Source organism: Oncorhynchus mykiss, chromosome 25, assembly GCF_057628025.1.
Source record: "Oncorhynchus mykiss isolate SJ-2025 chromosome 25, ASM5762802v1, whole genome shotgun sequence".
NCBI lineage: Eukaryota > Metazoa > Chordata > Actinopteri > Salmoniformes > Salmonidae > Oncorhynchus > Oncorhynchus mykiss.
In genome coordinates, this window is record NC_143046.1 from 83,302,054 (window position 1) to 83,573,665 (window position 271,612).

The 271,612-nt window shown below is 42.8% G+C and overlaps 6 protein-coding genes, 1 long non-coding RNA gene and 1 other non-coding gene across 10 annotated transcripts; 4 read left to right on the plus strand and 4 right to left on the minus strand.

The window, feature by feature from the left end:
* Positions 1–8,394: 8,394 nt before the first annotated feature.
* hivep2b (HIVEP zinc finger 2b) lies at positions 8,395–26,484 on the plus strand. Its single transcript, XM_021585354.3, has 7 exons — positions 8,395–8,635; positions 15,825–19,956; positions 20,184–20,377; positions 20,856–21,031; positions 21,250–21,348; positions 21,490–22,355; positions 22,595–26,484. The coding sequence occupies exons 2-7, from the start codon at positions 15,940–15,942 to the stop codon at positions 23,096–23,098; spliced, it is 5,856 nt and encodes a 1,951-aa protein (XP_021441029.3). The 5' UTR covers positions 8,395–8,635; positions 15,825–15,939; the 3' UTR covers positions 23,099–26,484.
* Positions 26,485–29,770: 3,286 nt separating this feature from the next.
* On the plus strand, positions 29,771–48,972 carry txlnbb (taxilin beta b). Its single transcript, XM_036962906.2, has 10 exons — positions 29,771–31,670; positions 33,362–33,602; positions 37,450–37,541; positions 40,311–40,481; positions 42,501–42,695; positions 44,844–44,963; positions 45,212–45,286; positions 45,432–45,524; positions 47,851–47,946; positions 48,242–48,972. The coding sequence occupies exons 2-10, from the start codon at positions 33,371–33,373 to the stop codon at positions 48,869–48,871; spliced, it is 1,704 nt and encodes a 567-aa protein (XP_036818801.1). The 5' UTR covers positions 29,771–31,670; positions 33,362–33,370; the 3' UTR covers positions 48,872–48,972.
* A 7,863-nt stretch (positions 48,973–56,835) lies between these two features.
* Positions 56,836–87,100, plus strand: slc22a3 (solute carrier family 22 member 3). The gene is made up of 18 exons (XM_090219332.1): positions 56,836–58,671; positions 62,257–62,360; positions 62,658–62,812; positions 64,258–64,426; positions 64,753–64,870; positions 65,212–65,327; positions 66,041–66,255; positions 68,134–68,242; positions 74,421–74,533; positions 74,846–75,307; positions 81,211–81,323; positions 82,970–83,152; positions 85,063–85,122; positions 85,322–85,475; positions 85,780–85,854; positions 86,072–86,325; positions 86,576–86,989; positions 87,074–87,100. The coding sequence occupies exons 1-18, from the start codon at positions 58,240–58,242 to the stop codon at positions 87,098–87,100; spliced, it is 3,273 nt and encodes a 1,090-aa protein (XP_090075458.1). The 5' UTR covers positions 56,836–58,239.
* A 1,317-nt stretch (positions 87,101–88,417) lies between these two features.
* Positions 88,418–90,336, minus strand: dusp23b (dual specificity phosphatase 23b). The gene is given in 3 exon segments (NM_001165212.2): positions 88,418–89,156; positions 89,383–89,664; positions 90,216–90,336. Coding segments are annotated over 2 exon segments (456 nt in total). The 5' UTR covers positions 89,653–89,664; positions 90,216–90,336; the 3' UTR covers positions 88,418–88,970.
* Positions 90,337–92,065: 1,729 nt separating this feature from the next.
* On the minus strand, positions 92,066–96,432 carry LOC110505883 (uncharacterized). 2 transcript variants are annotated; one of them, XR_016492063.1, is made up of 4 exons: positions 96,306–96,432; positions 93,278–93,419; positions 92,396–92,481; positions 92,066–92,201 (listed from the first exon to the last, which is right to left on the minus strand). It is a non-coding gene; the product is annotated as an uncharacterized LOC110505883 (long non-coding RNA). The 2 variants fall into 2 exon arrangements; XR_002470899.3 differs by having other exon boundaries at positions 96,301–96,412.
* Positions 96,433–96,512: 80 nt separating this feature from the next.
* trnal-cag (transfer RNA leucine (anticodon CAG)) lies at positions 96,513–96,595 on the plus strand. Its single transcript has one exon. It is a non-coding gene; the product is annotated as a tRNA-Leu (tRNA).
* Positions 96,596–98,342: 1,747 nt separating this feature from the next.
* Positions 98,343–130,067, minus strand: LOC118944226 (guanine nucleotide-binding protein G(I)/G(S)/G(O) subunit gamma-2). Its single transcript, XM_036962553.2, has 3 exons — positions 129,971–130,067; positions 106,017–106,138; positions 98,343–99,453 (listed from the first exon to the last, which is right to left on the minus strand). Exons 2-3 carry the CDS (start codon positions 106,101–106,103, stop codon positions 99,325–99,327), a joined length of 216 nt encoding a protein of 71 aa, XP_036818448.1. The 5' UTR covers positions 106,104–106,138; positions 129,971–130,067; the 3' UTR covers positions 98,343–99,324.
* Positions 130,068–157,625: 27,558 nt separating this feature from the next.
* LOC110505884 (FERM domain-containing protein 6) lies at positions 157,626–210,131 on the minus strand. 2 transcript variants are annotated; one of them, XM_036962645.2, is made up of 14 exons: positions 209,590–210,131; positions 179,705–180,002; positions 179,272–179,362; positions 176,553–176,632; positions 174,644–174,720; positions 174,029–174,215; positions 172,247–172,402; positions 172,101–172,166; positions 171,927–171,995; positions 166,934–167,108; positions 166,184–166,495; positions 164,170–164,307; positions 163,820–163,911; positions 157,626–161,191 (listed from the first exon to the last, which is right to left on the minus strand). In XM_036962645.2, exons 2-14 carry the CDS (start codon positions 179,804–179,806, stop codon positions 160,895–160,897), a joined length of 1,842 nt encoding a protein of 613 aa, XP_036818540.1. In that variant the 5' UTR covers positions 179,807–180,002; positions 209,590–210,131; the 3' UTR covers positions 157,626–160,894. The 2 variants fall into 2 exon arrangements, with proteins under 2 accessions (XP_036818540.1, XP_090077439.1); XM_090221313.1 differs by having other exon boundaries at positions 164,119–164,307.
* Positions 210,132–271,612: the final 61,481 nt, after the last annotated feature.

Consider the following 271,612-nt stretch of genomic DNA (forward strand, 5'->3'; position numbering starts at 1 on the left):
TTTATATTTCAATAGCACACCCGATTATTTATATATTCTAAACAAACATTAGAAACCTTCGTATTTGTTACCAGTCAGTGTGAGCATTGCAACATGTCTGTCTAACTCTATCTGTAAATGCAGGCGCTTGTGCCTTGTGGAGAGATGGGAGGTTCTCTGAATTGTTCCGCAAATGTTCCATGACGTGAAAATAGGGGGTTCGCAAGGGGTGTCTCATGTTCTATCCATCCCATTTCTCGGGATAGGATAGCCCAGTTCCACATAATAATGCACATTACTAATGTAGTTTAGACTGGTAATATATGTTCTTTATCTCTTATCACCAGGGTGAGGGAAGGGAGAGAAGGTTGACATTTTGTTCCAGGCAGGATGCCAATACAGTAAAACAAGCCACCTTGGAATATGAGGTGCAATTTCATGTGATCTTCTCTGATCAAGCCATATCTTGGAAGAGGACATTAATACTCACTCTGAGAAAAAAAATGTTTATTTGGGCATGTCTCTGTTGAAGCACCGTTATGGTTCTATATAGAAGCCACAAAGAACCCTTTTAGAAGCCTTTTTATCCAGAGAAGGTTCCAAAGAACCGTTTAGAAGCCTTTTTATCCAGAGAAGGTTCCAAAGAACCGTTTAGAAGCCTTTTTATCCAGAGAAGGTTCCAAAGAACCGTTTAGAAGCCTTTTTATCCAGAGAAGGTTCCAAAGAAACGTTTAGAAGCCTTTTTATCCAGAGAAGGTTCCAAAGAACCGTTTAGAAGCCTTTTTATCCAGAGAAGGTTCCAAAGAACCGTTTAGAAGCCTTTTTATCCAGAGACGGTTCCAAAGAACCGTTTAGAAGCCTTTTTATCCAGAGATGGTTCCAAAGAACCGTTTAGAAGCCTTTTTATCCAGAGACGGTTCCAAAGAACCGTTTAGAAGCCTTTTTATCCAGAGACGGTTCCAAAGAACCGTTTAGAAGCCCTCTTGGATGAAAAGGGTTACATGTACCTGTACCTGGAGAATCTATCCTGAGTGCCAGGCTGATAGCGCTCTCTTGCCAACTCCTACGGGCGTGACACAACAGGCAACAGAGCACAAACAACCTGGCACCCAGGCTAGGAAAATCAAGAATCAAGAGTCAAGATGAAGAACCTTAACAGAGATGAACATTTGTTGCCATGGGAACTCTGAAGAATGATCCCAGATCCTTGTAAGAATCACATTGGTAATAACCTAGTGCTGAACATGGCTGAATACAATGACCTCAGATTCGCCTTTATGTCCAGTTTTCATAATAATCAGTTTAATTTGAAATAGATGTTAAAAGTCAATATGTAACACTTGATGTATGTTATGATGTTATGATGTCTGATGTATGTTATGATGTCTGATGTATGTTATGATGTCTGATGTATGTTATGATGTTATGATGTCTGATGTATGTTATGATGTTATGATGTCTGATGTATGTTATGATGTTATGATGTCTGATGTATGTTATGGTGTCTGATGTATGTTATGATGTCTGATGTCAAATCAAATCAAAGTTTATTTGTCATGTGCGCCAAATACTTATAGGCTCTAACTAATAGTGCGAAAGAAAAAGGTGTGTGTGTGTGTGTGTGTGTGTGTGTGTGTGTGTGTGTGTGTGTGTGTGTGTGTGTGTGTGTGTGTGTGTGAGTAAAGAAATAAAACAACAGTAAAAATACATTTGAAAATAACAGTAGCAAGGCTATATACAGACACCGGTTAGTCAGACTGATTGAGGTAGTATGTACATGAATGTATAGTTAAAGTGACTATGCATATATGATAAACAGAGAGTAGCAGCAGCGTAAAAGAGGGGTTGGGGAGGGCACACAATACAAATAGTCTGGGTAACCATTTGGTTACCTGTTCAGGAGTCTTATGGGTTGAGGGTAAAAACTGTTGAGAAGCCTTTTTTGTCCTAGACTTGGCACTCCGGTACCGCTTGCCATGCGGTAGTAGAGAGACCAGTCTATGACTGGGGTGGCTGGGGTCTTTGACAATGTTCAGGGCCTTCCTCTGACACTGCCTGGTGTAGAGGTCCTGGATGGCAGGCAGCTTTGCCCCAGTGATGTACTGGGCCGTATGCACTACCCTCTGAAGTGCCTTGCGATCGGAGGCTGAACAATTGCAACGGGTCAGGATGCTCTCGATGTTGCAGCTGTAGAACCTTTTGAGGATCTCAGGACCCATGCCAAATCTTTTTAGTTTCCTGAGGGGGAATAGGCTTTGTCGTGCCCTCTTCATGACTGTCTTGGTGTGTTTGGACCATTCTAGTTTGTTGGTGATGTGGACACCATGAAATTTGAAGCTCTCAACCTGCTCCACTACAGCCCCATCAATGAGAATGGGGACGTGCTTAGTGCTCCTTTTCCTGTAGTCCACAATCATCTCCTTAGTCTTGGCTACGTTGAGGGATATGTTATTGTTCCGTTTAAAAATAATAATAATAATTTTACCCCATTTTCGTGGTATCCAATTAGTTACTATCTTGTCTCATCGCTACATTTCCCGTATGAGCTTGGGAGAGACAAAGGTCGAAAGCCATACATCCTCCGAAACACAACCCAACCAAGCCGCACTGCTTCTTAACACAGCACGCATCCAACCCGGAAGCGAGCCGCACCAATGTGTCGGAGGAAACACAGTGCACCTGGCGAACTGGCTAGCGTGCACTGTGCCCGGCCCGCCACAGGAGTCGCTAGTGAGCGATGAGACAAGGATATCCCTACTGGTCAAACCCTCCCTAACCCGGATGACGCTAGGCCAATTGTGCGTTGCCCCACGGACCTCCCGGTCGTGGCCGGCTGCGACAGAGCCTGGGCGCGAACCCAGAGTCTCTGGGGCCACAGTCCTAGACCACTGCGCCACCCGGGAGGCCCCAATATGTTGTTATTCTGACACCACCCAGCCAGGTCTCTGACCTCCTCCCTATAGGCTGTCTCGTCGTTGTCAGTGATCAGGCCTACCACTGTTGTGTCGTCTGCAAACTTAATGATGGTGTTGGAGTCGTGCCTGGCCATGCAGTCGTGGGTGAACAGGGAGTATAGGAGGGAACTGAGCACGTACCCCTGGGGAGCTCCAGTGTTGAGGATCAGCGTGGCAGATGTGTTGCTACCTACCCTCACCACCTGGGGGCGGCCCGTCAGGAAGTCCAGGATCCAGTTGCAGAGGGAGTTGTTTTAGTCCCAGGATCCTTAGCTTAGTGATGAGCTTTGAGGGTACTATGGTGTTGAACGCTGAGTTGTAGTCAATGAATATCATTCTCACATAATTGTTCCTTTTGTCCAGGTGAGAAAGGGCAGTGTTGAGTGCAATATAGATGGCATCATCTGTGGATCTGTTTGGGCGGGATGCAAATTGGAGTGGGTCTAGGGTTTCTGGGATAATGGTGTTGATGTGAGCCATTACCAGCCTTTCAAAGCACTTCATGGCTACGGACGTGAGTGCTACGGGTCTGTTGTCATTTAGGCCGGTTGCCTTTGTGTTCTTGGGCACAGGGACTATGGTGGTCTGCTTGAAGCATGTTGGTATTACAGACTCAATCAGGGACATGTTGAAAATGTCAGTGAAGATACCTGCCAGTTGGTCAGCACATGCCCGGAGCACACGTCCTGGTAATCCATCTGGCCCCGCAGCCTTGTGAATGTTGACCTGTTTAAAGGTCTTACTCACATTGGCTACGGAGAGCGTGATCACACAGTCGTCCGGAACAGCTGATGCTCTCATGCATGCCTCAGTGTTGCTTACCTCGAAGCGAGCATAGAAGTGATTTAGCTCGTCTGGTAGGCTCGTGTCACTGTGCAGCTCGCGGCTGTGCTTCCCTTTGTAGTCTGTAATAGTTTGCAAGCCCTGCCACATCCGACGAGCGTCAGTGCCTGTGTAGTATGATTCAATCTCAGCCCTGTATAGACGTTTTGCCTGTTTGATGGTTCATTGCAGGGCATAGAGGGATTTCTTGTAAGCTTCCGGGTTAGACTCCCGCAGCTTGAAAGCGGCAGCTCTACCCTTTAGCTCAGTGCGAATGTTGCCTGTAATCCATGACTTCTGGTTGGGGTATGTGCGTACAGTCACTGTGGGGACGACGTCCTCAATGAACTTATGATGTCTGATGTTATGATGTCTGATGTATGTTACGATGTCTGATGTTATGATGTTATGATGTCTGATGTATGTTATGATGTTATGATGCCTGTTGTATGTTATGATGTCTGATGTATGTTATGATATTATGTTGCCTGATGTATGTTATGGTGTTTGATGTATGTTATGATGTTATGATGCCTGATGTATGTTATGGTGTTTGATGTATGTTATGATGTCTGATGTATGTTATGATGTTATGATGAATGTTATGATGTCTGATGTATGTTATGCTGTAATGTTGTCTGATGTATGTTATGGTGTCTGATGTATGTTGTAATGTTATGTTGTCTGATGTATGTTATGATGTCTGATGTATGTTATGATGTATGTTATGATAGATTGCTGTTATTACAACACAGAGGGGTTGTTTCATTCATAAATGAGAATCCCCCTTCTCTCTGTCTGTCTGTCTGTCTCTCTCTCTCCCTCCCCTACCCCCCCCCCTCTCTCGCTTTCTCTCTCTCATTCCCATCTGTTCTAGTAATAATATCATAAGAGCCTCACTGCTACAGGGTGGTGCTGTACAGCATGTTGTGGTATTCAATCACATGTACATTTGTTTAGGATTTGATCCAGTCAGCAGAGCTGTGTGAGAGAGTGTGGGTGGGTGTGGATGTGAGGGGGCGGGTGTGTGAACGTGTGGATGTGAGGGGGTGGGTGTGTGAGTGTGTGGGTTTGTGAACATGTGGGAGGGGTCTGTGTGCGGGGGTGTGAGGGTGTGGTGTGTGTGTGTGTGTGTGTGTGTGTGTGTGTGTGTGTGTGTGTGTGAGTGTCTCTGAGTGTGTGTGAGAGTGTGTGTGTGTGTGGTGTGTGTGCGCACAGAGCACAGCTCAGATACTGGGAATGCCAAGCAGTGTGTGTGGAACATCCAGGGGGACAGAACATGGCTACATCCCAAATGGCACCCCATTCCCTACTATGGGCCCTGGTCAAAGGTAGTGCACTATATAGGGAGCAGGGTGTAATTTGGGACAGAGCCTTATATTTATAGACTGACGACTTGACCTTCACTGCACACTGAGTATCAGCCATTTTAGTGCCAGTCCTCCAGATAGTGAATACAGACAGGCTGCATAATGAATCTCAGCTGCAATGGAGTGCATATATTTAGCCTTTATTATATTTATTATTATTAAAAGTATTATTACTATAATTATTACTATATTTATTGTTGTTATTATTATTATTGCTAGTATTGTTACTGTATGTATTATTATTAATATTATTATTATTATTATTGTTACTAAAAGTAGTATTACTATAATTATTACTATATTTATTATATTATTATTGTTGTTATTATTATTATTATTATTGTTACTAAAAGTAGTATTACTATAATTATTACTATATTTATCATATTATTATTGTTGTTATTATTATTATTATTATTATTAAAGGTAGTATTACTATAATTATTACTATATTTATCATATTATTATTGTTATTATTATTATTATTACTATTAAAAGTAGTATTACTATAATTATTACTATATTTATCATATTATTATTGTTGTTATTATTATTATTATTACTATATTTATTGTTGTTATTATTATTATTACCAGTATTATTACTGTATGTGTACTTGTTGTTATTATTATTGCTAGTATTGTTACTATATGTGTTATTGTTATTGTTATTACTGTTATTAGTACTATTTATTACTATTCTTAGTAGTAGTATTTTTATACTATTATTATCATCCACATATGTAGTAGTAATAGACTTAATAAGAAGTCCCATATCTATCAGAGCTTTTTCTGTGTGGCATTTTGATTCATTACATGTAGGTAACATGTTAGTGGTTTTGTAACGATGTAAAGAGGAAGTGACTATGTTAAGAGGAAATGACTACCGTTAAGAGGAAGTGACTACCGTTAAGAGGAAGTGACTACTGTTAAGAGGAGGAGTTTTGTGGCTGTGTTAAGAGGAAGTGGTTTTGTGGCTGTGTTAAGGAGAAGTGTTTTTTGGGCTGTGTTAAGAGGAAGTGACTATGTTAAGAGGAAGTGGTTTTGTGGCTGTGTTAAGAGGAAGTGACTATGTTAAGAGGAAGTGACTTCCGTTAAGAGGAAGTGACTGTTAAGAGGAAGTGATTTTGTGGCTGTGTTAAGAGGAAGTGAAACACAAACATATCTGGACAGAATTTTAAAGCTAGATTTCTATATCCATTTATGGACTTATAAATGTAATGACATTTATATGATTTTGAAAGAATATAAGCTTAGTTCAACTGTCATACCATGTCTGAACCCAAAATATAAGCTTGTTTTACTCCAATGTTAGTAAAAAATGTAAACAAACACTGTATTGCCTCAAAACATGGTTAATTAAGACTATAATTTTGATATAATTGATGGTAATGCCTTGCATCCATAGCTCTGTCTATGAATTTGACTGTGTTAATGGGTGACCCTCTGTTATTGTTTCAATTAAGGATTCTAGCTTTAAAGTTTATTACAATGTATATAAATAAGGCAATGTGTTTTATTTTCATATAGTTGTTACATAAACTGAGTAAGCAAACATTTGTTGCGCTGTGTAGGTTTTATATTACAAATAAGCCTCTCCTAAAATGTCCTTAACTGCAGTACATAGCTGGTGCAAACCCCCTACCAAGGACTCCTATTCATAGCAGCATCCAGTTGTTCTCACCCAATAGCACCTACTGAAACTGAAGAGGAGGGTTAAGGCAGGTCAGGTATTTATAGTTGTGATAATTGTATTGTATTAAAAGGGCAAAGATTCACACAAATGACAGAGGTGCACATTGCATCCATACAATTAAGTAACACATGATGATTTTGATGAGAAATACTTTGGTGATGTGAATACTGTAGTACAAGTAGATCAAATTAATTTTAAATGAGAACATACAACAGTCTTTAAATGCCAAAATAAATAATCGGAATTATGACGGAATTATGTGTTTATTTGGCGTCACCTTACAAACTGCCTGCTGCACGTCTATATAATAAGATAGTTTACTCTCCAAATTTGCTTTGGGAAATGTTCACCACATCATTGGTCCACTTCTGAATTCACACAGTTGAACCACCTGGGTTGGGTTTCCCAAAGTGTTGTAGCAATGAGATTATATTAATTCCATTGAAACTAAATGGACGAAAGACGCTCTTAGTTCTACGATGCTTTTGGGAACCCAGGTCAGGAAGAGAGAGAGAGAGAGAGAGAGAGAGAGCGAGAGAGAGAGAGAGAGAGAGAGCATGTCTTAGAAGCTAACCAGACTGTGGAGTAGTGTAGACTATAGTGATGACATCACATTTAAACACCTCATGATTTGTTCCTCTTTGTATGGCGAGGAAAAATGTCTTTGTAGTTGTCAGTGATCATAGTGACATGTTGCCCATCTCCAAGAGGTGTACAAAGTAAGTGTCTGCTGTGTTTTGGCCCACTGAGAGAGTTTAAATCCCCAAATAGCAAACCCGGGTTTCATCCCAGTCCCTCAGTGTATGTGGGTCATCCCAGGTTATCAGACTCCAGTATAATCATGGATCCCAGACCTGCTAAAAGCCATTTTGATGTATAGAGAACCCAGTCTACCCACACTGTGTAGTTGAATATTCTATTACTTTTGTATTTTACCCGTTTTTTCAATTACGATCTTGTTTCATCATTACAACTCCCCGACAGGCTCCGGAGAGGTAAAGGTCAAGTCATGCGTCCTCCAAAGCATGACCTGCCAAACCACACTTCTTAACACCTGCCCTCCTTAACCCAGAAGCCAGCCACACCAATGTGTCAGAGGAAACACTGTTCAACTGACTACTGAAGTTAGCCTGCAGGTGCCCGGTCCACCACAAGGAGTCACTAGAGCACGATGAGCCAAGTAAAGCCCACCTGGCCAACCTCTCCCCGCCCTATGGAACTCCCGGTCACGGCCCGTTGTGACACAGCCTGGGATCAAACCCGGGTCTGTAGTGACGCCTCAAGCACTGCAGTGCCTTAGACCCCCGCGCCACACGGGAGGTCCTGAATATTCTATTATATTCTACTATTCTAAAGTTGAAGTTGTCTGCTGTGTTTTGAACCTCTAGCTTAGATGTGGCTGTCTGTTGTGTGCCAACCATTGGTAAAAGCAGAGTATTGACAACAGTGTTTTCCCCCCACACCGAGACTGTGTATCTGTCTGCTGTGTTGGAGAAAGTGTCCTAAACCGTGGGCTGTTGTGTAATCCCTCACTGGGCCCCTTGCTATTTCTGTGCCTGGGTCCCGCGTCACGCTTGGGTATTTTCTCTGGTGACTAGCTCACATCAATAGATCTCCTAATGTACGCTCAGTCAGCCAGCATCAGCGGCTGCAACGTCTGATTGATACGATTTTACCCTCGCTAAATCTGATCATAATTGCTTATGCTATTACTATAGCCCAGGGATGTGGAGAATGGACAGCTGTAATTTGCAATATGAGGAATGTGACATGTGACTGGCGATGTGGGACAAGAAGAGAGTATACTAATGTCAGGTTTGTTTGAGGATTATATTCGACATCTGCATGTCCGTCTGTCTGCTGCTTGTGGAGAGACTATTTGAAAAACAGTAGGATAGAAAACATCTTACATCGGTGTTAATTCTGCATGTTGTGTTCTGTGCATGCTGTCATGCAATGGGCTTTCTGCCTCAGTGTCCCCGACTCGATGTGTTTTCCTTATAAAATGTATGGATGAGGGGCTAGTGTTAGACTCCTCTGTGTAGCTGAACGTGATGCAGTGGCATTGTAATGACGTTTTCCATAACCTATGTACAGTATGCTTCCCATTGTCTCCATGCAACATGCTTCAGCAGTGTTGCTGTACTATGTCTTATGAGCGTGTAAATGTATAAGCATACGGTATCTTGAATATAAAGAAACCTTCTAAGAGTCAACCCCCTCCTCTCAACCACTCAAGCACAAGTGCATGCTCAATCACACACATGCAAGCAGCACATTCACATGCCAATAGCCAACCCACAAACATTCAAAAAACACACTGATTTACCACCCAACTGCCAATCCACAAACAACCCAAAACACACTGATTTACCACCCAACTGCCAACCCACAATAATTTCAAAACACACTGATTTACCACCCAACTGCCTCCTATAGTAGTACTCACTTGCCATATTCCTGTGAACTTTTTGGATATACCATGAATTATATATACTAGTGTACATACACGACCATTGGCTTTACCTACACAAGAAATTGATTGTTTCCTAAAAGAGAGGTCTGTTGGGAAGTGTAGTCTATATCTGCTGAAGGAACTAGTAAATATGACTTGGCAGAGGTGGGGAAGTGTAGTCTATATCTGCTGAAGGAACTAGTAAATATGACTTGGCAGAGGTTGGGAAGTGTAGTCTATCTGCTGAAGGAACTAGTAAATATGACTTAGCAGAGGTGGGGAAGTGTAGTCTATATCTGCTGAAGGAACTAGTAAATATGACTTGGCAGAGGTTGGGAAGTGTAGTCTATATCTGCTGAAGGAACTAGTAAATATGACTTAGCAGAGGTGGGGAAGTGTAGTCTATATCTGCTGAAGGAACTAGTAAATATGACTTGGCAGGGGTTGGGAAGTTAGTCTATCTGCTGAAGGAACTAGTAAATATGACTTAGCAGAGGTTGGGAAGTGTAGTCTATATCTGCTGAGGGAACTAGTAAATATGACTTAGCAGAGGTGGGGAAGTGTAGTCTATATCTGCTGAAGGAACTAGTAAATATGACTTAACAGAGGTTGGGAAGTGTAGTCTATATCTGCTGAAGGAACTAGTAAATATGACTTAGCAGAGGTGGGGAAGTGTAGTCTATATCTGCTGAAGGAAGTAGTAAATATGACTTGGCAGAGGTTGGGAAGTGTAGTCTATATCTGCTGAAGGAACTAGTAAATATGACTTAGCAGAGGTGGGGAAGTGTAGTCTATATCTGCTGAAGAAACTAGTAAATATGACTTGGCAGAGGTTGGGAAGTTAGTCTATCTGCTGAAGGAACTAGTAAATATGACTTAGCAGAGGTTGGGAAGTGTAGTCTATATCTGCTGAAGGAACTAGTAAATATGACTTAGCAGAGGTTGGGAAGTGTAGCCTGCATACAGTACAGGCTGTGTCCTTCCCTCTCTATATCTGTAGTGTAGTTCAGAAGAGAGGTATGTATTGTTTCAGTGAGGCAGGCTTATCTCCCTGACACCCTGCACTCGTAGTTCCCTCCTCTTATTGCTTTAGGATGGAAACATACCTAGCTATGAGGTCAGAATGACCTTGAGGAGAGAGAGAGATCCCCTGTCCCCTCCTGCTCAAGGCTTTAAATGTTGTCACCTCTGCCCTTGTAGAATGTATCAAGAAGTCACCTTTTACAGTATACAGTATATACTGTATTCTCCACTTTGGTCTGTCTGTCTAGGAGAGGAATACAAACCCTATCAGATAGCTGTAGTGTTTAGCCCTGTGTCAAGTGGGAGGACAAAGTACTTCCCATTTAAATATTATTTGGACATTCTTGCAGTAGAAGCGTAGCCTCTTTGATTTAATGTATTTTATCTCTGCATCTTAAGAGTCACCTTGGATTTGTATCATCTCTCCGGTCTGTTTGACAAATGTGTGTGTGTGTGTGTGTGTGTGTGTGTGTGTGTGTGTGTGTGTGTGTGTGTGTGTGTGTGTGTGTGTGTGTGTGTGTGTGTGTATGTGTGTGTGTGTGTGTGTAACAAAGAGAGAAGGAGCAGTAGGATGTAACAGTCTAACAAGGAGAGAAATCCCTGGATGTAACAAATAGTGAAAGAGAGAGCAGTAGGGTGGAACAGAAAGAGAGAGCAGTAGGGTGGAACAGAAAGAGAGAGCAGTAGAGTGGAACAGAAAGAGAGAGCAGTAGAGTGGAACAGAAAGAGAGAGCAGTAGGGTGGAACAGAAAGAGAGAGCAGCAGGGTGGAACAGAAAGAGAGCAGTAGGGTGGAACAGAAAGAGAGAGCAGTAGAGTGGAACAGTAAGAGAGCAGTAGGGTGGAACAGAAAGAGAGAGCAGTAGGGTGGAACAGAAAGAGAGAGCAGTAGGGTGGAACAGAAAGAGAGAGCAGTAGGGTGGAACAGAAAGAGAGAGCAGTAGAGTGGAACAGTAAGAGAGCAGTAGGGTGGAACAGAAAGAGAGAGCAGTAGGGTGGAACAGAAAGAGAGAGCAGTAGGGTGGAACAGAAAGAGAGAGCAGTAGGGTGGAACAGAAAGAGAGAGCAGTAGAGTGGAACAGAAAGAGAGAGAGCAGTAGGGTGGAACAGAAAGAGAGAGAGCAGTGGGGTGGAACAGAAAGAGAGCAGTAGGGTGGAACAGAAAGAGAGAGCAGTAGAGTGGAACAGAAAGAGAGCAGTAGGGTGGAACAGAAAGAGAACAGTAGGGTGGAACAGAAAGAGAGAGCAGTAGGGTGGAACAGAAAGAGAGAGCAGTAGGGTGGAACAGAAAGAGAGCAGTAGGGTGGAACAGAAAGAGAGAGCAGTAGAGTGGAACAGAAAGAGAGAGCAGTAGAGTGGAACAGAAAGAGAGAGCAGTAGAGTGGAACAGAAAGAGAGAGCAGTAGAGTGGAACAGAAAGAGAGAGAGCAGTAGGGTGGAATAGAAAGAGAGAGCAGTAGGGTGGAACAGAAAGAGAGAGCAGTAGGGTGGAACAGAAAGAGAGAGCAGCAGGGTGGAACAGAAAGAGAGCAGTAGGGTGGAACAGAAAGAGAGAGCAGTAGAGTGGAACAGTAAGAGAGCAGTAGGGTGGAACAGAAAGAGAGAGCATTAGGGTGGAACAGAAAGAGAGAGCAGTAGGGTGGAACAGAAAGAGAGAGCAGTAGGGTGGAACAGAAAGAGAGAGCAGTAGAGTGGAACAGAAAAAGAGAGAGCAGTAGGGTGGAACAGAAAGAGAGAGAGCAGTAGGGTGGAACAGAAAGAGAGCAGTAGGGTGGAACAGAAAGAGAGAGCAGTAGAGTGGAACAGAAAGAGAGCAGTAGGGTGGAACAGAAAGAGAGCAGTAGGGTGGAACAGAAAGAGAGAGCAGTAGGGTGGAACAGAAAGAGAGAGCAGTCGGGTGGAACAGAAAGAGAGCAGTAGGGTGGAACAGAAAGAGAGAGCAGTAGAGTGGAACAGAAAGAGAGAGCAGTAGAGTGGAACAGAAAGAGAGAGTAGTAGGGTGGAACAGAAAGAGAGAGCAGTAGAGTGGAACAGAAAGAGAGAGAGCAGTAGGGTGGAATAGAAAGAGAGAGCAGTAGGGTGGAACAGAAAGAGAGAGCAGTAGGGTGGAACAGAAAGAGAGAGCAGCAGGGTGGAACAGAAAGAGAGCAGTAGGGTGGAACAGAAAGAGAGAGCAGTAGAGTGGAACAGTAAGAGAGCAGTAGGGTGGAACAGAAAGAGAGAGCAGTAGGGTGGAACAGAAAGAGAGAGCAGTAGGGTGGAACAGAAAGAGAGAGCAGTAGGGTGGAACAGAAAGAGAGAGCAGTAGAGTGGAACAGAAAGAGAGAGAGCAGTAAGGTGGAACAGAAAGAGAGAGAGCAGTAGGGTGGAACAGAAAGAGAGAGCAGTAGAGTGGAACAGAAAGAGAGCAGTAGGGTGGAACAGAAAGAGAGCAGTAGGGTGGAACAGAAAGAGAGAGCAGTAGGGTGGAACAGAAAGAGAGAGCAGTAGAGTGGAACAGAAAGAGAGAGAGCAGTAGAGTGGAACAGAAAGAGAGAGCAGTAGGGTGGAACAGAAAGAGAGAGCAGTAGGGTGGAACAGAAAGAGAGAGCAGTAGAGTGGAACAGAAAGAGAGAGCAGTAGAGTGGAACAGAAAGAGAGAGCAGTAGGGTGGAACAGAAAGAGAGAGCAGTAGGGTGGAACAGAAAGAGAGAGCAGTAGGGTGGAACAGAAAGAGAGACCAGTAGAGTGGAACAGAAAGAGAGAGCAGTAGAGTGGAACAGAAAGAGAGCAGTAGAGTGGAACAGAAAGAGAGAGCAGTAGAGTGGAACAGAAAGAGAGAGCAGGAGGGTGGAACAGAAAGAGAGAGCAGTAGGGTGGAACAGAAAGAGAGAGCAGTAGAGTGGAACAGAAAGAGAGAGCAGTAGAGTGGAACAGAAAGAGAGAGAGCAGTAGGGTGGAACAGAAAGAGAGAGCAGTAGGGTGGAACAGAAAGAGAGAGCAGGAGGGTGGAACAGAAAGAGAGAGCAGTAGGGTGGAACAGAAAGAGAGAGCAGTAGAGTGGAACAGAAAGAGAGAGCAGTAGAGTGGAACAGAAAGAGAGAGAGCAGTAGGGTGGAACAGAAAGAGAGAGCAGTAGGGTGGAACAGAAAGAGAGAGCAGTAGGGTGGAACAGAAAGAGAGAGAGCAGTAGGGTGGAACAGAAAGAGAGCAGTAGGGTGGAACAGAAAGAGAGCAGTAGGGTGGAACAGAAAGAGAGAGCAGTAGGGTAGAACAGAAAGAGAGAGCAGTAGGGTGGAACAGAAAGAGAGCAGTAGGGTGGAACAGAAAGAGAGAGCAGTAGGGTAGAACAGAAAGAGAGAGCAGTAGGGTGGAACAGAAAGAGAGCAGTAGGGTGGAACAGAAAGAGAGAGCAGTAGGGTGGAACAGAAAGAGAAAACGTAGCTCATAGGCTGTCCTAATTAAGAGTAGCTCAGAGGGTTTGAACCAGATAATCTTACATAACCTCGTTAAAGAGCACACAGCCTTTGATACTGAGAAGATGAGAATGATGTTCCCTCTGAGACCCAGCATACCATGAAGCCCCACAATGTAGAGCTGACGTATAGAACAAGATGACATACCCTGGTCCACAGTCTAGAACAAGATTACATACCCTGGTCCACGATCTAGAGCTGACGTATAGAACAAGATTACATACCCTGGTCTACAGTATAGAACAAGATTACATACCCTGGTCCATGATCTAGAGCTGATGTATAGAACAAGATGACATACCCTGGTCCACAGTCTAGAACAAGATTACATACCCTGGTCCACGATCTAGAGCTGACGTATAGAACAAGATTACATACCCTGGTCTACAGTATAGAACAAGATTACATACCCTGGTCCATGATCTAGAGCTGATGTATAGAACAAGATTACATACCCTGGTCTACAGTATAGAACAAGATCACATACCCTGGTCCACGGTACAGAACAAGATTACATACCCTGGTCCACGGTACAGAACAAGATTACATACCCTGGTCCACGGTATAGAACAAGATTACATACCCTAGTCCACGATCTAGAGCTGAGGTATAGAACAAGATTACATACCCTGGTCCACGGTACAGAACAAGATTACATACCCTGGTCCACGGTATAGAACAAGATTACATACCCTGGTCCACGGTACAGAACAAGATTACATACCCTGGTCCACGGTACAGAACAAGATTACATACCCTGGTCCACAGTATAGAACAATATTACATACCCTGGTCCACGGTACAGAACAAGATTACATACCCCGGTCCACGGTATCGAATAAGATTACATACCCTGGTCCACGGTACAGAACAAGATTACATACCCTGGTCCATGGTACAGAACAAGATTACATACCCTGGTCCACGGTATAGAACAAGATTACATACCCTGGTCCACGGTACAGAACACGATTACATACCCTGGTCCACGGTACAGAACAAGTTTACATACCCTGGTCCACAGTATAGAACAAGATTACATACCCTGGTCCACGGTACAGAACAAGATTACATACCCTGGTCCACGGTATAGAACAAGATTACATACCCTGGTCCACGGTACAGAACACGATTACATACCCTGGTCCACGGTACAGAACAAGATTACATACCCTTAGTCCACGGTACAGAACAAGATTACATACCCTGGTCCACGGTACAGAACAAGATTACATACCCTGGTCCACGGTATAGAACAAGATTACATACCCTGGTCCAAGGTGTAGAGCTGAGATTTAGGACAAGATTACATACCCTGGTCCACGGTATAGAACAAGATTACATACCCTGCCCCAAGGTGTAGAGCTGAGATTTAAGACAAGATTACATACCCTGCTATGGAGCTATAGGGTTCATCCAAAATGGCACTCTATTCCCTTTATAATGCACTACTTTTGACCAGAGCCCTATGGGTAGTGCACTATATAGGGGATAGTGTGCCATTTGGGGTGCAGACATAGTGTAATGGAGCAGAAACACAGGTAGTCCCATAATGTGGAGCTGAGGTATAGGATGAGATAATAAACAGTACACATATCAAGTGTCTTTGATGAGTTTAGCGTCCAGGTAAACATACACACTGTCATTGTAGTGCACTGGCCAGGGGTTAGATGAGGTACAGGTATTTGAGAGAGTCTAGTAAAAGAGCATGGTTATTCTTTCATTTCCTGCCATGATCACTGGTCATTATGCACCAAGTTTAGTTGAAGGAGGAACTATTTTGGAAAATGATTTTTTGTCTGTGAGGTTATAAAGGTCCCTAAGTGGTGATATGATCTGTTTTATGTTTCTTGTTGGGAGAAACAGGAAGGGGGAAACAGGAAGGGGGTTGCACGTTAACTACAGTATTTTTGTAAGTAAGTAGTTGTGCTATTTTTGCGTCTACTGGTATTTGGTAGGGACAATGCATGTGTGTCCTTAATGTAATACTGTGAACTATGTAATGTAATGTAATATTGTGAAGTATTGTAATTTCACAAAAAAATAATTATTCTGTTTCTTTTTTTTTCCAGATGACCCTTTCCTGCAACCAGTTTACATCTGTGAATATTACTACTACAGTAACATAACAGACTTTATCATCTGTAGGAAATCAACCCTGAAGAGGAAGGTGACATTGGAATCGTCATGGAGTCACTAGAAACTACTGCAGAGGTGAAAAGCTCTAAAGAGGCTCTGAATAAGACAGTTCCCCAGAGAAAGTCAGCAGCACCAGAACCTATGACTGCCCAAACTAAAATACCCCCCTCGGCTGATTCGGAAGGGGAGGGGTGGCATCTATGCCCAGAACCTGAGGAGGACCAGAGTAGAACCACATATTGTTCAACAGATATGTCTGACTCAGGGAAACTCAGACAATTAGAAGGGAAATCACTACGCCAATTACAGGATCAACCCTGCAGTCATCCTCATTACAATGTATTAACCTCATATCCACCACAGGAGAGACAGACAGTTCCCTTTGCTAGACAGAAAACAGCAGATCACTTGCTTTCTGCACTGCCACTTGTCAGCTGTGGAGGGCCCTCTCCTCAGAGGAGCTCCCCCAGTTTACCCGTGTCTCTCCAACACTGTTCCCAGTCAGGAATAGAGGAACTATCCAAGGAGGTGTGTAGTAAGATGGAGCAGAAGCAGCAACAGAGACCTGGGAAGTATGTTTGTGATTATTGTGGGAGGGCATGTGCCAAACCCAGCGTACTTAAGAAGCATATTCGCTCACATACTGGGGAGAGACCCTACCCCTGCGTGCCCTGTGGTTTCTCCTTCAAAACCAAGAGCAATTTATACAAACACAGAAAATCTCATGCTCACTCGGTCAAAGCTGGGACAGTGCCCTTTTCAGAACTGGGTTCTTACAATGTCAACATGGAGGACCGGGGATCTTTAGAAGGAGAAGGAGAGTTCTACTCTGATGCTGAGCAGAGCTCGGACACGGACGAAGATGATTCATCGCTCTTGGACACTGTTTCAGTGGAGGAACCAGATAGCACCACTGCTGTTAAAGTACTGAATCTCATTGCCCAGAAACAGGGAGTTACATTAGCATCAACATTATCTGAGGACGGTTCACCCAGGCTCTTGGAGATCAATGATGCTCCAGCTGTTTCTCAGGTCAGCCATGCAATCCAATCCAGCGCCATCAAGCAGAGGCTGGCACTCCGGCTCTCAGAGAAAAGGAGCAGTGACACTGACACATCTCTCTCCCTGCCTAGCCAGGGAAGCAAAGGCAGCACAGACTCAGGCTACTTCTCACGCTCTGAGAGTGCTGAACACCAAACAGGTGGTCCTCCCAACACAAACGCCAAGTCCTATCAAGAGATAATGTTTGGAAAGTGTTACAAGCCGAACCCGAAACAACAGGCCATAACTGTTGTGACTTGCAGGACAGACTTAATGAGTGATCGTAAGACATCGGAGCGAGGTGTTTCCCGCGTATTCACACAAGAAAAGGAATCAATGGTTGAATCGATCAGAATAAACACACATTCATTTACAAGGGAGGACATTAAGGAGGCTCAACTAGAGCTCTCTGATTCTGGACAGCTGGTCCGGAGCAACTCGATGCCCACGTCCTCGGTGGCATGTCAGGACATGTCACAAGGCCTGCGAGGCAGCCACTCCTTTGATGAAAGGGCGTCCCCTGGAGGCATTAGGAGACTTACGAGACAGGCTGCCTTTGAACACTCTGCACACGATGGACCTCCTGACCACTACGGAAACATCTCTGATATTTCCAACCTTGGAGTGGAGATGGACAGTTTCATCATCCAACAAAAGCAAGCGATGGAATATGCGACGAGGAAACGGCGAAAGGAAAAGTGTGTTGCGGAGGAGGAGGATGTAGGAGGCCAGTATCACACGGACTATGACCACTCTGAAGAGATGAGGGACTATGATTCAAAGCAAACCTCGCAAGGTGCTCTAACCACTACATCCTCAGTGAAAGGACATGCCCAAAGCGTTCACACACAGGATAGAACACAACGTGATAGACTGGAAAGGGAAATGTGGGAAAAGAGAGAGAGAGAAGAGAGAAGATCTTTAGGTAACGTCATCTCTGTGATTCAACACACTAACTCCCTTACCAGGTCTCTCTCTGAACAGTCAGATTCTTACAACTACCAGAGACGGGATAAGCCGTCCTCAATGGACGTGGTGGAGCAAAGCGAAACTAGAGAGATGCACAAAAAGACTGAGATCTTTGCACACCAGTTGAGTGACAGTAGATTATTAGATAAGTCGTATCAAATGACACCTAAGCTAGTCCGTCAGTCTAACATACCGGTCCCAGAGATCAGGGTGACTGTAGAACCAGACAGTCCAGAGAAAGAGAAAGCAGCTGAGGTGAAACAGGTGAAGGCGAAGGAGCCCGATAGACATATAGAGGAGTTCCAATGGCCTCAGAGGAGTGAAACCCTGTCTCAGTTCCCCCCAGAGAAACTCCCTCCGAAGAAGAAGAGACTGCGCTTAGCTGACTTGGAGCACTCCTCTGGCGAGTCTAGCTTCGAGTCGGCTTGTACGAGCCTCTCCCGGAGCCCCAGTCAAGACAGCAACCTATCCTACTGCTCCAGCTTCTCGTTTGACCGAGAGGAGAAAGAGAGAGAGGTTATCCCCAAGCCAGCTTCCCCGGCGGCTAGACAGGATGAGTTTGGCAAAGCATTGGAGTTCTTAGCGGTGCCAGGAAGCGGCTACTCCCTCTCTGTCCTGAACCAACGTCAACAACATGAAATGAGACGTACCTCTTCAGAACAGGCACCGTGCCACTCCCAGTGCAGAGAGCTCCCAGAGGTCCGCAGCGTATCGTTTGACTACGGCAGTCTCTCTCCAACGGCCAAAGTTAGACATGCGGAACTCAGCGCCAGCTACTCGGAGCCCAGACGGAGTAACTTGGTAAGACAGGAGTCCTTGAATGTTAACCTTGAATTTGCACATCCAGTCCTTCCGCTAAATATTCTTCCTCAGTACCTCAGCAGTGCCCTGTCGTTCTCATCCACCGCTCTGCACTCTCAGTGTCTGCCAATGTTCTCCCCTCAGCCGTCACACTCTGGTCTCCTAGTTCCTGTTAGAATCCAGACTCACGTGCCATCTTATGGTAGCATCACATACACCACTGTGTCCCAAATTGTAGATGATCCGTTCGAAAGCGTTAACTCCACCAGAACCTCTTTACTCACTTCTCACTTCGCAAATTTAGCCACGAATTTGGATACATCTAATATATTATTAGGACACCCTCGAGGACTGTTGACCAGCCCAGTCCAGGTTCACGTTCTAGATCTGCCCCCAGCTAAGCTGAAGACAGGCATCCCTCTCTCCCTGACCTCCAGGACGATCTCCACCACCAACTGTGGGTCCAGTGGTGGATCCAACAAACGCATGTTGTCTCCGGCCAGCAGCTTGGACCTGTTCATGGAGGTCAAACAGCAGAAACGCGTCAAAGAGGAGAAAATGTACGGTGAGATAGTGGAGGAGTTGGGTGCTGTGGAATTAGGGAATTATAATGTGACTGAAGAGAACAAGCACAGTTTAAAGTCAGAGTTTCAAAGTGACACCAACCAGGGAGCATCACTGTCAGGCTTTCCTTCAAAATCCTCTTTGTCTGCCTCATCATCGCTTCATTCTCATAACGAGCCAGCAAGTGGAAGCTTCATCTCACTTCAGCAACAAGGGTCAGAAAGTCCTGATTCCCCTATGGATAACTCCCCAACAGAAGCAAGCCTACATCCACATGCTCTGCTTTCTCTAAAGGATTTCAATGAGTCTGGCATGGACAACAAGACACAGATGGAGGTGCTGGTGCAGCTAGTCAAAGGTCAGGGCATCCTCATCTCTGACGGGGAAAACACCAAACGGATATCTCAATTTCCAAGTCTCCTCACAATGACAGCTGTGAGTTGGTGCTATCTGAACTACACCAAGCCAAACAGCACTCACAGCAGCTCTCCCCTGTCCTCTGTGTACGCTACGTGGTGCATCAGTTCCCATAACCCCAACCCTCCTAACCTCAACACCAGTGCCACCTTGGCTCTGCTCCGCTCCAAACAGACGACTAACACATGGGTGTACACCATGGCTGCCATGTACCAACCTGGGACTGGGAAGGTGGTCTCCTCCTCACTCTTATGGAGGCAGAGGCTCGGGCTGGTGAGAACATTGATCGTTCATTATTTCATTATTCATTATTCCATAAACGTCTATATTGAATGTTTCCAATCCTGGAATCAAGTTACATTATAAATGCATAATCTAATTGTAACCATATTATACATTTTCTTCTATACCTAAACTGCATGTTCACGGAATGTTTAATGTTTCACAGAATTGTTTTTATTTATTCTTTTTATTAACGTTTATTTATCTGTCTCATTTAGCTACAGAGCAAACCGGAGCTCAAAGAGCTGCAAGGGAGCTCCTATGGGAGGAAAGTGAAGGATGCCAGCTGCAGGGTAAAAGCCGGGAAGGAGGACTGGAAAGAGAGGGAGGTCTCCTCGAAACAAACAGCAGTGCCAACACCAACACCAACACCAACTCCAACACCAACCCGGATAAAAATATTTGAAGGAGGGTCTGTTATGATAATATCACATCAATCAATAAGTGCTATAATATTACTTTGAATGTTAGTTTGTAATGTGGACATGTTTTATAAAGGGGTTATGCCTGGTGGTACAAATTATTTTTTTAAACTTTATTTAACCTGGTAGTCCCATTGAAATCAGAAGACCTCTTTAAAAGAGATCCCTGGAATTAGATTGAATAGCTGTTTTCACTTACCTTGCATGTCTATAGCTACGTATAATATAAAACACGTCATTCCATGGAGGGCCAAGTGTCTGCAGGTTTTTGCTCCTCCTTTGTACTTGATTGATCAATTCTGGTCATTGAGTCCAATTTTTGACCTAGACAACCAGGTGATGGGAGTTCCTAACTGATCAAATTGAAAGGAAACGACAAAAACCAGTATACACTCAGCCCTCCGTGGAATGAGTTTGACACCACCCTGATATAGAACATCGCATTAAGGATGGTTTTCCTCCCCTCAGGTTCAAGTCCAATGAGGACTATGTGTACGTGAGGGGCCGAGGCCGAGGGAAGTATATCTGTGAGGAGTGTGGCATCCGTTGTAAGAAACCCAGCATGCTGAAGAAACACATACGCACCCACACTGACGTCCGGCCCTATGTCTGCAGGGTCTGCAACTTCGCTTTCAAAACTAAAGGTGGGATTCCCTCCTTCTTTCAGACGAATGAGACGAGAGATTAACTTTGTGACGACTGCTGATTTTAAAAAGGGATTCATCAAATCAACTAGATTGAATGATGATTGCATTGATGACAACAGTAACATTTATTCCCCCCCCCCCAAAAAAAGTACAATTGAATGATAATGATAAAAAGATAATCAGCTAAATGAATCTTTAACATGTTTGACTCACAGGAAACCTGACCAAGCATATGAAGTCAAAGGCTCACATGAAGAAGTGTCTTGAGCTTGGTGTGTCAGTCACAGTGGATGATACAGAGACACTGGAATCTGGTAAGATATTGACCAATGACCAGGGAGTTATTCAGATATTTAAAACTGATTGTGTAACCCATGGTAACTGTACCACAGAAAGAATGACAGAAACAAGTGATGTATCCTTTGTCTTTACTTGTGTTCTTTCAAACAATGCAGATGACATCCAGCAAGACTTGAAGACTGGGGTCTTGAGCGCAGCCAAACACCAGTTCTCAGATGCAGATGACTCCGATGGCATGGATGAAGAGATCGACGATATTGACGAAGATGACGATGACGAGGACGACTACGACGGTGACTCTACTCCCAAGATCCTTTCCCGGAGCACCAGCCCTCAGCCCTGTGGCGTAGCCTCTCTGTCGGTCACAGCTGCCACTGTCATCCAGGGTGTGTCGTCAGACGTCCATGGCTGTCCCCTCAGTTCCTTCCATCCCCTCCCCAGCTGCCTCTCAACCTACACCCTGCCTAGCGTCGATATCCACCCCCATCCCACCTCCACCCTGTCAGGCATCGATGTCCACCCCCATCCCCATCCCCCCTCCACTGTCAGGAGGACAGGGCCAGACCGGAGGACTGTCTTGGCCTCCAGCCTGGACAAGGAAGACTGTAGCCTGGCCATGCTGTCTCCTGACCAGGGCTGTCTGTTCTTTGACCCCTACCCCACCTGTCTGCTGTCCCCCGGCTGGGAGTCCCCTCTGAAGGAACCGCCTAACTCCCGCCTCGGCTACCCCTCAACCCGGAGAGACCTCTCCCCCCGGGGACGCTCCTCACCTCGATGGGACACCTCCCCGCTGAGGCCAAGCTCCCCCAACCTCACCCCCATCCAGCACCTCTTCCCGGCCTGTATGGAGAGGCCCCTGTCCCCAGGTGGAGTGGACCTGGCTGGGAGGAGACAGAGGGTGGTGCTCAGGGCTGTGTCTCCACGTAGAGGGGGCTCACAACATAGAGACTCTGGGGATAAAACCAGGCAGCAAGCCAAGGCTGAACTGGTCCAGCAGGGAGAAACCATTGAAATGGATATGGTATGTAATATAGTTGTTTACAGTATGTTTTCATTGACTAGTATATGTTTAGATTGACTGGTATGTGCTTCATTTCAACTCAGTGTTCTTGATGTCAAACCTTTATTAATCACAGTGGGTTTTTTTCACCAATGGTGTCCATGAATTTTTTTCTTGATTGTCATTTCAAACTTGTTTTTTTTTAGAAAGAAACTGTAGATACGTGTCTTCTGATTGTCACTATAACTTGTTATGTTTAGGATCAGAGGAGAAGCGTGCCTCCCTGCCTGCCTGGGTCCACCTGCTCCAGTTGTCCCCGGCAGAACCTCTTCAGCCACCTCCCCCTACACTCTCAGCAGCAGGCTGGGACTCTCCTACCCATGGTGCCTATCGGAGGGATCCAGGTACTGCGCTCTCTGCCCTCCTGCAGCTCTGACCGGACCCATCTGTCAGCCCTATCCCCTCAAAAGACTGAGCTCCACCAGGACAGCACTAAGGAGGGATCTGTTCGTCTGGCAGCCCTCGGTGCAGAGGACTCAGGAGCCCAGCAGCAGGGGAGGGAGAGGGGGATGGAGAGGGAGATGGAGAGGGAGACCGGGATGGAGAGGGAGAGGCTGTCCCCCCTCCAGACACCCCGGGACTCTGAGGAGGAGAACCCCCCTGTCTCTGTCCTCATGGTCAGGAACCCTAAGCAGGAAGAGGTTCTTCAGACCTGCACCAAGGCCATCGCCTCCCTCAGGATCACCTCCGAAGAGCATCTATAGACTGGGGTTGCATCCCAAATAGCACCCTATTCCCTATATAAAGTACTACTGTTGACCAGAAGGCTCTCGTCACAAGTAATGCACTATATAAGGAATAGTGTACCATTTGGGCCTTTCCTCATATGGGACGTTCTTTGGTGCTTCCTCCAGGAGCAGCTGAGCCCCCCCATCCAACGTCCAGTCCTCAGCTAGCATGGTTCTAGATCAATTAGCGATGTCTTGACAACTGCTATGGTCACGCCAACTTCTCTGGTCACATATGAGTTGGCAAGACAGCACAAATAGATATGGAACCAGGCTATGTCCACAGTTCCTCTCAACCTCATTCCACTAGACAGGCAGGCAGACAGACAGACAGACAGACAGACAGACAGACAGACAGACAGACAGACAGACAGACAGACAGACAGGCAGACAGGCAGGCAGGCAGGCAGGCAGACAGACAGACAGACAGACAGACAGACAGACAGACAGACAGACAGACAGACCCCATTGGTTGGGTGTTGGGGGATTCTTGTCTCAGTTTCAGTTACTTCAGGTTTCTTCATGTTAGTAATGCAACGTTCATGTGTCTTAACATTCCCCTCCCCTCACCATACGATGATCTATATCTGAGAGGAAAACAAACCTTTAAAAACAAGAGACTTTATACTCTCTATGAATTTTTTTGAACTTTTAGGTCAGTGGAGTTCCTCGCAGCAAAGGATAAGCAAGAGGACGGTTGAAGTAGTGGACACAGGTGCAATATATGGGATTTAAAGATAATGCTTCTACGTTAATTATGCTTGCATACACTTGCACACAAACAGAATCATTTATATTTATTATACCCCATAACCCAATCTTAACACATTTATTCATATAAATGCATATGTGTACTATTTTCAAAATAGGCTTGTTGTTTAAATTGTATTCATATCGAGTGATTAGTTAAGAATTTGATTCTTGGAGAGAAATTGGAAAGGAAATAACGGGGAAAGTATCTAATATATATATATATAATATGAAAGTATTTGAAAACGGAATCTGACCAAATTTAGTGTAGACTTGCTTTTTGTCCAGTTTGGTGCTTTTGATTGAAAAGCAAAGATCTGTGCCTTTTCTTTGCTTTCTACATAATGTTTTAAATAATCGTATTAAGCGAGGAAAAAGAGAATATCACGTTTAAGGAACTTTGAATCAGAATTGTCTGGCGTGACAGTGTTATTATCAACAAAGAAATTGCACAAAAAAAAAAATTTGCTTTTACTTTGTGGAATTAAATTGCTGTTTTTCTAGCTACATTTTATGTAAAATATATCTATTTGACATATTTGTTATGTTGCAGATTCTCAATGTTGTGTTTTTAGCTTTTTGAACAAACGCATGAGTTTTTGCTATTGCACAAATAGAGAAGTGCATACGTTTACTGTAAGATGTCTTTATATATTAGAAAAGTATGCTTTTATTGCTGATGGTAAATATTTGTCTACTATTTATATGCTGTATATGATCTCCACTTATGCAACAGTGTGTCTCACTGACCCATGCTCATGAGATGCTTGTGAGAGGCTTGTGAGAGGCTTGTGAGATGCTCATGAAGTCACGTCCATGCATTATAACTTATGGCTTTAAGCAATCGTTGTTCGTTATTCTGGCCTTTGAACCTTTTTGTGAATTTAAATAAGCACTTTCATCCTAACTTTTATATCTGACTGAGATGGTTATTAAGGAGAAATAAAAAAACAATCATGTGTTCTAGTGTCACTTCAAACATTCCACTACTATGAAGTGATTGTTATCTGTGTGCACGTACAGGGCACATAAGTTTAACTCCTCTTTAATTTCAAGTGTGAATTCATTTTACTTTACATTTTAATTTTTGGTAAAGAAGATGGGGTGGGTTCAGTAGTTTGTAACGACCTGTACCGACGTACCTTGAAATTCACATTTCCTTTACGTCCAATTTTAAACCATTTTTTTCCAGTGTTGAATTCACATGACTTTTTATGAGAATTGTAGGTACAGAGATAAACGACTGAGATGATCTTTTCAGAGGTAAAAAATAAATAAATAATGGCTGCATTTCCAATATGGAAGTTAACAGGAATGATGGCAAATTGACATTTTGACATTTACAGGTTCACCGTTGAGGCATGAGTTAGTGGACTGATTTGAAACACACAACTCGACATGTTTACATTACAAGCACGGTGTTATAATCAACTTTACCTCTCACAAGAATGTCTGGGGTAGCTATCGCTGGACCCACTCGATGTACATGCTGTCTGGTATGTAGCATATAGCTACAGGGTGATGTTATGTGTGTATACAGAGAGGACGGTTGAAGTAGAAAGTCTTGCAACCAATAGATATGACTTCCTGTTGGATTTCCTTTGACTGCAGATTATCAGTTTGTATCATCTCTCCTGCTACTGAACTACACTGAGTACACCAAACATCAGGAACACCTTCCTAATATTAAGTTGCACCCCCCCTTTTGTCCTCAGAACAGCCTCAATAGTCAGGGCATGGACTCTACGAGGTGGTGAAAGCGTTCCACAGGGATGCTGGCCCATGTTGACTCCAATGCTTCCCACGGTTGTGTCAAGTTGGCTGGATGTCCTTTGGGTGGTGGACCCTTCTTGATGCACACAGGAAACTGTTGAGTGTGAAAAACTCAGCAGCTTTGCAGTTCTTGACACGAACCAGTACACCTGGCACTTACTACAATACCCCTGTTCAAAGGCGCTTAAATATTTTGTCTTCCCCATTCACCCTCTGAATGACACACATACACAATCCGTGTCACAATTGTCTCAAGGCTTAAACATCCTTCTTTCACCTGTCTCCTCCCCTTCATCTACACTGATTGAAGTGGATTTAACAAGTGACATCAATAAGGGATCATAGCTTTCACCTGGATTCACCTGGTCAGACAATGTGATGGAAAGAGCAGGTGTTCTTAATGTTTTGTTTACTCAGTGTGTTTGCGGTTGCAGAGTATCGTCTGTGTTTTATTCCACTATGTCATATCTATTGAACTCTGCTTCTCGTGTTTATTAAAGTCTGTGTTAAATCACAGATCCTTTACCCATCACATATCGAAGCAGAAGCTCCGTGGCTAATTACATTGACATTTTAGTCATTTAGCAGAGGCTCTTATCGGTGCAACTTACAGTTAGGGCATTCATCTCAAGGTACCTAGATGAGCGGCAGGGTAGCCTAGAGGTTAGAGCGTTGGACTAGTAACCGGAAGGTTGCAAGTTCAAACCCCCGAGCTGACAAGGTACAAATCTGTTGTTCTACCCCTGAACAGGCAGTTAACTAGGCTGTCATTGAAAATAAGAATTTGTTCTTAACTGACTTGCCTGGTTAAATAAAGATGAAAGAAACATGGCAGATAATTCCCTTGTTTAGTTATTCACACAGAGAAAGTTCTTTCTCTATTTCTGTCTTAATGAAATTAATTTTAAATGGCTTTTAAATGAATATACTTCGTTCTCAATCATTTATGAATGTGAACGTACTGCAGATTATTTTGAACCGAGTATTAATAACATTATCAGTAATGTGTCTCCTTAAAGCTTTACCTTTGTGCTGGTCGATAATGAATGTCCAAAACCATCTACATAATCTATAGCATAATCTACAGTTGTTTAGGATTAGAGCGAGCCCAGTGAGGTTTCAGATTATATCACTCCTCTGGCAGGGAGAACTATAGAATAGAGTGATAGATAGATTCATGTTTCATATTCTACTGACATCCTCTGGTGAGGAATAGTCACTACAGACAGCGCTTACTCTGACAAAGGGGCGGACTTGCACCTAAATACAATCATTTCTAATCCAGCCACTGTTACTAAACACAATTATCAATTATACAATGGATTTCGTGTGTATATTGGTCATAAAATGTCTCAGCTCTCTATGAATTCTGTTGCTGGTTGCTGCAGAGTGAGTAAAACATGGTTGCTGGTTGCTGCAGAGTGAGTAAAACATGGTTGCTGGTTGCTGCAGAGTGAGTAAAACATGGTTGCTGGTTGCTACAGAGTGAGTAAAACATGGTTGCTGCAGAGTGAGTAAAACATGGTTGCTGGTTGCTGCAGAGTGAGTAAAACATGGTTGCTGCAGAGTGAGTAAAACATGGTTGCTGGTTGCGGCAGAGTGAGTAAATGATGGTTGCTGGTTGCTACAGAGTGAGTAAATGATGGTTGTTGGTTGCTACAGAGTGAGTAAAGCATGGTTGCTGGTTGCTACAGAGTGAGTAAAACATGGTTGCTGGTTGCTGCAGAGTGAGTAAAACATGGTTGCTGGTTGCTACAGAGTGAGTAAATGATGGTTGCTGGTTGCTACAGAGTGAGTAAAGCATGGTTGCTGGTTGCTACAGAGTGAGTAAAACATGGTTGCTGGTTGCTGCAGAGTGAGTAAAACATGGTTGCTGGTTGCTACAGAGTGAGTAAATGATGGTTTTTGGTTGCTACAGAGTGAGTAAAGCATGGTTGCTGGTTGCTACAGAGTGAGTAAAACATGGTTGCTGGTTGCTGCAGAGTGAGTAAAACATGGTTGCTGGTTGCTACAGAGTGAGTAAATGATGGTTGCTGGTTGCTACAGAGTGAGTAAAACATGGTTGCTGGTTGCTACAGAGTGGGTAAAACATGGTTGCTGGTTGCTACAGAGTGAGTAAACGATGGTTGCTGGTTGCTGGTTGCTACAGAGTGAGTAAAACATGGTTGCTGGTTGCTACAGAGTGAGTAAACGATGGTTGCTGGTTGCTACAGAGTGAGTAAAACATGGTTGCTGGTTGCTACAGAGTGAGTAAAACATGGTTGCTGGTTGCTGCAGAGTGAGTAAAACATGGTTGCTGGTTGCTACAGAGTGAGTTAAACATGGTTGCTGGTTGCTGCAGAGTGAGTAAAACATGGTTGCTGGTTGCTACAGAGTGAGTAAAACATGGTTGCCGGTTGCTGCAGAGTGAGTAAAACATGGTTGCTGGTTGCTACAGAGTGAGTAAAACATGGTTGCTGCAGAGTGAGTAAAACATGGTTGCTGGTTGCTACAGAGTGAGTAAACAATGGTTGCTGGTTGCTGGTTGCTGCAGAGTGAGTAAAACATGGTTGCTGGTTGCTGGTTGCTACAGAGTGAGTAAAACATGGTTGCTGGTTGCTGCAGAGTGAGTAAAACAGGATTGCTGGTTGTCTCATGTATAGAGCTAAATTGTACTGTTGCAAAGTCCTTAAAGTGTCTTGGTCAATATCAACCTCACTCTTGTCTTTAGGTCATTACAATCTTGGAAGCATACGTTTGTGTGGTTTCATTGTGGGACGTCCTCATCAAGGAAAGACATTTATACGTTCCTCTGTCTCTCTCTCTACTGGTGTCAGTATGTTCCTCTGTCTCTCTCTCTACTGGGGTCAGTATGTTCCTCTGTCTCTCTCTCTACTGGTGTCAGTATGTTCCCCTCGCTCTCTCTCTCTACTGGTGTCAGTATGTTCCCTCTCTCTCTCTCTCTCTCTCTCTCTCTCTCTCTCTCTCTCTCTCTCTCTCTCTCTCTCCTGGTGTCAGTATGTTCCTCTGCCTCTCTCTCTACTGGTGTCAGTATGTTCCCCTGTCTCTCTCTATTGGTGTCAGTATGTTCCTCTGTCTCTCTCTCTATTGGTGTCAGTATGTTCTCCTCTCTCTCTCTACTGGTGTCAGTATGTTCCCCCTCTCTCTCTCTCTCTCTCTCTCTCTCTCTCTCTCTATTGGTGTCAGTATGTTCCTCTGTCTCTCTCTCTACTGGTGTCAGTATGTTCTCCTCTCTCTCTCTACTGGTGTCAGTATGTTCCCCCCCCCCTCTCTCTCTCTCTATTGGTGTCAGTATGTTCCCCTGTCTCTCTCTCTATTGGTGACAGTATGTTCCCCTGTCTCTCTTTCTCTATTGGTGTCAGTATGTTCCCCTGTCTCTCTCTCTATTGCTGTCAGTGTGTTCCCCTGTCCCTCTCTCTGTGTTGGTGTCAGTATGTTCCCCTGTCCCTCTCTCTGTGTTGGTGTCAGTATGTGTCCCTGTCCTTCTCTCTGTGTTGGTGTCAGTATGTTCCCCTGTCCCTCTCTCTGTGTTGGTGTCAGTTGTGTCCCTGTCTCTCTCTCTGTGTTGGTGTCAGTTGTGTCCCTGTCCCTCTCTGTGTTCGTGTCAGTTGTGTCCCTGTCCCTCTCTCTCTGTTGGTGTCAGTATGTTCCATTGTCCCTCTCTCTGTGTTGGTGTCAGTATGTTCCATTGTCCCTCTCTCTGTGTTGGTGTCAGTATGTTCCATTGTCCCTCTCTCTGTGTTAGTGTCAGTATGTTCCATTGTCCCTCTCTCTGTGTTGGTGTCAGTTATGTCCCTGTCTCTTTGTGTTGGTGTCAGTTGTGTCCCTGTCCCCCTCTGTGTTGGTGTCAGTATGTTCCCCTGTCTCTGTGTTGGTGTCAGTATGTTCCCCTGTCTCTCTGTGTTGGTGTCAGTATGTTCCGCTGTCTCTCTGTGTTGGTGTCAGTTGCGTCCCTGTCCCTCTGTGTTGGTGTCAGTATGTTCCCCTGTCCCTCTCTCTGTGTTGGTGTCAGTTGTGTCCCTGTCCCCCTCTGTGTTGGTGTCAGTATGTTCCCCTGTCTCTCTGTGTTGGTGTCAGTTATGTCCCTGTCTCTTTGTGTTGGTGTCAGTTGTGTCCCTGTTCCTGTCTCTCTGCGTTGGTGTCAGTTTTGTCCCTGTCACTCTCTCTGTGTTGGTGTCAGTTGTGTCCCTGTCTCTCTCTCTGTGTTGGTGTCAGTATGTTCCACTGTCTCTCTCTCTGTGTTGGTGTCAGTTGTGTCCCTGTCCCTCTCTGTGTTGGTGTCAGTTGTGTCCCTGTCCCCCTCTCTGTGTTGGTGTCAGTATGTTCCCCTGTCCCTCTCTCTGTGTTGGTGTCAGTTGTGTCCCTGTCCCTCTCTCTCTGTTGGTGTCAGTATGTTCCCCTGTCCCTCTCTCTGTGTTGGTGTCAGTTTTGTCCCTGTCCCTCTCTATGTTGGTGTCAGTATGTTCCCCTGTCCCTCTCTCTGTGTTGGTGTCAGTAAGTTCCCCTGTCTTTCTGTGTTCGTGTCAGTTGCGTCCCTGTCCCTCTGTGTTGGTGTCAGTATGTTCCTCTGTCCCTCTCTCTGTGTTGGTGTCAGTTGTGTCCTTGTCCTTCTCTGTGTTGGTGTCAGTTATGTCCCTGTCCTTCTCTCTGTGTTGGTGTCAGTTGTGTCCCTGTCCCTCTCTGTGTTGGTGTCAGTATGTCCCCCTGTCCCTCTCTCTGTGTTGGTGTCAGTTGTGTCCCTGTCCCTCTCTCTGTGTTCGTGTCAGTTGCGTCCCTGTCCCTATGTGTTGGTGTCAGTATGTTCCCCTGTCCCTGTCTCTGTGTTAGTGTCTGTTGTGTCCTTGTCCCTCTCTGTGTTGGTGTCAGTTGTGTCCCTGTCCTTCTCTCTGTGTTGGTGTCAGTTGTGTCCCTGTCCTTCTCTCTGTGTTGGTGTCAGTTATGTCCCTGTCTCTTTGTGTTGGTGTCAGTTGTGTCCCTGTTCCTGTCTCTCTGCGTTGGTGTCAGTTTTGTCCCTGTCACTCTCTCTGTGTTGGTGTCAGTTGTGTCCCTGTCTCTCTCTCTGTGTTGGTGTCAGTATGTTCCACTGTCTCTCTCTCTGTGTTGGTGTCAGTTGTGTCCCTGTCCCTCTCTGTGTTGGTGTCAGTTGTGTCCCTGTCCCCCTCTCTGTGTTGGTGTCAGTATGTTCCCCTGTCCCTCTCTCTGTGTTGGTGTCAGTTGTGTCCCTGTCCCTCTCTCTCTGTTGGTGTCAGTATGTTCCCCTGTCCCTCTCTCTGTGTTGGTGTCAGTTTTGTCCCTGTCCCTCTCTATGTTGGTGTCAGTATGTTCCCCTGTCCCTCTCTCTGTGTTGGTGTCAGTAAGTTCCCCTGTCTTTCTGTGTTCGTGTCAGTTGCGTCCCTGTCCCTCTGTGTTGGTGTCAGTATGTTCCTCTGTCCCTCTCTCTGTGTTGGTGTCAGTTGTGTCCTTGTCCCTCTCTGTGTTGGTGTCAGTTATGTCCCTGTCCTTCTCTCTGTGTTGGTGTCAGTTGTGTCCCTGTCCCTCTCTGTGTTGGTGTCAGTATGTCCCCCTGTCCCTCTCTCTGTGTTGGTGTCAGTTGTGTCCCTGTCCCTCTCTCTGTGTTCGTGTCAGTTGCGTCCCTGTCCCTATGTGTTGGTGTCAGTATGTTCCCCTGTCCCTCTCTCTGTGTTAGTGTCAGTTGTGTCCTTGTCCCTCTCTGTGTTGGTGTCAGTTGTGTCCCTGTCCTTCTCTCTGTGTTGGTGTCAGTTGTGTCCCTGTCCTTCTCTCTGTGTTGGTGTCAGTTGTGTCCTTGTCCCTCTCTGTGTTTGTGTCAGTATGTTCCCCTGTCCCTCTCTCTGTGTTGGTGTCAGTTGTGTCCCTGGGGTTTATTTTGAGGTCTTTTCACAGCTGTTCTATATGTGGGCCAGACCCCCCCCCCCCCCTCTCTCTCTCGCTCTTTTCCTCCTTCTCATTTCTCCTTGTCTTTCTCATATACCCAGGACCTTCTGGTAAGACCTTCCAGGACCTTCCGGTAAGAATCATTTCAATATCTCGTATGCGTTTTGTGTTTTGGGTGGGATGTAGACAGAACTATTTTCATGGGTGTTCCTGTGGCATTGTGGGGATTTGTTTGAAAGTATTTTGGATAAGCTATTTGTATTTTTTGGAATGGGTAACAGATTCGTCATATTTGTGAAGTAGTGTACAGTTTGTGTTGCGGTGGACCACTTGTTCTTTGACATTTTTACGTGAACTTGTCAATTACAATATAGGCCTACTGTTGTATCAAATTAGTGTTCGGTTCCAAAAGTCATTGGTGGAATGGATTAGGCAGGCTGCTTGGAGGGCGATGTCCAATCACACTGCTCTATCTGAAAGATTCATTAGAAATACACACACATGCAAAAGAGTCCCATTTTTAGACAGGAAGCTGTGGAATATAGGATTACAATAAAAATAGATGTGTTACTTCTTCTGGGCAAAATGCAACTGCAACTCTGCTGTGTACTCACTGTTCTGGGTATTAGTTTCATCAATCCATATACTACTACAATTTACACCAACTAAAGTGAGGTTTTGAAATAAATAAATAACATGACCATATTAAGAAGTTCCTAAAATAGCATGTGTGCCCAGAACAGGTGGCAAGTGCTCTGACAACTCAGCTCTGCCTGTGAAAGCACTGAGCAGCGGGAAGTGGAGAATGAGTAGAGGCTTTGCACCCAGGCAGCAGACTAATTATATGCACATAAACAGGCCACAGTCAAGCTCTACCACCAGACTTCAGTTGATATATTATAAGTTGTGAATCTGATTGACTATGTCATTTAGGGTCATTAAATAGATACACATCAAGAGAAAACAGATTTAATAATATTGGAAATGATGTTAAAGCTATTCTGTTGAAGTTTGGATTGACCTTGGCTTGAATGTTTTCCCCTTATGCAGTAGTATAATAGTAGAAGTATATTAGTATACACTGAGTGGACAAAACATTAGGAACACGTGCTCTTTCCACGACGTAGACTGACCAGGTGAATTCAGGTGAAAGCTATGATCCCTTATTGATGTCACTTGTTAAACCCACTTCAAATCAGTGTAGATGAAGGGGAGGAGACAGGTGAAATAAGGATTTTTAAGCCTTGAGACAATTGAGACATGGATTATGTACGTGAGTCATTCAGAGGGTGAATGGGGAAGACAAAATATTTAAGTGCCTTTGAACAGGGGTATTGTAGTGGGTGCCAGGTGCACCGATTTGAGTGTGTCAAGAACTGCAACGCTGCTGCGTTTTTCACGCTCAACAGTTTCCAGTGTGTATCGATAATGGTCCTCCACCTAAAGGACATCCAGCCGACTAGACTCAAATGTGGGGAGCATTGGAGTCAACATGGGCCAGCATCCCTGTGGAACACTTTCAACAACTTGTAGAGTCCATGCCCAACTATTTAAGGCTGTTCTGAGGGCAAAAGGAGAGTGTAACTCAATATTAGGAAGGTGTTCCTAATGTTTTGTACACTCAGCGTATTTTATTGCTTTTATTACCCGAGCATGAGGAACCAATCGGGGGATTTGCATTGTGAGTTTGTGTAATAGCGCATAGTCTCTAGGTCTTGTCTCCTTAATGACCATCCTTCATAGAAACATTGAACTAGAATATAACCACATTAGTTTTAGTCATTCTAATTATATGCTGTATCATTCTCTCTCTCTCGTTGCTAGTCTATCAGAATGGAGACTTGTCAGGTGAGTGGCCAGGGGGAGCCAGCCCAGGGTCAGGGTCAGGTGGACTTGACAGAGGACCTGAGCAAGCAGCTAGAGGACATCATCAGTACCTACCAGGAGGCCAGCGAGGAGCCCACGGAGCAGGAGGAGGTGGAAGAGGAGGCGCTGAAGGAGCAGGTCACTAAGAAGAGCTCTGCCAAGGACCAGAAACTAGAGAAGAAGATGCTGAAAAGCCTTGGTGGGTTATTTTCTTCTTCTTCTTTGGTTCTATTCAGCTTCAATAGTTCTAGTGTTACAGTGTGTCAATAGTTCCAGTGTTACAGTGTATCAATAGTTACAGTGTTACAGTGTATCAATAGTTCTAGTGTTACAGTGTATCAATAGTTCTAGTGTTACAGTGTATCAATAGTTCTAGTGTTACAGTGTATCAATAGTTCTAGTGTTACAGTGTATCAATAGTTCTAGTGTTACAGTGTGTCAATAGTTCTAGTGTTACAGTGTATCAATAGTTACAGTGTTACAGTGTATCAATAGTTATAGTGTTACAGTGTGTCAATAGTTCCAGTGTTACAGTGTATCAATAGTTACAGTGTTACAGTGTATCAATAGTTCTAGTGTTACAGTGTATCAATAGTTCTAGTGTTACAGTGTGTCAATAGTTCTAGTGTTACAGTGTATCAATAGTTCTAGTGTTACAGTGTATCAATAGTTCTAGTGTTACAGTGTGTCAATAGTTCTAGTGTTACAGTGTATCAATAGTTACAGTGTTACAGTGTATCAATAGTTACAGTGTTACAGTGTGTCAATAGTTCCAGTGTTACAGTGTATCAATAGTTACAGTGTTACAGTGTATCAATAGTTCTAGTGTTACAGTGTATCAATAGTTCTAGTGTTACAGTGTATCAATAGTTACAGTGTTACAGTGTGTCAATAGTTACAGTGTTACAGTGTATCAATAGTTACAGTGTTACAGTGTATCAATAGTTCTAGTGTTACAGTGTATCAATAGTTCTAGTGTTACAGTGTATCAATAGTTCTAGTGTTACAGTGTATCAATAGTTCTAGTGTTACAGTGTATCAATAGTTCTAGTGTTACAGTGTATCAATAGTTACAGTGTTACAGTGTGTCAATAGTTACAGTGTTACAGTGTATCAATAGTTACAGTGTTACAGTGTATCAATAGTTCTAGTGTTACAGTGTGTCAATAGTTCTAGTGTTACAGTGTATCAATAGTTCTAGTGTTACAGTGTATCAATAGTTCTAGTGTTACAGTGTATCAATAGTTACAGTGTTACAGTGTATCAATAGTTACAGTGTTACAGTGTATCAATAGTTCTAGTGTTACAGTGTGTCAATAGTTACAGTGTTACAGTGTATCAATAGTTCTAGTGTTACAGTGTATCAATAGTTCTAGTGTTACAGTGTGTCAATAGTTCCAGTGTTACAGTGTATCAATAGTTCCAGTGTTCCAGTGTATCAATAGTTACAGTGTTACAGTGTATCAATAGTTCTAGTGTTACAGTGTATCAATAGTTCTAGTGTTACAGTGTATCAATAGTTCTAGTGTTACAGTGTATCAATAGTTCTAGTGTTACAGTGTGTCAATAGTTCTAGTGTTACAGTGTATCAATAGTTACAGTGTTACAGTGTATCAATAGTTACAGTGTTACAGTGTGTCAATAGTTCCAGTGTTACAGTGTATCAATAGTTACAGTGTTACAGTGTATCAATAGTTCTAGTGTTACAGTGTATCAATAGTTCTAGTGTTACAGTGTATCAATAGTTACAGTGTTACAGTGTGTCAATAGTTACAGTGTTACAGTGTATCAATAGTTACAGTGTTACAGTGTATCAATAGTTCTAGTGTTACAGTGTATCAATAGTTCTAGTGTTACAGTGTATCAATAGTTCTAGTGTTACAGTGTATCAATAGTTCTAGTGTTACAGTGTATCAATAGTTCTAGTGTTACAGTGTATCAATAGTTACAGTGTTACAGTGTGTCAATAGTTACAGTGTTACAGTGTATCAATAGTTACAGTGTTACAGTGTATCAATAGTTCTAGTGTTACAGTGTGTCAATAGTTCTAGTGTTACAGTGTATCAATAGTTCTAGTGTTACAGTGTATCAATAGTTCTAGTGTTACAGTGTTTCAATAGTTACAGTGTTACAGTGTATCAATAGTTACAGTGTTACAGTGTATCAATAGTTCTAGTGTTACAGTGTGTCAATAGTTACAGTGTTACAGTGTATCAATAGTTCTAGTGTTACAGTGTATCAATAGTTCTAGTGTTACAGTGTGTCAATAGTTCCAGTGTTACAGTGTATCAATAGTTCCAGTGTTCCAGTGTATCAATAGTTACAGTGTTACAGTGTATCAATAGTTCTAGTGTTACAGTGTATCAATAGTTCTAGTGTTACAGTGTATCAATAGTTCTAGTGTTACAGTGTATCAATAGTTCTAGTGTTACAGTGTATCAATAGTTACAGTGTTACAGTGTGTCAATAGTTCTAGTGTTACAGTGTATCAATAGTTACAGTGTTACAGTGTGTCAATAGTTCTAGTGTTACAGTGTATCAATAGTTACAGTGTTACAGTGTATCAATAGTTCTAGTGTTACAGTGTGTCAATAGTTCTAGTGTTACAGTGTATCAATAGTTACAGTGTTACAGTGTGTCAATAGTTCTAGTGTTACAGTGTATCAATAGTTACAGTGTTACAGTGTATCAATAGTTCTAGTGTTACAGTGTGTCAATAGTTCTAGTGTTACAGTGTATCAATAGTTACAGTGTTACAGTGTGTCAATAGTTCTAGTGTTACAGTGTATCAATAGTTACAGTGTTACAGTGTGTCAATAGTTCTAGTGTTACAGTGTATCAATAGTTACAGTGTTACAGTGTATCAATAGTTCTAGTGTTACAGTGTATCAATAGTTACAGTGTTACAGTGTATCAATAGTTACAGTGTTACAGTGTATCAATAGTTACAGTGTTACAGTGTATCAATAGTTACAGTGTTACAGTGTATCAATAGTTCTAGTGTTACAGTGTATCAATAGTTACAGTGTTACAGTGTATCAATAGTTACAGTGTTACAGTGTATCAATAGTTACAGTGTTACAGTGTATCAATAGTTACAGTGTTACAGTGTATCAATAGTTCTAGTGTTGCAGTATCAATAGTTCTAGTGTTACAGTGTATCAATAGTTCTAGTGTTACAGTGTATCAATAGTTACAGTGTTACAGTGTATCAATAGTTACAGTGTTACAGTGTATCAATAGTTACAGTGTTACAGTGTATCAATAGTTACAGTGTTACAGTGTATCAATAGTTCTAGTGTTACAGTGTATCAATAGTTCTAGTGTTACAGTGTATCAATAGTTCTAGTGTTGCAGTATCAATAGTTCTAGTGTTGCAGTATCAATAGTTCTAGTGTTGCAGTATCAATAGTTCTAGTGTTGCAGTATCAATAGTTCTAGTGTTGCAGTATCAATAGTTCTAGTGTTACAGTGTATCAATAGTTCTAGTGTTACAGTGTATCAATGGTTCTAGTGTTACAGTGTATCAATAGTTCCAGTGTTACAGTGTATCAATAGTTCTAGTGTTACAGTGTATCAATAGTTCCAGTGTTACAGTGTATCAATAGTTCTAGTGTTACAGTGTATCAATAGTTCTAGTGTTACAGTGTATCAATAGTTACAGTGTTACAGTGTATCAATAGTTCCAGTGTTACAGTGTATCAATAGTTCTAGTGTTACAGTGTATCAATAGTTCTAGTGTTGCAGTATCAATAGTTCTAGTGTTGCAGTATCAATAGTTCTAGTGTTACAGTGTATCAATAGTTCTAGTGTTACAGTGTATCAATGGTTCTAGTGTTACAGTGTATCAATAGTTCCAGTGTTACAGTGTATCAATAGTTCTAGTGTTACAGTGTATCAATAGTTCCAGTGTTACAGTGTATCAATAGTTCTAGTGTTACAGTGTATCAATAGTTCCAGTGTTACAGTGTATCAATAGTTCTAGTGTTACAGTGTATCAATAGTTTTTGTGTTATTAACTGTACTATAACATGATCTCTGTTCAGGTAAAGAGGCCATGCTATTGATGCAGAGTTTGAACAAGCTCGGCACTCCAGAGCAGAAACTGGAGGCCATCATCAAGAAACATGCTGAGCTGGTGAGCGGGGCATGCTGATCCATGAGGTAGTGTTGATCCATGCTTCAGAGTTAGTGCTGATGGAAAAAGTACCCAATTGTCATACTTGGGTAAAAGTAAAGACATCTTAATAGAAAATGACTCAAGTAAAAGTGAAAGTTACCCAGTAAAATACTACTTGAGTAAAAGTCTAAAAGTATTTGTTTTTAAATATACTTAAGTAGCAAAAGTAAAAGTAAAAGTATAAATAATTTCAAGTTCCTTGTATTAAGCAAACCAGACGGCATCATTTTCTTGTTGTTTTTTAATCTTGGAGCACCGATCCCTTTAGTGGGATCATTTTCATCAACATCCGGTGAATTGCAGAGCGCCAAAATAAAATTAAATAACTAAAAATATTTAATTTTCATGAAATCACAAGTGCAATGTACCAAAACACAGCTTAGCTTGTTGTTAATCCACCTGGCGTGTCAGATTTCAAAAAAGCTTTACGGTGAAAGCAAACCATGTGATTATGTGAGGACAGCTCTCAGCAGACAAAACATTACAAACAGCTAGCAGCAAAGTAGATTGGTCACGAAAGTCAGAAAAGCAATAAAAATAATTGCTTACCTTTGATGATCTTTGTATGTTTGCACTCACGAGACTCCCAGTCACACAATAAATGTTTGTTTTGTTCCATAAAGATTCTCTTTATATCCAAAAAGCCTGAAACTATGTCTAAAGACTGTTCACACCCTGTGTGAAGGGGTGTGGCAGTTTGAGAGAGAGGGAGAGGGAGAGGGAGAGAGAGAGGGGGAGAGGGAGAGAGAGAGAGAGAGATGGAGAGAGGGAGAGAGAGAGAGAGAGCTATGATCCTTCCCACAGGGCACGTCATGACAGCGGAGAGAAATGTTTGTAGTTTTTAGTGTGATATCTGAGTGAGACTGACTAATAAAATCAATCCAGGCCCCCCGGGTGGTAATTCAACCGGGATTACCAAATTAAGATAGCTTGCCGCTAGACTAACGTACTGATCTAAAATATGTTAGCTGACATGGGCTAATTGAGTGACTATCAGTGACTGACATAACAAGAGAGAACTGCTGATGCACAACAACATTTCGAAATTGCACCTTGTGTATTCTACTATTATATTTCGCAACATTAAACAGAGACCCCGACTGATTCCAAATAAATATAACATTTAATCCGAGGGTTTTCAAAAGGTGGGCCATCTCTGGTCTAGACGTACAGTGGATTCAGAAAGTATTCAGACCACTTGACCTTTTTCACATTTTGTTATGTTACAGATTTATTGTAAAATGGATTAAATAGTTTTTTCCCCTCATCAATCTACACACAATACACCATAATGACAAAGTGAAAACAGGTTTTTAGACATTTTTGCATGAAAATAAACGAAATATCACATTTACATGAGTATTCAGTCCCGTTACTCAGTACTTTGTTGAAGCACCTTTGGCAGCAATTACAGCCTCGAGTCTTCTTGGGTATGAAGCTACAAGCTCAGCAAACCTGTATTTGGGGAGTTTCTGCCATTCTTCTCTGTAGATCCTCTAAAGCTCTGTCAGGTTGGATGGGGAGCGTCACTGTACAGCGTCACAGGGTTGTTGTCCTGTTGGAAGCTGAACCTTCGCCCCAGTCTGAGGTCCTGAGCGCTCTGGAGCAGGTTTTCATCAAGTATCTCTTTGCTCCATTCATCCTTCCATCAATCCTGACTAGTCTCCCAGTCCCTGCCTCTGAAAAACATCCCCACAGCATGATGCTGCTACCACCATGCTTCACTGTAGGGATGGTGCCAGGTTTCCTCAAGACATGACGCTTGGCACTCAAGCCGAAGAGTTCAATCTTGGTTTCATCAGACCAGAGAATCTTGTTTCTCATGGTCTGAGAGTCCTTTAGGTACCTTTTGGCAAACTCCAAGCAGGCTATTGTGTGCCTTTTACTGAGGAGTGGCTTCCATCTGGCCACTCTACCCTAAATGCCTGATTGGTGGAGTGCTGCAGAGATGGTTGTCCTTCTGGAAGGTTCTCCCATCTCCACAGAGGAACTCTAGAGCTCTGACAGAGTGACGGTCAGACTCTTCGTCACCTCACTGACCAAAGCCCTTCTCCCCAGATTGCTCAGTTTGGCCGGGCGGCCAGCTCTAGGAAGAGTCTTGGTGGTTCCAAACTTCTTCCATTTAAGAATGATGGAGGCCACTGTGTTTTTGAGGACCTTTAATGCTGCAGAAATGTTTTGATACCCTTCCCCAGATCTGTGCCTTGACACAATCTTGACTCGGAGCTCTACGGACAATTCATCTGAACTCATGGCCTGGTTTTTGCTCTGACATGCATTTTCAACTGTGGGATATTATATAGACAGATGTGTGCCTTTCCAAATTATCTTTCCAAATCATGTCCAATCAATTGAATTTACCAAAGGTGGATTCTAATCAAGTTGCAGAAACATCTCAAGGATGATCAATGGAAACAGGATGCACCTGAGCTCAATTTAGATTTTTTTTAGCAAAGGGTCTGAATACTGATGTAAAAAAGGTATTTCTGTTTTTTACTTGCAAAAAAATCATTTTTTTTCTCTCGCTTTGTCATTATGGGGAATTGTGTAGATTGATGAGAAAAAAAATCTGTAACGTAACAAAATGTGGAAAAAGTTAAGGGGTCTGAATACTTTCAGAATGCACTTTATACTACATAGATTTGTTTTGTTTGTGAAGAGGAAAAATGATGTATGTGTGTGGGTTTGTGTTTCTGTGTCTTTATTTGTGTGTGTGTGTGTGTGTAGCTGGATGAGCACCGGGGTGACCAGAAGCAGCTGAAGTTTCTGCAGAAGAAGCTTCTCCAGGTGATGAAAGAGAAGGACCAGCTCCAGAGTGAACACAGCAGGGCTGTTCTGGCCCGCAGCAAGTTGGAGTCCCTGTGTAGGGAGCTGCAGAGACACAACAAGACCCTCAAGGTGAGCCTCTCATTGTAGCATGATTTACACTACATGACACTACACTACAAAAGTATGTGGACACCTGCTCGTCGAACATCTCATTCCAAAATCATGGGCATTAAAATGGAGTTGGTCCTCCCTTTGCTGCCATAACAGCCTCCACTCTTCTGGGAAGGCTTTCCACTAGATGTTGAAACTGTCACGACTTCCTCCGAAGTCGGCTCCTCTCCTTGTTCGTTCGTCGTCACCGGCTTTCTAGCCATCGCCGCTGCATTGTTCATTTATCCATTTGTTTTGTCTTGTTTTGCACACCTGGTTTACATTCTCTAATCACACTGCATGTATTTATTCCTCTGCCCCCCCCCCCCCCATGTCTTTGTGTGAAATTGTTTGTGTGTTAAGTGTTTTGTAACGCGCCAGGTTGGCGTGCGTTATTTCCGTGTATTTTCACGAAGCTTGTTTGAATTGTTAAACATTTACGATTTGTGACTGTTTTTGTGCGCTTTACACTTTGCCTTGTTGGCTGGAGGTTTTTGAAGCAGCTGCGCCCGTCTGTAATCTTTCTCCTGCCAAAATAAAGTGTGCGCCTGTTCCTGCACCTGACTTCACCACAAGTACGCACACGCCTGACAGGAACATTGCTGCTGGGACTTTCTTCCATTCAGCCACAAGAAAATGAGTGAGGTTGGGCACTGATGTTGGGCGATATGGCCTGGCTCGCAGTTCCAATTCATCCCAAATTTGTTCGATAAGGTTGAGGTGGGGGCTCTGTGCAGGCCAGTCAAGTTCTTCCACACCGATCTCAACAAACCATTTCTGTATGGACCTCGCTTTGTGCACGGGGGAATTGTTATGCTGAAACAGGAAAAGGCCTTTGCCAAACTGTTGCCACAAAGTTGCAAGCACAGAATCGTCTAGAATGTCATTGTTTGCTGTAGTGTTAAGATTTCCCTTCACTGGAACTAAGGGGCCTACCCCAAACCATGAAAAACAGCCACAGACCATTATTCTCCTGGCATCTGCCAAGCCCAGATTCGTCCGTCGGACTGCCAGATTGTGAAGCGTGATTCATCAATCTAGAGAACCCGTTTCCACTGCTCCAGAGTCCAATGGCGGTGAGCTTTACACCACTCCAGCCGACGCTTGGCATTGAGCATGGTGATCTTAGGCTTGTGTGCGGCTGCTCGGCCATGGAAACCTATTTCATGAAGCTCCCGACAAACAGTTCTTGTGTTGATGTTGCTTCCAGAGGCAGTTTGGAATACGGTCGGGAGTGTTGCAATCGAGGACAGACGATTTTTAGGTGATACGTGCTTCAGTACTCGGCGGTCCCGTTCTGTGAGCTTGTGTGGCCTACCAATTCGCGGCTTAGCCGTTGTTGCTCCTACACGTTTCCACGTCACAATAACAGGACTTACACTTGCAGGGCATAAATTTGAGTGACTGACTTGATGGAAAGGTGGAATCCTATGACGGTGCCACGTTGAAAGTCATTGAGCTCTTCAGTAAGGCCATTCTACTGCCAATGTTTGTCTATGGAGATTGTATGGCTGTGTGCTTGATTTTATACACCTGTCAACAACAGGTGTGTCTGAAATAGCCAAATCCACTAACTCCACTATCCACTGACTAGTACCGCCAACCAGAATTGCATCAAATACTACTTTGAAATAACTGAACTGCTATTGATTTACTTTGCCCTTTAAAATGGAACCAATGGATTAGCCTTGAATGTTCAAACATCAAGCTAAATCAAAGTGTATCTCAAATACTTTTACATATTTATTTGATCCGGGTCTGATGCAACAACTAGTGGCCCTCACTAAGTTAAAATGTTATGGCAGGTGTATGGTTAGTATGTAAATACACTGTCTGTGTATTCACTCCTTACACGAGTTTGTCTGGGAGTCCAACTGGCATACTTTTCCCTATGTAATGCACTACTTTTGACCAGAAAGTAGTGCAATACATAGGGAATAAGGTGCCATTGGGGACAAACCCTAATGGTGCATCATCTTGTATTCTGTGATTGTTCAGGAGGAGACCCTCCAGAGGTGTAGGGAGGACGACCTGAAGAGGAAGGACATCACCACTCACTTCCAGAGCACGCTGACGGACATCCAGGTCCAGATCGAGGAGCACAGTACCCGCAACACCAAGCTGTGTCAGGAGAACAGTGACCTGGCAGAGAAACTCAAGAGCCTCATCTCCCAGTACGACGCAAGAGAGGCGGTACGGAGCCCTGTTACAAACGTTCTGGATATTGTAGTGCAGTTTAAACTGAATGTGTTTACTTACAGTACCAGTAAAATGTTTGCACACAGCTACTCATTCAGTGTTATACATAGTAGAATAATAGTGAAGAAATCAAAACTATGAAATAACACATGTGGAATCATGTAGTAACCAAAAAAGTGTTAAACAAATCCAAATATATTTTCTATTTGAGATTCTTCAAAGTAGCCATCCTTTGCCTTGAAAACAGCTTTGCACACTCTTGGCATTCTCTCAACCAGCTTCATGGGGAATGCATTTCAACTGTCTTGAAGGAGTTCCCACATATGCTGAGCACTTGTTGGCTGCTTTTCCTTCATTCTGTGGTCCAACTTATCCCAAACCATCTCAATTGGGTTGAGGTCGCATGATTGTGGAGGCCAGATTATCTGATGCAGCGCTCCATCACTCTCCTTGGTCAAATAGCCCCTACACAGCCTGGAGGTGGGTTTTGGGTCATTGTCCTGTTGAAAAACAAATGATAGTCCCACTAAGTGCAAACCAGATGGAATGGTGTATCGCTGTAGAATGCTGTGGTAGCCATGATGGTTAAGTGTGCCTTGAATTCTAAATAAATCACTGACAGTGTCACCAGCAAAACACCCCCACACATCACACCTCCCCTCCATGCTTCACGGTGGGAAACACACATGCAGAGATCATCTGTTCACAAAGGAATTCTAAATAAATCACTGACAGTGTCACCAGCAAAACACCCCCACACATCACACCTCCCCTCCATGCTTCACGGTGGGAAACACACATGCAGAGATCATCTGTTCACCTACTCACAAAGTCACCTCACAAAGACATCATCTCACAAAGACATGGTGGTTGGAACCAAAAATCTCAAATTTGGACTCATCAGACCAAAGGACAGATTTCCACCTGTCTAATGTCCATTGCTTGTGTTTCTTGGCCCAAGCAAGTCTATTATTCTTATTGGTGTCCTTTAGTAGTGGTTTCTTTGCAGCAATTCAACCACGAAGGCCTGATTCAAGCAGGCTTCTCTGAACAGTTGATGTTGAGATGTGACTGTTACTTGAACTCTGAAGCATTTATTTGGGCTGCAATTTCTGAGTCTGGTAACTCTAATGAACTTATCCTCTGCAGCAGAGGTAACTCTGGGTCTTCCTTTCCTGTGGCGGTCCTCATTAGAGCCAGTTTCATCATAGCGCTTGACGATTTTTGCGACTGCACTTGAAGAAACTTTCAAAGTTCTTTACATTTTCTGCATTGACTGACCTTCATGTCTTCAAGTAATGATGGACTGTCGTTTCTCTTTGCTTTTACCAAATAGGGCTATCTTCTGTATATCACCCCTACCTTGTCACAACACAACTGATTGGCTCAATGCATTAGGAAGGAAAGAAATTCCACAAATTAACTTAAAAAGGCACACCTGTTAATTGAAATGCATTCCAGGTGACTACCTCATGAAGCTGGTTGAGAGAATGCCAAGAATGTACAAAGCTGTCATCAAGGCAAATGGTGGCTACTTTGAAGAATCTCATATTATTCTACAATGTAGAAAAATAGTTTTAAAAAAAACCTTGTAAGTAAGTGTTTGGCCAAACTTTTGACTGGTACTGTCTATTAACACACAATCACACATGTATTTTAAATAGTGTTTTTCATTACAATGATAATCTCAAAGATGCTTTAAAATAAATCAAATGTTACAATGTTAGTATTAAATTGTACACAACTTTTGTGTATTTTTCTAACATCCATCACACACACTTCACATCACACACATTTCACACACTTATAATCAATCCAATACTCAACTGAGATAGAAACCCATCATGATTGAACACAACAGGCCCATGCAACAATAGGGGTCACTGTGTGACAATATAAGCTTGCTCCTCCTTGAGTCAAGGCCATGCTCAGTGGTTCATTTGTCTCATTTCTCATTATTGTTAGTGTCTGATGAGCTTGGCTCGGGTTATGGGATGTCAAAGTTCACATTTCAAGCAAAAATATTACCACTAGGAATACACCAATGATACAAACCAGCCATTGCCACTCTTTTCCTGTGGAAACGCTGTGTAGTGTTTGTCTCAGTGAAAGTGGCCCAATCTACCTGTTGTTACCTCACAGAACCTGGAAAAGGTGTTTAAACATAGAGACCTGCAGCAGAAGCTGTTGGAAACTAAACTTGAACAGGCAAACATGATCATTGCAGAGGGAGAGGAGAAGCACAAGCGAGAGAAAGACCACGTAAGTTAGCATCTTGCAGCACTTGACTGACTTAATAGATTTTTACACAATTTAAAAATATTTTATTTTCAGGTCATATTGACTATGAGAAGAGTTTCATCACATACAGTGTATTCATATGCTGTCTATTATTGAAGATCAGTGCATGGAATAAGCTACACACATTAAAAAACATAATGGAAAAATGTTATTCAGTGACAAGGCAAAGAATTCACAACTGATATATTTTCATTTTACATTTTTTGAAGTTGATAAATAAGGCTGCACGGTCGCAGGTGAAGGTGCAGATTCTGAAAGAACAAGAGGAAGGGATGCAGGCCCAGGTAAATGGAGACGGTTTCTTTATCTCTGTCTTTCTTCCCTCTCTCTCTCTCTCCCCTCTTTCTCTCTCTGTCTGTCTCCCCTACCCTCTCTCTCTCTCTTTTACATACTGCTGCACACACTTAACTTTCTCATTTCTCCCTCCAGATTTCCATGTACTCCGAAAAGTTTGATGAAATCCAGGGGACGGTGTCAAAGAGCAATGGAGTGTACGCCAGCTTCAGACAGGACATGGAGAAGGTAGCCAAATGCTTACTCTCAGTATATCTCCTATAGTGATGACCTTATGTATAATCTTATGAGACCAATGGTGTTGCCATGGCACAAATACATTCCATTTATTTATACCATGGCATTGTTGAATACTAATATCTGATTGGCTCTAAGGGCATTCTAGAGCTTGCATTATTGAAGTGACAATGTCCGAGAAGCTGGTGTTTGGAGGATATTGGTATGGGTGTTGTTAGAGCAAACCGTGCCAATACATCTTCCAAACACCGGCTTTGAGGGCATTATCACTTTCATACAACGGGTTACCAACATATTCAAATAATAATTGACGTATTTTCATTAAAAACGTTATTTTTATGAATTTATTCATACTATTTCATCCAAAAGATATAGTCCCGACTCACAAATGTAGGGTTGTTACCAAAGCCGGCTGGTCGTTCGTTCTATTGGTACGGTTGCCAGAGACACGACCCAGTCGTTCAGTCTTTTTGTTCTGTATCTATGGACGGGACCCAGTCGTTGGTTCTAAATGTTACATTGCCATACTGGCTGGCGACGTTCTCATCCCTTGTTTGCTAGCTACTTACAGTCACGTAAAAAAGTACAGCCAGAAAAAACGCTAAGTAGCTGCATTTGCATTTGTTTAAGCTGTTTTCTAGTGACATTTATTTGGGTACATCCATAACAATGACCTAATGAGGTGCGATTTCGGCTGGCATAGAAAATCTGCAAACTTGTCTTGTTCAGGGGAGCTAGCCAACAACACAGCTAACACAATCACTTCGAACTGAAGCTGGAAAGACTGCAAACTAGCTGCACTTGGTTTTGATGATGCCAGCTGATTCATGATTTTGACTGGCTGAGAAACGCTGCCTGCCTGTGTGTCTCATCCAGACACGTTCATTACTATGGGACAGCTGGAGATCGAATTTGAATATTGAAACAATGTTGCAAAGGTCGGAGAGACAGAAAACAAGGTTTAAACAAATTTCCGCTGTTGAACGCTAAATGTTAGTCTAAAAGAAATGTGAGATAATGTCTAGATGCCTTTTGTAGTGCAGATCAAGTTTATAATTTCCCTGGCTGGGCTGATGAGACAGTGGATTGTAAATAGACATTTTAACGTCATAGATTTAGCCGGTGGTAACTTGTGGAATAGACACCGGCTGGAATGTGTTTTCTTAATTAAAAGAATATCCAATTGGTAGTTACAGTCTTGTGCCATCGCTGCAACTCCCCTACGGACTCGGGAGAGGCGACGGTCGAGAGCCACGAGAGCCTCCGAAACATGACCCTGCCAAGCCGCACTGCTTCTTGACACACTGCTCGCTAAACCCGGAAGCCAGCCTGCACCAATGTGTTGGAGGATACACCGTACAACTGTTGTTGACCGAAGTCAGCATGCACTGCACCAGGCTCACCATAAGGAGTCACTAGAGCGCAATGGGACAAGGACATCCTGGCAGGCCAAACCCTCCCCTAAGCCGGATGACGCTGGGCCAATTGTGCGCCGCCTCATGGGTCTCCCGGTCACAGCCGGCTGCAACACAGCCTGGGATCGAATCTGGGTCTGTATATGTCAGACCCAGAGGCTGGAAAGCAGTTTTAACCATACAGCATTCAGGATTAGAACCATGGGTATAATACCCATTATGAACCGGGTGGTTTGAGCCATGAATGCTGATTGGCTGATAGCGTGGTATATCAGACAGTATACCACGGGTATGACAAAGCATTTATTTTTACTTCTCTAAATAGGTTGGTAACCATTTTATAATAGCAATAAGACACCTCATGGCTTTGTGGTATATGGTCAATATACCCCCCCCCCCCCCCCCCGTGCCTTATTTCTTAAATAAAGCACGGTAGATGCATGGTAGGTGGCTATAGTTCATTCTTACATGTTCTTTGTTTGAGCTGCTTTTGAAAGCAAAAGTCAAATTGAAAACATTATTGGCATTGTCAAATTCGATATTCATAATAGCAAGCTAGGACAGATGGTTTGGTTAGCTAAACTAGCAGCTGACAGTTACTGTCGTATCTAGTAAACTTGTGAGCTATTTCAGTAGATGTTTAACAGATTTCTACGTGCAAATGAACAAATTTCTAGCGGCAAATGTGTTCAATTATAGCCATTGTATAACAGCGATAATCAACTCTGGGCTCTATGCGTTCTCTGGAAAATAATGCAACTCCGTGGAAGGTTGGTTGAACTCTGCAAGCGTGTCGTGGAACATACCTTCCACGGAGTTCATTATTTTCCGTAGAGCGCATAGCCCCTTGTTGATTATCCCTTACTTTTAAATTGAACTGTCTTTTTTTTGTTGTCTTGTAGATGTCCAAGAAGATGAGGAAGCTGGAGAAAGAGTCTATCCAATGGAAAAGCCGTTTCGAGGGCTGCAACAAAGCTCTTATCGACATGCTCACAGACGTAAGACACCATACGCGTTTCATCCATTACCCAGTGTGCTTTTATGTTCCCCCTCTATCAAAGACATGAAAGACAAACAAGCAACAAAGACTTAAATATGACTGTAGATCTTCTTTGACTCATGGTGGAGATCGTGTTTGCGTACCAAATGGCACCCTATTCCCTCGTGCAGTGCACTACTCTTGACCATAGCCCTATTTGCTATAGACACCACATAGGGAATAGAAGGACATTTGGGATGATGGCTGTGATTTATCTTGACGAATCTCACCCTATATCTTTTTACCCCATTCAGAAAACTTTGAAGGAGAAGGAGTTTGAGCTGTTCACCTTGAAGACTCAGAAGCTGGAGAAACTGTGCCGGGCACTGCAGGAGGAGAGGAACAGTCTCTCTCATAAGCTCCAGGAAGCCAATCCAGCGGCTGCCACCAGTGTAGTGGAGACAAAAGAGAAGGAGAATCCAGGGGTACCTGCTACTGAAAAGCCCAGTGAGACACCCTCTGAAAAGCCGAGGGCTACTGAACCCCCTGCTCCTGAAACCCCTGCTCCTATAGAGACCCCCGCAGTCGTAACCCCTGTTCTTATAGAGACCCCCGCAGTCGTAACTCCTGCTACTGAAAATCCCGCTCCTGCAACCCCCCTGACCAGAGAGCTGGCTGACCTGAAGGCCCAGAAGGCCCGTCTACAGGAGATTCAAATGTCCTTCACCCTTTCCAACGTCGTGCCGCCTGAATTCTTTGACAACGAGGAAGAGGAGGAGACCACCACAGAGCCACATGGACACACTGAGGCCCCAGAGGCCAGTAACGAGGCAACCAAGGCCCCAGAGAAGAATCACATAGAGGGGTGTAACGGAGACAAGACAGCAGCTGAAGAAGACGAAGCCCAGGAGCAGAGAGATAGGGATATGGAGTCAGTTGACTAGACTAGGGTCGGTGTAGTTACAGTAAGTTACAATCAGAGATGGAGACCATGTGATCATAACTTGTTTGAATGGAATTTTTAACAATAAACAATAAAAACGTGTTCTTGTCCATTCATAAATCATTTATATTCACTTGTGTGCTGATACTAAATTAAAGCCCAGTCTTTCAGGCACTGGTGATGCAGCTTCTAGCCTACATAGATTAAATGATTATTATTGTACGTGATTACCAGATATGTTTACAAACAATAAAATACATGGATTATTATTCACCACCAGCCTCTTTGTGAACAAGAAAAAGGAAGCTGAGGAACTATGGACGAGAAACTACCAGTTAGACATCTAGCAATGCTACCTTTCCTAATGAGAACCATTAACTTTGAATGTAAACACCTTTGTGAGATCAACTTTATTAGAGCCAATGCATTTAGTAATAATCAACTTTATCTCATTCATCACATTATATTAACCTTTGAACAGCACACACAGAAGTTACACAGATTATCTACTGTTATTGCTCTCTATCTCGCTCTACATGTAAGGAAATGCAGAATGTTGTTGAGGACTTTATACAGCTGGGAGTAGGCTGATATACAGTACCAGTCAGAAGGGTTTTTCTTTATTTTTAAACATTTTCTACATTGTAAAATAATAGTGAATACATCAAAACTATGAAACAACATAGAATCATGTAGTAATAACCAAAAAAGTGTTAAACAAATGAAAAATATATTTTATATTTGAGATTCTTCAAAGTAGCCACCCTTTGCCTTGATGACAGCTTTGCACACTCTTGGCATTCTCTCAACCAGCTTAACCTGGAATGCTTTTCCAACCGTCTTGAAGGAGTTCCCACATATGCTGAGGACTTGTTGGCTGCTTTTCCTTCATTCTGCGGTCCGACTCATCCCAAATCATCTCAATTGGGTTGACGTCGGGGGATTGTGGAGGCCAAGTCATCTGATGCAGCACTCCATCACTCTCCTTGGTCAAATAGCCCTTACACAGCCTGGAGGTGTGTTGGGTCATTGTCCTGTTGAAAAACAAATGATAGTCCCACTAAGCGCAAACCAGATGGGATGGTGTATCGCTGCAGAATGCTGTGGTAGCCATGATGGTTAAGTGTGCCTTGAATTCTAAATAAATCACTGACAGTGTCACCAGCAAAGCACCCCCACACATTACACCTCCCCCTCCATGCTTCACGGTGGGAACCACGCATGCAGAGATCATCCGTTCACCTACTCTGCATCTCACAAAGACACGGCGGTTGGAACCAAAAATCTCAAATTTGGACTCATCAGACCAAAGGACAGATTTCCACCAGTCTAATGTTCATTGCTCGTGTTTCTTGGCCCAAGCAAGTATCTTCTTCTTATTGGTTTATTTTCAGCAATTCGACCATTCAGCAATTCGACCAATTCGACCATGTCTCCTCTTAACAGTTGATGTTGAGATGTGTCTGTTACTTGAACTCTGTGAAGCATTTATTTGGGCTGCAATTTCTGAGGCTGGTAACGCTAATGAACTTATCCTCTGCAGCAGAGGTAACTCTGGGTCTTCCTTTCATGTGGCGGTCCTCATGAGAGCCAGGCTACTTTGAAGAATCTCAAATATAAAATAAGTTTTGATTTGTTCAACACTTTTTTGGTTACTACATGATTCCACGTGTTATTTCATAGTTTTGATGTCTTCACTATTATTATACAATGTAGAAAATAGTAAAAGTAAAGAAAAACCCTTGAATGAGTAGGTGTGTGCAAAACCTGCTGTATAGATCATACTAACAGCCCTATAAACAAACCTGCAGTACATACTGACAGTCCTATAGACAGACCTGCAGTACATACTAACAGCCCTATAAACAAACCTGCAGTACATACTGACAGTCCTATAGACAGACCTGCAGTACATACTGACAGTCCTATAGACAGACCTGCAGTACATACTGACAGCCCTATAGACAGACCTGCAGTACATACTGACAGTCCTATAGACAGACCTGCAGTACATACTGACAGTCCTATAGACAGACCTGCAGTACATACTGACAGCCCTATAGACAGACCTGCAGTACATACTGACAGCCCTATAAACAAACCTGCAGTACATACTGACAGTCCTATAGACAGACCTGCAGTACATACTGACAGTCCTATAGACAGACCTGCAGTACATACTGCCAGTCCTATAGACATACCTGCAGTACATACTGACAGTCCTATAGACATACCTGCAGTACATACTGACAGTCCTATAGACAGACCTGCAGTACATACTGACAGTCCTATAGACAGACCTGCAGTACATACTGACAGTCCTATAAACAAACCTGCAGTACATACTGACAGTCCTATAGACAGACCTGCAGTACATACTGACAGTCCTATAGACAGACCTGCAGTACATACTGACAGTCCTATAGACAGACCTGTAGTACATACTGACAGTCCTATAGACAGACCTGCAGTACATACTGACAGTCCTATAGACAGACCTGCAGTACATACTGACAGTCCTATAGACAGACCTGCAGTACATACTGACAGTCCTATAAACAAACCTGCAGTACATACTGACAGTCCTATAGACAGACCTGCAGTACATACTGACAGTCCTATAGACAGACCTGCAGTACATACTGACAGTCCTATAGACAGACCTGCAGTACATACTAACAGTCCTATAGACAGACCTGCAGTACATACTGACAGTCATATAGACAGACCTGCAGTACATACTGACAGCCCTATAGACAGACCTGCAGTACATACTGACAGTCCTATAGACAGACCTGCAGTACATACTGACAGTCCTATAGACAGACCTGCAGTACATACTGACAGTCCTATAGACAGACCTGCAGTACATACTGACAGCCCTATAGACAGACCTGCAGTACATACTGACAGTCCTATAGACAGACCTGCAGTACATACTGACAGCCCTATAGACAGACCTGCAGTACATACTGACAGTCCTATAGACAGACCTGCAGTACATACTGACAGTCCTATAGACAGTCCTGCAGTACATACTGAAAGCCCTATAGACAGACCTGGAGTAGTGGACGTACTGACAGCCCTAAAGACAGACCTGCTGTAGAGGACATTTGGACAGTCTTTTAGACAGACCTGCTGTACATACTGACAGCCCTAGAGACAGACCTGCTGTAGAGGACATATGGACAGTCCTATAGACAGACCTGCTGTAGAGGATGTACTGACAGTCCTATAGACAGACCTGCTGTAGAGTATGTACTGACAGTCCTATAGACAGACCTGCTGTACATACTGACAGCCCTATAGACAGACCTGCAGTAGAGGACATATGGACAGTCCTATAGACAGACCTGCAGTACATACTCCACGGTGGAGCAGCAGTCTAAGGCACTGCATCTCTGCATCTCAGTGGTAGAGGTGTCACTACAGACCCTGGTTTGATTCCAGGCTCTATCACAACCGGCTGAGTCCCATAGGGTGGTGCACAATTGGCCCAGCTTCGTTAGGGTTTGGCCGTGGTAGGCCATCATTGTAAATAAAAATGTGTTCTTAACTGACTTGTCTAGATTTTTAAAAGTATGCTGTTGGGGTACTGTATATTATTCTGTTTTATCCTTACTCCTGAATCGATAAGATAAATATAATAGTTTTTCTTCTGTGTATTTTTTTTAACAAAGATGATAGTTACATTGAAGTGCAAAGTGTAGGGATAAGCCTACAGATGAAATCAGTCTTCAGTACAAACAAGGTGGTATAGGAAGGAGATTAGAATGCCATGAACCAAGAGGATGTGAGTTTAAATGCCAGCTGAGAACATGTCAATGAATCATTACTTTATGAATAAACACACACAATGTAGTCAAAGTTGGTCATATTTGTAAATTGAAAACACTATGTTAAAAGCACTGTGTGTGTGTCCCTAGTGTTGCCCAAAGACAAAGAGATGTGATTGGATCAGTGGTTCACCATTCAGGGTCTTGTTGTCCTTGGCAACAGTAACAAGGGGTGATGTGTAATGAAACTAGGGCGCACGTGTCCTGGGTCAGTTTTTTGGGTGGGGAGAATATTTTTTTGCGACAATCAGGTGACGTCCCCGGAACTAGACAAAAAACCTCCAGAGGACCATGACACAAGGTCCCAAGAACATTCAAGGGGCCTTTAGGGAACCATGACATCACGTCCCAAGAACGTCCTAAAAACGTTCACGGGACAAACCGGGATCTAGGCAAAACCTCCAGGGGACCATGAGACAACATCCCAAGAATGTCCTAAAAACTTAATTGGGGACATCCCCAGGAACAACCGGGAACCAGACAAAACCTCCAGCATACCATGACACAATGTCCTGATGACTGATTAATAAGGCAAACATTTTGTGACGTCCCAAGGACATTGAAGCTAGATCACTGCTTTTTTAAATTCTTCCCCTTGAATAAGGGACTGATTTAGACCTGAGACACCAGGTGGGCGCAATTAATTATTGAGGTAGAACAGCAGTACTTGTAGAGTAAGATTTGAATACCCCTGGACCGTGGTCTCCAGTGCCAGAGAAGAACAGCAGCTGTTAGGAGACTACAGTACCTAGCTAAACTAATCTCAGAAGCGAGAACCAAATCTCACATGGTCTAACAATCTTTTACAGCGCCTTCAGAAAGTATTTACACCCATGGACTTTTTTCACATTTTGATGTGTTCCAGACTGAATTTAAAATGGATAACATTGAGATGTTTTTGTCACGGGCCTAACATAATACCTCATAATGTCAAAGTGGAATTATGTTTTTTGAATTTTCTATCAATGAATAAACCATGAAAAGTTTAAATGTCTTGAGTCACAGATTCAACCACTAACACCAATGAGTTTTTCCAATGGCTCACAAAGAAGGGTGCCTATTGGTGGATGGTTTAAAAAAACAAAAAAAGCTGACATTGAATATCCCTTGGAGCATGGTGAAGTTAATAATAACACTTTCACTACAAGATACAGGTGTCCTTCCTAACTCAGTTGCCAGAGAGGAAAGAAACCATTCAGGGATTTCACCATGAGGCCAAAGGGGACTTTAAAATAGTTTCAGAGTTGAATGGCTGTGATAGGGCATAATTGAGGATGGATCAAAAACATTGTAGTTGCTCCACAACACTAACCTAATTGACAGTGAATAGAATGAAGCCTGTACAGAATAAAAAATATTACAAAAAATGCATCCTGTTTGCAACAAGGTACTAAAGTAAAACTGAAAAATAATGGCGCAAAGCAATGATTTTTTTTGTCCTGAATACAACATTTGATGTTTGGGGCAAATTCAATACAACACATTACGTGTCGCGGCTGTCGTCGGAAGGAGACCAAGGGGCAGCGTGGTGAGAGTACATTTTACTTTTATTAAAATGTCGCCAACAAAACAAGAAATTAAAAACAACCGTGAAGCTTACAGGTCTATAGTGCCACTAACAAAGATAACTACCCACCCTGAAAGGAGGGAAAAGGGCTACCTAAGTATGATTCCCAGTCAGAGACAATGATAGACAGCTGTCCCTGATTGAGAACCATACCCGGCCAAAACATAGAAATTGTAACGGTTTTCTTCTGGTGAAAGAGAGGCGGACCAAAATGCAGCGTGGTTAGTTTTGTACATCTTTAATAAAGATGAAAATACAACAATCTACAAAACAAGAAACATGAAGAAAAAAAACGAACCAGTCCTATCTGGTGCCACAAACACAAAGACAGGAACAATCACCCACAAAACCCAACACAAAACAGGCTACCTAAATATGGTTCCCAATCAGAGACAATGACTAACACCTGCCTCTGATTGAGAACCATATCAGGCCAAACATAGAAATAGACAAACCAGACACACAACATAGAATGCCCACCCAGCTCACGTCCTGACCAACACTAAAACAAGGAAAACACACAAGAACGATGGTCAGAACGTGACAGAAATAAAAAAACATAGAAAACAAAACATAGAATGTCCACCCCACATCACACCCTTACCTAACCAAATAGAAATATAAAACGGCTCTCTAAGGTCAGGGCGTGACATTACGGAGTACCACTCTCCATATTTTCAAGCATAGTGGTGGCTGCATTATGTTATGGGTATGCTTGTAATCGATAAGTACTGGGGAGGTTTTTAGGATAAAAGTTCAACGGAATGGAGCTAGGCACAGGCAAAACCTTGTTCAGTGTGCTTTCCACCAGACACTGGGAGATTAATTCACCTTTCAGCAGGACAATAACCTAAAACACAAGGCCAAATCTACAATGGAGTTGCTTACCGAGAAGACAGTAAATGTTCCTGAGTGGCCGAGTTACAGTTTTGACTTAAATCTGCTTGAAAATCTATGGCAAGACTTGAAAAGGGCTGTCTAGCAATGATCAACAACCAACTTGACAGATTTGAAGAATTTTCTAAAGAACAATGGGCAAATATTGTACAATCTAGGTGTGCAAAGCTCCGAAGACCTACCCATAAAGACTCACAGCTGTAATCACTGCTAAAGGTGACTCTAACAAGTTTTGACTCAGGTGTGTGAATACTTATGTAAATTCGATATTTCTGTATTTTATTTTCAATAAATGTGAGAAAAAAAATTGAAAAACATGTTTTCACTTTGTCATTATGGGGTATTGTGTGTATAATGGGTGAGAAAAAAAGGCTGTAACACAAAAAAATGGTGGAATAAGTCAAAGGGTATGAATCGTTTCTGAAGGCACTGAATAAGACTATCAAGACCCATGACAAAACAAACATGTTCTGTAGTAGCTGATCAGTCCAGAGATAAATCATATGATATTCCCTCATTTCTTATCAGATACCCTTGTGAATTCTAATTTTTTTGTATTGCTTACAGATTTTAAGTTATGCATTTGAATAAATAGAATTTGAATATCAGAGCTTTGCTTTGATTTATAACCCCCCCCCCCCCCCCCCCCAATTGCATTTGTTATCATGAATTGCTTGCTGTTGTATACCTTTTTTGAAAGTGTTTTGGATGCCGTAGATGTCAGTCATGTACCCATGCTTGGTTCTTCTACTGTACCTACTATGGTACATAAAGGTGCAGACATGCGGCACAGTTTTGATTGTTGTTGTTTAGCTCATGATTACAGATAACCTGGGTCAATTATTTCTAGGTAGTTCTTTAGTATCTTTTTTTAGTCTAGTGATCATTATGTATAAAATACTAATAGAACATTGTATTATGAAGAGCAGTATACCTGGGCATGTTATATTGACACGCTATTCTTTACAGTATATTCAAGACAGCTGTATCTTAGAGAATGTGAATTCAGTGAATCTGAAATATGTCAAAGCACACAACTTTCAAAATGAGTCCTCAGATCTTTTATTGCCTTTAATGTAAAGAAGATCTAGAAGTTATAAAACTTAGACTTTAATAACAGTTGTGACCATTAAAGCCAGATGTAGTAAAAGGGCAACTCTGCTGAAGAGCAGTGACCCGTGTATGGTCTGTCATGCAAAATGAAGAGTCCTGTTTATTACATCCAGATGGGTAACACATAGCTTCATATGAGGACAAGGTCTCCTTTGAACGTCCATGTTATCTACAGGGGCTGTCTCAAATGTCACACTATTCCCTATAGCCTAGTGCACTAGTTTTGACCAGGCACCTTATTACCTATTTAATGTGGGTTTAGGGTGTCATTTGTAAACATGCGAGGTTTGTCCTTGTCGAATAAAGAAATGTAATATCGTCCTGGAATATTGTTCCTATTTTGTTTCGGTGCCATGACAACGCAGTGTGTAGGAAAGACAAAAAGGAAATGAACTTCAAGGGGATTTTTGGGGGGCATTTATTTGTATTCAATCTCACATTCTGTACAAATCCTCAAAACAGTTATGTATTGACTTGTGGTTGTCTTATTATTATGTCCCGTGCCCCGGTACTCAAGGCCAAGTTAGGAAAATAAACAAGCTGTCCGTATCTCTCTTGAAATGTTGCGCAACTGGACAGACGAGATAGATTTTTAAATTGTTTTATTAAATTTTTTATTTTACCTTTATTTAACTAGCCAAGTCAGTTAAGAACAAATTCTTATTTACAGTGATGGCCTACCAAAAGACAAAAGGCCTCCTGCATGGAAGGGGGATTAAAAAATAACAAAAATAAATAGTCAAGATGACCTATTGAAACAGCCTTTGAATGCTTCGAATGGACTCTTGTGAGTTATATTGTCATGCTTTATATATTGAATTAAATAAAGTTGTGACATTTAGTCAGTTGTTCTATAAAATGATTTTATGAAATAAATAAGTCTGAGGGGATATTGTAGTCTGCATTATTTTTAGACTCTGAATATGTTTACTTTCATTTGATGTTCAACTCATTATTGTATAATATCTGTCACATATATTGTAAAATGTTCATGTTACATATTGCATGTTATATAGGCTAAATGCAATATGTTGCATATATATGTTGCATAGTGTACAGTGTATGGGCAGAGTACCAAGAAAAGGTCTCTCCCTTGAAGTCATCTACAGGCAGAAAACACTTCAGACTGTCAACCTATACAGATGTAGGATCTTAATTTGAGCCAGTTTGCTACAGCAGGAAAATAATAATGTAGCAACAGGACATTAGGATTATTATGTGGATTGGAATTAATGTATATTTCTGTTGGGGAAAATCAATTCTGAAATTTCAAAGTGTAACTTACAACCTGCAGAATCTTTAAAAAAAATCTCAAATACACTACGAGTTTTACATTTCTTGCACTGCAGAAAAGTTCTGCAACAGGGTGATCAAGTTAAGATCATACATCTGTACACATCAAGTTCAATGTACATTAGCCTACTGAGCCCACAGTTCTGCTTAGGTCATGAAGCCCCTTTCTTGAGTGTCTTCTCCTTCTCTTTGAGGGACTTTGAACAAGTCTCTAGACTAGCCCCACCTCTACTTCTACATATGTAGGATATTCATTTGAGCCAGTTTGCTACAGCAGGAAAATGATCCTGAAGAAAAAGGAAATGTGAATTATTATAATTAAATGTTGTTGTTTTTTTTACGGGTTGTTAACATTTTGTTAGGGCAAATCAAGTCTGACATTTCAAAGTTGAAATTACAAACTTTAAAAGCATTTTTAAACATTGAATACGCTACAAGTTTGCATTTCCTGCTGTGCAGGACAATTATCAGCAGCAACAGAGTGATCAAATGAAGATTCTACATCTGTAGTAAGCTACAATTACGCATGGAGTCAACCTAACCAAATGATTGACTTGAACAAAAGAATTGCCTTGTCAAATTACTTGACCCTCTTTTTAAAAGGATGATGAGCCCTCCTCGCCACCAGTGACATCTGTCAACCCAAGATAAAGAAATAAAACAATGACGAATTTAGATGACCTGCTCGTCCACATCGGAGATTACGGACCATACCAAAGGAGAATCACTGTCCTCGGATCTCTGCCGGTGCTGACCTTCGCGTTCGTCCTCGTAGGAGTCGTGTTCTTGGGGAACACTCCCGTGCACTGGTGCCGGACCTCCGGGACAGAGCACATCCAGGATGAATGTGACTGGACAGACAAGGAGCTGCGTGAACTCACCGTCCCGCTGTTGGATGAGTCGGGACAGGGCGCATTGGGCACCTACAGCCGCTGCCAGAGGTTCGATGTGGCCTGGAAGTTCTGGAACGGCAGCCAGAGCAATTGCAGTGACCTCATCGACTGGCCCTTGATTTCTAATCTCACCCAGTTACCAGTAGTCGCGTGCGATAGCGGCTGGGTGTTTGATCCGTCTCGCACTACTATCGTTTCAGAGGTAAATTTGGTCTTCAAAAAACCCCGCTGTGTCTGGAAGTTCAGGAGCTCAAATTCTACTAAGAAATAATTGAACGAATGAATGAATGAATTCCTTTTATTTAACCTTCATTTTATCAGGGAGTCATAGTGAGATGAAATGTATATTTTACAGATGAGCCCTGAACTAAATTACAGAAAATACACCCATCAATTTAAATACAAAATGCAAGCAGAAAGAAAAACATGGTCATAAAAAACAAAGATATTCATCAGTAAAAAGGTCCTCAATCAGCCTTCTGAATTGACCTATAGGCATCAAAACAGCACATTTCAGGACATTTTGAAGATTGTTCCTCAATTATGATGCAAGAACTAAAAGCTGATTTTCCTAACTCAGTAGAGACCAACGGAATTTACAGAGTTCTCCATCCCTGAGACCAGGGGTGGTAACTCGTATGTCTAAAGTTTAGTGATGATGTTAGGTACAGTGGGATTTTTTTGTAAAGGAAAACATAGCAATGTATCACCCCACATGACATCAAAGAGGGACAACCAACTTTCTAGAATGCAGTGATGAGTGCTAAACTGTTGCCCATAATGAAGTGCAGTGCATTATAATAAACTGCATCTAACAGCTTTAATGAAGTAGCAGCTGTGTTCATATAGATGACAGTGGAGGATGATGAGGGGAGGATGGCTCATAATAATGCCTGGAACGTCGCAAATGGAATGGCAACCGTGTGTTTGATACCATTCTAATAATTTCGCTTCAGCCATTACCACGAGCCCGTCCTCACAAATGAACGTGCCACCAACCTCCTGTGATAAATGCTGTCGTCGTAGTCTTGGACAGATAGGAACTTTGACTGAATAACCTGCTTTCTACTACTTATCGAGAGGCAGAACCTATTTCTATAGAAAATTATTTTTATTCTCAGCTTCTTAAGTATATTTAAAACCAAATCATTTTAGACTTATTTACTGGGTGACTTTCACTTTTACTTAAGTCATTTTCTATTAACCCCTCAATATGCTTTTTAAAAGACAGCGTTTCATCTATCCAGGGACATGATCAATATGGACACCATCCAAAGTACATATGCTCAAATCATCAGAACTGTTTTTATGGTGCTCTAGACCTATATTCACTAACGTAGTACTACTGCACCAAGACTGCCGTGCAGAGCACAGAATAAATATCACTCCACAGAGAGAAGCACCAGATTGAATTACATGCAACTTTCTAGGGTTTCCCTGTTAGTTAAGACTATCGACGTTTCTCTTAACTGTGACAATTGTGATCGAATCAACAAAATATTAACCTCTCTTTCAATGCAACATACCGAAACAAAACGAACTATGCAATATATTTTATTGTAGGCAGAACGCATCAGAGTTGGATTCTATTGCACCTGACTCAGCTGTACTGTGCACAGACTCGTGCGGAATAACCAATCAGCGCTGCAAGTAGGCCTTTATGCAAATAGTCCATTGCCATATATGGATCTGTGTCTTTTACTTGTACAGCAGGAGCGGTCGCAGGTAGATGCGCTTGTCATGAGATCAAAGAGAGAGCGGCATGTAGCCACATGTGCACATTTTGTTCATATCCTTTGCTAGCTAGTGAGTTATTAGCTCAGTTATATATCATTTGTAGTCAGCAATGGAAGTGATTGCTTCCTACAAGAGCACAACTACAAGAACTGTAACTTAAAGCAGGTACTGCCTCAGTGTTCACAGTAAAACTGTAACTTAAAGCGGGTACTTCCTCAGTGTTCACAGTAGAACTGTAACTTAAAGCAGGTACTGCCTCAGTGTTCACAGTAGAACTGTAACTTGAAGCAGGTACTGCCTCAGTGTTCACAGTAGAACTGTAACTTAAAGCGGGTACTGCCTCAGTGTTCACAGTAGAACTGTAACTTAAAGCAAGTACTGCCTCAGTGTTCACAGTCAACACGTGCTGGAAGTTGCACAGATTAATTTTTTTTACAGACATGTCGATATTGTTCGTCTAAAAAGTAAAGGACCCAAACCTTTTGTAATATCCAGGAAACCTGATTTAGCACCATCAGTAGATATGCATTGAGTTCTGTCTGTCAAGTAATTTATTAGCCAGTTACATGCAGCCTGGTCTAGGCCAATTAAGAAATGCCTCTGAATTAGCAGTGAGTGATCATCAGTATCCAAAGCCTTTGACTGGTCAAGGAAGAGGGCAGCAGAATGTTGCCCTTTATCCATACAATTAAGCACATCATTTATAACTAGGGCTGCAGCAGAGATAGTGCTATGACCTGGTCTAAAACTTGACTGGTGTACATTTAGAATAGATTTGAAAGATAACATAGACACAGACACTTGCATACACACAAGCGATAACATACACACTATACACACACATGATAACATATGCACTAAACACACGATTACATATGCATAGGCCACTCTACCATAAAGGCCTGATTGGTGGAGTGCTGCAGAGATGGTGGTCCTTCTGGATGCTTCTCTCATCTCCACGGAGGAACTCTGGAGCTCTGTCAACATAGGTTTTTGCCAAGGCAGCCATCATTTTTTTTTGCCAAGGACCCATAATAAATACATACAAATATTTAAAAATCATAAATGGGTTAATGGTTCAGCAATGAGGGGGGCAGAGAGCTGCTGCGAAAATGGATCAAGCATATCGGATCAAGCATATCAGCCCAAGTGGATTGTTTTATATACATCAATCACAAGCACGGCATCTAGCACATCACAGATAGTAAATTGCTGAAATGAAAACAAAGATTCACTAGAAGTTGATGTGTTACCCGACAAGTCAGCTAGAGGCTGGGAGTGGGAAGAGCAGTCGATTGACTGACCAACGTCAATTAGACCACGGTTTCTCTCAAATAAAAATACGTCTGAGATAAAATGATGATTAAAAGCATCACTCATCCCATTCTTCTCATTTATGATGCCAGCGTCAGACAAAACTCGCTTAGGCAGGGAAGGAGAGGAATTTATAAGCTTTAGTGCAATTGACTGTTTTCTAACATTTAGAAGGATCACCAGCAGAGTCAGAGATGGAGCTTTAAAAGTAGCTTGATTTAGCTTGTTTAATCGAGATAGTACATCTGTTTCTCAATTGTCTGAAAAATGACCAGTCCACTACAGAGTCTTTGGCCCAGGCCTGATTTCTCATCTGAATAAGCTCAGATAACTCAGAACAAAACTAAGAGTTAGATCTATCTTTCACTCTGAATTGTTTAAAAGGGGTGTGTTTATCTGCCAGAGAAACAAATAGGAAGGATACATGTTCTAGAGCCAAGTCAGGGTCAGGAATGAATTCATTACAATCTGTTGCAAGTGCATGGTCAGTAAATTTACTGAATAGCCTATTATTCAGGATAACTACAAATACCAACAAAAGTTAAAGTGCAACATTTATCATTGATAATTTGACAGCATGTCAGCATCAGTGAGAAGGGTCACTCCTTCATCTTAAACTAAGCATGACGTCACCCCCTTGAGCAAGGATCTGTTTTCTCAGCAATATAAAAGGTGCATTTGTCACCAATATACATCATGTTATCTATGTATTTACTCGTTTCTTTATCTATCCCAGTTTTCCTTAGTGTGTGAGGATTCATGGCTTGCAGATTTGATTCAGGTGTCCCTGGCTGGAGGGTTCTTCATTGGTGCTTTTGTCACTGGATACTTGGCAGACAGGTACACCAGCATTTTGTTTCAACACTGTGATGATAATAATACAGAGCATCAATCAATGTAAATGCCTCCAAAGCAGCTGTTTATTTACTGTAAATAAATACTGTCAAGATAACATGTATAGGTATTATGGGATCATTCCCCTTATGCAGCAGAGTAAAAACACAGTTAGGTAGGTTACTACTGCCTTTCTGAAGTAGTAGCCTACCTTTCCTTAAAAGTAGTTATTCGGACATGCTACTTAATCGTTTAAATGATGTCAGTTGCATTCTTCCACTTTCATTATTCCCCCTCCAACAGGTTTGGAAGGAAGCCCTGTTTCATCCTGTCTATGTTTGGCCTGGGGGTGTCAGGGATAGTTGTGATGCTGTCACCCTCTTACCCCCTGCTGCTGCTCTTCAGAGTTCTCCAGGGCTTCTGTTGCAAGGGAGCATGGACAGTCAGCTATGTGTTTAGTAAGTTCTTTATTGAAATCACAGTGACTGGTATGGAAGCACCAGAATCCAGCCTTTATTAAATGTGAAATACTGCTATGTAAAGGAGGTGTTCTCTGCTCTTTGTTGACTAGAAATGCAGTCACATATAACATCACTGAAACACATGGGCATTGTTTTTACAAAGTAAAAATGTATTAATAATATATGCAAAATTATAAATCACGGAACACAAAAACAGAACACAGGAACACAGAAAAATAGGAACACAGGAACACAGAAAAATAGGAACACAGGAACACAGGAACACAGGAACATAGGAACAAAGGAACACAGGAACACAGAAAAATAGGAACACAGGAACACAGGAACACAGGAACATAGGAACAAAGGAACACAGGAACACAGAAAAATAGGAACACAGGAACACAGGAACATAGGAACACAGACAAATAGGAACACAGGAACACAGGAACACAGAAAAATAGGAACACAGGAACACAGAAAAATAGGAACACCGGAACACAGAAAAATAGGAACACAGGAACACAGAAAAATAGGAACACAGGAACATAGGAACACAGAAAAACAGGAACACAGGAACACAGGAACACAGAAAAATAGGAACACAGGAACACAGGAACATAGGAACACAGAAAAATAGGAACACAGGAACACAGAAAAATAGGAACACAGGAACACAGGAACATAGGAACAAAGGAACACAGGAACACAGAAAAATAGGAACACAGGAACACAGGAACACAGGAACATAGGAACAAAGGAACACAGGAACACAGAAAAATAGGAACACAGGAACACAGGAACATAGGAACACAGACAAATAGGAACACAGGAACACAGGAACACAGAAAAATAGGAACACAGGAACACAGAAAAATAGGAACACAGGAACACAGGAACACAGGAACATAGGAACACAGAAAAATAGGAACACAGGAACATAGGAACACAGAAAAATAGGAACACAGGAACACAGGAACACAGAAAAATAGGAACACAGGAACACAGGAACACAGTCCATACAAGGTTTTTTATAATTATTTTTATGTATTTTTTTATTTAACCTTTATTTAACCAGGAAGGGCTCATTGAGATTTAAAATCTATTTTTCAAGAGCGTTATACAGACAAACAACATGAATACCAGACAAACAACATAAAAAACTACAAGTAATCTAGTAAAAACCATAGAATTCACAAGATAATAACAAAATCAAAAACAGCAAATTAAAAACATTGACAGGTCAGGCAATCAGTCTCAAGATCATTCATTGGTGATTTAAAAATACCAATCGGGACAAGTTCTTCCAGTTTTTAGGTAGAAAGTCAGCGTCCATATTAGTGTTCAGAGGAATGATATGGGAGATTTTGTGCTCCGTTCTGTACCGGCTCCTGCTTTGACGTTTCTGTTATTGTGGTCTTTCTTGTTTTTGTCTTTGATAGTCATTGAGTTCTTTGGCTCAAACAACCGGAAGTTTGTCTCATTGCTGTCCCGCACCTTTTATTCCACTGGGATGGCCATCCTACCTCTCTTGGCATACTTATTGCCCTCCTGGAAAACCTTGCAGCTGGCCATGAGTCTCCCCTGCTTCATCTTCATCACTTACTTTTGGTAATATGTCAATATTTCCGCACGCACGCACACACGCACGCACGCACGCACGCACGCACGCACGCACGCACACACACACACACACACACACACACACACACACACACACACACACAAACGCACACACAGCTGACAGGTGACAGTTGTTGTTCTGGCCACCAACCATTGTGACATGACTTATGAAATTGGAATGCAAAATTATACTTTATAAAAATGCAATCTACCTTGATGATGCTATAGTGTGTGGTGTCCAGGGGTTTGAGTAAAACCTATGAAATTAAGCTGATTATTATTAGAAAATAATAAAAATATATTTTCCATTTCAGGCTCATTCCAGAATCTCCTCGCTGGTTGTTGTCACAACGAAGAACCAAAGAGGCTATGAGGATCGCTAAAAACATTACCAAGTGCAATAAGAGAACTGTCCCTGAGAATTTTAGAGAGGTTGCCTACTTTTGATTTCTGAAACATCTTGATGTGCTTCAGGGAGCTCTCTTCCGAGTAGTGTCTGAAACATCTTGATGTGCTTCAGGGAGCTCTCTTCCGAGTAGTGTCTGAAACATCTTGATGTGCTTCAGGGAGCTCTCTTCCGAGTAGTGTCTGAAACATCTTGATGTGCTTCAGGGAGCTCTCTTCAGAATAGTGTCTGAAACATCTTATTGTGCTTTAGGGAGCTCTCTTCTGAGTATGGTTATGGTTAAATTATACACACACTGGGGGGGTGGGGGGGTATCATCAGGAATATTGTCAGGCATATCACTTATCACATATCAGTCTTTTTTCAGTTTGATCCTCTGGAGGAGAAGCAGGAGCAGGAGGCAGAGATAAGTCGTCCGTCATTCATGGATCTGTTTAGGACGTCCAACATGAGGAGAAACACTCTGATCCTCATCTACGCTTGGTAAGAGACAAGCCAACTGGGCAACAAGATATCACAGTCTCACTTAAGTATTTAACGTTTGTCCAGTGCGGGGGTAAACGTCAAATTTGGAAGGTAAGGGTTAAGGTTTGAGACAGGGTTGAAACAGAACAAATTTAAACCAGTGCCGAGCTCTGGGATTGAACCTGTGACTTTTCCTCTATCCCATCCACAACACATATATATATTTTTTTGTCAATGGTTGTGTGGTGATGTCTACAAACAAAATGAATGCACAATGAAAGGTTTTGAATGTTAAACTGGTTTCGTTACACAAGTGTTTACCAGTTTGGATGTTTGTACTAAGAGTTTAGAAAATTCACCACATACACCAAATGACTGTCATGGCTGGTGCCAGGAATGTGCACTGTACATGATGTTTACTGTTCCACTCAAAGAGTTTATTTGTAATAGACTAGGCTGCATTCAGATGCAGTTTGTATCATATCATGCTGCACTCAACTGGAGAAAATATTTTACTGCATTTAATTGAACAAATGCCACACATCCTCCTCATCACCATGGAAATTAAATGATGTTGTGCCAGGTGAGTGCCGCATGCTGTTCCGTGACGCCCGTCAAATAATACTTTATCTGTACATGAAGTCCTCAGATCAATGAATCCAAAAACATCACCCTGTCTCTGTCATGGGCTACATTCCACATGAACCTCTCTCTGCTGATCTTCCTCCAAGGTTCACGAGCGCGGTGGTTTTCCAAGGGTTGGTTCTCCGCCTGGCGATCACTGGAAACAATATCTTCCGGGATTTCTTCATCTCTGCAGCCGTGGAGCTGCCCACCGGCCTCATCTTCTACCTGTTGGTGGACAGGGTTGGACGGAGACCTCTCATGGCTGTGTCTAACTTCATAGGAGGAGTCGCCTGCTTCATAGTGCCCTTCGTCTCAGTAGGTGAGTTGGTATTTGAATGTATTATTTGAAATAGGAGAATAGAGACTTGTCCACTTTCTGCATTATTATATTATTAAGCTCAGAATGCAGATGTTATGGTAGAGAGGAAAAAGTGAGAAGTGGTTGGGGTGGGATTCAATCCCACGTTGCTCCTGGTGGTGGCATTTCAAGCTGAAGATGGAGGTCAACCAATTAAAATTCAGTTACACAACTCTGATGATAACTGACATGGTGAAGAACCAATTAAAACTCAGTTACACAACTCTGATGTTAACTGACATGGTGAAGAACCAATTAAAACTCAGTTACACAACTCTGATGATAACTGACATGGTGAAGAACCAATTAAAACTCAGTTACACAACTCTGATGTTAACTGACATGGTGAAGCACCAATTAAAACTCAGTTACACAACTCTGATGATAACTGACATGGTAAAGAACCAATTAAAACTCAGTTACACAACTCTGATGATAACTGACATGGTGAAGAACCAATTAAAACTCAGTTACACAACTCTGATGTTAACTGACATGGTGAAGAACCAATTAAAACTCAGTTACACAACTCTGATGATAACTGACATGGTGAAGAACCAATTAAAACTCAGTTACACAACTCTGATGTTAACTGACATGGTGAATAACCAATTAAAACTCAGTTACACAACTCTGATGATAACTGACATGGTGAAGAACCAATTAAAACTCAGTTACACAACTCTGATGTTAACTGACATGGTGAAGCACCAATTAAAACTCAGTTACACAACTCTGATGATAACTGACATGGTAAAGAACCAATTAAAACTCAGTTACACAACTCTGATGATAACTGACATGGTGAAGAACCAATTAAAACTCAGTTACACAACTCTGATGTTAACTGACATGGTGAAGAACCAATTAAAACTCAGTTACACAACTCTGATGTTAACTGACATGGTGAAGCACCAATTAAAACTCAGTTACACAACTCTGATGATAACTGACATGGTAAAGAACCAATTAAAACTCAGTTACACAACTCTGATGATAACTGACATAGTGAAGAACCAATTAAAACTCAGTTACACAACTCTGATGTTAACTGACATGGTGAAGAACCAATTAAAACTCAGTTACACAACTCTGATGATAACTGACATGGTAAAGAACCAATTAAAACTCAGTTACACAACTCTGATGATAACTGACATGGTGAAGAACCAATTAAAACTCAGTTACACAACTCTGATGTTAACTGACATGGTGAAGAACCAATTAAAACTCAGTTACACAACTCTGATGATAACTGACATGGTGAAGAACCAATTAAACTCAGTTACACAACTCTGATGTTAACTGACATGGTGAAGAACCAATTAAAACTCAGTTACACAACTCTGATGATAACTGACATGGTGAAGAACCAATTAAAACTCAGTTACACAACTCTGATGTTAACTGACATGGTGAAGAACCAATTAAAACTCAGTTACACAACTCTGATGATAACTGACATGGTGAAGAACCAATTAAAACTCAGTTACACAACTCTGATGTTAACTGACATGGTGAAGAACCAATTAAAACTCAGTTACACAACTCTGATGTTAACTGACATGGTGAAGAACCAATTAAAACTCAGTTACACAACTCTGATGTTAACTGACATGGTGAAGCTCAGACTGAAAATGATGGATTCTGAGAGTTGCTTTTCCCCCTTTTATTCGTTTTTATATTCCTCTCTTTATTTCTGATCGTTTACTTTCGTTATGAGATTATCTGTTGTATTCCCATCCTTAACATTTCTGGGATGACCATTCTGCTTAATTTGGCCGTTAAAATATGATGGGTAGTTTAATCTATTCACCTTTCTTTTTTCATCTTCTATAGACTATCTGTGGCTGAAGAAAGCCATAGCAATCATTGGGAGGCTTTCTGTCGCCATTGGATTTGAGACGGTCAATTTTGCCAACTCTGAGCTGTATCCAACACCTCTCAGGTGAGAGTAGGACCAAATAACAACATCAAACTCAAGTCATTAATGCTGCTCAACCCTAACGTTTTTACAACCTGGATTACATACTGGTAGTCAATGTTGTAGTACTCGGGACCTGTCTCGGTCTTGACTCGGTCTTGTCTCGGTGTCATGCGGTCTTGACTCGGTCTTGTCTCGGTGTCATGCGGTCTTGACTCGGTCTTGTCTCGGTGTCATGCGGTCTTGACTCGGTCTTGTCTCGGTGTCATGCGGTCTTGACTCGGTCTTGTCTTGGTGTCATGCGGTCTTGACTCAGTCTTGTCTCGGTGTCATGCGGTCTTACCTCGGTCTTGTCTCGGTGTCATGCGGTCTTGACTCGGTCTTGTCTCGGTGTCATGCGGTCTTGACTCTGTCTTGTCTCGGTGTCATGCGGTCTTGACTCGGTCTTGTCTCGGTGTCATGCGGTCTTGACTCGGTCTTGTCTCGGTGTCATGCGGTCTTGACTCGGTCTTGTCTCAGTGTCATGCTGTCTTGACTCGGTCTTGTCTCGGTGTCATGCGGTCTTGACTCGGTCTTGTCTCGGTGTCATGCGGTCTTGACTCGGTCTTGTCTCGGTGTCATGCGGTCTTGACTCGGTCTTGTCTCGGTGTCATGCGGTCTTGACTCGGTCTTGTCTCGGTGTTATGCGGTCTTGACTCGGTCTTGTCTCGGTGTCATGCGTCTCTTGACTCGGTCTTGCCTCGGTGTTATGCGGTCTTGACTCGGTCTTGTCCCGGTGTCATGCGGTCTTGACTCGGTCTTGTCTCGGTGTCATGTGGTCTTGACTCGGTCTTGTCTCTGTGTCATGCGGTCTTGACTCGGTCTTGTCTCGGTGTCATGTGGTCTTGACTCGGTCTCGTCTCGGTGTCATGCGCTCTTGACTCGGTCTCGTTACCACATTATGACTCGGTCTCGTCTCGGTGTCATGCGGTCTTGACTCGGTCTTGTCTCGGTGTCATGCGGTCTTGACTCGGTCTTGTCTCGGTGTCATGCGGTCTTGACTCGGTCTTGTCTCGGTGTCATGCGGTCTTGACTCGGTCTTGTCTCGGTGTCATGCGGTCTTGACTCGGTCTTGTCTCGGTGTCATGCGGTCTTGACTCGGTCTTGTCTTGGTGTCATGCGGTCTTGACTCAGTCTTGTCTCGGTGTCATGCGGTCTTACCTCGGTCTTGTCTCGGTGTCATGCGGTCTTGACTCGGTCTTGTCTCGGTGTCATGCGGTCTTGACTCTGTCTTGTCTCGGTGTCATGCGGTCTTGACTCGGTCTTGTCTCGGTGTCATGCGGTCTTGACTCGGTCTTGTCTCGGTGTCATGCGGTCTTGACTCGGTCTTGTCTCAGTGTCATGCTGTCTTGACTCGGTCTTGTCTCGGTGTCATGCGGTCTTGACTCGGTCTTGTCTCGGTGTCATGCGGTCTTGACTCGGTCTTGTCTCGGTGTCATGCGGTCTTGACTCGGTCTTGTCTCGGTGTCATGCGGTCTTGACTCGGTCTTGTCTCGGTGTTATGCGGTCTTGACTCGGTCTTGTCTCGGTGTCATGCGTCTCTTGACTCGGTCTTGCCTCGGTGTTATGCGGTCTTGACTCGGTCTTGTCCCGGTGTCATGCGGTCTTGACTCGGTCTTGTCTCGGTGTCATGTGGTCTTGACTCGGTCTTGTCTCTGTGTCATGCGGTCTTGACTCGGTCTTGTCTCGGTGTCATGTGGTCTTGACTCGGTCTCGTCTCGGTGTCATGCGCTCTTGACTCGGTCTCGTTACCACATTATGACTCGGTCTCGTCTCGGTGTCATGCGGTCTTGACTCGGTCTCGTCTCGGTGTAATGCGGTCTTGACTCGGTCTCGTTACCACATTATGACTCGGTCTTGTCTCGGTGTCATGCGGTCTTGACTCGGTCTTGTCTCGGTGTCATGCGGTCTTGACTCGGTCTCGGGCAAATGAGGACTCGCAATTTCTTCACGAGATCAGCTGAGACCAGCGGAGTAAAAAACTCTGAATTATCCGTTTCCATTCAGTCAACACATAAAACCGCCTCACCAGTCCAAACATATACACCATTCTTTAAACATTAATATCTTAACAGCTTTGTCTATTATAGACATGTTTGTGAAGTGGCGAACCTATAGGCCTTCAGTAAGTGACAGGTTGGTGATTCTGAAAGGACAGCATCCGTAATACCAGCGCACTCATGTAAGAGAGGGCACTTTTTGTAAAACAGAAAGGGACAGTGTAGTAGAGGGTATACACAGGTATAACCGTGTACCCACTTTTTGTCAGTGGGCATTGCGTAAACTCACTTCTTAATCCCTACTGATGTGTATCAAAGTAGTGTAGTGGAGGTGTATGATTAGTACAAAAGAGAAATTGTGCACAAAGTAGCTTACCCAATCGCTAAGCACGTGGAATATATTCACATAGCCTAGTTTCAACAGAATCTGCAGGCAGCAAGAGTGTTCAGCTCTCAACTGGTTTGGGCATGCTACCGATGTCATTCCATGCCAAAATCAGCCAGAACCTGACAGGCCCACCCAATGGGGAGTCAAGACCTGACAGGCCCACCCAATCAGATTGATGTGGTTTAAGCATTGTTGAGGACTTAGACCATCAAATGCTTGCATTTTTTCTATAAAAACAAAATTGTGATTTTGAGAGTGAAAATCTGACAAATCTATAGGAAAACACAGGATCTTTCACTCAGGGGGCCTTTCTCTGTTATGGGCTACATTCTACATGAACCTCTCACTGCTGGTCTTCCTCCAAGGTTCACGAGCACAGTGGTTTTCCAAGGGAGGTCCACATGAACCACTCCATGATTGATTGGACATTGATTGGACATGACCGTTTGGTAACTTTCTGGCAAAATTAGAGTATACCCACATCTCCAGGCACCAGTACACCAATGCACAGGGCTGATGGAAAGACAGCAGTCACACACAGCATGATGTTAAATCACCACTACTCCATTGGATAGGGCTGATGGAAAGACAGCAGTCACACACAGCATGATGTTATATCACCACTACTCCACTGCACAGGGCTGATGGAAAGACAGCAGTCACACACAGCATGATGTTAAAGCACCACTACTCCATTGGATAGGGCTGATGGAAAGACAGCAGTCACACACAGCATGATGTTAAATCACCACTACTCCATTGGATAGGGCTGATGGAAAGACAGCAGTCACACACAGCATGATGTTAAATCACCACTACTCCATTGGATAGGGCTGATGGAAAGACAGCAGTCACACACAGCATGATGTTAAATCACCACTACTCCATTGGATAGGGCTGATGGAAAGACAGCAGTCACACACAGCATGATGTTAAATCACCACTACTCCATTGGATAGGGCTGATGGAAAGACAGCAGTCACACACAGCATGATGTTAAATCACCACTACTCCATTGGATAGGGCTGATGGAAAGACAGCAGTCACACACAGCATGATGTTACAGCACCACTACTACATTGGATAGGGCCGAAATGTACAACTATTACTTCCCATTGCACAACAATGTCGCATTTAGCACACAAAGTAACCGGTGAGTTTGAAGTGGAACTGACAATGTTTTAAATACTTTGCAGATATGAAACAAACCAAATCAAATCATAACATCAGTCAAAAATATAAAATTCCCAATTTATCCTACAAAACTAACTTCATAAGAGGTTTTAAAATATGTCCTATTTGACTCAACGTTCCATGACGTACATTAAGGCATTGTTGTCAGAATAGATGGATGCAGTTCAATGCATGATTAATATAATTCACCAATACAAAACAAATATTGCTATCTGGTTGTAAATCACAGCTGGTCTGGTACATAGTTTGCTGCCTCCATTCAGGATGCACTGTTTCAGTTTCAATGACTCAATATTCTGGACAAAAACGGACGAATGTAACTAAGGCTGGAAATGTCAATACAATCTAACTAGCAAGGGCAATGATCACAAGTCTCCTCAGTGTTAACTCTTTCCTTTCCAATAAAACCTCAAGAGATTAAATCAGAACATAATTGAAAATAATAATATAATGATAATTATTATTATAATAATTATTTGTATAAATCCTTAGCCCTTCTCTAAAGGAGTAGAAGGCCCATTGTTCCCCACTGTGTTTGGGTTAGTAATAATTTGTATAGTGGCTCTATTTTCCCCCAGAATGCATTTTTTCACTATTCTAAATGTCTAAAGAATCCACATGTTGTTGTGAAATATGAACACAGAAATACTGGACATTTAGAACTCTTATTATGGTGATTATTTGACAAAATTACAATCATGGTCTTGAAATGGACTCCCATTTTTTTGGTCTCGGTCTTCTCCGGTCTTGGTCTTGAGTCTCGCTTTAGGCGGTCTCGAACACAACACTGCTGTCATATATACAGTTGAAGTCAGAAGTTTACATACACCTTAGCCAAATACATTTAAACTCAGTTTTTCACAATTCTTGACATTTAATCCTAGTAAAAATTCCCAGTCTTAGGTCAGTTAGGATCACTACTTTATTTTAAGAATGTGAAATGTCAGAATAATAGTAGAGAGAATGATTTATTTCAGCTTTTATTTCTTTCATCACATTCCCAGTGGGTCAGAAGTTTGCATACACTCAATTAGTATTTGGTAGCATTGCCTTTAAATTGTTTAACTTGGGTCAAACGTTTCGGGTAGCCTTTCACAAGCTTCCCACAATAAGTTGGGTGAATTTTGGACCATTCCTCCTGACAGAGCTGGTGTAACTGAGTCAGGTTTGTAGGCCTCCTTGCTCGCACACGCTTTTTTAGTTCTGCCCACACATTTTCTATGGGATTGAAGTCAGGGCTTTGTGATGGCCACTCCAATACCTTGACTTTGTTGTCCTTAAGCCATTTTGCCACAACTTTGGAAGTATGCTTGGGGTCATTCTCCATTTGGAAGACCCATTTGGGACCAAGCTTTAACTTCCTGACAGATGTCTTGAGATGTTGCTTCAATATATCCACATAATTTTCCGCCCTCATGATGCCATCTATTTTGTGAAGTGCACCATCCCTCCTGCAGCAAAGCACCCCCACAACATGATGCTGCCACCCCCACAACATGATGCTGCCACCCCTGTGCTTCACAGTTGGGATGGTATTCTTTGGCTTGCAAGCCTCCCCCTTTTTCCTCCAAACATAACGATGGTCATTATAGCCAAACAGTTCTGTTTTTGTTTCATCAGACCAAAAGACATTTCTCCAAAAAGTACCCATTGTCCCCATGTGCAGTTGCACACCGTAGTCTGGCCTTTTTATGGCGGTTTTGGAGCAGTGGCTTCTTCCTTGCAGAACAGCTTTTCAGGTTATGTCGATATAGGACTTGATTTACTGTGGATATAGATACTTTTGTACCTGTTTCCTCCATTATCTTCACAAGGTCCTTTGCTGTTGTTCTGGGATTGATTTGCACTTTTCACACCAAAGTACGTTCATCTCTAGGAGACAGAAATTCCTGAGCGGTATGACGGCTGCGTGGTCCCATGGTGTTTATACTTGCGTACTATTGTTTGTACAGATGAACGTTGTACCTTCAGGCATTTGGAAATTGCTCCCAAGGATGAACCAGACTTGTGGAAGTCTCAATTTATTTTCTGAGGTCTTGGCTGATTTCTTTTGATTTTCCTGTGATGTCATGCAAAGAGGCAATGAGTTTGAAGGTAAGCCTTGAAATACATCCACAGGTACACCTCCAATTGACTCAAATTATGTCAATTTGCCTATCAGAAGCTTCTAAAGCCATGACATCATTTTCTGGAATTTTCCAAGCTGTTTAAAGGCACAGTCAACTTAGTGTATGTAAACTTCTGACCCACTGGAATTGTGATACAGTAAATTATAAGTGAAAAAAATCTGTCTGTAAACAATTGTTGGAAAAATTACTTGTGTCATGAACAAAGTAGATGTCCTAACCAACTTGTCAAAACTATAGTTTGTTAACAAGAAATGTGTGGTTGGTTGAAAAACGAGTTTTAATGACTCCAACCTAAGTGTATGTGAACCGTAACAGTAATATGCAATAATACACATTGGAATATGTGTAAACACTACTGTATGATCGAGTGTTTGAAAATAATAATGAAATCATATTGATATGACGTAGTGAGTGTACTGTATATCAAGACTAATATCGCTTGTATTTGACAGAAACCTGGGCGTGTCTGTGTGCTCATCAGCCAGTGATATAGGAGCAATAGTTGCCCCTTTCTTGCTCTACAGACTGGCCAGTATCTGGCAGGAACTGCCTCTCTTCCTCTATGGTATTTCACAATTGTATTTTACATTTTTCAAATATATATATATATATATATATTTGCATTTATTTTGTATTTTTGTGCCTTTTCCTTTGCAAAGATTCCTTTGCACCACCACTCCCCTTTGTTGAGTGCCCTCCTCTTCTTTGCATATTTTGTATTTTAGAAATACATGCAGATAAATTGATGAAGAACATATTATTAAACTCTCACATTGACGTCAAACGATTGATCTTTCTGTGATATACAGCTCACATCTCTGCATCTCAGAACGGTCAGCTCCACTGCTTGACAATACCGTACCATGTCTATCTGTAGGTGTCATGACCGTGTTGTCCAGTGGACTGGTCATGCTATTACCAGAGATGAGAGGCATCGATTTCCCTGAGACCATAGAAGACGTGGAGAACTTAAATGGGTATGTTTGTGTTTGTGTTCATGTTCATGTTCATGTTCATGGTAATGTTAATGTTAATGTTTATGTTAATGTTAATGTTACTGTTAATGTTTGTGTTAATGTTTATGTTAATGTTAATGGGTATGTTAATGTTAATGTTAATGTTTATGTTTATGTTTATGTTTATGTTAATGTTAATGTTAGTGTTAGTGTTAGTGTTAGTGTTTATGTTTGTGTTAATGTTAATGTTAATGTTAATGTTTGTGTTTATGTTTGTGTTTATGTTTGTGTTTATGTTTATGTTTGTGTTTGTGTTTATGTTTGTGTTCATGTTTGTTTATGTTTATGTTTGTGTTTGTGTTTGTGTTTATGTTTATGTTTATGTTTGTGTTTATGTTTGTGTTTATGTTTGTGTTTATGTTTGTGTTTATGTTTATGTTTGTGTTTGTGTTTATGTTTGTGTTCATGTTTGTTTATGTTTATGTTTGTGTTTGTGTTTGTGTTTATGTTTATGTTTGTGTTTATGTTTGTGTTTATGTTTGTGTTTATGTTTATGTTTGTGTTTGTGTTTGTGTTTGTGTTTATGTTTATGTTTGTTTATGTTTATATTAATTAGCATTAGTCCCTTATTATGCACTCTTTGTGTTACCAGGAAGAGATACAGATAAGTCTCAAAAGGAACGACGCCAACAGAAGTAACAGAAAATAATACATCATCTAACATATTTCATATATTTTGGTGAATTTCATACAGTATACACACACATTTATACACGTACTGCTATCTGTTACTCCGCGAGTTTTGGGAGGAAGTGACATGTAAAGTAGAATTAAGAAAAGAGAGGAGCAAAAATGAGAAACTTTTTGTCTGTAAAATGTTTATAGCATCATAAAATAAAATGTTTCATACCATAACAATTGTTTGTTTAATGAACACAATTTGATACCAATGATAAATGTGATATTGAAAGTAATTGTGTGCTGTAATACATTTTGGAAAATTAAAACTGATGGAATGATGGAATACAATAGCATTTTCAACATCCAGACGACAATAGCAAATATTTTTTATAAAAGATTAGGGAGTAGATCAGCTTTATTATTTCAGATAGATTGTGGCTTCTATCAATGTAATCGTCTGCAGCATTTCCAATCCCTCATATATAAACTACCGTTCAAAAGGTGTAGAACTCCTTCTCATTCAAGGGTTTTTCTTTATTTTTACTATTTTCTACATTGTTGAATAGTGAAGACATCAAAACTATGAAATAAAACATATGGAATCATTTAGTAACCAAAAAAGTGTTAAACAAATCCAAATATATTTTATATTAGAAATTCTTCAAATAGCCACAGATGACAGTTTTGCACACTCTTGGTATTCTCTCAACCAGCTTCACCTGGAATGCTTTTCCAACAGTCTTGAAGGAGTTCCCACATATACTGAGCACTTGTTGGCTGCTTTTCCTTCACTCTGCGGTCCGACTCATCCCAAACCATCTCAAATTGGTTGAGGTCGGTAGATTGTGGAGGCCAGGTCATCTGATGCAGCACTCCATCACTCTCCTTCTTGGTAAAATAGCCCTTTCACAGCCTGGAGGTTTGTTGGGTCATTGTTCTGTTGAAAAACAAATGATAGTCCCACTAAGCCCAAACCAAATGGGATGGCGTATAGCTGCAGAATGATGTGGTAGCCATGCTGGTTAAGTATGCCATGAATTCTAAATAAATCAGACAGTGTCACCAGAAATGCACCCCCACACCATAACACCTCTTCCTCCATGCTTTACGGTGGGAAATACACATGCAGAGATAATCCGTTCAGCCACACTGCATCTCACAAAGACATAACAGTTGGAACCAAAAATCGCAAATTTGGACTAATAAGACCAAAGGACAAATGGTTTCTCTGCAGCAATTCAACCATGAAGGCCTGATTCACACAGTCTCCTCTGAACATTTGATGTTGAGATGTGTCTGTTACTTGAACTCTGTGAAGCATTTATTTGGGCTGCAATTTCTGAGGCTGGTAACTCTAATGGACTTATCCTCTGCAGCAGAGGTAACTCTGGGTCTTCCTTTCCTGTGGCGGTCCTCATGAGAGCCAGTTTCATCATGGCACTAGATGGTTTTTGCGACTGCACATTTTCCGCATTGACTGACCTTCATGTTTTAAAGTAATGATGGACTGTCATTTCTCTTTGCTTATTTGAGCTGTTCTTGCCATATTATGGACTTGGTCTTTTACCAAATAGGGCTATCTTCTGTATACCCCCCTACCTTGTCACAACACAACTGATTGGCTCAAACACAATAATAAATAAATAAATTCCTCAAATGAACTTTTAAGAAGGTGCACCTGATAATTTAAATGCATTCCAGGTGACTGACTACCTTATCTTTCATGCATGTTAACATTAGAAGCCTGAATCTTGGTTTAGAAAGACCACCAAAAACACTGACATTTTCATCCCTAACTATAACATTTTCCGACAAGATAGAACTGCCAAAGGGGGCGGAGTTGCAATCTACTGCAAGGATAGCCTGCAGAGTTCTGTCTTACTATCCAGGTCTGTGTCCAAACAATTTGAGCTTCTACTTTTAAAAATCCACCTTTCCAGAAATAAGTATTTTACCGTTGCCGCTTGCTATAAACCACTTTCTGCCCCCAGCTGTGCCCTGGATGCCATATGTGAATTGATTGCCCCCATCTATCTTCAGAGCTCATGCTGTTAGGTGATCTAAACTGGGACATGCTTAACACCCCGGCCATCCTACAATCTAAGATAGATGCTCTTAATCTCACACAAATTATCAATGAACCCACCAGGTACAACCCCAAATCCGTAAACACGGGCACACTCATAGATATCATCCTAACCGACATGCCCTCCAAATACACCTCTGCTGTCTTCAACCAGGATCTCAGCAATCACTGCCACATTGCCTGTGTCCGTAATGGGTCTGCGGTAAACGACCACCCCTCATCACTGTCAAACGCTCCCTAAAACACTTCAGCGAGCAGGCCTTTCTAATCAACCTGGCCCGGGTATCCTGGAAGGATATTGACCTCATTCAGTCAGTAGAGGATGCCTGGTTATTCTTTAAAAGTGCTTTCCTCACCATCTTAAATTAGCATGCCCCGTTCCAAAAATGTAGAACCAGGAACAGATATGGTTCACTGGTTGGTTCACTCCAGACCTGACTGCCCTTGACCAGCACAAAAACACCCTGTGGCGTACTGCATTAGCATTGAATAGCCCCTGCGATATGCAACTTTTCAGGGAAGTTAGGAACCAATATACACAGGCAGTTAGAAAAGCAAAGGCTAGCTTTTTCAAACAGATATTTGCATCCTGTAGCACAAACTCCAAAAAGTTCTGGGACACTGTAAAGTCCATGGAGAATAAAAGCACCTCCTCCCAGCTGCCCACTGCACTGAGACTAGGAAACACTGTCACCACCGATAAATCCGCGATAATTGAGAATTTCAATAAGTATTTTTCTACGGCTGGCCATGCTTTCCACCTGGCTACCCCTACCCCGTCAACAGGCCTGCACCCCTCACTGCAACTTGCCCAAGCCTCCCCCATTTCTCCTTCACCCAAATCCAGGTAGCTGATGTTCTGAAAGAGCTGCAAAATCTGGACCCCTACAAATCAGCAGGGCAAGACAATCTGGACCCCTCTTCCTAAAATTATCAGTCGAAATTAGTGCAACCCCTATAACTAGTTTGTTCAACCTCTCTTTCATATCGTCTGACATTCCTATAGATTGGAAAGCTGCCGCGGTCATCCCCCTCTTCGAATGGGGAGACCCTCTAGACCCAAACTGCTACAAACCTATATCTATCTAAGGTCTTTGAAACCCAAGTTAACAAACAGATCACTGACCATTTCAAATCCCACCGTACCTTCTCCGCTTAGCAATCTGGTTTCCAAGCTGGTCATTGTTGCACCTCAGCCACGCTCAAGGTCCTAAAAGATATCATAACCGCCATCGATAAGAGACAATACTGTGCAGCTGTATTCATCGACCTGGCCAAGGCTTTCGACTCTGTCAATCACCACATTCTTATCGGCAGACTCAACAGCCTTAGTTTCTCAAATGACTGCCTCGCATGGTTCACCAACTACTTCCCTGACAGAGTTCAGTGTGTCAAATCGGAGGGCCTGTTGTCCGGACCTTTGGCAGTCTCTATGGAGGTGCCACAGGGTTCAATCCTCGGGCCGACTCTTTTCTCTGTATACACCAATGATGTTGCTCTTGCTGCTGGTGATTCTCTGATCCACCTCTATGTAGACGACACCATTCTGTATACTTCTGGCCCTTCTTTTGACACTGTGTTAACAACCCTCCAGACGAGCTTCAATGCCATACAACTCTCCTTTTGTGGCCTGCAACTGCTCTTAAATGCAAGCAAAACTAAATTCATGCTCTTCAACCGATCGCTGCCCACACCTACCCACCCGTCCAGCATCACTACTCCGGACAGTTCTGACTTAGAATATGTGGTCAACTACAAATACCTAGGTGTCTGGTTAGACTGTAAACTCTCCTTCCAGACTCACATTAAACATATACAATCCAAAGTTAAATCTAGAATTGGCTTCCTATTTCACAGCAAAGCATCCTTCACTCATGCTGCCAAACATACCCTGGTAAAACTGACCATCCTACTGATCCTCAACTTCGGCGATGTAATTTACAAAATAGTCTCCAACACTCTACTCAGTAAATTGGCTGCAGTCTATCACACTGCCATCCATTTTGTCACCAAAGCCCCACATACTACCCACCACTGCGACCTGTATGCTCTCATTGGCTGGCCCTCGCTTCATATCCGTCGCCAAACCCACTGGCTCCAGGTCATCTATAAGTCGTTTCCAGGTAAAGCCCCGCCTTATCTCAGCTCACTGGTCACCATAGCAGCACCCACCCGCAGCACGCACTCCAGCAGGTATATCTCACTGGTCACCCCCAAAGCCAATTCCTACTTCGGCCGCCTTTCGTTCCAGTTCTCTGCTGCCAATGACTGGAACGAACTGCAAAAATCACTGAAGCTGGAGACTCATATGTCCCTCTCTAGCTTTAAGCACCAGCTGTCAGAGCAGCTCACAGATCACTGCACCTGTACACAGCCCATCTGTAAATAGCCCATCCAACTACCTCATCACCATATTGTAATTTATTTTGCTCCTTTGCACTCCAGTACTGCTACTTGCACACTCATCTTCTGCACATCTATCACCCCAGTGTTTAATTTGCCATACTGTAATTATTTCGCCACTATGGCCTATTTATTGCCTCACCCCCCTTATCCTACCTCATTTGCACATGCTGTATATAGACTTTTTTTCTACTGTATTATTGACTGTATGTTTGTTTATTCCATGTGTAACTCTGTGTTGTTGTTTGTGTTATTGGCTTGTTTATTGTTTATTCCATGTGTAACTTTGTTTGTGTCGCACTCCTTTGCTTTATCTTGGCCAGGTCGCAATTGTAAATGAGAACTTGTTCTCAACTAGCCTACCTGGTTAAATAAAGGTGTTCTCAACTAGCCTACCTGGTTAAATAAAGGTGTTCTCAACTAGCCTACCTGGTTAAATAAAGGTGTTCTCAACTAGCCTACCTGGTTAAATAAAGGTGTTCTCAACTAGCCTACCTGGTTAAATAAAGGTGAAATAAAAAAATACCCTATGAAGCTGGTTGAGAGAATGCCAAGAGTGTGCAAAGCTGTCGTCAAGGCAAAGGGTTGCTATTTGAAGAATCTCAAATATAAAATATATTTGGTTTTGTTTAACACTTTTTTGGTTACTACATGATTCCATATGTGTTATTTCATAGTTTTGATGTCTTCACTATTATTCTACAATGTAGAAAATAGTAAAAATAAAGGAAACGCTTTAATTAGTAGGTGTTCTAAAACTTTTGACTGATATTGTATATATATATATATATATATATATATATATATATATATAATATTTAAGCCTATATATCCACTAGTTACAATTAGTAATTTCCTTAATTAGGTGCATGAGGGTGATAGTTTGTAGTGTTATTTCCCTTACGGTCCATTGAGGTACTTAAAACCACATTATAATCTCCCACCATAATAACTGAGTCATGTATTGCCTTTCAAAGACACGTGGATCATCCTTATTTGGACCATATAGAGTAATGAGCCAAATGTGTTTATGGTCCAGTAGCCCCCCCCCCCCCCCCCCTCTGTTTTGAGATGAAGTTTTTACTAGTTTCTGTCACTCCCTATTCCTACCACCAGATGGCGTACTGAACATGTATGACATGTATGTGCTGCAGTGCTGCCAGGTCAACGCAGCCCTCACCAGCCAGCTGTTCTCCCAGCTCTTCCACTCCACCAGCGCCTGGCTCTATGCACACTCACAAGACCATATATTCACACTATATACACACACTCACACACTACACTGACACTCTCACACAAAACCCCCACCCACTCACACTACATACAGTGCATTCAGAAAGTATTCAGACCCCTTGACTTTTTCCACATTTTGTTACGTTACAGCCTTAATCTAAAATGGATTAAATGGTTTTTCCCCCTCATCAATCTACACACAATGTCCCATAATGACAAAACAAAAACAGGTTTAGACATTTTCGCAAATGTATTACAAATAAAAAAATGAAAAATCACATTTACATAAGTATTCAGAACCTTTACTCAGTACTTTGTTGAAGCACCTTTGGCAGCGATTACAGCCTCGTGTCTTCTTGGGTATGACACAACAAGCTTGCCACAATTGTATTTGGGGAGTTTATCCCATTCTTCTCTGCAGATCCTCTCAAGCTCTGTCCAGTTGGATGGGGAGCGTCGCTGCACAGCTATTTTCAGGTCTCTCCAGAGATGTTTGATCAGGTTCAAGTCCAGGCTCTGGCTGCGCTACTCAAGGACATTCAGAGACTTGTCCCGAAGCCTCTCCTGCGCTGTCTTGGCTGTGTGCTTAGGGTCGTTGTCCTGTTGGAAGGTGAACCTTTGCCCCAGTCTTAGGTCCTGAGTGCTCTGGATCAGGTTTTCATCAAGCATCTCTCTGTACTTTGCTCCATTCATCTTTCCCTCGATCCTAACTAGTCTCTCAGTCCCTGCCTCTGAAAAACATCCCGACAGCATGATGCTGCCACCAGCATGCTTCACCATAGGGATGGTGCCAGGTTTCCTCCAGGAGTGATGCTTGGCATTCAGGCCAAAGAGTTCAATTTTGGTTTCTCTTGTTTCTCATGGTCAGCGTCCTTTAGCTAACTCCAAGCGGGCCATCATGTGCCTTTTACTGAGGAGTGGCTTCCGTCTGGTCACTCTCCCATAAAGACCTGATTGGTGGAGTGCTGCAGAGTTGGTTGTCCTTCTGGAAGGTTCTCCCATCTCCACAGAGGAACTTTGGAGCTCTATCTGAGTGAGCATCGGGTTCTTGATCACCTTCCTGACCAAGGCCCTTCTCCCCCCGATTGCTCAGCTCTAGGAAGAGTCGTGGTGGTTCCAAACTTCTTCCATTTAAGAATGATGGAGGCCACTGTATTCTTGGAGACCTTCAATCCTACAGACATTTTTTGGTACCCTTCCCCAGACACATTTCTGTCTCGGAGCTCTACAGACAATTCCTTCGACCTCATGGCTTGATTTTTTTCTCTGACATGCACTGTCAACTGTAACGTAACGTATAAGGCTGTAACGTAACAAAATGTGGAAAAAGGGAAGGGGTCTGAGTACTTTCCCAATGCACTGTACATGTTTAATTTGATTAGATTTGACTGTTACTTGTCTTGGCTTATTTGTGTTTTTTTATTATATTATATTAATTGATTTATTGCCTCCTGTTGTTTTTATCCTGCTTATTTTATTTGACTGTGAAGGTCATGACATAACATCAGATACATTATAAAGAAATTAGAAGGATTTATAATGGCTTATTCATGGAAGTTATTGTAAAGTGTAACCAAAAAAAAAACAGGTTTGCTCAAATACCGCTCATGTCTTCCTATATACCATGAACCCTGCGCTCCAGGGTGTGATTGACACGTCTGCTGCCGAGGCCAGTGCTGATGAGGTGGTGCATAGTGAAGGGCGGGACCTCCAGCTGGAGGAGGGGCCAGACCTCCACCTCCCCTTCCTGCTCTCTGAGGATGGCTATGACACGGTCAGAGGCATCCCACAGGGCTTCAGAGAGTTCCAAGAGCATATCTTTAATGTACTACTTAAGTAGTTTCTTGGGGGATCTGTACTTTACTATTTATATATTTTTTAAACGTTTTACTTTTACTTCACTACATTCCTAAAGAAAATCATGTACTTTTTACTCCATTCGTTTTTCATGACACCCAAAAGTACTCATTACATTTTGAATGCTTAACAGCAGGAAAATGGTCAAATTCACGCACTTATCAAGAGAACATCCCTGGTCATCCCTACTGCCTCTGATCTGGCAGACTCACTAAACACAAATACTTTTGTTTGCAAATTATGTCTGATTGTTGCAGTGTAAATTATCCGTAAATTAACAAAAAATAAAAACAATTGTACAGTTTGGTTGATATAAGCAATGTGAAATAATTTATAGTTTTACTTTTAAAACTTGAGTATATTTTAGTAATTGCATTTAGTTTTGATACTTACGGATATTTAAAAGCAAATACTTTTAGACTTTTACTCAAGTAGTATTTTACTGGGTGACTTTCACTTTTACTTGAATAATTTTCTATTAAGGTATCTTTACTTTTACTCAAGTATGACAATTGGGTATTTTTTCCACCACTGTAAAAGAGAATATGATTATGTTTGCATTCACTTGTCATTAAGGTTTTCTGAACTCAGTAGGCTATAAAACAGTGAATTACTTTTAAAAACTGGTGTAAAACATCTGCATTGTTTGTCAGCTTTATTCAGGATGGAAAAAGTAAACATCCTAAGTAAAATGCATGATATACATGTCACAAAACAACGCACTGTACAGCATGTATTGTGTATTGTGTGTTGTGCCTGTGTATAGTTATCTAAAATGTTCTCTCTTCCTTAGGCCTTTGAATTACAATCTCTCACCCCCAATCTGGATTATCTTCTTCAACAGAGCAAACCATTTCTCTACCTCGAACCAAAACAGGTCCCTCATATGGGGAAATAAGTCTTTTAGAAGCCTTTTTCTGAGTGTTTCCAAAAGCTAATTATATAGTTCTGTATCCGTTTTTAGCTTTATATCTCATTGTGATCTTTTCTCTGTTTCTTTCAATTATTAGACACCGAGAACATGACTATCTGGAGTATTTATCCCGTCTTATCCGGTGTCCTGTGTGAATTTAAGTATGCTCTCTCTCTCTCTTTCTTTCTTTCTCTCTCTCGGAGGACCTGAGCCCTAGGACCATGCCTCAGGACTACCTGGCCTGATGACTCCTTGCTGTCCCCAGTCCACCTGGCCGTGCTGCTGCTCCAGTTTCAACTGTTCTGCCTGCGGCTATGTAACCCTGACCTGTTCACCGGACGTGCTACCTTGTCCTGGACCTGCTGTTTTCAACTCTCTAGAGACAGCAGGAGTGGTAGAGATACTCTGAATGATCGGCTATGAAAAGCCAACTGATATTTACTCCTGTTGCACCCTCGACAACCACTGTGATTATTATTATTTGACCCTGCTGGTCATCTATATAAGAAGGGCTTTATAAATCATTTTGATTTGACTATTACACTGAACAAACCCTTGAACAGAGGAATGTGGGTCAGCATCATGGCAGCAAAGGTACAAATTCATTAGTTCATCCATTCATGCAATAATCACTGACAATAATCTATATTTTTCCCCATCTACAGAGAGCAGGATAAAACAACCTTGGGATTTATGTTGCCTATCAAGGGAGGACCAGCAGAAATGGTTAGACTACTACACTGAGTGTACAAACCATCTGGAACACCTTCCTAATATTGAGATGCACCCCCTTTTGCTCTCAGAACAGCCTCAATTTGTCAGGGCATGGACTCTACAAGGTGTTGAAAGCGTTCCACAGGGATGCTGGCCCATGTTGACCCCAAGGGAAACTGTTGAGTGTGAAAAAAAACCCAGCAACATTGCAGTTCTTGACACAAACCGTTGCGCCTGTTGTGACTCAACAGGTTGCCAAGCAGAGGGCAGCATACCATGGTCTGGCTGACCTGCTTGATGAACCACCTTTGGTAACAACTAGATACAAGTAGAATAACTTCAGTAGCAACTATAGGTACAAGCAGAACAAGAATAAAAGGCAATATTTCTATTGCATTAGCGTTTTTTCCCTGAACAGTCCCTCAACAAAGGTTGAATGATCTAAGATCAAAGACAATTTGTATTTTTGATTCAGCTAATTGCATTTCATGGACTCCCATCATTCAGTAGTCGTTTTCCACAATGAAAAATGGTAGAGGAATAGCACACCTTGTAACTGGTGACATTTTCATGGATCTCTACGGACTGCTAGATGATCTGGATCTAACCAACTGGTTTATGATTCCCTCAGCATTGGATGGTAGTGGCCCTGCTAAGCCCAACGGTAAGACCCTGATCCTGTATGAGGGTTTGGAACAAAGCCCTGGGGGGTAATAAGGGGTAATAACCTTCACCATGGAGGGAACAGAACACAGAGAGAACAGGCCCTGCTGAAGAACAGACAGCTGTACTGCTCCAGCCCCAACATGATTAGTGAGTCTAACAATAGTGTTGTTATTGAAAATTGACTAACAATTAATTTAATGGGATAATTGCAATCTTATCATGGGTCGCATGTGAGGTAAATATAATATGCATGGTCTTGTGTATCTGTATAGATAACCTACAATTGATCTTCTCAATAACAGGTGTGGGTTGCAGAGTCCAGGAGGACATCAGAGGTGATGCAGCCCCTGAGAATCGCACATTCAAGGAGCACCAACGTCTCTTATCCCTCAGATCAAATGACTCCACCGAAGTCAAAGCCTTGTAAGGAGGATCCTGAGAAGACGGGCTCAACATTCGATCAAGGCTAATCAATCAAGGCTCAACATTTTAAAAGCATAAACATATTTTGATTATTTAATTGACCTCCAACATGATTGGCACTACTTTTATTGATCTCACATTATTTCTGTATTTCGGGCTGTCTTCTTTTAGGAATCTGTGGAGAAAATTGCTGCCCCACATCTAAGCCCAGGACAGACCTGTGCTGGCAGTGCCAGAAGAACAACTATCAGGTCTTCAGATCTGCCAATATGCCAGAAGCTGTTAAATCAGCCAAGCTGAAGAAGCAAGAGAAGCATCTCCTGCTTGTTCAGAGTGAGCGGTCTGTCTACCAGAAGATGGTTGCTGACAGAAAGACCACCAGTCAAGACCTGCAGTTGTCTCTGGGGGCCCTACTGAACCAGCAAGCAAAGTCATCAGGATACATTACAGCTTTGATTTTACTCAACAAGAAACATTTCCTCCTTTATACTGATTAAGGACATAGATGGATAAATAGATATACAGTACAATAAAAAATAAAATAAAACATATTAATATATATATATATATATTTGGGAGGCAGACAAATACATTTCACTAAACTGTGTAAAGACAGATTGACAGGGGTGAGACAATCAATTGTAATTTATCTTAATCTTCTTTTGTTGTTTGCAGGTGCACTATCTTTCTGACCCTATGCAGCCAGGTCCCATCTACTTTTTAACTTCTCGCAAGTGTGTCTTGTTTGGTGTCTGCCGTGAAGGAAAACCACAACAAGTCAACTACTTGATTGATGAAGGCATGTCATCCAGCACAGGCAGCAGCGCAGTCATCAACTACATGCACTATTTCTTCACCAACTACGGAGTTGGGGAAACACGTGTTGACCTGAATTGTAATAACTGCAGTGGCCAAAATAAGAACAAGTCAGTGTTCTGGTACTGTGCGTGGTGGACCATGCACAAGCTCCACCACAGTCTGGACCTTCACTTCCTGATCACAGGCCACAACAAGTTTGCTTCAGCCTCATCTAGCAGAGTGAACACTTCGTCTGAGATTACTGTGACAGGGGTCGACATCCCACAGCTGGTTGGACTGGAGGATGATACGGTGCTGGTGGAAAGCTATGGCTGGCAACAACACTTGACTCCCTACTTCAGGCCGTTGCCACAGATCAAGCAGTACCAGAACTTCAGGTGATTATAATTTTCATTGCATTGTATGAGGTTATTCTTCTTATCTAAACTTGGGAGGTGAATTGATGTTGTCAAAGAGGTTTTTGTTATTTCCTGTTTTACAGCTTCGGTGTTCTGGAGCCTGGTGTTGTTGTCGCCAAGGAGCATTCTGACTCAGTCGGGACCAGATTTCAGCTGCTGCGCAACGCTGACATCCTTCCTCCCATAGATGGTCTACCTGTACAAGCACCACCTGGACTGGACACAGCTAGACAAACTTATCTTTTTGAGAAGATATGGGAGTTTTGCAATGAAGAGGCTATGGGCATTTACATGCCCTGCACCAAAGTCAAGAGCAGGACAGGAACAGGCTCTCCGAATATAGATTATCTTATTCATGCGTGGTTCGGACAGACCACTCATCAGCACTATCTGTATTGCCTCACCACTTTACCCGATTGTATGCATACAACTACCTCGTCTATCACTACTGTTATTGTTCGTGTACATACTGTTTATCAGTTTATATTTGCACTATTTCTGATAATGCTGCTACGCATGTAACCGTTTGGCTGTATCATTTACACCTTCTGTAAAGACCCATCCACTTAGCAAAATATTGATATATAAAATGAATATTGATATGTGTGGTCGTAACATGATTTTGTGACATACCACACAGACTCACTAAACACAAATGCTTCGTTTGTAAATGATATCGTAGTGTTGGAGTGTGCCCCTGGCTATCGGTCAACAAAACACTGAAATAGGGCCATCTGCTTTAATCAAATCTGACTTCAAATTTTGATACTTGCCGGCCCAAAGAGGTTAATGTACTTTTGATAGTATTTTTTAATAAGCAAACACTTTTAGACTTTTACTCAAGTAGTATTTTACTGTGTGACTTTAACTTCAGTCATTTTCTATTAAGGTATCTTTACATCTGGACACTTTGTTTACCTGGAATGTCTCCTTATTGTAGGCTACTACCACTTTAAGTCTTAATCTTTACTACACTACTCACTGTTCAGTGCATGACTGCACATGTGAATCCTTAAAGAGATGGGTGGGGCTGGCTTAAGAGTGTGTGCACAATGCTGAATGTGTATAGACAATATAGACAAAGTAGAGCTCTTCAATAGGTACCAAAACATTCAAAGGCCATTTTCTCAAAAGTGAGTTTACAAGTATATCAACTTTCAAAGCAGAATGACTTGTTCCTCAAAAATACTGTGTATGATATGCCATGTTGTAGCTCTGGGTCTCTACTTTTTATCCAATGTAAAACACCCAATTTCAAATGGTGCTACATAAGACTGAATCCAGGTGATGAGTCACAAATGCTTATTGCATGAGTCTGTTGTTTAATTGAACTCAAATCAAAACTTAGGTACATTATTAATGGATTTTTTTGTAATAAATTAATGGTTATTTTTGGCAAATTTACAACAGCAATCAAATGTGTTTTATAAAGCCCATTTTACATCAGCAGTTGTCACAAAGTGCATTATAGATACCCAGCCTAAAACCCCAGAGAGTGAGCAATGCAGAGGCACAGCGGTCATGGTACACATTATAGATACCCAGCCTAAAACCCCAGAGAGTGAGCAATGCAGAGGCACAGCGGTCATGGTACACATTATAGATGTACCGTATACTCCCCATACAATTCAGGACACCTTCCCAGAGTTAAAAACAGGCACTCCTAAAAAAAATCCATGTAGTTCCAAACCTGAGTAGCAGCTTTAAAGAAGAAATGCAGCTACAATATATAAAAATGTGTCCCCCATTTTAAATTTGGCCACTTCAATAGGTATAGATGTGTACAGTGCAGGTATACAAGTTGATTTCCCCTTTAAAATGATTTAAATGTAAAATATTTAAACAAAAAACAGTTATTTAATGCGCTGGTAAAACTGCGCCACTGCTTTCTCCTGGTCGTGTGTCTCAATAGAGCCGTGACGTAGTCTCCTGACCTCACTGATGGCGTCGATGCCTGAGATCTGCCTGGTCTTCACCAGATAGCAGGCCAACATGGTCCCCGTCCTCCCATAGCCATGCATACAGTGAACAGCTACACCCTACGGCAGCGAGAAATACATGTGGTTGACTTACATAGATAAAGGTACAGAAGGCTGTGTGTTAATGTACATCAATGGTTGACAATAATTCAACTGTGCACATTTTGACTGTGAACTCAGTGGTCAATGTTTGTTTGGTTTCGTGTGTCAGAACAGACATAAGGAGGTCCTCTGATGTAGTAGCTGAATAATGGGTAACTGAACACTTCTTAAACTGAACCCTTACCTCGCCTTTAGCATTCGATTCCTCCACAATAGACAGAAACCTCTGAATTTGTTCTGGAGTTGGTGGGGTGAAGTCTATTATCTTGATGTGGTGTAGTTTCACTCCTGGGACGGTATCATAGTTGGGAGGTTTTTTCTCACACAAGCAGACCAGGTGTTGAATGCCATTGTCCAGAAGGTATTGGTAGTGGGCAGTCATTCGAGGGAGAGCCAGTCCTGCCAACTTTTTAGGTTCGACCCAGGAGAAATTAGGGGGTGGACTACAGGCCATGGCAAAGTCAATCTGAAATATTGTGAAATGTAGAGATTGTTTTACCATTCAATAATCTCATATTCACAGCAAGTCACAATGTGCATTCAGATGCCCATAAACCCATTGCTGTGTTAACGTTACAACGGTGAAACTATGTGGCCTCAGTTGTGTAGTATTTAGGAAAGACGACTGAAATCTGGCCGAGTTGAATTGTACTCCACTGGGAGACCGCATGATACTCGAACAAGGTTTATTATAAACAAACGGTTGGTATAACTAGTTAACTAAAGATTTCCCCTTTCATCTGTGATTTTGACACTTCAACCCACTCAAATGCAGCTAGTTAGTAGTAGTAGCTACTAGTTGAGTTAGCTAAATACATCCATAAGCGTCCATGACAAAAGGTGGGCGTCAACTCTGTGTACAAAAAAAACAGATGATAAACTAACATTTTCTATATTGCCAAAAATCCAAATGTAATATAAAGTTTGCTTACTAGCTATCTTTACGTGAAGTTTATAAAATAGGTTGCTAGCTAGCATGCTACTGGCACCTGTCAATTCATTCATGCATTTACTTACATTCAGTATTGTTTTCTGAAGAAATCCGTGTATAAAAACGTCAGATCTGGTGGGGAAAAGGTTTCGTAGCTAGCTAAACGACTAAAGTCAGGGTGTGGTGGGTGATGTCCCGTTAAACAACATAGAACACAACCTACACTGGCGCTTAATCCGTCTTTAGAACGATGACGACAAAGATGTGTAAAGGTCGGTGAACAATAATTTATACATACACTAGACAATATTATGGGGGCACTGTTTTGAGGCCACGGCACCTCCATCTTGGCTCTCCTCACCGTGGTAAAACATTTTTTTTGGGGGGAAGTTACTGTACAGAAATGCATTTATAATGTCTACATTTGTTTTTGCCACGTTTATTATATTACATACACCTTAATGCATTATTATTATCGTGAACGAAACATACAAATAAAATCTTAAAATAATGATTTTTTTTTTTAAGTACTGTAACGAACCTGGGTTTATAAGCGCGGAAATCGACTCTGCCGCAGGAGCATGCTTTTGCGGAACAGTCGATAGCGCGCCGGACCTCGGGCTAGAAGGTCGAGGGTTCGAGACCTGCTCCCTGCCTGTTTCATTACATTGGTGTAAACCCAGGGTCGTTACAGTACTAATAACAAAAATACTTAAATGCATGTAATTTTGTGCTTGAAACATTTAATTGAAATACTGTATAATTCCATAAATTCCGACAGAGGACTGCTTCTTCTGAGGAGTGCCATGCCAATATGGCGTCATCAGTGGCTTTAAAGCCTCCCATTGGCCAATACATAGCATCAACAATCTAGGGTTTATATACATCATTGGTTGGGACCTTTTGTAGTTAGGGGGGCATTTTAGCGAACTCTAACCCCTTTCCTAAACTTAAACTGTCTCCTAACCCCTCACGGTAATTCTTCTAACCTGCTTTGAAAAGTCACTTCTGGTCGTAGATGTACTCCTTGTAGTCAGAACTTGTTTATAACTCTTTATTCTGTGATGGCATGCGTCGCCAACGTCGCGGCGGAAGCCATTGTTTTTTAATTGGACCGTTGCGGCAGAGAGATTGCAGTAAGGGTCTGGAGCTGGCCTCCAACTGCCACCTTAGCGGCATCATACAGGTCCCAGTGTCCCATTTCTAACTAAGCATAGTCACTTTAATAACTCTACCGACATGTACATATTACCTCAATGACCTCGACTAACCGGTGCCCCAGCACATTGACTCTGTACCGGTACCCCCTGTATATAGCCTCGCTATTGTTATTTTACTGCTGCTCTTTAATTATTTGTTACTTTTATTTATTTTCTTTTTTTGGGAGTATTTTTCTTAAAACTGAATTGTTGGTTAAGGGCTTGAAAGTAAGCATTCGGCGCATGTGACATTTGATTTGATTGAACAACACCTTTGTGAAAAGACGTCAAAATGACGCAAACTGGTTGAAAAAAAAAGTTATTTTTTAACGTCTTTTTGTGACCACCATACGACCAGTTGGTCATAATTGTGAGCTCTATCTGACCTGCTGGTCATAATTCTGACCAATATATTATGTGCTATATTATGTTGCCTACTGGTTATAGTTAAGACCTCATCATAACCTGGTAACGACCACGTGATTACAGCGTATTACCTACAGTAAAAAGTATTGCAGAGGATAAAGTTGGATATTGAAAATATGGTTCATTACATTTCTATCTGTTTCCATAGTCACCAATTAAAGTTTAAATCTGCTAAATCATCTTACATTTAAAACAGATAGCAAAACAATAACAAGCAATAGCAAAACAAAATCTTCATCACAATTTTTTTGCACATCTGCATACAGTAATTGATTCGTAATTCACCCATAGAGTGAGCGACACAGAGTATATAAAGGCCCATTGTTTTATTTTATTAATGAACAATATGAATGGTATGATAGGGTAGATCCTCAACAAGGACCTCTGAGGACAGAAGACAATCTGGAGCGTAGTGGCCCTCTTGAAGAGTGGTGTGATGGGTCAGATCTGCAGTGAAGAGAGTCAGCGTATTACAAATGTATTAATTTAAGATTTTTAAAGAAAATGAGAAAAGGACATTCCTGAAGAAACTTTCTGAACTCAGCTACCTAAAAGTAATTCCATGGTACAGGTTGAAGAAGTTTGTCGCAGTTATCACTTAGAGATACTTTCAAAAAAGAGCAACTTGCTCATATACATACTTTGCATCCTCAGGGGCATATTTGAGGACTTTACAGACGGCCCACAACACGTCAACCTCCTGTTTTCTGGCTTGTCTTGACACTTACTGCAAGAACAAAAAGAGAAGAAAATAAATGATCGATTGGCATAATGTGGGCATGCAGGACACAACAGAACAGTAATGCACAGTAAAATATCTTTAACAGTCAGAATCTATTAAAAAGGTCTGATTGTCTATGTCAACTGTTCACATTTCCTTACCAACTACAAACATGCACAGGCATGTTTGCTCCTCCTATGTCCCTTCATTATTGAAGTGGGACATAATTTCATTAAATCATCAATCTGAAACATTTTATGAGGATATCAAAATTAGACAGTAGTTGGATTATGATTTTTTTTTTTTTACTCATCTCTAAATGGTCAAGTTTAGCCTAATCCTAATACATGTGGTAATATCACAAATGTATATTATTAAAACAGTGATTTCAATTGGATCTACTTACACTACATTCTTAGAATAAAGGGTTCCAAATGTTTTTTTTTCCGGCTGTCCCCATAGGAGAACCCTTTTTTTGGTTCCAGGTAGAACCTTTTTTTAGAAAAGGTTCTAGATTGAAGCAAAAATGCTTCTTCGAAGGGTTCACCTATGTGGACAGCCGATGAACCCTTTTAGGTTCTAAATAGAACCCTTTTTTCCTAAGAATGTAAGATCAGGAAATCATAGGCAGCTGAATAGCATGTCTCTTGGGGAAAGTCTCAGTGAAAAACACATTCATGATAATCAGCATTGCTAGTACAAACCTAGCTCTTACAAAGCTGGTTAGTAGGAATCAATACACATCACATATCAGATTATCAAACATATGGGAAAAAAAAAACATTTTGCACACAAAACTTACTGTCAATGACTATGGATTTAAGGAGGGGTAGTTCTGCTCTCTCAGTTCCCTGGGATGTGGCAGAATAGATCACTGGTAACTTAGTGGGCGGCCAAGCACTGCTTTAGAGGACATGCATTAGGCCATTGACATGTTCCAGGACCTGTAAAGACAGAGACGAATCATGATTAACCATTACCTAAGTTCTTTACTAAGTTAGACTTAGCCTATGAAGTACATTGACTATGTTGCCCCTCTGCAATCTGGGAGTCAGGCAGACATACGGAGAGAGATAGAGAGACAGCAACATAGGCTATTTCCTTTCTCAGTCAGCAGGCTGATTAACTTCTGTACTCCTTCCCTTAGGTTACCGTTCCTGCATCGCCTCCAGCAAATTACAGATGCTCTGGGGTAATTCACGCACACACACACACACACACACACACACACACACACACACACACACACACACACACACACACACACACAGAGAGCTACAACAGGTAAACATTTAAACTTACCATATCCATGGAGGATTAGTCAAATAGCTGATGTTAGCTAGCTAAAGTTGGCCAGCTAAGTTAGCTAGTTAGCACATCGTTGCTTGAAGTTCTTCTCCTCAACAAACCACCACTTTATTTACAAAAGTAAAACAAGAATGCTACCACTTAGCAGCCAAATATTTTAGAAGTTTTTTGTGTAAATTTTTTTTTATACACATTTGTATTCCACAAAAACAACACATAGTTAAAATGATTAGAGCATTTGTTATGAAAGAGCACATGTAATCACGATTTATAACAGACTGTGGGCTCGGTCCCAACTCAGCTGGAGCTGCATGGCAAATTGTCCAGGAACACAAGGAAAGCACAAATGACAATGCCCCATGACTAGTCAACTCTTCCCCCTCTTGTTACAGTATTCAGAGGACTGACTAATGTTATTATGTCCATGTTTGGCTTCTATCTGACACTTGTTCACTGAGGATAACTCCCAATAGGATAACCCTGATAGGATAACTCTGATATCTTTATGGATGCATTGCGTCTATGCTTACTTGTATCTGAACAGGTGAACTCTGAACTTTTATTTAACTAGGCAAGTCAGTTAACAACAAATTCTTATTTACAATGACGGCCTATCAAAAGGCAAAAGGCCTCCTGCTGGGACGGGGGCAGGGATTCAACATAAAAAATAAATTAAATAAAGAATATAGGACAAAACACACATCAAGACAAGAGAGTCAACACAACACTACATAAAGAGACACCTAAGACAACAACATAGCATGGAAGCAACACATGACAACACAGCATGGTAGCAACACAACATGACAACAACATGGTAGCGACACAACATGGCAGCAGCACAAAACATGGTACAAACATTATCGGGCACAGACAACAGCACAAAGGGCGAGAAGGAAGAGACAACAATACATCACGCAGAGCAGCCACAACTGTCAGTAAGTGTCCATGATTGTGTCTTTGAATGAAAAGATTGAGATAAAACTGTCCAGTTTGAGTGTTTGTTGCAGTTCTATGCAATGGAGTTGATTGTCTTCTCAGGAATTTTGTCTTATTTACATTGGTAGAAAAGATGAAGAACATACGCCCATCTAGGTACTTTCCGCAGGTGCTGGAGTTGTAGGCAAACTCATGGAAAACAGAAAGGAAAACGCTGCACACTGCCACTCATGCTAACAGGTGATTTATTATATATTCTAATTTCCTAGGCATTTCATTGTTCATGCTTTGTCTTATAAGTTAACCTTATGATCCATATGACTAGAATTATGCTTTGTTAATGTCAGTATAAAGCTTTATGCTTTGTATGTGAACCCATTCAGTTTACAAAGCAATTAAATACACCTGTATTTAGAATTCCATTTTCAGAAATTGTTTCATTGCCTATTACTGTAACTCAACCAGTGTTCTATTACTGTAACTCAACCATAGTGTTCTATTACTGTAACTATAGTGTTCTATTACTGTAACTCATTCTATAGTGTTCTATTACTGTAACTCAACCATAGTGTTCTATTACTGTAACCATAGTGTTATATTACTGTAACTCAGCTATAGTGTTCTATTACTGTAACTATAGTGTTCTATTACTGTAACTCAACCATAGTGTTCTATTACTGTAACTCAACCATAGTGTTCTATTACTGTAACTCAACCATAGTGTTCTATTACTGTAACTCAGCTATAGTGTTCTATTACTGTAACTCAACTATAGTGTTCTATTACTGTAACTATAGTGTTCTATTACTGTAACTCAACCATAGTGTTCTATTACTGTAACTCAACCATAGTGTTCTATTACTGTAACTATAGTGTTCTATTACTGTAACTCAACCATAGTGTTCTATTCACTGCCAGTCCCAATGTGAATTCAGATGCCCCCCTCTGGCCTCGTTGAAGTATAGGATTTTGGCCAAATTACTGAGCCTAAACCTAAATTAGTAGACCTGCACTCCACTGGGAGAGAGCATGATACTTGGACAAAGACTAACAAACGGTTGGTATAACTGGCTAGCTAAAGGTTTCGTCTTTCATCTGTGACTTGGACACACTTCAACACACTCAAAAGCATCTAACGTTACTACTTAGCTAGTTAGCTTATAAAGAGCATATATAGCTAGTTATCTCTGCTAATAATGGGACTAGCTAGCTAAAGAAATCCCCACAGTAAACGCCCATGCCAAAAAGTTGGCGTCCCTCGGTGAACAAAAAACATGATAAACTAGCTAGCTATATTGCCAAAAGACCAAATGTAACACAGAACATTTGCTCGATATCTTTCAAGTGAAGTTTATTAGGTAGGTTGCCAGCTAGTTAGTAACGTATACTAACCACTGTCAATTGAATTAATTAAAGCAATATTCACTTACAATAAGTAAATTTCTCGAGAAATGTATTTAAAAAATGTCAGATTAACGTTTTAGCTAACTACCTAAACGGCTAAAATTGGACGTGGGTGGTGTCTTGTTAAACAGGGTAACGTTATAATAACAACGTTAAACACCAAAGTACACAAACCCTACTGGAGCTTCCTTCTTCTGCCTTCTCTTGCACGACGACGTCAAAGATTTGTGTCGCTCCTTGTGCCGCGGTCAAGTGCTCGTCGGAACTAGGAAACTCGGATATTTCCGGGTTTCTAAATCGTTGAATGCAACACGTGAGTAACTTCAACCAGTTGGTAAGTACAAAACAATAAGGTTAAAACGATATACATTCGCAATTAATTGTATGTCAGGATGGCCGAGCGGTCTAAGGCGCTGCGTTCAGGTCGCAGTCTCCCCTGGAGGCGTGGGTTCGAATCCCACTTCTGACAAATATTTTTTTCCCCCCGAACTGAATCAGACAAGTGCGTCGATGTTAGTAAGATCCCCTGCAACAAGTAAGTTATTTTATCGTAGCAACGAACGCAATACTAAATCAGTATAAATAAAATGTTGAAAATTATGTTGGGGCTGTTATCCACACGAGGGCACTAAAGTGCAACAAATAGAAGCTAATCAAACTGCAAGGGTGAAGTTTCTCCTAAAAACAGATTTAGGATCAGCTTCCTATCCTTAACCATTAGTGGGGAACATGCTAAATGGACCCAAGATCAGTGACTAGAGGCAAATTCACCCTATTCCCTTAAAGAAAAGCTTCAGCTTATTTTCATTTTTATTTGAACTTTTTGTAATTTTATGCTCACGGATTATCCAAATATGATATAATTAATTATATTATATTACAGCCTGGCCTCAGAGCTATATGAAATATACGTTTACATATTTCTGAGCACCTCCAAGACATGTTATGTTACCTACTTATGGTCTAGTTTAGGGATGGGCAACAGGCGGCCCAAGAAGGCCCTTGGATAGAGGGAACAGGACATCTTGTCACAATGCAGACAAAGTGGACAGATAACAGACACATTTTAATACTATGTGTAGACACTTTTCAGAATGTAGGCAAGGTCAGAACAAAGGACCCATGTTAGCACCGGGTGATAAATAGGGCTTTAGAGTTTGAGTTTTATAAATATTTATTTTTATTTTTACACACAACAGTTTTCTGCAATGCTGCAGTGCACCCCAAAAATAATCACTTCTTAGGTGCTACTTTGTTAATTTATTTGGGCATACAGTATGTTCACTTGCCAAGATTATAAATATGAATGATTATGAATATGGTAGGATGCCATGTTTCTCATGAAATGTGTAGGCCTACCTCTTGTTTTCTGATGAAGGGACTAAAACCTATGTCAGTTTCTGCACAGTCTGCAATGTCTACTAGATTTCTCCTTGCAGTTTAAATGGCTGATGTAAACATGTTTATATAGTTTTATGAATAACCCACATAGTCTGGCCCATGTGAATGTGAATGTTCAATGATGTCTTATACTCCAACTAGCTAGTAGCTTTATGTGCAAAGTGCTATGGAAATATACCTTGCCAGTCAGAACCAGGTATTGCTATAGCATGAGAGGGGAGACCAAATTAAAGGGACTTTTCTGACCAGCATCCAAAATCTAAAACGGACAACCTATGCCCTAAACTTAACGAAACAGTTAAAACTAGGGATAGATCCATGCTTTGGTTTAATCTCCCTGGCTCTGTTTCCACATGCTAACGTTTTAGCATTTGTGGCACAAATTCAAGTCATGGAACCGATATTAGCATTTTCATGTTCAAAACATCTGTAAGTGACTTTGTTGAGCTTCACAATCATTTTTTAGATACTTTTAGATGATTTGGACATGATGTGTGAAAAAATGCTAATATCGGCCCCATGACTTTAATGGGATTTATGCCAAAATGCTAAATATTAGCATGTGGAAACAGTGCCATGGAAACTAAACCAAATCATGGATTGCTGTCATGCATGGTCCATAGACTGTTTGGAGGGTTAGGAAACCAATGTGTCATTTTGTAATTTGGCTGAACTATCCCTTTAACCCTAAATCTAACCTTTAACCCTAACCATAACCTATTTTTAAACAATTTGGGAAATTAAGCATCATCGGCTTGCAGCTCAGTCTTGTCCCTTTCATTTTTCCTATGACAAAGATGTCCTAATGGAGTCCATTTTGAGTCATTGTTATCTTTTTAATACAGTTGGCACTGCCAGATGGAGGCTGCCTCGTTCACACAATCCCCACATTAAAAATAAAATTAAAAAATAGTTAATTTCATGCAATTATTAATGATAAACACAAACATTCAGAACGCACAGCACAACACAGTTCACTTGCTAGTATGTTTATACAAATAGTAAAAAGAGAGCTTGTATCTGAAGGAAACACAAACTGTACCACATTGCCAGATATATATGTTGTATACTTCTCTCAGAAGAAGTTTAAAGAAACATGTCTGTGAAGAATATCACTTAATTGAACGTCCAAACTTTCCATTAAAACAGCTTTCACCAATTCTAACGATGTAAAAAAAAAAAAAAAGAAGTTAAAATAGCTGTTTCAGTAAATCACATACAGTATAGAAAGTTGTCTAAGTGATATAGCCAAACCAATTCATCTCAGAATCAAAATCTGCATAAAATAAACAACAGCAAAAAGAAAAACATTCTGATAAACAGGCGTTAGTATCTGGTGGTAAGCAGCTCATCTACCCAACCCAACCCACCGTTTAACGTAACACTTGGATTTCATGTTCCAAAAGAACCACAACATTTTTTTTTTGTTAATTTTTTTCCTTCATTCTTTTTATTTTATTTTAAACACAACCTGACAACAACTTGATTGGTTGTCCATCATGTTTCTGGGTGGATAACCATACTATCTTCGGTTGTCCTCTGACTACACGGATGGATCCATCAAACATGCTGCACAGCCCTCAAAAACTGCCCTCAGATCAGGTCAGATCAGACCGTTGTAAATGGTTACGTCTTACTCTGTGGTTTTTAAATGCCTGCTTTAGCTTCCATTGTAGAGAAAGAGACAGTACTACTCCTCCATGCCCTTCTGTTAGAAGATGTCTACATATTGAACGTCCTCGTTCAATGTCCCAAGATGAGCAGACTTCCTGTCAGACCAAATAAACCACACCCCGTTTACAGGATGGCACAGAAGAACTTCTTCTCCCTAAAAGGGTTTTCGGATGCGGGCACCGGCGACAGGAGCGGGTCCTCTTTGGCATGGGCTTCGCAGTACGACATTAAGTCTGCTGCTGCTTTGGACACCTGTATTGAAAGACACACACACACACAGACACACAGACACACACACACACACACACACACACACACACACACTTTGACTTCGACACAATAGATTTGTTGGTACTTTTACATTACAGTGTGGAATAAAGTGGTAATATCATAGTAACTAAACCTGTATTGAAAGACACACACACACACACACACACACACACACACACACACACACACACACACACACAGTGGTAATATCATAGTAACTATAACTTGTTACCATACTATCACCATGTTAATACCACTGTATTCTGTGCTGTAATGGAACGGGCAACCAATGTCTCATTCTGTATATCCCTTACTTTCCTATATTCTCATATTTCGGTTATATGCTTTTAGGCAGTGATGCTACCTATTTATTATATTTCAGTTGTATGCTTTTAGGCAGTGATGCTACCGGTTTCCTCATATTTCTGTTATATGCTTTTAGGCAGTGATGCTACCTATTTATTATATTTCGGATATATCCTTTTAGGCAGTGATGTTACCGATTTCTCATATTTCGGATATATCCTTTTAGGCAGTGATGTTACCGATTTCTCATATTTCGGATATATCCTTTTAGGCAGTGATGTTACCGATTTCTCATATTTCATGTATGCCAGTAACCGAAAGATGCTGGATCAAGTCCCTGAGGTAAAAAATCTGCCATTCTGCCCCTGAACAAGGCAGTTAACCCACTGTTCCCTGGTAGACTGTCATTGTAAATAAGAATTAGTTCTTAACTGACTTGCCTAGTTAAATAAAATGTCCTTTGGGTGGTGGACCATTTATGAAACACACAGGAAACGGTTAGGTGTAAAAACACAGCAGCGTTGCAGTTCTTGACATACTTAAACCAGTACACCGGGCACCTACTACCATACCCTGTTCAAAGGCACTTAAAACCTTTGTCTTGCCCATTCACCCTCTGAATTGCACACATACACAATCCATATCTCATGGCTTAAAAATCCTTCTTTAACTTGTCTCCTCCCCTTCATTTAAGTATATTTAACAGGTGGCATCAATAAGAGATCATAGCTTTCACTTGGAATCACCTGGTCAGTCTATGTCATGGAAAGAGCAGGTGTTCCTAATGTTTGGTCCACTGAGTGTACATCTATCTGTATTATCCTTTTGGGCAGTGATGCTACAGATTTGTCATATACACAACCGATCAAAAGTTTTAGAATACCAACTCATTCAAGGGTTTTTCTTTATTTTTTAATATTTTCTACATTGTAGAATAATAGTGAAGACATCAACACTATGAAATAACACATATAGAATCATGTAGTAACCAATAAAGTGTTACATAAATCAAAATAGATTTTCCATTTGAGATTCTTCAAATAGCCACCCTTTGCCTTGATGACAGCTTTTCACACTCTTGGCGCTCTCTCAACCAGCTTCATGGGGTAGTCACCTGGAATGCATTTCAATTAACAGGTGTGCCTTAAAAGTTAATTTGTGGAGTTTCTTTCCTTCTTAGTTCATTTGTGGAATTTTTTTCCTTCTTAATTCGTTTGAGTCAATCAGTTGTGTTGTGATAAGGGGGGGTTACCAGCCGTAGAAATTTCAGCCCAAATAAATGCTCCTCAGACTTCAAATAACAGACACATCTCAATATCAACTGTTAAGAGGAGACTGTGGGAACCAAGTAGGCCAGTTGAGAACAAGTTCTCTTTACAACTGCGACCTGACCAAGATAAAGCAAAGCAGTGCAACAAAAACAACAACACAGACTTACACATGGGATAAAGAAACGTACAGTCAAAATAACAAAATAAAAATCTGTGTACAGTGTATGCAAATGTAGTAAGGTTAGGGAGGTAAGGCAATAAAAAAGGCCATAGTGGTGAAATATGTACATTTTAGCATTAACACTGGAGTGATGGATGTGCAGACGATGATGTGCAAGTAGATATACTGAAGCGCAAAAGAGCCAAAAAATAAGTAACAATATGGGGATGGGATAGTTGTGTGTGCTATTTACCGATGGGCTGTGTACAGGTACAGTGATCGGTAAGCTGCTCTGACAGCTGATGCTTAAAGTTACTGAGGGAGATATAAGTCTCCAGTTTCAATGATTTTTGCAATTCGTTCTAGTCATTGGCAGCAGAGAACTGGAAAGAATACCGGCCAAAGGCGGTGTTGGCTTTGGGGATGACCAGTGGAATATACCTGCTGGAGCGCGTGCTACGGGTGGGTGTTGCTATGGAGACCAGTGAGCTGAGATAAGGCCGGGCTTTACCTAACAAAGACTTATAGATGACCTGGAGCCAGTGGGTTTGGCGACAGATATGTAGCAAGGGCCAGGGAACGAGATCATACAGGTCGCAGTGGTGGGTAGTATATGGGGCTTTGGTGACAAAACGGATGGCACTGTGATAGACTACATCCAATTTATTGAGTAGAGTGTTGGAGGCTATTTTGTAAATGACATTGCTGAAGTCAATGATCTGTAGGATAGTCAGTTTTACGAGGGTATGTTTGGCAGCATGAGTGAAGGAGGCTTTGTTGCGAAATACAAAGATTCTAGATTTAATTTTGGATTGGAGATGCTTGATGTGAGTCTGGAAGGAAAGTTTAGAGTCTAACCAGACACCTAGGTATTTATAGTTGTCCACATATTCTAAGTCAGAACCGTCCAGAGTAGTGATGCTAGATGGGCGGGCAGGTGTGGGCAGCAATCGGTTGAAGAACATGCATTTCGTTTTACTAGCATTTAAGAGTAGTTGGAGGCCACGGAAGGAGTGTTGTATGGCATTGAAGCTCGTTTGGAGGTTTGTTAACACAGTGTCCAAGGAAGGGCCAGATGTATACAGAATGATGTCGTCTGCATAGAGGTGGATCAGAGAATCACCAGCAGCAAGAGCGATATCATTGATAAATACAGAGAAAAGAGTCGGCCCGAGAATTGAACCTTGTGGCACTGCCATAGAGACTGCCAGAGGTCCGGACATCAGGCCTTACGATTTGACACACTGAACTCTATGTGAGAAGTAGTTGGTGAACCAGGCGAGGCAGTCATTTGAGAAACTAAGGTTGTTTAGTCTGCCGATAAGAATGTGGTGATTGACAGAGTCGAAAGCCTTGGCCAGGTCGATGAATACAGCTGCACAGTATTGTCTCTTAACACTGGCGGTTATGATATCGTTTAGGACCTTGAGCGTGGGTGTGGTGCAACAATGACCAGCTTGGAAACCAGATTGCATAGCGGAGAAGGTACGTTGGGATTCTAAATGGTTGGTGATCTGTTTGTTAACTTAGCTTTTGAAGACTTTAGAAAAGCAGGGCAGGATGGATATAAGTCTGTAACAGTTTGGGTCTAGAGAGTCTCCCCCTTTGAAGAGGTGGATGACCGCGGCAGCTTTCCAATCTTTAGGGATCTTAGACGATACGAAAGAGAGGTTGAACAGGCTAGTATTTGGGGATACAACAATTTCGGCAGATCATTTTAGGAAGAGAAGGTCCAGATTGTCTAGCCCAGCTGATTTGTAGGCATCCAGATTTTGCAGCTCTTTCAGAACATCAACCATCTGGATTTGGGTGAAGGAGAAGCGGGGGGAGGGGACTTGGGCAAGTTGCTGCGGGGGGTGCAGAGCTGTTGGCCAGGGTAGGGGTAGCCAGGTGGAAAGCATGGCCAGCCGTAGGAAAATGCTTATTGAAATTCTCGATTATCGTAGATTTATCGGTGGTGACAGTGTTTCCTGGCCTGTAGAAGATACGTTCATTAGAGTTAGTGGGTAGCTGGGTGGAGGTGCCCTTATTCTCCATGGACTTTACGGTGTCCCTTTTTGGAATTAGTGCTGCAGGACGCACATTTCTGTTTGAAAAAGCTAGCCTTTGCTTTCCTAACTGACTGTAGATTGGTTCCCGACTTCCCTCAAAAGTTGCATATCGAGGGGACTATTAAATGCTAATACAATACGCCACAGGATGTTTTTGTGCTGGTCAAGGGCAGTCTGGAGTGAACCAAGGGCTATATCTGTTCTTTGTTCTACATTTTTTGAATGGTGCATGCTTATTTAAGATGGTGAGGAAATAACTTTTAAAGAATAACCAGGCATCCTCTACTGACGGGATGATGTCAATATCCTTCCAGGATACCCGGGCTAGGTCGATTAGAAAGGCCTGCTCGCTGAAGTGTTTTAAGCAGCATTTGACAGTGATGAGGGGTGGTCGTTTGACAGCAGGCCCCTTACGGACGCAGGCAAAGAGGCAGTGATTGCTGAGATCCTGGTTGATGACAGCAGAGGTGTATTTAGAGGGCAAGTTGGTCAGTATGATATCTATGAGGGTGCCAATGTTTACGGATTTAGAGTTGTACCTGGTAGGTTCCTTGATCATTTGTGTGAGATTGAGGGCATCTAGTTTAGATTGTAGGACGGCCAGGGTGCTGAACATATCCCAGTTTAGGTCACCTAACAGTACGAACTCTGAAGATAGACTGGGGGCAATCAATTGACACAAGGTGTCCAGGACACAGCTGGGGGCTGAGGGGGGTCCATAACAAGTGGCAACAGTGAGAGACTTATTTCTGGAGAGATTGATTTTTCAAAGCAGAACCTCGAACTGTTTGGGTATAGACCTGGATAGTATGACAGAACTCTGCAGGCTATCTCTGCAGTAGATTGCAACTCCACACCCTTTGGAAGTTCTATCTTGACGGAAAATGTTGTAGTTGGGGATGGAAATGTCAGAATTCAGGATTCAGACATGGCTATGACACCAGGGTTGGCGGAGTGTGCTAAAGCAGTGAATAAAACAAATTTAGGGAGGAGGCTTCTGATATTGACATGCATGAAACCAAGGCTTTTACGGTTACAGAAGTCAACAAATGAGAGCGCCTGGGGAATAGGTGTGATGCTGAGGGTTACAGGGACCCAGCATCACAGAGGAACAGAGGAGGAGTATGATAAGGGTACAGCTAAAGACTATAAGAACTCGTCGTCTAGTGCGTTGGTAACAGAGAATAAAAGGGGAAGATTTCTGGGTGTGGTAGAATAGATTCAGGGCATAATGTACAGACAAGGATATGGTAGGATGTGAGTCCAGTGGGGGTAAACCTAGGCATTGAGTGACAATGAGAGAGCTTGCATATCTGGAGACAATAGCTAAGCCAGGTGAGTTCTCCCCATGTGTGGGGTGTGTGACAAAAGAGCTATCTAAGGCATGTTGAGCTGGACTAGGGGCTCTACGGAGAAATAAAATAATAATTAACTGAAACAGCAGAAGACAAGGCATATTGACATTCGAGAGAGGCATGTGTAGCCGAGTGATTATAGGGTCCAATGAGCAGCAATAGGTGAGTCCGGGAGCCGTTTGGTAGTCGCTACTATGCTAGGCGAGCGGGAGGCACGGTGTTCAGAAAGCTAGCGGGCCGGGGCTAGCCGTGGTTAACAGTGACTACTGGCTAGTAGCTAGTTAGCTGGCTAGCTTCTGATGGAGGTTCCAGTTATAACGTATAAAAATAGCAGATCCGTACCACATTGGGTGGGGCGGGTTGCAGGAAAGTATATTTAGATCGTAGGTGGAAAGTGAGATTAAAATATATCCTAGTAAAGAAACGATGAGACAAGGGACAAGACAAGACAAAAACACGTCTGACTGCTACGCCATCTTGGACTGACAATAGAATCAGGCCTTCATGTTTGAATTGCTGAAAATAAACCACTACTAAAGGACACCAATAAGAAAAAGAGACTTGCTTAGGCCAAGAAACACTAGCAATGGACATCAGACTAGTGGAAATATGTCCTTCGGTCTGGAGTCCAAATTGAACATTTTTGGTTCCAACCGCCATGTCTTTGTGAGACGCGGTATGGGTGAATGGATGATCTCCGCATGTGTATTTCCCACCGTAAAGCATGGAGGAGGAGGTGTTATGGTGAGGGGGTGCTTTACTGGTGACACTGTCTGATTTATTTAGAATTCAAGGCACACTTAATCAGCATGGCTACCACACCATTCTGCAGCGATACGCCATCCCAGCTGGTTTGGGCTTAATGGGACTATCATTTGTTTTTCAACAGGACAATGACACAGCACACCTTCAGGCTGTGTAAGGGCTATTTTATCAAGAAGGATAGTGATGGAGTGCTAAATCAGTTGACCTGGCCTCCACAATCTCCCGACCTCAAACAAATTGAGATGGTTTGGGATGAGTCGGACCGCAGAGTGAAGGAAAAGCAGCCAACAAGTGCTCAGCATATGTGGGAACTCCTTCAAGACTGTTGGAAAAGCATTCCAGGTGAAGCTGGTTGAGAGAATGCCAAGAGTGTGCAAAGCTGTTATCAAGGCAAAGGGTAGCTACTTTGAAGAATCTGAAATATAAAATATATTTTGATTTGTTTTAACACTTTTTTGGTTACTACTATGTGTTATTTCATAGTTTTGACGTCTTCACTATTATTCTACAATGTATAAAATAGTACAAATAAAGAAAAACCCTTGAATGAGTAGCTGTTCTAAAACCTTTGACCGATAGTGTATCTGTTAGGTTTTTTATCTTCTTGGCCAGTGATATAGACCTAATTCCCCCTCACCTTTATCCTGTCAATGTTGGCCTCCATCTTCAGCTGCTCTACCAGTTTCCTGGCCTGGGCGATGCTTGCTGTGTTGTTGGACGCCATGATAGAGATTCTCAGCTAGGCCTGGTATAGGCTGTCTGAAGGGAAGAGAAGAGGTTGTTTTAGGGTTGAAGCTTAAGGTTAGTCTGTTTGTCTGTCTGTCTGGGGTGGCAACCTGGTCTCAGAGCATTTCTTATCATTCTGTATGTACAGTGCATTCGGAAAGTATTCAGACTCCTTCCCTTTTTCCACATTCTATTTAACGTTTCAACTTTATTCTAAAATGGATTTTATAAAAGAAAATCCTCATCAATATACACACAATACCCCAAAATGACAAAGTGAAAACAGGTTTTTATAAATTGTTGCAAATGTGTTAAAAAAAACCTTAAATACCTTATTTACATAAGTATTCAGACCCTATGATATCAGACTCGAAATTGAGCTCAGGTGCATTCTGTTTCCTTTGATCATCCTTGAGATGTTTCTACAACTTGATTGGAGTCCAGCTGTGGTAAATTCAATTGATTGGAAATGATTTGGAAAGGCACGCACCTGTCTATAAAAAGTCTCACAGTTGACAGTGCATGTCAGAGCAAAAACCAAGCCATGAGGTCGAAGGAATTGTCCATAGAGCTCCGAGGCAGGATTGTGTAGAACCTCAGATCTGGCGAAGGGTACCAAAACAATTATGCAGCTTTGAAGGTCCCCAAGAAAACAGTGGCCTCCATCATTCTTAAATGGAAGAAATTTGAACTACCAAGATTCTTCCTAGAGCTGGCCACCTGGCCAAACTGAGCAAGGGCCTTGGTCAGGGAGGTGACCAAGAACCCGAGGGTCACTCTGACAGAGCTCCAGAGGTCCTCTGTGGAGATGGGAGAACCTTCCAGAAGGACAAGCATCTATACAGCACTCCAACAATCAGGACTTAATGGTAGAGTGGCCAGACGGAAGCCACTCATCAGTAAAAGGCACATGACAGCCCTCTTGGAGTTTGCCAAAAGGACTCTCAGACCATGAGAAACCAGATTCTCTGGTCTGATGAAACCAAGATTGAACTCTTTGGCCTGAATGCCAAGTGTCACGCCTGGAGGAAACCTTGCACCACCCCTACAGTGAAGAATGGTGGTGGCAGCATCATTCTGTGGGGGATGTTTTTCAGAAGCAGAGACTGGAGGAATAGTCAGGATCAAGGGAAAGATGAATGGAGCAAAGTACAGGGAGATCCTTGATGAAAATCTGCTCCAGAGCGCTCAGGACCTTAGACTGAAGCGAAGGTTCACCTTCCAACAGGACAAAGACCCTAAGCACACAGCCAAGACAACGCAGGAGTGGCTTCGGGACAAGTCTCTGAACGTCCTTGAGTGAACCCGATCGAACATCTCTGGAGAAACCTGAAAATAGCTGTGCAGCGACGTTCCCCATCCAACCTGACAGCTTGAGAGGATCTACAGTGAAGAATGGGAGAAACTCCCCAAATACAGGTGTTTCAAACTTATGTTGTTATGTTGTGTCATGCCAAAATGACTCAAGGCTGTAATCGCTGCCAAAGGTGCTTCAACAAAGTACCGAGTAAAGGGTCTGAATAGTTATGTAAATGTTTAATTTAAATTTGTTATTATACATACATTTGCAAATATGTTTTAAAAAAACAGTTTTTGCTTGGAATTTCAAATCAAATCACATTTTATTTGTCACTTGCGCCGAATACAACAGGTGTAGTAGACCTTACCATGAGATGCTTACTTACAAGCCCTTAACAGTTCAAGAAATAGAGTTAAGAAAATATTTACAAAATAAAATAAAGTAAAAAATCTACTAAAAATAACAATAAAATAACAAGTATGAGGTTACATACAGGGTGTACCAAGTCAATGTGCGGGGGTACAGGTTAGTCAATTTAATTTAGGTAGTGGGAAAGTGTAGGTAATGGGAAAGTGACTATGCATAGATGATAAACAGCGAGTTGCAGCAGAGTAAAAAGAAAGGGGGCGGGGGGGGGGGGGGGGGGGGGGGGTCAATGCAAATAGTCTGGTTGGCCATTTGATTAATTATTCAGCAGTCTTATGGCTTTGGGGTAGAAGCTGTTAAGGAGCCTTTTGGACCTAGACTTGACACTCCGGTACCGCTTGCTGTGCAGCTGTAGAACCTTTTGAGAATCTGGGGACACATACCAAATATTTCCAGTCTCCTGAGGGGGAATAGGTGTTGTCGTGCCCTCTTTACGACTGTCTTGGTGTGTTTGGACCATGACAGTTTGTTGGTGATGTGGGCACCAAGGAACTTAACTCTCGACCCGCTCCACTACAGCCCAGTCGATGTGAATGGGGGCCTGTTCGCCCCTCCTTTTCCTGTAGTCCACGACCCACTCCACTACAGCCCAGTCGATGTGAATGGTGGCATGTTCAGCCCTCCTTTTCCTGTAGTCCACGATCAGCTCCTTTGTCTTGCTCACATTGAGGGAGAGGTTGTTGTCCTGGCACCACACTGCCTGGCCTCTGACCTCCTCTCTATAGGCTGTCTCATCGTTGTCGGTGATCAGGCCTACCACTGTTGTGTCGTCAGCAAACTTAATGATGGTGTTGGAGTTGTGCTTGGCCACGCAGTCGTTGGTGAACATGGAGTATAGGAGGGGACTAAACAAGCACCCCTGAGTGAGTGTTTAAGATATGGGGCATTGTGTGTAGATTGATTGGGAAAAAGACAATAAAATCCATTTTAGAATTAGGCTGTAACAACACAATGTGGAAAAAGTCAAGGGATCTGAATACTTTTTGAATGCTCTGTAAATCTGAGGCACTCCATTTAGTATGAAAAGTTTTGTATAGTTGTGGATGTGCATCCATTTCGTATAATGAAATATTACGATTTACAATTCATAGGACATATTATGGATTCCAATTTGTTGTGGCTAATGTTAGCTAGGTGGATAACACTAAAGTCAGCTAGCTGGCTAATGTTAGCTAGGTGGATAACACTAAAGTCAGCTAGCTGGCTAATGTTAGCTAGGTGGATAACACTAAAGTCAGCTAGCTGGCTAATGTTAGCTAGGTGGATAACACTAAAGTCAGCTAGCTGGCTAATGTTAGCTAGGTGGATAACACTAAAGTCAGCTAGCTGGCTAATGTTAGCTAGGCTAGGTGTTAGGGTTATGGGTTAGTATTAGGATCAGGTTAAAGGGTTAAGGTTAGGGGAAGGGTTAGCTAAAAGGTTTAAGGTCAGGGTTAGGTTAAGGGTTAGATAACATGCTAAGTAGTTGCAAAGTAGCTAAAATGTAGTTAAAAAGTGGCTAATTTGCTACAGTTGTCCACGATGAGATTCAAACACTCAACCTTTTGGTTGCTAGATGTTTGCATGATACATAGTGCACTACTTTTGACCAGAGGCCATAAAAAGACAGGATAAACTCACTGCAACCATCTAAAACACTGACTGCCTAGAGTCTAAGGGCCGGGGCTTGGTTTCTACTAAGCTAACATATGGAATTGTTTTAAGATGGTCATACCAAGGATCATTTAGCTATTTGATTTGGAATTCTAGCACCCTTGTAGGTACAACATTTAATGAAACATTGCATTTGGCCTTACTCTTATTAGCCCATAGAAATGTATTGAATAACATATTCATATATGGCAAAACAGATAGTCAAAACATTTATTCAAATAAAGTATATTTGGGCCTCTTGAGAGGCACAGAGGTCTAATAAGGCAGTGCTTGGCAGGGCTAGAGGCATCACTACAGACCCAGGTTCGATCCTTGGCTGTATCACAACTGGCTGTGATCGGGAGTCCCATAGGGTGGTGCACAATTGGTCCAGCATCATCTGGGTTAGGGGAGGGTTTGGCCGGGGGCGCTTTACTTGGCTCATCGAGTTCTAAGGACTTCTTGTGGCGGGCCGGGCGCCTGCAGGCTGACCATGGTCATCAGGTGAACGGTGTTTCCTGACACATTGGTGCGGCTGGCGAGCGGGTGTTAAGAAGCGCGGTTTGGCAGGTCATGTTTCGGAGGACGCTTGACTCGACCTTCGCCCCCCCCCCCCCTGAACCCTTTGGGGAGTTCCAGCGATGAGACAATATTTACATTTGGGAGAAAAAGGGGGTAAAATACAAAAAAAATGAAGCTTACTTTGCAGTGTCTGTCCTATAGCTCAGGGTTATTTTAATCTGTTTCTATCCATATTTAACCACTTTTTTGGCACTAAAGTATGTCCATACTTCCGTCATTTGGTACTGGGTTACCTTTAGGCGAGTTTTGTGAGGCTTGTGGGCATCGTAGAGCCCAAACCGTTCAGACGCTACAGACTTTTCAGGAAGTCTCCTGGTCTGACAAACATCGCTGTAGCTCTGCCACCTTCCACCGCAGATGTGGAAGGCCGACATGAACAGAAGATATATCTAGTTTAAATAGACAGATTTTGATGGGGATTTTTGTTATTATGCTAATTACATTTCTGTGTGGGCGGTTAAAAACAGGATTAAAACATTGATAAGAGGGAGGTTGAAGTGTCTGTGTGTGTGTGTACCGGTGTAACCGACTAGCTTTCCCTAGTGATTAATCCCATCAGTGGCCTCCTACCTTTCAGACCCATGGTGCAGCAGGTTAGGGTAGGGCTCACCGTGGGATCAGATGGATCAGTGGGTTAAACGCTCATCTCAGATTTCTGCGTGGTGCTGGAACATCAATATTGATGTCCCACAGTGGCACACCTGTCCATGTCACAGCATCACACCTGTCCATGTCACAGCATCACACCTGTCCATGTCACAGCGCCCCACCTGTCCATGTCACAGCGCCTTCACCTGTCCATGTCACAGCATCACACCTGTCCATGTCACAGCATCATACCTGTCCATGTCACAGCGCCCCACCGGTCCATGTCACAGCATCACACCTGTCCATGTCACAGCGCCCCACCTGTCCATGTCACAGCGCCTTCACCTGTCCATGTCACAGCGCCCCACCGGTCCATGTCACAGCATCACACCTGTCCATGTCACAGCATCACACCTGTCCATGTGGATGCCTCAAAAGGGACAGCCCTGTAGCACGGTCAGTTTTCACTGCTGTTACAGCCTGACTACACCCTGTCTCCTCCATTAAACTCATACTGTCTATGTGACGCACAGTCTCCTCCATGAAAAAACTTGTGCTGTCTATGTGACGCGCGGTCTCCTCCATTAAACTCATACTGTCTATGTGACGTGCTGTCTCCTCCATTAAACTCATACTGTCTATGTGACGTGCTGTCTCCTCCATTAAACTCATACTGTCTATGTGACGTGCTGTCTCCTCCATTAAAAAACTCATACTGTCTATGTGACGTGCTGTCTACTTCATTAAACTTATACTGTCTTTGTGACGTGCTGTCTCCTCCATTAAACTCATACTGTCTATGTGACGTGCTGTCTACTTCATTAAACTTATACTGTCTTTGTGATGTGCTGTCTCCTCCATTAAACTCATACTGTCTATGTGACGTGCTGTCTACTTCATTAAACTTATACTGTCTTTGTGACGTGCTGTCTCCTCCATTAAACTCATACTGTCTATGTGACGACCTGTCTCCTCCATTAAAAAACTCATACTGTCTATGTGACGTGCTGTCTCCTCCATTAAACTCATACTGTCTATGTGACGTGCTGTCTCCTCCATTAAAAAACTCATACTGTCTATGTAACGTGCTGTCTACTTCATTAAACTTATACTGTCTTTGTGACGTGCTGTCTCCTCCATTAAACTCATACTGTCTATGTGACGTGCTGTCTCCTCCATTAAACTCATACTGTCTATGTGACATGCTGTCTCCTCCATTAAACTCATACTGTCTATGTGACGTGCTGTCTCCTCCATTAAACTCATACTTTCTATGTGACGTGCTGTCTCCTCCATTAAACTCATACTGTCTATGTGACGTGCTGTCTCCTCCATTAAACTCATACTGTCTATGTGACGTGCTGTCTCCTCCATTAAACTCATAGTGTCTATGTGACGTGCTGTCCCCTCCATTAAAAAACTCATACTGTCTATGTGACGTGCTGTCTACTTCATTAAACTTATACTGTCTTTGTGACGTGCTGTCTCCTCCATTAAACTCATACTGTCTATGTGACGTGCTGTCTCCTCCATTAAACTCATACTGTCTATGTGACGTGCTGTCTCCTCCATTAAACTCATACTGTCTATGTGACGTGCTGTCTCCTCCATTAAACTCATACTGTCTATGTGACGTGCTGTCTCCTCCATTAAACTCATACTGTCTATGTGATGTGCTGTCTCCTCCATTAAAATCATACTGTCTATGTGACGTGCTGTCTCCTCCATTAAACTCATACTGTCTATGTGACGTGCTGTCTCCTCCATTAAACTCATAGTGTCTATGTGACGTGCTGTCTCCTCCATTAAAAAACTCATACTGTCTATGTGACGTGCTGTCTCCTCCATTAAAAAACTCATACTGTCTATGTGACGCGCTGTCTCCTCCATTAAAAAATTGCATTGTCCCCACAATAAGTTGGAGAAGTTGAAATAAAGCCATTTATTTCCGTGAGGCAAAGGACCAGCTACCATAGTGGATTTATAGTGACTGTAAACAGGCTAAGTTGTATCAACAGTGTAATGTAAACTACAGGCTTTTACTGAGTCTAAGGCTCTCAGGACATGGGCTGGTTCAGAAATGGCAGCCTATTCCCTATGTAGTGCACGTATTTTGTCCTGGGCCCTGGTCAACAGTAGTGCACTACATAGGGAACAGGGTACCATTTCAGACGCAACCCTGGTTGCTCTGGTTGTTCTCACACACACACACACACACACACACACACACACACACACACACACACACACACACACACACACACACACACACACACACACACACACACACACACACAAAGTAGCAACCACCTAATAGATCTTGTCTGCTACCTGCTATAGCGGTGAAGGAGAACAGGCTACAGAGGTTGACTGGTAGTTGACCTAGAAGGGCAGAATGAGGTGCCAACAGAAGGAGGTGCTAACAGAAGGAGGTGCTAACAGAAAGAGGTGCCAACAGAAGGAGGTACCAACAGAAGGAGGTACTAACAGAAGGAGGTGCCAACAGAAGGAGGTGCTAACAGAAGGAGGTACTAACAGAAGGAGGTGCCAACAGAAGGAGGTGCCAACAGAAGGAGGTGCTAACAGAAGGAGGTGCTAACAGAAGGAGGTGCCAACAGAAGGAGGTGCCAACAGAAGGAGGTGCTAACAGAAGGAGGTACTAACAGAAGGAGGTGCTAACAGAAGGAGGTACTAACAGAAGGAGGTACTAACAGAAGGAGGTGCTAACAGAAGGAGGTGCTAACAGAAGGAGGTACTAACAGAAGGAGGTGCTAACAGAAGGAGGTGCCAACAGAAGGAGGTACCAACAGAAGGAGGTGCTAACAGAAGGAGGTACCAACAGAAGGAGGTGCTAACAGAAGGAGGTGCTAACAGAAGGAGGTGCCAACAGAAGGAGGTGCCAACAGAAGGAGGTACTAACAGAAGGAGGTGCCAACAGAAGGAGGTGCCAACAGAAGGAGGTACCAACAGAAGGAGGTACCAACAGAAGAAGGTACCAACAGAGACTACTCCAGGACCACTCTAGAGACCACTCCAGGACCACTCTAGAGACTACTCCAGGACCACTCTAGAGACCACTCTGGAGACCACTCCAAGACCACTCTAGGGACCACTCTAGAGACTACTCCAGGACCACTCTGGAGACTACTCCGGGACCACTCTAGGGACCACTACAGGACCACTCTAGGGACCATTCCAGGACCACTCTAGGGACCACTCTAGGGACCACTCCAGGACCTCTCTAGGGACCACTCCAGGACCACTCTAGGGACCACTCCAGGACCACTCTAGAGACCACTCCAGGACCACTCCAGGACCACTCTAGTGACCACTCCAGGACCACTCTAGGGACCACTCTAGGGACCACTCTAGGGACCACTCTAGAGACTACTCCAGGACCACTCTAGAGACTACTCCAGGACCACTCTAGGGACCACTCTAGAGATCACTCTGGAGACTACTCCGGGACCACTCTAGGGACCACTCCAGGACCACTCTACGGACCATTTCAGGACCACTCTAAGGACCACTCTAGGGACCACTCCAGGACCACTCTAGAGACTACTCCAGGACCACTCTAGAGACTACTCCAGGACCACTCTAGGGACCACTCTAGAGATCACTCTGGAGACTACTCCGGGACCACTCTAGGGACCACTCCAGGACCACTCTACGGACCACTCTAGAGACCACTCCAAGACCACTCTAGGGACCACTCTAGAGACCACTCCAGGATCACTCTAGGGACCACTCCAGGACCACTCTAGAGACCATTCCAGGACCACTCTAGGGACCATTCTAGAGACTACTCCAGGAACACTCTAGAGACTACTCCAGGACCACTCTAGTGACCACTCCAGGACCACTCCAGGACCACTCTAGAGACCACTCTAGAGACCACTCCAGGACCACTCTAGAGACTACTCCAGGACCACTCTAGAGACTACTCCAGGACCACTCTAGGGACCATTCTAGAGACTACTCCAGGACCACTCTAGAGACTACTCCAGGACCACTCTAGTGACCACTCCAGCATGTGTCACACTGATGGGGTGGGTGGGCAGTTGAGTTCTACCATGAAACCAGTTCCCCTTGAACAGTAAATACTAGAATAGCAGAACTGAATACTAGAACTGAATATAAGAATAGCCTACTGAATATAGACATTAAATAGTATAATTGGATATTATTCAATACTATACTAGAATTAGTGAATACTATAATTATAATTATTACAGAGAGATAACACAGAGAGGTCCGTTGGATGTTTTCATATTTGTGAGAAGGGTTTTATAATCTTTAACCCGGCTGGGACACTATATCATTCATTTTTATTTAACCAGCTTAGTCTTATTGACATATAAAATAGATTTTTCAAGACAGACCTGGATAAATCTTCCATACTTATAATCTGTTATAACCTGGGTCCCCTCTGTGGAAGTCATATGCCTGTCCTTCTACACATTGGCCTCTGATGGGTGTCAGGAAGACCAGCATTGTGAGGGTGAGGCCCCCAGGGGCCTCGTTATATGTTGGATGGTTAATAAGGATTTAGGTATTTTAAATATTTACTGTGAATGTGCTGTTTGTGAACATCGGAACCATTGCTTTTAAAAGGTGCATTGTTGACAGACCAATGCTGTTCCCTACAACGTGCCTTGGATTGAAATCCAGACATGGTCTTCCAAATGAACATGAGAATGTAATTTAAATTGCCCCACTTGTTCAAATAGGGCAGACACTACAACAGCATCATTGACAAAGCTCTGAACAACTCTAAAAGAAAATGATTTTTCCATAATGGGGCCACAATATCATAATGGTCAATACTCATGGGAGATGTCGAAACAGGTCACAATACTGTTTCATTGGGTGACAGCAGTATGATATCAACACTGTCTGCACACTCTTTGAGGACTTGTGCTTGATATTGTACACTGAATAGTGAGAGAGAGAGAGACAGAAAAGGAGAGAGAGAGACAGAGAAGGAGAGAGAGAACGAGAGAAAGTGAGAGAGAGAAAGAGAGAGAGTGAGAGAGAGGGAGAGAGAGAAAAAGAAAGTGAGACAGAGAGAGAGAAAGAGAGACGAGAGAGAGAGCGAGAGAGAGAGAGAGAAAGTGAGAGGGAGCGAGAGAGGACCCCAGCTGTGCTTAGACACACCATCATGTCCCCCTCCAAGCTACCAATTACTTCACACTGGAGGAAGTTAAGCTACTCTAAAGCTAGGCTTAAGAAATGTATAGTTTACTGAACTAAAGTTACTTTGAAAAAGTAGTTCACGACATCCTAACTACTTCTTGAAAAATGATAATATGTACATCTGAAATGTCATAGAATATAAATGTTAACAGAATGTGTAATTTAGCATCCACCCACTGTTGCAATAATACAAGGTTTCCTAAATTGCATTCTGTACCGGTCCTAAACAAAAACATCATGGCACTCACTACATAGGTGCCTCTCTTCAGACCCAGATGTATCCTTTAGTGGTCTGTGTTGTGTGTCAGTATAATTATTGTGGCATCAGTAGCCTCTGAAACATTAGACACCTGTCCACCTGTCCACTCGTCTGACATCACAGTTGTCCCCTACAAAAGCGTACAGTTCGTTCGGAAAGTATCAGACCGTTTCCCTTTTTACACATTTTGTTACATTACATCCTTATTCAAAAATGGATTCAATTTGTTTTTTCCCTCATCAATCTACACACAATACCCCATAATTTGGGGGTCTCCCCAGTGGTGCAGTGGTCTAAGTCACTGCATTTCAGTGCTAGGAACATCAATACCGATACCCTGGTTCAAATCTGGGCTGTATCACAACTGGCTGTGATTGGGAGTCCCATAGGGCATACGTTTGGCCAGTGTAGGTCATCATTGTAAATAAGAATTTGTTCTTAACTGACTTGCCTAGTTAAATAAGAGGTAAACAAATATTTAAATGACAAAGCATTTGAGGACTTATTACAAATAAAAAACAGAAATACCTTATTTACATAAGTATTCAGACCCTTTGCTATGAAACTCGAAATTGAGCTCAGGTGCATCCTGTTTCCATTGATCATCCTTGAGATGTTTCTTCAACTTGATTAGAGTCCACCTGTGGTAAAAATGATTGGTCATGATTTGGAAAGGCACACACCTGTCTATAAAAGGTCCCACAGTTGACAGTGCATGTCAGAGCAAAAAACAATCATGAGGTCGAAATAATTGTCTGTAGAGCACCGAGACAGGATTGTGTCGAGGCACAGCTCTGGGGAAGGGTACCGAAACATTTCTGCAGCATTGAAGGTCACCAAAAACACAGTGGCCTCCATCATTCTTAAATGGAAGAAGTTTGGATCCACCACGACTCTTCCTAGAGCTGGCCGTCCGGCCAAACTGAACAATCAGGGAGAAGGGCTGATTGTCACTCTGACAGAGCTCCAGAGTTCCTCTGTGGAGATGGGAGAACCTTCCAGAAGGACAACCATCTCTGCAGCACTCCACCAATCAGGCCTTTGTGGTAGAGTGGCCAGATGGAAGCCACTCCTCAGTAAAAGACACATAACAGCGTGCTTGGAGTTTGCCTTGGTCAGGGAGGTGACCAAGAACCCGATGGTCACCTGGTCTGAAGAAACCAAGATTGAAGTCTTTGGCCTGAATGCCAAGCGTCATGTCTGGAGGAAACCTGGCACCATCCCTACGGTGAAGCATGGTGGTGGCAGCATCACTTTTATTCAATAAAAGAAGGGATACATCCTAGACGTCGAGTTATCAGCAGCAGCTGTAAATGTGTGTGGCCTAGGAAAGGATGAACAATCTCTTCAGAACGACAGGGTACTACAACGTATCCATTCTACTACAAGACGACGGTACTACAACATAACCGTTCTACCACAAGACAACAGACTACAACGTATCTGCCCAGAAATATTCTTCAAAGGGCAAGGGAGATCTCTGCTGGGCAACCCAGCCTCAATCTTCGACCAATCTATCAAAGCGTTGCTCAGAGTAAATATATTTCTTGCATTTTCCTTTTTCCGAATGGGCAGTTATTTAGAATGCATAAGATTCTGTATTTACGATAGCATAGCTTCATAAGGTCCGATAGAGACCTAATCCTTTTGTTCCTCAGTCTTCCCGCACTTTCATTCAAACCCAACCCCCTTTCTTTGTGTAACCAGCCGTCATATCGGTTTCATCTGCTAGGGATGTTTTCTTGTGTGACATAATTAGTCATCAATTTATGATCCATCCTGTGTATATGCAATTCTGTGTGATTATTTATGTATTTAGTAAATAAATAATTAAACCAAATTTTGTATTGCTGTTCCAACTTGTTAGCCAGGGTTCATGAAGATAACCAATAATTTTCCGATGTTCAGATGAGACTGAATAAGGGGACGATTAGTAATTGGCTGCTATTGATATAAAATATGACAAGGTCTTTAAGACTTTATTCGGAAGACAACAGCTCTATAAAAATTATTCCGTGGTGCCCCGACTTCCTCGTTAATTACATTTACAAGATTAGTTTAATCAGGTAATATTAATTACAGAGAATTTATTTGATAAAATAGCATGTCATATATCACTTAATCCATGGTAAAGACAGGAGTGGCTTCGGGACAAGTCTCTGAATGTCCTTGAGTGGCTCAGCCAGAGCCCAGACTTGAACCCGATCAAACATCTCTGGAGAGTCCTGACAGAGCTTGAGGATCTGCGAAGAAGAATTGGAGAAACTCCCCAATTACAGGTATGCCAAGCTTGTAGCATCATTCCCAAGAAGACTCAAGGCTGCTTCAACAAAGTAAAGGGTCTGAATACATCTGTAAATGTGATAGTTACGTTTTATAAATGTGCAAAAATGTAAAAATAACTGTTTTTGCTTTGTCATTATGGGATATATGTGTGTATATTGATGGGGGGAAAATTATTTCATCCATTTTAGAATAAGGCTGTAACCTAACAAAATGTGGAAAAATGCACTGTACTGTATATATATATATATTTTTAATATGTGGTCAGAACACTGCCATTGACGACCATTCATTTGAAGGTAAAGAAGTAAGATACGATCTCTTCAAAAGAAACCAGAAAGGATAACCCAATATTACTTAAAGTAAGTTAAATATTATCCATACATAGAAAAAAACACAGAAATATGTTTTGTTATTGTAAAATGCAATTGTGTGAATTGGACAATTTGATCAATTTGGCTTTTTTCAGACAGAATATGACTTTATTTCAGATGTATATAACATTAGACAATATTTTCCATCACACGTAAATGGTTTTAATCCATTTTGATGTGATATTGATAGAGTTTCACAGGTTTCTTACCACCCATTTTTCCTACCATGTTCCTATGATTCCTACCACCCCCCCCCCCCACCTCCCCCAGCTGACCCTCCTAATTTAATATTTCATCCACAGAGTTCCAGATGGCTCTGTGAGGGACAAACACACACACAGCGAGGGACAGATTTTTAATTACCACGCTCTGATTTCACACCCTGGGCATCGCAGCATGGGGCAGGGGTGGGGGACTGTGTGTGTGTGTGTGTGAGTGTGTGTTCGTGACGAGGCCCTCCACAGATGTGATCATGGCTGGTGTTTGCCTCTGGATGTCTCTGACTTACAGGGTGATTCATTAAACCTACAGGACTAGATCCTACAAAGGGCATGGCGAGACAGATAGAGAGAGAGATTAATCATTGATTAGTTAATGCTGTGGGAGCGAGGAAACAGGATGAAGGATGAAGCGTGCTGGGTGCTTTTTGAATCATCCATAAACACCTGTCTGTGTTGGAGGGGGAGAGAGGAAGCAGAAGGCCTGGGACACAGGGGAGGAGCGGAACGAGATGAGAGGAGAGGGGAGGATAGGAGACGGGGATGAGAGGAGAGGAGGGGAGGGATGAAGAGGGGAAGAAAGAGAGGGAGGGAGGGGAGGGGAGGAGTTGGGACACAGGGGAGGAGCGGAAAGAGATGAGAGGAGAGGGGGATGAGAGGAGAGGAGGGGAGGGATGAAGAGGGGAAGAAAGAGAGGGAGGGAGGGGAAGGGAGGATGGAATTGGATCACTTGTCATGATGCCCCTTGTATATTACTCTCAGTCCAAATCCTACTACTCTGCTCTGCCTGGGAGCATGACTCAACAATGATGACGACATGCACAAAGAGTAAAAACAAGTAGAAACTAGAATTTTTCCTTCAGAAAAATGGTGTGCTTGCTTCAGAATAATAACTATAAGTCAGAAGCTTAGCAAGCAGATTAATGACAACATGATTCATTCTGCTACCTCCACTAGTGTAGTTCTCTATACAGTCTGTAGTCGTTGGCCTGCAGGCCTTCCTACTGTACTGTATCCGTCCCAGACATCACATTTCAGATTTTTCCCTGTCTTGTACACTCATGGGACAGAGTTGTGATCAATGTTGATATGGGTGTGTTCTAAAAGAGTCAAATAACGAGAGGACACACCTCTCTTGTCTCTTCACTTCCTTCCTTTCGTTAGGATTCCAGACTATTTTTAGATTATTTAGAACTCCTTAGTCTGCAATCCAAATAACACCCTATCCCCTACATAGTGCACTACTTTTGACCACGGCCCATAGGGGTTGTGCACTATATAGGGAATAAGGTGTTATTTTGAATGCAACCAAAGGAGTTGCAACCAACTATAAGGTTCCATTTGAGACACAATCTTTGTTTCTATGATGCTCGATATGAACGTCGGTGCACAAAGAGATGCTGTCCTATAGTGTCCCCATCACAGTCAGACGACCACAACCCACAACTATTAGATTACCACAGACATCTGTGCCCTCCCCTGGCCTCAGCGGGCACTGTCCTGCCCAGCCTGGTTCTGCTCTACATGACGAGGAGGAGGAGGTAGAACCTGGGGCTCCAAGGTTTAGGGGAGGGGTGAGGGCAGTGGCTCAGGAAATGATGCCTCCCCTGGGATGCAAGGAGACAGCAGGCAAGGTCCTTTCTCCAGGCCATTGCCTTATGTCTGTGGTTATTTTAGGCTATTTTAGGCTATTATTATCATCAACTGGTCTAGGGCCTGTCTTACGGATAGGATTGTAATGGTGGAGCGACAGAGAGACAAAGGACTGATTCTAGATCAGGTGCGAGAGAGAGAGAGAGAGAGAGACCATGGAGGGTAGAGATACAGAGGACTGATTCTAGATCAGGTGCTAGAGAGAGAAATCGTGACCATGGAGTTTAGCGATACATAGGACTGATTCTAGATCAGGTGCTAGAGAGAGAGAGAAATAGTGACCATGGAGGGTAGCGATATAGAGGACTGATTCTAGATCAGGTTCTAGAGAGAGAAATAGTGACCAAAGAGGGTAGCGATACAGAGGACTGATTCTAGATCAGGTGCTAGAGAGAGAAATAGTGACCATGGAGGGTAGCGATACAGCTAGCTGGACAGGGCTGCGGGTGAATGGGTGCATGTGGCCTTACAGCTGGCCTATACACTGAGTGTACAAAACATTAACACCACCTGCTCTTTCCACGACGAAGACTGATCAGGTGAATCCAGGTGAAAGCTGTGATCCCTTATTGATGACACCTGTTAAATCCACTTCAATCAGTGTAGATGAAGGGGAGGATACAGGTGAAAGAAGGATTTTTAAGCCTTGAGACATGGATTGTGTATGTGGGCCATTCAGAGGGTGAAAGGGGCAAGACAAAATATGTAAGTGCCTTTGAACAGGGTGGGGCAGCAGGTGTCTTTGAACAGGGTGGGGCAGCAGGTGTCTTTGAACAGGGTGGGGCAGCAGGTGTCTTTGAACAGGGTGGGGCAGCTGGTGCCTTTGAACAGGGTGGGGCAGCAGGTGTCTTTGAACAGAGTGGGGCAGCAGGTGTCTTTGATCAGAGTGGGGCAGCAGGTGTCTTTGAACAGGGTGGGGCAGCTGGTGCCTTTGAACAGGGTGGGGCAGCAGGTGTCTTTGAACAGAGTGGGGCAGCAGGTGTCTTTGAACAGGGTGGGGCAGCAGGTGCCTTTGAACAGGGTGGGGCAGCAGGTGTCTTTGATCCGGGTGGGGCAGCAGGTGCCTTTGAACAGAGTGGGGCAGCAGGTGTCTTTGAACAGGGTGGGGCAGCTGGTGCCTTTGAACAGGGTGGGGCAGCAGGTGTCTTTGAACAGGGTGGGGCAGCTGGTGCCTTTGAACAGGGTGGGGCAGCTGGTGCCTTTGAACAGGGTGGGGCAGCAGGTGTCTTTGAACAGAGTGGGGCAGCTGGTGCCTTTGAACAGGGTGGGGCAGCAGGTGTCTTTGAACAGAGTGGGGCAGCAGGTGTCTTTGAACAGGGTGGGGCAGTAGGTGCCTTTGAACAGAGTGGGGCAGCAGGTGTCTTTGAACAGGGTGGGGCAGCAGGTGTCTTTGAACAGGGTGGGGCAGCTGGTGCCTTTGAACAGGGTGGGGCAGCAGGTGTCTTTGAACAGGGTGGGGCAGCAGGTGTCTTTGAACAGGGTGGGGCAGCAGGTGTCTTTGAACAGAGTGGGGCAGCAGGTGTCTTTGAACAGGGTGGGGCAGCAGGTGTCTTTGAACAGAGTGGGGCAGCAGGTGTCTTTGAACAGGGTGGGGCAGCAGGTGTCTTTGATCAGGGTGGGGCAGCAGGTGTCTTTGAACAGGGTGGGGCAGCAGGTGCCTTTGAACAGGGTGGGGCAGCAGGTGTCTTTGAACAGGGTGGGGCAGCAGGTGTCTTTGAACAGGGTGGGGCAGCTGGTGCCTTTGAACAGGGTGGGGCAGCAGGTGTCTTTGAACAGAGTGGGGCAGCAGGTGTCTTTGAACAGGGTGGGGCAGCAGGTGCCTTTGAACAGGGTGGGGCAGCAGGTGTCTTTGATCCGGGTGGGGCAGCAGGTGCCTTTGAACAGAGTGGGGCAGCAGGTGTCTTTGAACAGGGTGGGGCAGCTGGTGCCTTTGAACAGGGTGGGGCAGCAGGTGTCTTTGAACAGGGTGGGGCAGCTGGTGCCTTTGAACAGGGTGGGGCAGCTGGTGCCTTTGAACAGGGTGGGGCAGCAGGTGTCTTTGAACAGAGTGGGGCAGCTGGTGCCTTTGAACAGGGTGGGGCAGCAGGTGTCTTTGAACAGAGTGGGGCAGCAGGTGTCTTTGAACAGGGTGGGGCAGTAGGTGCCTTTGAACAGAGTGGGGCAGCAGGTGTCTTTGAACAGGGTGGGGCAGCAGGTGTCTTTGAACAGGGTGGGGCAGCTGGTGCCTTTGAACAGGGTGGGGCAGCAGGTGTCTTTGAACAGAGTGGGGCAGCAGGTGTCTTTGAACAGGGTGGGGCAGCAGGTGTCTTTGAACAGGGTGGGGCAGCAGGTGTCTTTGAACAGAGTGGGGCAGCAGGTGTCTTTGAACAGGGTGGGGCAGTAGGTGCCTTTGAACAGAGTGGGGCAGCAGGTGTCTTTGAACAGGGTGGGGCAGCAGGTGTCTTTGAACAGGGTGGGGCAGCAGGTGTCTTTGAACAGGGTGGGGCAGCAGGTGTCTTTGAACAGAGTGGGGCAGCAGGTGTCTTTGAACAGGGTGGGGCAGCAGGTGTCTTTGAACAGGGTGGGGCAGCAGGTGTCTTTGATCAGGGTGGGGCAGCAGGTGTCTTTGAACAGGGTGGGGCAGCAGGTGCCTTTGAACAGGGTGGGGCAGCAGGTGTCTTTGATCAGGGTGGGGCAGCAGGTGTCTTTGAACAGGGTGGGGCAGCTGGTGCCTTTGAACAGGGTGGGGCAGCAGGTGTCTTTGAACAGAGTGGGGCAGCAGGTGTCTTTGAACAGGGTGGGGCAGCAGGTGTCTTTGAACAGGGTGGGGCAGCAGGTGTCTTTGAACAGGGTGGGGCAGCTGGTGCCTTTGAACAGGGTGGGGCAGCAGGTGTCTTTGAACAGGGTGGGGCAGCAGGTGTCTTTGAACAGGGTGGGGCAGCTGGTGCCTTTGAACAGGGTGGGGCAGCAGGTGTCTTTGAACAGAGTGGGGCAGCAGGTGTCTTTGAACAGGGTGGGGCAGCTGGTGCCTTTGAACAGGGTGGGGCAGCAGGTGTCTTTGAACAGAGTGGGGCAGCAGGTGTCTTTGAACAGGGTGGGGCAGTAGGTGCCTTTGAACAGAGTGGGGCAGCAGGTGTCTTTGAACAGGGTGGGGCAGCAGGTGTCTTTGAACAGGGTGGGGCAGCAGGTGTCTTTGAACAGGGTGGGGCAGCAGGTGTCTTTGAACAGAGTGGGGCAGCAGGTGTCTTTGAACAGGGTGGGGCAGCAGGTGTCTTTGAACAGGGTGGGGCAGCAGGTGTCTTTGAACAGGGTGGGGCAGCAGGTGTCTTTGATCAGGGTGGGGCAGCAGGTGTCTTTGAACAGGGTGGGGCAGCAGGTGCCTTTGAACAGGGTGGGGCAGCAGGTGTCTTTGATCAGGGTGGGGCAGCAGGTGTCTTTGAACAGGGTGGGGCAGCAGGTGCCTTTGAACAGGGTATGGTAGTGGGTGCCAGGTGTACCGGTTTGTGTCAAGAACTGCAACGCTGCTGTTTTTTTCACGCTCAACAGTTTCCTGTGTGTATCAAGAATGCTCCACCACCCAACTTGACACAACTGTGGGAAGCATTGGAGTCAACATGGGCCAGCATCCCTGTGGAACGCTTTCAACACCTTGTAGAGTCCATCTCCTCGACTCAGCATTAGAAAGGTGTTCCTAATGTTTGGTAAACTCAGTGTACAGACTACGTGAAGAATCTAGATGTAATTCTATACCAATAGATTGACCCTACCTTAAAGGAAGTAATAATGTACAGTAGTGTGTAGATGCATCCCTTGGGCTCTTGACTGATGGACTACAAATGAATGGTGAAAAAGTTTACGTTCATGTTAGAAATGTTGCAGAGATGATCCATTAAGTCGAAATATCTTTCAAATAAAATGTCACGTAATACAAAAATCCCAAAGACACAAAAACAAATAATAAGAAAAGTTGATTGGATGTTCTGGCATTAGAAGGTGTTCTCCTGATGGGAGTACAGGGAATTGGTTGATCCAGCTCACCTGGCAGGCACTGTGTATGTGGATGTAAACAGGAAATACTTCTCTAACTGTTCTCATTTACTTGGCATCATACCCTTCGCTGGAAGCCAGGCCAAAGAGTTGGCTTGCATCCCAAATGGCACCGTATTCCCTACATAGTGCACTACTTTTGACCAGAGCCCCTCCCCCTATTCCCTACATAGTGCACTACTTTTGACCAGAGCCCCTCCCCCTATTCCCTACATAGTGCACTACTTTTGACCAGAGCCCCTCCCCCTATTCCCTACATAGTAAACTACTTTGACCAGAGCCCCTCCCCCTATTCCTTAGTGCCCTACTTTTGACGAGAGCATTATGGGGAAGAAGGGGATCATTTGGGACGTGTCGATGATACTGCCTGGTTATATGGTCTAATTCTCTCCTTTCATCTATAAGGATCACATACCTTTAGTGTAGCCATCAACTGCGCATAATGGTATTCAAACTCATTCCTGTACAATGTTTAGTGACTGCAGTGAGTTCCAGATAGCATCTGCTACACACACTTTCACACACACACGCACGCACGCACGCACGCACACACACACACACACACACACACACACACACACACACACACACACACACACACACACACACACACACACACACACACACACACACACACACACCAGCGTTGGACTGGTCAGCAGTGAGGGGAATGTAGTGTTATGCTACGTTGCTCTGGGTGAGGAGGAACAAACACAGCTTCCTCAGCCACCAATAACACTTCCTGACTCCCTCCGCTAGATGGTTAACAGTCACGTCTGAGTCCCTAATGGCACAGGTTGCTCTGGGCCCTGGTCAAAATTAGTGCACTAAATATGGAACAGGGTGCCATTTTGGGACACAGACACTATTACAAACATACGGACTTGTTTAGAGTCTGCAGGACAGTTTATAACCTAAACATAACCTAAGCATGCTGTCTAGATAGATATGGATACACTACCCAGAGGGAATCATGAGCTAGTACAAAAATTTGACAGAAAGACTGCAAAGCATATACAGTACCTTTGGTTGTTTGTTACCTTGAAGAGAAAAGAAGGAAGGAAAGTGTTGCTAGGATACGATAGTAGATCTTAGTAGGTAGAAGGTGCTTTTAGGTAAGGGGGTTAATTGGTCATAACATTTTTAAACATGGAAGACCAATGCACTGTTCATATAATTAAAATAGCTTAATTGTTACGGAATGTTCAATAGAACAAACCTTTTAAAAACTCTGAAGCGTTACGGCATAGCCTTCATTTTAAACATGGTCTTTGACCAGCATAGAAAGATATACAAGTGCATCGTACTGTAGTAGTTCAGTAGTGGAAACAGAGCCTTCGGAAAGTATTCAGACCCCTTTACTTTTTCCACATTTTGTTACGTTAAGACCTCATCCTAAAGTGGATTGAATATTTTTTTTAAATTCTCAGCAATCTACACACAATATTCCATAATGACAATGTGAAAACAGGTTTGTAGAAGTTGTTGCTAATTTATTAGATATAAAAAACTGAAATACCTTATTTAGATAAGTATTCAGACCCCTTTGCTATCAGACTCGAAATTGAGCTCACATGCATCCTGTTTCCATTGATCATCGTTGATATTTTTCTACAAAAACCAAGCCATGAGGTCATAGGAATTGTCCGTTGAGCTCCGAGACAGGATTGTGTCGAGGCACAGATCTGGGGAAGGGTACCAAAAAATATCTGCAGCATTGAAGGTCCCAAGAGGTCTCCATCATTCTTAAATGGAAGAAGTTTGTGACCACCAAGCCAAACTGAGGAATCGGGGGAGAAGGGGCTTGGTCAGGGAGGTAACCAAGAACCTGATTGTCACTCTGACAGAGCTCCAGAGTTCCTCTGTGGAGATGGGAGAACCTTCCAGAAGGACAACCATCTCTGCAGCACTCCACCAATCAGGCCTTTGTGGTAGAGTGGCCAGATGGAAGCCACTCCTCAGTAAAAGACACATAACAGCATGCTTGGAATTTGCCAAAAGTCACCTAAAGACTCTCAGACCATGTGAAACAAGATTCTCTGGTCTGATGAAACCAAGATTGAACTATTTGGCCTGAATGCCAAGCGTCACATTTGGAGGAAACCTGACACCATCCCTACAGTGAAGCATGGTGGTGGCAGCATCATGCTGTGGGGATGTTTTTCAGAGGTAGGGACTGGGAGACTAGTCAGGATCAAGGCAAATATGAACAGAGCAAATTACAGAGAAGTCCTTGATGAAAACCTGCTCAGGACCTCAGACTGGGGCAATGGTTCACCTTATAACAGGACAACGATCCTAAACACACAGCCAAGACAACGCAGGAGTGGCTTTGGGACACGTCTCTGAACGTCCTTGAGCAGTGATGAAAAAAGTATCAAAATGTCATACTTGAGTAAAAGTAAAGATACCTTAATATAAAATGACTCAAGTAAAATAAGTACTTGAGTAAAAGTCTAAAAGTATTTGGTTTTAAATATACTTAAGTATCAGAAGTAAATGCAATTTCTAAAATATACTTGGATTACCATATATACTTGGATGACCATGGATGTTCTCTTGATAAGTTTGTGAATTGGGACATTTTCCTGTCCTGCTGAGCATTCAAAATGTAACGAGTATTGTTGGGTGTCAGGGAAAATGTATGGAGTAAAAAGTACATATTTTCTTTAGGAATGTAGTGAAGTAAAAGTTGTCAAAAATATAAATAGGAAAGTAAAGTACAGATATCGGAAAACTACTTAAGTAGTACTTTAAAGTATTTTTACTTAAGTACTTTACACCACTGGCCTTGAGTGGCCCAGCCAGAGCCCGGACTTGAACCCGATCAAACATCTCTGGAGAGACCTGAAAATAGTTGTGCAGCAACGCTCCCCATCCAACCTGACAGAGCCTGAGAGGATCTGCAGAGAAGAATGGGAGAAACTCCCCAAATTCAGGTGTGCCAAGCTTTAGCATCATACCCAAGAAGACTCCACAGACGCATCTCAAATGGAACCCTATTTAGTGCACAACATTTGACCAGGGCCCATGTGTAGGAAATAGAGTGCCATTTGGATGGAGTGCATATGCAGTACATCACTGTGATGAGCTAACGTCCCCATCAGGGAGTCTCATTGACTTTTGACTCATAGCTACTACGGTGTAAGTGGCTACAGTTAAACAATGAGAACATTTTTAAAAAATGTTATTACTCTCTACTTACAGGAATAATTACACAGGATGTGTTCCAAAATGGCACCCTATTCCCTATATAGTACACTACTTTTGACCAGGGAGGCAGACACAATAATGAGAACCCTAACTATAATGTATGACCCTGATCTCTACCAGTCCGGCCAGAACTAGGCCAGTGACTCAGCAGTCAGTGGGTTTTAGAGAGTGTGTGTGTGTGTGTGTGTGTGTGTGTGTGTATGGCTACTGACTCAGTCGTAAGTCGGTTTTAGAGAGAGCCACACCCCAAAGCAGTGTCCAGCTGGGAATGGAAAGCAACAATGGGTTTTCGGTGGACAGAGAGGAAAAGTCTTTAACTGGGAAATCATTAGCATTTTATTAAAGTCTTTTGTCTCCCTCTCTCTTACACTCTGTCTGTCTGTCTGTCTGTCTGTCTGTCTGTTACACACACACACACGCACGCACACACACACACACGCACGCGCGCACACACACGCACGCGCACACACACACACGCACGCACGCACACACACGCGCACACACACACGCACTCACACACACACACACACACACACACACACACACACACACACACACACACACACACACATATCTACAAACATATGCACACTTCCCTTCTCCGACATCTCTGTTCTGTTCTGTGTCACGAGAGCTGAGCAGCCTGTAACGGAGCAGTTGCATAATTATGACGCTGGACTTGTTATGTGCCTTTATAATACCCTGGCAGAAAACACTCATCTATTTCAGCGGTTAAACCATTTCAGTGTAATGTAATCAGGGCTGACGCCTGAGAAAATAACAACGTGAGAACATGGTCATTCTCACCACACAGTGAAATACAGTAGGAGATAGTAATACATGCACACCTAACATGGCTGACTGGGTGTGACAGTGTGAAGGTGTGTGTGTGTGTGTTTGTGTGCGTCTGTAAATCTGAATGTGAATCTGGCCGTGCGCGTGAATGTCTGCTTGTATCAGTGTGTGTTCCCAAATATAGCCTTTCCCAGAGAGAAGAGAATGTATCCAACATGGCCAACACTAACCCTGCTGCTTCACTGAGAGGACAGCTCAGCCTGTGGTCAGCTGATATTTTACAATAGTACCGAACGGTGACTGCCTTCTGAATAGGAACGACCAGAGAACCCAAGGGAGGGTTGAGGGATTCCTAATCCATTCTCAGACCCCCCCCCCCCCCTGTCTCCAGCAGCATCTATCCTCCAGTCCTCTCCCTTCCCCCCAACCTCCTTCTCTCTCTCCGTCTCACTCTCTCTTCCCCCACTCATGCAAATTTTCCCTAAACAGATGCTCCTAATTTATCCCTCTCCATATAACAGACCTGTCCAATGTGAAATGAAAACATTCCATTCTCTCAATCCCTCGCTCTCTCACATACACACAGAGATCAGAAATCCAAAGGCAGTAAATGCAAAACCCACCTCAGAGAGAGAAAAAGGGAGATGGAGGGAGAGAGAGAGGGAAAGAGGGAGTGAGAGGGATAGAGAGAAAGAGAGAGAGGGAAAGGGGGAGTGAGAGGGATAGAGAGAGGGAGGGAAAGACGGAGAGAGAGAGGGAAAGAGGGAGAGAGAGAAAGAGAGAGAGAGGGAAAGAGGGAGTGAGAGGGATAGAGAGAGGGAGGGAAAGAGGGAAAGAGGGAGAGCGCGAGCGAAAGGGAAAGAGGGAGAGAGAGAGAGAGAGAGAGAGAGAGAGAGAGAGAGAGAGGGAAAGAGGGAGAGAGAGAGAGAGAGGGATAGAGAGAGGGAGGGAAAGAGGAAAAGAGGGAGAGCGCGAGCGAAAGGGAAAGAGGGAGAGAGAGAGAGAGAGAGAGAGGGAAAGAGCGAGAGAGAGAGAGGGGGGAGAGGGAAAGAGAGAGAGAGAGAGAGAGAGAGAGAGAGAGAAAGAGCGAGAGAGAGAGAGAGAGGGGGATTACATGATGTAGAGACCAGCTGAAGGGAAGACGGGAACAGAACAGACCTTTTTCTCCCCTGCAGCACTGACACAACCACTGACTGTAAATCAACAGACCCACCGCCACTGTGAAGCAGACACTCCCTAACAATCCTTTTTCTTACAACCAAACAAAGAGAAAGCCAACAATACATGGTTAGAATATGGTGGCAATGTGTGTCTTACCTCTGTAATGTGTGGACTGCTCCCCTAGTGATGCCAGAGACATGCAGTCTGGTGGAGTAGTATCCACAAGCTCCCTGACTCTCCCTCTCCCTCTCTCTCTCTCTCACACACACACACACAGTCAGTCAGGCAAGCAAGCAGGAAGGCAGGCAGGCAGGCAGGCTCATACACACACACTCTTTCACTGTGCTGTGGCTCCCTCTCTAGCTGCTCTCACTTGCTGATCCAGCTGACATACGCCCTCCCCTCCCCTCCCCTCCTTCTCTAGCTGCTCTCACTTGCTGATCCAGCTGACATACGGTCTCCCCTCCCCTCCTTCTCTAGCTGCTCTCTCTTGCTGATCCAGCTGACATACGCCCTCCCCTCCCCTCTGCTGCTCTCAATCTCTACCCTTCAGCCAGCACCAACACTACACTACACTGTGCCTACAAGGAGCCAGTAGGAGCCCCTCTCCTCTCTGCCTCACTCCCTCCCCGTACATCTCTCTCTTCCCCCCCCTTCTTTCTCTCTCTCCCTGTTTGACACTTAGACACAGTGCTTCTGTGGGGCCACAGGAAAAGGCTTGACTGTCTTTTTAATCACAGACTGTAAACAAGCACAGACTGTAAACAAGAACAGACTGTAAACAAGCACAGACTGTAAACAAGAACAGACTGTAAACATACACATACTGTAAACATACACAGGCTGTAAACAAGCACAGACTGTAAACAAGCACAGACTGTAAACATACACATACTGTAAACATACACAGACTGTAAACAAGCACAGACTGTAAACATACACATACTGTAAACATACACATACTGTAAACAACACAGACTGTAAACAAACGTATAATGTAAATAAACACAGACTGTCAACAAACACATAATGTCAACTAATACAGACTGTAAATAGACAAATACTGTAAACAAACACATAATTTAAGAGCAGATGACAGTGACACCCATGGCTTTTTCCATCTTTGCATGTAGATGATGTAGCTGATGTAGCTGATGATGATGTAGTGAAGGTAGATGATGTAACTGATAAGGATGTAGATGATGTAGCTGATGATGATGTAGTGAAGGTAGATGATGTAGCTGATAATGATGTAGATGATGTAGCTGATGATGATGTAGTGAGGTAGCTGATGATGATGTAGTGAGGTAGCTGATGATGATGTAGTTAAGGTAGATGATGTAGCTGATAATGATGTAGATGATGTAGCTGATGATGATGTAGTGAGGTAGCTGATAATGATGTAGATGATGTAGCTGATGATGTAGATGATGTAGCTGATGATGATGTAGATGATGTAGCTGATGATGATGTAGCTAAGGTAGATGATGTAGCTGATAATGATGTAGTGAGGTAGCTGATGATGATGTAGTGAGGTAGCTGATGATGATGTAGTTAAGGTAGATGATGTAGCTGATGATGATGTAGCTGATGATGATGTAGAAGACGTAGTTGATGATGATGTAGTGAAGGTAGATGATGTAACTGATAAGGATGTAGATGATGTAGCTGATGATGATGTAGTGAAGGTAGATGATGTAGCTGATAATGATGTAGATGATGTAGCTGATGATGATGTAGTGAGGTAGCTGATGATGATGTAGTGAGGTAGCTGATGATGATGTAGTTAAGGTAGATGATGTAGCTGATAATGATGTAGATGATGTAGCTGATGATGATGTAGTGAGGTAGCTGATAATGATGTAGATGATGTAGCTGATGATGTAGATGATGTAGCTGATGATGATGTAGATGATGTAGCTGATGATGATGTAGCTAAGGTAGATGATGTAGCTGATAATGATGTAGTGAGGTAGCTGATGATGATGTAGTGAGGTAGCTGATGATGATGTAGTTAAGGTAGATGATGTAGCTGATGATGATGTAGCTGATGATGATGTAGAAGACGTAGTTGATGATGATGTAGTGAAGGTAGATGATGTAGCTGATGCTGATGTAGATGATGTAGCTGATGATGATGTAGCTAAGGTAGATGATGTAGCTGATAATGATGTAGATGATGTAGCTGATGATGATGTAACTAAGGTAGATGATGTAGCTGATGTAGATGATGTAGCTGATGATGATGTAGAAGACGTAGTTGATGATGATGTAGTTGATAATGATGTAGATGATGTAGCTGATGATGATGTAGTGAAGGTAGATGATGTAGCTGATGTAGCTGATGATGATGTAGCTGATGATGATGTAGTGAGGTAGCTGATGATGATGTAGTTAAGGTAGATGATGTAGCTGATGATGATGTAGCTGATGATGATGTAGTTAAGGTAGATGATGTAGCTGATGATGATGTAGTGAGGTAGCTGATGATGATGTAGTTAAGGTAGATGATGTAGCTGATGTAGCTGATGATGATGTAGCTGATGATGTAGTGAGGTAGCTGATGATGATGTAGTGAAGGTAGATGATGTAGCTGATGATGATGTAGATGATGTAGCTGATGATGATGTAGCTGATGATGATGTAACTAAGGTAAATGATGTAGCTGATGTAGATGATGTAGCTGATGATGATATAGAAGACGTAGTTGATGATGATGTAGCTGATAATGATGTAGATGATGTAGCTGATGATGAAGTAGATAAGGTAGATTATGTAGATGATGATGATGTAGCTGATGTAGCTGATGATGATGTAGCTGATGTAGATAAAGTAGCTGATGATGATGTAGTGAGGTAGCTGATGATGATGTAGCTGATGTAGCTGATGATGATGTAGACAATGTAGCTGATGTTGATGTAGATGATGTAGCTGATGATGATGTAAAGAGGTAGCTGATGATGATGTAGTGAAGGTAGATGATGTAGCTGATGCTGATGTAGATGATGTAGCTGATGATGATGTAGCTAAGGTAGATGATGTAGCTGATAATGATGTAGATGATGTAGCTGATGATGATGTAACTAAGGTAGATGATGTAGCTGATGTAGATGATGTAGCTGATGATGATGTAGAAGACGTAGTTGATGATGATGTAGTTGATAATGATGTAGATGATGTAGCTGATGATGATGTAGTGAAGGTAGATGATGTAGCTGATGTAGCTGATGATGATGTAGCTGATGATGATGTAGTTAAGGTAGATGATGTAGCTGATGTAGCTAATGATGATGTAGTGAAGGTAGATGATGTAGCTGATGATGATGTAGATGATGTAGCTGATGATGATGTAGATGATGTAGCTGATGATGATGTAACTAAGGTAAATGATGTAGCTGAAAGTGATGTAGATGATGTAGCTGATGATGATGTAGCTAAGGTAGATGATGTAGCTGATGATGATATAGAAGACGTAGTTGATGATGATGTAGCTGATAATGATGTAGATGATGTAGCTGATGATGAAGTAGATAAGGTAGATTATGTAGATGATGATGATGTAGCTGATATAGCTGATGATGATGTAGCTGATGTAGATAATGTAGCTGATGATGATGTAGATGATGTAGCTGATGATGATGTAGCTGATGTAGCTGATGATAATGTAGCTTATGTTGATGTAGATGATGTAGCAGAGGGAGCTGATTATGTAGATGATGATGAAGTAGATGATGTAGCTGATGAAGCTGTAGCTGATGTAGATGTAGCTGATGTAGATGATGCTGATGGTGATGTAGATGATGTAGCTGATGTAGATGATGTAGATGATGCAGCTGATGTAGCTGATGTAGCTGATGTAGATGATTTAGCTGATGATGATGTAGATGTAGCTGATGTAGCTGATGTAGATGTGGTTGATGTAGATGATGTAGATGTAGTTGATGTCAATGATGTAGATGATGTAGCTGATGTAGCTGATGTAGATGTAGATGTAGCTGATGATGATGTAGATGTAGCTGATGTAGATGTAGCTGATGTAGATGATGTAGATGTAGCTGACGTAGTTGATGTCGATGATGTAGATTATGTAGCTGATGTAGATGATGTAGTAGATGTGGATGATGTATCTGATGTAGCTGATGTACAGTTAAAGTCTGAAGTTTACATACACCTTAGCCAAATACATTTAAACTCAGTTTTTCACATTTATCCTAGTAAAAATTCCCTGTCTTCGGTCAGTTGGGATCACCACTTTATTATAAGAATGTGAAATGTCAGAATAATAGTAGAGAAAATGATTTATTTCAGATTTTATTTCTTTCATCACATTCCCAGTGGGTCAGCAGTTTACATACACTCCATTTGTCACGACTCCCCCCGAAGGTGGCTCCTCTTCCTGTTCGGGCGGCGCTCGGCGGTCGTTGTCACCGGTCTACTAGCTGCTACCGATCCCTTTTCCCTTTTCTGATGGTTTTGTCTTATTGGTTACACCTGTTTCTTGTTTAGGTTTTAGTTGGGCTATTTAAGCCGGTAATGCCCGCCTGCTCTTTGTGTGGGGTTATTTTACATGTTTGTGGTTGTGCGTTTTTCTTGTTTTTCTCTCGAACTGGTTGTGTCCTGGTTTTGGGCCGGTCTTGTTATTGCGCCTGGTATTTTGGGGTGACCATTTTCCTGTGCCGGAATAAAACATTGTCCTTTACCCTCTGCTTCGAGCGCCTGACTCCGCACCCACTGCGCATAGAAGTGCGTTACACAATTAGTATTTGGTAGCATTGCCTTTAAATTGTTTAACTTGGGTCAAACGTTTCATGTAGCCTTCCACAAGCTTCCCACAATAAGTTGGGTGAATTTTGGCCCATTCCTCCTGACAGAGCTGGTGTAACTGAGTCAGGTTTGTAGGCCTCCTTGCTCGCACACGCTGTTTCAGTTCTGCCCACAAATTTTGAGGTCAGGGCTTTGTGATGGCCACTCCAATACCTTGACTTTGTTGTCCTTAAGCCATTTTGACATATCTTTGGAAGTATGCTTGGGGTCATTGTCCATTTGGAAGACCCATTTGCGGCCAAGCTTTAAGTTCCTGACTGATGTCTTGAGATGTTGCTTCAATATATCCACATAATTTTCCTACCTCATGATGCCATCTATTTTGTGAAGTGCACCAGTCCCTCCTGCGGCAAAGCACCCCCACAACATGATGCTGCCACCCCTGGGCTTCACGGTTGGAATGGTGTTCTTCGGCTTGCAAGCCTCCCCCTTTAGCCTCTAAACATAATGATGGTCATTATGGCCAAACAGATTTATTTTTGTTTCATCAGACCAGAAGACATTTCTCCAAAAAGTACGATCTTTGTCCCCATGTGAAGTTGCAAACCGTAGTCTGGCTTTTTATGGCGGTTTGGAGCAGTGGTTTCTTTCTTGCAGAACGGCCTTTCAGGTTATGTCGATATAGGACTCGTTTTACTGTGGATATATAGACTTGGTACCTGTTTCTTCCAGCATCTTCACAAGGTCCTTTGCTGTTGTTCTGGGATTGATTTGCACTTTACGCACCAAAGTACGTTCATCTCTAGGAGACAGAACGCGTCTCCTTCCTGAGCGGTATGACGGTTGTGCGTCCCATGGTTTTATACTTGCGTACTATTGTTTGTACAGATGAATGTGGTACCTTCAGGCGTTTGGAAATTGCTCCCAAGGATGAACCAGACTTGTGGAGGTCTACATTTTCTTTTCTGAGGTCTTGGCTGATTTCTTTTGATTATCCCATGATGTCAAGCAAAGAGGCACTGAGGTTGATGGTAGGCCTTGAAATACATCCACAGGCACACCTCCAATTGACTCAAAGAATGTAAATTAGCCTATCAGAAGCTTCTGAAGCCATGACATTATTTTCTGGAATTTTCTAAGCTGTTTAAAGGCACAGGCAACTTAGTGTATGTAAACTTCTGATCCACTGGAATTGTGATACAGTGAATTATAAGTGAATAAATCTGTCTGTAAACAATTGTTGGATAAATTACTTGTGTCATGCACACAGTATATGTCCTAACCGACTTGCCAAAACTATCATTTGTTAACAAGAAATTTGTGGAGAGCTTGAAAAACAAGTTTTAATTACTCCAATCTAAGTGTATGTAAACTTCAGACTTCAACTGTAGATGTAGCTGATTTAGATAATGTAAATTTTGTAGCTGATGTAGATTATGTAGATGATTTAGCTGATTTAGCTGATGTAGATGTAGCTGATGTAGATGTAGCGGATGTAGATGTAGCTGATCTAGATGATGTAGCTGATGTAGCTATGTAGCTCTAGCTGATGTAGATGTAGATGATATACAGCGGGGCAAAAACGTATTTAGTCAGCCACCAATTGTGCATGTTCTCCCACTTAGAAAGATGAGAGAGGCCTGTAATTTTCATCATAGGTACATTTCAACCATGACAGACCAAATGAGGAAAAAAAATCCAGAAAATCACCTTGTAGGATTTTTAATGAATTTATTTGCAAATGATGGTGTAAAATAAGTATTTGGTCAATAACAAAAGTTTATCTCAATACTTTGTTATATACCCTTTGTTGGCAATGACAGAGGTCAAACGTTTTCTGTAAGTCTTCACAAGGTTTTCACACACTGGTTGCTGGTATTTTGGCCCATTCCTCAATGCAGATCTCCTCTAGAGCAGTGATGTTTTGGGGCTGTTGCTGGGCAACACGGACTTTCAACTCCCTCCAAAAATATTCTATGGGGTTGAGATCTGGAGACTGGTTAGGCCACTCCAGGGCCTTGAAATGCTTCTTACGAAGCCAATTGGGATCATTGTCATGCTGAAAGACCCAGCCACGTTTCATCTTCAATGCCCTTGCTGATGGAAGGAGGTTTTCACTCAAAATCTCAAGATACATGGCCCCATTCATTCTTTCCTTTACACGGATCAGTCGTCCTGGTCCCTTTGCAGAAAAACAGCCCCAAAGCATGATGTTTCCACGCCCATGCTTCACAGTAGGTATGGTGTTCTTTGGATGCAACTCAGCATTCTTTGTCCCCAAACACGACAAGTTGAGTTTTTACCAAAATGTTATATTTTGGTTTCATCTGACCATATGACATTCTCCCAATCTTCTTCTGGATCATTCAAATGCTCTCTAGCAAACTTCAGACAGGCCTGGACATGTACTGGCTTAAGCAGGGGGACACGTCTGGCACTGCAGGATTTGAGTGTGTTACTGATGGTAGGCTTTGTTACTTTGGTCCCAGCTCTCTGCAGATCAGTCACTAGGTCCCCCCGTGTGGTTCTGGGATTTCTGCTCACCGTTCATTTTGACCCCACGGGGTGAGATCTTGCGTGGAGCCACAGATCGAGGGAGATTATCAGTGGTCTTGTATGTCTTCCATTTCCTAATATTTGCTCCCACAGTTAATGTATTCAAACCAAGCTGCTTACCTATTGCAGATTCAGTCTTCCCAGCCTAGTGCAGGTCTACAAATTTGTTTCTGGTGTCCTTTGACAGCTCTTTGGTCTTGGCCATAGTGGAGTTTGGAGTGTGACTGTTTGAGGTTGTGGACAGGTGTCTTTTATACTGATAACAAGTTCAAACAGGTGCCATTAATACAGATAACGAGTGGAGGACAGAGGAGCCTCTTAAAGAAGAAGTTACAGGTCTGTGAGAGCCAGAAATCTTATTTATTTTCCACCACAATTTGCAAATAAATTCATTAAAAATCCTACAATGTGATTTTCTGGATTTTTCTTTTCTTCATTTTGTCTGTCATCGTTGAAGTGTACCTATGATGAAAATTACAGGCCTCTCTCATCTTTTTAAGTGGGAGAACTTGCACAATCAGTGGCTGACTAAATACTTTTTGCCCCACTGTAGATGATGTTGCTGATGTAGATGATGTCGCTGATGTAGCTGATGTATGTACACCTTTGATTCTGACACGGTGCTGGTACCTGCTATGCACACACAGGCAGACAGCCCATTGTGACCTCCTGTAATCAAAGGGCTTTCATCTTCAGACCACTGGATTATTAAAGACACAGAAGATTAAACCCCCCAAAATGCCAGCATGCATCCCAGAGTGGAATCACCCTAACAAATACACACACACACACACACACACACATTTGTGTGTGTGTGTGTGTGTGTGTGTGTGTGTGTGTGTGTGTGTACGTGGAGTCAAACCCTTAGAGATATTGTCTTCCTCATTGTTATCAGAATAAAATAAAACATGGTCCGTTCTGGCTCGGACAAGGCTGAATAATTCTTCATTCCCCAGACCTTGTTGTGTATCACACATTTTCTTTTAATCACTATTTCCTCAGCTCCATTCATACTAGTGTTATCCTGTTATCCTGTCTTATCCTGTCTTATCCTGTCTTATCCTGTTATTCTGTCTTATCCTGTTATTCTGGCTTATCCTGTTATTCTGTCTTGTCCTGGTATCCTGTCTTATCCTGTTATTCTGTCTTATCCTGTCTTATCCTGTTATTCTGTCTTATCCTGTTATTCTGTCTTATCATGTTATCCTGTCTTATCATGTTATTCTGTCTTATCCTGTTATTCTGTCTTATCTTGTTATCCTGTCTTATCCTGTCTTATCCTGTCTTATCCTGTTATTCTGTCTTATCCTGTTATTCTGTCTTATCCTGCTATCCTGTCTTATCCTGTCTTATCCTGTTATTCTGTCTTATCCTGTTATCCTGTCTTATCCTGTCTTATCCTGTCTTATCCTGTTATTCTGTCTTATCCTGTTATTCTGTCTTATCCTGCTATCCTGTCTTATCCTGTCTTATCCTGTTATTCTGTCTTATCGTGTTATCCTGTCTTATCCTGTTATTCTGTCTTATCCTGTCTTGTCCTGTTATTCTGTCTTATCATGTTATCCTGTCTTATCATGTTATTCTGTCTTATCCTGTTATTCTGTCTTATCCTGTTATTCTGTCTTATCCTGCTATCCTGTCTTATCCTGTCTTATCCTGTTATTCTGTCTTATCGTGTTATTCTGTCTTATCGTGTTATTCTGTCTTATCCTGTTATTTTGTCTTATCCTGTTATCCTGTCTTATCCTGTTATTTTGTCTTATCCTGTTATCCTGTCTTATCCTGTTATTTTGTCTTATCCTGTTATCCTGTCCTATCCTGTTATCTTGTGTGGAGAGTTACTGTATGTACTACAAAGCAGTGGTGGAAAAAGTACATCATTTTCATACTTGATTAAAAGTAAATATACCTTAATAGAAAATTACTAAAGTAAAAGTGAAAGTGACCCAATAAAATACAACTTGAGTAAAAGTATAAAATTATTTTCTTTAAATATACTTAAGTATCAAAAGTAAAAGTATAAATCATTTCAAATTGATCGTATTAAGCAAACCAGACGGCAAAATTGTGATGTTTTTTTTAATTTACGGATAGCGAGAGGCACACTCCAACACTCTGACATAATTTACAAACAAAGCATTTGTATTGAGTGAGTCTGCCAGATCAGATGCAGTAGGGATGATCATGGATGTTCTCTGTTTAGTGAGTCTGCCAGATCAGATGCAGTAGGGATGACCATGGATGTTCTCTGTTTAGTGAGTCCGCCAGATCAGATGCAGTAGGGATGACCATGGATGTTCTCTGTTTAGTGAGTCTGCCAGATCAGATGCAGTAGGGATGACCATGGATGTTCTCTGTTTAGTGAGTCTGCCAGATCAGATGCAGTAGGGATGACCAAGGATGTTCTCTGTTTAGTGAGTCTGCCAGATCAGATGCAGTAGGGATGACCATGGATGTTCTCTGTTTAGTGAGTCTGCCAGATCAGACGCAGTAGGGATGACCATGGATGTTCTCTGTTTAGTGAGTCTCCCAGATCAGAGGCAGTAGGGATGACCATGGATGTTCTCTGTTTAGTGAGTCTCCCAGATCAGACGCAGTAGGGATGACCATGGATGTTCTCTGTTTAGTGAGTCTCCCAGATCAGAGGCAGTAGGGATGACCATGGATGTTCTCTGTTTAGTGAGTCTGCCAGATCAGACGCAGTAGGGATGACCATGGATGTTCTCTGTTTAGTGAGTCTGCCAGATCAGAGGCAGTAGGGATGACCATGGATGTTCTCTGTTTAGTGAGTCTGCCAGATCAGATGCAGTAGGGATGACCAGGGATGTGCTCTGTTTAGTGAGTCTGCTAGATCAGACGCAGTAGGGATGACCATGGATGTTCTCTGTTTAGTGAGTCTGCTAGATCAGACGCAGTAGGGATGACCAGGGATGTGCTCTGTTTAGTGAGTCTGCCAGATCAGATGCAGTAGGGATGACCAGGGATGTTCTCTGTTTAGTGAGTCTGCCAGATCAGACGCAGTAGGGATGACCAGGGATGTGCTCTGTTTAGTGAGTCTGCTAGATCAGATGCAGTAGGGATGACCATGGATGTTCTCTGTTTAGTGAGTCTGCCAGATCAGATGCAGTAGGGATGACCAGGGATGTGCTCTGTTTAGTGAGTCTGCTAGATCAGATGCAGTAGGGATGACCATGGATGTTCTCTGTTTAGTGAGTCTGCCAGATCAGATGCAGTAGGGATGACCATGGATGTTCTCTGTTTAGTGAGTCTGCCAGATCAGATGCAGTAGGGATGACCATGGATGTGCTCTGTTTAGTGAGTCTGCTAGATCAGATGCAGTAGGGATGACCATGGATGTTCTCTGTTTAGTGAGTCTGCCAGATCAGATGCAGTAGGGATGACCATGGATGTTCTCTGTTTAGTGAGTCTGCCAGATCAGATGCAGTAGGGATGACCATGGATGTTCTCTGTTTAGTGAGTCTGCCAGATCAGAGGCAGTAGGGATGACCATGGATGTGCTCTGTTTAGTGAGTCTGCTAGATCAGATGCAGTAGGGATGACCAGGGATGTTCTCTGTTTAGTGAGTCTGCCAGATCAGACGCAATAGGGATGACCAGGGATGTTCTCTGTTTAGTGAGTCTGCCAGATCAGACGCAGTAGGGATGACCAGGGATGTGCTCTTGATAAGTGTGTGAATTTGACACTTTTCCAGTCCTGCTAAGCATTCAAAGTATAATGAATACTTTGGAGTGTCAGAAAATGTTTTTGGAGTAAAAAATATTATTTTCTTTAGGAATGTATTGAAGGAAAAGTAAAGGTAATCAAACATATAAATGGTAAAGTAAAGTACAGATACACCAAAAAACTACTAGTACTTTAAAGTATGTTTACTTACTGTAACTACTTTAGACCACTGCTACAGAGAGAGGGGTGGAGAAAGAGAGACAGAGAAAGAGTGAGAGAGACAGAGAAAGAGAAAGAGTGAGAGAGAGAAAGAGAGAGAGAGAGAGAGAGAGAGAAAGAGAGAGCGATAGAGACATAGAGAAAGAGAGAGAAAGACATAGAGAGAGACAGAGTGAGTCATTGTTCCAGCAGCATAAAATAAAGGAATACTGGAGAAGACCAGAGAATATCTACACCATGAGATAGCTAGCGGTATTTGGAGTTCATTCCATTAAAATTCAGTCAATAACCTGAAATTCAATACTTTTAAAAGAAAATTGGAATCAGAATTTTGGTTTACTTCTAGAATCGACTGAATTGAAATGGATCTGACCCCAGACCAGATGGTGTATAATCCACCCAGTAATGCTTCCTCTGCCAGAGGGATTGTGTAAAGCCAGTCTGCTTCCCAAATGGCACTCTATCCCTCTTCCCTATGTAGTGCACTGCAAAACTAGTACACTACATATGGAATAGGGCACCGTTTGGGACGTACCTTCAGAGAGATTGACATCACAGTGACAGGGCACACCCTCCTGCCGAGAGAGATAAATCGTGAAAGTTGTTGATTTGTAATCTGGCTATCATGTTTTATTATTGGCTCATAGGATCATCTCTGAACCCTGTTTTGGTGTCACTAAGGCCGTTTTAGTTAATGAGCTGGTTTAATAAGTACTAGATCACTAATCCCTCGGACAGAGGACACTCCCTTCTAGATATACAGTTGGCCACAACAATTCCAGAAATTGGTAAAGTGAGGTAGACTAGGGTTTTTGACAGAGAAGATAGAGTTGAGACAAGGAGTAGAAATAGGTCAACTACAGGCTTCTTCGGTTGTATTTCCATCATTACTAGGCTACTGCTATTATAAATAAGGTATAAAGACCGTAGGCTAGTGTTTATGGTAGAGGAGAGAGACAAGGAGCAGGAAGAGACATTCCTGAAACATAACAACAAAAATACTAAAAGAAGAAAAAGAAACAAAAAAATGAAAATAAATGTATTATATCAACAACAAAAAATGTGAAAATAAGTCTAGAAGTTTGAATGGGTCTCCCGGTGAAGAGTGTGAGTGTTGCAGGCCACAGGTTACAGGCCACAGGCCACAGGCCACAGGCTACAAGCTACAAGCTACAGGCCACAGGCCACAGGTCACAGGTCACAGGCTACAGGCTACAGGCCACACACCACAGGCCACAGGTTACAGGCCACAGGCCACAGGCCACAGGCTACAAGCTACAAGCTACAGGCCACAGGCCACAGGTCACAGGCCACAGGCCACAGGTCACAGGCTACAGGCTACAGGCTACAAGCCACAGGCTACAAGCCACAGGCTACAAGCTACAAGCTACAGGCCACAGGTCACAGGCCACAGGCCACAGGTCACAGGCCACAGGCCACAGGCTACAGGTTACAGGCCACAGGCCACAGGCCACAGGCTACAGGCCACAGGCCACAGGCCACAGGCCACAGGCTACAGGCCCAGGTTACAAGCTACAGGCCACAGGCCACAGGCCACAGGCTACAGGTTACAGGCCACAGGCCACAGGCTACAGGCTACAGGCCACAGGCCACAGGCCACAGGCCACAGGCCACAGGCTACAGGCCCAGGTTACAAGCTACAGGCCACAGGCCACAGGCCACAGGCCACAGGCCTTCCATTCTGCTTCGTGGTCATCTGGCTCCTGCAGCAGCTGTTGTACAGGGCAGGGTTTACACGGGTCTCTAATGATTCGCCAGCTTCCTTTGTGCTGAGTTTCAGAATCATCCTGCTTCGCGTAATAATATGATTGTTAGTTTTAATTTGTAATAAAAAAATGGGCGTGTTTAGTGTAAATTACATCTTAAAAGGAGAGAGCAAGAAATAAAGAGAAGCAGGTGAAAGGGAAGCAGGTGAAAAGAATAACAGAGAGAAAAGGAGGAGGCTGATAAAATAGATTTCCCATCTGTGTTGCCATGGCGACAGTGGTGGCTGGTGGATGACTGATTTCCTGTACAGCTGTGTAGCTGGGAGGAAAAGGGTGAGCGAAGGAGGAGGAGCAGCGAGAGAGAGAGAGAGAGAGAGAGAGAGACTGTATTGATGTCATAGGCTGGGGGAGGAGCTTACTGAAGAAAGCAGTCCATGTTTTCTCTAGATTTTAAACCACATCTGATTTCCCCACTCCACTGTATTTCTACATGTTAATATTGGGTTATTGACTTGACAGTTATTACAATTCATGACGAATTTGGTTGACTACAATAGCAAATATACTGATGATGGTTTAGGGTAATTTTTTAACTGGGATTTATGATGTTCCCTACACATTACTAACAACAGTGAAGACTAAAAGAGAGAAAGAGAGAGAGAGTGAGAGACAGAGAGAGAGATTGAGAGAGAGTGAGAGAGATTGAGAGAGAGAGAGAGAGAGAGAGAGAGAGAGTGAAAGGGAAAGAGAGAGAGGGGGAGGGGGAGAATCAGAGAGAGAGAGAGAGCAAGAGAACGTGTGTCCCTAGCTTATTAAAGACTGTGTACAATGTGATTAATGTCATCTCTTTAACCTGCCCACCCACACACACACAGCATCCCCCTCCATGAGAAACACTCATTCAACGCACAACACAACTCTCCATCCCACTCAGAGCAAAACTCAACAATTGGGAACAATTACTCATGCACTCACACACAAAGTGTAGGGGAGACTGGGGTTGGTTGTCACACTTTTTACTCTCGTGTATTTCTCAGCACCAGTATATCTTACAAGACTATTTTCAAAATTGAAATGGGAACCCTTTTTATCCTAATATCTTATTCAAACATGGAGTTTTAAGCCATCAAACACACTGTGTCCACTTGTGACAACCAGCCCCATTGGATGTCACATAGTACGGGGTTGGTTGGTTATGATAATGAGGTTAATAGTGACAAACAACCCATAACCACCTCCCAATGCTAATTAAGATGCTAGTTACCACACGGTTTGATTTAGGAACTCAGAAATCTGTGTGAAATATGGCTCTCTCTTTCCTCTTTTCAACAAAGATAATTGTTTATGGATCCGTTAAATGTTTCTGATTTTATTTGTATCTAGTTTTTTTTTTAACTGTTCTATGGATATTATTAATGCTTGGATAACTTATGTATTGATTTATTTTACATTCTTTATGCGGTGGGCACTGCACAAAACCCCCGAAGTATTATCACTGTTGTTATAGTATCTGTGTGACTCATTGTAATGTTTGTTTATGTGTCAATCCTGTAAGGGATTAACTGGTGATTCAACACAAAAATAAAATGTAATTAATTAATTAGATTCCCCCATAATTCAAACATTTACAAAGAAAACACAAACATATATATTTTTTTTTAAACTTTCACTTATGAAAAACACAAATTCCATTCAGCTCAATGTTTTGTCATTCTAACATGAATTGACCAGGTAGACGAGTTCTTTCAAAGAATTCACACATTTTATCCTTAAAAATATTGCCCAGCTCCATTTAGATTGGGAGTAATTAGTACTGTGACAACCAACCTGGTCTGCCCTACTACACACAGTTCCCTTACAGTGCATTCAGAAAGTATTCAGACCCCTTGACTTTTTCCACATTTTGTTATGTTACAGCCTTGTTCTAAAATTGGTTAAAAATAATGTATTTCCTCATCAATCTACACACAATACCCCATAATGACAAAGCGAAAACTAAGGAATTGTCCGTAGAACTCCGAGACAGGATTTTGTCGAGTCACAGATCTGGGGAAGGGTACCAAAAAATATCTGCATGTCTGAATACTTACGCAAATGTAATATATATATATATTTGCAAACATTTCTATAATTTTTTTGTTGCTTTGTCACTATGGGGTATCTTATGTACATTAATGAGGGGGGGAAACAGCTGAATCAATTTTAGAATAAGGCTGTAAAGTAACAAAATGTGGACAAAGTCAAGAGGTCTGAAAACTTTCAGAATGCACTGTATACACATGCTTATAGTGAGCTACAAGAAACAACTATGATTATAGTTCTAACCTGGGTTCTGTAACAGCTTTTCATCACACTCAAGTACTAAATATAAACACAACATGTAGTGTGTTGGTCCCATGTCTCATGATCTGAAATGATCCCAGAAATGGTCCATATGCACAAAAAGCTTATTTCTCTAATGTTAGGCACAAATTTACATCCCTGTTAGTGAGCATTTCTTCTTTGCCAAGATAATCCATCCACCTGACAGGTGTGGCATATCAATAAGCTGATTAAACAGCATGATCATTACACAGGTGCACCTTGTGCTGGGGACAATAAAAAGGCACTCTAAAATGGGCCATTTTATCACACAACACAATGGCACAGATATCTCAAGTTTTGAGGGAGCGTGCAATTGACATGCTAACTGCAGGAATGTCCACCAGAGCTGTTGCCAGAGAACTGAATGTTTATTTCTCTACCACATTGCCTCCAACATGTTATAGAGAATTTGGCAGTATGTCCAACCGACCTCACATACATAAACACTATTCATGCGTACACTGACATACAGTACATAAACACTAGTCACTCACACACTCACATGAACTCAGCAAAGAAAGAAACGTCCCTTTTTCAGGACCCTGTCTTTCAAAGATAATTCGTAAAATTCCAAATAACTTCACAGATCTTCATTGTAAAGGGTTTAAACACTGTTTCCCATGCTTGTTCAATGAACCATAAACAATTAACGAACATGCACCTGTGGAACGGTCGTTAAGACACTAACAGCTTACATACGGTAGGCAATTAATGTCACAGTTATGAAAACGTAGGACACTAAAGAGGCCTTTCTACTGACTCTGAAAAACACCAAAAGAAAGATGCCCAGGGTCCCTGCTCATCTGTGTGAAGGTGCCTTAGGCATGCTGCAAGAAGGCATGAGGACTGCAGATGTGGCCAGGGCAATAAATTGCAATGTCCGTACTGTAAGAAGCATAAGACAGCGCTACAGGGAGACAGGACGGACAGCTGAGCGTCCTCGCAGTGGCAGCACACATGTAACAACACCGAAATAGGATCAGTACATCCGAACATCACACCTGTGCGACAGGTACAGGATGGCAATAACAACTGCTTGAGTTACACCAGGAACGCACAATACCAATACCTGAGGGCTTGTAGGCCTGATGTAAGGCAGGTCCTCACCAGAGATCACCGGCAACAACGTCGCCTATGGGCACAAACCCACTACAAACTGGCCCAGACAGGACTGGCAAAAAGTGCTCTTCACTGACGAGTCACATTTTTTTTCCACCAGGGTGATGGTCGGATTTGCTTTTATCGTCGAAGGAATGAGCATTACACCGAGGCCTAATCGATTTGGAGGTGGAGTGTCCATCATGGTCTGGGGCGGTGTGTCACAGCATCATCGGTCTGAGCTTGTTGCCAATGCAGGAAATCTCAATGCTGCGCGTTACAGGGAAGACATCCTCCTCCCTAATTTGGTACCCTTCCTGCAGGCTCATGCTGACATGACCCTCCAGCATGACAATGCCACCAGCCATACTGCTAGTTTTGTGCGTGATTTCCTGCAAGACAGGAATGTCAGTGTTCTGCCATGGCCAGCGAAGAGCCCGGATCTCAATCCCATTGAGCACGTCTGGGACCTGTTGGATCGGAGGGTGAGGGCTAGGGCCATTCCCCCCAGAAATGTCTGGGTACTTGCAGGTGCCTTGGTGGAAGAGTGGGGTAACATCTCACAGCAAGAACCGGCAAATCTGGTTCAGTCCATGAGGAGGAGACGCACTGCAGTACTTAATGCAGCTGCTGGCCACACCAGATACTGATTGTTACTTTTGATTTTGACCCCACCCCCCTTTGTTCAGGGACACATTATCCAATTTCTGTTAGTCACATGTCTGTTGAAGTTGTTCAGTTTATGTCTCAGTTCTGGAATCTTGTTATGTTCATACAAATATTTACACATGCTGAAAATAAATGCAGTTGACAGTGAGAGGACGTTTTTTGTTGTTTACATAAACACTATTCACTCACATACATAAACACTATTCACTCACTCACACACTCACATACATAAACACTATTCACTCACTCACACACTCACATACATAAACACTATTCACTCACTCACACACTCACATACATAAACACTATTCACTCACTCACACACTCACATACATAAACACTATTCACTCACATTTATAAACACTATTCACTCACATACTCACATAGCCAGTGTAGAGAGGCTAGCACTGGAGTAATATGATCAAATTCTTTGGTTCTATTTTACACATACGTAAACACTATTCAGTCATACATAAACACTATTCAGTCATACATAAACACTATTCAGTCATACATAAACACTATTCAGTCATACATAAACACTATTCAGTCATACATAAACACTATTCAGTCATACATAAACACTATTCAGTCATACATAAACACTATTCAGTCATACATAAACACTATTCACTCATACATAAACACTATTCAGTCATACATAAACACTATTCACACATACATAAACACTATTCAGTCATACATAAACACTATTCAGTCATACATAAACACTATTCACACATACATAAACACTATTCAGTCATACATAAACACTATAGCTCACATAAACACTATTCACACATACATAAACACTATTCAGTCATACATAAACACTATTCAGTCATACATAAACACTATTCAGTCATACATAAACACTATTCAGTCATACATAAACACTATTCACTCATACATAAACACTATTCAGTCATACATAAACACTATTCAGTCATACATAAACACTATTCACACATACATAAACACTATTCACTCATACATAAACACTATTCAGTCATACATAAACACTATTCACACATACATAAACACTATTCAGTCATACATAAACACTATAGCTCACATAAACACTATTCACACATACATAAACACTATTCAGTCATACATAAACACTATTCAGTCATACATAAACACTATTCAGTCATACATAAACACTATTCAGTCATACATAAACACTATTCACACATACATAAACACTATTCAGTCATACATAAACACTATTCAGTCATACATAAACACTATTCACACATACATAAACACTATTCACTCATACATAAACACTATTCAGTCATACATAAACACTATTCACTCATACATAAACACTATTCAGTCATACATAAACACTATTCAGTCATACATAAACACTATTCAGTCATACATAAACACTATTCAGTCATACATAAACACTATAGCTCACATAAACACTATTCACACATACATAAACACTATTCAGTCATACATAAACACTATTCAGTCATACATAAACACTATTCAGTCATACATAAACACTATTCACACATACATAAACACTATTCAGTCATACATAAACACTATTCAGTCATACATAAACACTATTCAGTCATACATAAACACTATTCAGTCATACATAAACACTATTCAGTCATACATAAACACTATTCAGTCATACATAAACACTATTCAGTCATACATAAACACTATTCAGTCATACATAAACACTATTCACTCATACATAAACACTATTCACACATACATAAACACTATTCAGTCATACATAAACACTATTCACACATACATAAACACTATTCAGTCATACATAAACACTATTCACTCATACATAAACACTATTCAGTCATACATAAACACTATTCAGTCATACATAAACACTATTCAGTCATACATAAACACTATTCACTCATACATAAACACTATTCAGTCATACATAAACACTATTCAGTCATACATAAACACTATTCAGTCATACATAAACACTATTCAGTCATACATAAACACTATTCAGTCATACATAAACACTATTCACTCATACATAAACACTATTCAGTCATACATAAACACTATTCAGTCATACATAAACACTATTCAGTCATACATAAACACTATTCAGTCATACATAAACACTATTCAGTCATACATAAACACTATTCAGTCATACATAAACACTATTCAGTCATACATAAACACTATTCAGTCATACATAAACACTATTCAGTCATACATAAACACTATTCAGTCATACATAAACACTATTCAGTCATACATAAACACTATTCAGTCATACATAAACACTATTCAGTCATACATAAACACTATTCAGTCATACATAAACACTATTCACTCATACATAAACACTATTCACACATACGTAAACACTATTCAGTCATACATAAACACTATAGCTCACATAAACACTATAGCTCACATAAACACTATTCACTCATACATAAACACTATTCACACATACATAAACACTATTCAGTCATACATAAACACTATTCACACATACATAAACACTATTCAGTCATACATAAACACTATTCAGTCATACATAAACACTATTCACTCATACATAAACACTATTCAGTCATACATAAACACTATTCACTCATACATAAACACTATTCACACATACGTAAACACTATTCAGTCATACATAAACACTATAGCTCACATAAACACTATAGCTCACATAAACACTATTCACTCATACATAAACACTATTCAGTCATACATAAACACTATTCAGTCATACATAAACACTATTCACTCATACATAAACACTATTCAGTCATACATAAACACTATTCACTCATACATAAACACTATTCAGTCATACATAAACACTATTCACTCATACATAAACACTATTCAGTCATACATAAACACTATTCACTCATACATAAACACTATTCAGTCATACATAAACACTATTCACTCATACATAAACACTATTCACACATACATAAACACTATTCACACATACATAAACACTATTCAGTCATACATAAACACTATTCACACATACATAAACACTATTCAGTCATACATAAACACTATTCACTCATACATAAACACTATTCACACATACATAAACACTATTCACACATACATAAACACTATTCAGTCATACATAAACACTATTCACTCATACATAAACACTATTCACACATACATAAACACTATTCAGTCATACATAAACACTATTCAGTCATACATAAACACTATTCACTCATACATAAACACTATTCACACATACATAAACACTATTCAGTCATACATAAACACTATTCAGTCATACATAAACACTATTCACTCATACATAAACACTATTCAGTCATACATAAACACTATTCAGTCATACATAAACACTATTCACACATACATAAACACTATTCAGTCATACATAAACACTATTCAGTCATACATAAACACTATAGCTCACATAAACACTATTCACACATACATAAACACTATTCAGTCATACATAAACACTATTCACTCATACATAAACACTATTCAGTCATACATAAACACTATTCAGTCATACACAAGCTTTAAGAAAGTGATGGCAGTAACAACGTTCTCTGACCTGTATCCTTGGAGACAGAGCACATAGTGAGGGGCTATAGAGAGACAGACATGTCCAATCTATGTGCAATGTTTGTGTGTGTGTGACTAAACATTATGTAGCTTCATGATCCCTCATGTCTCCATTAAAAAACCTGCAGTTATAGTTTGTCAACTTGCTACACAGACAGTGAATATATCATATTGAATGTTGAATTACATTGAAATATAATTTTAAAACTATATTCATTCAATTCAGTATCAAAACATGAAATACAAGTTCAATTTATGAATTCAATTATTCAATTTGTGAATTACAAATGCAACAATATTGAATTAAAATAGTTAGGGTTAAGGTTATTTTTGGGACACACACAGTCAATTCTTCTCAGACTGCACAGCTCTGGCACAGTGTTTTGGGACAAAGACAACACTGCCACTTGGTGGCTAACTATAGTATGATGAGGCAGAAAACGAATGACTGCGTAGGTGAGATGTTTTCTACGGGCAGCAGAGGGGAGCATGTCTCCATGGATACAGAATATTGGCTTCTCCCAGTGTTCTCAGAATGTCAGTCGAGAGGAGAGGTCTCAGTTCCAATACTTCCCTCTTTTAAGTATTTATTGATCTGACATTATGTGGACATAAAGCAGGGACTCCACTACATATATTTGCTTTGATAAACCCACTGTTAGATCAGTGAAAATGTCAAGGAAGGTTTAGGTATAAGAGCATTAGTCATTTAGTATACGCAATTTACAGTCAGTGGTGCATTCAAAAAAGTATTTGAGTAGGGCACTGCGTTTGACTCTGTTTTCATTGCTCCGTCTGTAATACACAGAGTATACCAAAAACTAAAGACAACTTCCTGATATTGTCACCTAAAACTGTCAGGAGAATTCTATACTCCTGTTCATTTACTAATTAAATTATGTTACCCTCGGTCTGTTATATCAGGATTTGTAAGATACTGATAGAAACAAAAACAGACAGAGTCCCAGTCTACCGAAGTTAAATGTTTGTTCACGGGGACGTTCTGACGGGTACAGTACAGGACCTTCAATTTATAGCGACACACATACTTCCACACCAACCATCAAATCCTCCCGCCGATAGAGCCTAGGGGAGTACGTGAGAATAGTGTCTTCCTACCCTCCCCTAAGATAGGGAGAGACCTGGGACTGGGAAGTGTGCCAGCCAAGGTCTCCCCGGATCTTGCTCAGACAGATAGTCTGTTCTCAAAACACTAGACACACTGTTCCCAAAACGTTGATTCTATCTAAAACCACACACAGTATTATAATATAATCATCGAATGAGTCTAACACTTACACACATGTATTATAATAATCTATTGATTCAAATTAATTTCATACAATCACATGGTATCAGACCTATGGTTTCAGGACTGTAACATTCTAATAATTCATTCAAACCCATTTCCTTATCAAAAACCCTGACAAACCTTTACAGATGCACAATTGAGAGCATCCTATTGGGTTATATCATTGCCTGGTATGGCAATTGCACCACCCTCAATCGCAAGGCTCTCCAGAGGGTAGTGCGGTCTGCAGAAAACATCACCGGGGGCAAACTACCTGCCCTCTTGGACACCTACAGCACCCGATGTCACAGAAAGGCCAAAAAGATCATCAAGGACAACAACCACCCAAGCCACTGCCTGTTCACCCTGCTACCATCCAGAAGGTGAGGTCAGCATAGGTGCATCAAAGCTGGGACCGAGAGACTGAAAAACAGCTTCCATCTCAAGGACATCAGCCTGTTAAACAGCCATCACTAACACAGAGAGGCTGCTACCTACAGTTGAAGTTGGAAGTTTACATACACTTAGCTTGGAGTCATTAAAACTAATTTTTCAACCACACAAATTTCTTGTTAATTCTTGATGCACCCATCCTGTTAGCGGGATCAATTTCGTCAACATCCGCTGATTGCAGAGCGCCAAATTAAAATTAAAATTCTAACAATATTTCATTTTCATGAAATCACAAGTGCAAGAAAGCAAAACAGAGCTTAGCTTGTTGTTAATCCAACTGGCGTGTCAGATTTCAATAAAGCTTTTCGGCGAAAGCATAACAAGCATTTATGTTAGCACATCTCTCTCAGTAGACAAAATATTACAAACAGCTACCAGCCAAATAGATTGGTCAGAAAAGCAATAAATTAAATCGCTTACCTTTGATGATCTTCAGATGTTTGCACTCACTAAACTCCCAGTTACACAATAAATGTTCCTTTTGTTCCATAAAGATTATTTTTATATCCAAAATACCTCCATTTGGGTGGCGCGTTATGTTCAGAAATCCACAGGCTCGAGCGGTCACGACATCGCAGACGAAAATTCCAAGTAGTATCCGTAAAGTTCGTAGAAACATGTCAAACGTTTTTTTTTATAATCAATCCTCAGGTTGTTTTTACAATATATAATTGATCATATTTCAACTGGGACTGTAGCTTCTTCAACAGGAGAGAGAGAGAAATGACTGCTCCAAGCTGTTGGCGCATGCAAAACGCTGTTGGCACCCAGCCATCCACTGACGCGATGTGATCTTTCTCGCTCATTTTTCAAAATAAAAGCCTGAAACTATGTCTAAAGACTCTGTTCACACCATGGGGAAGCCATAGGAAAAGGAATCTGGTTGATATCCCTTTAAATGGAGCGAAGGCAGGAAATGGAACAAAGCGCTTTCAGGAAAAACAGCACTTCTGGGTTGGATTTTCCTCAGGTTTTTGCCTGCAATATCAGTTCTGTTATACTCACAGACACTATTTTGACAGTTTTGACTATTTTGACAGTGCGTTTTTCATCCAAACATCAAAATACTGCCCCCTACACTCAACAGGTTTTAACAAACTATAATTTTGGCAAGTCCGTTAGGAATTTTCCAACAACTGTTTACAGACAGTTGTAATTTTCCAACAACTGTTTACAGACAGTTGTAATTTTCCAACAACTGTTTACAGACCTATTATTTAACTTATAATTCACTGCATCACAATTCCAGTGAGTCAGAAGTTTACATACATTAAGTTGACTGTGCCTTTAAACAGCTTGGAAAATTCCAGAAAATTATGTCATGACTTTAGAAGCTTCTGATAGGCTAATTGACATAATTTGAGTCAATTGTAGGTGTACCTGTGGATGTATTTCAAGGCCTACCTTCAAACTCACTGCCTCTTTGCTTGACATCATGGGAAAATCAGCCAAGACCTCAGAAAATAAATTGTAGACCTCCACAAGTCTGGTTCATCTTTGGGAGCAATTTCCAAACTCCTGAAGGTACCACATTCATCTGTACAAACAATAGTGCGCAAGTATAAATATCATGGGACCACGCAGCCGTCATACCTCTCGGGAAGGAGACGCCTTCTGTCTCCTAGAGATGAACTTACTGTGGTGCAAAAAGTGCAAATCAATCCCAGAACAACAGCAACGGGCCTTGTGAAGATGCTGGAGGAAACAGGTACAAAAGTATATATATCCACAGTAAAACGAGTCCTATATAGACATAACCTGAAAGGCCGCTCAGCAAGGAAGAAGCCACTGCTCCAAAACCGCCATAAAAAGCCAGACCACAGTTTGCAAATGCACATGGGGAAAAATATCATACTTTCTGGAGAAATGTCCTCTGGTCTGATGAAACAAAAATAGAACTGTTTGGCCATAATGTTTGGCCATCGTTATGTTTGGAGGAAAAATGGGGAGGCTTGCAAGCCGAAGAACATCATCCCAACCGTGAAGCACGGGGGTGGCAGCATCATGTTGTGGGGGTGCTTTGCTGCAGGAGGGACTGGTGCACTTCACAAAATAGATGGCGTCATGAGGTAGGAAAATTATGTGGATATATTTTAGCAATAGCAAAGACATCAGTTAAAGCTTGTTCGCAAATGGGTCTTCAAAATGGACAATGACCCAAAAGCATACTTACAAAGTTGTGGCAAAATGGCTTAAGGACAACAAAGTCAAGGTATTGGAGTGGCCATCACAAAGCCCTGACCTCAATCCTTTAGAAAATTTGTGGGCAGAACTCAAAAAGTGAGTGTGAGCAAGGAGGCCAACAAATCTGACTCAGTTACACCAGCTCTGTCAGGAGGAATGTGACAAAATCCACCCAATTCATTGTGGGAAGCTTGTGGAAGGCTACCCGTAACATTTGACCCAAGTTAAACAATTTAAAGGCAATGCTACCAAATACGAATTGAGAGTATGTAAACTTCTGACTCACTGGAAATGTGATGAAAGAAATAAATAAATAATTCTCTCTACTATTTTAACATCTTGGCCATGCTCTGTTATAATCTCCACCCGGCACAGCCAGAAGAGGACTGGCCACCCCTCATAGCCTGGTTCCTCTCTAGGTTTCTTCCTTGGTTCTGGCCTTTCTAGGGAGTTTTTCCAAGCCACCGTGCTTCTACACCTGCATTGCTTCCTGTTTGGGATTTTTGGCTGGGTTTCTGTACAGCACTTTGTGACATCAGCTGATATAAGAAGGGCTTTATAAATAAATGTGATATTATACTGACATTTCATATTCTTAAAATAAAGTGGTGGTCCTAACGGACCTAAATTAGGGAATTTTTACTTGGATTAAATGTCAGGAATCGTGAAAAACTGAGTTGAAATGTATTTGGCTGAGGTGTATGTAAACTTCCCACTTCAACTGTACATACTGACTAGAAATATTGGCCACTTTAATAAATGGATCACTATAATTCCACTTTAATAATGTTTACATATCTTGCATTTCTCATCTCATATGTATATACTGTATTTCATACCATCTATTGTATCTTGCCTGTGCCGCTCCAGTCATCGCTCATCCATATATTTAGATGTACATATTCTTATTCCATCCCATTAGATTTGTGTGTATTAGGTAGTTGTTGGGGAATTGTTAGATTACTTGTTTGATATTACTGCACTGTCAGAACTTGATGCACAAGTGTAACAATTGCTTAACACTAAAGCTTAAACCCTATTGGACCAGTTAGGTTCTCTATTGGACCAGTTAGGTTCGCTATTGGACCAGTTAGGTTCGCTACTGGACCAGTTAGGTTCGCTACTGGACCAGTTAGGTTCTCTATTGGACCAGTTAGGTTCGCTACTGGACCAGTTAGGTTCTCTATTGGACCAGTTAGGTTCTCTATTGGACCAGTTAGGTTCTCTATTGGACCAGTTAGGTTCGCTACTGGACCAGTTAGGTTCTCTATTGGACCAGTTAGGTTCTCTATTGGACCAGTTAGGTTCGCTACTGGACCAGTTAGGTTCTCTATTGGACCAGTTAGGTTCGCTATTGGACCAGTTAGGTTCGCTATTGGACCAGTTAGGTTCGCTATTGGACCAGTTAGGTTCTCTATTGGACCAGTTAGGTTCGCTACTGGAGCAGTTAGGTTCTCTATTGGACCAGTTAGGTTCTCTATTGGACCAGTTAGGTTCTCTATTGGACCAGTTAGGTTCGCTATTGGACCAGTTAGGTTCGCTATTGGACCAGTTAGGTTCTCTATTGGACCAGTTAGGTTCTCTATTGGACCAGTTAGGTTCGCTATTGGACCAGTTAGGTTCGCTATTGGACCAGTTAGGTTCTCTATTGGACCAGTTAGGTTCGCTACTGGAGCAGTTAGGTTCTCTATTGGACCAGTTAGGTTCTCTATTGGACCAGTTAGGTTCTCTATTGGACCAGTTAGGTTCTCTATTGGACCAGTTAGGTTCGCTATTGGACCAGTTAGGTTCGCTATTGGACCAGTTAGGTTCTCTATTGGACCAGTTAGGTTCTCTATTGGACCAGTTAGGTTCGCTACTGGAGCAGTAGGGAGAAATGAAAACCGCACAACTGAATCATTTAGGGGAAAAAATGCCAACGTGTATATTGTAAATAAAAATACTTACAAAAACATGAATCACCTTGAGTAAATATTGATGTGTGAAATTTGTACAATGAGCTCAATATGAATTAAATACATCAATAGTACAATAGACTTAGATATCCTGCCTATAGTTTACTAGGGTCACCCAACTCCATCTTAATCCGAGGGTCTCTCAGATGTCAACGTTCAAAGTTCAATAGCAATACAATAAACATGAATCCACAGAAAAACACAACCCAATTCACAAATACTGACTTTCCCCTCAATCCCTTCACAGCATGTGAAGGGATTAATATCCAGTTCTCTCAGTTTTATACAACTTCTCAACATTTTGAAACTTAGTTTTTCTTCATGGAAAGGCGGTAGCTATTCACGTTACGTTCCAGCTCTTTTTTTTTCAGAATGTTGGCGCCAATTGGTGTATAACTTGAGGTTAGGAGACAGACTAAGAGCATATTGAGTTTTGATTGGCTCAAGATAAACTGCTCGTCATGCAGCTTCTGACAGCTAATTTGTAATAGCTGTCAACTTAAACATATTAATAGCAATATAGTATAATATGATTGGTTACTGGAATCCCACGAGTAACGATAAGTATTCAACATTAGTTGACCTGCGTTACACAAGCATTAACATCTGCTAACCATGTGTATGTGACCAATAACATTTGATTTGTACCTCCCCCTTTTGCCCTCAGAACAGCCTCAATTCGTGGGGACATGCACTCTACAAGTTGTTGAAAGCGTTCCACAGGGATGCTGGCCCATGTTGACTCTACAAGGTGTTGAAAGCGTTCCACAGGGATGCTGGTCCATGTTGACTCCAATGCTTCCCACAGTTGTGTCAAGTTGGCTGGATGTCCTTTGGGTGGTGGACCATTCTCGATACACATGGGAAACTGTTCAGCGTGAAAAACCCAGCAGCTTTGTAGTTCTTGACACACTCAAACTGGTACGCCTGACACCTACTATAATACCTCGTTCAAAGGCACTTAAATATTTTGTCTTCCCCATTCACCCTCTGAATGGCACACACACACAATCCATGCCTCAATTGTCTCAAGTCCTAAACATCCTTCTTTCACCTGTCTCCTCCCCTTCATCTACACTGATTGAAGTGGATTGAACAGGTTAAATCAATAAGGGATCATAGATTGACCAGGTGAAAGCTGTCATGGAAAGAGAAGGTGTTCTTAATGTTTTGTACACTCAGCGTATAATGTCTTGCACAACATTGACCAAACAGAATATCAAAGAGGGCAGGACAGCTTAGACAAATAAATGTACTTTTTTTATTGAATATTGTTCCACTACAACAGGGTTTGACAAAACAACTAAATCATTCATTTTTTTCCTGAAGGGCGATCCTTTCACAGAAAGGACTATGGATACTTAGTTGCAGACATACAGTAAGGGTGCGTGTAGAAGCTAAGCCACCAAAGGAGAGAGTTTAACAAAATGCTAAGGTTTTTCAGGTTGTTGTTCTGGTTTTATGGCGGTGCACCTGGACACACACTGGCTTTATACAGCATAGAACATCAATGATCTACCAGAAAAATAGTTCAACTTGTGAACAAGTCTTTGTTTGCTCGGATACCCAATATTAATAAGTATAAATTATAAGAGTAAAAAAGAGAAGCTAGGAACATGTCGTTAGAAGTAAAATGTTACAGTATGCACTGTTACTTTGAAATCACACAACAATATCAATTTTATAAGTGTATTCATTATTACACATCTCTTTCCAACAATCACGTCTTGCTGCCTTGGCCTGATCTGTGGTTCTAGATCAAGACACCTTGCTCTGTGGTTCTAGGCCGACGTGTCCAGCTGATGAGACCAGCTGTGAAGAGAAGTGGAACTGTCAGGTCTCTCCACTGTACCACAGCAGAGCTGTTTCTAGAACATTCTAAAAAAAGCAGCAATGGAAGAGCTCAGCTAGAATGTTGATCCAAAACAATTACTTAACTGAGGGACATAGTGGTCTATAATTCCAAATACATCAGGAAGTCGCATTTTGTTTATTTCTCCAGAGATATTAGGTAACACAAATGAGGGTAGGATTACAAATGTACATGCAGAATGTACTATTACCATACATGAAATGAAGAGGTTAATGATACTGACACAGCCTTCTCAATAAGGTTTTACTGAGTTGGGAAGAAATGCAAAAGTACTGTGTGAAAGACATTTGGAAGACAAACTCAACTTTCCATTTCTATTGAGAAGGTATGGTTTGGAGATGTATTAGTTAGAACTCTAAGAGAATAATAGATCATTGGAAAAAAAAGAAGAACAAAAAGAGGCCAGACAGCCTTGTCTGGATCCACACACAGGAAGATATAATACAGCCATCCTTATATGAACATGACTTGTGTAGTTGTGTGTTTCAAACCTTGTGAAAATTGTTTAGCTCTTGGCCAATTAACTGAACATCATTAGGCATCAACTTTCTTCAGCTACTGTAAGATGAAATGAGACTATCGCTGAGTAAAAAAAAAAAAAAAGGGCACAATATATTTTTTTAAAGTGAATGTGATTTCACAGGTTTGTAATACTGTCACATAAATGTGCACTGCTTATAATACTGACTGACATCAACCGCACACAAAGAATAACTTTTCCAAAAATACAACGCATCTCATTGTTCTAAAAATGCTGCATTCCAAAAGTATTACTTAAAACTTCCAAATAGCTAAAATGATCAAATAAAAAGTAACAAAAATGTTGTAACAAGTTCCAGTTTGAAATAATAAATTGAGACAGAACAAACACGACAACACCCAAAACTAACAAAGACAGCTGAGTGAATAATAATATCATAATGTTTCAGCATACAGAAAGAAAAGTCTAAATCCCAGTTTGAGAGCTGGCCTAAACACTACCAAACTCCATTTTGTCTGTGTGTGGATTATGTCTAGGATTTTCTCAGCTCTGCGCACACAGACAGGTGAGGGCATGTAGAAACTCATCCTGCCCCAAGCAACAGAGCAGACCTGAAACAGCCAATGACGTCGCCCGATCTACACGTGGCATGACAGGAAACTAACTGTCACAGATTCAAATATGTCTGTTATAAGGATGGTAGGATAGGGATGGTAGATGACATCATTATAGAGGTAATCCCCTTCAATGATTACTGGTTAATAAACAGACTGTTTGAATAATGATTTTTAAAGTCTGATGTCAATGTTTAAATACCAAATATACTGCTGACCAACAATAAAGGTAGAGGGGAGCCTTCTGACATAAAAACTGAGCTCCGTGATTCGTGTGGGCAAGTGTTGCTAAGCGAGAAGCTGGGATTGATTGTCAAGGCACGGTTGTGGTTCAGGACTTGCATAGGTGTAATGAAGGCATGTGGGGTGTGTTCCTAATTTCAGTCTACTCCCCACACTAGCAGACAGCTCTACAGAGGAACTGTTGGCACATTGCACTTCCTGGCAAAGAGAGGAGAAATGGCGTGTCATGTCTAATCTCAGACTAGCGCATGCTGGATTTGGTTCTGGGCTCCGAGATGATGTCATATCATGTCATACAGACTGCATACTGGAGACCGAGGGAAGGGAGATGCAGGACATCAGTGTTTCTTCTTCTGGATCAACCTCTAGATTCTGGATCAATCCAGATCCTGCTCATTGTGACGTCATAATGTCCTGTCATGGACTCACAAAGCTGTATCATGTCATTGATTGGTTACTCACTACAATAATAATAATAATACGTGGACATGACATTTTTTATTTAGTTTAATGCAACTTGTCTTTGGTTCATAGCACAAATAGCTTCACTATGTATTTTTGTAGGGGAAGGAGTGGGATCTACTCTTCATGGCAGAACATTTTGATATTGGCTCTGCATGTTTTATGGTATGTGTGTACTGCGTTAGTAAAGTCATAGTAGGCAAACACAAGACGTTGATTTTAGTTCTGTGAAAGCATTATTTTGCTTAGCACACCCAAGGTTCAGATCCAAAAAAACATTCTGGATAAAGTACATGCTTTGGAAACACAGAAGGTCAGAGGTTGTATAAATAGCAGGGTGATGGTGAGATATTCCTCGACGTTCCTTAACTTTTCCCTTTACTCTCCCAACCAGAGTGTCACTGTGGACTATTATCAGTCCGATTAAAAGATGCTGTCAGCTTTTCTTGAAACCCAGAAAAGGTTTATCCTTTTATTTTTTCAATATTTGTTATTATACCCCCGTTTTGGCAAAAGATTCCTCTGAAAGGGCTTTCGTTATCAGTCATCTGTCTCTCCGGTGTAGGTCATCTCAGGTGTTACCATGGTTACGTTGACTGGTGATGTCATTCTGGTGGATATAGGGCTTTTAACCTCTATCTGACTCTTCCCAGTACGGTGCAGATGGCTGTTATGGCTGACAGGTTATGGCAACAGACAGATAAACCAAGCATCACCTCTCCAAACCTCAAACGCTCTTCTCTCGTCCCATTCTGTTTCCTGAGGCACCTACAGGTCTGAGTGGTGGAGGCAGGGGTCATGAGGCCACCCTTTTTTGCCTCCCCCATCCATCCATCACACCACAAACTCTGGGACCTCGTCGCTGGTCAGCTCCAGAGAGAAGTACTTGCTGGTCCTCTTGATGGGGAAGCCGTCAAGCTGATCACCGCGGATCCCGGCGCACTGCTCGGCAAGGTTGCCCTGGTAACCACTGCTGTCGCTCAGCTCCTGGGCACAGCCGAAGGTGTAGCTGTGGGCGGTGTCCTGGCATAGCTCCGCCCATTGGAGGCAGCCCTTCTGGTAGAGACGCACATCGTCCAGGGATTGGCTGTGGCGGTCCGTCGCGGTCTGAGGCTTCCTGCACACCGTCGTCTGGGGAACAGAAGGAAAACTAAAGCATCAGACGATGTATTCCATTTTCTTTACCATGTAAAAACTGCTGTACTTGCCTTTTCCCTTACTATTTCTGCCAGAGAGCAGATGTTTTTTTGTGAAGGTTTTACTTGATAATTTAAAGGAATAAGTTGTTGTTTTATCTTATTTAGTTCAATGCACTGATTGTAAGTCATTCTGGATAGGAGGGTGTAACAGTTTCCTTCCGTTGAAGGAGAGGAGGACCAAAATGCAGCGTGGTTAGTGTTCAACATGTTTAATATAGACGATAAACAAGAACACTACAAAACAAAGAATGTGAAAACCAAAACAGTCCTACCTGGTGCATAGACACAAAGACAGAAGACAACCACCCACAAAACCCAACACAAAACAGGCTACCTCAATATGGTTCCCAATCAGAGACAACGACGAACACCTGCCTCTGATTGAGAACCATATCAGGCCCAAACATAGAAACGTGAAAACTAGACACACAACATAGAATGCCCACTCAGCTCACATCCTGACCAACACTAAAACAAAGAAAACACAAAGGAACTATGGTCAGAACGTGACAGAGGGTCTGCTAAATAACTCAAATGTAAAATGTCAGTACTAGGGATGGTCAATTTTGATGCAAAGTAACCAACCTTCATTAACCCGGTTAACAAACGGTTAAATTTGTTCCAAATAGTTAAATGACCAACAAAAAAAAAATACAAGGAACAGACATCTAAAGATGCAACAACTAGGATGGGCGTTGTTAATATGACTAGGATGGGGGTTGTTAATATGACTAGGGTGGGGGTTGTTAATATGACTAGGATGGGGGTTGTTAATATGACTAGGATGGGGGTTGTTAATATGACTAGGATGGGCGTTGTTAATATGACTAGGATGGGGGTTGTTAATATGACTAGGATGGGGGTTGTTAATATGACTAGGATGGGGTTGTTAATATGACTAGGATGGGGGTAGTTAATATGACTAGGATGGGGGTAGTTAATATGACTAGGATGGGGGTAGTTATTATGACTAGGATGGGGGTTGTTAATATGACTAGGATGGGGGTAGTTAATATGACTAGGGTGGGGGTTGTTAATATGACTAGGGTGGGGGTTGTTAATATGACTAGGATGGGGGTTGTTAATATGACTAGGATGGGGGTTGTTAATATGACTAGGATGGGGGTTGTTAATATGACTAGGATGGGGGTTGTAAATATGACTAGGATGGGGGTTGTTAATATGACTAGGATGGGGGTTGTTAATATGACTAGGATGGGGGTAGTTAATATGACTAGGATGGGGGTAGTTAATATGACTAGGGTGGGGGTTGTTAATATGACTAGGATGGGGGTAGTTAATATGACTAGGATGGGGGTAGTTAATATGACTAGGATGGGGGTTGTTAATATGACTAGGATGGGGGTTGTTAATATGACTAGGGTGGGGGTTGTTAATATGACTAGGATGGGGGTAGTTAATATGACTAGGATGGGGGTAGTTAATATGACTAGGATGGGGGTTGTTAATATGACTAGGATGGGGGTTGTTAATATGACTAGGATGGGGGTAGTTAATATGACTAGGGTGGGGGTTGTTAATATGACTAGGATGGGGGTTGTTAATATGACTAGGATGGGGGTTGTTAATATGACTAGGATGGGGGTTGTTAATATGACTAGGATGGGGGTTGTTGATATGACTAGGATGGGGGTTGTTAATATGACTAGGATGAGTTGTTAATATGACTAGGATGGGGGTTGTTAATATGACTAGGATGGGGGTTGTTAATATGACTAGGATGGGGGTTGTTAATATGACTAGGATGAGTTGTTAATATGACTAGGATGGGGGTTGTTAATATGACTAGGATGGGGGTTGTTAATATGACTAGGATGGGGGTTGTTAATATGACTAGGATGGGGGTTGTTAATATGACTAGGATGGGGGTTGTTAATATGACTAGGATGGGGGTTGTTAATATGACTAGGATGGGGGTTGGAACATTATTGAACTTTTATGATGAAAACATCCAAAAGATTGATTCTATACTTAGTTTGACAAGTTTCTTCGACCTGTAATATAACTTTTTGAACGTTTCGTCCGACTGGACCAGATCGCGCTTTTGGATTTGTTTACCAAACGCCCTAACAAAAGAAGCTATTGGACATAAATGATGGACATTATCGAACAAAACAAGCATTTATTGTGGAACTCCGATTCCTGGGAGTGCATTCTGATGAAGATCAAAGGTAAGTGAATATTTATAATGCTATTTATGAATAATGTTGACTACCCAACATGGCGGATATTTCTCTGGCTGGTTTGGGCTCTGAGCGCCGTTCTCAGAATATGCTTTTTTCGTAAAGTTTAAAAAAAATCTGACACAGCGGTTGCATTAAGGAGAAGTGTATCTAAAGTTCCATGCATAACACTAGAATTTTCATCAACATTTATAATGAGTATTTCGGGGAATTTATGTGGCTCTCTGCACAACCACCGCATGTTTTAGAACTACTGAACGTAACGCGCCAATGTAAAATTGGATTTTTTTGAACAGGGTTCCGCTAGACAGGTTAACATCCCTAGTCAGTACCAAACAGGATAAACTGTCACTGACCTGAGGAAGAGACTCAATGCTCTGGCCTCTCATCTTCACAACGGTCTCAGAGGAACTGGAGGTGGATGAGCTGACGTCCTTCACTATGAGTCCTACAGTGCAGACAGAGAGGATGACATTCATAAAAACAACAACTAATACAACACCATCTGTTGACCACCCAGCCAAGTTCAATTCAACCAGTCTCACTGAGATAGGAGGCTGTCCTAAATGAGTGAATGAAGACAGCAAGACAGTAAGAGGTTGTATGTCCCAGAGTCTGGACTGGGTAGATAAGATAAGACTGTGGTTGTATGTACCAGAGTATCCGTTGGTCTGGTGTGGGTAGATAAGACAGTGGTTGTATGTACCAGAGTATCCGTTGGTCTGGTCAGGGGACATGGTCAGCATGTCCTCAGTGATGTGGATGCACAGGTCCTGGTTCAGGTCCAGGGTCAGCTCATGGAGCTCCTCATAGTCTTTCGGGTCGTCCACTAACATCTCAATCTCTGGAGGGAAAGACAGACACTAATATTAACCTCTGGAGGGAAAGACAGACACTAATATTAACCTCTGGGGGGACAGACAGACACTAATATTAATCTCTGGGGGGACAGTCAGACAGACACTAATATTAATCTCTGGGGGGGACAGTCAGACAGACACTAATATTAATCTCTGGGGGGACAGTCAGACAGACAGACACTAATATTAATCTCTGGGGGGACAGTCAGACAGACACTAATATTAATCTCTGGGGGGACAGTCAGACACTAATATGAATCTCTGGGGGGACAGTCAGTCAGACACTAATATTAATCTCTGGGGGGACAGTCAGTCAGACACTAATATTAACCTCTGGAGGGAAAGACAGACACTAATATTAACCTCTGGGGGGACAGACAGACACTAATATTAACCACTGGGGGGACAGACAGACACTAATATTCATCTCTGGGGGGACAGACCGACACTAATATGAATCTCTGGGGGGACAGTCAGACAGACACTAATATTAATCTCTGGGGGGACAGTCAGACAGACAGACACTAATATTAACCACTGGAGGGAAAGACAGACACTAATATTAACCTCTGGGGGGACAGACAGACACTAATATTAATCTCTGGGGGGACAGACCGACACTAATATGAATCTCTGGGGGGACAGTCAGACAGACACTAATATTAATCTCTGGGGGGACAGTCAGACAGACAGACACTAATATTAACCACTGGGGGGACAGTCAGACACTAATATTAATCTCTGGGGGGACAGTCAGACAGACAGACACTAATATTAACCACTGGGGGGACAGACAGACACTGATATTAACCTCTGGGGGGACAGTCAGACAGACACTAATATTAACCACTGGGGGGGACAGTCAGACAGACAGACACTAATATTAATCTCTGGGGGGACAGTCAGACAGACACTGATATTAATCTCTGGGGGGACAGACAGACACTAATATTAACTTCTAGGTGGACAGTCAGTCAGACACTAATATTAATCTCTGGGAGGGACAGACAAACACTAATATTAATCTCTGGGGGGACAGTCAGACAGACAGACACTAATATTAACTTCTAGGTGGACAGTCAGACAGACACTAATATTAATCTCTGGGGGGACAGTCAGACAGACACTGATATTAATCTCTGGGGGGACAGTCAGACAGACACTGATATTAATCTCTGGGGGGACAGTCAGACAGACACTAATATTAACCACTGGGGGGACAGTCAGACACTAATATGAATCTCTGGGGGGACAGTCAGACACTAATATGAATCTCTGGGGGGACAGTCAGACACTAATATTAACTTCTAGGTGGACAGTCAGTCAGACACTAATATTAATCTCTGGGGGGACAGTCAGACAGACACTAATATTAACCTCTGGGGGGACAGTCAGACAGACACTAATATTAACCTCTGGGGGGACAGTCAGACACTAATATTAATCTCTGGGGGGACAGTCAGACAGACACTAATATTAACCTCTGGGGGGACAGTCAGACACTAATATTAACCTCTGGGGGGACAGACAGACACTAATATGAATCTCTGGGGGGACAGTCAGACAGACACTAATATTAATCTCTGGGGGGGACAGTCAGACAGACACTAATATTAATTTCTGGGGGGACAGTCAGACACTAATATGAATCTCTGGGGGGACAGTCAGACAGACACTAATATTAACCTCTGACAGACACTAATATTAATTTCTGGGGGGACAGTCAGACAGACAGAGGGCCCGTAATGATCACTAGTGGAGCAGGGGAGAAGGCATGACAAGAAGAGAAGGCCTGCCGCGTGCGCGCATCCCTTGCCGCGTGCGCGCATCCCTTGCCGTGTGTGCAATTGATTGCCTTACCATCATCGTCCAGCATCCGCTCCTTGCCCCCGCTCTCGACCCCCGAGGTGTGTGAGCTCCCATGGCTAGTAGTTGAAGAGCTGCAGGTTCTCAGGGCCCTGTGTAGGGCCCCTCCAGGGGCCAGGAAACTGTCTGTCTCCACCCCAGAGGTTCGTGAGCTGCTGTGGCTGGCGGTGGAGTGGCGAGAAAGGCGTTTGAGGTGAGACACGGTGCTGCCGGCGCTGCTGCCGCTGGCCCGGGAACGCTTGTCCAGCCGGTCCATATCCAGCTCCAACGCATCGCTGATGTACGACTCACGGTACTGCTTCTTGTCTGGAGAGGAGGGATAGACAGAGGGTTAGACACAGCAGTACCACAGATAAAGAGCCTAACAGGAGCTGGTCAGAATAGAGAATTCACTCCTAAGGAATCATGGATATGCCCTACAGGTATATGTGGCGGCAGGTAGCCTAGTGGTTTAAGAGCGTTGGTCAGGTAACCGAAAAGGTAGCTGGTTCAAATCCCAGAGCAGACTAGGTTAAAAATCTGTCTGTGCCCTTGAGCAAGGCACTTAACCCTAATTGCTTCTATAAGTCACTCTGGAAAAGAGTGTGTGCTAAATGGCTAAAATGTAAATATCACCATTACAACTGGCTAAGGGAAGGAATGCTGAATTACACAGAGACACCAGGAGAATCCTGGGAGTCAAATTTCTCCAGTATGGCAAGATGGCAGCATGGCCAGGTAGGTGTGTCCAGGTATGTAATGTACCTTCGTTCTCCTCCAGCCTTCGGACTTGTTTGAGAACAGGCTGCAGGTTCATGTAGAGGCGATGGCTGTTGCTGAGTAACTGTAGGAGGTGGCGGGACCGCAGGGGACAACCGGTGTAGTAGATCAGTTTACGGGCCGACGGGAGACCATCCGGCAGGATCTCAAACTTCTTACCCTGAAAACAGACAAGAGAGAGAGGAATAGGAGTTAGAATCCTTGTAGGATATCTCAATGCTATCTATGCTATCTATGCTATCTACACGTCATCCAGCTGACGTAACACTATGGTCATGGAAGATCTTGGTGTCTGAGATACTAATGGAGCAACGACCCTGTGTGATTCAACAGACACCAGTGTTGCATCTTTTTGAATGATCAGTTTGTTTGCAGAGGGATATACATGAGAGGATTCAGACACTTCGCCAGAGAGCCAGATATCCCCACAGGCAAAAACACACAATGGGGGGCAGGGGGGGGCGCAGAACCGTCTCTTCTTTGAAAACTATTCTGCGGCACTTCTTACAACCAAAACAAGAGCTGAATCTCCAGATTGAGGGACACAAACCAAACTGCAGACACATTTCAAAGTTTTCTTATTTGTTTATTAGGATCCCCATTAGCTTTTGTAGCAGCAGCTACTCTTCCTGAGGTCCACAAACAACACAAAGCATAACAAGTAACAAAACACTGATACAGTGATAGACGAGGACAGTCACACAAACTCAAAATACGATAAGCAATAATACTAAAAAAATATGAGCATTAATAAAAATATATATAAACAATAAAACAAAAAGTGTGTGTTAGAGTGTCTGTGTCTCTTCACAGTCCTCGCCGTTCCATGAGATCCTCGCCGTTCCATGAGATGTTGTTTAATCCGATTTTTAAAAGGTCATTTTGCTGTTTGAGTAATTGGAGATTGAAGGGAATTTCATGTGACCATAGCTCTGTATATTACGGTGCACTGCTGTGAATTCAATTTTAACATTCTGATCAGAATGTTAGTTGATTACGCAGACAAAAATCTGGAATTTTCATCACAGTAATATTTATCATTATAACTAAGAGAAGCAGTTCATCTCTTTTCAACACTCAACCAGGAAAGAATGGCACGCATGCTGTTGTTGTTGTTTGTTCTGTATGTGAGGTTAAGGGCGAGGCGTGCTGCTCTGTTTTGAGTCAGCTGCAGCTTTGCTAGGTCTTTCTTTGCTGCATTTGACCACGTTACCGGACAGTAATCAAGATGGGACAAGACCAGAGTCTAAACAACTAGTACCGTTGATTTGTGTCAAAAACGCAGAACATCTTTTTTATAAATAGACATAGCCCTCCCCATCTTCACAACTACTTTGTCAATATGACTTGACCATAATTGACCATCCAATGTTATACCTAGGAGATTAGCTCCCTCAATGGGCACACACTTTACACACAACTCCAGTTGAGGTTTACTTCTTTGAGAATGTATTTGGTTCAAAACAATGTTATTCGTTTTAGATGTATTGAAGATCACTTTATTATTAAACCATGAGAGTCTCAGCCGTGTCTAAGCTTGGAGAGTGTCTACTAGGCTATATGGAATTGTTTTAAGAAGGTCATACCATGGATCATTTGGCTATTTGATTTTAAATCTTAAGACCCCTTGACGTATCGATTTAAAAGAAAATTAAAAATGGTATTTGGCCTTACTGCTATTAGCCTATGCAAAAGCATTGAATAACAGATTCACTACATAGAACAACTGTCATGTATACTCCCACTCCCCTCCGGCGCCCGAGGTAGTCAGGCTGCTCATTATTACACACACCTGTCACCATCGTTAAGCGCATCATCAGACCTAATCACCTGCCTGATTAACCTTCCTGATTAACATGTCACTCCCTTTGGTTCTTTCCCTAGGCGTTGTTTCTGTTCCTTTGTTTCATGTCTGTACGCTACTAGTGTTTCTTGTTTTGTTCCTTGTGTATTTATTATAAAGTCACTCCCTGAACTTGCTTTCTGACTTCCAGCGAAGACGTTACAACAACAAATAGCCCCAAATGAAAAGTGCATGTCCTATATCTGAGAGATATAAGAAAGATCAGAAAACATGTATTTAACCCCTTATTTTGAGCACTTTTCAACTGATATCAGGGGACCTTCAGACGAGTCGTGAGGTCTGTGGGTGTCCTAGAGAACAACAGCCGGCATGTTTGTGTTCGTGAGAGTCTCACCTTTACACGGAGGGGTCATACTAGTGTGTAGGCCAAACTGTTAGGACGCTACAGACAGAAGTTGGCAGTTCAACTGAACCAAATTCAGACGAGTTCCATGCAGAAGTTCAAAGCGGAGAACACCATCTTGTTCGTGAGAGTCATCTTTCTCTAGAAGGGTCATAATAGTTTGTTGGCCAAACTGTTCGACAACACAGATGATTTTGTGAGAACACTGATTTGCGGTATGTCTCGTGGTCTAACAAACACAGCTCTGTCACAGCAGATGCACGACATAAAACAGATCTCCAGCTTAAACTGACATGTTGATTTTTGTATTATTTTTGTTGTTGTTGTACTATTCACCTGCTTGTGTTTGGTGTTAACAGATGTTTGTTTTCTGGTTGACCTGAACATTGACTAGTTGGCAACTAGCTATCCTCCCAAGGGGTAGTTTCTATCCATGACTAACGCCAGTAATATGACTCAGGTTATCACTAAACCAACTAGAGTTTATACCAATAGTGTTGGTTCTATAACATCCAGTTGTATCGATCATATCGTCACTAATGCTGCAGAGCTTTGCTACAAAGCAATATCAGTTCGCATTGGCTGTAGTGACCATAACAAGGAAATCCAAAGTGCCAAAGGTTGGATAATTATTAAAGAGATCATACAAAATGTTCTCAGGACTCTTTTGTTGAAGATGTAAAAAAATGTATGTGGGTCTGAAGTGTATGAGGAAGTGAATCCAGATGTGAATGAGGAAGTGAAACCAGATGTGAATGAGGAAGTGAAACCAGATGTGAATGAGGAAGTGAAACCAGATGTGAATGAGGAAGTGAAACCAGATGTGAATGAGGAAGTGAAACCAGATGTGAATGAGGAAGTGAATCCAGATGTGAATGAGGAAGTGAATCCAGATGTGAATGAGGAAGTGAATCCAGATGTGAATGAGGAAGTGAATCCAGATGTGAATGAGGAAGTGAATCCAGATGTGAATGAGGAAGTGAATCCAGATGCAGCACTGGAAGTATTTGTAAAATGATTCATGCTAATGATTGACAAGCATACACCTGTTATGAAACACGTGCCACCTTTCCAACTAGTTAGTTCATCCAATTTATGCCCTGCTAGAGCTGCCCCGGGTCAAATGTAAGTACTGTTATTGTAAAGTGGAAACGTCTAGGAGCAACAACGGTTCAGCCGCAAAGTGGTAGGCCACACAAGCTCAACAGAACTGTCGAGTGCTGAAGCGCAGAACGTGTAAAAATCGTACGTCCTCAGTTGCAACACTCACTACCGAGTTCCAAACTGCCTCTGGAAGCAACGTCAGAACAGGAACTGTTCATCAGGAGCTTCATGAAATGGGTTTCCATGGCCGAGCAGCTGCAAACAAGCCTAAGATCACCATACGCAATGCCAAGCGTCGGCTGGAGTGGGGTAAAGCTCGCCGCCATTGGATTCTGGAGCAGTTGAAATGCGTTCTCTGTAGTGATTAATCACGCTTCACCATCTGGCAGTCCGACGGACTAATATGGGTTTGGCAAATGCCAGGAGAATACTCAGTTTCATCAGCTGTCCGGGTGGCTGGTCTCAGATGAATATGCCAGATGAGGAGGTCCTGGGCTGGCAAGGTTACACGTGGTCTGTGGTTGTGAGGCTGGTTGGATGTAGTGCCAAATTCTCTAAAACAACATTGGAGGCAGCTTATGGTAGAGAAATGAACACCGGCAAATGCTCCCCTTCGATGGCCAATGGCACGCTGGAGAAATGTGCTCTTCACAGATTAATTTAGGTTTCAACTGTACGGCATTGTGTGGGCGAGCGGTTTGCGGATGTCAATGTTGTGAACAGAGTGCCCCATGGTGGCGGTGGGGTTACTGTATGGGCAGGCAACGAACACAATTGAATTTTAGCGATGGCCATTTAAATGCACAGTGATACCATGACGAGATCCTTGTCATCCCATTCACCCGCTTCCATCACCTCATGATAATGCACGGACCCTTGTTGCAAGGATCTGTACACAATTCCTGGAAACTGAAAATGTTTCAGTTCTTCCATGGTCTGCATACTCACCATACATGTCACCCATTGAGCATGTTTGGGATGCCCTGGATCGGTGTACGACAGCGTGTTCCAGTTCCCGCCGATAACCAGCAACTTCGCACAGCCATTGAAGAGGAGTGGGACAACATTCCACAATCAACATCCTGATCAACTCTATGCGAAGGAGATATGTTGTGCTGCATGAGGCAAAGGGTGGTCAAGCCAGATACTGGACTGGTTTTCTGATCCACGCCCCTATCTATTGTGCATGGGAATACTTTGGAACAGATTTCCAAAATTGAAATCGATTTGAGATGATTTTCTGTAGTTTAAACAACATTTTCTGTCCAACAATAATAAAAATGTTTTTAAACTTGTGGTCCCAAATAAAATTACCTGCGGGCCCCTGCCTTTTGGTAGTGAAGTGACTGTAGCAGCTAGGGGTAAGACCCAACAGAGAAGAGGAGCTCTGTGTCACTATTTCCACAACTATAGTCTGTGTAGGAGCTGAACTTTCACTAACCACTGCCATAAGTCAAGACTGGCTTCAAGTTTCAAAGACGTCACCGCTGGGATCATGAGAGAAAGAAACAGAACTTCCAAAAAGAGAGAGACTCCCCTAGGCCCTCAAAGTGCCTAATGACGTCCCACTTCTGACATTTCCTTGCCACGATCCTAACAAGTATCGCGATACTGGCATCGTCTCAGCCTTACCTCTTAGTATATACCATCTCCATGGCTCTACTCACCACAAATACCAGTTTGCCCACATTGGTCCAGGGGAAATCATACAGGAGCTCTTTCACTGTCCCCACATTCTGAGAAAAACAGAAACATGATATAAATCGTCATAGAAACAATACATATTAATAACACAATGACCTAGACACATTTATCCCTCACAGCCACCCTTCCTACTGTACCTGAAATATTTGGATCCCACGCAAGGTCAGTCCTAAAGTCATGGAACCCTCCACATCCTTTTTGTCCTGGGGAAGAGATAGAAGTTTATTAGTAATTATATGTTTGTGTTTGTGTGTGTGTGTGTGTGTCCAGGTTGACCTCTGACCTTATAGAGTCTGTAGTAGTGGACTGTAACATCATCCAGCTGGGCACACTCCTTGATGTATTTGAGATGAGCCTCTGAGGCGGTGAGGGAAAACAGGTCTTTGTGCATGTTGGGGATGTGTCTCAGGATGTAATCCCGGCCTCGCTTGGCCCTCACCTGCAAGAGACAGGGACAAATAGGCTGGTTTCAGTAAGGTGACAAAGGAATTCTCTCATACAAGCATCTCAGTAGAGTGAACTCCATCTGCTGGTTCTGATGTCAGCTCACTGGCAGAAGGAAGGAAGGCTTGCCAGTTGGGTTAATGGAGGTTGATGAAACCCCCGCCCAGGGGAAGACAGATGCCTCATATACTGATAGTACATCCCAAAAGGCGTCGTCCAGCTGGGCACAAAAGGCGTCGTCCACCTTATTTCCTGTACATTGAGTATACAAAACATTGCACTAGCCATAACATAGATTTCACCTGGATTCACCTAGTCAGCCTATGATCCCTTATTGATGTCACCTTTTAAATCAACTGCATTCAGTGTAGACGAATGGGAGGAGACCGGTTAAAAAATGATTTTTAAGCCTCGAGACATTTGAGTCATGGATTGTGTATGTGTGCCATTCAGACGGTGAATGGGCAAGACAAAAGATTTAAGTGCCCTTTGAACAGAGTATGGTAGTAGGTGCCAGGCGCACCGGTTTGTGTCAAGAATGGTCCACCACCCAAAGGACATCCAGCCAACTTGACACAACTGTGGGAAGCATTGGAGTCAACATGGGCCAGCATCTCTGTGGAACGCTTTCGACACCTTGTAGAGTCCATGTCCCGACGAACTGAGGCTGTTCTGAGGGCAAGGGAGGGGGGGGGGGGGGGGGGGGGGAAGGTATTCTTAAAGTTTGGGATACTCAGAGCCCTATGGACCATGGTCAGAGTAGTGCACTATATAGGCGATAGGGTGCTATTTGGGAGGGACCCACAATCCCACTGGACTCAGTCAGTTTCAGGTCTAGATTTGGGGCGTTTCTCCGGAACCCAGCCACTCACTCAGAACCAGTTAGAGAACACCCTGGGAGGATGTATTTATGTACCATTCCTGAATGTACAACCATTTCCTGACCCTGTGGCTTCAAAGTGGATATGGGACCAATGGGACGGCAACAGACTAATCACAGGAAGTGGTTGGTAATTAGAGGGGTGGGGCATCGTCATGTCCGGGAGGGGAGGGGGGCATGTCGAATAGGAGAGGAGAGGCAGCAAGTTTAGCCAGCTCGCATGCAGATCATTTCTCTAAAGAGTCAACCGTGCTGTGTGCCACTACCAGGGACAAAAATAAAACTAGCGTCCTAGATCCAGCATGCTCCAATGAGGTAGCGTCCTCAAATTGTTGGAGCTCAGTGATTAATGAAACTGGCCACAGACCTACATTCAGGCTGTGTGCTAGACTACACTTAGCCGGTCCCAATTTACTCCTTATCCCTTTCCCTCGGTCCTAACCCTTCCATGTTTTCATATCTGTAGCAATATGGTGGAAATTTCAACACTACACTGACTATACCCATTTTCAGGTCTGCAAACAATGAAGGGTTATGGGGGCTAAGGGGGATGGAGAGGAAGGCCATAATACTGCCTGGGCAACTCCAATCAATCACATTTATAAAACCCTTTTTACAGGAGCAGTTGTCATAGTGCTTTACAGATACCCAACCTAAAACAAAAAAAAGAGCAAGCAATGCAGATGCACAGTGAAAAACTCAATTTGGTACTGGTTAGGTCAGAAGGATAGATCTACTTACCCATGGAGGGAAGTAGGCCTCAGGTTCAAAGTACTTTCCAAAGTGCTTGTTGCGTTTGAAGTTGCCCAAGTCGGCCTGGAGGGCGAAGGCTGCCAACAGGAAGTAGGCCTCTTCTCTCTGCATACACTGCGATAGCAACACCTGTTTCCTCAGGTGCCAGTAGTAGTAGTACCGGGCTGAGCGGTCACTGGAAGTGAAGAGAGAAGAAGACATGATACAAACACATCCCACTAGGCTAGATCACCATTCTCAGGTTCCTGTAGTACAGTAGGAGAAGACGTTACCCTGGGGGAGGAGACGTTACCCTGGGGGAGGAGACGTTACCCTGGGGGAGGAGACGTTACCTTCGTAACGTACTTACTTAATCCTTTTAACCCCCATTGGGACCTTATGCCACAATGAGCTCCCTCACTTTTCTATCCTCGTCCTCAGAAACACGTCATCATATTAGATCTAATCAAGCAGCTTAAGTATCAATCAATCCAAACCACTTATTCAGAATGATTTCACACTTGTCTCTGATTGTTAAACTTAAGTATGTGTAAGAGGAGATTACTCACAGAATTGCATACAGAATCAAATAGTAATTTATAGGATCTCTGTGGGACTACTTGCCTTATTAATCTCCCATTCTCAACGTAATATTGAGCCCTGAAGTGGATGATCATGGGAGGCCCAAATTGATCGATGCCCTGAAAACAACAAGATACAAATGAAAAACATTGGTTTTGTTATTTTCTAGCAAATCAAACCATCAAGACAGTATGTATATTCATTCTACAAATATAAAATCAAAAACGTCCATCATGACAGCGAAAACAACAGCAGTCGCTCACAAATTTGAATTGAATTTTGACTGTCTGTTGGGGGGTAATCTTGCAAATCTTGAAACCCTGATAGACCGCTTGCTGTTGAAACGATAGTTTAATAAAGGATTCAGTCGGTGCCATAGAGTCATACAGTTAAAGTCGGAAGTTCACATACACCTTAGCCAAATACATTTAAAAACTCAGTTTCAAAATTCCTGACATTTTATCCTAGTAAAAATTCCCTGTTTTAGGTCAGTTAGAATCTCCACTTTATTTTAAGAATGTGAAATGTCAGAATAATAGTAGAGAGAATGATTTATTTCAGATGTTATTTCTTTCATCACATTCCCAGTGGGTCAAACGTTTACATACACTCAATTACTATTTGGTAGCATTGTCTTTAAATTCCTTAACTTGGGTCAAACATTTCGGGTAGCCTTCCACAAGCTTCCCACAATAAGTTGGGTGAATTTTGGCCCATTCCTCCTGACAGAGCTGGTGTATCTGAGTCAGGTTTGTAGTCCTGTAGCTTTTTCAGTTCTGCCTACAAATTTTCTATGGGATTGAGGTCAGTGCTTTGTGATGGCCACTCCAATACCTTGACTTTGTTGTCCTTAAGCCATTTTGCAACAACTTTGGAAGTATGCTTGGGGCCATTGTTCATTCGGAAGAAGCATTTGCCATCTATTTTGTGGAGTGCACCAGTCCCTCCTGCAGCAAAGCACCCCCAAAACATGCTGCCACCCCCATGCTTCATGGTTGGGATGGTGTTCTTCGGCTTGCAAGCCTCCCCCTTTTTCCTCCAAACATAACGATGGTCATTATGGACAAACAGTTATATTTCATCAGACCAGAGGACATTTCACCAAAAAGTACGATCTTTGCCCCAATATACAGTTGCAAACCGTAGTCTGGCTTTTTTAAATGGTGGTTTTGGAGTAGTGGCTTCTTCCTTGCTGAGCGGCCTTTCAGGTTGTCGATATAGGACTTGTTTTACTGTGGAAATAGATACTTTTGTACCCGTTCCCTCCAGCATCTTCATAAGGTCCTTTGCTGTTGATCTGGGATTGATTTACACTTTTCGCACCAAAGTACAATCATCTCTAGAAGACAGAACGCGTCTCCTTCCTGAGCGGTATGACGGCTGTGTGGTCCCATGGTGTTAATACTTGCGTACTATTGTTACTATTGCATTTTGAAATTTCTCCCAAGGATGAACCAGACTTGTGGAGGTCTTGGCTGATTTCTTTTGATTTTCCCATGACGTCAAGCCAAAGAGCCACTGAATTTAAAGGTAGGCCTTGCAATACGTCCACAGGTACACCTCCAATTGACTGAACAATAAGGAAACGTTATGCTGAAGTACTGAAATTCCTAAATAAGGTTGTTAATAAACTATTTGAGAACATTCCCAATGTCAAACCATCTGTAGAACGTTCATAGAATATTACCATTTGTCACCATTTGAACTTTTGGGAAACATTCTGTTGGAAGTAATGAAATACCAACTAATTAAAGTTAATTTTTTTAGTCAAATTCCTTACATTTGCTGAGCAAAGCCAAGCAACTATCCTGCACCTTTCCCAGAAAGTTGAGGGAGGTTTTATGCAAAATAACCATAGGACAACCACGCTCACACCAAGCCCTAAGAAACATATGGTTCTCAGAACGTTATGTGCTTGCTGGGTACTATTTGGTTGTGCAGACTGACTCACCTTGCTGGCCTCTCTCTTCCACTCCTTGGGACAGTACTTAGACAGCTTCTGACCCAACTCCATGTAGATGTGCTCATTGTCTGGAGGGACACACACGAAGGGTTAACTTAAGTCGCTTTATGATGACAGAGTTGTCTCTGCGTCGGTGATATGCATGGAATGAGTCACTCCTGTATAGCAGTATAGCAGACAGACATAGGTAGTTGACAGACAAAGGCAGTGACAATTGCAAGCAGCTGCAAAGGAAAACAAAATCACAGCAGGGCCAGTCAGCCAGTGCTGTTCTGAAAATTGGTTCATCTCATCTGATGGCAATCATATGCCCTGCAGGACAGGTCTATTGACCAGGAACCAGTGGGGCTGATTTAGGGACATTCCTCAGCTGCTTGTCAGAACAGCGCAAAATCACAAGGCAAACAGTGACTAACCACCCACACTAACCCCTATCCCAAACCCAGTTCTATACCTACCACCCATCCCCAACCCCCTGCTCTACCCCCAGCTCCACCCCCCAGCTCCAACCCCCTCGCACTGACCAATCACTCTACCCACATACTTCTGTCACCCCACCCAAACCTCGATCTAGCGCAACTAGGTAGCAGACTAGTCAGCTAGTCCTCCTCTCTCCCTCCCCCTACCTCCCTCCCTCAGAGACACATGCCATTCAAGATCCTATGCCATTCAAATCAAAATTCCAATTAGAATCTGGCTCAAAATTGGAAACTGGAAACTGGAGACTGTACCTACCTTTGAAATGTGGTTACGGGATTTAGGGAAAATAATACATATGGAGAAGATACGATACAATGCCTCCAATAGAAGTCCAATGTTTTACAAAATATGGCAGCCGATACTGAATAAATGGTCTAGTCCCGCTTCATAACTGGGTTGACGATCTGCTGCTACTCTGTGCTGTACTCCACTCAATATTTAGTTTTGGCTTAACTACACTGCTTGTAATGACTATATGCTGTCTTCTTATACATGTACCACCTAATAGGATTTCGTTTTATTTTGTGTGAGTTAAGTTTTGTTTTGTCCTCTAAATTGTCCATCCCATTCAACAGTACAATGAATGTCATTGTTAGTATTGCTGTCTTTTTTATTAGATTTTTTATTGTAAAATAATAAACATATTATAAAAAATAAATTATCATTAAGTTTTATAACCAATTGTTTTATATGGCAGCAAAGTATGGGGTCCACTCTCTAATAATGAATTTACCAAATGGGACGATAATTCAATGGAAATACAGCACGCAGAGTTCTGCAAGACTATTGTAAATGCAAAGAAATCCAAGAAATCCCAGATTTGATTTGTCAAATTAACAAATAGTCCTTTGTTGATTTTATGTAACATTCCAAACTTGTTTAGCATGATCTACATACTTTTATTTTGAAGGCTAACCGCAAAGTCCACTACTGTGGCTAATTCTTATTGTGGCTAGCGTCACATAGATGGGTCCGACCACCATTAATCAAAGAAGAACTGTCTTATAAATTAGGGTTATTTTAGACGACACATAGCTATATATTTAGCTAGCTAACTATAGCTACTGAAACAGATTGATGTTTTGCTGTTTTTGGGGAAGGACATTGTTTGTATCCATGAGCTAGCTAGCTTTTTTTTTTTAAATGACCAGCACTGTAGGTGCACGAGACAACTTTACCAGCATCACAGCCTACATGTCGATGAATCGTTGTCACATATGAAATACGAGTGATAGTGTAATCAATGTGAAATAACTACGTAAATTATGAATGAACGCGTTAAATGATGTGACGTGCGGTCGTTCAGGTCCAGATTGGTCAAATTGTGTTATTTGATGTGGATCTTTTTTGACACACAAAGACCCAAACGGCGTTCCATAGAAATCCTGGTTGAGAATGAAACGACTGAACAAATGAACAACGAAACAGCACAGCAAGTAAGTGAAAGAAATACGTTTTGATTATATTTGACTGGTAATGTGGACATACGTAAATGCCCAAAAAAATAACTTTTCGGTCAGTGTTGTGTGTGTGTAACCTTTATTTAACTAGGCAAGTCAGATAAGAACAAATTCTTATTTACAATGACGGCCCGGACGATGCTGGGCCAATTGTGCACCGCCCTATGGGACTCCCAATCACGGCCGGATGTGATATAGCCTGGATTCGAACCAGGGACTGTAGTGACACCTCTTTCACTGAGATGCAGTGCCTTAGACCACTGTGTCCATGTGTGTGTGTTAACTATTTAACTGTACTAGAATGCTTAAAAGGCTGCTAAAATGTTAAATATCGGTATTGTTTTTTTTGGCAAGGAAAATATTGGATATCGATATCATCCAAAAATGCATCACTAACAGAGACAGAGAAACCGACAGACAGAGAAACCGACAGACAGAGAGACAGACAGACAGCACCAGAAGGACTGGTTAAGGCTGTCTGACAGAGATGGCTCCTCCCATGTATACACACCAATACAATGCTGTTCAATGTGTGGGGAGAAGTGCACACTTCTGGAGAATTGAGGCGTAACTCATTGGGACTGTACAGAGGGAAGGCTAACTGCTCATTGCGCTGATATAACACACAGTAAACTATGCTGTGACTTTAACCACAGAGACAATGGGCCCCATTCAGTAAGGCTGAGATGGGAAAATACATTACAGTAAGGTGAGAGATGTCAGACACAGCAAACAGAGACACACACAAAATGGTAAACCATTCTTACTCTGAATGACGCTGAGTCCAAACAGGTGACAGTCCTTCAGTCGGAGCAGGTCACACACCTGGACCAGCAGCTCCTGACACAATGTCTTCACCTGAGCAGAGAGAGAACGCACAGCATGGGGTTAGAGGTCAGGACATACAGGAGGAGATCAGAGAGTCATTTAGACACACTGTGAAACAACCATGAATGGTATTGCCAGTTTGAAAACAATTACTGCCATTCCTGACCCTGGCTTTTGGACAATACACTATAATATGTGTGTTACTCACAAATATAATCCAATCATACATATAACTGTTTCCCTGCTGCAGTCTTCATACCAGTGGTCTTTTCTCATATGTACCTGAGTCATTTAGCAGACGGTCTTATCCAGAGACACTTACAGTAAGGCCATTCATCTTAAACAGCTAGGTGAGACCCCCACAGTACTCACATTGACAATTACGTTGAGAGTGTCGTCGTTGGGGAGGAAGACGCAGACACAGCGGCGGTCCTGCATAGCTTTGTTGTTGTGGAAGCTGGTCAGTTTGTTCATCTTCGTGTGTCTGGGAGGTGGTCCGGAGAGGCCCCTTGGCCCAGACGGACTAGGCTCCTCCAGGCCCCTGGGATGGGACACTCACTCAGCTCTAGCCCAAGCCCAGCGAGCAGACACCAGACCCAGCAGCAGCCACAGTCTCAGCCTCAGCAGACCAGGACATGGGAGGCACCAGGACACAGGGCAGTCCCACACACTGTAGAAGACAGACAGAGGGGACATCACGTTAGCACTGCTGCATGGGAATGTAGAGTTCGGGGAACCCCCAGTTGTTCTATGTATTTCCAGAGCTAGCACACCTGATTCCACTTGTCAACCAACTACCAAGCCCTTAACTAGGTGAATAAGGTGAGCTAGTTCTGGGCTACAACACAATTGTGAAACATCTGGGGGTTCCCGAGGAGAGGTTTGAAAAACAATGAGTTTATACTAGAGGTCGACCGATTAATCGGAATGGCCGATTATTTGGGGCTGATTTCAAGTTTTCATAACAATCAGAAATCGGTATTTTTGGACACCAATTTTGCCGATTTAAAAAAAAAAAAAAAAAAAAAAAAAAAAAAAAAAAATCGGCCCTAAACACCTGTATTTAATCTTTATTTAACTAGGCAAGTCAGTTAAGGGCACATTCTTATTTTCAATGACGGCCTAGGAAAGGTGGGTTAACTGCCTCGTTCAGGGGCAGAATTACAGATTTTCACATTGTCAGCTCGGGGGATTGTTGTAATTGTCATTATTACAAATAAAATATATATATATATATTTGTTTTAAAATCGGCCGATTAAATCGGTATTGGCTTTTTTGGGCCTCCAATAAATCGGTATTGGTATCGGCGTTGAAAAATCATAATCAGTCGACCTCCAGTTGATACACAACATAATAAACCGATAAAATAACATATTACACACATATCAGGGACTATAAAATGGTATGTCTCCCTCCAACAAGTTTGGGAAAACAACGTAACAAATTACCTTAAAGTTTATAATAAAAGCACCAAACTGTAAAATGGACAGTGCTTTTTCATAGCTTAACTGTGACGAGTATATTTGAGAAGAGCGTACAGTTCAGTAAACAGCTGAAAACAGACTTCGTCATGTGTGATCTCACAGAAGAATATCATGTTGCCCTATTCCCTATATAGTGCATTACTTTTGAGAATTAGTAGAGAGCGCAGGTAAAAAAGTAGTGCACAATATAGGGAATAGTGTGCCATTTGAAACATAACCCTGACTGAGTCCAGGGGAACATCTGTCGGTCTCTGTCTGGAGAGGAACTGGATGAAAGTTGATGATGGCGATGGTGTGGCTGGGAGGGAGGAAGATGAGGGTGGGTGTGCCGTGCAACCAATGATGTATATAAATCCTGGATTGCTGATGCTACGCATTGACCATTAAGAGGCTTTGAAAATGTCAAATCATTTTGTGTAACTGATTCCCCTGCTTAGTGCAACGATAACACAACTGTTCTTGGAGATCTGTTTCATCTCTATTCAAAACGTGTTCTGATGTACACAAACACACCCTGACAGCAGGTAGCAGTGTATCAGGTCAGGCTGGCTGAGCACACTCAACAAAGAGCTTTTGATGGGCCATGTCCAGGAGGTGTGTGTGACTGGTGAAGTACCATCACTTCCTTCCTGTCTAAAACAGAACAGCCATCCCCCACACTACAGAGCAGAACAGCCATCCCCGCACTACAGAGCAGAACAGCCATCCCCGCACTACAGAGCAGAACAGCCATCCCCCGCACTACAGAGCAGAAGAGCCATCCCCCGCACTACAGAGCAGAACAGCCATCCCCCGCACTACAGAGCAGAACAGCCATCCCACGCACTACAGAGAAGAACAGCCATCCCCCGCACTACAGAGAAGAACAGCCATCCCCCGCACTACAGAGAAGAACAGCCATCCCCCGCACTAGAGCAGAACAGCCATCCCCGCACTACAGAGCAGAACAGCCATCCCCGCACTACAGAGCAGAACAGCCATCCCCGCACTACAGAGCAGAAGAGCCATCCCCACACTACAGAACAGCCATCCCCGCAATACAGAGCAGAACAGCCATCCCCGCACTACAGAGCAGAACAGCCATCCCCACACTACAGAGAAGAACAGCCATCCCCCGCACTACAGAGAACAGCCATCCCCCGCACTACAGAGAAGAACAGCCATCCCCCGCACTACAGAGCAGAACAGCCATCCCCCACACTACAGAGCAGAACAGCCATCCCCCACACTACAGAGCAGAACAGCCATCCCCGCACTACAGAGCAGAACAGCCATTCCCGCACTACAGAGCAAAACAGCCATCCCCGCACTACAGAGCAGAACAGCCATCCCCGCACTACAGAACAGAACAGCCATCCCCACACTACAGAACAGCCATCCCCGCACTACAGAGCAGAACAGGCATCCCCCGCACTACAGAACAGAACAGCCATCCCGCACTACAGAGCAGAACAGCCATCCCCCGCACTACAGAACAGAACAGCCATCCCGCACTACAGAGCAGAACAGCCATCCCCACACTACAGTGCAGAACAGCCATGCCCCGCACTACAGAGCAGAACAGCCATCCCCACACTACAGCGCAGAACAGCCATCCCCCGCACTAGAGCAGAACAGCCATCCCCCGCACTACAGAGAAGAACAGCCATCCCCCGCACTACAGAGAAGAACAGCCATCCCCCGCACTACAGAGCAGAACAGCCATCCCCCGCACTACAGAGCAGAACAGCCATCCCCCACACTACAGAGCAGAACAGCCATCCCCGCACTACAGAGCAGAACAGCCATCCCCGCACTACAGAGCAGAACAGCCATCCCCACACTACAGAACAGCCATCCCCACACTACAGAACAGCCATCCCCACACTACAGAGCAGAACAGCCATCCCCGCACTACAGAGCAGAACAGCCATCCCCACACTACAGAACAGCCATCCCCACACTACAGAACAGCCATCCCCGCACTACAGAACAGAACAGCCATCCCCACACTACAGAGCAGAACAGCCATCCCCACACTACAGCGCAGAACAGCCATGCCCCGCACTACAGAGCAGAACAGCCATCCCCACACTACAGCGCAGAACAGCCATCCCCGCACTACAGAACAGAACAGCCATCCCCACACTACAGAAGAGCCATCCCCAGCACTACAGAGCAGAACAGCCATCCCCCGCACTACAGAGCAGAACAGCCTTCCCCCGCACTACAGAGCAGAACAGCCATCCCCGCACTACAGAGCAGAACAGCCATCCCCCGCACTACAGAGCAGAACAGCCATCCCCCGCACTACAGAGCAGAACAGCCATCCCCCGCACTACAGAGCAGAACAGCCATCCCCCGCACTACAGAGCAGAACAGCCATCCCCCGCACTACAGAGCAGCACAGCCATCACCGCACTACAGAGCAGAACAGCCATCCCCGCACTACAGAGCAGAACAGCCATCCCCACACTACAGAACAGCCATCCCCAGCACTACAGAGCAGAACAGCCATCCCCCGCACTACAGAGCAGAACAGCCATCCCCCGCACTACAGAGCAGAACAGCCATCCCCCGCACTACAGAGCAGCACAGCCATCCCCGCACTACAGAGCAGAACAGCCATCCCCCGCACTACAGAGCAGAACAGCCATCCCCCGCACTACAGAGCAGCACAGCCATCCCCGCACTACAGAGCAGAACAGCCATCCCCCGCACTACAGAGCAGAACAGCCATCCCCGCACTACAGAACAGCAGGTGTGTGTGTGATGGCATGAAGGTTAATTAGGGGAAATATTGACATAATTGGATCACACTCTCTCTCTACAACACAGAGAGAGAGAGAGAGAGAGGTAGAGAGAGAGAGGTAGAGAGAGAGAGGTAAAGAGAGAGAGGTAAAGAGAGAGACGTAAAGAGAGAGAGGTAAAGAGAGAGAGGTAAAGAGAGAGAGGTAAAGAGAGAGAGGTAAAGAGAGAGAGAGACAGAGAGAGACAGAGAGAGACAGAGAGAGACAGAGAGAGACAGAGACAGAGAGTGAGAGGGCGTGCTAACAACCACCATTATCCATCATGTCTGACCTTTTCTTTACCTTCTGTCTCTAGTACCAAACATAAATAAAATCAATGACTTACAGTATGTAATAAAATATTTATCTTTATGTACGAGATCCCAACTGTGTATATAAATGTATATACAATATAAATAATCATATTATCCTGTTTTTCCTTATGGTCATGAGATGTATTTTTAAAAAATATATATATTTCACCTTTATTTAACCAGGTAGGCTAGTTGAGGACAAGTTCTCATTTACAACTGCGACCTGGTCAAGATAAAGCATAGCAATGTGAACAGACAACAACAGAGTTACACATGGAGTAAACAATTAACAAGTCAATAACACAGTAAAAAAAAAAAGAGTCTATATACATTGTGTGCAGAAGGCATGAGGAGGTAGGCGAATAATTACAATTTAGCAGATTAACACTGGAGTGATAAATGATCAGGTGGTCATGTGCAGGTAGAACTGGTGAGGTAAGAATTCCATTAGTTATTAATAGCATCCTGTAAGTTGTATTATCTTGTTAAGTAAAGAAGTTAGTTGAATGCTGTGGTTTCAGCTGTGTCCTCTATTAAAATCACATCCTTTTACACTTTCAGGTGGGGATATAATCCTCACTCCCAACGTAGTAATAACACCATTCAGCGACAAAGGCATTTCACTCTACTTGTGCACGTGACAATAGAAGAAAAGGGAAACTACAGTTGAGCTAAATGATGAGGATGCCTGTGTTGGGCGGGCCGGGTGAGGAGGGGTAAACCGTCAGTCATTAAGACACTGTGTGAGAGAGGGGTGAGTCATCAGATCACTAATGGTTTAGAACCCGATTGTGTCATGTCTCATCAACACATTAGACATCCCAGTGTTCCATAGACTGTGATATAGACACACTGCTGATATGCTCATTTTCACCATGGTTTCAACTTGGATTCCAGGCTGGGGATTTTCCATCTCTGGCATGAAGGCTGGATAATAGTAGTACATTAGTACTGCCTTCCATCCCTTATTCAGCCACAGTAGCCCAGTAGACTAGTGATGAAACACCAGAACAGTGTCCCCAGCAGCCCAGTAGACTAGTGATGAAATACCAGAACAGTGTCCCCAGCAGCCCAGTAGACTAGTGATGAAATACCAGAGCAGTGTCCACAGCAGCCCAGTAGACTAGTGATGAAATACCAGAGCAGTGTCCACAGCAGCCCAGTAGACTAGTGATGAAATACCAGAGCAGTGTCCACAGCAGCCCAGTAGACTAGTGATGAAATACCAGAGCAGTGTCCACAGCAGCCCAGTAGACCAGTGATGAAATACCAGAGCAGTGTCCACAGCAGCCCAGTAGACTAGTGATGAAATACCAGAGCAGTGTCCACAGCAGCCCAGTAGACCAGTGATGAAATACCAGAACAGTGTCCACAGCAGCCCAGTGATGAAATACCAGAACAGTGTCTACAGCAGCCCAGTGATGAAATACCAGAAGTGTCCACAGCAGCCCAGTAGACTAGTGATGAAATACCAGAGCAGTGTCCACAGCAGCCCAGTAGACTAGTGATGAAATACCAGAGCAGTGTCCACAGCAGCCCAGTGATGAAATACCAGAGCAGTGTCCACAGCAGCCCAGTGATGAAATACCAGAACAGTGTCCCCAGCAGCCCAGTAGACTAGTGATGAAATACCAGAACAGTGTCCACAGCAGCCCAGTAGACTAGTGATGAAATACCAGAGCAGTGTCCACAGCAGCCCAGTGATGAAATACCAGAGCAGTGTCCACAGCAGCCCAGTAGACTAGTGATGAAATACCAGAGCAGTGTCCACAGCAGCCCAGTGATGAAATACCAGAACAGTGTCCACAGCAGCCCAGTAGACTAGTGATGAAATACCAGAGCAGTGTCCACAGCAGCCCAGTGATGAAATACCAGAGCAGTGTCCACAGCAGCCCAGTGATGAAATACCAGAGCAGTGTCCACAGCAGCCCAGTAGACTAGTGATGAAATACCAGAGCAGTGTCCACAGCAGCCCAGTAGACTAGTGATGAAATACCAGAGCAGTGTCCACAGCAGCCCAGTAGACTAGTGATGAAATACCAGAGCAGTGTCCACAGCAGCCCAGTAGACTAGTGATGAAATACCAGAGCAGTGTCTACAGCAGCCCAGTAGACTAGTGATGAAATACCAGAGCAGTGTCCACAGCAGCCCAGTAGACTAGTGATGAAATACCAGAGCAGTGTCCACAGCAGCCCAGTAGACCAGTGATGAAATACCAGAACAGTGTCCACAGCAGCCCAGTAGACTAGTGATGAAATACCAGAGCAGTGTCCCCAGCAGCCCAGTAGACTAGTGATGAAACACCAGAACAGTGTCCACAGCAGCCCAGTAGACTAGTGATGAAACACCAGAACAGTGTCCACAGCAGCCCAGTAGACTAGTGATGAAATACCAGAGCAGTGTCCACAGCAGCCCAGTAGACTAGTGATGAAATACCAGAACAGTGTCCACAGCAGCCCAGTAGACTAGTGATGAAATACCAGAGCAGTGTCCACAGCAGCCCAGTGATGAAATACCAGAGCAGTGTCCACAGCAGCCCAGTGATGAAATACCAGAGCAGTGTCCACAGCAGCCCAGTGATGAAATACCAGAGCAGTGTCCACAGCAGCCCAGTGATGAAATACCAGAGCAGTGTCCACAGCAGCCCAGTAGACTAGTGATGAAATACCAGAGCAGTGTCCCCAGCAGCCCAGTAGACTAGTGATGAAATACCAGAGCAGTGTCCACAGCAGCCCAGTAGACTAGTGATGAAATACCAGAGCAGTGTCCACAGCAGCCCAGTAGACTAGTGATGAAATACCAGAGCAGTGTCCACAGCAGCCCAGTAGACTAGTGATTAAATACCAGAGCAGTGTCCACAGCAGCCCAGTAGACTAGTGATGAAATACCAGAGCAGTGTCCACAGCAGCCCAGTAGACTAGTGATTAAATACCAGAGCAGTGTCCACAGCAGCCCAGTAGACTAGTGATGAAATACCAGAGCAGTGTCCACAGCAGCCCAGTAGACTAGTGATGAAATACCAGAACAGTGTCCACAGCAGTAATTAGTGATGTGCAGTTTGCCAACAAGTCGTTCTTTTTGCATGACTCTTTACTGACCCAAGAGTCATCATTTGTTAATTTTAGTTGCACGTTTAACTTGCTGGAAAGAATGAATGCAATGAATTGATTATTGAATATTACGATGGACACAGCTTTGTAGAACCAAAACACACACAGCCTCTGGTCAACAAACTCAAACTAATCGTTCAGGTTGGGGGGAGGGGGGGGTTGCAGTGCACGAATAACTGTGCTTATCACCCTCGCGGCAGTCAAGCAATGCAAGAGTTCACAATCTAGTTCGGTAGCGACCACAACTAGACCTTGATTCAAATGTATCAAGAAATAATCGTATTTGTTTGCCAATTCAATCAACACATTTACATTGTTTAAACCACATGTTTACAAGTCTCATTCAAACAAATGACTGCTCCACGAGAGTCATGATTCTACGAGACTCAAGTTTTCAGTTTTTCGTTCGCCCCTAAGTGTTCCTCCTGCATGCTCTGGGCAGTAATGTCAGTAAAGTCAGTAAAAAGAGCTGAACTTCCCATCATTAAATAGTGATTCAACACCAGAGCAGTGTCCACAGCAGCAGCCCAGCAGTCAGACAGAAAGAGAGACCCACTTCCTGCCTTCAGCCCGGGATAGTGGCCAGGATGGAGTATTTCTGTCAACGTGGCAAGCTCGCGTCAGAGCCAGGCAGACCCGCGACACAGAAGAGCCCCGGAATACAGCAGAGCCGTGGTGGAAAAAGTACTTCAAATGTCCTACTTGACTGAAAGTAAAATATACCTTAATAGAAAATGACTCAAGTAAAAGTCACCCAGTAAAATACTATTTGAGTAAAAGTCCAAAAGTATCTGGTTTAAATGTACTTCAGTACAGTTGTGGAAAAAGTACTAAATTGTCATAATTGGGTAAAAAGTAAAAGCTATACAACAAACTCCTGATATTATGTAAACCGAACGATTCCTGTTTTGTTTTGTTTCTCGGACAGACAGGGGCACACGCCAACACTCAGACATCCTTTACAAACACACCAGTTGTGTTTAGTGAGTCCGCCAGATCAGAGGCTGTAGGGATGACAACGTGCTATATTGACAGGTGTGTGAATTGGAACATATTGCTGTCCTGCCTGAGCATTCGAAGCATAACGAATACGTTTGGGTGTCAGGGAAAATGTATGTAAAGTAAAAAGTACATTATTTTCTTTAGGAATGTAGTGGAGTAAAAGTTGTCAAGAATAGTAAAGCACAGATAACCCCAAAAACGTAACAAAAAAATAATTGAAACTACTACTTAAGTACTTAGCACCATTGAGACAGAGAATTTTTAAATATCTGAATGTCTCGGTCTCTCCCAATGCCTTGTTTGACATCACAGTGGTGGGATGCTCCTCTATGAACCCCTCCAAAACTACAGACAGAGGTTGGGCCAGAAATCCCCTGGAACACGAACAGAGAGACTAAAACCAGAGGGAGGCTGAGAAATACATTTGAATCTTACAGAGAGAGAGGAGGAAGAGAGAAACTAACTGGGGGGAAAAATAACAGTTTTAGATAGAAAATACATGTTGAGATTAAGACAGGATAGAGAGAGAGAGAGGGGGGGGGGGGAGAGAGAGACACCGACAAGCGAAAGAGACATGGAGAGAGCCAGAGAGAGAGAGAGGGGGGGGGGGGGAGACACCGACAAGCGAAAGAGACATGGAGAGAGAGCCAGAGAGAGAGAGAGAGGGGGGGGGGGGGAGAGAGACACCGACAAGCGAAAGAGACATGGAGAGAGAGAGAGAGAGAGAGGGGGGGGGGGGGAGACACCGCCAAAGATAAGAGGGAGAGCGAAAGAGACAGAGAGAGAGAGAGAGAGAGAGAGAGAGAAACTCAAAGCACAGCCGTGAGAAACTGCTGCAGTCAGGAGAATTCCATTCTAACATCTGTTTCTCATTCCGACAACGGAGGCCTTTGACACCCACCCATGCTACATGTACCCTGACTCCTGCAAACACAGGCTACATGCACCCCGACTCCTGCAAACACAGGCTACATGCACCCCGACTCCTGCAAACACAGGCTACATGCACCCCGACTCCTGCAAACACAGGCTACATGCACCCCGACTCCTGCAAACACAGGCTACATGCACCCCGACTCCTGCATACACAGGCTACATGCACCCCGACTCCTGCATACACAGGCTACATGCACCCCGACTCCTGCATACACAGGCTACATGCACCCCGACTCCTGCATACACAGGCTACATGCACCCCGACTCCTGCATACACAGGCTACATGCAAAAACTCCTGACAGCTCCACGGGATAGGGAATATTTTGATTCAACAGGAATGTTAGGGATGTAGAGACATGTACAGAACGGTGGGGGAGCGAGCTACACGTTTAGAACCTTGTTCATCACCAACAACCCTTTTTATTCTATTCAGAACCTTTTAGTAATTACATGGAACCTTGTATTATCGAAAGGGTTCCACTTGGAACCAAAAATTGTTATTTTCATAAGGTCCTCCTCCTATGAGGACAATTGAAGAACCTTCTTTCTAAGAGTGTTGCTAGTGGGAAAGGAAAGACCAGAATGTGGGGGACGATGGATGAACATGATGTTTCTACTATCCCAGTGGTTCCCAAACTGTGGCGTCGGCAGGGGGAACCCAGTCCGGCTTTAAACTTACTCTTGAATGTTGTAATAGTAGAATGCACAAGAAGCAATTTCCAAAATTGGGTAGCGCATCATCAGTTCCTCTTGTCATATTAGTGATTGCATACCTTAGTGAGATGTTTACTCAGGGGGCCAGAGTATTAAAGGTTGGGAACCCCTGTACGATCCCTCTTTACTCCTCCACTGTGTTTAGAAGACATGGACTGTATATTGAGCAAGAAAAACAGTCAGTGTACCACGGAGCTCCAGGAAGTTATGGAAATAGAGACAGGAAGGACTGACAGACAGCACTACGATATCCCCAAGGCATGCTGTAATCGTAAACATTACACGATAGAGAGGACGAAGATGAGGAATATGAAGAAAAGAAGTGCGGAGAAGAAGAGTCATGAAGATGCTAGGTCAATACAGACAGGATACAGTAGTGTCGTCAGACTGAGGTGACCTGGCCAATAACAACATCGTTCTGTTTTCCCTCTCCAGTTGGAAGTGCTGTTCTCAGCAGTCATACAGCTGGACCCTGGTACAGGTCAGTGTGGCCCTCCCCTGGTCTCACTTGGTTTTTGCATTTGGTAGGGAAATGTTGCCCTCAATCATACACTGTATATCAGCTGCATCTCAAATGTATATAGTCCCGGATGTGTTTGTGCTCTTGACAAATCCATTGTCGTTGTCAGACAAAACATGTTTGTTTTGGCACACAGACTGACTCCGGCTAGAAATCACCTCTGTGGACCCCCAAAACCACTTCCTACTTCTTCCTAGCATCTGTCCCAGATCAAACACAGCGGCCCAAAGAGGATATGACTATTTAGTGTGGTCCTCTGGCCAACTCTGGTTTATCAGGGGCGGCAGGTAGCCTACTGGTTAGAGTGTTGGACAAAAAGGTTGCAAGGTTGCAAGATCAAATCCCACCGAGCTGACAAAGTTAAAAGCTGTCGTTCTGCCTCCTGAACAAGGCAGTTAACCCCAATTTCTAGGCCATCATTGTTCATTGGCCAAATTTGTTCCTAACTGACTTGGCTAGTTAAATAAAATAAAGATGTATATAAATAAATATCAGCTGAGTAGCTTACAATCTGCAGTAGGCCTGGCTGGCAGAGCTCCACTGGAACAGGGAGAGAGGGAAGATGTAAACTACTCAGCTGAAGATGGATCAGAAATGTGGGCGGGGCACTGGGCAGATTGTATCATATCATATGAACCAATGTGATGCAACGCTTTGTAATAAGGGGAATGGCCCATTATACTACATCCACTCTGTATCTATGCCAGCCTGCAGGAATAGCAGTGAGATCAAACTTCACGTGGTCTTCTACACCTCAGAGCACCAGGATAAGCCTCAGACAAATAACTGTTGATATGAAAAGAGGTTATGACAAAGTGTTTCCTTGGCAATCAAATATCACTCATCGTCTCCAGCACCTAACAATCCACTCATACTGCCAAGGGCAGGCATCCGAGTAGAGGTCAGAGGTGCCTTTGCCAAGCATGTCATCATTGTGTTTCACTATGAAACGTTGTAACCAACTGTGTTATTACCATGGTTACCAGTTACCACTTTATTCCGTGCTGTCAGTGCTGGCGTAAAAAAAGACATTCAGGTCAATATCAGCGTAAAATTCCATCCCACATCCCACTCCATAAGATCAGCCTCCAGACATGTTTGTTTGTCTGCCGGGGAAATGACAGCCTATTTTAGGGTGCTATGTAGGACGCAGACTGACTGGCCCCAACTAGATTTCCATCAGCACGGCCTAACTGAAGTAGAAAGTTGTGAATGGTATTAACTATATACTACAGGGCATCAAGGTGCTGTGTTCATGACATGCGAATGGTATTAACTATATACTAGAGGGCATCAAGGTGCTGTGTTCATGACATGTGAATGGTATTAACTATATACTACAGGGCATCAAGGTGCTGTGTTCATGACATGTGAATGGTATTAACTATATACTACAGGGCATCATGGTGCTGTGTTCATGACATGTGAATGGTATTAACTATATACTACAGGGCATCATGGTGCTGTGTTCATGACATGTGAATGGTATTAACTATATACTACAGGGCATCAAGGTGCTGTGTTCATGACATGTGAATGGTATTAACTATATACTACAGGGCATCATGGTGCTGTGTTCATGACATGTGAATGGTATTAACTATATACTACAGGGCATCAAGGTGCTGTGTTCATGACATGCGAATGGTATTAACTCTATACTACAGGGCATCAAGGTGCTGTGTTCATGACATGTGAATGGTATTAACTATATACTAGAGGGCATCAAGGTGCTGTGTTCATGACTTGTGAATGGTATTAACTATATACTACAGGGCATCATGGTGCTGTGTTCATGACATGTGAATGGTATTAACTATATACTACAGGGCATCAAGGTGCTGTGTTCATGACATGTGAATGGTACTATATACTACAGGGCATCATGGTGCTGTGTTCATGACATGTGAATGGTATTAACTATATACTACAGGGCATCATGGTGCTGTGTTCATGACATGTGAATGGTACTAACTATATACTAGAGGGCATCAAGGTGCTGTGTTCATGACATGTGAATGGTACTATATACTAGCGGGCATCAAGGTGCTGTGTTCATGACATGTGAATGGTACTATATACCACAGGGCATCATGGTGCTGTGCTCATGACATGTGAATGGTACTATATACTAGCGGGCATCAAGGTGCTGTGTTCATGACATGTGAATGGTACTATATACCACAGGGCATCATGGTGCTGTGCTCATGACATGTGAATGGTACTATATACTAGCGGGCATCAAGGTGCTGTGTTCATGACATGTGAATGGTACTATATACTAGCGGGCATCATGGTGCTGTGCTCATGACATGTGAATGGTACTATATACTAGCGGGCATCAAGGTGCTGTGTTCATGACATGTGAATGGTACTATATACCACAGGGCATCATGGTGCTGTGTTCATGACATGTGAATGGTACTATATACCACAGGGCATCATGGTGCTGTGTTCATGACATGTGAATGGTACTATATACTACAGGGCATCATGGTGCTGTGTTCATGACATGTGAATGGTACTATATACTACAGGGCATCATGGTGCTGTGTTCATGACATGTGAATGGTATAATGTACCTATGATGAAAATTACAGGCCTCTCATCTTTTCAATTGGGAGAACTTGCACAATTGGTGGCTGACTAAATACTTTTTTGCCCCACTGTATGTATGTATGTATGTATGTATGTATGTATGTATGTATGTATGTATGTATGTATGTATAATCACATCTGTTATGTTTTATTTGTATTTATTTAACTAGGCAAGTCAGTTAGGAACAAATTGTTATTTACAATGACAGCCTACCCCGGCCAAACCCTAACGACGCTGGGCCAAATGTGCGCCGCCCTATGGGACTCCCAATCACGGCCGGTTGTAATACAGCCTGGAATCGAACCAGGGTCTGTGATACAGAGCCTTAGACCGCTGTGCCACTCGGGAGCCCCTATGATGATAGCAGCAGTATAATGATGTATGATAAGCAGATGGTGGGAAACTGACACCTTCGTTAAGGTATAGAACTATGAATGATAAGTGGTTTATAAACTAATGTATTAGTGTATAAATAGTTAACACATTGGTTAATATTACCGGGGGGGGGGGGGGGTGTGTCATCATCACCATCAAGTGTCATCATCAGAATCCAACAAATCTTCTAAGTTAATTTGGGTATTCACGGAGGTGATAATTTGGGTATTCACGGAGGTGATAATTTGGGTATTCACGGAGGTGATAATTTGGGTATTCACGGAGGTGATAATTTGGGTATTCACGGAGGTGATAATTTGGGTATTCACGGAGGTGATAATTTGGGTATTCACGGAGGTGATAATTTGGGTATTCACGGAGGTGTCACGATACCTGATCATGGAGGTGTTTTATTAAAATACAGAGCCAGTTAAGCCAAGGAATCAAGAGACTCAACAGTCTGTAGCAGTCTGAACGCCTGGGCTACGTCCCAAATGGCACCCTATATAGTGCCCTACTTTTGACCAGATCCCCTATATAGTGCCCTACTTTTGACCAGATCCCCTATATAGTGCCCTACTTTTGACCAGATCCCCTATATAGTGCCCTACTTTTGACCAGATCCCCTATATAGTGCCCTACTTTTGACCAGATCCCCTATATAGTGCCCTACTTTTGACCAGATCCCCTATATAGTGCCCTACTTTTGACCAAATCCCCTATTGCTGCTGGTCAAAAGCAGTGCACTCTATAGGGGATAGGATGCCATGCAGTGGTGTAAAGTACTTAAGTAGTTTTTTGGTCTTTGACGACTTTATACTTTTACTTCACTACATTTGAAGAAAATAATGTACTTTTTACTCCATACATTTTTTTTCCCTGACACCCAAAAGTACTTGTTACATTTTGAATGCTTAGCAGGACAGGAAAATGGTCTAACTCACACACTTAAAGAGAACATCTCTGGTCATCTTCTGTTTCTGATCTGGCCAACTCATTAAACACAAATGCTTTGTTTGTAAATTACAGTGCCTTGCAAAAGTATTCACCCCCCTGGGCATTTTTCCTATTTTGTTGTATTACAACCTGGAATTAAAATAGATTTTTGGGGGGGTTTATATAATTTGATTTACGCAACATGCCTACCACTTTGAAGATGCAAAATATTTTTTCTTGTGAAACAAACAAGACTTAAGGAAAACAAACTGAAAACTTGAGCGTGCATAACTATTCACCCCCTAAACTATATACTTATATATATATACCACCTTTTGCAGCAATTACAGCTGCAAGTCTCTTGGGATGTCTCTATAAGCTTGGCACATCTAGCCACTGGGATTTTTGCCCATTCTTCAAGGCAAAACTGCTCCAGCTCCTTCAAGTTGGATGGGTTCCACTGGTGTACAGCAATCTTTAAGTCATACCTCCGCTGTTGAGCTTTGCAGCTCCTTCAGGGTTATCTTTGGTCTCTTTGTTGCCTCTCTGATTAATGCCCTCCTTGCCTGCTCCGTGAGTTTTGGTGGGTGACCCTCTCTTGGCAGGTTTGTAGTGGTGCCATATTCTTTTTAATAATGGATTTAATGGTGTTCCGTGGGATGTTCAAAGTTTCTGATATTTTTTTATAACCCAGCCCTGATCTGTACTTCTCCACAACTTCATCCCTGACCTGTTTGGACCTCCTTGGTCTTCATGGTGCCGCTTGCTTGGTGGAGCCCCTTGTTTAGTGGTGTTGCAGACTCTGGGGCCTTTCAGAACAGGTGTGTATATACTGAGGTCATGTGACAGATCATGCAAAGGGGTGAATACATATACACCCCACTTCCATTTTTTAGAATTTTTTGAAAACCTTTGGACTATTTTGTGTATGTCCATTACAAGAAATCCAAATAATCATCTATTTAAATGACAGGTTGTAATACAACAAAATAGGAAAAACGCCAAGGGGGATGAATACTTTTGCAAGGCACTGTATGTCAGTGTTGGAGTGTGCCCCTGGCTATCCATAAAACAACATAAAATAAAAAAAAGATTCGTTAATAAGGAATTTGAAATGATTTATACTTGATTCTTAAGTATATTTAAACCAAATACTTTCCCTCAAGTAGGATTTTACTGGGTCCTTTTTCCACCACTGGGGCCATGTAAGAGTAAATGTTGTAACATAGCCGACAGCCAGACAACATCATCAAGGTGTGTTTGAAGTCATGAAAGGTGACTAACGGTTATTATGATTGACTAAATGAATAGCAATTTTCTGTCATAGTTTGACTCAACTTGTCTACACATTCATGGTGATAATTTAATCGTCGTAGTGAATTAACAAAAACATTTTTTAAACGGTGCTTCTGGACAGGGAAGGTGTTAATCATTTTAAAACAATTTTGTTACCTTTCACTACCTTTAGATAAAAAAATAATAAGAAAATGTCACCATTACGATTCTTGCTGAGCTGGAACAGACCAACAGTTTTAGAGTGTTAATAATAACGTTAAAAAGGTTAGGAATAATATATATATTTTTTAAAAGGTTAGGAATAATATATATATTTTTTTAAAAGGTTAGGAATAATATATATATTTTTAAAAGGTTAGGAATAATATATATATATATTTTTTAAAGGTTAGGAATAATATATATATTTTTTTAAAAGGTTAGGAATAATATATATATTTTTTTAAAGGTTTCAAATCATTTCACATCTGGTTCCCAGATTCATTCGATTTTATGGTTTTCGGCACGTTATTCCCAATGCCTGTATCACAATAATCTAGTTGTGTTTTTCGTTTTAATGAGTGTTTATGTCCGCTTGTTCTCACGTTGTCTTTTGTGTCGTCGTCGCCACCTTCCCATTAACACACACCAAGCCCCTCCACATGCCCCTACACATATTTTGCAGATGTTAGCAGGTGTAGCAAAATGTTGATGTTCTTCCAACAGTTCTTCCTCTCGGACAAGTGGTTTTAACTTGCTATTGCATTTGAGGTTCTATAATGCCTGCTAGTCATTATTAGTGAATGTACATTATGTATGCATGGTTCTGGTTAAATATATCTTCAAAATTGCATTTTTCATAGACAAACCTGTAAGCCAGAGCAGTGATTTTTGCAAAAAAATAATCACGTTGCGGAAGGCTTATATTTAGCCTAGGTATAATTTCACAAGCCCTGAATTACGTATATTATTGCTGACTGTTTGAAATGCACTAAATTTGACCTTTAAATATTGTACAACAAAGTTTATTTCGAGATTTGTTTTAAGCGAGATACTCTACATATAGTGAATCGGCCATAAGTTTGAAAACAATATAGATATGATTTATAGGCCATATCGCCCAGCCCTACATACTACACTCACACACACCCCAAACACACATCCGTAGTACACACACACACACACACACAACCTCAAACCGCCCGAGCTTCCAGGCATGTTTAAACAGTCAGCAGCAGTCTCTCTTCCTCACCTCGCGCTTTCACCTGCTCCTCTCTCGCTCCTCACTCCCTCTCTCCCTCCCCTCCCTCCCTCCCGCCCTCCCTCGAGGCTCATCATGGAGCTCTGTATTCAGCTCTGTGACATGCTAAACTAGCACAAGAAGACCTATGCTCTGAGAAGAGAAATCCCCTCAACCGTTATATCCGCTCAGAACAGAGTATGTGGCCTTAAATAAAAGGGTTGGGAAAAACAAACTGGTATTACTCATATACAATACACCCACAGCCTGGCGTTTTGTTTTAAATGAGGCAAATCCTTCTGTTAAAAACAACTTAGCTGATGAAAGGTATTGTATGACACAACAGGATATGCACAGACATATCAATACAAAATCTGGGATACTCCCCTGGTTCTGAAAATCATGTTTACAGCCACAGTCAATAGAAGCCTGGGATACTCCCCTGGTTCTGAAGATCATGTTTACAACCACAGTCAATAGAAGCCTGGGATACTCCCCTGGTTCTGAAGATCATGTTTACAACCACAGTCAATAGAAGCCTGGGATACTCCCCTGGTTCTGAAGATCATGTTTACAACCACAGTCAATAGAAGCCTGGGATACTCCCCTGGTTCTGAAGATCATGTTTACAGCCACAGTCAATAGAAGCCTGGGATACTCCCCTGGTTCTGAAGATCATGTTTACAGCCACAGTCAATAGAAGCCTGGGATACTCCCCTGGTTCTGAAGATCATGTTTACAACCACAGTCAATAGAAGCCTGGGATACTCCCCTGGTTCTGAAGATCATGTTTACAACCACAGTCAATAGAAGCCTGGGATACTCCCAGGGAGTTGAACATGATGTGAGACACTATGGCTGCGTCTAGCACCGCTGGTAGTCTGGTAGTCTAGCACCGCTGGTAGTCTAGCACCGTTAGTAGTCCAGCACCGCTGGTAGTCCAGCACCGTTGGTAGTCTAGCACCGCTGGTAGTCCAGTAGTCTAGCACCGTTGGTAGTCTAGCACCGCTGGTAGTCCAGCACCGCTGGTAGTCCAGTAGTCTAGCACCGCTGGTAGTCTAGCACCGCTGGTAGTCTAGCACCGCTGGTAGTCCAGTAGTCTAGCACCGTTGGTAGTCTAGCACCGCTGGTAGTCTAGCACCGCTGGTAGTCCAGTAGTCTAGCACCGCTGGTAGTCCAGTAGTCTAGCACCGCTGGTAGTCTAGCACCGCTGGTAGTCCAGTAGTCTAGCACCGCTGGTAGTCTAGCACCGCTGGTAGTCCAGTAGTCTAGCACCGTTGGTAGTCTAGCACCGCTGGTAGTCCAGTAGTCTAGCACCGTTGGTAGTCTAGCACCGCTGGTAGTCTAGCACCGCTGGTAGTCCAGTAGTCTAGCACCGCTGGTAGTCCAGTAGTCTAGCACCGCTGGTAGTCTAGCACCGCTGGTAGTCCAGTAGTCTAGCACCGCTGGTAGTCTAGCACCGCTGGTAGTCCAGTAGTCTAGCACCGTTGGTAGTCTAGCACCGCTGGTAGTCCAGTAGTCTAGCACCGTTGGTAGTCTAGCACCGCTGGTAGTCCAGCACCGCTGGTAGTCCAGTAGTCTAGCACCGCTGGTAGTCTAGTAGTCTAGCACCGCTGGTAGTCTAGCACCGCTGGTAGTCCAGTAGTCTAGCACCGTTGGTAGTCTAGCACCGCTGGTAGTCCAGCACCGCTGGTAGTCCAGTAGTCTAGCACCGCTGGTAGTCTAGCACCGCTGGTAGTCTAGCACCGCTGGTAGTCCAGTAGTCTAGCACCGTTGGTAGTCTAGCACCGCTGGTAGTCTAGCACCGCTGGTAGTCCAGTAGTCTAGCACCGCTGGTAGTCCAGTAGTCTAGCACCGCTGGTAGTCCAGTAGTCTAGCACCGCTGGTAGTCTAGCACCGCTGGTAGTCCAGTAGTCTAGCACCGCTGGTAGTCTAGCACCGCTGGTAGTCCAGTAGTCTAGCACCGTTGGTAGTCTAGCACCGCTGGTAGTCTAGCACCGCTGGTAGTCTAGCACCGCTGGTAGTCTAGCACCACTGGTTGTCCAGCACCGCTAGTAGTCCAGCACCGCTGGTAGTCTAGCACCGTTGGTAGTCTAGCACCGCTGGTAGTCCAGTAGTCTAGCACCGCTGGTAGTCTAGCACCACTGGTAGTCTAGCACCACTGGTAGTCTAGCACCACTGGTTGTCCAGCACCGCTAGTAGTCCAGCACCGCTGGTAGTCTAGCACCGTTGGTAGTCTAGCACCGCTGGTAGTCCAGTAGTCTAGCACCGCTGGTAGTCCAGTAGTCTAGCACCGCTGGTAGTCTAGCACCGCTGGTAGTCTAGCACCACTGGTTGTCCAGCACCGCTAGTAGTCCAGCACCGCTGGTAGTCCAGCACCGTTGGTAGTCTAGCACCGCTGGTAGTCCAGTAGTCTAGCACCGCTGGTAGTCCAGTAGTCTAGCACCGCTGGTAGTCTAGCACCGCTGGTAGTCTAGCACCGCTGGTAGTCTAGCACCGCTGGTAGTCCAGTAGTCTAGCACCGTTGGTAGTCTAGCACCGCTGGTAGTCCAGTAGTCTAGCACCGCTGGTAGTCCAGTAGTCTAGCACCGCTGGTAGTCCAGTAGTCTAGCACCGTTGGTAGTCCAGTAGTCTAGCACCGCTGGTAGTCCAGTAGTCTAGCACCGTTGGTAGTCTAGCACCGCTGGTAGTCCAGTAGTCTAGCACCGCTGGTAGTCCAGTAGTCTAGCACCGTTGGTAGTCTAGCACCGCTGGTAGTCCAGTAGTCTAGCACCGCTGGTAGTCCAGTAGTCTAGCACCGCTGGTAGTCTAGCACCGCTGGTAGTCTAGCACCGCTGGTAGTCCAGTAGTCTAGCACCGCTGGTAGTCTAGCACCGCTGGTAGTCTAGCACCGCTGGTAGTCCAGTAGTCTAGCACCGCTGGTAGTCCAGTAGTCTAGCACCGCTGGTAGTCCAGTAGTCTAGCACCGCTGGTAGTCCAGTAGTCTAGCACCGCTGGTAGTCTAGCACTGCTGGTAGTCCAGTAGTCTAGCACCGCTGGTAGTCCAGTAGTCTAGCACCGCTGGTAGTCTAGCACCGCTGGTAGTCCAGTAGTCTAGCACCGCTGGTAGTCTAGCACCGCTGGTAGTCTAGCACCGCTGGTAGTCCAGTAGTCTAGCACCGCTGGTAGTCCAGTAGTCTAGCACCGCTGGTAGTCCAGTAGTCTAGCACCGCTGGTAGTCCAGTAGTCTAGCACCGCTGGTAGTCTAGCACTGCTGGTAGTCCAGTAGTCTAGCACCGCTGGTAGTCTAGCACCGCTGGTAGTCCAGTAGTCTAGCACCGCTGGTAGTCCAGTAGTCTAGCACCGCTGGTAGTCTAGCACCGCTGGTAGTCCAGTAGTCTAGCACCGCTGGTAGTCTAGCACCGCTGGTAGTCTAGCACCGCTGGTAGTCCAGTAGTCTAGCACCGCTGGTAGTCTAGCACCGCTGGTAGTCTAGCACCGCTGGTAGTCTAGCACCGCTGGTAGTCCAGTAGTCTAGCACCGCTGGTAGGCTAGCACCGCTGGTAGTCTGGTAGTCTAGCACCGCTGGTAGTCCAGTAGTCTAGCACCGCTGGTAGTCTAGCACCGCTGGTAGTCTAGCACCGCTAGTTGTCCAGCACCGCTGGTTGTCCAGCACCGCTAGTTGCTCAAGTTGACCATCCTTTCTCATGGTGCCATCAGTCTTACGTTACTGTGTCATATTGTCCTCAGACACTTACAACTCTAGGAACACAGTTCACAGATAAGATATGACTAAAGGGTAAAGTATACTCATGGACTGTCCCCCAAATAGCGCCACATTACTTATATAGTGTAGGACAAGTAACAGACTTAAAAATGGCCGGTGCATTCGGAAAGTATTCAGACCCCTTGACTTTTTCCATATTTTGTTACGTTACAGCCTTATTCTAAATGGATTAAATTGTAGTTTTTTTCATCAATCTATACACCATAATGACAAAGCAAAAACAGGTTTAGACATTTTTGCAAGTTTACATATGTATTCAGACCCTTTACTCAGTACTTTGTTGAAACATCTTTGGCAGCAATTACAGCCTCGAGTCTTCTTGAGTGTGACGCTACAAGCTTGGCACACCTGTAATTGGGGAGTTTCTCCCATTCTTCTCTACAGATCTTCTCAAGCTCTGTCTAGTTGGATGGGGAGCATCGCTGCACAGTTATTTTCAGGTCTCCCCAGGTTAAAGTCCGGGCACTGGCTTAGCTGCTCAAGGACATTTAGAGACTTCTCACGAAGACACTCCTGCGTTGTCTTGGCTGTGTGCTTAGGATCATTGTCCTGTTGGAAGGTGAAGCTTCGCCTCAGTCTGAGGTCCTGAGTGCTCTAGAGCAGGTTTTCATCAAGGCTCTCTGTACTTTGCTCCGTTCATCTTTCCCTCGATCCTGACTAGTCTCCCAGTCCCTGCCGTGGAAAAACATTCCCACAGCATGATGCTGCCACCACTATGCTTCACCATAGGGATGGTGCCAGGTTTCCTGCAGATGTAATGCTTGGCATTCAGGCCAAAGAGTTCAATCTGGGTTTCATCCAGAGAATCTTGTTTCTCATGGTCAGAGTCCATTTTGGTAAACACCAAGTGTGCTGTCATATGCCTTTTACTGAGGAGTGGCTTCCATCTGGCCACTACAATAAATGGTTGTCTATTTGGAAGGTTCTCCCAACTCCACAGACGAACTCTGGAGCGTGACCCGAGTGACCATCGGGTTCTTGGTCACCTCCCTGACCAATGCACTTCTCCCCCGATTGCTCACAGCGGCCAGCTCTAGGAAGAGTCTTGGTGGTTACAAACTTCTTCCATTTAAGAATGATAGAGGACACTGTGTTCTTGGGGACTTTCTATGCTACAGACATGTTTTGGTACCCTTCCCCAAATCTGTGCCTCGACACAATCCTGTCTCGGGGCTCTATGGACAATTCCTTTGACCTCATGGCTTGTTTTGTTTATTCCCACGTAAATATCCGCTCCGAATTAAGATTCAACGATGTCTGCGGAAAGAAGGGGGTGTCAGCTACGACGTGACACAATGAAAAACATCCATTTTGATGATTTAAGTGGATTTACATCCTGTAACGGAATTGCGAAAAAAGGAATTTCATCATGGGTTCCGGATCTGTACAACAAATAAATGCATAATGATGGATATGAATGTCATTCTCTTCACGGAGAAGTATCCTAAATAGATACACAAATATAAATATGCAAAATCCTCTTTGTATATATGGGTATTATTCTACACACCTGGCTATTATTTTAATGAGCTCTGACCCCAAAGAAGACCAAATTTGGATGGCCCAGACCAAATCTGAACCAATCCTAGAAGTTAAGAATATTTTGAAGATAACGCAGAGACAGAGGACGACAGAGGACGACAGAGGACGACAGAGGACGACAGGTCAATAAAGTACTAAGGATCAAGGGAAATTGTGGATTTTCTGTAACAGGGGATTAATGCAGAGACATGGGAGGAATTTGTCTATATATTGAGTCTGAAACAGGATAGTTGGTATTTGGCCATTGGCCCAGTTTTATTGCAAGAATTCTAATTGGTCCAGGGGTTAGGGCGGGGTTATAAACTACATCCTGTCTCTTTGTTCAGGAGAGAATCACTGAACACATGAACATCTACCTCTCCGCATGATTTGTCCTATTTGAATAAGAATAAATCCATTTCCTTTCCCTAATTTGCTTTGGGGGTCTGTGTTATTGAAGAGTAACATCATCTGCTAACAAAGTCTACCTTTTTACAAGTTTGAACATCAAAGTACAGCACAGTAGAGTTCAGTATAGTAGAGTTCAGTATAGTACAGCACAGTAGAGTTCAGCACAGTAGAGTTCAGTAGAGTTCAGCACAGTAGAGTTCAGCACAGTAGAGTTCAGTATAGTATAGCACAGTAGAGTTCAGTATAGTACAGCACAGTAGAGTTCAGTATAGTACAGCACAGTAGAGTTCAGTATAGTACAGCACAGTAGAGTTCAGTATAGTACAGCACAGTGGAGTTCAGTATAGTACAGCACAGTGGAGTTCAGTATAGTACAGCACAGTAGAGTTCAGTATAGTACAGCACAGTAGAGTTCAGTATAGTACAGCACAGTAGAGTTCAGCACAGTATAGTTCAGTATAGTATAGCACAGTAGAGTTCAGTATAGTATAGCACAGTAGAGTTCAGTATAGTACAGCACAGTAGAGTTCAGTATAGTACAGCACAGTAGAGTTCAGTATAGTACAGCACAGTAGAGTTCAGCACAGTAGAGTTCAGTATAGTACAGCACAGTAGAGTTCAGTATAGCACAGCAAAACACAGTAGAGTGTAGTCCATTATAATATATTCAACTTGAAATCATTGGTCACTTTAATAAATGAAACACTAGTTACTTTAATAATGTTTACATATCTTGCATTACTCATTTCATATGCATATACTGTATTTTATACAATCTATTGTATCTTAGCCTATGCCACTCTGTCATTGCTCATCCATATATTTATATATTATTATTAATTTCCTTTACTTAGATTTGTGTGTATTAGGTATTTGTTGTGGAATTGTTAGATATTACTTGTTAGATATTGCTGCACTAGAAGTACAAGCATTTCGCTACACTCGCAATAACATCTGCTAACCATGTGTATGTGACCAATAACATCTGCTAACCATGTGTATGTGACCAATAACATCTGCTAACCATGTGTATGTGACCAATAACATCTGCTAACCATGTGTATGTGACCAATAACATCTGCTAACCATGTGTATGTGACCAATACATGTCATTTGATTTCAACTCGTGTGCTGTACTGTACAGTACTATACTTTTCTTTACTCTACAGAACTCTACTTTGGTTTGTGACTACTATGACCTCTCATTGTAGCCGATTCAACTGCAGAAATTCTGTTAACAATTTTTCAGAAATTCCATTACTGATTTTTCAGTTATTGCCTTACCGATTTTGTAATGGAATTTCGAGGTTTAAACACTTATTAATTCATAAACAAAATTGATATCAGTAAAAACACTAACTAATTGATAGGCCGACCTTTACTTGTTACTTTGTGAACTTTCATTATCCCTCTCCTCATGAGGGAGAGAAATCAGACAATATCTTCAAGATGTGGGTTTTTGGTAACAGAATTTCAAGGCACAAGGTAATGTTTCTTAAACTTACAGAATGCAGAAAAATGTATCCAAACGAAATGTTAGTGTTGATATTAGTTGGCAAGGGTCTTCACTTCACCATTGTGTTTTCATGTATACCCAATAACTTTTAAGACTTTTTCTGGGAGAATTTTTCTAAGACCCATTTTTCATCTGTTTGACCCAGAAATCAAAGCCATTACTTATTCCTAAATGGTTGAAAAATTGACATTACCACATTTAAAAAAAGGTGTGTGGTGTACTAGAACAGTCTGCAGCGCCCGGCCTCACCCTAGTAGACTCTGAAGTGAAATGTCTACTGTTTGCAGATGATCTGGTGCTTCTGTCCCCCAACCAAGGAGGGCCTACTGCAGCACCTAGATCTTCTGCACAGATTCTGTCAGACCTGGGCCCTGACAGACCTGGGCCCTGACAGACCTGGGCCCTGACAGACCTGGGCCCTGACAGACCTGGGCCCTGACAGACCTGGGCCCTGACAGACCTGGGCCCTGACAGACCTGGGCCCTGGCAGACCTGGGCCCTGGCAGACCTGGGCCCTGGCAGACCTGGGCCCTGACCGTTAATCTCAGGAAGACAGAAATGATGTTCTAAAAAAAAGTCCAGTTGCCAGGACCATAAATACAAATTCCACCTAGACACTTCTGCCCTCGAGTACACAAGAAAGTATACCTACCTCAGTCTGAACATCAGCACCACACGTAACTTCCACGAAGCTGTGAACCATCTGAGAGACAAGGCAAGAAGGGCCTTCTACGACATCAAAACGAACATAAAATTTGACATCCCAATTAGGATCTGGCTTAAAATACTTGAATCAGTTATGTAACCCATTACTCTTTATGGTTGTGAGGTCTGGGGTCCACTCAACAACCAAATTGAGACTCTGCATGCAGAATTATGCAAAAACATTTGTGTACAACATAAAACACCAAATAATGCATGCAGAGCATAATTAGGACGATTCACGCTAATGATCAAAATCCAGAAAATAGCCATTCAATTCTACAACGACCTAAAAATAAGTTCCATAACAAATCCCACACCTACAGAGAGATAAACAGGACAGCAATACAATCAGACCCAACCAAGTCATGAGAAAAACAAAAAGATAATTACTTGACACATTGGAAAGAATTAACAAAACAACAGAGCAAACTAGAATGCTATTTGGCTCTAAACAGAGAGTACACAGTGGCAGAATATCTGACCACTGTGACTGACCCAAACTTAAGGAAAGCTTTGACTCAGTAAGCATAGCCTTGCTATTGAGAAAGGCCGCCGTAGGCAGACATTGCTCTCAAGAGAAGACAGGCTATGTGCACACTGCCCACAAAATGAGCTGCACTTCCTAACCTCCTGCCCAATGTATGACCATATTAGAGACACATATTTCCCTCAGATTACACAGACACACAAGGAATTTCAAAACGAATCCAATCTTGATAAACTCCCCTATCTATTGGGTGGAATACCACAGTGTGCCGTCACAGCAGCAAGATGTGTGACCTGTTGCCACAAGAAAAGGGAAACCAGTGGAGAGACAACACCATAGTAAATACAACCTTTATTTAGCTGTATTTATTTTCCCTTTCATATTTCAGCTATTTGTACATTGTTACAACACTGCCAACAACCTTTAAAATGTCTATACATATTGTTTTTACTTGTGTGTGTAATATTTACTGTTCATGGTTTATTTTCCCTTTTCTTTTTTTGTCTATTTCACTTGCTTTGGTAATGTAAACATATGTTTCCCATGCCAATAAAGACCTTTGAATTGAATGGAAGAGTCTATGTCAGCTTTGCGAGCTCCAGTTCCAGCACCCAGAACTATGTTTTCTGGTTATCACTGCAGAATAGATTGCGACAGTAGCAGTGAAAGAGAGAGAGAGCCCTGAGGTTATGGTCTTTGGTGTGGAGGAGGAGGAGTCAGTGAATCAGTCAGGTTTTACACATAAAACCAAACAGCAAGTATAACTCCAAACTGAAGATCCTCAGGAGGATAGAGTGACCCAGGCTCAATAATTAAAAACAAAGGCAGGATGCTCCCTCACACAGAATGTCACCAAACTAGGTAGGATGACTTGGGCATGGGCAGAAACAAATAGGTTCAATTGAAACAGCACAAACAGCTGTTCAGAGGAAAAAAGGTCTGTGCCGTGTAAAGCTGGAAGGCCCTGGAAAGACCTACTTGCATAAATAATAATAAATATATATTTGTTTAAATATTTTTGTTGATACTTTTACCCCTTTTCTCCCCAATTTCGTGATATTCTTGGAGAGGTGCAGGTCGAGCCATGCATTCTTCGAAACATGACCCTGCCAAGCCGCACTGTTTCTTGACACACTGCCTGCTTAACTCGGAAACCAGCCGCACCAATGTGTCGGAGGAAACACCATACAGCTGGCGACCGTGTCAGCGAGCATTTCGCCCGGCCGCCACAAGGAGTCACTAGAGCGCGATGGGACAAGGACATCCCAGCCGGCCAAACATTCTCCTAACCCGGACGACGCTGGGCCAATTGTGCTCCACCTCATGGGTCTCACGGTCACGACACAGCCCGGGATCGAATCCGGATCTGTAGTGATGCCTCTAGCACTGCGATGCAGCGCCACTCGGGAGGCCTACATAAAACATGTTATTTTGTTTCCTGCTCAGGCAGTGGAGACTTCATTCCTGTCCCGACAGACACAGCACCATTCACTTTACTGTCTCTGTGTCTCTTTACGATCTATGTGTCTCGATCTCTACGGTCTTTAATATGGCTCTGTCTCTCTACTCTGGTTCTACTGTCTCTAGTCTTACCAGAGAACAGCAGTTTGAAGCAGGTGGGGCTGCTCTGTATCCTCAATCAACTAGGCAAATAAGCACAAAAACAGGCAATTGTTTTTCTTCTGTTTTCTTTCAACAGCTGGAGAAGGAAACATAAGAATGTATGTAGTAGCCAGAGGTAGCTGATTGGACTGCCATGTGTTAAGCCGGACTGTACCATTTTTAGCCGTCTTATGTGACGATTTCGCCGTCCTTGACAAAACGTCCACGTTGTGGGCAAATTCGTAGGCCATAGACGATTGTCAGACGTCTTGGCCCGTTCAGCGTGACGGGGTCTACGTCTTGGCCCGTTCAGCGTGACGGGGTCTACGTCTTGGCCCGTTCATCGGCTGGTGTTACAAGCTGATCCCGGTGACTGACCAATAGGAACATGGCCGGCACGGAGTGTGCACACCATAAAACAATGATTGTGAATAATATAATACTGTAGTTTGATTTAAACGTTTTCATGCTGTGCAAGAAGAGTGATTTCCCAAATAATGTTGTTTATATGATACATCTGAAATCAGGCTACCTGATAGGACTTTAAGAAATGCACAAAATGACCAATCAAAATATAATGTTCTACTACAAGTGCTGCTGGTGCTGGCACATTGGCAGATCAAATACAGAGGACGTAGCCTACATTGGCTGACGTAGCCTCTCAAGCTAATCGCAGAATGTGACGACAGAACTGAAGCGAATCATTCAATCTGGTCAGGTTGATATCAAGATTTTAATTTAGTAACATTGCACAGTGTGACGTGATGATCGTAAAAGACTGAATCCGACGTACAGTCTGCAACGGCCTTTAGGGGGCTGCATGCCTATCCATCAAGCTACCAGATCCTGTCAGCCATAAGGCCTAGTGTTACAGCTGATCCCAAACCAGGTAGAGCAACGAAGGCATAAACTACAGCTTCACTAGTAAACTATTAGGCATAATTGTGTGGAGGAAACTACCACTGGGTAATTGGATCAGTCTACAAGGGTAAACTTCTTTTCCAGGTAATTCAATCACACAGGTATTCAGGTCGAAATATGGAAAGGAGTTATACAGTATGTCAAATTGAGTTATATAAGAAAATATGACGATATCATCTGCACAAAGTAATTGTATGTCTTTAGTTCAGAATAAAACGTGCAGAGATTTCCCCTGCCTCTTGTCCATGATAGAAATTAAATGGAAGGAAAGCCACAGGGAGGGAATTGTTGGCATTCCTGAATACTGAAGCAAACAGGAAGAAAGGTCCCCAACAAGCAAACATATAGACCTGCTGCAACCTGGTCTCAGAGCATATCCTATTATTCTGTATGTAAATCCGAGACAATCCATTTAGTATGATATGTTGTTTTGTATGGTATGTCCATCACATGTATCTTATGATATGTTACAAATTACAATTTGTATTATATACTGAACCAGAATATAAAACACAACATGTAAAGTGTTGATCCCATGTTTCATGAGCTGAAATAAAAGATTGCACAAAAAGCTTATTTCTCTCAAATGTTGTGAACTAATTTGTTTACATCCCTGTTAGTGAGCATTTCTCCTTTGCCAAGATAATCTATCCACCTGATGAGTGTGACATATCAAGAAGCTGATTAAACAGCATGGTCATTACACAGGTGCACCTTATGCTGTGGACAATAAAAGGCCACTAAAATGTGCTGTTTTGTCACACAACAAACAATGCCACAGATGTCGCAGGTTTTGAGGGAGCGTGCAATTGACATGTTGACTGCAGGAATGTCCACCAGAGCTGTTGCCAGATAACTGAATGTCCATTTCTCTACCACAAACCGCCTCTGTCATTTTAGATCATTTGGCAGTACGTCCAACTAGCCTCACAACCGCAGACCACATATTTCCACACCAGCCCTGGACCTCCACATCCGGCTTCTAATTTCAGTCTCCCAAATGTATATTTACTATGTTACATCTAGGTTATGAGACCAGGCTGGACACACACACACCTCTCTTCTACCACATTTCCTAGTTTTCCTAGTTCTATGCTAGTTGTATCCTTCTATACCCATTTCTAATATTCTATTCGATTTCTATACAGTCTCCCCTTCAATAGCCTACATGTCTCTTCGTACAGAGTCATTTCATTCCAGAACAGTATTATAGCATGGTTATAATCGAATGCCAGATTCCATTCCAGAGGACAGGAAGCCTAAAATAAGAAGTAAAAAAAAAGTGTGACCCCTTCCAGAATGGAACAGTGATGATGTTCTAGGGAAGACATTTAAGTAATGCTCAACTTAATCACAAATTGAGCATGCTGGCTGCTGTTATTAGGTTTGAAAAACATACCACTTCCAGGTGGCATTTGACACAAGAGACCGCATCCTACAGTAAACTTAGTGCCAGTCTTTTTTTTTTACGGAAAGAACGACTATAGCCAACTGTAACGATAACAAGTACTGCACTAGCTGGTGTATGTAAACGCATTGGAACGAAACAGTGAGGGGAGGGTCATATAAAAACAATACGTCGATGAGCCAGAGGCATTAAATAACGATGAGAGGGTCAAATTAGTGCTCACAAAATGTAGAATAAACATCAGCCATTATAGTGAGAAAGATCGATACATTGTTGCAACAAAATGCATCTCTGTCTCAAGTTCGTAATGTTGCCTAGAACGGACAGCGGCAACATTCTGACAGCATCGCTAGCTAAATTGTAGGCACAGGAATGGATCGGTCCGGGTTGTTTTGAACAACCAACCGTTGACCACACTTTAATCAGTTTTGATATACTGTTTGAAAACATATATTGCAAACATAGAACGAGTGAATACATTTTATAACATTCGTGTAGCCTAATATAGTTTAGAAATGTTGGAATAGCAGGACAGAATAACTTCGTCCATGCGCGCAGAGGAGGTGGATCAGTTAAATTAGTGGCAAGAGAAATGACAAAGAACGAAAGCAGAGATGTAAAATGCAGCTTTTGAAATAAACTTACCTTTCATGAGAAAAACTAATCCCAACTCCTTTAAAACAAAAATTATTATCCGATGAAGTTGTATCCAAACGGTTTAGTATATCCAATTTATTGTCAGCAAATGCAGGCTAAAGTTCGAAATATAGACGGGGGCAGAGCTGCTTCGTCGAGCGTCACATTTATATGCCTTTGGATCAGTAACAAGTAGCCTAGGATTACATGTGCAATTGCTGGAAAGACGGCTTCAAATCACGGATGGCGGGGGTTCGTTTAGATTTGACATCATTTCGTTTTTGTTTTAATAGCAAATGTTCTTCAGTGAAAATATACTTAAATTCATGTTAATTATAACAATCCAAACATTATCGTACAGATGTTCCGTTGCTCTTTTGATATGTAAGAAAAATACTATATAGAACGTACTGATACCCCTCAACGACCAATAGTTGGTATCGCTAACGGCTGCCTGTCATTCCATTCCTCCCGTCCCATTCCCGACTGTAGCAGTGCAGCAGTATTTTGGAAGCCTGGTGGCAGTGAAGAGGGAAATACTACCGGCGCTTAGAATACCCATTCGTAGGAAGCGGGTTTAGCCTAGGGACATTAACGCCCTATAGGTTTAGAGTTTCACACAATAAACGGGTCCGCTTGGTTTTATATGCATAAATCATAGACTTTGGATAGGGAGAAGAAAGTAACAAACTACCTTTTCCAACAAAGAATAACAGAATGTTTTCAGAATGTAGACGTTCTACTACAGTAAGCTTACCCACTTGGGAGAGTAGGAGGCTACAGACTACACAAGTCTGAGCATTGTAGAAGTGGATCAGTTTGAGAGAGAAGGTGTCTGTCTGTATTTTCCCATTGTGGAGAAGTGACATGGTGTGGCCCTACTACTCTTGTTACATAGGGCTCTGGAGGGCCATAAGACTTTCTCCTGCTAGGCCAGAGCTTCTTCCCTTACAGCAAGTCAAGAAATAATATGCAACAAAGACAGTATGCCTCCTACATGGTACCCTGTTCCCTATATAGTCCACTACTTTTGACCAGAGCTCGATAGGGCCCTGGTTTAAAGTAGTGCACTAAATAAGGAATATTGGATGACATTTGGGACACAAACAGAGTTAAGGAACCGTATTGTGGGGACTCTTAAACTCTTAAGGTGAAACAAAGACGTAGTTTGAAAATAATGCAACAACATCCTGCTAGTGCACATAACCTACACAGTATGCTATACATGTGACAGTATTTGTATGTGTCCAAGACTGGGTTAAGGCTCATGCACCAGATATTCTCCCCAAGCTCTGTGCAAAGCCTGGGGATGAGTTTAGACTGAGTTTGATGAAAAGGAACCCTCGAGGAGTATGTCAACACATGTGTAATACTTCCACGGCATAGAGTTAGTCGTTCTATGAATCATCTCACAGCCCTAGCTGCAACACCTACCTAAGAGAGAAAATGTCTGCAATACCAAATGGCACCCTATTCCCTACATAGTGCACCTGTGGGCCCTGGTCAAAACGAGTGCACTATATAGGGAATAAGGTGCCATGTGGGATACAGACATCCCCTGTCTTGCCCTTTCCAGTATGATACCATCCTGTCAGTAGTAATGGGATTAAGCATTTGCAACGTTGTCAACAAGGAGTGGGTTGCATCACAAATGGCTCCTTATTCCCTATATAGTGCACTCGTTTTGACCAGGGCCCATAGGGTAGTATGTAGTGCACTATATAGGGAATAGGGTACCATTTGGAAAGAACTGCGATCTCTGATTGGGACGCACTGTGATACCGTTGTTGCTCTGTTGACCTGTAATTAGGGTTAGGAGTTGAGGTCCAGACCAACCATAGAAATATAATTACCAGAACAGGCAAAGCCCCTCAGACCACCATTAATTTATACATTATTGGGAGTGCTCGTACTAGTAATTCAATTTCTATGGACCCAATCAAATGCAGACAGCCTGCCTGTCAGTTTAGAGAAATAGAGTGGCCAACATTAAAGGGTCATGGACTGAAGTACGCCTTCTAAGGCCTCCCTAAGCCCCCTTGGCTCTGCTCGGGTCACAATGCTTTGATGTGACTGTAGAAAAGCTGAGACCTTAGAACTACAAAAGCCACCGAGACGATCCACCCCCAGGACCCATAGATCACAAATCTCCAATCTCTGTCCTGTCTGTCTCCACCACGGAACTCGTCAGGTTACTCACTCTGTTATGTCGAGGGAGGGAGGGATGGTAACAGGTCAGGAACACAAGCTAATTCATTAGAACAGGATCCAGTGACAAGATGAGAGAGAGAACTTGTAGTTTCCCTGTCAATACAGTTGTTTTCTACCATATTCAACAGACTTTTACAACAGGCTTACTGTCCTGCAATGCACACACACAGACATGCACTCTACACACAGTACATTGTAATTTTGTTGTATGGTGGTATTATATTTGTATTTGTATGTATTATGGATCTTCATTAATTGCCAAGGCAGCAGCTACTCTTCCTGACATCCAAATGCATTAAGACGGTTACATCACACAAACAACAAAAAATACATCATATAACACTATTACACCACTAAATATTTAGAAGACAAAATGTATACCACCAACAAAATACAACAAAATTGCAATGTAGTGTGGAATAGAGTTTGATGTAGTCATGGCTCTATGTAGTACTGTGTGTTTCCTGGAATGTGTTCTGGACTTGGGGATTGTGAAGAGACCCCTGGTGGCATGTCTTGTGGGGTATGCATGGGTGTCCAAGCTGTGTGCTAGTCATTTGAACAGACTTTCAACACGTCAATACCTCTCACAAAGACAAGTAGTGATGAAGTCAATCTCTCCTCCACTTTGAGCCAGGAAAGATTGACATGCACGTTATTGATGTTAGCTCTCTGTGTATATTTAAGGGCCAGCCGTGCTGCTCTGTTCTGGGCCAACTGTAATTTGTCTATGTCCCTCATTGTGGCACTTGACCATACCCAATTGAAGTCGGAAGTTTACATACACCTTAGCCAAGTACATTTAAACTCAGTTTTTCACCCCCCCAATTTTTTTTAAAAATCCCTGTTTTAGGTCAGTTAGGATCACCACTTTATTTTAAGAATGTGAAATGTCAGAATAATAGTAGAGAGAATGATTTATTTCAGATGTTATTTCTTTCATCACATTCCCAGTGGGTCAGAAGTTTACATACACTCAATTAGTATTTGGTAGCATTGCCTTTAAATGGTTTAACTTGGCTCAAACATTTCGGGTAGCCTTCCACAAGTTTCCCACAATAAGTTTGGTGAATTTTGGCCCAATCCTCCTGATAGAGCTGGTGTAACTGAGGCAGGTTTGTAGGCCTCCTTGCTCGCACATGCTTTTTCAGTTCTGCCTGCAAATTTTCTATAGGCTTGTGGTCAGGGCTTTGTGATGGCCACTCCAATACCTTGACTTTGTTGTCCTTAAGCCAATTTGCCACAACTTTGGAAGTATGCTTGGGGTCATTGTCCATTTGGAAGACCCATTTGCGACCAAGCTTTAACTTCCTGACGGATGTCTTGAGATGTTGCTTCAATATATCCACATAATTTTCCATCGTCATGATGCCATCTATTTTGTGAAGTACACCAGTCCCTCCTGCATCAAGGCACCCCCACAACATGATGCTGCCACCCCGTGCTTCACGGTTGGGATTGTGTTGTTCGGCTTGCAAGCCTCCCTCTTTTTCCTCCAAACATAATGATGGTCATTATGGCCAAACAGTTCTATGTTTGTTTCATCAGACCAGAGGACATTTCTCCAAAAGGTACGATCTTTGTCCCCATGTGCAGTTGCAAACCGTGGAGTATGTAGAGTATGTAACTTCCGACTTCAACTGTAGCTAGACAGTATTCCAGTTGCTACAAAACTAGGGTCTGTAGGACTTGTTTTGTTGATAGCAATGTCATGAAAGCAGAGCAGCTCTTTATTATGGACAGACCTCTCCCACATCTTAGATACTGCTGCATCAATATCAACCATGGCAGTTTACAATCTATGGTTACACCAAGCAGCTTTCAATTTCCACATTTTTCATTATAAGATTAAGTTGAGGTTTAGGGTTTAGTGAATGGTCTGTCCCAAATTCAATGTTTTCAGTTTTTGAAATATTTAGTACTATCTTATTACTTGCCATTCATTCTAAAACTGACAACAGCTCTTTGTTAAGAGTTGCAGTGATTTCACTTGCTGTGCTAGGTGATGAGTACAATGTTGAGTCATCAGCATACATAGACGCACAGGCTGTACTCAGAGCCAGTGGCAGGTCATTGAAAACAGTAAGGGGCCTAGACAGCTGCCCTGGGGAATGCCTGAATACCTAGATCATGCAGGAGAGGCTTCCATTAAAGAACACTTTCTGTGTTCTGTTCAACAGGTAACTCTCGATTCACGATATAGCAGGGGGTGTAAAGCCATAACACATATGTTTTTCCAGCAGCAGACTATGATCAATAATGTCAAAAGCTGCACTGAAGGTTAAGAAAACAGCCAATCATCAGTAATTGTGTGTAAGTGCCATACATGTTGAGTGCCCTTCCCTATAAGCATGCTGAAAGTTCATTTGTTTACTGTGAAATAGCATTGTATCTGGCCAAACACATTTTTTCTCGAAAGGTTTACTAAGGGTTGATAGCAGGCTGATTGATCGGCTGTTTGAGCCAGTAAAGAGTGTTTTGCTATTCTTGGGTAGTGGAATGATGTTTGCTTCCCTCCAGGCCTGAGGAAACACACTTTCCTCTAGGCTTAGATGGAATAGATGGCAAATAGGAGTGGAAATATAGTTCACTACCATCCTTCTCCTCACGCCTTCATCTACCTGTACATCACTTATCTTCTTACATCTCCTGAGTGATTAGACTCTCCAGCTAAACACATTACATCCCAGAGCTCCACACTAATGTGCTACAGACACCACACATCTCCCCTCCCTACTCCACCCCTCATGTCCGCCTCTCCTAGCCTCCTTCCGTGTCTGAAAAACAAATCTTGATTTGATTAGTTGTTCCAAGCCAGGCTGAGTCTGTGGAGGGAGAGGTGGTGGACTTTTTGATGAATTGTTCCAAGCCAGGCTGATTCTGTGGAGGGAGAGGTGGTGGACTTTTTGATTAGTTGTTCAGAGCCAGGCTGAGTCTGTGGAGGGAGAGGTGGTAGGCTTTTTGATTAGTTGTTCAGAGCCAGGCTGAGTCTGTGGAGGGAGATGTGGTGGACATTTTGTTGTGGCAGAATCCCACTAATTAAAATTTCTCCCCCCTGTGTCTCACTCCTGGCCCCCTCCTTCTGCCTCCTCCTTTCACATTCTCTCTTTTGTCCCTCCCTTCCCCCATTCCTCCCCCTGCATCCTCTCTCACCTTTCCTTCTCCGGTAACTCCCCCTCTCTTTCCCTGCCTCGGGGGAGGTTCTGTCATTATGGAAAGCGCTTGCACAGAGCTCGGCCTTTAGCTGTAATGAGCGACGTGCTGCGTTTTCACACCTCAGAGCAACAGTACATCCGCTTCTCATTGAAATGTGGCTGTCACCTATACTGAGACATCAATACACATGTATAATTTAGTATTTTGGAAATGTTGGGGCATAGGTGTGTGTGTGTGTGTGTGTGTGTGTGTGTGTGTGTGTGTGTGTGTGTGTGTGTGTGAGAGAGAGAGAAATGGGACAAACACCAAATTGAGACTCTGCACGCAGAATTCTGCAAAAATATCCTCCGTGTACAACGTAGAACACCAAATAATGCATGCAGAGCAGAATTAGGCCGATACCCACTAATTATCAAAATCCAGAAAAGAGCCGTTAAATTCTATAACCACCTAAAAGGAAGCGATTCCCAAACCTTCCATAACAAAGCCATCACCTACAGAGAGATGAACCTGGAGAAGAGTCCCCTAAGCAAGCTGGTCCTGGGGCTCTGTTCACAAACACAAACACACCCTACAGAGCCCCAGGACAACAGCACAATTAGACCCAACCAAATCATGAGAAAACAAAAAGATAATTACTTGACACATTGGAAAGAATTAACAAAAAAACAGAGCAAACTAGAATGCTATTTGGCCCTACACAGAGAGTACACAGCGGCGGAATACCTGACCACTGTGACTGACCCAAACTTAAGGAAACCTTTGACTATGTACAGACTCAGTGAGCATAGCCTTGCCATTGAGAAAGGCCGCCGAAGGCAGACATGGCTCTCAAGAGAAGACAGGCTATGTGCTCACTGCCCACAAAATGAGGTGGAAACTGAGCTGCACTTCCTAACCTCCTGCCCAATGTATGACCATATTAGAGAGACATATTTCCCTCAGATTACACAGATCCACAAAGAATTCGAAAACAAATCCAATTTTGAAAAACTCCCATATCTACTGGGTGAAATTCCACAGTGTGCCATCACAGCAGCAAGATTTGTGACCTGTTGCCACGAGAAAAGGGAAACCATTGAAGAACAAACACCATTGTAAATACAACCCATATTTATGCTTATTTATTTTATCTTGTGTCCTTTAACCATTTGTACATTGTTAAAACACTGTAAATATATAATATGACATTTGTAATGTCTTTATTGTTTTGAAACTTCTGTATGTGTAATGTTTACTGTTCATTTTTATTGTTTTTCACTTTATATATTCACTTTATATATTATCTACCTCACTTGCTTTGGCAATGTTAACACATGTTTCCCATGCCAATAAAGCCCTTGAATTGAATTGAGAGAGAGAGAGAGAGGGAGAGAGACTATAGGGAAAGTGTTTGGGGGAGTAAGAGAGAGAGAGAGAGAGAGAGAGAGAGAGAGAGAGAGAGAGAGAGAGAGAGAGAGAGAGAGAGAGAGAGAGAGAGAGAGAGAGAGAGAGAGAGAGAGAGAGAGAGAGAGAGAGAGAGAGAGAGAGAGAGAGAGAGAGAGAGAGAGAGAGAGAGAGAGAGAGAGAGAGAGAGAGAGAGAGAGAGAGAGAGAGAGGGAAAGGGAAAGAGAGCTGTTTGGGTGATATGATCTGTATATATTTTTTAATGGTCATTACACTTGTTGTGACATGTTATCTGTCTTTGATGATTGTTGTACATCACTCACACATTCTAAATCCACAGCACCAGATATACTTTCTCTCCATCTTCACTTAATCAGTCGTTCCTTTAGAATAACAACAGTCACCAAGCTACCTGCTTGAAGTCATTCCCCTTCATGTGACACTGTATCCTTGCCTTGAGTGGGATTCTTTAGAGATGGCTTCTATCCTACTCTGACAACAACAGGCATCTGTTTTTCCAAACCCCGGGAGCTGGCTTTGAAATCGGAGAAGGCAAGCAGTATAAAAATGAAAGCTGAGCAGATGTTCTCTAATTGCTGCTCTTTAGTGCTGGGTCTTATGTAAGAATGATGTCGAACACTCCTGGCTTCTCTGGACCAATCCAGGGTCAGGAAAAGGGAAAGGAAAAGGAAACCACACAATTCTGGCTGCCAGGTCAAACATCGTGGGCATCCTAAATGGCACACTATTCCCTGGCACCTACTACTGTGTTCAGGTAATAGGGTGCCATTTGTGATGCAACCATTACCACCAGAACTCTGAGCTCCAGAACTTTAACAGCCTTGTTAATCTAGATCTGTTAAAAGTCTCTGTGCTCCAGAACTTTAACAGCCTTGTTAATCTAGATCTGTTTAAAGTCTCTGTGCTCCAGAACTTTAACAGCCTTGTTAATCTAGATCTGTTAAAAGTCTCTGTGCTCCAGAACTTTAACAGCCTTGTTAATCTAGATCTGTTAAAAGTCTCTGTGCTCCAGAACTTTAACAGCCTTGTTAATCTAGATCTGTTTAAAGTCTCTGTGCTCCAGAACTTTAACAGCCTTGTTAATCTAGATCTGTTAAAAGTCTCTGTGCTCCAGAACTTTAACAGCCTTGTTAATCTAGATCTGTTAAAAGTCTCTGAGCTCCAGAACAAGCCCAGTAATGCTTTTCCTTGTTTTGGTTTGGGTTTGCTAATAGATTTTAAAATAACATTTTAATCTCTGTGTGTTCTGCAATCTCTCGTAACATCTTTCTCATGATGTCCCCTTTTACTGGGTGGAGCATGGTGCTTGCAGCGCAATTGTTGTGGATTTGATTCCCACGGGGGACCAGTATGGAGAAAATGTACTGTATGTACTCACTACTGTAAGTTTCTCTGGAAAATAGTGTTTGCTAAATGCCTAAAATGTAAATATACTCAAGCCTGTGTCCCAAACGGAATTGTTTCACTATACAATATTGTGATGTTAAACAGAACAATTCAGTTATTGTGAAGGTGGGGAGTGAGTTTAGGATGAAGGAGGAGTAAATTAATGGGGGAGGAGGGGGAGACAGCAAGCTAAGGAGGTGAGTTTAGAGGGGGAGGATAAACAGTGTCCAGGGGTCAGGAAGGGTCATTGATCTGATTGGCCAGCTCTCCGCTAACTACTCTATTGTTATTAGGTTACCTAGCTACATGATTATGACACAATAATGAATGTCCTATACGACGAAAACTGTAAAAAATGATCCAACTGACTGGCGGTCACAAAGTACCTAGAGAGAAATGGACTCAAGGAGAATTGACTCCACTCAGGGTCACTTAGAGTCATGAAACTAAGAGCAGGTCAACAGTGTCACTAAGGAGGATCGATAGTGCACTTTATAGTGCACTTTATAGGGCACTACTTTTGACCAGAGCCCTTTGGGAATAAAGGGCTGTTTGGGACGTGGACAAAGAGTTATATGTTATATGAGTAGGTATCATGATGACAGTATAAGCTAAACCTACGAGGAGGGAGAAAACATTTATTGATGTGAAGAAGAGATTTCGTAATAGTCTCTTGGTAGTTTGCATTAGTTGTAGATAAAGTCCTTATCATCTGATGGAGATGTGAACTGAGGATGGTGATAATATAATGTAGAGCCCCCGGTGAATTGTACAGTATATCCTTCAGAGGCACACAGAAGTCTGAGGATCCCTGTAGAAAGAAAGAGGGAGGGAGGGAGGGAGGGAGGGAGGGAGGGAGGGAGGGGCATTGATTTTAGTAATTTTGCCAAAGACTTTTTCCTTCCTTTGCTGTCTGCAGAATCCATATGGCTGTCATTAGTCTTCATCCACAGCACTGATGTTATTATAATGCTACAAGTCACAAAATATGATATCTAGCTTCACAAATACAACCTGTTTTTATTGCAGTTATATTAAATGTACTGTATATGCCAGTGTTTATATAATTATTTATACATGTACTGTATGTGTTATTAGTATTATTATTATTTGAAAAAGCAATTTCCAGGGACCCTGGTTTAGAAAAGGCTTTACTGTATTTAAGTGGAGAGAAGTTTAACATTTGAACTGAGAAATTATTGTTTTTCATCATCAATAAAATACAACATTTGTAAGTTTTAGTAAATTAGCAGACACTCTTATCCAGAGAAACATACAGAAGCAATTAGGGTTAAACAAAAACAAATTCACCCAACACCACTCATTCCACTAATTTACAGTATTACAATTATTTTACCTTTATTTAACTAGGCAAGTCAGTTTAGAACAAATGTTTATTTTCAATGACGGCCTAGGAACAATGGGTTAACTGCCTTGTTCAGGGGCAGAATGACAGATTTTTTACCTTGTCAGCTCGGGGATTCAATCTTGCAACCTTTTGGTTGTTGTGGAAAATTGTTGTGGAAATCTGTTGCAGCTCAAGTCGACTACAAAATCCACAATGCAACGCTCTCTCTATGGGCTGGCTGACTAGCTAGCTAGCTAGGTTGCTAGATAGCAAACACAGCTACACATAATAGTAACAAAGTCAACATCAGCATGTAAAGTAGCTAGTTAGCTGTAAAATCACCTAAACAAACTTCACTATCAATTTAGGAGTCTAGAATCTCACAATGTTCAATCTGAAGATCGATTTGCCTCACAGAGTAGAGTCTAACATTCGCAACGGCAGATATTGTGAAGCCTAACTGGTTATTGTGAAGCCTAATTGGTTATTGTGAAGCCTAAAACTTGTTATTGTTTTTGTATAAAGTAAAGTTGATCCAAATGTGGAACAGGCTCTTTGTATTTCCATTATTATTGGACCTGATCTAGACATCCACAATTACAGAAAGTTTTATTTTCTTAACTAAACCGTAATTGGATATAATGTTATTGTTAACTGACAGTAAAAAAAATATATTTAAAAAAAATAATCAAATAAATACTTTTGAGGAGATTGGAAACGAGCTACGCTATGGGCCGAGCAGTGCATTCTGGGCAATTCTGGGACAAGGAACATTCTCCTTCAAGGAGTGAATGGGAGTCTATTGGGCTCTAGCTCAAAAACCCAACATTAGCACACATTTTTCGTCAACAAAAAGTACAACACTTCAAATCTTTTCCGATGTGAGATTGCTTTTTGTGGTAGCGTGTAGCTTTGGAATCGTGACATTACGTATTTTCGAGGAAAATAGGCACATTTCTCCACATATACATACACTGACTTTGAGAAGGGATTGCGTGATGTTTAGCTTAGCAACCGCATGACGCAGCAAGACAACTCGAATGCGACAGACTGCTGAGTGGGGAACTACATCCAAGATGGCGTAGCAGTGCAGACGTTGTTTGTCGTTCTCCAGTGTACATTTGAGGTTTTTTTTTGTCTGTCTTTGTATATATTTAAATATATTTCAATCTCTTTTTCCATTTTTAAATTAAATATACCTTCCGGCAACCCACCTCACCCAAATGTGATACGGATCTTCTATTTTTAGACCTTATAGCCAGAACCTCCATTAAAAGCTAGCCATCAGAAGCTAACCAGATACTAGCTTTTCAGTCATTGTAAGCCACTGATAGCGGCCTTTACCTGTAGCACAGACACCAGCCACTTTTAGCCTGGTTTTTCTCCACAACAACACCGGATTCCTGCCGTAAGCCCTGGACCATTACTCCTGTTCATCGCAGCTAGCTAGCTGCTATCGAGTGACCCAGCCCCGAAGCTAGCTTTGAGCCAGACCCATCTCCCGGACTGCTCAGCGGACCCTATGACCCCTCGGCTACACAGCTGATGCCTCCCAGACTCTTCACTAACACCTGCCCGCCCATCTAGCATCACTACTCTGGACGGTTCTGACTTAGAATATGTGGACAACTACAAATACCTAGGTGTCTGTCTAGACTGTAAACTCTCCTTCCAGACTCACATTAAACATCTCCAATCCATAATTAAAACTAGAATTGGCTTCCTATTTCGCAACAAAGCCTCCTTCACTCATGCTGCCAAACATACCCTCGTAAAACTGACTATCCTACTGATCCTCGACTTCGGCGATGTCATTTACAAAATAGCCTCCAACATCCTACTCAGCAAACTGGATGCAGTCTATCACAGCGCCATCCGTTGTATCACCAAAGCCCCATACACCACCCACCACTACAACCTGTATGCTCTCATCGGCTGGCCCTTGCTACGTATTCGTCGCCAGACCCACTGGCTCCAGGTCATCTATAAGCGTCTGCTAGGTAAAGCTCCGCCTTATCTCAGCTCACTGGTCACCATAACAACACCCACCCATAGCATGCACTCCAGCAGGTACAGAATATCTCACTGGTCATCCCCAAAGCCAACACCTAATTTGACCGCCTTTCCTTCCAGTTCTCTGCTGCCAGTGACTGGAATTGCAAAAATCATTGAAGTTGGAGACTTATATCTCCCTCACTAACTTTAATAAGCATCAGCTATCTGTGCAGCTTACCGATCGCTACAGCTGTACACAGCCCATCTGTATATAGCCCATCCAACTACCTACCTCATCCCCATATTGTTTAATGTACTTTTCTGCTCTTTTGCACACCAGTATTTCTACTTGCACATCATCATCTGCACATCTATCACTCTAGTGTTAATTTGCTAAATTGAAATTACTTCGCTACTATGGCCTATTTATTACCTTACCTCCTCACCTTATTTGCACACACTGTTTATAGACTTTTCTATTGTGTTTTTGACTGTATGTTTGTTTATCCCATGTGTAACTCTGTGTTGTTGTTTGTGTCACACTGCTTTGCTTTATCTTGGCCAGGTTGCAGTTGTAAATGAGAACTTGTTCTCAACTGGCCTACCTGGTATAATAAAGGTGAAATAAATAAATACATTCCTTCCTTTAATTGGATTCCTATCTCCTTTCTATAGTACTGTATCTCTGGCAATGTCACCATGCAATGCACCCTGGACTAAAGATGCAGAAAAAATTGAAAAATGTACCTCCATTAAATGACACATTTCTAAAGGTAGGAATGTGTAAAAAAAAATATATATATATATATATAAAAAATAAAAAAAAATAAAAAAAAAAATAATATATATATATATATATGATCAATGGCTCATTCAAGAAAAGACCTCCTCCTGAGTTATGACATCGGCCAGTATTGAAATATGATAGACGTTTTCACCATCCAGATGTTCCAGTGTAGCGAGAGAGACTTTATCACAGTGCTACGTAATACTGGCTGTATTTCTGCCTGCTTGAACGCCAAGAACTCAGGTACACATGAAATCATGACATGACCCAGGGAATCAACATAACATCACTCAGAGATGCACACAAACAATATAACTTTCAAATTGGGTGACCCTTTCCTTTAAGTTCCTTGCTCAAGGACACATTGGTAGATTTTTCACCTAGTCAGCTTGGGAATTCAAACCAGCGACCTGCCACCCTACTAATTCAGAAGAAAACAAGAACTACCTTGATGCTGCTATTGTTATTGTGAGGTAAAAACAAGTCCCTCTGTATTGCCTAGACAAAGAGGCCAGGCATAACCATCACTCACACACACACACACACACACACACACACATAGGGAATAGGGTGCCATTTGCGACACATTGCATTCGGAAAGTATTCAGAACCCTTTGACTTTTTCCACATTTTGTTACGTTACAGCCGTATTCTAAAATGGATAAAAAAATTGTTTTTCCGCCTCATCAATCATTAGGAGTCTACAATCTCACCATGTTCAACCTGAAGATCGATTTGAGTCACGAGGTCGAAGGAATTGTAGAGCTCCAAGACAGGATTGTGTCGAGGCACAGATCTGGGGAAGGGTACCAAAACATGTCTGCAGCATTGAAGGTCCCCAAGAACACAGTGGCCTCCATCATTCTAAATCGAAGACATTTGCAACCACCAAGAATTCTTCCTAGAGCTGGCCGCCCTGCCAAACTGAGCAATCTGGGGGAGAAGGGCATTGATCAGGGAGGTGACCAAGAACCTTATGGTCACTCTGACAGAGCTCCAGAATTCCTCTGTGGAGACAGAGGAACCTTGCAGAAAGACAACCATCTCTGCAACACTCCACCAATCAGGCCTTTATGGTAGAGGGGCCAGACAGAAGCCACTCCTCAGTAAAAGGCACATCAGCCATCTTGGAGTTTGCCAAAAGGCACCTAAAGGATGCTGACCATGAGAAACAAGGTTCTCTGGTCTGATGAAACCAAGATGGAACTCTTTGGCCTGAATGCCAAGGGTCACATCTGGAGGAAACCTGGCACCATCCCTACGGTGAAGCATGGTGGTGGCAGCATCATGCTGTGGGGATGTTTTCAGTGGCAGGGACTGGGAGACTAGTCAGGATCAAGGCAAATATGAACAGAGCAAATTACAGAGAAGTCCTTGATGAAAACCTGCTCAGGACCTCAGACTGGGGCAATGGTTCACCTTCCAACAGGACAACGACCCTAAGCACACAGCCAAGACAACGCAGGAATGGCTTCGGGACAAGTCTCTGAATGTCCTTGAGTGGCCCAGCCAGAGCCCAGACTTGAACCCGATCGAACATCTCTGGAGATAGCTATGCAGCGACGCTCCCCATCCAACCTGACAGAACTTGAGAGAAGAAGAATGGGAGATACTCCCCAAATACAGGTATTCCAAGATTGTAGCGTCATACTTAAAACTCATGGCTTTAATCGCTGCCAAAGGTGCTCCAACAAAGTACAATGACAACCTACACCAGCCAAACCCAGACGACGCTGGGCAAATCACGGCCGGTTGTGAAACAGCCTGGAATTGAACCAGGGTGTCTGTCATTCAAGCACTGAGTGACACCTCAAGCACTGAGATGCAGTGCCTTAGCCCACTGCGCCACTTGGGCTTGGTGGTTACAAACTTCTTCCATTTAAGAATGATGGAGGCCACTGTGTTGGCAGACATTTTTTGGTACCCTTCCCCAGATCTGTGCCCCGACACGTCATCATTGAGTTGACTAGCTAAACAAACATTTAGTTTATTTGTGTGTGAGACAGAGAGACAGGGCCAGGAAGGTGGCCTTCAGGAGAGAACTGGTCACGAATCAGACGCATTCTAGCAAGAATACACTATAATATAACAATGACAATGTAGGAACCAGGGGTGACAGGCTAAGCAGTGAGAAGAATGGGCCAGGCTCTCATCTCATTCTTTTGAATTGGCTGAAGTGTTAAGTGGGAACTGTTTTTGCCCTCCACACCTACTGTATGTCCATTTCCTGTTTATGCTACAAAACACACTCTCTTTCTCTCTGTTTCTAAAGCCACATATTATCCGGTCGAAACATGACGCACCGTTTCGCACATAAATTGAGAGAGCGTTGTATCTGTCGTCACCTCATCCCATCAGTAAAGATGACATCACACACACAGGAATCCAGGTCACAACAAACCCATGCAAAAGTTTCAAACGTGTTCTTTTCATTTTCAAAAGTCACGTTTGGGCTTCATCAGACCATAGATACAGAGGAAACCCAAAGACTAGGGCAGCAAAAAGGCAGATATTTACTTCAGTCTTCTTCTCCATGTCCCTTCACTAAAATTAACAATCACTTCTATAGCCTACCACCTGAATCTATATCAGATATAACCTTCCCTTTCTCTTGTATCCTGTATCCTCTCTCCTCTCCTGTTAAGGTCAAGGGTTATGGAGATATTGCCGCTTTGCACACAGTATATCTGGCCTGTGGGACTGTTGTAATCCTGCCATAACCTTGTTCTTTGCTGCAGTACATTCAACATACTGTGTTAAAAACACTTGGCATGTGTGTGTGTTTGTCTGTGTGTGTGTGTGTGTGTGTCTGTGTGTGTGTGTGTGTGTGTGTGTGTGTGTGTGTGTGTGTGTGTGTGTGTGTGTGTGTGTGTGTGTGTGTGTGTGTGTGTGTGTGTGTGTGTGTGTGTATTATGTTAAACTACCTCACCATTTCACTGCAGAGAGAAAATACACTGAGTCATTTACGGTCAAAGTAAAGCTGCAATTTACTCTGAAACCTGCTTCTGTCCAACAGGATTTCCCTTCTTTAAAAATCTCTCCTTCTTTCCTCCCTACTTCACCCCTGTTTTATTACTGCAGGACGCATGGGGGATTGAGCAATGACCTCTTCTCTTCCCTTCCTCCTGTACTCTACCTCTTCTCTATTTTCCTCCTGTACTCTACCTTTTCTCTACTTTCCTCCTGTATTCTACCTCTTCTCTACCCCTCCTCCTGTACTCTACCTCTTCTCTACCCTCCTCCTGTACTCTACCTCTTCTCTACTTTCTTCCTGTACTCTACCTCTTCTCTTCCCTTCCTCCTGTACTCTACCTCTTCTCTACTTTCCTCCTGTACTCTACCTCTTCTCTTCCCTTCCTCCTGTACTCTACCTCTTCTCTACTTTCCTCCTGTACTCTACCTCTTCTCTTCCCTTCCTCCTGTACTCTATCTCTTCTCTACTTTCATCCTGTACTCTACCTCTTCTCTACTTTCCTCCTGTACTCAACCTATTCACTTCCCTTCCTCCTGTACTCTACCTCTTCTCTACTTTCCTCCTGTATTCTACCTCTTCTCTACTTTCCTCTTGTACTCAACCTCTTCTCTACTTTCCTCCTGTACTCTACCTCTTCTCTACTTTCCTCCTGTATTCTACCTCTTCTCTACCCCTCCTCCTGTACTCTACCTCTTCTCTACCCTCCTCCTGTACTCTACCTCTTCTCTACTTTCCTCCTGTACTCTACCTCTTCTCTTCCCTTCCTCCTGTACTCTAACTCTTCTCTATTTTCCTCCTGTACTCTACTTTTTCTCTACGTTCCTGTATTCTACCTCTTCTCTACCCCTCCTCCTGTACTCTACCTCTTCTCTACCCTCCTCCTGTACTCTACCTCTTCTCTACTTTCCTCCTGTACTCTACCTCTTCTCTTCCCTTCCTCCTGTACTCTACCTCTTCTCTACTTTCCTCCTGTACTCTACCTCTTCTCTTCCCTTCCTCCTGTACTCTACCTCTTCTCTACTTTCCTCCTGTACTCTACCTCTTCTCTTCCCTTCCTCCTGTACTCTACCTCTTCTCTACTTTCCTCCTGTACTCTACCTCTTCTCTACTTTCCTCCTGTACTCAACCTATTTGCTTCCCTTCCTCCTGTACTCTACCTCTTCTCTACTTTCCTCCTGTATTCTACCTCTTCTCTACTTTCCTCCTGTACTCAACCTCTTCTCTACTTTCCTCCTATACTCTACCTCTTCTCTACTTTCCTCCTGTATTCTACCTCTTCTCTACTTTCCTCCTGTATTCTACCTCTTCTCTACTTTCCTCCTGTACTCAACCTCTTCTCTACTTTCCTCCTGTACTCTACCTCTTCTCTACTTTCCTCCTGTATTCTACCTCTTCTCTACTTTCCTCCTGTACTCTACCTCTTCTCTTCCCCTCCTCCTGTACTCTACCTCTTCTCTACCAAATCCTCCTGTACTCTACCTCTTCTCTTCCCCTCCTCCTGTACTCTACCTCTTCTCTACCAAATGACCCAGTACTCACCTCTCAGTGTTCATGTATACTGTATACAGAAATACTATTCAGAGTAAATAAAGATTAATACTGTATACTGCTATATTATGCAGAGTATATAAAGATGCATGTAGTGTCTTAGGAGAGAGTTAGAGAGAGTTTGAGAGAGTTTGATAGAGTTAGAGAGAGAGAGAGAGAGCGTTTGATAGAGTTGAAGAGAGTTTGAAGGCTTACAGAAGCATGTTGGTCTTGTGGTATTTGTGGCAGGGATAAGCAACCACTGACAGATGTTGAGAGTTGACAATGGAGGCTAGAGGAAACAAATGTGCACATTCCATGGTTGGGGGTGGGGTCTGAAGGAAATGTGTGTGTTTGTGTGTGTGGGGGGGGGGGGGGGGGGGGGGGACTTGAGGAAATGTATGGGGGTGTTTGTGATTGTTGTTTTAAGGCAGACAGCCTGTAGGCTTTCCCTGCATGCCCTGTGGCTGACTGACCTGGTCGACTGGGATGGATTATTTGTGTTTACAATCAGCTTACATAGAGACGGTTTCCTTTGACTGACCTAACCACTGACACACGCACACACACACACATCAAACACACACACATCCAACACACACAGACACAAATACACACACACACACACACACACACACACACACACACACACACACACACACACACACACACACACACACACACACACACACACACACACACACACGCCAGTGGATGCACTTTTCAGATTAGAGCGCAGTGCCACGTATTGCACATTTGTTGACAAGTTGTGTTTGGAGCGAGTATTTAAACTTGTCTGTGAGCTGTTTGATCCTAATTGACAAGCTATTTTATATTTTACTTTACTTGAGTGTAACGACAGATGGCCTGTACAGGTCCGGACTGATGCACTCGTATTTTTGTTTGTTGTTTTGACCTACGTTCGCCTGCTATCCGATGAGCTGAAGCAGGAGAGCCTTTTTGATGAGTTCACCAATGTAGCTACAGCCCAGGCTAAACATACAGTGCCTTGCGAAAGTATTCGGCCCCCTTGAACTTTGCGACCTTTTGCCACATTTCAGGCTTCAAACATAAAGATATAAAACTGTCTTTTTTTGTGAAGAATCAACAACAAGTGGGACACAATCATGAAGTGGAACGACATTTATTGGATATTTCAAACTTTTTTAACAAATCAAAAACTGAAAAATTGGGTGTGCAAAATTATTCAGCCCCCTTAAGTTAATACTTTGTAGCGCCACCTTTTGCTGCGATTACAGCTGTAAGTCGCTTGAGGTATGTCTCTATCAGTTTTGCACATCGAGAGACTGACATTTTTTCCCATTCCTCCTTGCAAAACAGCTCGAGCAAAGTGAGGTTGGATGGAGAGCATTTGTGAACAGCAGTTTTCAGTTCTTTCCACAGATTCTCGATTGGATTCAGGTCTGGACTTTGACTTGGCCATTCTAACACATGTATATGTTTATTTTTGAACCATTCCATTGTAGATTTTGCTTTATGTTTTGGATCATTGTCTTGTTGGAAGACAAATCTCCGTCCCAGTCTCAGGTCTTTTGCAGACTCCATCAGGTTTTCTTCCCTGTCCCTGCTGAAGAAAAGCAGTCCCAAACCATGATGCTGCCACCACCATGTTTGACAGTGGGGATGGTGTGTTTCAGCTGTGTTGCTTTTACGCCAAACATAACGTTTTGCACTGTTGCCAAAAAGTTACATTTTGGTTTCATCTGACCAGAGCACCTTCTTCCACATGTTTGGTGTGTCTCCCTGGTGGCTTGTGGCAAACTTTACACTTTTTATGGATATCTTTAAGAAATGGCTTTCTTCTTGCCACTCTTCCATAAAGGCCAGATTTGTGCAATATACGACTGATTGTTGTCCTATGGACAGAGTCTCCCACCTCAGCTGTAGATCTCTGCAGTTCTTCCAGAGTGATCATGGGCCTCTTGGCTGCATCTCTGATCAGTCTTCTCCTTGTATGAGCTGAAAGTTTAGAGGGACGGCAGGTCTTGGTAGATTTGCAGTGGTCTGATACTCCTTCCATTTCAATATTATCGCTTGCACAGTGCTCCTTGGGATGTTTAAAGCTTGGGAAATCTTTTTGTATCCAAATCCGGCTTTAAACTTCTTCACAACAGTATCTCGGACCTGCCTGGTGTGTTCATTGTTCTTCATGATGCTCTCTGCGCTTTTAACGGACCTCTGAGACTATCACAGTGCAGGTGCATTTATACGGAGACTTGATTACACACAGGTGGATTGTATTTATCATCATTAGTCATTTAGGGCAACATTGGGTCATTCAGAGATCCTCACTGAACTTCTGGAGAGAGTTTGCTGCACTGAAAGTAAAGGGGCTGAATAATTTTGCACGCCCAATTTTTCAGTTTTTGATTTGTTAAAAAAGTTTGAAATATCCAATAAATGTCGTTCCACTTCATGATTGTGTCCCACTTGTTGTTGATTATTCACAAAAAAATACAGTTTTATATGTTCATGTTTGAAGCCTGAAATGTGGCAAAAGGTCGCAAAGTTCAAGGGTGCCGAATACTTTCGCAAGGCACTGTATCTCTGCGCTGAACCTCTCTCTCATTCAGAGTGGTGAAGAGTTGAGAAGTCGAGCTGAGCTGAGAAGTCGACCTGTCGCACTTCTCAGAACCGGCGGCTTGATCGTTCTTTCCTGCCTTGGAGGATCCCCTCTGTCTGGCAAACAGTTTGCACCGTTGGATGTGGCACTGCCTTCTAGGCAATGGCACTCCTCGCTGCACTGTGCACCCCCTTCAATGATTGTTGGGGGAAGCTCCATGTGCCCTTCATGCCATTCCAGGCCGCTGTCTCCATGCGACATGTAAATCCACAGCCTCCCATCTTCCAAGACAGCCATCGCTGGGAGTTCCATCGTATGAGATGTGGTGGTTGATGGCGCAAAGACATTCTGCAACCCTGGTGCCAGATTGCGTGACATCACTCCGGAGCGTACAGTCATTCTAGACCAAAACCAGGGGCTGCACACGGTGGTTGTGCATGCTGGTACAAATGACATCACTCCGGAGCGTACAGTCATTCTAGACCAAAACCAGGGGCTGCAAACGGTTGTTGTGCATGCTAGTACAAATGACATCACTCCAGAACGAACAGTCATTCTGGACCAAAACCAAGGGCTGCACACGGTGGTTGTGCATGCTGGTACAAATGACATCAAGCTGCGTCAATGGGTTGAGTTGATACGGGACTTTTTATACCTGAGAGACAGACCGTTAGAGATTCCGTCTAATCTGAAATATGTGGCCTTGGACTGATTCATGTTGGACTGATCCATGTTGGACTGATTCATGTTGGACTGATCCATGTTGGACTGATCCATGTTGGACTGATCCATGTTGGACTGATCCATGTTGGACTGATCCATGTTGGACTGATTCATGTTGGACTGATCCATGTTGGACTGATCCATGTTGGACTGATCCATGTTGGACTGATCCATGTTGGACTGATTCATGTTGGACTGATCCATGTTGGACTGATCCATGTTGGACTGATCCATGTTGGACTGATTCATGTTGGACTGATCCATGTTGGACTGATCCATGTTGGACTGATCCATGTTGGACTGATCCATGTAAATGTCAAAAGTTTGATTTTGAAAATGGATCTTATTGTAATTCTAGATTTTCAAAGTAACGCAGACATTTTGTCAAAGAAGTCTGTGTCAGACTCTGATGTGTCTCTGAATGGATTTAATGTTGAGACTCTGATGTGTCTCTGAATGGATTTAATGTTGAGACTGATGTGTCTCTGAATGGACATAATGTTGAGACTCTGATGTGTCTCTGAATGGATTTAATGTTGAGACTCTGATGTGTCTCTGAATGGATTTAATGTTGAGACTCTGGTGTGTCTCTGAATGGATTTAATGTTGAGACTGATGTGTCTCTGAATGGATTTAATGTTGAGACTCTGATGTGTCTCTGAATGGACATAATGTTGAGATCTGACAGAGCTGACTGGTGGAGTTGTCGCCATATTTATAAAGAACAACTTGAATGTTGCTGTGTGTATTACCACCCCCGTTTTAAGCCATTTTAACGTTTTGTCCTAAATGTGGGCCTAGTAATGCCCAACTAACGTTACCGGGAATTTATCGCCCTCCCAATTGCACTTAGTAAATTGTCTGACTTGCTGTCTAACTATGCTAAACGGAATTATTAATTTTGGGTGGTCGTAACCCAGATTGTTTGATGCCAATATCAGATAGACTGAAATGTGTTTGTATTGAGCTAAATTGAACTCAAATGATAACTAAACCAACCAGTCCCAACTTAAAACACCCTGACAAATCTACCATTTTGGATATAATTCTGACAAATGCACCTAATAGGTATACAGACAATATAATATTTGCTAGCGACCTCAGTGACCATAGTCCCATTGCCTGCATTAGAGATACTAAGCTACCTTAATTGTGTCTGCACATTATTACAAAGATATATTTTAGAACTTTCAATGAGCAACATTTCCTGTATGACCTGGCGTTATAATAATTGGGAAGGAGTGTCCTCTATCTCTGTTTCGGATCAGGCCCTTAAATGTTTAACCTTTCTGTTTAACTCTGTTGCTGATCAGCATGCCCCATATAAAATATTAAGGGTTAAAGGACAGATCTAACCCATGGTTCACGCATGAATTGTCTGAAAGATTTCATGAAAGAAACTTAGCTTGGGCTAAGGCTCGATTGACTGATTCTACCTCTGACTGGCAGACATCCTTCAGACATTTGAGAAATAGATGTCTTACTCTGGTTAGAAAAGTAAAGTCAACAGACTTCTTGAATTCTGTATCTGAGAGTGGTGGAAATCCATCAAAATTCTGGAAAGTGGTAAAATGTTTTAAACAAAACTCCAGCTCCACATTGCCCCAGCAGGTTATGCCAGCCTCTGGTCCCATAACAGCTGGCCACCTAGTAGAAAGAATAGTTCCTGAAAATATCTCAAGTTCTACTAGATCTGGGAGTCCTTTATTCACCTCTAAACAGTCAGTATGAAAATGTGTTTTCTCCTCATTTGAACCATTTTAGGTCAACAACTAGGTTTCCATCCAACTGGCAACAGGTTTTCATGTGAATATTCAAAAATCCACATAAAACAAAGATGCACATTTTCCCTCCAGAGATGTGTTTCTGTCAAATGGACTTTTTGCAGATGTATAGCCTACATGATGAGATTATTATTATGGACAAAAGAGTGAGATTATTTTTGTTTGTCAAACAGCAGCTACAGTAAGCATCGATGATCATGTCACCAGAATAAGACCCTCGAAATATATTGGAAAGGAGCATCAAGCTCATCACCTTGCGCTTTCACCAGTCTGTGAAGTCCATCACAACGTTTCAAAAAATATTTTAGCCTAAAGAACTGAATGGTTTCCCGAGTCGTAGTGGGACGACCACACGACATGTCATCGTGTGACTCCAAGTTTACTTCGATATGATGGTTATTATATCAATATTTGTGCATAAAAGTGCCTCCACCGACATTTCTAGCATAATTAATTTTACCGACACAAAAAGATCCCACCTTGTCTAGCGTATCTAGTTTTTAATCAACATTTGGAAAGTTTATCAAAACATTTTATGTTTTCATCAGGCTGGTCATTAAATGCATGTAAAAAATGTTTGATGTAAACCTACTTAGTGAAGTACTAAGTGCAAAAAAGTAAGTAAAAAGTTAATGTAAGAAAATCCACAGGAACTGATTCGATTGATCCCTCTTTTCTGCAGCTTTGACCCACTTTTTTGTATTCAACAATTGTCCTCCCGCCCCCTTTAAAAAGCTGGGGATCCTTCTGACCTAGATAATTACCATACAATTTCTAAACTTACAAAATAGGAATCACTGTGCTGTTCACATTTATAGACCTATCCAAGGCCTTTGACAATGTCGACCATCAAAGGTTGTCAATAGTTGTCTGAAATGGGCCTCGGCCAGGCATCTTCCAAGTGGTTTGGGAACTGTCAGACAGGACACAATGTGTGCTTTATGATGGTGTCAAGTCAAGTTACCTCAACTTTACTAAAGGTGTCCCGCAGGGGTTGATTTTGGGACCTGTCCTCTTTTACTATTTATATAAATAATATTGGTGTAACTGCAACAAGCTATAACATTCATATGTATTTCTATTAACAGCCCCTACTGCTGACCAGGCAGAGCTTTTGTTTTTGTGTCCTTGCAGAAAGCACTTGTTGATTTAAAATGTGTACTCAATGTGGGAAAAAACTGAACGTATGTTGCTTTCAAATTATCATAGCAATATCCCAGATGGTTTACACATTTATGCATTGGATGGTTCTTTCATCGAGCAGGTTCCCGCATATAAATATATTGGGGGTTTAGATTGACAAAAAAAATGTGATGTTTAAAAAAACAACATACGGATGAGCTAGTTAAGAAGCTGATATTTAAAATAGGCTTATTTTATTATACGCCTCTCCTTAAACAGTAGGAAGTAAGCTGTAGAGGCTCTTTATTATGGTGACACCTTTCATCAGAATGCAGCAGCCACTAGTCTAAAACCCCTGGATGTGAAATAGATCAGGGTGTGACAGTATGTAGTGTACCATAGAGTGCTTTATCACAGGTGACAGGTTTAATAGTCATTACTGCATTCTTCATCAGATGGTTGGCTGGACTTTCCCGTAGATCACGTTTCTCCCTTTTTATTGACAAAGCTCTGCTGCACAACATCCCAACACATCTCATATCTCTCTGTTAGCCTTTTACTGCAGTGGGCTAAATCAGGATCACACAGTGTTTCTTGGCAGTTTTGAAACAAATCTACTTTGAAACAAAAGTATTCACCTCACACACATGGTTATGGGCTTAAAAACAGAAGGCACCTGTACCATGTCAGAAATAGAGTTGAAATGTATTTCCATTTAGTTTGCATCCCAATATCACACTTTATATACATCACACAAGACTGAAATATAACAAAACCGTTTGACATAGAAACACAGTATTTCCATTGTTAACATTTTTATTTATTAAATTATGAAAATGATTCATAGCATTCCACCCATGGGGCCAAAGAGGGCGCTTTTCATCATTGACTGCAAGAAAGGGCTACAGTATAAAAATATGTGGCACCAAACCCACTCACAGGGTTTGGTTAACCCTTGAGGTCCCTCGTGTCTCTACCAACCTAGGTAAATCAGCCTTTAGTACTAATGCCCCCAATGTTTGGAATAATTTACAATCCTCATTACATCTTGAATCCCTGGTGCCAATAGGACAGTTTATAACACTGATGAGGGATTAGTTCACTGAGGTTGCAAAGTGTTTTGGTTGATTGTAAAAAAAAATAAAAAAAATATTTGTGTTGTTGAAATGTTGTGTATCTGTAACTGTTGCATCTTGTAGTTTATTTTCAATGTTTTATTGAATTATGATGTTGATTTGTGAATTGTTCTCCAGACACCATTTGAGAATGAGACCCTGGGGTCTCAATTGGGCTTCCCTGAAGAAATAAAAGTTCAACTAAAAATAAGCACACAAACACACACACACACACACACTCACCAACTAATTCTGTTTCAGTGTCCTATGAACGTTAGAGAGAGAGCTTGTGCATCAACAGTCACATTGAGAGCTTTATGCTGTGTTTGCTTTCTATGACTGACTGTGTTCTGTGTCTCTGCAGTCCTTTTCATAATGTATTGATGTGTATATTGTTGTAATTACAGGGCTCATCTCTAAAAGAGACCGTGATCTCAGGATGACCCCATGTAGTAAAAAAAAAGTTAAATACATATGCTGCTTGATTTATAAGTCAGTCAAGAACTAGCAGGGACCTGTATCAGGAGACAGAATAACCTAGTGACTGAGTTGTAATAGCAGGAACCTGTATCAGGAGACAGAATAACATAGTGACTGAGTTGTAATAGCAGGGACCTGTATCAGGAGACAGAATAACCTAGTGACTGAGTTGTAATAGCAGGAACCTGTATCAGGAGACACAGTAACCTAGTGACTGAGTTGTAATAGCAGGGACCTGTATCAGGAGACAGAATAACCTAGTGACTGAGTTGTAATAGCAGGAACCTGTATCAGGAGACAGAATAACATAGTGACTGAGTTGTAATAGCAGGGACCTGTATCAGGAGACAGAATAACCTAGTGACTGAGTTGTAATAGCAGGAACCTGTATCAGGAGACAGAATAACCTAGTGACTGAGTTGTAATAGCAGGGACCTGTATCAGGAGACAGAATAACATAGTGACTGAGTTGTAATAGTAGGGACCTGTATCAGGAGACAGAATAACCTAGTGACTGAGTTGTAATAGCAGGGACCTGTATCAGGAGACAGAATAACATAGTGACTGAGTTGTAATAGCAGGAACCTGTATCAGGAGACAGAATAACCTAGTGACTGAGTTGTAATAGTAGGGACCTGTATCAGGAGACAGAATAACATAGTGACTGAGTTGTAATAGTAGGGACCTGTATCAGGAGACAGAATAACCTAGTGACTGAGTTGTAATAGTAGGGACCTGTATCAGGAGACAGAATAACCTAGTGACTGAGTTGTAAGAGCAGGAACCTGTATCAGGAGACAGAATAACATAGTGACTGAGTTGTAATATCAGGAACCTGTATCAGGAGACAGAATAACATAGTGACTGAGTTGTAATAGCAGGAACCTGTATCAGGAGACAGAATAACATAGTGACTGAGTTGTAATAGCAGGAACCTGTATCAGGAGACAGAATAACATAGTGACTGAGTTGTAATAGCAGGGACCTGTATCAGGAGACAGAATAACCTAGTGACTGAGTTGTAATAGCAGGGACCTGTATCAGGAGACAGAATAACATAGTGACTGAGTTGTAATAGCAGGAACCTGTATCAGGAGACAGAATAACCTAATGACTGAGTTGTAATAGCAGGGACCTGTATCAGGAGACAGAATAACATAGTGACTGAGTTGTAATAGCAGGGACCTGTATAAGGAGACAGAATAACCTAGTGACTGAGTTGTAATAGCAGGGACCTGTATCAGGAGACAGAATAACATAGTGACTGAGTTGTAATAGCAGGGACCTGTATCAGGAGACAGAATAACCTAGTGACTGAGTTGTAATAGCAGGAACCTGTATCAGGAGACAGAATAACCTAGTGACTGAGTTGTAATAGCAGGGACCTGTATCAGGAGACAGAATAACCTAGTGACTGAGTTGTAATAGCAGGGACCTGTATCAGGAGACAGAATAACCTAGTGACTGAGTTGTAATAGCAGGAACCTGTATCAGGAGACAGAATAACCTAGTGACTGAGTTGTAATAGCAGGGACCTGTATCAGGAGACAGAATAACCTAGTGACTGAGTTGTAATAGCAGGAACCTGTATCAGGAGACAGAATAACATAGTGACTGAGTTGTAATAGCAGGGACCTGTATCAGGAGACAGAATAACCTAGTGACTGAGTTGTAATAGCAGGAACCTGTATCAGGAGACAGAATAACCTAGTGACTGAGTTGTAATAGTAGGGACCTGTATCAGGAGACAGAATAACCTAGTGACTGAGTTGTAATAGTAGGGACCTGTATCAGGAGACAGAATAACCTAGTGACTGAGTTGTAATAGCAGGAACCTGTATCAGGAGACAGAATAACCTAGTGACTGAGTTGTAATAGCAGGAACCTGTATCAGGAGACAGAATAACATAGTGACTGAGTTGTAATAGCAGGAACCTGTATCAGGAGACAGAATAACCTAGTGACTGAGTTGAAATAGCAGGAACCTGTATCAGGAGACAGAATAACCTAGTGACTGAGTTGTAATAGCAGGAATCTGTATCAGGAGACAGAATAACATAGTGACTGAGTTGTAATAGCAGGAACCTGTATCAGGAGACAGAATAACCTAGTGACTGAGTTGTAATAGCAGGAACCTGTATCAGGAGACAGAATAACATAGTGACTGAGTTGTAATAGCAGGAACCTGTATCAGGAGACAGAATAACCTAGTGACTGAGTTGTAATAGCAGGAACCTGTATCAGGAGACAGAATAACATAGTGACTGAGTTGTAATAGCAGGAACCTGTATCAGGAGACAGAATAACATAGTGACTGAGTTGTAATAGCAGGAACCTGTATCAGGAGACAGAATAACCTAGTGACTGAGTTGTAATAGCAGGAACCTGTATCAGGAGACAGAATAACCTAGTGACTGAGTTGTAATAGCAGGAACCTGTATCAGGAGACAGAATAACATAGTGACTGAGTTGTAATAGCAGGAACCTGTATCAGGAGACAGAATAACCTAGTGACTGAGTTGTAATAGCAGGAACCTGTATCAGGAGACAGAATAACCTAGTGACTGAGTTGTAATAGCAGGAACCTGTATCAGGAGACAGAATAACCTAGTGACTGAGTTGTAATAGCAGGAACCTGTATCAGGAGACACAATAACCTAGTGACTGAGTTGTAATAGCAGGAACCTGTATCAGGAGACACAATAACATAGTGACTGAGTTGTAATAGCAGGAACCTGTATCAGGAGACACAATAACCTAGTGACTGAGTTGTAATAGCAGGAACCTGTATCAGGAGACAGAATAACCTAGTGACTGAGTTGTAATAGCAGGGACCTGTATCAGGAGACAGAATAACCTAGTGACTGAGTTGTAATAGCAGGGACCTGTATCAGGAGACAGAATAACCTAGTGACTGAGTTGTAATAGCAGGAACCTGTATCAGGAGACAGAATAACCTAGTGACTGAGTTGTAATAGCAGGGACCTGTATCAGGAGACACAATAACCTAGTGACTGAGTTGTAATAGCAGGAACCTGTATCAGGAGACAGAATAACCTAGTGACTGAGTTGTAATAGCAGGGACCTGTATCAGGAGGCAGAATAACCTAGTGACTGAGTTGTAATAGCAGGGACCTGTATCAGGAGACAGAATAACCTAGTGACTGAGTTGTAATAGCAGGGACCTGTATCAGGAGGCAGAATAACCTAGTGACTGAGTTGTAATAGCAGGAACCTGTATCAGGAGACAGAATAACCTAGTGACTGAGTTGTAATAGCAGGAACCTGTATCAGGAGACAGAATAACCTAGTGACTGAGTTGTAATAGTAGGGACCTGTATCAGGAGACAGAATAACATAGTGACTGAGTTGTAATAGCAGGGACCTGTATCAGGAGACAGAATAACCTAGTGACTGAGTTGTAATAGCAGGGACCTGTATCAGGAGACAGAATAACATAGTGACTGAGTTGTAATAGCAGGAACCTGTATCAGGAGACAGAATAACCTAATGACTGAGTTGTAATAGCAGGAACCTGTATCAGGAGACAGAATAACCTAGTGACTGAGTTGTAATAGCAGGGACCTGTATCAGGAGACAGAATAACCTAGTGACTGAGTTGTAATAGCAGGAACCTGTATCAGGAGACAGAATAACCTAGTGACTGAGTTGTAATAGCAGGAACCTGTATCAGGAGACAGAATAACCTAGTGACTGAGTTGTAATAGCAGGAATCTGTATCAGGAGACAGAATAACATAGTGACTGAGTTGTAATAGCAGGAACCTGTATCAGGAGACAGAATAACCTAGTGACTGAGTTGTAATAGCAGGAACCTGTATCAGGAGACAGAATAACATAGTGACTGAGTTGTAATAGCAGGAACCTGTATCAGGAGACAGAATAACCTAGTGACTGAGTTGTAATAGCAGGAACCTGTATCAGGAGACAGAATAACATAGTGACTGAGTTGTAATAGCAGGAACCTGTATCAGGAGACAGAATAACATAGTGACTGAGTTGTAATAGCAGGAACCTGTATCAGGAGACAGAATAACCTAGTGACTGAGTTGTAATAGCAGGAACCTGTATCAGGAGACAGAATAACCTAGTGACTGAGTTGTAATAGCAGGAACCTGTATCAGGAGACAGAATAACATAGTGACTGAGTTGTAATAGCAGGAACCTGTATCAGGAGACAGAATAACCTAGTGACTGAGTTGTAATAGCAGGAACCTGTATCAGGAGACAGAATAACCTAGTGACTGAGTTGTAATAGCAGGAACCTGTATCAGGAGACAGAATAACCTAGTGACTGAGTTGTAATAGCAGGAACCTGTATCAGGAGACACAATAACCTAGTGACTGAGTTGTAATAGCAGGAACCTGTATCAGGAGACACAATAACATAGTGACTGAGTTGTAATAGCAGGAACCTGTATCAGGAGACACAATAACCTAGTGACTGAGTTGTAATAGCAGGAACCTGTATCAGGAGACAGAATAACCTAGTGACTGAGTTGTAATAGCAGGGACCTGTATCAGGAGACAGAATAACCTAGTGACTGAGTTGTAATAGCAGGGACCTGTATCAGGAGACAGAATAACCTAGTGACTGAGTTGTAATAGCAGGAACCTGTATCAGGAGACAGAATAACCTAGTGACTGAGTTGTAATAGCAGGGACCTGTATCAGGAGACACAATAACCTAGTGACTGAGTTGTAATAGCAGGAACCTGTATCAGGAGACAGAATAACCTAGTGACTGAGTTGTAATAGCAGGGACCTGTATCAGGAGGCAGAATAACCTAGTGACTGAGTTGTAATAGCAGGGACCTGTATCAGGAGACAGAATAACCTAGTGACTGAGTTGTAATAGCAGGAACCTGTATCAGGAGACAGAATAACCTAGTGACTGAGTTGAAATAGCAGGAACCTGTATCAGGAGGCAGAATAACCTAGTGACTGAGTTGTAATAGCAGGAACCTGTATCAGGAGACAGAATGACCTAGTGACTGAGTTGTAATAGCAGGAACCTGTATCAGGAGACAGAATAACCTAGTGACTGAGTTGTAATAGTAGGGACCTGTATCAGGAGACAGAATAACCTAGTGACTGAGTTGTAATAGCAGGAACCTGTATCAGGAGACAGAATAACCTAGTGACTGAGTTGTAATAGCAGGAACCTGTATCAGGAGACAGAATAACCTAGTGACTGAGTTGTAATAGCAGGAACCTGTATCAGGAGACAGAATAACCTAGTGACTGAGTTGTAATAGCAGGAACCTGTATCAGGAGACAGAATAACATAGTGACTGAGTTGTAATAGCAGGAACCTGTATCAGGAGACAGAATAACCTAGTGACTGAGTTGAAATAGCAGGAACCTGTATCAGGAGACAGAATAACCTAGTGACTGAGTTGTAATAGCAGGAATCTGTATCAGGAGACAGAATAACATAGTGACTGAGTTGTAATAGCAGGAACCTGTATCAGGAGACAGAATAACCTAGTGACTGAGTTGTAATAGCAGGAACCTGTATCAGGAGACAGAATAACATAGTGACTGAGTTGTAATAGCAGGAACCTGTATCAGGAGACAGAATAACCTAGTGACTGAGTTGTAATAGCAGGAACCTGTATCAGGAGACAGAATAACATAGTGACTGAGTTGTAATAGCAGGAACCTGTATCAGGAGACAGAATAACATAGTGACTGAGTTGTAATAGCAGGAACCTGTATCAGGAGACAGAATAACCTAGTGACTGAGTTGTAATAGCAGGAACCTGTATCAGGAGACAGAATAACCTAGTGACTGAGTTGTAATAGCAGGAACCTGTATCAGGAGACAGAATAACATAGTGACTGAGTTGTAATAGCAGGAACCTGTATCAGGAGACAGAATAACCTAGTGACTGAGTTGTAATAGCAGGAACCTGTATCAGGAGACAGAATAACCTAGTGACTGAGTTGTAATAGCAGGAACCTGTATCAGGAGACAGAATAACCTAGTGACTGAGTTGTAATAGCAGGAACCTGTATCAGGAGACACAATAACCTAGTGACTGAGTTGTAATAGCAGGAACCTGTATCAGGAGACACAATAACATAGTGACTGAGTTGTAATAGCAGGAACCTGTATCAGGAGACACAATAACCTAGTGACTGAGTTGTAATAGCAGGAACCTGTATCAGGAGACAGAATAACCTAGTGACTGAGTTGTAATAGCAGGGACCTGTATCAGGAGACAGAATAACCTAGTGACTGAGTTGTAATAGCAGGGACCTGTATCAGGAGACAGAATAACCTAGTGACTGAGTTGTAATAGCAGGAACCTGTATCAGGAGACAGAATAACCTAGTGACTGAGTTGTAATAGCAGGGACCTGTATCAGGAGACACAATAACCTAGTGACTGAGTTGTAATAGCAGGAACCTGTATCAGGAGACAGAATAACCTAGTGACTGAGTTGTAATAGCAGGGACCTGTATCAGGAGGCAGAATAACCTAGTGACTGAGTTGTAATAGCAGGGACCTGTATCAGGAGACAGAATAACCTAGTGACTGAGTTGTAATAGCAGGGACCTGTATCAGGAGGCAGAATAACCTAGTGACTGAGTTGTAATAGCAGGAACCTGTATCAGGAGACAGAATAACCTAGTGACTGAGTTGTAATAGCAGGAACCTGTATCAGGAGACAGAATAACCTAGTGACTGAGTTGTAATAGTAGGGACCTGTATCAGGAGACAGAATAACATAGTGACTGAGTTGTAATAGCAGGGACCTGTATCAGGAGACAGAATAACCTAGTGACTGAGTTGTAATAGCAGGGACCTGTATCAGGAGACAGAATAACATAGTGACTGAGTTGTAATAGCAGGAACCTGTATCAGGAGACAGAATAACCTAATGACTGAGTTGTAATAGCAGGAACCTGTATCAGGAGACAGAATAACCTAGTGACTGAGTTGTAATAGCAGGGACCTGTATCAGGAGACAGAATAACCTAGTGACTGAGTTGTAATAGCAGGAACCTGTATCAGGAGACAGAATAACCTAGTGACTGAGTTGTAATAGCAGGAACCTGTATCAGGAGACAGAATAACCTAGTGACTGAGTTGTAATAGCAGGAATCTGTATCAGGAGACAGAATAACATAGTGACTGAGTTGTAATAGCAGGAACCTGTATCAGGAGACAGAATAACCTAGTGACTGAGTTGTAATAGCAGGAACCTGTATCAGGAGACAGAATAACATAGTGACTGAGTTGTAATAGCAGGAACCTGTATCAGGAGACAGAATAACCTAGTGACTGAGTTGTAATAGCAGGAACCTGTATCAGGAGACAGAATAACATAGTGACTGAGTTGTAATAGCAGGAACCTGTATCAGGAGACAGAATAACATAGTGACTGAGTTGTAATAGCAGGAACCTGTATCAGGAGACAGAATAACCTAGTGACTGAGTTGTAATAGCAGGAACCTGTATCAGGAGACAGAATAACCTAGTGACTGAGTTGTAATAGCAGGAACCTGTATCAGGAGACAGAATAACATAGTGACTGAGTTGTAATAGCAGGAACCTGTATCAGGAGACAGAATAACCTAGTGACTGAGTTGTAATAGCAGGAACCTGTATCAGGAGACAGAATAACCTAGTGACTGAGTTGTAATAGCAGGAACCTGTATCAGGAGACAGAATAACCTAGTGACTGAGTTGTAATAGCAGGAACCTGTATCAGGAGACACAATAACCTAGTGACTGAGTTGTAATAGCAGGAACCTGTATCAGGAGACACAATAACATAGTGACTGAGTTGTAATAGCAGGAACCTGTATCAGGAGACACAATAACCTAGTGACTGAGTTGTAATAGCAGGAACCTGTATCAGGAGACAGAATAACCTAGTGACTGAGTTGTAATAGCAGGGACCTGTATCAGGAGACAGAATAACCTAGTGACTGAGTTGTAATAGCAGGGACCTGTATCAGGAGACAGAATAACCTAGTGACTGAGTTGTAATAGCAGGAACCTGTATCAGGAGACAGAATAACCTAGTGACTGAGTTGTAATAGCAGGGACCTGTATCAGGAGACACAATAACCTAGTGACTGAGTTGTAATAGCAGGAACCTGTATCAGGAGACAGAATAACCTAGTGACTGAGTTGTAATAGCAGGGACCTGTATCAGGAGGCAGAATAACCTAGTGACTGAGTTGTAATAGCAGGGACCTGTATCAGGAGACAGAATAACCTAGTGACTGAGTTGTAATAGCAGGGACCTGTATCAGGAGGCAGAATAACCTAGTGACTGAGTTGTAATAGCAGGAACCTGTATCAGGAGACAGAATGACCTAGTGACTGAGTTGTAATAGCAGGAACCTGTATCAGGAGACAGAATAACCTAGTGACTGAGTTGTAATAGTAGGGACCTGTATCAGGAGACAGAATAACATAGTGACTGAGTTGTAATAGCAGGGACCTGTATCAGGAGACAGAATAACCTAGTGACTGAGTTGTAATAGCAGGGACCTGTATCAGGAGACAGAATAACATAGTGACTGAGTTGTAATAGCAGGAACCTGTATCAGGAGACAGAATAACCTAATGACTGAGTTGTAATAGCAGGAACCTGTATCAGGAGACAGAATAACCTAGTGACTGAGTTGTAATAGCAGGGACCTGTATCAGGAGACAGAATAACCTAGTGACTGAGTTGTAATAGCAGGAACCTGTATCAGGAGACAGAATAACCTAGTGACTGAGTTGTAATAGCAGGAACCTGTATCAGGAGACAGAATAACCTAGTGACTGAGTTGTAATAGCTGGGACCTGTATCAGGAGACAGAATAACCTAGTGACTGAGTTGTAATAGCAGGAACCTGTATCAGGAGACAGAATAACCTAGTGACTGAGTTGTAATAGCAGGAACCTGTATCAGGAGACAGAATAACCTAGTGACTGAGTTGTAATAGTAGGGACCTGTATCAGGAGACAGAATAACATAGTGACTGAGTTGTAATAGCAGGGACCTGTATCAGGAGACAGAATAACCTAGTGACTGAGTTGTAATAGCAGGGACCTGTATCAGGAGACAGAATAACATAGTGACTGAGTTGTAATAGCAGGGACCTGTATCAGGAGACAGAATAACATAGTGACTGAGTTGTAATAGCAGGAACCTGTATCAGGAGACAGAATAACCTAGTGACTGAGTTGTAATAGCAGGGACCTGTATCAGGAGACAGAATAACCTAGTGACTGAGTTGTAATAGCAGGAACCTGTATCAGGAGACAGAATAACCTAGTGACTGAGTTGTAATAGCAGGGACCTGTATCAGGAGACAGAATAACCTAGTGACTGAGTTGTAATAGCAGGAACCTGTATCAGGAGACAGAATAACCTAGTGACTGAGTTGTAATAGCAGGAACCTGTATCAGGAGACAGAATAACCTAGTGACTGAGTTGTAATAGCAGGAACCTGTATCAGGAGACAGAATAACCTAGTGACTGAGTTGTAATAGCTGGGACCTGTATCAGGAGACAGAATAACCTAGTGACTGAGTTGTAATAGCAGGAACCTGTATCAGGAGACAGAATAACCTAGTGACTGAGTTGTAATAGCAGGGACCTGTATCAGGAGACAGAATAACCTAGTGACTGAGTTGTAATAGCAGGAACCTGTATCAGGAGACAGAATAACCTAGTGACTGAGTTGTAATAGCAGGAACCTGTATCAGGAGACAGAATAACCTAGTGACTGAGTTGTAATAGCAGGAACCTGTATCAGGAGACAGAATAACCTAGTGACTGAGTTGTAATAGTAGGGACCTGTATCAGGAGACAGAATAACCTAGTGACTGAGTTGTAATAGCAGGAACCTGTATCAGGAGACAGAATAACCTAGTGACTGAGTTGTAATAGCAGGAACCTGTATCAGGAGACAGAATAACCTAGTGACTGAGTTGTAATAGCAGGAACCTGTATCAGGAGACAGAATAACCTAGTGACTGAGTTGTAATAGCAGGAACCTGTATCAGGAGACAGAATAACACAGTGACTGAGTTGTAATAGCAGGAACCTGTATCAGGAGACAGAATAACCTAATGACTGAGTTGTAATAGCAGGGACCTGTATCAGGAGACAGAATAACCTAGTGACTGAGTTGTAATAGCAGGAACCTGTATCAGGACACACAATAACATAGTGACTGAGTTGTAATAGCAGGGACCTGTATCAGGAGACAGAATAACCTAGTGACTGAGTTGTAATAGCAGGGACCTGTATCAGGACACACAATAACATAGTGACTGAGTTGTAATGGCAGGGACCTGTATCAGGACGAACAAGGAAAAAAGCTATTTTAGGCTCAGGGGTTAGGTTTGCAATTAGGGTTAGGGCTAGTTTTTAGGGAAAATATGGGAATCAATTGTTTGGGCCCCACAAGGATAGTAAAATAAAGGACTGTGTGTGTGTGTGTGTGTGTGTGTGTGTGTGTGTGTGTGTGTGTGTGTGTGTGTGTGTGTGTGTGTGTGTGTGTGTGTGTGTTTCACAGCAGGGAATGCACCAGGCACTAGGCAGCTGCCAGTACCAAGCTGACCTCTGTGAGACCTTTAAAACCCTGACTCTGTCTCTGCTGGCACCAGAGAACCAGGTTTGATTTGATTGTTTTTATTTCAGTGTCGTACACATTTTATTAAGTGGCCCAGCCCATATGGGCAGACAACACACTGTATAATACATACCTGTAGTGGGCACGGCATAACACAAAACAAACAGGATGAACACGGAATGTTTTTAACACTGTTTATGTAAAAGATCCATTGGCCATTTGTCTCTGTGATCAATAACCTCTCCTCCTTCCCTTCTTTGAGCAGTTTATTAGGATCCCCGTTAGCTACTGCACACACAACAGCTACTCATCCGAGGGTCTCCATAAAAGGGACAAAGTACAGAACAGTTATAGACAAGTACAACATAAGAGATTACATTAATTTGAAAAATAAAAGAAAAAATTAAATAGTTATATATTGGAAAGACACCAAGAAAAAACAAAAATACTATTTAGACACTAATCATATATACATTTTCATATATGCATATTCATATTCTCATTTTCATATATGCATATTCATATTCTTATATTCATATATACATATTCATATTCTTATATATAGCACAGTTAAATGTGATCAGTTAAATGTGGTACAATAGGTTTTTCTAATCTGTTTTTTGCCAGAGTAACCTCTGGTGGCAGAGTATTCCATGATGACATGGCTCTATACATAACTGAGTAACCTCTTGTGGCAGATCATTCCATGATGACATGGCTCTATACATAACTGAGTAACCTCTTGTGGCAGATCATTCCATGATGACATGGCTCTATACATAACTGAGTAACCTCTGGTAGCAGATCATTCCATGATGGGGGTCAATGTAATAGTCCGGTGGCCATTTGATTAATTGTTCAGCAGTTCTATGGCTTGAGGGTAGAAGCTGTTAAGGAGCCTTTTGGTCCAAGACTTGGGAGCAGAGAAAACAGTCTATGACTTGGGTGACTGGAGTCTTTGAAAGATGTTTGGGCCTTCCTTTGACACCGCCTATTATATAGGTCCTGGATGGCGGGAAGCTTGACCCCAGTGATGTACTGGGCCGTACGCACTACCATCTGTAGTGCCTTACGGTCAGATGCTGAGTAGTTACCATACCAGGCAGTGATGTAACCGGTCAGGATGCTCTCAATGGTGCAGATGTAGAACTTTTTGAGTATCTGGGGATCTTTGCCAAATATTTTCAGACTCCTGAGGGAAAAGGTTTTGTCGTGCCCTCTTCACAACTGTCTTGGTGTGTTTGGACCATGGTAGTTTGTTGGTGATGTGGACACATAGTAACTTGAAACTCTCGACCTGCTCCACTACAGCTCTGTTGATGTTAATGGGGACCTGTTTGACCCACCTTTTCAGCTTCTTTGTCTTGCTCACATTGAGGGAGAGGTTGTTGTCCTGGCACCACATTGCCAGTTCTCTGACTTCCTCCCTATAGGCCGTCTCATCTTTGTCGGTGATCAGGCCTACTGTTGTGTCATCAGCAAACTTAATGATGGTGTTGAAGTTGTGTTTGGCCACGCAGTTGTGGGTGAACATGGAGTAAAGGAGGAGACTAAGTACACACCCCTGAGGGGCCCCAGTGTTGAGGATCAGTATGGCGGATGTGTTGTTGCCTACCCTTACCACCTGGGCGCAGCCCGTCAGGAAGTCCAGGATCCAGTTGCAGAGGGAGGTGTTTAGTCCCAGGGTCCTTAGCTTAGTGATGAACTTCGTAAACACTATGGTGTTGAACGCTGAGCTGTAGTCAACGAACAGCATTCTTACATAGGTATGCCTCTTGTCCAGATGGGACAGGGCAGTGTGGAGTGCGTTCAAGATTGCGTCATCTGTGGATCTGTTGGGGCGGTATACGAATTGGAGTGGGTCTAGGGTATCTGGGAGGATGCTGTTGATGTGAGCCATGACCAGCCTTTCAAAGCAATTCATGGCTACCGACGTGAGTGCTACGGGACGGTAGTCATTTAGGCAGGTTACCTTCACTTCCAGTATGGCTACCACAACATTCTGCAGCGATAATCCGTCCCATCTGGTTTGCACTTAGTTGGACTATAATTCGTTTTTTAACAGGACAATGACCCAAAACACACCTTTAGGCTGTGTAAGGGCTATTTGACCAAATCACCCGGCCTCAACCCAATTAAGATGGTTTGGGATGAGTTGGACCTCGGAGTGAAGGAAAAGCAGCCAACAAGTGCTCAGCATATTTGGGAACTCCTTCAAGAGTGTTGGAAAAACATTCCTCATGATGCTGGTTGAGAGAATGCCAAGAGTGTGCAAAGCTGCCATCAAGCAAAGGGTGGCTACTTTGAAAAATCTCAAATATATTTAGATTTGTTTAACACTTTTGGTTACTACACGATTCCATATGTGTTATTTCATAGTTTTGATGTCTTCAGTATTATTCTACAATGTAGAAAATAGTAAAAATAAAGAAAAACCCTGGAATGAGTAGGTGTGTCCAAACTTTTGACTGGTACTGTATGTCTGTTAGAAGTGTATGGAAATAGATTATACAGGTGGTTAGGAATTTTCAACACGCAAATACATACAAATATACAAAACAGTACACATCACTGTGGTCAAGAGCACAGCACACATGCTCTAAAAGTTATACAACGTACATTCCCAGAAGAGCTATATGAGTTAGAGATCTTTAAAGTGAAGCCCATTGCTTGTTCAGTTCCACTGTGGCATTCTGTAGCACCGTGAGTTGGAATAGATTTTACTGTGCTTGGAAGTGGGCAGAGTGTGTCCTGGCTGTTCAGAGCACTTGCGAGCGTCAGGTATTGGTGCAGCGAGGGGGGATCATGAGAACTGGGGGGATGGGGACGAGGCCAGGGATGACAGCTGGTGTTTAGAACTAACCCAAACACACACACACATACAAACACACATACACATACAGGGGCAGAATGGGTCCAGAAATCGGCCAGAAATCAGAGCAGCACGGTAGGACCCCAGCTTGATACATTAGCCTGTTTGTTCTCAAAACAACATATCTGAACTCTGTCTGTTGACAAAACAGGTAATTTACACTTCCTTTCAATTTCCAGGAAACACACACACACACACACACTTTCTAGTCTCTTTTACACACTTCACATACACACAGCGTATGATTTCTGTGGACATAAAGGACTGAAGTATTACACATCTTTAACTGTCACTGTCACGGCCATCGAAAGAAGTGGACCACAGTGCAGCGTGGTGAGCGTACATAACTTTTTATTTAGGTTAATGTCGCCAACAAAACAACAAACAATACAAAACGACCGTGAAACATAGGCTATAGTGCCACTAACAAAGTAAACTATCCACCCTGAAAGGAGGGGAAAAGTATGGGGCATGGGGGACTGGATCATGTGATGAGGCATGGGGCATGGGGGACTGGATCATGTGATGGGGGACTGGATCATGTGATGGGGCATGGGGCATGGGGGACTGGATCATGTGATGAGGCATGGGGCATGGGGGACTGGATCATGTGATGAGGCATGGGGCATGGGGGACTGGATCATGTGATGGGGGACTGGATCATGTGATGGGGCATGGGGCATGGGGGACTGGATCATGTGATGAGGCATGGGGCATGGGGGACTGGATCATGTGATGGGCATGGGGCATGGGGGACTGGATCATGTGATGGGGGACTGGATCATGTGATGGGGCATGGGGCATGGGGGACTGGATCATGTGATGAGGCATGGGGCATGGGGGACTGGATCATGTGATGGGCATGGGGCATGGGGGACTGGATCATGTGATGGGGCATGGGGCATGGGGGACTGGATCATGTGATGGGACATGGGGCATGGGGGACTGGATCATGTGATGGGGCATGGGGCACGGGGGACTGGATCATGTGATGGGGGACTGGATCATGTGATGGGGCATGGGGCATGGTGGACTGGATCATGTGATGGGGCATGGGGCATGGGGGACTGGATCATGTGATGGGGCATGGGGGACTGGATCATGTGATGGGGCATGGGGCATGGGGGACTGGATCATGTGATGGGGCATGGGGCATGGGGGACTGGATCATGTGATGGGGCATGGGGCATGGGGGACTGGATCATGTGATGGGGCATGGGGGACTGGATCATGTGATGGGGCATGGGGCATGGGGGACTGGATTATGTGATGGGGCATGGGGCATGGGGGACTGGATCATGTGATGGGGCATGGGGCATGGGGGACTGGATCATGTGATGCTCAGTTGCTCTGCTGGTTAAAGTGTAGGACAAGCAACTCCAAATTCATGGGTTCAATTCCCACAGGGTTCACATACACAAACAAAAAATGTATACATTCACTGTAAGTCATTGCTTCCAATGGATGAAAGTGACATGTGGAGGGCATATTAGTGGAGGTCAGAGGTCAAAACCCTGGTCACTGCAGGTCAAAGTGAGTAATAATGAGACCGTTCAGTCCCCCCTGTTCTGTCCTGTTCTATTCTGTCCTGTCCTATCCTGTCCTGTTCTATCCTGTTCTATCTTGTCCTGTTCTGTTCTATCCTGTCCTGTTCTGTTCTATCCTGTCCTGTTATGTTTTGTTCTATCCTGTTCTATCCTGTCCTGTTCTGTTCTATCCTGTCCTGTTATGTTTTGTTCTATCCTGTTCTATTCTATTCTGTCCTGTTTTGTTATTTTCTGTCCTGTCATGTCCTGTTCTGTCCTGTTCTTTCCTGTCCTGTTCTGTCCTGTTCTGTCCTGTTCTATCCTGTCCTGTTCTATTCTATTCTGCCCTGTCCTGTTCTGTCCTGTCCTGTCCTATTCTGTTCTGTCCTCTTCTGTTCTGTCCTGTTCTTCCCTGTTCTGTCCTGTTCTATTCTGTCCTGTTTTGTTCTTTTCTGTCCTGTCATGTCCTGTCATGTCCTGTTCTGTCCTGTCCTATTCTGTCCTGTCCTGTTCTGTCATGTTCTATTCTGACCTATTCTGTCCTGTTCTCTCCTGTCCTGTTCTGTTCTATTCTATTCTGTCCTGTTTTGTTCTTTTCTGTCCTGTCATGTCCTGTTCTGTCCTGTTCTATTCTGACCTATTCTGTTCTGTCCTGTCCTATTCTGTTCTGTCCTCTTCTGTTCTGTCCTGTTCTTCCCTGTTCTGTCCTGTTCTATCCTGTCCTGTTATGTTTTGTTCTATCCTGTTCTATTCTGTCCTGTTCTCTCCTGTCCTGTTCTGTTCTGTTATATCCTGTTCTATTCTGTCCTGTTCTGTCCTGTCATGACCTGTTCTGTCCTGTTCTGTTCAGTTCTGTCCTGACCTGACCTGTTCTGTCCTGTCCTGTCCTGTTCTGTCATGTTCTGTTGTGACCCATTCTTTCTTGTTCTGTCCTGTCCTGTTCTGTTCTGTTCTGTCCTGTCCTGTCCTGTTCTGTCCTGACCTGTTCTGTCCTGACATTTTCTGTCCTGTTCTGTCCTGACCTGTTCTGTCCTGTTCTGACCTGTTCTCTCCTGTCCTGTCCTGTTCTGTCCTGTTCTGTTCTGTTCTGTCCTGACCTGCTCTGTCCTGTATTGATCTGTTCTGTTCTTTCCTGTCCTGTTATGTTCTGTCCTGTTCTGTTCTGTCCTGATCTGTTCTGTCCTGTTATTTCATGTTATGTCCTGACCTGTTCTGTCCTGTTATGTTCTGTTCTGTTCTGTCCTGTTCTGTTCTGACCTGTTATGTTCTGTCCTGTTCTGTTCTGTCCTGTTCTGTTCTGTCCTGATCTGTTCTGTCCTGTTATTTCATGTTCTGTCCTGACCTGTTCTGTCCTGTTATGTTCTGTTCTGTTCTGTCCTGTTCTGTTCTGACCTGTTCTGTTCTGTCATGTCCTGTTCTGTCCTGCCGTGATCTGTTCTGTCCTGTTATATCATGTCCTGTTCTGTTCTGCCTGTTCTGTCCTTCCTGTTCTGTCCTTTCCCTTCCTGTTCTGACCTGTCCTGACCTGTTCTGTCCTGACATGTTCTGTTCTGTCCTGACCTGTTCTGTCCTGACCTGTTCTGTTCTGTCCTGTTCTGTCTTGACCTATTCTGTCCTGACTTGTTCTGTCCTGTCCTTTTCTCTCCTGTTCTATTTTGTCCTGTCCTGTTCTGTTATGTTCTGTCCTGACCTTTCCTGTTCTGTCCTGCCCTGTCCTGTTCTATCATGGCCTGTTCTGTACTGTTCTGTCCAGTTCAGGTCTTTCCTGACCTGTTCTGTCCTGTGCTGTTGTGACCCATTCTTTCCTGTTCTGTCCTGTCCTGTCCTGTTCCTTCCTGTTCTGTCCTGTCCTGTCCTGTTCTGTCATGTTCTGTTGTGACCCATTCTTTCCTATTCTGTCCTGTTCTGTCCTGTTCTGTTCTGTGTTGTTCTGTTCTTTTCTGTCCTGTTCTGTCATGACCTGTTCTGTCTTGACCTGTTCTGTCCTGTTCTGTCCTGACATGTTCTGTCCTTCCTGTCCTGTCCTGTTCTGTTCTGTCCTGACCTTTCCTGTTCTGCCCTGACCTGCTCTGTCCTGTCCTGTTCTGTTCTGTCCTGACCTTTCCTGTTCTGTCCTTTTCTGTTCTGTTCTGTTCTGTCCTGACCTTTCCTGTTCTGCCCTGACCTGTTCTGTCCTGTCCTGTCCTGTTCTGTTCTGTCCTGACCTTTCCTGTTCTGTCCTTTTCTGTTCTGTTCTGTTCTGACCTTTCCTGTTCTGCCCTGTCCTGTCCTGTTCTGTCCTGACCTGTTCTGTCCTGTCCTAACTGTTCTGTCCTGTTCTATCATGGCCTGTTCTGTTCAGTTCTGTCCTGACCTGACCTGTTCTGTCCTGTTATGTTGTGACCCATTCTTTCCTGTCCTGTTCTTTCCTGTTCTGTCTTGTTCTTTCCTGTCCTGTTCTTTCTTGTTCTGTCTTGACCTTTTCTGCCCTGTCCTGTTCTGTCCTGTTCTGTCTTGACCTTTTCTGTCCTGTTCTGTCCTGACCTGTTCTGTCCTGTATTGATCTGTTCTGTTCTGTCCTGACATTTCCTGTTCTGTCCTTTTCTGTTCTGTTCTGTTCTGTCCTGACCTGACCTATCCTGTTCTGCCCTGACCTGTTCTGTCCTGTCCTGTTCTGTCCTGACCTTTCCTGTTCTGTCCTTTTCTGTTCTGTTCTGTTCTGACCTGTCCTGTTCTGTCCTGTCCTGTTCTGTCCTGACCTGTTCTGTCCTGTCCTAACTGTTCTGTCCTGTCCTAACTGTTCTGTCCTGTCCTGTTCTGTCCTGACCTGTTCTGTCCTGTATTGATATGTTCTGTTCTGTCCTGTCCTGTTCTATTCTGTTCTGTCCTGATCTGTTCTGTCCTGTTCTTTCATGTTCTGTCCTGACCTGTCCTGTTCTGTTCTGTCCTGTCCTGTTCTGTCTTGTCCTGTCCTGTCCTGTTCTATTCTGTTTTGTCCTGATCTGTTCTGTCCTGTTCTTTCATGTTCTGTCCTGACCTGTTCTGTCCTGTTCTGTTCTGTCCTGTCCTGTCCTGACATGTTCTGTCCTGTTCTGTCCTGTTCTGTCCTGGCCTGTTCTGTTCTGTTTTGTTTTGTCCTGTCCTGTTCTTTTCTGTCCTGTTCTGTTCTGTCCTGACTAGTTCTCGCTGTTCTGTCCTGTTCTGTTCTGTCCTGTTCTGTCCTGTCCTGTTCTGTCCTGTTCTGGCCTGTTCTGTTTTGTTTTGTCCTTTTCTGGCTGTTCTGTCCTGTTCGGTCCTGTCCTGTCCTGTCCTGTTCTATCCTGTTCTGTTATGCTAGCTCTCTGAGGCACTTTATGTTTCTATACAAAGAGAGCCTGAATCTCAACATCTTATGCATTCCTCTGTGTTCCACATTGACAAATGACACGCTAAAAATAGCATAATGGACACGCTAAACATAGCAGCATAGATGAAAGCCTGTCAGGGTTGAGAGAGAGGGATACCGTTGGCCCTGCTGTGTGATCCATATGAAAGGGCTTCACTGACGGAGCTTAGTATACAGCACAAGGCATACCAACACACTGTAAAACACAAACCACTTCAGCAGCACCAAGGTGTTGGGGGGTTACTGTTGATACTGTGGTCCCCCATGTTATTACATCACCATCTGGTTATGTCACCCACCACAGTGACACTTGGGATGCTTCCCAGGGCTCCACGGGGCTTGTGTGTGTGTGTGTGTGTGTGTGTGTGTGTGTGCGTGCGTGCGTGCGTGCGTGCGTGCGTGCGAGAGAGATCACAGCACTGTGATTGCCGTTGGTGGGATGTGGACAGCAGATAGGACCACTGATGTGGAGTCTTGCACGTTCAATAAAGGCTGCAGAGCCCTGAGTCTAAACAGGCACACTACAGTAACTCTCTCTCTCACTCACTCCATTCAAAGGGGTTTATTGGCATGGGAAACATGCAAGTGAGATAGATAATAAACAAAAGTTAAATAAAAAATAAAAATGAAGAGTAAACATTACACTCACAAAAGTTCAGAAGGAATAGAGACATTTCAAATGTCATATTATGGTTATATACAGTGTTGTAACGACGTGCAAATAGTTAAAGTACAAAAAGGGAAAATAAATCAACATTAATATGTGTTTAAAATGGTAAACACATATTTATTTACAATGGTGTTTACAATGGTGTTTGTTCTTCACTGTTTGCCCTTTTCTTGTAGCAACAGGACACATCTTGCTGCTGTGATGGCACACTGGTATTTCACTCAATAGATATGAGAATTGATCACAATTGGATTTGTTACCTAAGTCTTTGTGGCTCTGTGTAATCGGATGAAAATACATTCGGAAAGTATTCAGAACCTTTCCCTTTTTCCACATTTTCTTACGTTACGGCTTTGTTCTAAAATTGATTCAATAAAAAAAAAATCCTCATCAAACTACACACGATACACCATAATGACAAAACTAAAACAGGTTTTTAGACATTGTTGCAAATGTATTAATACAAACAGAAATACCTTATTTACATAAGTATTCATACCCTTTGAATACTTATGACTTGAAATTGAGCTCAGGTGCATCCTGTTTCCATTGATCATCCTTGAGATGTTTCTACAACTTGATTGGAGTCCACCTGTGGTAAATTCAATTGATTGTACATGATTTGGAAAGGTACACACCTGTCTTTATAAGGTCCCACAGTTGACTGTACATGTCAGAGCAAAAACCAATCATGAGGTCGAAGGAATTGTCCATAGAACTCCGAGACAGGACTGTGTTGAGGCACAGACCTTGGGAAGGGTATCAAAAAATATCTGCAGCATGGAAGGTCCCCAAGAACACAGTGTCCTCCATCATTCTTAAATGGAAGAAGTTTTGAACCACCACGACTCTTCCTAGACCTGGCCACCTGGCCAAACTGATCAATCAGGGGAGAAGGGCCTTGGTCAGGGAGGTGACCAAGAACCCGATGGTCACTCTGACAGAGCTCCAGAGTTCCTCTGTGGAGATGGGAGAACCTTCCAGAAGGACAACCATCTCTGCAGCACTCTACCAATCAGGCCTTTATGGTAGAGTGGACAGATGGAAGCCACTCCTCAGTAAAAGGAACATGACAGAACGCTTGGAGTTTGCCAAAAGGCACCTAAAGGACTCTCAGACCATGAGAAACAAGTTTTTCTGGTCTGATGAAGCCAAGATTGAACTCTGGTCTGAACGCCAAGCGTCATGTCTTGATGAAACCTGTCACCATCCCTACGGTGAAGCATGGTGATGGGAGCATCAAGCTTTAGGGATGTTTTTCAGTGGCAGGGACTGGAAGACTAGTCAGGATCGAGAGCAAGATGAATGGAGCAAAGTTCAGAGGGATCCTTGATGAAAACCTACTCCAGAGCGCTCAGGACCTCAGACTGGGGTGAAGGTTCACCTTCCAACAGGAACCAAGACAACGCAGGAGTGGCTTCGGGACAAGTCTCTGAACGTCCTTGAGTGGCCCAGCCAGAGCCCGGACTTAAACCCGATCGAACATCTCTGGAGAGACTTGAAAATAACTGTGCAGCGACGCTCTCCATCCAACCTGACAGAGCTTGAGAGGATCTGCAGAGAAGAATGGGAGAAAATCCCCAAATACAGGTGTGCCAAGCTTGTAGCGTCATACCCAAGAAAACTTGAGGCTGTAATCGCTTCCAAAGGTGGTTCAACAAAGTACTGAGTAAAGGATTTGAATACTTATGTAAATGTGATATTTCAGTTTTTTAAATTGAATAAACGTGCAATAATTTCTAAAAACACGTTTTTGCTTTGTCATTATGGGGTATTGTGATGTCATTATGGGGTATTGTGTGTAGATTGATGATAAAATAAAACTTGATCCATTTTAGAAGTCTGTATTCTTAATCAAATGTGGAAAAAGTTAATGGGTCTGAATACTTCCCGAATGCACTGTATGTGTCTCTAATATGGTCATACATTTGGCAGGAGGTTAGGAAGTGCAGCTCAGTTTCAACCTCATTTTGTTGGCAGTGTACACATACCCTATCTTCTCTTGAGAGAAGATAGGGTATGGTCAGGGCAGAATATCTCTCACTAAAGCAAGGATATGCTCAGTCTGAGTATACTGAGTCTGTACATAGTCAAAGCTTTCCATAATTTCGGGTCAGTCCCGGTTGTCAGGTATTCCACTACTGTGTACTCTCTGTTTAGGTTTAAATAGCATTCTAGTTTGCAATTTTTTTTTTTCAACGTGTCAAGTAATTATCTTTTTGTTTTCTAAAGATTTGTTTGGGTCTAATCATGTTGCTATCCTGGGTCTCTTTGGGGTGTGTTTGTGTTTGTAAACAGAGCCGCAGGACCAGCTTACTTAGCGGACTCTTCTCCAAGTTCATCTCTCTGTAGGTGATGGCTTTGTTATGGAAGGTTTGGGAATCGCTTCCATTTAGATGGATGTAGAATTGAACGTCTCTTTTCTGGATTTTGATAATTAGCTGGAATTGGTCTAATTCTGCTCTGTATGCATTATTTGGTCTTTTACGTTGTATACTGAAGATATTTTTGCAGAAATCTGCATGTAGTTGTGGCCAAAAGTTTTGAGAATGACAAAAATATTAATTTTCACAAAGTCTGCTGCCTCAGTTTGAATGATGGCAGTTGGCATACACTCCAGAATGTTATGAAGAGTGGTCAGATTAATTGCAATTAATTGCAAAGTCCCTCTTCCCATGCAAATGAACTGAATCCCCAAAAACATTTCCACTGCATTTCAGCCCTGCCACAAAAGGACCAGCTGACATCATGTCAGTGATTCTCGCATTAACACAGGTGTGCGTGTTGACGAGGACAAGGCTGGAGATCACTCTTTCATGCTGATTGAGTTCGAATAACAGACTGGAAGCTTCAAAAGGAGGGTGATGCTTGGAATCGTTGTTCTTCCTCTGTCAATCATGGTTACCTGCAAGGAAACACGTGCCGTCATCATTGCTTTGCACAAAAAGGCCTTCACAGGCAAGGATATTGCTGCCAGTAAGATTGTACCTAAGTCAACAATTTATCGGATCATCAAGAACTTCAAGGAGAGTGATTCAATTATTGTGAAGAAGGCTTCAGGGCACCCAAGAAAGTCCAGCAAGCACCAGGACCGTCTCCTAAAGTTGATTCAGCTGCGAGATCGGGGCACCACCAGTACAGAGCTTGCTCAGGAATGTCAGCAGGCAGGTGTGAGTGCATCTGCACGCACAGTGAGGTGAAGATTTTGGAGGATGGCCTGGTGTCAAGAAGGGCAGCAAAGAAGCCACTTCTCTCCAGGAAAAACATCAGGGACAGACTGATATTCTGCAAAAGGTACAGGGATTGGACTGCTGGGGTAAAGTTATTTTCTCTGACTTTCTCCCCTTTCCAATTGTTTGGGGCATCTGGAAAAAAAGCTTGTCAGGAGAAGACAAGGTGAGCACTACCATCAGTCCTGTGTCATAGCAACAGTAAAGCATCATGAGACCATTCATGTGTGGGGTTGCTTCTCAGCCAAGGGAGTGGGCTCACTCACAATTTTTCCAAAGAACACAGCCATGAATAAAGAATGGTACCAACACATCCTCTGAGAGCAACTTCTCCCAACCATCCAGGAACAGATTGATGACGAACAATGCCTTTTCCAGCATGATGGAGCACCTTGCCATAAGGCAAAGTGATAACTAAGTGGCTGGGGGAACAAAACATTGATATTTTGGGTTCATGGCCAGGAAACTCCCCAGACCTTAAGCCCATTGAGAACTTGTGGTCAATCCTCAAGAGGCGGGTGGACAAACAAAAACCCACAAATTCTGACAAACTCCAAGCATTTGATTATGCAAGAATGGGCTGCCATCAGTCAGGATGTGACCCAGAAGTTAATTGACAGCATGCCAGGGCGGATTGCAGAGGTCTTGAAAAAGAAGGGTCAACACTGCAAATATTGACTCTTTGCATCAGCTTCATGTAACTGTCAATAAAAGCCTTTGACACTTATGAAACACTTGTAATTATACTTCAGTATTCCATAGTAACATCTGACAAAAAATATCTAAAAACACTGAAGCAGCAAACCTTGTGAAAATTCATATTTATATCTGTAGTCTCAATTTCGTGTTTGTCCCCTTTTGTGAATTCTTGGTTGGTGAGTGGACCCTAGAACCATAAAGGGCAATGGGTTCTATATCTGATTCAAATATTTTAAGCCAGATCCTAACTGGAATGTTGAATGTTATGTTCCTTTTTATGGCGTAGAAGGCCCTTCTTGCCTTGTCTCTCAGATCGTTCACAGTTTTGTGGATTTTACCTGTGTTGCTGATGTTTAGGCTATGATGTTTAGGTATGTCAAATCAAATCGTATTTGTCATGTGCGCCGAATACAACAGGTGTATTTCAGCTTACAGTGAAATACTTACTTACAAGCCCTTAACCAAAAATGCAGTTTTAAGAAAATACCTAAAAAAAAATAAGAGATAATAAGAACAAATAATTAAATAGCAACACAGGGGGTACAGGTACAGAGTCAATGTGCGGGGGCACTTGTGTCGAGGTAATTGAGGTAGTATGTACATGTAGGTAGAATTATTAAAGTGACTATGCATAGATAATAACAGAGAGTAGCAGCAGCGTATAAGAGGGTGGGGGGCAGGGGAGCAATGGTTATATAGTTGTATATTTATAGTTCTTTGTGTGCTCTAGGGCAATGGCTTCTAGATGGAAATTGTATTTGTGGTCCTGGAAACTGGAACTTTTTTGGAACACCTTTATTTTTGTCTTACTGAGATTTACTGTCAGGGCCCAGAGCTGACAGAATCTGTGCCGAAGATCTAGGTGCTGCTGTAGGCCCTCCTTGGTTGGGGACAGAAGCACCAGATCATCAGCAAACAGTAGACATTTGACTTCAGATTCTAGTAGTTTGAGGCCAGGTGCTGCAGACTGTTCTAGTTCCCTCGCCAATTTGTTGATATATATGTTGAAGAGGGTGGGGCTCAAGCTGCATCCCTGTCTCAATCCACGGCCCTGTGAAAGAAATGTGTGTTGTTTGCCAATTTTAACCGCACACTTGTTGTTTGTGTACATGGATTTTTTTTTTCCCCCAACACTGCTTTCCATCAATTTGCATAGCAGACCCTCACGCCAAATTCAGTCAAAAGCTTCTTTTTTTTTAAATCAACAAAGCATGAGAAGACTTGGCCTTTGTTTTGGTTTGTTTGATTGTCAATTAGGGTGTGCAGGGTGAATACGTGGTCTGTTGTATGGTAATTTGACAATTGCTCAGTACATTGTTTTCACTGAGGAAATGTACGAGTCTGCTGTTAACGATAATTCAGAGGATTTTCCCAATGTTGTTGTTGACGCATATCCCATGGTAGTTATTGGGGTCAAATTTGTCTCCACTTTTGTGAATTGGGGTGATAAGTCCTTTGGTTCCAAATATTGGGGAAGATGCCAAAGCTGAGTATGATGTTAAAGTATAGCCAATTTAAATTTGTGGTCTGTATATTTTACCATTTCATTAGGGATACCATTTACACCACAGGGCTTTTTGGGTTGGAGGGTTTGTATTTGTCCTGTAGTTAATTTAATGTAATTGTAGAATCCAGTGGGTTCTGGCAGTCTTTAATAGTTTATTCTAATAGCTTATAGCTTTTTGTTCTTTGTTATAGGGCCAAAAAGATCGGAGACGTGGTTAATCCATGCATCTTTGTTTTGTATTCATGCCTCATTGTGTTGTTTGTTTAGTGTGTTCCGTTTTTCCCAGAAGTGGTTAGATTCTATGGATGAAATTACATTGAGATGAGTTCTGACTTACTGTTCCTCCTTTTTCCGTAGTGTATTTCTGTTTTGTTTTAGTGATTCACCATAGTGAACATGTAGCCTCAGGTTTTCTGGGTCTGTATGTTTTTGGTTGGATAGGTTTCTCAATTTCTCTCTCTGTCTGTCTGTCTCTGTCTCTGTCTCCGTCTCTGTCTCTGTCTTTCTCTCTCTTTCTCTTTCTCCTCTCTCTCTCTCTCTCTCTCTCTCTTTCTCTGTCACTCTCTCCCTTTCATGATCTCTCTTTCTCACTCTATCTCTCAGTTTCTCTCAGTTTCAGACCACACAGAATCCACCTTCTTCACAGCCCAGCCACCAACACCATCTGACTGTTATAATTCATCTTAATTGTAAAAGTATTCCGTGGTGAGTAATTACCTGCTCTGATTTGAAAGCCAAAAGCAGTTTGAAGATGGACTATCTGAGGCTATAAACAACAAGGGTGGCCGATGGTGGAAATGAAAATAGATTCGCTTTAACTGAGTCTCATAGCACTTGGAACACAATTAAATGACTTTGAACCAACGTGGAATAGACATTGAAATGATGTCTGCGCCCAGTGGGAAGCTGTTTTCTGCCTGTTGTAACCCTCCACGGTATCACTGAAATGAGATATTGCATAATATAAGCTTTCCTCACAGGTCTGTCTAAACCCTTTGTCTGGGAGGCATGCGAAGTTGAGCTGAATCCATTTTCCTTGTAAACAGATTAAAAGATGACATCTTCGCTGTTGTCATAACAAGAGTTGTATAGACTACATTCACGTGCAGAGTGTAGGAACAACTCAACACAAGTCAACTCAACTCAACACAACACAACTCAACACAACTTAATACAACTCAACTCAACACAACTTAATACAACTCAACTTAACACAACTTAATACAACTCAACACAACACAACTTAATACAACTCAACTCAACACAACTCAGCTCAGCTCAACTCAACACAACTCAACTCAACACAACACAACTCAACACAACACAACTCAACTCAACACAACCTAATACAACTCAACTCAACACAACACAACTTAATACAACTCAACTCAACACAGCTTAATACAACTCGACCCAACACAATTTATTACAACTCAACTCAACACAACTCAACTCAATATAACACAATACAATGACAGATTTAACTTGTACAGGCGTTATTGTTGTGATGTACAGTATAGGATTGAGGGCAGTGTCCAAACCCCTCCAGTATTTACTGAGAACACTGCATTGTATGGCAATGTGTGTTTATGTTACGAACGTCACACTGCTTGCTTAAAATGTTTTCTTCCTCACTCACAAGTCCCCAGCTGGGATTGATCTCATGTCCTCATCTCGCAAACACACATATTGTCCTCTTGACAACACCTCAGCCGGCTGTGCCACTGAAAAGCTAGAAATTCAATGGGGGCAAGCGGAGGCATTTCAAGCTGAGGAGAGAAATGACCAATCCATATGTGTTATTTATCTGTTATACTTAAGCAATAAGGCCCGAGGGGGTGTGGTATATGGCCAAAATACCAAGGCTAAGGGCTGTTCGTATGCACGGCGAAACCGGAGCGCCTGGACACAGCCCTTAGCCGTGGTATATTGGCCATATACCACAAACCCCTGAGGAGCCTTATTGCTGCTATTATAAACCGGTTACCAACCTAATTAGAAGAGTAAAACGAAATGTTTTGTCATACTTGTGGTATACGGTCTGATATACCACAGCTTTCAGCCAATCAGCATTCAGCGCTCAAACCACCCTAGTTTATAATTAAAGTCATGTTGTGTACTTCAATAAGCATCTGGAGTTGATCAATCTGGCCCCTCTCTATAGAGGCCTGGTGCACCTTTCATCCACTGCTACTCCCCTATACGAACATACTAAGTATAAATCACAGAGTGAAACCGTCATGTCTGGCATAGGCCTACTACTGCTGTACAGACACTGACCGTGGTTGATGTTTGATGATCCCTGGGATCTATAGCTCACCGTGTTTCTGGAATAGTCTCCACTGTACCAGAACGGTGGTTTTGGATGATAAAAAATACACATCGAAACACAATAAGGAAGGTCTGAGAATCTGGCAGCGTGTATCTCTAGATGTTCTGTCTGACAGCGTTTCCATCTGGGTCTACCGGTCGTCATTAGTATAATTTCACCTGTCATTAACTGTGATGATTGAAAAAACACTTCTCTAGAGTAATTTGCAGTGTCATCATCTGTCTGTCTCTGGTAGTTAGAGCTAATGGAAGTTTACAATAATTGACTGCATCCCAAATGGCGCCCTATTCCCTATATAGTGCACTAGACCCTATGGGCCCTGGTAAAAGTAGTGCACTAAATAGGGAATAGTGTACCATTTGGGTTCCACCCATTGTTTTTCAGTCACACCGGAGGGACAATGCATTCTACTGAACATTCCATGGTGATCAGACTTTTACGTTAAAAATACCTAAAGCAGTGTCATAGTAAAACACCCGAACTTCATTCCATCTAACGTTAAGTGTTTATTTCACTTAAAAGTTCATTTCACTTGCGTTTCTTCTTTTTATTTGTTTGTTTGTTTTTCATCCTGTAAAGTATTAGACTGAACTGGAAAGATCAAACACTTCCTGTCTCCTTCAAGCTGGATAATGATCATTGTACTCCCTAATCTATAATCTCCTTTGGCCAGTCTTCTAACACAACCAGGAACTGATTATGATTCATCAGATTGTCATCCATCACTGTGTTGCCAGGAAGAAGAGTATGTGGGTGGGATTCCAATATGATGGCAAAATCCAAGTCACAAAATCCAGATATCTGGATGGACAAACATTCCAAACACTTTGAATTAACAACGTTCTGATTGGCTAGTAGTGGGAAACAGTTACACACTCGAATGTGCTTCTCAGGCATTCATTAGCCAACTTGATTTCTAGGCGCACCAACACACACTCACGCACCCGCAAACACAAACACACACACAAACACAAACACACACACACACACACACCGCGTGTACATTGCGTGCCAGTCAGACATCCTGAGGGAGCATCACTCTATTTGACCTCTCTGAACAAGACAGGACAAGACAGGACAAACAAGACAGGACAGGACAATACAGGACACGACAGGACAAGACAGGACAAGACAGGACAGGAGAGGGCAAGACAAAACAGGACAACACAAGACAGGGAAATATTTAAACATTCTCTGTCATCCTGTAATTTCACCTGAAATTTGAGATAGATATGAAATTGTCTGGTCTGGTCTGGTCTGGTCTGGTCTGGTCTGGTCTGGTCTGGTCTGGTCTGGTCTGGTCTGGTCTGGTCTGGTCTGGTCTGGTCTGGTCTGGTCTGGTCTGTCTGTCTGTCTGTCTGTCTGTCTGTCTGTCTGTCTGTCTGTCTGTCTGTCTGGTCTGTCTGTCTGGTCTGTCTGGTCTGTCTGTCTGTCTGTGTCATAGTTCATGGATTTCATCATTTCTACATTAGATATTAATAACGTGTCACCAGCTGGTCATTTAAAACATTTCCAAAAGTATAACTTAACTTTAACCGTTCATAATAAACAGGCTCTAGTCTGTGTGTGACAGGGCATAATTAGAGGCATGGTTACCACGTGCTGTTTATTTGTTTGGGTTTGTTTGGGTTATTTTTTTTACTGTGCTTCTCTTCTCATAAAGACTCTTTATGACACCTGGCTGGGTAGTCACTGGCGGAGGGAAAAAGATCAACAAAGGAAGTTTTGTGGGCTATGAATCTCCAGGAGGTTGGACTGCTTCTGTCTACCCTTTATAATGGGCTAAGTAGGAAGAACAGAAGCCCATGGGAACAACACCCACCTTGTGGCACTTAAAGGCCCACTCCTTGCTTAGAAAAATAACTAAATAGCAGCCCTACCACTTAGTTTGCTATAAAGTTGAGGCATGGGACTGGAGAACAGTAATCCGTGGGAACAACACCCACGTGTAGATACTATGTAGTGGTGTAAAATATGACAAGAAGCAGCCAGAGACACATTTTCTCCACCAAACCAAACCTCACCCCAAACTCAATTCATTACACGGAACCAGGAATGGGAATTATGACTCTGCGTTCACTGGTGAAGACAAACTGTAATACCTACAGTTGAAGTCAGAAGTTTACATGCACTTATGTTGGAGACATTAAAACTTGTTTTTCAACCACTCCACAGATTTCTTGTTAACAAACTATAGTTTTGGCAAGTCGGTTGGGACACCTACTTTGTGCATGACAAGGCATTTTTCCAACAATTGTTTACAGACAGATTATTTCACTTATAATTCACTGTATCACAATTCCAGTGGGTCAGAAGTTTACATACACTAAGTTGACTGTGCCTTTAAACAGCTTGGAAAATTCCAGAAAATGATGTCATGGCTTTAGATGCTTCTGATAGGCTAATTGACATAATTTGAGCCAATTGTAGGTGTACCTGTGGATGTATTTCAAGGCATACCTTCAAACTCAGTGCCTCTTTGCTTGACATCATGGGAAAATCAAAAGAAATCAGCCAAGACCTAAGAAAAAAAATGTAGATCTCCACAAGTCTGGTTCATCCTTGGGAGCAATTTCCAAAGGCCTGAAAGTACCACGTTAATCTGTACAAACAATAGTACGCAAGTACAAACACCATGGGACCACGCAGCCGTCATACTTCTCAGGAAGGAGACACGTTCTGTCTCCTAGAGATGAACGTACTTTGGTGCGAAAAGTACAAATCAATCCCAGAACAAAAGCAAAGGACCTTGTGAAGATGATGGAGGAAACGGGTACAAAAGTATCTATATCCACAGTAAAACGAGTCCTACTGTATATCGACATAACCTGAAAGGCCGCTGAGCAAGGAAGAAGCCACTGCTCCAAAACCGCCATAAAAAATCCAGACTACGGTTTGCAAGTGTACATGGGGACAAAGATTGTACTTTCTGGAGAAATGTTCTCTGGTCTGATGAAACAACTATAAAAATGTTTGGCCAAAATGACCATAAGTTATGTTTGGAGGAAAAAGAGGGAGGCTTGCAAGCCGAAGAACACAATCCCAACTGTAAAGCACGGGGTTGGCAACATCATGTTGTGGGGGTGCCTTGCTGCAGGAGGGACTGGTGCACTTCACAAAATGGATGGCATCATGAGGCAGGACAATTATGTGGCTATATTGAAGCAACATCTCAAGACATCAGTCAGGAAGTTAAAGCTTGGTTGCAAATGGGTCTTCCAAATGGACAATGACCCCAAGCATACTTCCAGAGTTGTGGCAAAATGGCTTAAGGACAACAAAGTCAAGGTTTTGGAGTGGCCATCACAAAGCCCTGACCTCAATCCTACAGAAAATTGTGGGCAGAACTGAAAAAGAGTGTGCGAGCAAGGAAGCCTACAAACCTGACTCAGTTACACCAGCTCTGTCAGGAGGAATGGGCCAAAATTCCCCCCACTTATTGTGGGAAGCTTGTGGAAGGCTACCCGAAATGTTTGACCCAAATTGATGTGATGAAAGAAATAAAAGCTGAAATAAATCATTCGCTCTACTATTATTCTGACATTTCACATTCTTCAAGTAAAGTGGTGATCCTAACTGATAGCATGTATTTGGCTAAGTTGTATGTAAACTTCCAACTGCAATGTAGTACCACAACATGTTTGGGGATGATGACACATCATTTGAGTTGTTGCTTTGGCATTAGCGTTTTTGGAGGGGAAACGTCAAACGGAACCAAAGACCTGTTGTAGTTTCCTCTGTTGAAGAACTTTGGGGGATGATTAACCAGAGAGGCATATAACTGACTCCTCTCTGTGAACCACTAAATACTCCTTTGATGTTGAAGGAAGCACACCATGGTGTAAAGCTCTACCAGCTCTCACAGTCTCACATCCAAATTAGACGTTCACCCATGTTTCTCAAATGTCACATTTCTAAGTTGTCACCGTTTGGTATGGCAAATGCTTGGCATGTGACCGCAAGGTGCTACACAGGGTGGTGCGTATGACCCAGTACATCACTGGGGCCGAGTTCCAAACCTCTATACAAGGGGGTGTCAGATGAAGGCCAAAGAAAATCAGTCAACCAATTCATAGACTGTTCTCTCTGCTACCGCAGGGCAAGTGGTACTGATGCAACAAGTCTTGATCGAACAAGGTCCCACAGTTGACAGTGCATGTCAGAGCAAAAACCAAGCCATGACGTCAAAGGATTTGCCGTAGAGCTCCGTGTCGAGGCACAGATCTGGGAAAGAGTTCCAAAACATTTCTGCAGCATTGAAGGTCCCCGAGAACACAGTGGCCTCCATCATTCTTAAATGGAAAAAGTTTGGAATCACCAATACTCTTCCTAGAGCTGAGCAATAGGGAGATGGGCCTTGGTCAAGGAGGTGATCAAGAACCTGATGGTCACTCTGACAGAGCTCTAGAAGTCCTCTGTGGAGATGGGAGAACCTTTCAGAAGGACAACCATCTCTGCAGCAGTCCACCAAATCAGGCCCTTATGGTAGAGTGGCCAGACGGAAGCAACTCCTCAGTAAAAGGCACATGACAGCCTGCTTGGAGTTTGTCAAAAGGCACCTAAAGGACTCTCAGAACATGAAAAACAAGATTCTCTGGTCTGATGAAACCAAGATTGAACTCTTTGATCTGAATGCCATGCGTCATGTCTGGAGAAAACCTGACACCATCCCTACAGTGAAGCAAGGTGGTGGCAGCATCTTGCTGTAGGGATGTTTTTCAGCGGCAGGGACTAGGAGACTAGTCAGGATTGAGGGATATTTCTATTATTTCTCTATTTTTCTCTCTGCATTGTTGGGAAGGTCCATCAGTAAGCATTTCCCTGTTAGTCTACACGTGTTGTTTACGAAGCATGTGACAAATACAATGTGATTTAATTTCTGTCTTTGACTTTCCCATTCAGTATGCAGAGTAACAGAGCATTGTTTTTTTTTACCTTGCCATTGAAGACCACTAGTCTACAGTAGGTGCCAGTGTCTCTCTGCATCAACCAATTTATCAAACTAACTACATATTCAGGGTCAGAGGTCAAAAGGCTTCCAATAACGGTCTGTTCATCTATAGCTATTCAGACAGAAGATGTGTTATATTACCTGTAAAAACAAATACAAGGCAATGGTTATATGACCCCCTTTCAAACAGCCCCTTACTTACCACCTTCCTGCAGGTAAACCCCTTTTATACGAATCAGTGGGTAACTGGCAAATTGTGAGGGGTGGGTTTTTTTGTTTAACCATGGGGAAGTTTGCATTTCAAATTAGGTATGTGTTAAATAATGGAAGTCTTAATGAAGATTGGGGCTGGGGTTGGGACTGGGACTGGGGCTGGGGTTGGGGTTGGGACTGGGGTTGGGGCTGGGGTTGGGACTGGGGTTGGGGCTGGGGTTGGGACTGGGGTTGGGGCTGGGGTTGGGGTTGAGGCTGGGGTTGGGGTTGGGGCTGGGGTTGGGGTTGGGACTGGGGTTGGGGCTGGGGTTGAGGCTGGGGCTGGGGCTGGGGTTGAGGCTGGGGTTGGGGTTGGGACTGGGGTTGGGGTTGAGGCTGGAGTTGAGGCTGGGGTTGGGGCTGGGGTTGAGGCTGGATCAGGCTGGGTCGGCAGTCCTACTTTGAGAAGCTTTTTGAGTACAGCCCCCCCCCCCCCCCCCCCCCCTCTACAAAGGCAGGAAGAACCAACCGTATTACAGCCAGTCCCTGGAACAGAGTGATGAATAAACATACTGGGACTAACTACAACCAGATATTCCCCAGCTCTAGCCATGAACTGGCCTTCAGCCCAGATGGCACCATATTCCCTATATAGTGCACTACTTTAGACAAGGACCCTGGTCGAGATTAGGGACCATTATATAGGGTGAGATTTGGGACCTAAACCTCTTAGGGATAGTCTGGCTGATCACCATGCACAGTATCCAAGGCCCAAAACAAACCCTGTTGTAAAGGCCTTGACTAAACAACGGTCTTCCTGACTGTATGTGACTCCGTTGCTCTGTGGTGTTGTGTAATAACGCCTTTTCTCCTGTCTCCAGACACTCTTTTAGTTCATTGTGTATTCATACAGCTACGTTTCATTTAGGAAGAAACTTTAACCTGTAAAAATGATAAAAACAAAGGATTTCACACTCAATATAATGTTTTCTTTTATGTTGTTCTGGAGTAGCATAATGGAAAACGGAACAGTGGAGGCAGCAATGTTTCCATCCCATTGTATTGGAGGGAAAGCCACCCTCAACTACCTTTGTTGGCTTCAATTGAATGTTGTGGTGCCAGAAGGCCTGGATGATGCTTTGGGCCTGGTGAATAATCTAGGGGAAACACTGGGAGACAGAATAGATATAATAAGGTTAGAAAAGGGATAGATTTAGGGCGTTGTAAGATAATGTTATGACATATGACAGTAACAGAGGATTAAAATACAGGCCACATAAATAACAAGTATGGAGTAATGGGGCTACTGTTTATCATGGGAAAACAATGAGAGGTCTCCACCTGGCATTCATTGTTAAAAATCCTGCCTGAAGCTGACAAGGTATTTTTCACCGGGTGAGTAGTAAATAAATGGTGTGAAATAATCGTATTATTATTTAAATGTTCACAGCCATTGGCTCACAGGTTGGTCTTGTTGACCTCAGATATAACATTATTTAGTACAGGGTTCTATTTCTACATTGTGTAGGCTACATATAATGGATTTTAACATACATGTAACTACCAAAATAAAAGAAACACTTGAGTAAATGAGGGCTACAAAGTATACTGAAAGCAGGTGCTTCCACACAGGTGTGGTTCCTGAGTTAATTACACAATTAACATCCCATCATGCTTAGGGTCATGTATTGAAATGCCCAGTTGCCCATTATCTTGGCTACCATGGCTACATGAAGAGATCTCAGTGACTTTGAAACAGGGGTCTCAAAGTAACATAGCAGGTTTAACAGTGTGTGTGTGTGTGTGTGTGTGTGTGTGTGTGTGTGTGTGTGTGTGTGTGTGTGTCACCAGATCTCAACCCAATTGAACACTTATGGGAGATCAGAAGCCACTCCTGAGACAGTGTTTTCCACCATCATCAGCAAAACACCAAATGATGGAATTTCTCCTGGAAGAATGGTGTCGCATCCCTCCGATAGAATTCCAGACACTTGTAGAATCTAGGCCAAGATGCACTGAAGCTGTTCTGTCGGCTCATGGTAGACTCAACGCCCTATTAAGACACCGTCGGTGTTTCCTTTATTTTGGCAGTTACCTGTGTCTAAGAGCAGTTTGTGTTTCCTTTATTTTGGCAGTTACCTGTGTCTAAGAGCAGTTGGTGTTTCCTTTATGTTGGCAGTTACCTGTGTCTAAGAGCAATTTGTGTTTCCTTTATTTTGGCAGTTACCTGTGTCTGAGAGCAGTTTGTGTTTCCTTTATTTTGGCAGTTACCTGTGTCTAAGAGCAGTTTGTGTTTCCTTTATTTTGGCAGTTACCTGTGTCTAAGAGCAGTTTGTGTTTCCTTTATGTTGGCAGTTACCTCTGTCTAAGAGCAGTTTGTGTTTCCTTTATTTTGGCAGTTACCTCTGTCTAAGAGCAGTTTGTGTTTCCGGTAAAGTGACAATGGGAATTGGATCTGAACAACATAGAAAAACATATATTCCAATAAGCTCATGGCACAGACAAAGCAATGAACTTGAGACTAAAATGATGGTCTCAAATGAAAATAAGGACCGTGTTCCAAATTGCACCCTATTAGATGCTATAGCGCACTACCATTGACCAGGGCCCATAGGGCTTTGTTCAAAAGTAGTGCACTACATATCGGGATTATGGTGGCATTTGGGACGCATGACATGATGGTAGGTTTGGCTGTGGAAACAGACTTATGTTGTAACTGAACCCTAGGCAGGGGATGTTTGGAGGACTAACAGCGCTGTGGGAGTAATCTCTGGTTCTGCATGTATTTACACAGAAAACACCAGATGTTGTCTCCCTTCCAAATGGCACCCTATTCTCTTATATAGTGTGCTACTTTTGACCAGAGGTCTATGGGCCCTAGTGCACTGTATCAGGAATAGGGTATCATCTGGGACACAGTCTTATTCTCACATTCCTCTCTACAGGATGGGTTCATCTGAACAGCATTATGGTTATAACCACTTGCATTGTTGGATGGTGCAAACGGACGCCATGTCCCTCTTTCTCATTTGGTGGAATGTGTTGTGTGTGTGTGTCCGTGTGCGCGTGTGCGTGTGTGTGTGTGTTGTCTGTGGTGTGTATGCGTGCGTGCGTGTGTGTGTGTGTGTGCGCGTGTGTGTGTGTGCGTGTGCTGTGTGTTGTGTGTTGTGTGTTGTGTGTGTGTGTGTGTGTGTGTGTGTGTGTGTGTGTGTGTGTGTGTGTGTGTGTGTGTGTGTGTGTGTGCCTGCGTGTGTGTGTTGTCTGTGGTGTGTATGGAAATAAAAAAACATTCTGATCATGAGGACTTGGACTCAACCCTCCTCCTTCCCTTCAGAGGGACCACATTCCATTTCATCCCAGCAGAGACTCTGGGCCACAACCTGGTCTGGTCCAACAATGTTGTTGCACAACTTAGTGGATTGGAGATGGAGCATTTTATAGCTAGCCTGGATCTAAACGTAGCAATTCCGTTTTGGACCCATGAGCTATTGGAGTGTGGCCTTCTCCTGCTGCCGTTCGTGGTATATAGAGCACAGCCTGGTCCCAGAGCTGTCCTGTTCTGGCATGACAATGACAATAGGAGTTGGGTATACCGCACAAACCGATCTGGAACCAGGCTTAACACAGCTCTCTCTGGAGGTCAGATTCCACGCTGCTCCACAGAACACCTATTACAGTCACTCTCTGGTCTCTAGGCCGTGCCAAAATGACACTCTATTCCCTATGGGCCCTGGTCAAAAGTGTACTATGTAGAGAATATGTTATCGTTTGGGACGCAGGTTGGTACTCTTACAGCACGGACAGGATGGAGCTGGTTGCTATACAGGAGCAAGGAGGAGGAGTGGGGTCTGGATCATGCTGGGCTGAACCACTCTGCTGGGCTGAACCACTCATCATGGTGGCCTCAGTTACATTGTACATGTCCTGGGTATCAAACAATGTTTTTAGAGAAGAAAGGACAGTGAGTCACAATTTGTTCAGAATATATGTTGTGAAACGGCATGCCATGTTTCGACCTTTAGAAACAGAGAGAAAGAGAGTGTGTTTTGTAGCATAAACAGGAAATGGACGTACAGTAGGTGTGGAGGGCAAAAAAAGTTCCCCCTTAACACTTCAGCCAATTCAAACGAATGAGATGAGTGCCCTGCCTGCCTGCCTGCCTGCCTGCTTGCCTGCCTGCCTGCCTGCCTGCCTGCCCGCCCGCCCGCCTGAAGTTAATGCCCAGTAATTGCGCCACATAAAAACATCTACAGCCCAGTGCTTTCCTATAAAGCAAGCCAGGACCACCTGACTGAACTGGGTCTGCATCTCAAACGTCACCCTATTCCCTTTATAGTGCACTACTTTTGACCAGAGCCCTATGGGTAGTGCACTATATAGGGGATAGGGTGCCATTTGGGAAGCATTTTTGAATAATAGACTGTTTATCATTTATCATTCCAAGTGTTGGCATGTACCACAACACAAACAAAAATAACAACAAAAACAGTCCAGATGAAATGCATCATACTATGCATGCTGTGACTTGGATTTCTTCGGATCTCTCACAGAGAGAACACACAATCCAATTGTTTAAATAGCCGGTTGTAAAAAGTCTATGATCTGTTTAAAACTTTTGTTGTATTCAAGCTCTTCGGTAGATTGAAAAGTGTGACTCCAATTTGTGGTGAACTAGTCAACATTGTAATGAACTTTGTAACATTTCAAACTATTGTAATGGAAGATTTACAGCCGAGTGTGAACCTTTTTCTTTTCCTTCAGGCTGGCTTGTCCCTCAGCCAATACTCCGGGACGCATTAGATCAGTGGACTGGCTTGTCCCTCAGCCAATACTCCAGGACGCATTAGATCAGTGGAATGGCTTGTCCCTCAGCCAATACTCCGGGACGCATTAGATCAGTGGACTGGCTTGTCCCTCAGCCAATACTCCGGGACGCATTAGATCAGTGGACTGGCTTGTCCCTCAGCCAATACTCCGGGACGCATTAGATCAGTGGACTGGCTTGTCCCTCAGCCAATACTCCAGGACGCATTAGATCAGTGGACTGGCTTGTCCCTCAGCCAATACTCCAGGACGCATTAGATCAGTGGACTGGCTTGTCCCTCAGCCAATACTCCAGGACGCATTAGATCAGTGGACTGGCTTGTCCCTCAGCCAATACTCCAGGACGCATTAGATCAGTGGACTGGCTTGTCCCTCAGCCAATACTCCGGGGAGCATTAGATCAGTGGACTGGCTTGTCCCTCAGCCAATACTCCGGGACGCATTAGATCAATGGACTGGCTTGTCCCTCAGCCAATACTCCGGGACGCATTAGATCAGTGGACTGGCTTGTCCCTCAGCCAATACTACGGGACGCATCAGAGCACTAGGCTGACTTGTCCCTCAGCCAATACTCCAGGACGCATTAGATCAGTGGACTGGCTTGTCCCTCAGCCAATACTCCGGGACGCATCAGAGCACTAGGCTGGCTT

What these genes read in the sequence shown, in the direction of transcription:
- hivep2b (XM_021585354.3), top strand. Translation starts at nt 15,940, where the DNA reads ATGGAGTCACTAGAAACTACTGCAGAGGTGAAAAGCTCTAAAGAGGCT. An exon ending in GGAGGCAGAGGCTCGGGCTG is followed by an intron (nt 19,957 to 20,183) that starts GTGAGAACATTG and finishes TGTCTCATTTAG; the next exon opens with CTACAGAGCAAACCGGAGCT. An exon ending in AAACCATTGAAATGGATATG is followed by an intron (nt 22,356 to 22,594) that starts GTATGTAATATA and finishes TGTTATGTTTAG; the next exon opens with GATCAGAGGAGAAGCGTGCC.
- txlnbb (XM_036962906.2), top strand. Translation starts at nt 33,371, where the DNA reads ATGGAGACTTGTCAGGTGAGTGGCCAGGGGGAGCCAGCCCAGGGTCAG. An exon ending in AGTACGACGCAAGAGAGGCG is followed by an intron (nt 42,696 to 44,843) that starts GTACGGAGCCCT and finishes GTTACCTCACAG; the next exon opens with AACCTGGAAAAGGTGTTTAA. An exon ending in TTATCGACATGCTCACAGAC is followed by an intron (nt 47,947 to 48,241) that starts GTAAGACACCAT and finishes TACCCCATTCAG; the next exon opens with AAAACTTTGAAGGAGAAGGA.
- slc22a3 (XM_090219332.1), top strand. Translation starts at nt 58,240, where the DNA reads ATGACGAATTTAGATGACCTGCTCGTCCACATCGGAGATTACGGACCA. An exon ending in ACTGGATACTTGGCAGACAG is followed by an intron (nt 62,361 to 62,657) that starts GTACACCAGCAT and finishes CCCCTCCAACAG; the next exon opens with GTTTGGAAGGAAGCCCTGTT. An exon ending in GGGTCGACATCCCACAGCTG is followed by an intron (nt 86,990 to 87,073) that starts GTTGGACTGGAG and finishes CCGTTGCCACAG; the next exon opens with ATCAAGCAGTACCAGAACTT.
- LOC118944226 (XM_036962553.2), bottom strand. Translation starts at nt 106,103, where the DNA reads ATGGCGTCCAACAACACAGCAAGCATCGCCCAGGCCAGGAAACTGGTA. An exon ending in CCAACATTGACAGGATAAAG is followed by an intron (nt 99,454 to 106,016) that starts GTGAGGGGGAAT and finishes CTTTCAATACAG; the next exon opens with GTGTCCAAAGCAGCAGCAGA.
- LOC110505884 (XM_090221313.1), bottom strand. Translation starts at nt 179,806, where the DNA reads ATGAACAAACTGACCAGCTTCCACAACAACAAAGCTATGCAGGACCGC. An exon ending in TGGACTCAGCGTCATTCAGA is followed by an intron (nt 176,633 to 179,271) that starts GTAAGAATGGTT and finishes GTGTCCCTCCAG; the next exon opens with ACAATGAGCACATCTACATG. An exon ending in ACTACTACAGACTCTATAAG is followed by an intron (nt 172,167 to 172,246) that starts GTCAGAGGTCAA and finishes TCTCTTCCCCAG; the next exon opens with GACAAAAAGGATGTGGAGGG.